This window comes from Zalophus californianus, chromosome 7 (genome assembly GCF_009762305.2).
Source record: "Zalophus californianus isolate mZalCal1 chromosome 7, mZalCal1.pri.v2, whole genome shotgun sequence".
NCBI classification, from domain to species: domain Eukaryota; kingdom Metazoa; phylum Chordata; class Mammalia; order Carnivora; family Otariidae; genus Zalophus; species Zalophus californianus.
Genome location: NC_045601.1, coordinates 129058407 through 129346764, shown reverse-complemented (window position 1 = coordinate 129346764; position 288358 = coordinate 129058407).

Genomic DNA, 288358 nt, shown 5'->3' with positions numbered 1-288358 from the left:
TTGGTTATGCTCTTGCCAGAAGTTAATTAATTTTTTTTCTCTTCTTTTCTGGGGCTGGGGGGCTTGTGATGGGGGGGTTCTGTGTCTCACTAGGTGGCAGTGTATGATTATATCTGGAAAAATCATGGAGTCAAGTCCAGAATCTCCAGCTGTGACCTCCAACAGCAAAATGAAATTTCTGTGCCTGCACTTGGTCCAGGGGATATTACTTCTCATATATCTATATATACCGTTTATCCCAGTGGGTTCCAAGAGCTATACCGCCATTTTCTCCGACTCCCCAATGGCGCCATTGTGGAGGTACGTGCATATGAAAATATTTTAGTGCAAGTGCTGCGTATGTTGTAGTGCATGAATGTATGTTTGTGTGTGTGTTTATACTAGATTTCAAAGGTTTCGAAATTACTTTGCAAGCATATTGTGTAATTAATGTTTTTTAATATCATAATAAACTTGAAGATATATTTTAGTGTTTTCCTAAAGAAATAAAGGTACTGTGGAAGAAATAAATTGTTTCTGCAGATAGCTTTGTGGGAGAGAGACAGGAAAGAAATTGAGTGAAATAATTCAAGATTCAACCTGTGAGAACTTTGACTCAGTTAGTATTTGTAAATATCAGCAGATTGATGAAGAAGGGTTCTCTGAGTCCATGGACACACTTCAATGCCTCAGGGAAGTGTACAGTCCCTTGCTTAAATTATCTCACACAAAACGAGTGAGATGGTGACATTTCATACTTTTTCCATGAGAAAAATCTTAAAAAATAAAGTCCCCATTCCTAAATCTTTAAAAATGTTAAAGGAGCACTTAGTAAAGATCCTGAGGCCACGCTTTCCCTTAAAAAGTCAAGAGTCCTCAGGTGAGTTAAGTTTAGTTTAAAAAAGGAATCTCTCACATTGCACTATATTCTTAAAACCCAAATTTCATGGCATGGTGAAACCTGAGGCTCGGTCCTATTTACACCAGTGTTGTTGAATTCTGAAGTCTGAAAGAATGTTATTTCCCATTAGATGGTGGAAATAAAGTGTAGAGGAGGAGGAAAATTTAGATACATTTCATGTTTGCTTCCCTGGTCATGTTGGCATGAAGTCACTTAACAGTGACACAATATTAATTGGTAAGAATCTGCAGAATACTTCACCCTTTCCCTATGGACTTTTACCATTGTTGTTTTTCTTATAAAGTTGATGAAAGTCTGTCCTCCTAAAATTCTTTTGAATAGAACCTCGAGGAAATTTCAAGTGGCTTAGAGATCAGTTTTGCAGCTAGGGCGCTTCTCCTTTCTACGATCCCAATCCCATGACAGCTTTTGGGTACTTGAGCAACTCACAGAGACACTCTGCTGGGAAAAGCGCAGATGTGTCAGACGGGATTCTCCATCACTTCACCTCCTCGCTCCCTTACTGAGGGGTGAAATGACAGAACTGTGTATACTGCAGCAAAGCAACAGGTGGGGAGATACTGAGTGTATCTGATGAAATTCTTTGAGGGTTTGGGTCAAGGGCTGCTATTGGTACTTGGGCATATGATCCTTTTTAGACTTCCGAAACTTTTGTTTAAGAAATTTCCTTAAGGAGCAAAACTGTCATGGCTTAATTGTTTTTTGATTTTTGTTGTGGTTGGTTTTTGTTTTTGTTTTGAATTTGCACATTCATGTGCTTAAATATGTGTACCCACCGTGCACTGAAAGACCTGAAGAAGCCAGAACACCAGGGATGTCTGTGCTTCTGCTACAAAACATCTTGCGGCCATTTGCTGACCTTGAGACCTGAGCGGGAAGCCCCGGCGTGAGGTGGCCTGTTCCCAGGAGCAGAATGATCCTTAGGGTCCTCTGATTCACTCACTTCTGCATTTGCTCCAGAGCCTTGCCTCACTCACTTCCCATACTCTCTGCCTACGTTCTTATTTGCAAAACTGGGTTATGGAGACTTATACCACCTGCCTCGTAGAGATTTGGGGCAGATTAATGGGATCAAAACTGCAAAGTACTTTTAGCTCTTTTTGTTAAAAAGAAAGGTGCAATAAAGGTGACAAAGCATTATGGATCATGCAACATTAAATTCATTCAACTTGTATACATCTTTTGTCCAAGTACTAATAGTAACATTAGGCTAAAAAATAAAATCACTTCTGGGAGGATTGAATGGTGAGGGAATGACGCTCACGGGCCCCTCTGACTCTCTCTGTGTTTTCACCACCACTGCCTTATGTGATGGTAATGATACAGTGATGGAAGTGTCCCTCAGCTCTTCTGAACCTGTGCCCGATAGAGATTCTAGCAAATTCTAAACCACCTGTCCCCCTTTTGCAGATCCCAACAAATGCTTACACGATGTCTTGCTTACTCGTGAGTCTGCAGTCTAGACTGCACTACTGCAGTAGTGTCTAGACTGCACTACTATGACTGATTTCTTCATGCTTTACGTTACCTGCCTTTTGCTCTGTGAAATCTATTGAAATTGCAAAAAGACCTATCCTCTTGCACCTTCTCTAACACTGATCAAGTGTATGAGATTTTATTTAACCTTTCTAAACATGTCGCCAGTATGAAGTTGTGTCTCCTAGAGGACAGGAACTGTAATCTAGTACAAGTTCTAGAGCAAGTTGAATATTAGACAGATTTTCTTTTAGCCACATGTCTGGCTACTCAACAATCACCCTAGTCTCCTCTCTAGTTCTCTTGACCCTTACCAGGTACTTCCAGGTGTATTATTGGCCTTTTGAGCTCCAAAACCTGAAACTGGAGGGGGTTCGAGACTGATCTTGTCTTTTGTAACCTCAGTGAGAAATGAAATTAGTGTATTTCTTCCTCAAAGATGTATGAATTGAAAAGAAGTTTCAAATATCCACACCTTGGTAGATTATACTTTCTGGATTAAAGAAAAATCTATTTGACTTTTAAAATTATGATTTATAAGTAGTTGCCTCCTTGGGTTAAAGTTAACTTCTACCCTGGAGCTCCCTATCTCTGTACTAAGTGCATTATTGATGCTCTAAGAAATCTGTTAAATTGCATTGACTTTCTGGATGCCAAATTGTTCTACATGGTTGGTAATCTGGCACCATGATATCCTTTCGATTAAGAATGGAGATTTCTCACAATTAATATTGTGCTGCCGTTAAGTGATTTCATGCCACCATGACCAGGGAACCAGACATGAAATGTATAACATTATGTGAATTAAGGGAACTTATACTTAGGAAATCACTTAGACCCACTTAGAGATACCTGTGAGGTTCAAGCCACATTTTGAATGGATATTCTGACATAGGAAGAAACAGGTTGCTGTGTCCAAGTCTAATTTATTCAAAAATTAGATGTGGCAAAAACCACAAAATAAAAATGGATGAAATTTTGCTTCAGCCTTATAGCCTGAACACTATTCTCAAAGGTTTTACGGTAGTTTTTAAATAAGATATCCAGCTATCTAAATTCCTTTTGCATTTAACACAGCTCTAACCTGTGACAAAAGTGATCTTGAAGCCTCTCCTTATCCTGGTATGAAATATAGGTCATATATTAACCTTTTTTTGGTCTCAATAAAACCCTAGCAATTTGGGTTTGAACAAATTATCTTCAAGGTTTAATTTTTATGGAAAGCCATGTTTTGGGAACAGAATGAGTTCTACTCTAAAGAGGTCAGATTTCGTGAGTCTGAAATAGAAGTCTTAGTACAACGATCTTTCCTATGGATTTGTGTTCATTTTTGTTGTCGTTTCATCCAGGCCTGTCACCCTTGATGACATGGCTCTTAACCGTGTTCTGCATATTTTGCTTTAAAAAGATCCCGGGGCACCTGGGTGGCTCAGTCAGTTTAAACTGCCTTCAGCTCGGGTCATGATCTCAGGGTCCTGGGATCCAGCCCTGCGTCGGAACCCCTGCTCAGCGGGGAGCCTGTTCCTCCCTCCTACTTGCGCTCTCTCTCTCTCTCTCTCTCTCTCAAATAAATAAATAAATAAAATCTTTACAAAAATGAAAATAAAAAGTAAAGTCCCCTCCATACTTGTCGAGATCGTCACTGGTCTGTCTGGCTGTGAGCACCTCTCTAGTTCTGTTTTTATCAGCCCCATCTGAGCTCAGTGATCCCATAGACTCTCCGAGAGCAATGCTTCATCTCTGCTCCACAGGAAGGATATCTTGTGTGTGTGTGTGTGTGTGTGTGTGTGTGTTTTCTGAACAAAGTTACTTTTAAGTTTTTAGTGCTACAAAACCTAGAAACCCGGGCAAGACTAGAGCAGATTCATCAAGTTACAAATAAGCTTCCCAATCCCAGGGTATCTATCGCAATTAAGAAAGTCCTTGGAGCATTGGTTGGGGTGGAATGGGAAAAGGGTTTTTTGTCATTAGAGGCAGTGTCGCCCGGTGGTCTGAGCAGAGAAGTGGAAGTCAGGAACTCAGCGATCTCACACAGGCTCTGTGAGACCCAGCCGAGTGGCTCCAGGCAAGTCTCTGGGCCTCAAGAGATCAGGCTCACCTACTTTGAATCTCCCGTCTGAAGAGCTCCTTACCCAGGGCCAGAAGATACACAGCAGGAAGCCTCATTCCTTGTCTGCAAAATGAGAATATTAATACTTGCCTAAATAACACATTAACCAATTAGTGATTGTTAAGTGCTCTGCTGATAGAAAGCAGCAGGAGAAGAAAGGCAAAAAAGAAAAATGGAAACACAATTTTGTTATTAGATGGGTTTTACTCGGCTCTGGGCTTTTCTTCTGCTCACAGAATTGAGTGACCACAGAGTGCAAAGAGGAGGTGTTGAGAGTGCAGACCTCACCTTTTTTGGTCTCAATGAGAAAACAGCAGATGAAGCTGACTCTCCCCCACCCCCGCCCAATCTACACGATGCTTAGAATAAACCGGGTTGGGGGGAAACCACATTTGGTCCATGATTCAGTGAGTTGCAGGGGAACATCATACAAATAACCTAGACTTTTCAGTTATAACTAATATAATACCTTTCAGGAAAGACTCTTCCGTGAATTTCGAAATCCCCCATTCATCTACTACAATGACCAGTTGGCAGTGTGTGGGTGAAAGAGAAATGTATGTACTGGTATGGAAGAGAAGTCAATAGGGAAATAAAGGAAATTGGGGCTTTCTGGAATATATACATTAAATGTATAAATTGTTGATGTTAGCTTTCATTTTCGGGGGGTTTTCTTCCATCAAAGTTTTTCTTTTGTTGAAAAGCATGGCATATGGGAAAAAAAAAAAATTCGTGTGTTTTTTTTTTATTGTGTAGATTTTCCTAAAGATGATACTAAAATTAATTTACTCATGCGAATGGAAGAAAGTCATATTTTCAATCCCTAAATTTGGACCATTTTACACTTCTTGCACACCTGCATAGAAAGGTGCAGTGAGTCCTTTGGACACATTTACTTATGTGACAATATTGAAAATATACATTAAAAAGAAATAGTAATAGCAACAGTTATGGCTTTGCATAAAATAATGTTAAAAAATGTCAAGTATACTGATGTCTTTTATTTCTGGTTTTCAAATTCAAACTTAACAGTTGCCACTTCTTTTAATTTTTTAAAAAATAGGGTCCTGATACTATTTTGCCTTTTTCTTTCACTAAGAATGATTGGCTATTTTAGTACATTATAGAGGGTCATCATTTTGTTTATCTAAAATTTAGAACCTATTATAAGAAACAGATGCTTATATGCTTACGTTGTTATAGCAATGGTAATATACTAAAAGAATCAGAATACAAGAGCAAAGAGGAGTTCAACGATCAGACTAGTGTTGGAATACAATGTCACTTATAAGACATTTTCCTGTCCTACTACCACAAAAGTCTCACATAGGCACATTTACTAATCTTTTAAATATACCTATATGAATTATGTTATTTGAAAAATTATGTGACATAATTATTATTCCCTTATGTATGTGTCAAAATAAGTGATTTTATTTGTCCATAATAATTAGGTCAGTATAACTTGCTAGGATATGTTTTGCTTTTCACAAAACTAAGCTAGACAATTCTTACCTCAAGCTTAATTTATCATATAAAAATATATGTGTATATATGTATGTATATTATATCATATATAATGTGTGTGTGTATATATATCATATATAAATATATGTGTATGTATATATTGGTAACCTGTAAGAGGGAAAATAGCAATTTTTTCATAATTAGCACACCTATAATTTTTAGATAAATACAGCAGATTTCAGACACATTTTCAGGAAATGTAGCTGTTTACTTGTAAGAGCTATTTCAATAATAAGGTCAAAATATTAACTTTTAGTGACTAAATTAATGTTAGTGTAACTATGGTTTCTGTAGAAAATCATGAAGAACTGTTTTGATTCTATTTATTGTATATTGAGATATGACATTTAGAAACATTTTAGAGATTCTACAGGTCTTTTCTGAAGCCACCACACTTGCCCTATCTTATAAAATATTAAATTTCTCCGTACTTCATTTATACTGATAATTTGAGATAATCATGCATTAATAATCTCTGATTTTTATAGACCTCATATTTTTTATTTGTGTATATAAGAAAAAGAGTGATCAGATGCATATTTTTGAAAATACTTACCTGTAAAATTATTTTCAGCATCTTAGATGTTCTTTGAATTTTCAAACAATTAGAACTTACGAAAGCTGTAGAAAAGATTTATTATATTATTATATTCATCCATGTATCAGAAATAATACATACACACCTGACATGTCGGAGAAAACTATTTCCCAGGATTTTAAGTCATAGGAAATGTTTTAAAACATATATTAAGTATAAAGGAGAGTTAAAAATAGGCCTTGACATATTAACTAAACATATTGCTTAAATGTCTAACATAAACATTATAGAGGGGAAGAATTAAATCTTTATTGCACAGTTGATAAAGATTGAATATTTTACCTTTAATAAAAATATATTTGCTTTTACTTCTCAATATTTTTCTCCTCTATTCAATTGGATTTTAGAAAACATATCTTGAAGGGTGAAATGTGAAATGTGAAAAATGTGAAAAAAACATATGCTTCTCTGTATTTGTTAATCTTAAATTACTATAAACTTGGAAAAATTTTGAATTTTTACATTAAAAGTATTTTAAATCCATGCAAACACAAGTCAGTGCTTGAGAGAAGCATTTTCAGAATATGCCATGATACTACTAATCAGTGATTTTTATCTTGACTCCATTTGATAAGGCTAATAGTCATTTCCTAAAAAGTCCAAGATAATTCACTCATAAAAAAAAGTCAACATAATTATTTTTCCTTATATCTATATATAGAAATATCACGAAAATATTTTGGTGCGTTTTGTAATTGTATCCTTTTAGCCTAAGAACTATCTGCAAATGTACTGATTCTTCATCTCTAAGAAGGCATGGATATAGAAGTATTATGTTTTCTCCTATATAGCTCATGCAACAAATTCTTCTGTAATTCCCTGAAGCAATTATTTAATGGTAATATGCTATAACAATGTAAAGAAACAGTTCATAGTGTCTGTTATTTTTCCATATTTGTACCCAATAAATTCTTTTTAATCCCACATTTTCCAAACACTGATATAAAATCATATAAGCTTATTTTATGTGCAAAATCACATATAGTATGCTGAATGACACTTAAAAGAAATGAAACAGTAACAGTAGCTTATTTTCTGAAGCAATTTTGACACTAATTTTAAATTACAACTTGGAAACATCTAGCATTTTTACCTTTATGAGAAAAACCTTTTTACATATTTAACATAATTCCAGGGAAAATAAACTAGAATTATGTATAAAGGTATGTATACTGTAACCAAAGGGCATTTATATTCCCCTGTAGAATACTTACAATGATTTTATTGCCATTTTGTGTCATTTTCTAAAGGATATAAAATACAGCCAGTAAACAAACTAGACTTTAGATTTAAGGTGACACCTGCTCTTTCAGAAGCAATATTCAGATATTTAATCCTAAGAACATTGAATATTTTACAACCAAGTAAAGTATACTTTTGCAAAAATGAAAGGACTGTGTGGTTTGGCTTGTCATTTTCCCAGCTGTGATGATCCACAGGGTCACCACAACCAGTGCCTCATTGTCACTAAATCCCAGAGAATAAATCCCACCGCCAGCCCTTATTTAACTGCTTGAGGAAATTCACATCAACGCTCTACTTGTTCAAAATGCAAAACACCCTTTCTCTAAAACAATGTTGATTCAATCTATTACTTACATAGAGTGTCGTATTATTTCTGGTCCTATCTTTGAAGTCTACAGTTGTAATAGAATTTTAATAGACTCTTTACCCCTAGTTTAGATTGCTGTACTTCAGGTGTAGCAATCTGAATTCCGTTGAGAAAAAAAATTCTATTTCATTACAGAACCATAATGGGTTTAACTAAGCCTCCCAATATTGCTGTGTTGCTGTGGTCAGTGATTTAGTGCTATGCATACCTAAGTCCTGTGGTAAAGGGGCAAATTAAATCAAAATCTATCTGGAATGCCATTATCTAATTTATTATTCTTCATCTTCCTTACCATATTTAAGATGGGCTCTCACTGAAGCTTTATCAGTGTGTTTTTTGGAAGCTGGGTATGACCCATTGCACCAGCTAAATTGTCAATAAACTTGACTTAGTTTTTCCAGTTAGACTCTTGAAGAGCTATCTGCCTTTATTAGCAGAAAATTCACTAGCTCTTTCTTAAGGCCGTTATACCAAAGAGCGCCAACCATGTTTCAAACCCAAGACAAGAGGAAGTCACATGTGCTCTTGTCTGCCCAGCTGCAGGCATCACTGTGGAGCACTAACTCCAGGGGACCTGGGAGATCCTTGTCGGCCTTTGCGGAGATGGCACCGAGCTGTCCCATGCTTGAAGTCTACTTGTTCACATCATACACTTGTAGCACCAGGGGGTGGGGTTCTGAGGGGCTAGTCAGGTCCCTAATGGCTTCAAACTCAGCCATATCGTTTGCAGGAACTCGTTTTCACCCAAAAAGGTTGACTGTCATTTGTTGTTGTTGCATTTTTTAAAAATTTTTTATTTTATTTTATTATATTGCTTTTTATGAAGGGGTTGAATTTGGAGTTCCTTACTTGGCCATTTTCATTGATGTCCTGTATTATCTCTTAAAGCTTGATGCTGACAGTGGAATTACTAGGTCAAAGAATATGACAATTAAAGGAGAGACATTTATGTGTATATTTGCTATACATTTATGCATATATTACACGTATATGTGGACATATGGGTACATATGGATATATGTATCCCAATTGTCCTCCAGAAAAGATGAACAAATGCATAGCCCCAACTGCAATGAATGAAAAGTTTGCCCAACAAGACCAGGTGGATGTCACAGCTCAGGGCCACTTCCTGTCTTTGAAAAATACTACATGACTAAGTAGTTTTTCGTTTATTTTCAAAGTGTGGTCCATTTCCATACAAGTGGTCATGACATTGTACTTGTTTGTAATACCTATTTTCTAGCACGGGTTCTTCCCAATATTCAGTGAAACTCAAAATAAAATGTGTGATTATATTATCAGCTTATTTTTCTAGCACAAATACTTGAGATAAATGACTCTACACAGATTGATAAAAATTAAAAATATTCTAAGATTATTTTCTTTTTTTAAAAGATTTTATCTAGTTGAGAGAGAGAGAGAGCACGAGTGGGGGGAGGGGTAGAGGGACAAGCAGGCTCTCTGCTCAGCTCAATCCCAGGACCCCAGAATTATGACCTGAGCTGAAGGCAGATGCTTAACCGACTGAGCCACCCAGGTGCCCATAAGAGTATTTTTTATAATCACATTACAGTAGTTGGAAATAGACCTGTCCTGCACAACAGTTAACTCAGAAGTGACAACAAACACATTTCTGTAGCAGTAGATTTAAGACTGGTTATCTTCTTATTCCCTTTTCCCCAAACCTCTCAGGCCAAAGCATATTTATTAATTTGATGTATATTCACATATATATACAAATCGTTTTAAAGAAGTTAAATTTGGATATTTTATGGTGGCAGCCCTGATGAGTACAAGAGGATTATTAAAGTTGGTAGGAGCACATGAGAAGGACCAGTGTGAGCCAGAAGGCTGCCTGCTTCTGATCAATGACCCTGCCATTGTGCAGCGGGAGAGATTCTTCCAGGTAATTGGTCCAGATGATAACTGGAGGAGTTCCTCAAATCTCCAGCCAATAAAACCACTCCCACACACATGTCCCTTCTTACCCACACACTCTGGACTCTTTGTGGAATTCTTATGAATGGAGACATACTATTGAATAAGGAGAAGTCCCAATAATTCATTTCTTAGAAGACGAAGCGATGACTGAGGTTGTTTCTCTGAATCTAATTCTCAAACACAAAGAAAAGATTGTAAGTGACAGGAAACTTAGGGGAAAGTGAACTTGTTGTTCTGTTATTCCTGATTCTGGTAGAGGCTGAGTACCACCCAACTGGATATTAGGAATATACATTTCAGAAGTTCTGAGAAAAACTGGCATGATCCACCATTTGTAGATCTATAAGGGAAGATATCTCAAGAAACATGGACAAAGCTCTCAAATGGTGATTCTGACTTGCATTTTTAGATATTCTTGAAAAGAAAGAAAATATGCATCTAAATAGGTGCTGTTATGCTACAAATTATTTCCCAAGAAATTCAGGTTTCTAAAGATCATATACAAAAAAGTAGAAAGAAGGATGTATAATAAAGAATAAATATAAGAGATGAGAGTGACAAAGCAGAAAATAATGGAAAAGGACCACAAAATTTTAGGTACGAGTGGGGGAAGTGTACTCTCAGAAGGTCTGCAAGAGAGATTCAGTAAGACAGGAAAAATCATGGTGTCCAGAGATATTTATTTTTCTTAACTGAGTAGTTGTATATGTCAAACATCTAACTATTTTTGCTTAATCACAAAAGATATTTATTAAGTTATGAAAGCAGAAGTTACAGTAGATATTCTTTTTTTTTAAAAATTTCTTTAAAAAGATTTTATTTATTTGACAGAGAGAGACATAGTGAGAGAGGGAACACAAGCAGGGGGAGTGGGAGAGGGAGAAGCAGGCTTCCCGCGGAGCAGGGAGCCCGATGTGGGACTCAATCCCAGGACTCTGGGATCATGACCTGAGCTGAAGGCCATCGCTTAACCGACTGAGCCACCCAGGTGCCCCTACAGTAGATATTCTGGTGGGATGGCTGAATTCAGGAGTTGAAAGGATGTTATCAAATGTCTCTCTCTCCCTTATTTTCATCTATGTTGGCTTCATTCTTGATACTGTATTTTTCATATCACAGCATAGTTCAAGGCTTTTATCATTCCAAGTACTTGTTATTTTGGAAGGAAATTTTATTTCCCTGGTATCCCATTTGTACCCATTTATTTGTCCATTTCTGGAAAAAGGCTTTCTGATTAGCTTGCCATATGATTTATAGCCCCATTAGGAGATGGAAGAGTAGTTCCAGAAAGAAAAAAAAAAAAATTGCTTCTGTAACCAGAAGAGGAACTTGTCGAATAAGCAGATGTCCTCTTTGCTGTCCAGAGAAATGCATTCATTCAGCCAATGTAGATGTAGATGTGGCTCCCTGCTTTTCTAACCATGATAGTCTTCAGTTCACAAGGCCATAAGTTTTCGGGGAAACAGTCATTCAGCAGAATGCTTAGAAAAGCTAGATACCTTCAAGATGTAGGGGAGACATATGAAGTCAGTGAAATTGATCATTATTATAAACAACCCGGGAATAAACCCAAACTGTGTGTGACAAGTGAAACAGGATGTTGGCATGCTTGTTAGTTGTGCTCAAAGATAATTAGTCTTGTATATACAGAAAGTTTCTCTAGGGACAATGAGTTCCTACTAAAAGGAATGCTATTCTGTGTCTTCCCCCATACGAAAATGGTTTTGTTTTTGATCCACTTCATCACACAAAAGTTATGAAAGGCAAAAAAATAAAAAGAAAATCCCAGTCTTGTATTTGATTTTGACATTTTTGGTTTCCATGGAATTAGAATAATTCACTTTCCAAATGTGTTTTAATTGCTGACTATGACCCCATGTTCTGTATTAGTAAATGTTATGCAGATTTTAATATATATTTTTGGTGTGTTATACAATGCCTCCTAGAGTCAGAAGTGAAACTGAATCATAAAACCTAAATTGTAAGCTTCTGTTAAACTGTGGAGTTAGGTTAACAATACAGCATTTCAGGGGATTTCCAAGGTGTAATCTTGGGGAGGCGGGGGTGGGGGGGTGGTAAGAAAAAAGTCACAGCATTTGTTCATTCCACCTGAATATTTCTTTGAAACATGGTAGGTTAATATGTGCCATTTTATCACCACTTTTCAGGTGTTTGGTGATATCAGTGGCCTAAGGTTTATCCCCACTGAAGTGGTCACAGCGATTCAGGAGCATATAAATAAACTGGACAGTACACTGGAAGACTCCTTTGATATTAAATCAAGAGAAATGAAAAGAAGCCATTAAAATAAAAAGGTATTCTTTTCTACTGATTAAATACTTAACTTGGCTGTATGTGAGTGATTCAACTAAGTAGGAGCCACCAAGTGCTTCTTTGTTCTTTTTTCCTTAAAGCTCCACAGTGGTGCGTAAGTCACGTGAGAATAGTGTAACTTTCTCTTCCACCCACGGCCTTATAATATGTACTTTACCAGAAGTTAATAACCAGTATTGGAAACAACAGTTAGAAGTCATGATCATCCCAATTATGTTTTTCGGAGAGCATGGAATCCTGCCAATCTTTGTTAGTTTAGAACAATACTTGGCTACTATGGAATTTGAAGAACGGTAGGATACCAGTTTTCACTTCCTTTTATAAGTAATATTCTTTCATTTGGAGGGAATAAGAGGAATGGCTAGAGCATGATAGAACCAACTCTAAATAAATCCCTTTTCCTTTTCATTTAGCTGAAAAATTTCACATTTTTTTAAGAAGGAACTTCAAGAAAAAAGAGTGGAAAAATTAAATAATAAAAATTAAAGTCCCTTGAGTAAAGTGGCTTGCAGAACATATATTTTGTGTTCTAAGATAACAACAACCAATCTCAAAATGGCTGGCACAGATATGGGATCTCTGCATATACCTCCACCCCTTCTAAACGGATCAAATAAGCATACTTCCCTTTTCAGTTCTTATATTATCCCTTTTCTTTTTTATCCCTTGCCTTTCTCTCTTTTGTCCGAAGGTTTGGAGTAGGATTTATGATCACAAATGGACAGTGAACCATAAGAAGGTAGATGGGTCAAAAAAAGTCCTGCATCATGAAGAATCCTTTGCCTCACTACCAAGCAATAAATACAGTGGATAACTAGGCCCTCTGATCTTTCTCTGCACCTTTCATGAAGGGTGAGCAGATATTTAAAGGCCACTTCTCTCAAACAGAAAGCAGTGTTCTGGAGGGTCAAAATTGATTCTTCTAATTAGGAAACATGAATACATCTGATCCTGGTGATTTTCCATTCCTGGCTTTAATCATTGTCTGACTATGATGGTATCTTCAGTCTCACATAAGATGATTGCACTGAGAATTACACTAGGTGTTCCCTCTATTGGCCGAAATTAGCATATGCATATACTGTCTCTATTTTTCATCCTCTATGGCTAATATTGAAGGCAGATTAACATACAGTAATAACTCTGTCAACAGATCTCAACCTTACAGAAATGAATAAATACTCCAGACACCTTTAAATAGCTTAAATTAACACACATGCCTACTTCTGGCAGTTCAGTTCTTCTTTCAAGATGAGACTTGTGAGGCACCTGGGTGGCGCAGTCATTAAGTATCTGCTTTTGCCACAGGTCATCATGATCCCAGGGTCCTGGGATCGAGCCCCATCCTGTGGGGCTCCCTGCTCAGTGGGAGAGACTGCTTCTCCCTCTCCTCTCTGTTCAGGCTCTCTCTTGCTATCTCTGTCTCTCTCTCTCTCAAATAAACAAAATCTAGGGAAAAAAAAGATGAGACTTGAATGCACTATCACTGATTTTTTTCCTTCCTCACCTCCATTCTTGCAAGTATAATTAGTTATAGTTTTGATCACCAGGCACTTACTTCCGCTTTCACTTAACAGTTTTGTATTCAAATTACCGACTTCTGCCTTCCCCATTTCAACATGGCATGCCTGTGGATAGAGAACTTCTTGAATGTATCTTCCTATCGGCAGAACTTAGAAGAGTGTTGGGTACCATTCAGGAACTAATTAATATTTCCTGTTGAAAAGATGATGTGAAGGAGAGTGGGGGTGGGGTGGCAATTAAGGCCAGGTCTTCATGGTGTTCTCATTTATAGTACCAAAAAGGCCAGAAAAAAGAAGGGGGCCAATGCAGTAAAACAGATTCTATGAAAGACTTGTATCAGTACAAAATATACTGAGAAGGAATAGATGTATACAAATCAGATTTCTGCATCTTAAGCTGTATTTCATTAGATCCTTAGTTCAAGTTGATAACTCGAGTGTTGTTGAACAAACAATATGGTAATTTTTTTTTACTGAGTTGTCATTCACTTAACTGAATTAATAAAAATGCTGACTGATTTTTTAAATCTGCTACTTTTATTTATACTCCCTTCACTAAAACTTAAGCTTTATGAAGGCAGGAATCAATGTTTCCTTTATTTACTTTTGCTCTCTCCAGTCCTTAACACTGACTTTGAACTACTAAGTACTCGGTCAGTTTTTGTTGCATGAAAGAATAAAGTCATAGGTCAGGTTTCACTTAACTTTATATTTAATGTACTGTGTGACAGTGAACTGAACAAACAATACAGAGGACAGCAACAACAAACACAAAACACTTTTCTTTGTTATGTGTTTCCTTTAGGAATTGGTGGCCCCAATGGAAGGACTAGTATAATTAAGAAAAGCAGTGTTTTCTGGCTCCCGAAGGAAGTCCATGGCCACAGCGTATTTCCTAATCCAAGGAGTCTCTTACTACATTATTTCAACACATGAGTTGTTCAGTATTTTAAAATGGAAGTCTATAGTGCTTTGTTGCTTTTGTTGCTTTATATTTGTTTTCCTTGCTGTTGAACTTATCTTACTGAGCATTAAGCATTAAGTAATAGATTCAATATGTGAGTCATTCTAATACTTTTATAACATAATGTGTGTGTGTGTGTGTGTGTGTGTGTGTGTGTGTGTGTGTTGGGTAGAGATTGACTAACATGTTTTTTCAAGAGTTCTCTCTTCTCCTTGAATATTCATGGGCTCAGTGCTATAATTCAATCCAACACTGAAAGAATTTGGAACTATCTTACCTAAATGTTGCATTTGCATTGGCACTGAGATAACCTATTTAATTTAGATTTGTTTTTGGATGTACATGTATGGTTAGGTTCTTAATAGAAAAAAAAGATCTTCTTATTCTTATAGTCAATTCCTTTCATCCTCTGTGGCACTGCATATAAGAATTCCATGGATAAGGAGAGCTAGAGTGGTCATTGTAAATAGATGGTCTATAAGAACAGAGTTCTAACATGGGGCATCCTGGTATAATATCCACTTAACAGTGTCCACATATTTAGATGCAGTGCAAAATGTTATGTTAAAATTCAAGGTAGATTTCTGGGGGACTATATATCGCAGATACATATATCTACATATATATATATCCGTGAATCTAGTCATCAGTTTTCCTCAGTATATTGAGGATAATTTATAATGCTCATAGTTATTTTTCAAGAATTTGCTAGTAAAACAAGCTTTGTTTTATCTATAAACTCATGCATGTTTGCTTAACAATTTCATTGGTAACTTTATTTTTAGGATTATAGTTACTAATTGATGTGTGTCATTCACATTGATATTTTCTCACACATAGAAATAATACACAATACAACATATGGCTATAATTGAAAATTGTAAGTTAAAAAAATCCTTTTAGTACGTTGTTTTTGCTCTTACCTACTGTGTTCTTATTACCTAAATAGATTTTCCATTTGAAATTAAATTCTTTTAAAGAATAAAAATATAAATAAGAAGGAATTAAAAATTTAAGTGGTTGCTATAAATTTGAAAGTGAGATCTATTAAATGTTCCTTGTATTAAGCTCAGTGACAATAGATATACTAAGTGTCAGTTGAGCAAGTGGATAAAAAATGAGTGATTTTCATCCTTCAGTTAAATATGATGCTAAGTGGTATGTGCTAGCATTAAAAGCAAATTACTTATCACTTCAACAATCACAGCATGAGAGCATTCTATTGGAAGCTGTATTTCCAGTCTTTCTTAGTCTTCAGTTTTATTAAATCAACTGATAATGCTTGGATAAGCAGGGGAAAAAAGTCTTGATGACATTATGGCATTTCCATTTTATAAGTGCTTATTCAAGATGTCTCCAAAATGGTCTTTTCTATGTATTTTAGTCAGTAAGAATTCACACACACACACACACACACACACACACACACACACACAATTTCATCTGGCCCAGCCATCTACGTGAAGCACAAGTCCCTTCTACTGTATCATTTCCAGGACCTCTAGCTTAATCTTAATCACTTCGAGGAATGGGAAAATCACCACTTTAAGTGAAAATGCTTACTACTAAAAATACCTTCCAAGACCTTGAAAAGAGCTCTTATTGGGTCTGAGATCTTGGTGAAAACCTGCTAAATATAGTAGATCAGACCTTGACAAATTGTAAGTCCTAAATAACTAGTTATTGACTGAGATAAACTAAGCTTTGTTGTTTTTTAAAATCCAAAATATTTTCTTTTAAATACAGTGAATTTACATAGATTTTTATTTTTGTGACTGATAAAAAGTTGAGGTGAGAAAGGAACAGATATACTCAAAGGTGAAAGAGATAACTCAGGGTACTCCCTCCAGGGATCCAGGAAAAGTTCAACTCTCCTCCCCCACCCCCACAAATTAACTTCTTACCTATTCCACCAATACCTCCAATGTTTTAAATAGGGTCAAATATTTGTATTATACAGTGAGACATTGGCCTTGTGGCATTGAACAGCTGTTGGCTACAGGTCTGCTTGATCTTGGACAATGAGGACATTTGCAGCCCCAGGATAGATCAGAATTTAGAGGACCTTCGCTTACTGATTTTCTTAATCTGTTGAAACCCCAGAAGGAGCAGAAGTTCATTCCTAAAGTGGTATAAATTCTTTAAGGATAACCTCTCCAATATCTAGGTCATAATAGGAATTCAGTAATTACATAATAAGTGGGTTGATGAATGTTATAGTATATCATAGTGGTTAAGAGCTGGGGCTCTGAGTTAGACCTGGATCGAAATCTTCCTCTATAATGTACTATAACCTCCTCTGTGCAGCACTGAATGAGTGACTCGACCTTCTGAAGCACATCAAAGAATATCTGCTAATCCAGTGACATAATCTTATATATGGTTTTCAGGTTGCATGATTAGAGACAATATCTGAATATCTGATGCAACCTGTCCACTTGAGTCCTGGAGAAAGTCTACTTCACAGTAGGGATCACCAAGTCCTAAATTGACCACATAGGCTGTGAGAACTTGGTCAGGAAGAGAGCTTGAATGGGTATAAACAGGCTCCAAGAGACAGATTGTTAACACTTGCACCAAAGGTCTTTTTCTTCTGAAGCGGACTATATACTTTCAGTTTAGCCTTTCCTTGAATGGCCTTGGTTGTCCTGCTTCAGTTCCTTCTATGTTTAATGTGAGTATGTAGCATGATTTTCTTGTTTTTGTTTGTTTGTTTTTTACATTTAAAGTAATCTTTACACCCAATGTGGGGCTCGAACTCACAACCCCGAGAACAAGAGTTGCATGTTTTTTCAACTGAGCCAGCCAGGCGCCTCAGCGTGATTTTCTTAACAGGCATCAAAGTAGTTCCAACCAACTGCTCATGTGGGGCTTTGTCAGTGTCCACTTATACAGGGCTGTTGTGAAGAATAATAGGATAATGAAGGAAATGTATTAGCTATGATACTGGCTAAGCAAATTAATGAGAGAAAGAAGGGAAGGACAGAAAGAAAGAAGCAAAAAGAAGAAAGGGGTAGGGAAAAAAGAAATACTGGAAGGATTGAAGGAAAGAAAGAAGGATAAAAAAAGAACACAGATTAATTTCTAGAAGTAAGATTGTTAAATCAAGGGTACCACATTTAAAATTTTAATATGTACTAATTTGATTTCAGAAATGTACCAATTTCCATTTCAAACACAAAGCGTAATTGAAATAACCTCTTTCTCCAGACTATTGCTAGTAGTGTACATTAATAGTAAAAAATATTTTCTTACCTGAAAAGGTAAAAAATAGTTCATTAGAAATGCCATTTATTTTACATGATTGGTGAAAATGTATAGTTTTACCACTGGAACTCATTTATTCATATTGATTTATAATAGCTCTTTATATATTAAGTGCAGTAAAACTTTGCATATAGGATATGTCACCAAAGTATACCGAGGTTGTAAGTTGTTTAGTTTCTTTTAATATATATTTTGGCATATAGAAGTTTCTATGTAGTTTAATCTGTAAATTTCTTTCTTTTTTAAAGTGTTATATTAAATAGTTTATCATTTTCCTTATGTTTTGAAATGTCGCTTTTATTCTATAATCACATACAAGTTATATATTTTTTACCTGGAAAGTGTTGTTAGACTGATTTATTGCTTATCTCATGCTAGTATCAGACTCCATTGATTAACGTAGCTCAGATAGCTCAGATATGAATCAGGGGCATCCTGTAACTAATGTAATGCATAATGTAATATGACATATCCATTAAAGTATATTTTCAAATAATAAAATATGAGGAAATGTTCAAAATATAATGGGGAGCATAAACAATATTATGATCCAGTTATAGAAAACACACATTGCATAGGAAGAATCTGAAAGCACACATAAAGATGTGTTGATAATGGCTATCTGTGTGTGATAATAAATTTCATAATTTACTTTTTTCTAATATTACTTTATATTTTCCACATTTTTTCCTATGAGCTCAAGTTGCTCTTACAATCAATGCTAAAACAACGAACATGATTTTAACCGTTAAAATCACTGAAGAAATAATAAAAAAAAAATGTGATATCACCTATAAAACTAAAAGTTATCTATATGAGCATTACCTGCCCAAGAGAGATGCCAAAAGTTGCATTCTGAAAACATTTTAGAAGATAAGGTTCTATGAAATAGGAATAAAACCTGCAACATATTCTTCCTTAGCCTCACTCTCAACTGATAAATTGGTTTACTACTTCGCTAGGAAAATTGAAGCAATCAGAAGAGAACCACCACCACAAATTCTCGCCACTCTATCTACTGACCTACTGGCACCTGCTCCCAGATATGCTTCCTTTCAGCCTTTACCAAAGGTGAAGGAACCCTGCGGGATGCCTGGGTGGCTCAGTCGTTAAGCGTCTGCCTTCGGCTCGGGTCATGGTCCCGGGGTCCTGGGATCGAGCCCCGCATTGGGCTCCCTACTGGGCGGGAAGCCTGCTTCTCCCTCTCTCACTCCCCCTGCTTGTGTTCCCTCTCTCGCTGTGTCTCTCTCTGTCAAATAAATAAAATAAAAATCTTAAAAAAAAAAAAAGATGAAGGAACCCTGCTCTTCTAAAGTTATCTCCCTACTTAAGCACTAGATCACATCCTCTGTTAAGGATACTGCTCCCAACAGCTTTTTCCTCCTTTCTAAATTATCATTTTAATAATACAAATTTGCTATTGTTTCTCCATCTTGGAAAAGAATTACTCCAGACTCCATTCTCCTTATCATCTACAACCTCACATCTTTGCTACCCTTTATTATAAGACCCCTTGGAAGAAATTTCTTTTCTTGCTATCACTAATTCCTCCAATGCTTGCTGACACCTACTCTACTCATGATTTCATACCTGTATTCTATGGAAACTACTCTCACCAAGGCCAACAATAACCCCACCTCCATATTCTTAAAGGCAATAGTCCATTCTCAATCCTTATCTTACCTCATTCAGTAAAAATGTTTTTCATAATTAAGCACTCTCTCATTCTTTGTAAACTTTTTTTACTTGGTTGCCAGGACACTACTAGTTTTCTTTCTATATCTGTGGTGATAGTTTTCAGTTCCCTTTACTGTAGCCTCTTCTTTTCTCTTACTTCTCAATGGTGAAGTGCTCCAGGACTCAGTCCTTGTTTTCTCTTCTCTTTGCTTTCACCTTTCATTATTCATCTCTGTTACTAGAGGAGATAATTCCCAAATTTATAGGTCTAGCCCAAATCTATCCTACAAACATCAGACATACATATCCAAATGCCTACTGTACATCTCCACTTGAGGAAACACCTACCTATGATTTTCCCCTCTAAACCTGATTCTCCACATCTTTATGCATTTCAGTGGATGGCAAGACCAACCTTTGATTTTCTCAAGCCAAATGTTTAAAGTTATCCTCGACTCTTACATTATTCAGGATATTATAATGCAGTAGCAAGCACTACTCAAGTCACAGTGACTTATAACAGCAAAGTTTCCCTGTTATGCTACATTTCCATTTGGGTTGCCGGAGTTGGGACCAGAAGGATTTGTCCGGCATCATTGTCATCCTCCTTTTTGGACCCAGGCTAACGGAGAAGCCATTATGTGGAAAAATTCCCAGTTATTAAGGCACACCAAAAGAGAAAGAAGAATTGTGAACACCTCTAATGACTACAACAGTTGGCCATTTTAGTCAACTAAACTAGTAAACCAAATGTTTGGTTCACTCATCATTCAGTATGTAAAATACACTTAGCCCCCTCTCACAGTCATATCATCTATAGTTCAAGATGTCTGGATAATGTACAGTGGTGTATACAATAGGCGGAGGGGATGCCAGGTAAGCACTCTAATAGGTGTGAATGTAGATCTACTTCTATTAACACAAAAGTAAACTTACTAACTATCCCACATACCCAATATATGATAGAGAAACAGAGATAGAAGCATAGTAGATACTTCCATTCAAAAAGAGAGATGGCAATCATTGGTCTAGAACCATTCTAAAACTCCTCGGGCAGTTGAAAAGGTCTATTCCTTTGGTTGTAGGGAATAATTATCGATTAGACTTTATTTCTGCTTCATGGGAAAAGTTCCCCCTGTTTGTTGTTCTCAATGGCTCTTGGTTCCACTTTCTGGGAGTTCCTTTCTGTGTCATTATCCTGTTTAGTTATATCTGAAGTGAGCTTTAGAGAATATGCCCTCCTTGGAGACTAAGCAGCTTTGTCAAACTGTTTCCTGATCCTTGGGGCCTCAGGGTTATTTTAGGTCTGAAATGATTAGAGTCTTTTTAGTTTAGGTTAGAAGCTCTTTTTGGCAGTACAACTGTCTCAGAAACTTAGGCAGCTTTGTATTTATTTGATTCCAGTCAGTTTCATGTGCCAATAACCATACTTATAGTTCTTTTCGAGACATGACTTAATTGCAGGTGCCTTGAGCTCATTAAGCATTGGTGGGAAAGCGACATCTTTTTCCTAAGCCATTTTCTGCTACATTAACTGAGCATCACCATAATCTACTCAGAGGTAGTAACAATGGGAATGAGGGGCTTCCATTGATTTGATCCTTGCCAAAAGGCTTTCTTTGCTCAAAGACATTCTCAAGTTTACTTTGTCCTGGTAGGTTGTGAAAAACAGTAACCTATTCCAACCTTATAAGTCTCCACATTTTCCTATTCTCTTCGTCCCCTTTTATTTCTGCTTGCTGATTGTTTTTAAGCTCATCTCTTTTTTTCTAGTACATTGTCAAATGCAGAGTTATATCGAACACATGCTACTAACATTCTATTTTTTCTCATCTTTTCATATCCTAGGATACTCATTAGATATGTTATATACTTTCCAAGTGATTGCTGGTTAACAATTGCTAGTTTAAAAAAAAGTGATTTCTTGTGCCAGTTATACATTCATCACAAGTCCCCCGAGGAATCTACACAATATTGTCATCATTCTCACTCTGTGCCCACATTGATCAAGTCCCTGCTCTCCAGAACACTGCTGATTGTCAAAGCAGAGGGGAAAAGGAGTATAAGCAGCATGACAGGTTCTTAAGCTCTCAGGAAGACATGAAATATATCCACTCACAGGATCAAGGCAAGTTATATGGTAACGGAAAGGTGGGAGTGCAGTCATGAAGGGCTGGTTCAGCCGTAAAGATCTGTACTGCCTCTAATAGCTCCTCTTGACTACATATCAACCATTCAGAAACTCTATTGGATATGCTTTGAAAATGAACCCAGAATCTGACTACTTATCCCATAATTCTCTGCCATGGTCCCAACCTGAGCCACTGTTATTGCTCTCCTGGATCTCTCAGTAGTCCCCTTATTGATTTCCCTACCTTTACTCTCACTCCACTTTGATCCATTCCCAACACATTAACTAACATGATCCTTCTTCTTCTTCTTCTTTTTTTTTTTTAAGATTTTATTTATTTATTTGACAGAGAGAGACCCAGCGAGAGAGTGAACACAAGCAGGGGGAGTGGGAGAGGGAGAAACCAGTTTCCCGCAGAGCAGGGAGCCTGATGCGGGGCTTGATCCCAGGACCCTGGGATCATGACCTGAGCCGAAGGCAGACGCTTAACGACTGAGCCACCCAGGCGCCCCACTAACATGATCCTTCTAAAATAAGTGAGATCACATGACTCCTTTGCTCAAACTCTCCATTAGGTTGGCATAAAAAGCAAAGTTCTCATGATAACCTCAAGTCACCTTGGATAAGCTGAGTTATTACCTCTCCTTACCTCACACCTACACTTGCCTTTATTTACTATGTTCTATCATCCTGGCCTTTTCCTAATTCCCAAACATAACTTTTCTTTCAGCCTAGAAGATAATTCTGATTATCTGTTCATCTGATATACACACTGCTCAATTCCCCCAGAGGTCCACATGGCTAACTATTTCACTCCTTTCTTGTCTTTGTTCAAATGGCATTTTCTCACTGGAACCACTGACCCTTCTTTAAAAACTGCATCTCACAACCACCCACTAGAGAGCCCTCTAAATCTGATGAACACTTTTTTCATACTTCCACAGTCTCTAAGTCTTATATAGTTTCTTAGGCAGGTCAGTTGAACTCTTTTCACTTATTACAACTTTAGTCTTTTACACACACACACAGCCATTGGAGGATCAACCACTGGACAGGCTTTTAAAAGCATTTGCTCACCAAAAATCCTGCCTGGAAGAAAATATTACATTAGATGCTGGGAAAAAATATGTCCAAACCAAAACAAAACCAACCAACCAACCAAACAAAAATCTCCAACTTCACTATGAGTCGCGAGGCAAGCTTTTAATAGACAATCCTAGAACCAATTCTTAGATATTTTGAATTAGGAGAGCATGGGTGGTTCCTGGAAATATATATTTAAAAAAAAGCATTGAGTGTAACTACAACACATTTCCAGATATTCACTAATATAGATAGCATAAATAATACAACAAATCAGTATATTTTGCATAGAAGGATGTTAATGTTTTATAATGTCAATATAAAATCACATTTATAAGAATATAACATATATCAGCATTCTCCAACAAAAAAAGAAAAAAAATCATTAAATTACACACAACAGAAGTTGTACAATATATATTCAGGTAAGAGTGTGCAGAAACAATTATAAAATTTTAGACTTGTATATATTAAAAATTATACATGTTTGAGGACATTTTAAAAGTACTTGTGCACCACCCCCCAAAACTCTTGTGGATCAAAAGGAAATAAAATGTGCAATCATAAATTATTTAAAAAACAATATTTTATGAAGCAATTAGAACACTATATATAAAAACTTATGAAATGTGACCAGAGTTGTATCTAGATAGAAATACTTTTACTATTAAAACAATAAAAATAAAGAAGCTAGAAAAAAATATATAAATAAAACTTGCAAAGCTAAGATCATTCAGAAAAGAGGACATAAATTATAATAACTTTTTTGGTGTTAAAGCTCATTATTAATTTTCTCTTCTGTCAAGATTGGGAAAGAAGAGAAAAAAATACAAACATACAACCTTAGGTATCAGAGAAGTGTAATATAACCACAGATAAAGAAGAGGTTAAAAATCAGAGTTTAATATACATATATCTGTGGTGATAAATAAAAATGTTTCACTGGGACAAATAATTTTTTAAGTATCAAGTTTTTTTTAGAAGAATTGAATTCCTAAAGTAATAAACATGGACAGCATTTTTTAAAGTATTTTGGAAAACATCTTTCAGGAAATCATTTAGACTGGATGGATTTCTGGTTGATTTTTTGGGGAGGTGATTTAAATAAAATCATTAAGGAACTGATAAATTCCATGCTATTCAAATTATTCTAAATAATTGAAAAAATATGAGTTTCTAACCATTTTAAGTCTATATTATCTGCATATGTATGTATTAAGATTGACAGATGGTGGCTACCCAACAATGATGATGGGTATATATACCCATCCATACACACGCACAGACAAACATATGCACACAAGAATTACAGACCTGAGGAAAATGTTAGCAAGTTTTTATAGTACTAAATTAAGAAAAACTTCTGTTCCTAAATAAGTTTTACTTAGTCATTGAACAATGATTCACCATTAAAAAGTTTATTAGTACAATGTATAACATTAGTAAGGGAAAGAAAAATAAAAATGATCCTACTGACAGAATTTATTATCCATTCAAATTTTTCAGTAAGGGAAGAATAACCCAGTAAATTGTATTGGGAGGATTTAGAGTAGTGACATCAGCAAAAAGGTGGAATAGAACTTTTTATCATCTTTGCCCTAAAGAACACCAATTTTTATAACCACCCTCAGATGAGAATATTTTTGTGGAAGTCCTAGAGTCCAGTGGAGAAGTTTTAACACACTACTGGATTAAAAAAAAAAATTCCAAGAATGGACCCATTGAAGAGGGTAAGAGGAACAGTTTTATTTTACCTGTACCAACCCTCTTCCAAGGCAGCACAGATCAGTGCTCTTGGCGCATGATTTTGTCCATGGGAAAAGTGAAAGCATGCAAGTGAGCACCCAGCTTCTGCAGCTATGCATGATGCTATCAAAGAGGCCCACTTCCTTCTTGTCCCAGACACAATACTGAGGTATGCTGCAAAACTGAGGGGCAGAGAAGGGTGGGAAGAATAACAGCTACAGCTTAGAGGTAATCAAAGGAACACAAATCCTACTAATTGCTTTGCAGTCTCCATTAGGGATCTTGTCCATGAACCACTCAGGACACCTCACCTGTGGATCTCCTTAACTATCCCATGGGCACCCTTAACACTCCACATGTCTCACCCACACAACCCCCACCTCACGATCAGCTCCCTGTGTGCCTCTCAAGGGAAAAGAGTGCAAACCTTTTCAGACAGCTAGTGAACATATGTGAAAAGCTGAACTAATTTCACAGGATTGCAAAAAAAGTACACAAACTTGAGCATTCAGCAACACCCTAGGGAAAGCAACCCTAAGGGAGGCTGTTAAAACTTAGTTTGATTTTGCAGGATCAAGAGAAACCATATAGTCTTAAGAACTCATCCCACCAAAAAGGAAGAGATGTGAAGGCAGGCATATCCATAAAAAAAAAGTCCAGAAAAGCCTGAGAATGCCTAGCAGGGCAGACAGAAGATATTTCTCTCCTAAAGTCAATGAGTAAAGACTGGAGGAGGTGTCTACTTCTTCAAACCCAAAGATAGCAATGCAAGACTTCAAGAAACATGAAAAATCAAGGAAACATAACACCACAAAGGGAATACAATCATTTCCAGCAAATGGCCCCAAAGAAATAAAGATCTGTGATTTGCTTGATAAAAACTCAAAATAATTGTTCTAAGGAAGCCCACTCACCTACAAGAACACACATTTTAATGAAATCAAGAAAAAAGATATGTGAGCAAAATAAGACTGACAGAGAGATAGAAATCATAAAAAGAACCAAACAGAATATTTGTTGCTGAAGAGTACAATGAATGCAATAGAGAGCATCTGCAGTAGACTTGATCAAACAGAAGAAAGAATCTGTGATGAAGAAGACAGGTCATTTGAAATTATCCAGTCAGGTGAGAATGAAGGAAAAGAAATTTTTAAAGTGTGAAGAAAACCTGTGTAAATTATGAGATACCATCAAGTGAAAATATCTGTGCATATTGTAGTCCCAGAAGGAAAAGAGAGAGAGATAGAGGAAGAGGCAGAAAGCTTATTTAAAGATTAATGACTAAAAATGTTCAAATCTGGAAAATATTCAGATATCCAAGTTCATGAAGCTCATAGTTCTCCCAAAGATTCAACCCAAGGATGTCTTCTTCAAGACACATTATATTAAAACTATCTAAAATAAGAAAGAGAGAGAGAGAGAGAGAGGAAACTTTAAAAGTGGCAAGAGAAAAAAAAATTCTCACATATTAGGGAATCCTTGTAAGGTTATCAGCAGATTTCTCAGCGGAAGAAACCTTTCAGGCCAGAGGACAATGGGATGATATCATCAAAGCATACCACTACAGAAAATCATCAACCCACAAAACAAGACAGTAAAAGAAAAAAGGAACGGGGAACTATAAAACAGCTAAAAAACAATAATAAGGTGGCATTCATAAGTCCTTACCTAACAATAATTAGTTTAATAGTAAATATAATAAATTCTCCAGTCAAAAAGCATAGTGTTGGTGAATGTATTAAGATATAATAACCGGCAAGATACTTCAGCTTTAAGGACATACATAGGCTCAAAGTGAAGGGATGGAAAAAGAGATTCCATCCAAATAAAAACTAAAAGAGAGGAGGGATAGATATACTTACATCAGACAAAATAGATTTTAAGTAAAAATACTGTAATAAGAGACAAAGAAGGTCATTACATAATGATAGAAGAGTCAATTCATCAAGAGGATATAACAATGGTAAATATATATGCACCCCAAATCAGAGCACTTAAAATATATTAAACAACTACTAACAGATCTGAAGGGAGAAAGAGATAACAATACAATAGTAGTAAAGAACTTCAACATCCCACTTTCAACAATGGATAGATTGTCCAGAGAGAGAATCAATACAGAAACATTGAGCTTGAACTATACTTGGGGCCAAATGGATCTAACAAACATGTACAGAATGTTCCATCCAACAGTAGCAAGCAGAACACATATTTTTCTTAAGCACACATGGAACATTTTCCAGAACAGATCACATGTTAGGTCACAAAACAACTTTTAGCAAATTTAAGAAAACTGAAATTATACCTAGGCTCTTTTCCAAACACAACGATATGAAACTAAAAATCAATAGCAGGAGGAAAATTGAAAAATTCACAAATATGTGGAAACCAAACACACTCTTGAAAAACCAATGGGTCAAAGAAGAAATCAAAAGGGAAATAAGAAAAATCTTGAAATAAATGAAAATGAGAATACAACATATTAAAACTTATGGGATGCAGCAAAAGCAGTTCTAAGAGGGAATTTTATAGCAATAACAATTTACACTAAGAAAGAAGAAAGATTACAAATAAAAATCCCAATTTAAAACCTCAAGAAGCTAGAAGTAAAACAACAAGCCAAACCCAAATTTAAAAGGAAGGAAATAACAAAGATCACATAAGAGATTAATGAAATAGAGACCAGGAAAACTATAGAAAGATCAATGAAGCTTAACGCCAGGTTTTGTTTGTTTGTTTTGTTTTGTTTTAAAGATAAAATTCACAAAACTTTAGCTAGACTAAGAAAAAAGAGAAGACAAATACATAAAATCAGACATAAAAGAGGGGGCTCTATAACTGATACCACAGAAATACAAAGAATCATGAGACCACCATGAGTAATTATGCACAAAAATTTGGACAACCTAGGAGAAATGCCTAATTCCTAGAAACATACAACCGACCAAGATTGAATCAAAGAAACAAAATCTGAACAGACTGATAATACATAAGGAGATTAAATCAGCAATCAAAAACCTCCCAAGAAAGAAAATCTCAGGACCTAATGGCTTTACTGGTGAGTTCTACAAAACAGTTTAAAGAAGAATTAATACCAATCTTTCTCAAACTCTTCCAAAAAACTGGAGAGGAGGAAACACTTCCAAAGTCATCTACAAGGCCAGCATTAGACTAAGACAAAACAAGAAAAGAGAATTATAGACCACTATCCCTGATAAACATAGTAGCAAAAATCGCCAATGAAATACTGGCAAGCTGAATTCAACAACACATTAAAAAATCATACACCATGATCAAGTGGGATTTATTCCTGAGATGCAAGATAGTTTAATGCATGCAAAACAATAAATGTGATAAACTATGTTAATAAAAGAATAAAAATGATATGATCATTTCAATAGAAGAATATCAACAAAATTCAACCTCCTTTCCTTGTTAAAATTCTCAAAAAATAAATATAGAAGGAATGTACCTCACAAAATAAAGGTCATATGTGACAAACCCATAGCTGACATACTCAATGGTGAAAAGCCAAATCTTTTCCTTTAAGACCAGAAACAAGACAACGATCCCTTGTCTTAGCTAGATTAGTTAGGCAAGAAAAAGAAATAAAAGTCATCCAAATGAAAAAGGAAGCACTGGGTGTTATATGTAACTAATGAATTATTGAACACTACATCAAAAACTAATGATGTACTATACAGTGGCTAACTGAACATAATAAAAAATTTAAAAAAGTAGGTAAAATAAATTAATTAATTAAAAAAATGTCAGTGAAGGAAAAAAAAGGAAATTTTTCTGTTTGTGAATGACATGGTATATATAGAAAACTCTAAAGATTCCATCAAAAATTACTATAACTAATAAACAAATTCAGTAAAGTTGCAGGATATTAAATAGGGGTCCAATGTACAAACGTAAGTTGTATTTCCATACAGTAACAATGGGCTATGTGAAAGAGAAATTAGAAAAATAATCCTATTTATAATATCATAAAAAAAGTATAGTTAGGAATAAATTTAACCAAGGAGGCGATACACCCATACACTGAATACCATAAGACACTGATAAAAGAAATGGAAGAAGACACAAATAAATAAAGAAATATCTTATGTTCCTGAATTAGAATTAATATTGTTAAAATGTTCATTCTGCCCAAAGGGATCTATAGAATTAATGCAATCCCTATTGAATTTACATTGGTTTTTTTGACAGAAATAGAAAAAGCAGTTCTAAAATTTGTATGGGACTATAAAAAATTCAAATAACCAAAGTGATCTTGAGAAAGAAAAGCAAAGCCTGACGTACCCTACTTTCAAACTATACCACAAAGTATAGAAATTAAGACAGTATGGTAATGGCATAAAATAGACATATAGACTAATGGAACAAAATAGAAAGCCCAGAATCAAATTCCTTTGTATATAGTCAACTAATATTTGGCAAGGGAGCCAGGAATACTTAAAGGGGAAAGGATAGTCTCTCAACAAATGATGTTGGGAAACTGGATAAACACATGAAGGAAATGAAATTGGACCCCTATCTTATGCCACTCACAAAAATTAACTCAAAGTAAATCAGTCATAAACATAAGACCTCTTACCATATAAGTACTGGAATAAAAAACATAAGGAGGAAGTCCTTCAACATTGATCTTTCTTATGATTTTTTGGATATGAAAACCAAAAGCATAAAAAAAACAAACAAAAATAAAAGTCAAAAATCAATTAGTAAGATCACATCAAACTTAAAAGCTCCCATGCAACAAAGCAAACCATCAACAAAAGGAAAAGGAAATCTATACATGCAAGCCATATATCTGAAAAGGGATTAATATCCAACACATATAGGGAACTCATACTACTCAATGGCAAAAAAAACAACTCAATTAAAAAATGGGCAAAGGATCTGAATAGATATTTTTTCAAAGACATACAAATGATTAATGGTGCGCGATATCACTAGTCATCAGAAAAATGCAAATCAAAACCACAATGAGGTATTGTACCTGTTAGGATAAAATGGCTTTAATAAAAAAGACAACAGATAATGTGTTGGCAAGGATGTGGAGAAAGGGAATCCTTGTACACTGTCAGGAAGTAAATCCAAGTGCAAAGTACTATGGAAAAGAGTACTGAGGTCCTTCAAGAAATTAAAAACAGAATTACCATTTGACCCCCAAATCTCCTCTTTTTTGGCATATGTCCAAAGGAAATAAAATTAGTATCTCAAAGAAATATCTGCACTCCCATGTTCATTACAGCATTACTCACAGCAGCCAACATACAGGAACAACCTAAATTTCTGTCAACAGATAAATGGATAAAGAAAATGTGGTACACACACACACTGGAATATTATTTAGTCATAAAAAAGAAGGAAATTTTGATATTGGTGACAATATGAATGAACCTAGAGGATATTATGCTAAGTGAAATTAACCAGACAGAAGACAAATACTGTATGATCTCACTTATATGTGAAATCTAAAATGAATAAACAAAAATTAAAAAGTCAAATCCATAGAAACAGACTATAGAATAGTGGTTACCAGGGGCTAGGGAAGAGGGAAAGATGGGGAGACATTGGTCAAAGCATATTAGGCTTCAGTTATAAGATGATTAAGTTCTGGGCATCTAATACATAACATAATAACTATGGTTAATAATGTGTATTTTATAGTTGAAATTTGCTAAGAGAACAGACCTTAAGTGTTCTCACCACACACACACAGAGGTAACCATATGAAGTGATGGATGTATTATTTAACCTGATTGTGATAATTGTTTCACAAAATATGTCAAATCATCACTTGTATACTTTAAATACACACAATTTTATTTGTCAATTATACCTCAATAAAGCTAAACAAAATACAAATAATAATTCTCAAAACATGGAACAATTTTGGATATTGCATTGGGATAACTGGCTCATCATTTGTTATAGAACACATTAAAAAGCCCAAATAAATTACTACTAAAAAATTGATATTTAAGCCCTTTAACCAAGCACATTCATTATGAGGTAATTATCTTAAGAAATACTTGAGTAAGTACAGAAATAAAATGCATAATATTTTCCATAGTGAATTATTTATTAATAGGACATTAGAAATAATGTAAATATTCAATCTAAGATAAGAGAATGGTGAAATAAATCATTTATATTCTTGTGATGGAATTCTCTACAGTCTTGAAAAATACAGAGGAATATTGAAAGCTCACTAGCATACACACAAGTATATTTCTCACTCATTGAAAGTCCTCTGTCTCATATGTTTTTTTTTTTATCTGATATGACTGACATGGAAGAAAAGATGGAGGTTGCACAGGAATTCTTATGTCAAGACCTAGAAGCGGTTATGTCAATTTCACTCATGTCTCATTGACCAGAATTCAGTCATATGGTCCCAAACATACTGCATAGTAGGAATGTAATTTTCCCAAGAAGATATGGTTTAGTGTAGGGTCTATATTTTTCTAAAGGAGCAGATAAATCTTTTAGGTTTTTTGTCCATTTGGTCTCTGTCTTAGGTTTTTTGTCCATATGGTCCCTGTCACAACTACTCAACTTTCTTGTTATAGAATAAAATAAACCATAAACAATTTATAAAGGAACGGGTGTTATTGTGTTCTGGTAAGACTTTATTTATAAAAGAGGTGGTGAGCTGGTTTTGGACTGTGAGCCATAGTTTGCCAACCACTTGTTCAGCAGGCATAAAGCATGGTTTCTGCTACTGTTTAATAATTGATTTGGCAATGCATCTGTAATACATATACGTATATATATTAAGTAATGTATATATATTAAGATTTTATTTATTTATTTGATAGAGAGAGCTCAAGTGAGAGAGAGAGCATGAACAGGGGGGAGAGGCAGAGGGAGAGGGAGAAGAAGATTTCCTGATGAGCAGGAAGCCTCATAGGGGCCTCGATCCTAGGACCCTGGGATCACGACCTGAGCCAAAGGCAGACACTTAACTGAATAAACCTGTCAGGTGCCCCCTGTAATATATATATGTATTTTTAAAGATTTTATTTTTAAGTAATTTCTACACCCAAAGTGGGGCTCGAACTCACAACCCTGACATCAAGAAGTGCATGCTCTACCTACTGAGCCAGCCAGGCACCCCCGTAATATATTTTAAAGAAAGTGCAAAGATTGTTATTTGTAACCTAAAAATGTTTTTATAAAAATCTTTCTCTCTCTACACAAATACAGATATATGTGTATATTTGTATTAAAATTACAGAAGACTGTTAACACCGGTTGTTGGTGTTTTAGGTGATTTTTCTTTTCTGTGTATCTATATTTTCCAATGTTTTTGCAATAAACATGCAGCATATGTGTAATTAATAGAAAAAATGGTGAAGGAAATCTGGAAAAGCAAAACTTAAAATGTATTTTAAGGAATTCTTAATCTCAGGAAACAAACTGAAGTTTGCTGGATTGGTGGGGGGTGGGAGGGATGGGGTGGCTGGGTGATAGACATTGGGGAGGGTATGTGCTATGGTGAGCGCTGTGAATTGTGCAAGACTGATGAATCACAGACCTGTACCTTTGAAACAAATAATACATTATATGTTAAAAAAAAAAAAAGAAGATAGTAGGAAGGGAAAAATGAAGGGGGCGGAATCGGAGGGAGAACCATGAGAGACTATGGACTCTGAGAAACAAACTGAGGGTTCTAGAGGGGAAGGGGGTGGGGGGATGGGTTAGCCTGGTGATGGGTATTGAGGGCACGTACTGCATGAAGCACTGGGTGTTATATGCAAACAATGAATCATGGAACACTACATCAAAAACTAATGATGTAATGTATGGTGATTAACATAATATAATAAAATAAAATTAAAAAAAACTTCATCAATTATCAAAATAAACTGGCACCAATATAAGCAGACAAATCAGTTGAATAGAAAGCCTAAAATAGGCACAAGCAAAGGATAAGGATTTTATTTTTGATAAAGAGCTTTTGTCTGGGTATATATATGGATGAATATATGTATGCATGTAGACACTCATTGCATGCGAGGCATTTTATCAGATATTTATTTAATACATATAAGATCAGATACATATTTCAGGTATATTTCTGATACAATGCCTGGTACACAATGAGTGTTGAATAAATATTTATTCAATGAGTAAACTGAGTTATTAATTAAATGATCAATTCAATCATTTATACATTAATTCAATTAGACATCATTTTTTAAAGGTGTTGGTGATTATATTTTATGTAAAGAGTTTTTATTGTCTATGCCATCAAATATACCAGTTTTTCCCTTTGTCTGGTCCCCTTCTTTGCATTAAAAATGTCCTCAATCATGAGATCATGTTTTCCCCTCTTTGTTCCATAGTTTTATTTTTTAGAATTAACACTTTAATTTTTGCAGAATTTAGTTTATGGAGGAAAAATTGGGGCTCATTTTCTTTTCACTTAACCAATTCTCCCAGACCATTAATTCCTTAACACTTCCTTTCCCAACCAAACTGAAATGAAGGCAAATTTAATCTTGCTCCCGACTACTCAAACCAACTACCAGGACTGCCCTCTACGGGTTTATGACAATAAAAACTCTAACCCCTCAGGTCAGATAATCAAATGTATGATAATTAACTGTATGAGTAATTATTGTGTTATGCAAATAAACAATGCAGATGAGTCATTTCATTAAACAAGCACCATGGAGTCATTAGGTTTTGATCTCTGTCCTCGTCTTTTGGGGGAAAATACTTTCTATGAACCGCTCTCCTGAACTGGCAATAAAACATCACTGGTCGGCTCACATTAAGCTGGATAATATGCAGACTGCTTGATTTGTATTGAATATGTGTCTGGTGGTTGGGGCCCACTGTAATGAACTAGCCCACAAATCACAGCTTAATGGGAATCTACTTTTACATATTGCTTAATTAAAAGTTGTGAGCTTATTAACATGTGTCTTTGGCACTGAGCTTTGGGGATGTAATCTCTGTGCAAATAAGACTAGGTTGTAAAAGTTTTATAGATTGACGATGATATTATAGTCCATACCTTAATAACCCATCATTTCCCCAAAGAATTTTTCATATCTTACATTCCTCTATCAAGCTATACCAGATTCTTCTGTTTCTGTTTTTCAAAGTGTAGGGCCTACTGCAATATGTACTAGTACCAAAAAAGGGTTATGTCTTAAATATTGTATCTGAACACGCTTTCATCATTTCATCTTATTAGCAAAGTTACCTGGAAGAAGGTCTCAGAGCCCGCCTTTCATAAGAGGGGCTCCAGGTAGTACAGATATATTAGGAATGGGTTTCAAGAATTTCCATTATAAATCTCTATTTTCAGGGATTTATAATTCAGCTATAAAAATTTTGCCCTAGGCTTCAACTTGGAATACAAGGTCTTAGCCTGAGAGAGTACATTGTTAACACATAAAAAAAGAAAAAAAGTCATGTTGTTGTTTTCATCTTACCAAAGTGAAAAAAGTAATGGCATGTAACCATTTTCAAATACTTTCTGATATGCCACTGTAAGATGGTGTTTGGAGCTTTTTATTTTCTTTTGCTTTGACATGACGTTTTACAGTATGTTTGTTTGTAATTTTAACCAAGCCATTTGGTGGCTTTTTCTAAATGTCAAAATGAAAGATGTCTTCCTCATGCTTGGCACTACTGTCCTTAGAGTAGACCCCTCTGATCTTCTTTGGTGGACCCTTTGATGGAGAGCATTTCTGCCCTCTTTGCATTGAATTATCTCAGTTTACTAACTCCTATCAATATTTAGAGAAAAAATTGTTCTAAACAACTGAATCTCATTATTACTGCTTTGGACAATCAGAGGCCTTATTTAATTAAAAATTCAAATTGATGAATCAGGATAAGAAAATATCAGTGACCACGGTATAATGAAAAGAGCTATGGAAGAAGCATCTAGCCCAGAGATGGCTATGTGACCTTGAAAGATTTACTTGAATGCCCTGAACCTGTTTTTACATATGTCAAAAGAATCTGAGGACAAAATGATCTGCAATATTCTTTCAGGATTCAAAATTATCATAGAGCTGCTAATTAATTACACATAACTTGTCCAATTCACCATTGACTTTCATGGCACTGAATGCAATGGACGTTTTTTAGACTTACTTAATCTCTCCATTACATTATAAACAAATGACCACTCACCACTTACTTATGGACATGTTGACTTCTAAATCATCCTAATGTCAGATATAGGTGGTTCTTTTTCTTTGTTCTTAATGTTGCTCCATTATTTCCTTCCCAGGTCAATTCAGTAATTGAACATTGACTTTGTGGACGTGATTTGATGAACTCTTCTTTCCCATCCTATTCTCACACCTTACAGGGCAGGGGGGTGTCCTTTCTAATGGTTTCAAATGCCATCCATGTACTTTCTCACAAATGGTGTTTTGAAGTCCAGATCTCTCTTCTAAACTAAGGGCTCCTGAATCAAAATGTCCACACACTTCTTCTTGAATGAATGCCCATTGTTATTCATAGATTTCCCTACCTCCTGCTTTAAAGCTGCTCCTTCTGTTCCCTGTTAAATGTATGGCTCCACCATTTGCCCAGGATTTAAAATCCAAGGCATCATCTTCAAATTATTTTTCCATCTCCAAATTATTTCCCCCTCTCCACATCATAAGCCATCTATCTTTTCAATTGTTCAAATGTACAAATATTGATTTTATTCCTAATGTTACTTCTTTAGTGTAGGCCCCTAATATTCTCTTTCATGACTAATCCAGCTTCTTCTTTCTTCACCTCCTGTCTTGCTCTATTTAATTCAGTTTGGAACTTGCAGCCAGATTGACACTTAAGAAAAAAAAAAGAGAAAGTAATTCTAATCTTGTCACCAGCTAGTTTAATGTCATTCAAGAGCTATATATTATTATAAGATCTCAAATCCCGGCTACACAAAGGCCTCCATCAATCTGGGTCTCCAGCTTCATCCCTCATGACACTTCCAGCTACTCTCTCTGTTCCAGGCCTCCTGGATTTCTTCTATTTCCTCAAAAGTATCTTTGTCTTTTCTGCTTCAGGCATGGCATGCTGTTCCTTTGGCCTGGAACAGCCCCTCCTGTGCCTTTCCTGTCCTTCTCTAGGTAACTCTCCCTCACATTTGTGTTGGGAGCTGGAAGAGAAAGGGGTGGTCCTTGGGATAGGCTCCCTATGCCTTACTGATTTTCCCTCTTCTTCTCTAGAGTTGAATCACCATGAAGGCAGAGTCCTTTTGCTCTGTTTCTGGAACCTGACCCAAACTTCACCTGGTACCTGGCATATGTCAGATGCTTAATTCACTTGTTTTCTGACAGACTGTTGAGGCCGAAGTCCAGCAAATGACAGAGGCTGGGTCCAGGTCACAGCAATGTCTGAGACTCTGTGATCAGTGGGAATGACACATTCCACTCATCACTGCCTAAAGTTTTGCATTATGTTATGTTGTTCCACAGGATGGTAAGAACAATGAAGCAACAGCTGCTGACATGATCTAGGCCTTTGGTTCGTAGTTACCAAGGTATATGTGGAGGACTTGCTCGAGGCTCTGAGGCAGTTCAGACTGGATGCAGAATAAGCTAGCCCTGAAACGCTGAAGTTTCCATTTCTTATTTACTATGTTTTAGGTAGGCAACTTCTTTCCCTAGGTTTATCCTCTCCCCTTTTCTTATTTATTGAGTTAATAATTGATATACAATCTTATATTAATTTCAGGTATACAACATAGTGATTCAACATTTGTATACATTGCGAAATAATCACCACTAGTACCATTGACTATGTACATATCATATCCCCATGTATATTATAGCCCCATGACTTATTCATTTTATAACTGGAAGTCTGTGTTTCTTAATCCCCTCTTTTACTTTCTTTTGTTGAAATCATTTGCATATTGCTGAGACCAGTTATTTCTGTAAGGGAGAAATTCTTTTAAAAAATCTAAATATTAAATTTTAGCAATTGTATGATTACACATTTCCATAGATATTGCATTTTATAAAGAAAAAGTTAAAGGCTACAGTTGGAAAAAATAAAAGATCCTCTAATGGTGGACTTTTGAGCCTTGCAGTTGGAATGGAATAGAGCTTCTGAGGCCATGGTAGTCTTCTCTGAACTGCTCAATTCACAAGTAGATAAGACAGGAGTTATGCCAATTCCTACTTCCTTTTTTAAAAGTATTTATTTATTTACTTATTTGAGGGGGGAGGGACAGAGAGAAAGGGAGAGAGAATCTTAAGTAGACTCCCTGCTGAGCACAAAGCCCTACATGAGGCTTGATCTCACGACCCTGATCTCATGACCCAAGCCAAAACCAGGTCAGACGCTTAACCAACTGAGCCACCCTCTACTTCCTCATAGAGAAATTCTACACCTCTAGGAAATCAGATGTGCTCAAAGCCTTGTAGGGAGCAAAGTTCTCCAGTTTCTTGGCTCTGTCTAGACTTTCTTCCATGGTTTCAGGGCTGAGTTTAAATCAAGGCAGATTTCATGGACCATGGCATGGAAAATGTCATAGACCATGCGAATGGAAAAATACATTTATTTCCTAATGATGTCATTAAAAGTTTTCCTACCTCACGAGGACTTGGCAAATATTACAGGGGAGACTCCATAGCTAAAATGTGGACTAAAGTAAATGACCCTTGAGTTTCTTTCTAACTTTTGGATTCCGTTACTCTAACATTTTTTTTTCATAGCACATAGATAGCACTTCTCCTTCAAGAGGGGATTCATTTAGCACCTACATCACTGCAAGGAATTAATATGATTCTATTTATCTGAATGAGGAACATCCTGCAGAATAGCCTGGAAGGCCATGACCACTGAAGCATAGTGCCTTAGCAACATTAAAGAGATTAAAGAAATTGTGACTGGGGGGCGCCTGGGTGGCTCAGTTGGTTAAGCGACTGCCTTCGGCTCAGGTCATGATCCTGGAGTCCCGGGATCGGGTCCCACATCGGGCTCCCTGCTCAGCAGGGAGTCTGCTTCTCCCTCTGACCCTCTTCCCTCTCGTGCTCTCTATCTCTCATTCTCTCTCTCTCAAATAAATAAATAAAATCTTAAAAAAAAAAAAAAGAAATTGTGACTGGTTCCTAGACCAGGTAACTACCTGGAAACCCATTCACATCTGAAAATCATTTGAGTCCATTTTCTTGTTCAACAAATTCCCTTTAAATGAGGAAGAAATGCTGGTTTATGGCAAAATGAGCAGAAAAAAGTTTATTGCAACGTCTCAGGCCAGGTTTTGTGTGTGTGTGTGTGTGTGTGTGTGTGTGTGTGTGTGTGTGTGTTTCCAGTTGTATGCATAGAGCTTTAACAGGAAAGCTATAATTTTCATGATGGTAAAAGAAAATGCCTTCTATTTTAGTAAAAAGGCTGGGCAAAATGACAGCCAGTCACTTTGCTGCCATTTTGGCAGTTAGCATGTCACAGTTTCTATTTGTGTTGATCTCAGTTTCTTTGAGGAAAAGTTTTTTAGGATAGAAAAATTGTTTCAAATCTACTAGTAGTGTGGAATAGCTGGAGATATTGAACAGATTTAATCTTCATTGCATTAACTTCATTTAATAATCCTGGCCTAACACTGGTTGGACCTTTCTGTAATTACTCCATAGAGAGGTGTCAATCAATACTATAACTGTGGTTATTTTGAACTATTTAAAGACACAATATTTGTAAACCACATACTACACTCCAAAAACTGTGGTGTGGAATTACAAATATGTGTAAGCCAAGATTTCTATTTTTAAGCACTTATAATCCTTTTGAGGAGTCAAGATACATGAAAAAATACAATATATACCAATATGTATCTGCTGAAAGACATTTGTAAATGAGCAGCTAAAATTTAATGGTTGTCAATTGATCAGTGAAGCATAAATGTTTTCTTTGAGGCTGATCTCATGAATATACATCAAAACAGAAAGCAACCTAGGGCAATTATCTGATAAATTTGGCATTAGATAGGATATCAAGATTAATCAAATAATGGAGCATTTCCTTCCCTTGTCTTTTTGGTCTCTGTCCTTAACTCACAGCATGGTCAAGTTCAGATTGATTTTGAGTAGAATCAAATCTACTGAATAATTGCTATACTGCCGATCAAAGGTTAAGCACAGGTACAAGTACTCAGATTTTGAACTGGAATATGGCTTGATCATAGAGTCAAGCTTGATTTTTAGTTGACCTAGAAGTAGAAGTAGAAGGTAGAAGTAGACAGGAATCAATTCCCCCAGGTAGCAGAGTAGCTGGCATTTTATTAGTGGTGGGGCAAGAGACCACTGAAGAGCCACAGTTACTGTTGCTGGAGCTGTTGGATTTGGGATCTAGGGAGGGAAGATCCATCAGATACTTACATTACAAAATCCTTCTCACTATTTACTTGCTCATTTACTTGTCTCATCTTGTGAATGTGTAATGAAATTCAGGTCTGAAATTTATCTGAAAACTTCCCTGAAGGACCATCCCCAAAAGGATGCTATTGTTGAAATATATATGCCAAGGTGTGTTTAGAATGTTTATTAAGAACATGTCTCTAGCCTATTGACTTGAACACTGAGAAGCATGCATTCCAGTTTCTATCACTTTATACTACATTTCTTTCTCTTTTACCCTCTTTGCTTTCCATTCCATTTTCTTATGCGAGCTCCCTTTAAAAATATTCTGAATCTTAATCATTTCCCCAGTGACCTGGAATATATGTATCTGATTATAATACAAAAAAAAATTTCTAAGGCTGTAACAAGAGAAAATAACTCTCAGAAAGGGTCATATTTTATTTGATGAAACTATTCACTGAGATTTGACAATTGTTGTTTTGATGCATGATATCAATATTAATTCGTCTGACTTTTGAATATGTTTGAGATTGTATATGCTTTTTATTCTAGGCAGGGACATCATAAAAATATATTTTTTGATTAATTGATATTCATATGAAATGTTTCCATTTTAATGGAGTCTGTAGTTGTTCTTCAGGGAGAAATCAGCATTTTTATGTGAAATTCGGTGTATATTGCTTAATCAAGGCTTTTTCAATTTAATTTACTCACAGTAAGTATTCATGAGGGTTCACTTTCCAGAGACCCTTTGTTTCATTATAGCTAATAATTTTTGATGCAGTTATAGCTAATTATCAAAGAAAAACTAATGAGGCTTCTCATGACATAGTAGGATAACTACTTCTATTAAGTAACTTAACTCTTTTTTTTTAAAAATTTATTTATTTATTTGCGAGAGAGAATGAGAGAGAGAGAGAGAGAGCACGCACATGAGGGGGGAGGGGCAGAGGGAGAAGCAGACTCCCTGCTGAGCAGGGAGCCCGATGTGGGGCTCGATCCCGGGACTCCAGAATCATGACCTGAGCCGAAGGCAGTCGCTTAACCAACTGAGCCACCCAGGCGCCCAGATAAGTAACTTAACTCTTATTGGTATAGTATTTTCAGGAAATATTGCTAAATGTTTAACATGTTTAAAATTATCAGAAGCATGTACCTGTTTGACAAGGTAAACTCAAAACTGTATTTGACCTAATTTTCTGAATTTTATTATTTACTACATACATTTCCTCCTATTAAATACGCAATGGGAAAATTATAAATATTAATCTTGTTATTCTGTTACTTTTAAACAATTGTGATCTTTCAATGTATATCAGAGATGAAGTTTTACTAGCGAATCACTAAGATCACTACATAAAGATTTATGAGCATATTCAGAATGCTTTTGAAAAAGGAAACTGGACATTAAGAATTACTTCTTTTTGTTTTAAATATACTTGGATAGTAATATTCTCTTTGTTTTTAAGTTTTTATGTATTTTTCTGTGTAGATAAAAGTTAAGATTAAATCAAACTTGCAACAAGGTGGAAATCAAATTATAAGCAAGATATGCTATTCTACTATTAATAACTGAAATGTGATTAGATGTCTTATGTGTTGTATGACCTAGTTAAATCATTAAATACACCAACGAGATGGGTGCTATTAGTTTTACTATATTTACCAATAAGGAAACTGAGACAAAGAATGAAGTAACCTGCCCAAGTTCACAGGGTTAGAGAGTTGAGGGGGCAGTGTTAGATGTTGAATTGCCTTCCCAAAATTCATATGCTAAAGTACTAACCTCTAGTACTTTAGAATATGACCTTATTTGGAAATACACTCTTTGCAGAAGTAATTAGTTGAGGTGGAGTTATAATCTAGTGAGGTGGACCCCTAATCCAATAGGCAACCTTACAAAAAGGGGAAATTTGGAGATACACTCACATGGAGAATGCCATGTGAAGGTCAACACAGAAGTCGGATGATGCTTTCACAAGCCAGGTATTGTCTACAAACCACCAGAAGGTAGGAGAGAGGGATTGGGCAGATCATCTCTCATGGCCTTTAGATGGAACCAACAATGTCACCACCTTAATCTTAGTTCTGGCCTCCTGGATTGTGGAATAATACAGTTTTGTTGTTTAAGCCACCCAGATTGTGTAGTAAATAGCCATAGTAAGCAGGTAGTCAAGACAACACGAGACATGTGGATGCTAGGACATTTACTGCTTCTTTCATATTCCACCATCTATTGATAGCTGAGCCACTCCCTCTCTTACCAACCCCTGTTCTAAAAGAAGAGAGTTCAGTTCAATATCTAAGTCATTGGGTGAAAAGGCCACTGTTGAACTGAAAATGGGATTCACCCACAGGAAATACATAAATTTTATATATCTGAGGAACGAATGTATAATTTTTAATTTGTTTTTATTTAAAATGTATGTTTTCATTATAAATGTTTGAACCTATAACATCACATTTTTCCTCGATACTTTAAACCTTCTCTGAAACACTAAATAAAATCTGTTGACTAGAAAACAGAATACATATCTTGCCTTAGCAGATATTGATTATTTAGCATAAATACAGGTAGCATTTATGAATGCCTAACTACTGCTAAAATGTGAAACAAAATAAAACTTTCTTAAGTTTGGCATGGCCAAAATGAAAATAAATCATATTATCCTACTGAAATTTAAAACATTTCAAATTTTGAAAGACTCCCGGAGCTTGGTTACTAGAAATGTCAGTAGTGGAGGATTTATTTTGCATGGTATGACTTTGGTAAGGAAGTTGTCAGAAGCAGGTTTCAGGTGATGGTGAAGTCTAATTCTCTCAGATTTATAGCACCACAAGCACCAACTCCACTATAACAGGTCTTGGAACTCTACTAAGAGTCAGGAACTTAATAATTCTTCCTCAAAAAGTCACCTGATTAAACATCTCAACTGTTTTGCTATAAAGACCATTTGGAGCCTGTTATGATTCATGGGCCACATTTCTTGCCAAATGTTGATTTAAACAACTTCTCAATATAGTTCTTCCTCAATTGAAAATGTAATCTACCAATTACAATACTGCCATATTTTATTTCAACATTTTAGAAAATAGTTTCTGGGATAACTACTAAAAGTTTATGTCTGCTAACGGCTTAAATAATTTACACATTTCAGGTCATTTTAATCATTCCATTATTAATCATTAAAACTCCCTCTATCTCCTTATAAAAACTGGTTAAGTCTCTCTTAGATTTTCATTGTCTTTTTACTGATTTTGGTTCTGTGGAATAGAAACCTGCAATGGACCATGCTATTTAGGATCTAGAGAGGTGAATCCCCACAATGAGAATCATGCAAATTTTGCATTTTTAGTCTTCCTTGTTCAGCCAGATGGACAGAATGCTTCCTTAAAAATCAGACAATAATCTCAACCATTTAAAAGTTGTGATATAGGGCGCCTGGGTGGCTCAGTTGTTTAAGCGACTGCCTTCGGCTCAGGTCATGATCCCGGAGTCCCAGGATCGAGTCCCACATCAGGCTCCCTGCTCAGCAAGGAGCCTGCTTCTCCCTCTGACCCAATCCCCTCTCATGTGCTCTCTCAAATAAATAAATAAATCTTTAAAAACAAAAAGTTGTGATATATATATCCCTTTTCCTTTAAACTTATTTGCTAACTACCTGGACCCACTTTAGGTAAACCGAATACTTGCTAGGCAAATAATTTATTTTAGGTTTTCTTTAGAGATGGGTATCAAGATACTTAAGTCCAATTAAGTCCTAAATTGTCCTCCCCCAACTCTCTACAAAAATAAAAACTTAGATTTAAAAGTATAAGACAATGCCTCTGTCAACACTGACACTTGCTAACATAATAGCACATGCTGTCAACTTAGAAGAATTTCTTTACAGTATAATGGGAATAAGGTAGGAAGAACTAAAGGATTTCATACAAAAAAACCCCAAAAAACAAAAAAAAACCCAGTCTCTAGAGAACTTGAGGGGAAAATTGGGTCCAAGGTCATGTTTGATTTCCTTCGCCATTTCATAGAAGTGCCCACGGAAACAATAGCCACACCAAACAGAGATCTCACAATATCACTGTGGAGGGAATGTCATGCTAACAAGAAGTGTAACCATTACATACAGCTATTTCATAAAGGGAACAGTTAAATCAGAGAAAGAACATGGGCCATATCCTGGGTAATTTCTGGCTGTCACAGCATATATGACAAAGAAAGGGATCTTGTAAGTACAATACCCACCCTGGGCTACAGAGGATTATGGCTCCTGCCTAATTCCAGCAGGTTCTTAAATCTGTGATGAGGTCAAGATCAAGTACGGGGAAAACTTAGTTTATATTGTTTAAATTTTCCCTGAAAGATTAAAGACCTACTAACTCTTTGAGATAATCTATTCTGTCTTCCATGAAATATGTAACACAGGTCTTCCTACACAGGAACAGCAATTTGAGACATAATGTTCCAACAACTGGATTATTTTTCAGTCTGGTTCTGTTTGTTACTTTGTCTCTTGACAGTGTATTGTTTTTATTTGCTTTACTGTATGTATTAAAATATTTTACGGCATGCAAGACTTTATTTACAGAACAATATAGCTGAGGTAGGTAGTATTTATACCTGGAAATAGGCACAATATTCTTTTGCTATTGATGTGGGGTGTTGAATCCAAGTGGTGCAATACCTGAGTAATAAAATATTTATAAATAAAACAAAAGAAAAAGAGAGGGTGGGAGGAGAAAATTATCTAAGAAATAATTTAAAGACAATTCCCAAAATTGAAGGATGTGAGTTTCTAAATAGTGAGGACCCATTGAGAGCCTATATCAATAGATAGCAGAGACTTAAACAAGACACAGTTTATGATATGAGACAAAGAAAGAATTCTAAAAATAGTCTAGAAAAAAAATTTAAAAATTGATCATATATGAAAAAGCAGGAGTCAAAATGACATCAGATTTTCAGTAGCCATACTTGTAAAGTTAATAAAGCAAAAAAGAAACGATCCAAAATTCTCAAAAAGAATTTGAGTAATGATTTTTGAAAAATGATGTTCAAATAAAATTCCTTATCCCAACAAACTATGCATCAAATAAAAGGGACTTTTGAAACATGAAAGTTGTAAAAATTATCTCCCATGCATACTTTCTTAGGAACTAAACTGAGAAACAATAAAATATGGTAGAGAGCCAATACTACAGAGAGGTGAAAAGAAAATTATGTCACAGGCTTGGTGAGTAGCCAACCCAGTGATGAACTTCGGAAGCATGGAGATTCTGGAGAGAAGTTTCCAATTAAAAAAAGGAGGGGGGGCGGACACTGGAAGAATTTCCAATCCAATATATATATATATATATTTATGAGCGAGAGAAAGAGAATAAGAGAGAGCAAGAGCTCAGGGAGGGGCAGGGGAAAGGGAGAGAGAGAGAGAATCCCAAGCAGACACCCTGCTGAGCACAGAGCCCCACCTGGTGCTGGATCCCATGACCCTGAAATCATGACCTGAGCCAAAACCAAGAGTTGGAGGCTTAACTGATTGAGCCACTCAGGCACCCCAAGAATTTCTGATCTTCAAGAGTTCCTGAAGGACATTTATTAACTCAGAGAGTTAGGGGCTGAATTGACTCATAGAAAGCTAAATAAATGAAAAAAAAAATGAGATTACTATCTCTCTTAAAATGAAAAGTTTTATACCAAAACAGTAATTACATGGGAGCCTGGGTGGCTAAGCGTCTGCCTTTGGCTCAGGTCCTGATCCCAGGGTCCTGTGATCAAGCCCAGCATCAGGCTCCCCGCTCAGCAGGGAGTCTACTTCTCCCTCTACCACTCCCCCTGCTGTACTCTCTCTCTCAAATAAATAAATAAATAAATAAATCTTTAAAAAACAAAACAGTAATTGCAGTTCATTACCTGGTTCAGCTATCTGTAATATTTGCAAAATCATAATAAAATAAGCAATGGGTATTGATTTATTTATATTTCAACTGCTTTAGGAGGGTCAGAGGGAGAGGGGAAGAATGTATATGTTCATGGGGATGAGGAATGAATGCAAAAAGCCTAATCTTTTCTTCCATGTTAGGAAATAATAGCTAACCTAAGGAATCATGGAGCAGAAGTATAAGAATACTAACTGAAAGATTTGAATAAAAATGATCGTTTCTGGGGAGTTGAAATTAAAGACTGTGACAGAGGTATTCTTTGTATATTTTTTAGTTGATAACTTGAAGATGTATTATATATGTCAAAATAGATATATGTGAGTATATATATGTATATATATGCATATATGCACACACAAATATGTGTGTATATATATTTAAGGAAGATGACCAAATTGTGTTTATTGGTATATCATAAACATATAAACACACTTCATAGATGATAAATATAGTTCATAATTTTAAAAGAAAAAAAGTTGCATGTATCATGGAAGAAAAGAATTAAAAGAGTTATGGATGTCTTGTCCCAACAATAGATATTTATTCTAGTAAAAAAATTAAAATGTGTGTAAACACTTTAATTTACTAAAGAAAATCAAGTGCCACAGAAAATGTAGTTCTCAGAGCAAAATATATATATAAAAGAAAAAGTAGACTAATACCTAAAAAAGGGCAAAATATCAGATATTTGGCACAAGACAAGGAATACTAGTTACTAATGAGACATTAAACTCAACGTCTTAAGTTTTGTTTAAGGAAGTAGGAAATGTTGACATTGTTTAAAAAAGATATTTTTTAGTTAATGTTTTTTTAATTGAGCAAGGAAGAATTCGAATATTATAATTATACAACTGCAGACACTCAAGGACACGTTCTTCAATACTCAGTAAAATACCTGGAAAAGTTATTCTATAACCATAACCAATTGGTAATACAGGTCTAAAATTTTATTGTTAAAAAACTTTATATTTGGTAATATTAGTAAAGCAGTTTAGTTTGATAACCTTAGAGATTATTTCCACTTAAGAAAATGAGTTATTATTTTCGACTTTAACCAACTGAGCCACCCAGGTGCCCCATTATTTTAGACTTTAATAAGCTCAAATAGTTGGAGAGATGAGGCTTGATGTGAATATTTTAAATGACTTTAAGTTTCTGAATTCTCTAGGTCTTAGTTGCAGCTATAATGTTTTGCATTATTTCACATAATTTCACATAATTTTCCTTTCCATCTTGTGACATGTATCCTCAACATGGAAGAATCTATTGTCCCTTGTAAACCATAATGGTCACTCTTCTAATCTCCGTTATTGGTGGAAGATTTACTTGTGTTTGAGTGTCTATATAAAAGACTGAAATAGTTTCTGAAATGGTAACAGTCTTGCCTTTCCTTGATATTTTTACTTGCAGGAAAGAAAATACTTCGGAAAAGTTTGTCTTCATTTAAACTTTCAGAGACTGGAATGGGATTATGATCACGTTCCACATTCTCTCAAATCACAACCTGGACTAGGAGGGCTTGAATTTGGAATTCAGGCCCTACTTGTTACGATCTTAGACATGTTACTTCATTTTTCTGAATTTGAGATTTTTCTTCTATAGAAGGAATACAACACCAATAATAATACCAATCTGAGTTAATGTATGTAAATGTATGTAAAGATTGTAGCATTTCAATATTATCCATATTTCACTTTTTTTATTTCAATATTATCACTTTCGAAGGAAAGCTTAAATTTGGTTGTAATGTGTTAGATACCATTCCAAAGATATCAACAAATCTTGAAGAGTTGGACCAACAAATAGAATTTGGTAGTGAAGAACATATCTATAAAAAATAAGCAAATTTGTTGAAAGAGAGCAATCAGCAACAACGGATTATAAGAGATAGACACTGGTGTGAACGGGGGAGGCATGATGGAAAGTAGCAAGGAATTATATGTCTTTTGTGCACCAATTCAGCCTCCTTTCAACACCACCTCTTACTCTGCCCCTGCTGTGGCACCTGGCTTTGTGCAAGATACAAACAGCTTCATGCAGTACTAGCAAGTGCCTTGTCTCAGGGCCATGATACAGAATTTTGCTTCCTGACCTGAGACATCTCAAATGCCACTGTGGAGGATGCTTACAGGGAACTTTTTACAGTAGCTGATGCTGAACCCAGAGTATGGGGAAATTAATGCTCTTGCAACCACTCTTGACCTAGGAAGGGATGGGAGTCTGTGGTTAAATGAGTGTGTTTGAATCCAAGTGGACAGTTCTGCCACATACTTTGTAAGCCCCTTCAGAAGGTTCTGGTGGGATGAAGCATAATTGCCATGAATGGGGCCAATTTAATCATAATTCCTGTGTTAGTTTTCATTAATTTTCTGTTTTATCCCTCCTGCCCTACATTCCTGTTCCCTGGAATCCCATTATTCTCCAAACTACACGCACCTTTATTTTCAGACTCCTCTTTTGGGGCAACTCAGGATAAAAGAATGGGTGTCTAGAGGATGGGATTGTGGAGCCGAGTGATTCACCAGTCAGATGTGAAAAATAAATTCTTTACTGATGGTAAGCAAATGCTGATAACTCCTGGCATACAAGCCCTTTCAAATACCAAGACTTTAATCTATGTGGATTGGGATGAGGTACAAGTAGAAGGTAAAACACTTGGTTATGAAGTCATTGTGACATTTAAAACATATGAGGGCAATTGTAATTTAAACAATTATAGCACCGGTGAGGGTTTTTTTTTTAATGATTTGGAATCCTTGAAAAAGAAAGGAAGATAAGCTAGTGGGAACCAAGGAGTAGAAGACCCTCTCATTACCACTTCCAGTTGATGCCTTTATGGAATTTGTGCTTTCCCTCTCTACAACCTTAGGCTTGTTATAGGAGAATCTAGTTTTTAGGGATGGAATGAATTTGTCAGGGCATAGACCCTACCTGCTGAATGTCTGGGTCCTCCCAGCAATACAAAATATAGACCAGTTAAGATGCTACCGATGGTGAAAGGTAATTGGAAGAGGGAGATAGTGAATGTTAAGATATCAGAAGAGCTGCTGTGGCTGGGACTAGAGTAATTTCTATTCTCTTTGTATTAAGACTTGCAGAGGTTATAGCAAACCTCTGCTTAAAAGGGGGTCTGTGATTGATTAGACTTCATGGAAGGTTATGATTTGATCTCAGTGAACAAGAGTTGGACTACACCTGATAGCTTTCATGTACCATTTCAATATTTCCTCAGCCTTAGCTCTTCCTTTAGCCACTGACAAGATCCACCTAGGTTTCAACCAGCTTTGTTCAGGGCCAACAAGATAGGCCTTACTATCCACCAGGACCGTGTTATCTCTCATTCCTTTCTTCTGGTCTTCTTTGTGCCATGGTGACGAATCTCCACAAAACACAGCCAGGCACTCATGCAAGTGAGACCTAGGCGTGTAGAGAGTTACTATCTAGGAGCCACCCTTGAACAATAGAAGATGGGACACGCAAAATAAATGCTTCCTTTTTTCATCACTGAGATAGGCAGTTCTGAGACACATTTCAAGTGTCTTCAGTAGGTTCTGACAGTATTAAGCGTCAGTCTCTTACAGCAGTGGTCAACTTTTTGAAGCACCTCTATAGTGGTCTTTCCCTATGTTTCTATTGCATTCCCCTGCTTTGCATGTCTGCTCACTGAGATTACATTATAGACTTGTCAAAAGCTCAGCATTCAGGTGAATGGAGCCTGTGATCCTTAAGATGGCACAAAACGGGAGAAAAGAATAGAACTGATGACACGATTGCTCAGGATTAGTCATGCAAGCAGAAGGAGGATCTGGGATCCACTTTCTAATTACAGAACTAGTCAACCAATGTGCTTACACTTCAGCCCAAATTCAAGATTTCTAAGTCTACTAGTATCTAATAGATTCCTGATTGCCTTCACTCTACTCTGATGTTTCTATTAATTTTAAAAATACAGAAACTGTGACTTAAGTTTCTTTCATGAGGCACAATTGAGAGTGATACAAAGGAATCGGGAATCAAGGAGGGAAGTGATTACTCCTTTCTGGAGGAAAAACTAATAAAGGGATTTGATGGTAGGTGGTATCAAACATGCTCCCAATTATTTTGAAAATAGATTTCAAAATTCTGAGGTTAAGGATAAGTATAATCCTGTTTATAGAAACACTGAAAGGGATGACATTTAAAAAACAATAGTAATCTTACAAGGCATTTGAAAAAGATACAAATAAATGTAAAGGTATTTTGTTCTCATGGATGGGAAGAATTAAAATTGTTAAAATGTCCACACTACTCAAAGCAATCTATAGATTTAATGCAATACCTATCAAAATTCCAGTGGTGGGCACCTGGGTGGCTCAGTTGGTTAAGCGACTGCCTTCGGCTCAGGTCATGATCCTGGAGTCCCGGGATCGAGTCCCACATCGGGCTCCCTGCTCAGCGGGGAGTCTGCTTCTCCCTCTGACCCTCTTCCCTCTCGTGCTCTCTATTTCTCATTCTCTCTCTCTCAAATAAATAAATAAATAATCTCTAAAAACAATTCACAGAAATAGATCAAACAATCCTAAAATTTTGATGGAACCTATAAAAGGCCTCAAATAGCCAAAGCAATCTTGAGAAGGAAGAAGAAAACTAGAGACATTATACTCCTTGAGTCCAAGTTATATTACAAAGCTATGATAATCAAAACAGTATGGCATTGGCATAAACACAGACACATGGATCAATGGAACAAAAGACGTAGCCTAGAAATGAACCCATATGTATATGGCCAATTAATTTACAACAGGGGAGACACACATATACAATGGGGAAAGGACAGTCTCTTCAATTAATGGTGTTGGGAAAACCAGACAGTCACATGCAAAAGAATGAAAATGGACCACTATCTTACACCATACACAAGAATTAACCCAAAATAAATTAAAGACTTGAATACAAGACCTGAAATCATAACTCCTAGAACAAAACATAGGCAATCAGCTCCTTAACATTGGTCTTGGTGATGATTTTCAGATTTGATACCAAAACCAATGGCAGGAGTGCCTGGGTGGCTCAGTTGGTTAAGCGTCTGCCTTTGGCTCAGGTCATGATCCCAGGGTCTTGGGATTGAGCCCCACGTCGGGCTCCCTGCTCAGCGGGGAACCTACTCCTCCCTCTCCCTCTGTCATTCCCCCAGCTTGTGCTCTCTGGTGCTCTCTGGCTCTCTCTATCTCTCTGTCAAATAAATAAATAAAAATCTTAAAAACAAAACAAAACAAAGCCAACAGCAACAAAAGCAAAAATAAACAAGTGGGACTATATTAGATTAAAAAGCTTTTTCACAGCAAAGGAAGTCATCAACAAAATGAAAAGGCAACCTACTGAATGAGAAAAAATTTGCAAATCATATATCTGATAAGGGGTTAATATCCAAAGTATGTAAAGAACTCATACAATTCAATAACGACAACAACAAAAAAGAAAAACCCAAACAAGCTGATTAAAAAATGGGCAGTGGATCTGAATGAACATTTTTTCCAAAGAAGACATATAGATGGCCAACAGGTATATAAAAAGATGCTCAACGTCACTAATCATAGGGAAATGGAAATCAAAGCCACAATGCCGTATCACCTGATACCTGTTAGAATGGTTATTAGAAAAAGGATAAGAAATACATGTTGGTGAGGATGTGGAGCAAAGGGAACTCTTGTACACTATTAGTGGGAGCATAAACTGGTGCAGCCGCTATGGAAACAGTAAGGGGGTTCTTCACAAAGTTAAAAATAGAGCTGTCATATGATCCAACAGTTCTGCTTGTTGGTATTTATCCTAAGAAAACAAAAGCAGTAATTTGAAAAGATATATGCACCTTCATGTTCATTGCAGCAGCATTTATGGAAACAACCTAAGTGTCTATAGATGGATGAATGGATAAAGAAAATGTGGTATATATATCACATATAGATATATACACTATATCACATATATATACATACATACATATACTTACAATGGAATATTCTTCAGCCATAAAATAATAAACATAATATATTTATAAATATATAAATAAATAAAAATAAAAAATAATAAAATTTTGCCATTGGAGGCAACATGAGTGGACCTTGAGGGCATTATGTTAAGTAAGTCAGACAGAGAAAACAATTACTGTATCACGTCACTTACATGTGAAATCTCAAACAAAAGAAAACAAAAACAAATAAAAATAAAAAACAAACTCATAGAAACAAAATTAAGTGGTCGTTGCTAGGAGTGAGACTAATATGGGCCAAATGGGCCAAGGAGTCAAAAAGTACAAACTTCTGGTTCTAAAATAAGTAAGTCATGGAGAGGTAATGTACAACATACTATTGTTAATAGTGTCACATTGCAAATTTAAAAGATGTCGGGCACCTGGGCGGCTCAGTTGGTTAAGCGACTGCCTTCGGCTCAGGTCATGATCCTGGAGTCCCGGGATCGAGTCCCACATCGGGCTCCCTGCTCAGCGGGGAGTCTGCCTCTCCCTCTGACCCTCTTCCCTCTTGTGCTCTCTATCTCTCATTCTTTCTCTCTCAAATAAATAAAATCTTTAAAAAATAAAAAAGATGCCAAGAAAGTAAGTCCCCATCACAAGAAAAGAATTTTTTTTTTAAGTTTTTATGGTAACAGATGGTAACTTGACTTATTGTGCTGATCACTTCCCAATGTATACAAATGTCAAATCATTGTGTTGTACATCTAAGACATAGAATGTCAGTCAATTATACCACGATTAAGAAAAAAGAAAAAAAAAGATAGAAACCTTTAGAGAATACAGTCTTTCCACAATTTGAAGTACGTCTCATGACACAGAATAAGGAAGAGCATTAAAATTAGTCTACACGTAAAAAGAGGTTTTTGATGAGTTTACATGTTGAAGGATATTTATAGAAAATATCAAGGAAGTCACAACATCAAGAGCCATAAACCAAGAGTATGATGCAGGCTTCTAAGAATTATGTCAACATTACTAAAGCCCAGAGTAAGCAAACATGTGTAAACAATGTTAAAAACAGGAAAACAAAATTACTTGTAATCTACAGTTGGAGAAAAAAATGAGGAAGGAAATAGGGTTTCTGTCTGGAAAATATAAGCGAGATAAATAGATGACACCAAGCTAGGAATGAAACAGTAACATGCTCAGAGACTAAAGGCAGCCAAATTTAACCAATATGGCAGGGGGAAAAAAACTTGCAAAATCACTTTTGGATATACTTCATTTCCAAAGATTGATTATGTTATTAGCTTCTTCTGTATGATGAAAACTGTTTCTTTGTAAAAATATTTGATTGTGTGTCTGAAATGCAAGACTTAGGGAATCCAAACACATTTATGAAATAAAATGTCTTTCATTTTCCAAGATTCTGGGATTGAGAAGCAGCATTTTATCTAACTCACAGAGGTAAACAGAGTTCTTAGAACTACCTAACACAGAAATATGGGTGCTATATGTGCTATATGTGCATATAGAAAACACACACACACACATGCATATATTACCACAAGTTAGTATACTTTAGGTCATAAGAAAATATGGTTTATATGTAAGAGAGCAGGAGAGGCGATTTATTGGGGGCAGACAGAAACAGAGCCATGGGATTTCCAACCCCAGACAGAGGGGTGTGGGAAAAGGTGTCAGGCTTCTCTGGACCATCCAGGAAGTCTTTGTGAGGCAGACAACTTAAGGGATGTTAAAATGTCTACAGATGTGTAAACCTAGTCATTTCAAGCATGTATTTATCCCCGAAATTGAACCCATGTGTGTCAAGTCAGTGACTATAGATTTCAAAGGGAAACAGGCCTGAACATTTCTGTTCCAAGCAGGTTTTTTTGTAGTAGCAGCTGCATGGATTTTAAGATAAGGGCTTCTTTATCCAGGCAGATGCAGCAGTCATCAGAAGCTAATTTGCTGGGATATTCACATATGCAAATCATGTCACAATGCTGAAATGCAACCACGTAATGACTGGAAAATGTTATACTCATAAATCATACCACCACGATCATCAAAATTTCCACTCAGCCAGGACAAATTCAACAGCATTTATGTCTTTCCAGCTTTTAGCCCATAAAAACTCTGTGTTTTTGGAGAGTGTGTTACACTAGTGATCTTAAAACTCCCAAGTCTGGTATAATGAGTCCTCAAGTGCGTTATAACTTACCAGTAATTACATTTCAACATATCTGCTTTCAGCAGTTAGTGTTTTATTCATAAACATTTAAACACTGAATTAGGCATAAAATAAGAATGTTGGCAACAACCGGCTTAATTTCATTAACTATTAGGTAAACTTAGTATTTCTTCTTCAAATAATCCTTGATTTTGAATGCTAAAGATGTAATGAACTTCATGGTTCATAGCATCTGACATTGCTTAATTAATGGGTGCATTTATAGTACATAGGCCTTGGTAATTGATTTATATGCATGATTTGCACATACAGCTGTTAGTTCCTGTAGGAAAGTCATAATTCAAATGTGTGCATATTTTGCAGATATGGGAAAAAAGAAAAAAAAATTGAACTTGACAAGTTCCCCCAAAACATGATAGCAAATTAATAGCTCAGAAACAAACCTACAGGATGAAGCATTAAAGTTATAGTCTTGAATTTTAACAACATATGCATTTCAAAAATATTGAGAAAAGGCTTTTGTTTCTTTTAAAATATTTAGTTCAGAAGAAATAGGAATTTGTGTGCCTACCCTTCTGTTCAAATCTACGTGTTGCAAGGAAATGTGATTAGATTATCTATTGACTGAGTCAACTTCATTAAGATGTATCAAAACCTTAACAGATATTCACGGATGTCATAACTGGTCCCTTCACTGGTTTGGTGGTCAAATGGCTATATAAGCATTTAAATGTGTTATTCTCTAGATATGAAAGGTCTACACCACTCATAACATTTGAAGTTCGAGGAACATCCCTCCCAGAAGTAACGATAGATTGTCATTTCCATTCCCTTAGCTAGTTCTCTAAGTTAACAACGATGCTAGTTTCCAAACAAGCTGCCCTTAAGTGAGGGCACAGTTGGAGATGATGAACAGGGGGAAACTAACAGATCTCGTGAGTAGAAGTGGCTGCTCTCTTCTATAAGGAATGATGTGTGAGATACTGTGAGTGCTGTATCTGTATTTTCTCCATGGCACCCAGGGACCTATACAAGCAGGAATAAACGATGATTTCTCTCTGCTCAGGGGCTTGGGTTAAGTCTTCACTAAATGTAAGACAAATATTTTATGGGCAGACCTGGGAATTCCATTTTTCTACGTGGTACAACAGATGACTTGTGAAAGCCAAAGTTGCAAATTGAGGGGTCAGAGCTGAAGACTAACCAAGCTCTGAGGACAAAAGTCTTCTGCGGCATGTAAGAAGGTTAAGGCAGAGAAGCAGTCGCTTCTGGGTTCCTTGTTCTCCCAAGGGAAGGGCGGTGCTCTCCAGCTACGATCGTGTTCTGTGTTCTGGCCCCATGCTGCACCCCATGCCTCTCACTTACCGTGCCATTTGCCAGAGTCATTTAGCACCTTTCCCCACATCACTGATGACGACTAACCCTTTCCTCTTTGTTAGTTGCTGGAGGTATTTCAGTGAGGCTTTCAGGAAACGCTTGCAAACATTACCAGTTGGGTTTTTTTTTTTTTTTTTAAGGCACCTATCAAAGTGCTTTATTATACATTAAAACATTCACAGCCCAGGCAACTTGATGGTTTTCACCATGCTGGCCCCATTTCCTGGCGCTCCAAGGCAATGCCTTAGCTTCTCACTTTCTAGCTTCATGCTCTACATCTGCTATTCTAATGCCTTCATTCATCAGAAGACCGGCAGTTGTAAATTGTTCCAAAGCCCTTCATACACATGTGCATACACCTGCACATGCACACACACACACACACACACACACAAGCATGCATGTGTAAGTAAAGGCTTGCAGTTTTTCTAGTGCCCATCTGCGAACAGCAAATCTATTTGGTTTGCCCATTTGTTGATGCCCTTTTAAATCTTACTTGATGCTTTACTCTTTGAAAATCTGAAAAGTATAATAAATATACAATCTCCTTGGTGGAGAATTAATTGGTTTACTCTAGCAAGGCACTCCATTTGAGAGAACGCATATTCTCATCTGGGGGTTGTAACAATTTATAACCTATGTAAGAATCAACTTCTACCAGCTGATTAGCATGATGAAAGGTAGAAGCTTCACTGAGCTGCTTTGGCTTCTTCTGATAAAGTAGTCTGCAAGATGCTGGCATTTATGGACAATCTCTACCCGCACACCTTGCCCTGTGTGTGCACATATTTGTACATATGTTATATGTGTGTGTGTGTGTGTGTGTGTATATGTGTATATATATATATATATACATATATATATATATATAGCTTATGTTCAAACTCCTGCATTGTCAGGGCTAGAGATGACCAAATAATACATGAAATCCATCCATCCTTTCTTTGAAGGAAGTCCTTGGTTTGCAACTCATTATTCTCACATGTTGAAATTTTGCTTTTTGTCCAAGTTTTTGAATTTCAGAATAACTCCAAGCTCTTTTCTCTTGCCATCATTAATAATTTCCATTTGGTGCTTAATCAAGGGAACAGAAGGGTAATTGGGTGATACGTTAAGTCCCCGTTAGAGAACAATACAAATAATTAATATTAGGTCAGTGTCCTTGCGTCTAGTGAATGACAATTATTTATGTAATTCTGTCATATACAAGGTTAATCCTTATACATAGCCTAGGGTCATTATTTTGTGCCATGGGAAATTATGAATAGCAATAACAACTACTCTTCTTATGTACAGCATGTTGCATTTTAAGAACTCTTTCCCCAAGCATTAGCTCATTTGAGCTTCAAAATAATCCTATGGCACAGGTAGTAATATATTAGCATGATCCCTGCTCTATAAGGACAGAACTTAGGTTGAAAGAGGGAAAATAAATGGAGCTAGTATATACATTTAAGTTATTTAAATTCCAAATTACATGACCTTTCTCTTATAACCAACTGCTATCCATTATCATCCCTGTATCTCACATCTTAATTATAAAAAGTGTTTCATTATAGATATTTATAAATTTGAACCTGTAACCACTTACACCTCAGAAACGAAATATAATGCTCTTCTTTATAAAGTAACATGAGGAGAAAACTTTAGAGCTGTTGCCAGCTCCCATGATCACACCTACAGGAGAGAAGATAAACTCTACGGTGGAGGGGAACTAAGATCTGACACAAAAAATTGGAAAGGATAATCCATTCATTCATTGGTCCTTCCTTCCTTCCTTTCTCCTTTCCTTCCTTCAGCACTTAGATGGGTAGCTAAAATAGTCACCCTTTGAGAAAACACTGGTGAAAACTTAAGATATGAACAGAGAACATGGTAAAAAGAGTACTTGGATGAATTAGTCAGTTATGTTCTAGTTAGACAAGTATCATATCTCTGGGTTTTTCACTTGTTTGTTTTTAAGCTAAGAAACAAAAGGATTAGATTAGCTAATATCCAAGAGTTCTGCACCTCTGACATTTTATTTGATTGAATGTCTCACAACAAGTTTAGCATAAAAAGAGCTAAATATTGTGCCTGGGTCTTAATATCTTACTAAGGATTCAATCAAGTATTGAATGAGCCACTGATAGCAATCTAAGCAACTCTATAAGCCAGGAGCAGCATAAGAGCATAAGCCAATTATGATGATTCTACGTGGTAAAGATTTTCTGCGGAAAATGATTTTTATTCCTATTTTTCTAAAATTTATAAATACCTACAGTGAAACACCCTTTGCAATTAAAATGAGGCCTGACTTATCAAGCTTTAAGACTTAAACATCTCAACAGCAGGAAAGAAGAGTTAACATTTTTTCAACCCCTGCCATGTTCTCAGGCCTAAAATTAGGTACTTTGATGTAAATTAGCTCATTACGTAGAGTGCCTTATAGCCTGCCTACTCAGATTGGCTCCCAGTTACTGGTTGCACAGATTAATTAATTCTCTTATGGGTGTTGTTAGTACCAACCACCTCTATGTATTTTTACTTTTCTCCGGACACACATGCTTTGCTCTAATCAGATTGTTCTCTTCAGTTTTCTCTGTCCACAGGTTTACCTCTCTCCCTCTGTCTCTTCTGCCCTCTGTCTCTGTTTCTCTCCCTGCCTTACTTCCTCCTGCTCTTTCTTCCTTCAATAAATATTAACCAGACATCTACTACATACCCTGCACTATTCATTTCTGCTGTGGATACATCAACAGGTTAAACAAAGTTGCTGGTCTTATGTTTTAATTGGAGGCAATTGATAATTAGGTAAGTACATACATGCCAGGTTGTTGTAAGTGCTGTGATGAAAAATGAAACAGAGCGAAGACACAGAAGGTGACTGTTCCTGTCCAGCTGCCGCTCCTTCTCTTGACCTTCCAGTGAGGCCTGCCTCCTTTGTCTCCTGGAATTTTAACCATACCTCAGTGTCCCCCTCAAGCCTCTCCCCTCCATGCAAGCTTGCCCAGCATTTCAGTTCCATGTGCATGTCTTCTTATTTTTCCGAACTCTGCTTTTGCACTTATTGTTAGCACTAATCGAGTATTTGGATCACGATTATGTTTTAGTCATTCTAAGTCATGGCCAGGCCACTCAGCTTGATTGCAAGGTCTTTCAGAGCAGGAATCACTACTATTGTATTTCTTAGTGCCTTGCTTTGGAGCATGCGCATACCGAGTGCTCAACCAATTCTCATAAAATGATGCATTAATATATTTTATAAAAACATGAAGGTAGATCTTATGGAAAAATATAGGTATAATAATAAACTTTAATTAAGCCCTGATGTGGTAGAAGCTATGCAGAATAGAGAATGAACATGTGTTTTGGGTTTTTTTTTTTGTTTTTTGTTTGTTTGTTTTGTTTGTTTTCCACTTAGAAACTAAAATGTCTCAGTGATATAAATTTTTATATAACCTGAAGCAGGGCTTCTTAACTCTTCTTGAGTCATGGGTTTCTCTGGAATCTGATGCAGCCTGTGAATCCATTCTCAGAATGACATTTTTTTAAATGCACAAAGTAAAATACTTCAGATTACAAGTGAAACTGATTATATGAAAATAAAGTTATCAAAATTTAAAGGATTTTGATAGAGTAATGCATGTGCTTCATCAATTTTTTAAATAGTAAGATCAAGTGGTGGACCCAATAATCACAAGGTCAAAGGGGTGATGAAATACATCCTATTCCATATCATCAATACCCATGTGATAGGAGTAAACCTGTGATTTCTACCGGTGACAAAATCAAAAGTACTGCTAATAATACTACAGTTTTTGACAGTATGAAACAATGAAAGGAAATGCCCCAATTTTTTATCACATATTAGTGAAAATAAAGAAGTCATTTTTCCCATCCAGGTTCACAGACTCCTTGAATTCTCTTGAGGGATTCTGGAGTCATGCATGCATGTGATTCTACATCTCAGGTAATAATCTTCCATGATAGGGTGTCCTTAGAGTTCACATTCAAAAATATCTCAGTTCTTAGGAATCTTTAGTCCACTTTAATCCCTAGCTTAAGATGCATAAACATGAACGACTAGAACATTTTGATGTACTGAAGAAAAACAAAATTAATCATAGAAATGTATACTGAAATTAAGCACAGCAGGTAGACAAAGATCCTGTGTGGATTTCAAATGGTATCACACATCAGTGCACTGGCTCACGTTGTCTTTCTGTTTCTGCTGCAAAGCGGTCTTTTTGGAAACAATTAAATATGCTAATGAGATGAGAAATAGAGCTGAGAATTTAGAGAATATTTGGTCTTTTGCTGTTTTATAATATCTCTCTAAGTTTTGGCTTCTTAACAGCAGGATCTACCCTGGGTTTAGATCCTGGGGTTTTCAGCAGATAAGGGGATTACATTTACTTAGTGTGATCAAGGATCCTATTCTGAATGTGAGAAGTGATCTGTTTTGGAGATTTTTCTAGTTTCACTTCATGGCATTCTGGCTAAATGCATACCTTACTATTTATACATAATGTGAGGATCAGGGCTCAATTTGGAAACGTGGAGGATATAAGGATGAAGGAACCAATAAAGAGATCAAGAGGAACAAATTTGCATTATCCATAGTAGTTGGCCAGACTCCTTACCTCACAGACTCATATACCTCACTGTGTAAATTTAAAGCCTCGAGACATTATTTTCATTCTGTACGTTAAATCAGCTTTCCTAAGGTGATTATATTTAGATTTTTTTTTATGTGTGTGTGAGAAAAACAGCTTCTCCTCATGCATCCTGAATGAGGTTGGTAACTCCACAACAAATCCATCTGTTCCTTCCATATTGCCTAGAAAAGTTAAAGGATAGGTGACAAGTCAGAAAAAGGGATCATTTATGATAGGCCCACTGTAGATTTTTCCTAGAAGTTGTGTAACCCCATATGGGCAGTAGGAGGTGGAGGGCAGCCACGCCTCAGAGGGCATTTGAGAAAACTTACCTACCTATGAACATAGAGACAAGAGTCAAGAAATAGGAATCAGGGGAAAATGTATAAATTTCAAAATAATCAAGGTAAGACATGGTCTTAGAACAAAGATACATTTCTTTCTTGCTCTAGTTTAATGAGTTAAGTGGATCATGCAACCTCGAAGGTGGCACCCTGAATAGTAAGTCAAATTCTGAAAATTCACGGAATTTGTTATCACGTGAAAAAAAGAGACTATAAAGTTGAACCAACATGGTGTAGGTTTCTATATAAGATCTAGAAGAGGTCTAGAAAAAAATCCCAATTAAGTGTTTGAACGATCGTGATGGTAAGACAATGGGAAAATTAATTTTATTGAGTGCACTGTTAATATAAAATTAAGTCAGATGCCTTTTTTCTCTTAAATTATACATCTATGGTGACATTTTACTCCTAGTTTAAAACAAAAAAAGACTATTGTATGAAGCCAAAAGGAATGCTTTCTTAGTACAAATTTGGTCTCTGAAATCAAACTGGTTTCGGAGTTTGGAAACTGGTTTTAGTATGTGTGTTACTTAATATTCGATTTTTTGTCATGATCAACTCAACTTTATCTCTCTGAGCCTTAGTTTTCTTATTTTGAAAACTTTTGTTGTTGTAAAGGTTAAATGTATTTCGTACATGTAAAACTCAGTGCCCTTCACTTAGTAAATCCTCCAAAAGATGTAGTTCTTATTAAATGGTGGTCTAAATTGTGTACTTTAGAAGGCGTGTGGTCTCAGTGACCAAAATTCTAATATAAAAGCCTCTGGCACATGTATTCACAAAGTAATTTCTGCATTCAGTTTATTCCGGGAGACTTATGGGCTTTACTAGAAAAAAAATTGTTACAAGTAATTTCTCAAATTTTCATTTACACAACAGACAAAACAAATATTCTGACTTTGTCAGCCTATGGTTGTGAATAAGATAGTACTAACATTGTTTAGCCAAGTATTGCTAGTGGTATGCATCTATTTCCCGATGGGGACACATAGCATCCTTGTGAAGTCCCAGTGATTATGTCTGGAAGTCCTTGAGAACCGCCTCACCTACAGTCAGAGTCAAGTGCACACCTTACGTATGCTTTCCCTCTTTGTTACTAGGTACTTACTGGGCATGCTGTCTGTTGCTTAAATAGGTTCTGCTTCTCAGTGTCCTCTGACATTTCCCCCAGGACCATGTAACCTATTCAGGAAGATTCTCTAGGCTTTCTCAAAGTGCAAAGCTCAGTGGAAAAGAGAGATTGGCTCCATCTCAATAAAGGTCAGAACTTGTTTCTGGGTCCCAGTGGGTCAACAGATCTCATTGCTCTGACATGCTCAGAACCTTAGCTCTCCCTTGCATTTCTTCTCTCCCCTCCCTGCTAAACAAAGAGAGAAGAAAACAAAAGTAAATCCAAACATCTCTTCACCAGCCCCCTTTACTCAGAGGGTTTCAGGTGATACAACTCATTCCCAGATGAGACCAGGTGGCTCCTTGGCTTTCTTTCTAGAGTGGCCCTATAGAATAATCTAGGTTCTCTTTTTGGAGTTCCCCAGAACTTGCCCCCCACCCACGGCCATGTTCTAAACTGGTGGGCGCAGTCAAGCTGCCAGGGGGCAGGGCATGTTTGTTCAGGATTTTCTCTTCCCTAATCTGGCTGTGCAGTGTGGGTAGTACTTGCTTGTTCGTGGAAACCAAATGTCTCATTTTCTAGTCCTAGAAAATCATTGTCACTTCATTCAGGAGATTGAGTTAATGTTAGGTCTGTGATTAAAAATAAGTTTCAAGTAAACAGGTTTCTGGGGGAAGAATCCCATGGCTATGCAAAGGAATTACAGTTAATTCTAAAGATGACGTACTTTAAAACTATTATGAGACAGTAATTTTAGCAGTTCTACAGATGATTAAAAAGCCATTTTCTAAAATATTCTCACTGGAGTTTTTTTTTTTTTTAAAGAAAACATTTAATTGCTCCAATCAAGCATAACTACTTTCTGCTTATGGTGTAATTTGTATACTCTGATCACACGGTGTGTGGCTATTTGTCATAATTTTATAAGGAGATATTCCCCACCGTAGTGATTGGCTATCATTAATTGTGAATAGTTCCCTGCTCATTAAGGTACCTCAAGAAGATGGGAAAACAAGGCCCAGCAAACAAAAGGAGGATGGAAGCCTAGTTTGAGTCTTCACAAATGTGCATTCATTTTCCCAAGACTTTATAAACTACATCTGTTTGGAAGACATTCAAAAATGATACAAACAAATGATACAAATCCGCTTTTTGAGGCTTCTCAGGGAAAAACTGAGCATCCTGATGCTTTCTCTACTTCAGGTAGCAATTGCTCTATGCAACTCAAACAAACTTTACTTTGAAATATTGAAATCTGCTGCAACCCTTCTCTCTGTGTGCAGGTTAAACCATACTGACAGGAAACAGGAAACGCCTTAAGGATTTTCCCAAAGGGACAATTTTGGAATATAGTAATACCATTACCTATTTAGGGAACATCAAATCCTTGCAATATGCAAACACTTGGAAGATATAATATCTGGAAGTAACATCTATCTAAGTAGCTGAGTATGTGCCTCAATATGAATAAGTTGTGTAATGCTAATAAGGATGAAAACAATCCAGATTTCTTTGGAATAGAGCAGAATTCAGGACAATGAGAGCAGAGAGTACCGTGCTAATGGTAAACATCTGCAGTCAGCTGGCTGGAATACTTTATCTATTGTCTTGGTATTATACAAACATCTTACACATGTAAACTTTACATGGAACCACCTACTCTCCTGCCCATCATCCCTATTCCTTTCAGGTGAGGTCTTTTGTCTGTTCTTCCCACTCCTACCCCTGCTCCGTGTCTCAGGTGTGGAATGCACCCTAGTTCTGCAAATTTTCCCACCTGTTGTTCAAGCAGTTGTGGAATTCCCACCTCTCTCTCCATAAATCGTTAAGCAAATCAATCCAGAAGAGCTCAGACAATGTTCTTTAGACTTCATGATGAAGTGACAGGGGGAAAGGCAGCAGGTCTGTGGCTGGGCACATGCCACTGACATGGCCGCCTCTTCATACCGCAAACCATACATGTTCTACCTCTATACGCACTTTGGAGATATTTTACTCACTCATGGTGTAATTTATGTGTGTGTTGACATTTTCCTTATTTATGTATTTGTTGAAACTTTCTTCTTTTTCTTTTTATTTTCTTTAAAGATTTTATTTATTTATTTGAAAGAGAGAGAGAGCATGAGCAGGGGAGGGGAGGGACGGGGGAGAGGGAGAAGCAGACTCCCTGCTGAGCAGGGAGCACAACATGGGGCTGGATCCCAGGACCCTGGAATCACGACCTGAACTGAAGGCAGACCGCTTAATGACTGAACCACCCAGACGCCCTGAAACTTTCTTGTTTTTCAAATCAAATCAATAACTCTATATTAATCCCTTATTATCTGCAAGGCACATCTATCCAAATCAGTGGTAAATATAACTAGGTGTTATGTATAATTTACCATAGTGTCTCGAGCAAATAGGTTTATATCATAGTTACTGCTATTTTCCCCAACATCATCAAGTCCTGGTGTTCTGGACTTGGATCAGGTGAAGAATGTATCACACATATCTTAACAGAAGTGGGTGATCATAGCTTCTTCCATGTTTACATTTTCCTTTGTATGTTCCTGTACATACATGTGTGAGTCTTCTTTTTCCACACTACATAATGACATGCCCCTCAAATCAATTTCCAAGTGCCCCAGTGGTATGGACATTAAATTTTTTGACTGTCTCCTTTCATCTGTCCTCTGTATCATATCATTGCTTTGTCATTGTATTTACCCAATTTGGACCTCTTGTTTTGGCTTCCGTTATTGGTTCTATACTTATCCTTGGGAATTGACAAATGGGTATGGTTTCTCTCATTTGTTCTTGAACATAGTGGACCCTTGTGATCTGGTTCAATTTCTCTCTGGCTGTTTCTGGTCATTCCATAGCCTCCTTTATTCTCATTGATCAGCGTTCATGCTGGCTCATCCTGAATTGGAATACTAAGAAGTGGAGAGACAGTGGTTATGCATTATCAGTTAGCTACTTGACAAATAGACAATTATGAATAAAACAATCCCTGTTCCTGAAGAGTTCACAGTCCAGTTGAAAGTATAAATTTGTAAACATTATTAAATAACATGGTAGTGCTACAAGAGAAGGATGTTCATATTGCCATGGCTGCTCAGGAAAAGATAACAGTGTCGGGGCGCCTCGGTGGCTCAGATGGTTAAGCAACTGCCTTCGGCTCAGGTCATGATCCAGGAGTGCTGGGATCGAGTCCCACATTGGGCTCCCTGCTCAGCAGGGAGTCTGCTTCTCCCTCTGACCCTCTTCCCTCTCATGCTCTCTATCTCTCATTCTCTCTCTCTCAAATAAAGAAATAAAATCTTAAAAAAAAAAGAAAAGATAACAGTGTCTCAGTAAAGGATATTTTGAAAATATTTAATTAAACAAAAGGGGAGGGGTGCCTGGGTGGCTCAGTTGTTAAGCGTCTGTCTTCGGCTCAGGTCATGATCCCAGGGTCCTGGGATTGAGCCCCACATCGGGCTCCCTGCTCTGCGAGAAGCCTGCTTCTCCCTCTCCCACTCCCCCGGCTTGTGTTCCCTCTCTCGCTGTCTCTCTTTCCGTCAAATAAGTAAATAAATAAAATCTTTTAAAAAAAACACAAAAAGCAAAACGGGAAAGGTTGTCCAAACAGAAAACTTAACTCAGTTACTTGCGTCTTTAAAAGGAAACTAAGAATTTCTATTATAATTATCATATGTTGTGCAGCTTCTTCCTCCTCAATTTATTTACAAAACATATTTATTTAGATGTGACTAGGGAGTGTCTTTGTTTTGATACAAAGGATCAGTATTCTAAAAGTCATTTAAAGTCATTTATGAAAGTTGGATAGAGAGATGAACACGTTACGATGTGAGAATTCATTTGGGTTCTTTTGATCTTATTGGTTGGGGTTTTTCCCTTACAGGCACCCATGTTTTCTTCTGAGATCATCTGGATTTCCTAGATGCATTTGAAATAAGAAAGCATATGCCATCATGTGTAGGTATCTAATTATACAAATGATTTATAATATTTACAACTATTTAAAAAGAAACTCTACCAAACTGCTGGATTCCTCTAGACAAAACCATTTTTATTTATTTGTTTTAAAGGGTTCTATGTAAACATGGAGGTGGGAGATGTTGTACCAGGAAGTCACGGGGCACTGTAGCATTATAGAGAAAAAATTGTTACCTCAGTCTAATTATATCACCCGAAAGGATTTAGTAGAAACCAAAGATGGGGTGAAATTCATTGGTTTGTAATGAATTTGCACATGTGAACTGATGGGGCTGTTTATAAATTGAAAGACATAATGAAAACAAATTTATATACTACTTGCATAATTCAAAATATTATTTAAAAGACATCATAGGATGTGAGGGCGATCTGGCCGCGACATGTCACCCCATTGATCGCCAGGGTTGATTCGGCTGATCTGGCTGGCTAGGCGGGTGTCCCCTTCCTCCCTCACTGCTCCATGTGTGTCCCTTCCGAAGCTGCAAGCTCGGTCGAAGAGGACGACCTTCCCCAATAGAGGAGGCCCGTTCTTCGGTCAAGGGTATACGAGTAGCTGTTCTTCCCTGCTAGAACCTCCAAACAAGCTCTCAAGACATCATAAATGAGTCCTTGTCTGACTGTCCAGTTTGATTGATTAAAGTGTCAATTTTGGAAGACATGAATGTATTCTACTGTGTCCATAAGTCATGAAGACAATGGATTCAATTGGCTCCCCCAAGTTCAGATAATTCTTCTAATTAATACTGGATCAAGTTCTCTATCTCAGGCTATATAAATGCTATCAAAAGTAGGGATGAACCAACGGTTCCTAAATCACGTACAGAATATTACATAATTAAGGCAAGGAGATAATATATTTCAATTTTGATGTACGCATGCTGTGTAGTGAGAACTCCTCCTTAGGTTATTCTAGAGCCCTTCTCTAGAAGCGAGTATCATTGGTTGAGGTTTTGTAGAAGTGCAGGTTCCACTCAATTCATCATACATGTTCTTACCAGAGCCTTCTACTATTTAGTTTCATAAAACTTGTATTTTAGTGCCCATTTTGGAAAATATTCTCAACTTCACAATTATAGGGTCAGCAGTCTGTTTCTACAGTATAGTTTTTTTTTTTTTAAAGATTTTATTTATTTGACAGAGAAAGAGACAGCGAGAGAGGGAATACAAGCAGGGGGAGTGGGAGAGGGGGAAGCAGGCTTCCCGCAGAGCAAGGAGCCCAATGTGGGCTTGATCCCAGGACCCTGGGATCATGACCTGAGCCGAAGGCAGACGCTTAACGACTGAGCCACCCAGGGGCCCCTACAGTATAGATGTTTTTAGGAAACACTAAGTCGGTCAAGTCAAATATATTTTTCTGATTAATTTCTTTTGTGACCATACCTATTTGTTGTTTGTGAGTTGGTCACATTTGTTGTGTAACTAATCTTGGAAGAAATTTGGTTTTGTAGCATCACCTCTCTGGAAGTTAGAAGGAGCAAAGCCCAGGGGTTTGATATGAGAGATGAAAAAAAAATTTAGACTGAAGAAAAGATAGAACTTATCTTCCGGGTATTTTTTTTTAAATGTCTTACTTTAAAGAAAAGAAATAGGATTTTTTTAAAGCTGGATCTGAAGATGATAGCTAAGAATTTAAGGAAGTAATAAAACTAAACTCTATTCAGTTATGTATAATTGCCAGGGGAAGAAGAGGTACTTTATGAATACCCACCATCACACATATACAGATCTACCTGCAATGAGCGCGTGAGCTGAATTAGAGTGCAGAATGCAGGAACTGGGAAAAGTGTGGTCTCCTTCCTCCTATCAAGGCCAATGTCAACTTCTATTTCATATTTTATTACCTTTAACTCTTCCTCTGTGCTAGAGCTTACTGTTTAGAATCTATAGGCAGACTGAACTACTTCCCACCCCAAAACAAAGCCCAAGCAATACAAATACTTCTCTTCCTTTGACCTTGCATTCCTTCCTACTTATGCCATTTCTCTGTTCTTCACCTCACTTAAACCTCTCCAACATGAACAGAGAAGGAGGAGCTCTTCCTAGGAAAACAATATTCTACATATGAGGTCCTTAATTCCTTGCTGATAGTCCACACAGCAATGTGTCTTCTGGCCACCACTCCACGGACACCAATCTCCTTAAGGTGACAACTTAATTCTCAAATTAAATAGGTGCTTTTATCTCTTATCTTGCTAGATTGTGGATTTCATTTACTGCCATTGATTCATTCTCCTTGGAACTGTTCCCATGATTTTATGATATCAATTTTTTTCTTAATCTTCTACTTCTCCTACCACTTCCTCCCTATTTCTTTGTGAGTCTTTTCTTTGCTCACCATTTTAAATATAGCATTTATTTTTTCTTTCTTTTTTTTTCCTGTAAGCCCACTTCTTTTTCCATTTTTTTTTCCTCCTGGGTAAACTTATGGCTTTAGTTATTATTGATATGTAGACAAAACTTGAATTTATACCTTCAAATAAAACCATTCTCCTGAGATATAAACCTTCATATTCAGGTGCCTGGCTCGTGTAACTACTTAAAGGACTCCAAAGCATTTTAAAGTAAGTAAGTCCAAAATGGAATAAATCAACTCCTTTCCTCAAAATATGTTCCTAATCTTGTGCTCCCATGTCAGTTGATGGGTTCTAACAGGGTCACCCAAAGAAGAAGTTTGGAGTCATGACTGACTCTTACATCTTCTAATGCCTAATCTTATCAATCAATATTAGTGATCCATTATTTTACTTAAAAAATTATTTGTAATTCACTTTCTCTCTGTGCCTATTACCACTGTTAGGCTTAGGCTTTTAAGATCTTTCTGAGGGCGATTACAGTAGCCACCTAATTAGTCTCTTTGCCTTTATTCTTTGTCCATTTGAATCTGTATTATACGATCCTTACACAATGACAATGCTTGAGCTAAAGTCAAATCTGTCTAACTCATGTCAGTAGATTCCCAGTGTCTAGGGTATGAAAGTCAAGTGACTTAGAATAGCATAAAAGGCTGTCCTCTGACTATATCTATCACTGGCCCCATCATCCTTCATGCCTCACTTCAAACATAAGGTTTAGCTTTATTAACCTATTTTTAGATATTTACAAATTCTACAGCTTCTCATTTGTATGCTCTTCCTACCAAGAGCATCTTTTTCTACCCCTTCACTTGTTTTCATTCAGCTAGTTCCTTTTTAAATTTTTAAAATTTTTATTTTTGAGAGACAGAGAGAGAGAGTGCACAAGCCAGTGGAGGGGTAGCAGAAGGGGGAGAGAGAATCCCAAGCAGGTTCCATGCTAAGCAAAGAGCCCCATGGGGCACTCGATCTCATGACCCTGAGATCATGACCTGAGCTGATATCAAGAGTCAGACCCTTAACCAACCTCACCTCACCTCATTCAGCTAGTTCTTATTCATGCTCATAAGACCCAACTCTGGAGAGTTCCTTCTGGGCTCTAGCAGGTTTACCTCAATGGGCTTTCAAAGTAGCCCTTGTAGGTTCTTTCTACATTCTAAATGCATAATGTGTTTGAGCAACTGAAGAGTAGGGTCATTTTCAATTACATATATCTTGGCACTTAGAGATTTCTTCAGAAAACCTATGCAATATCTTCAGACTAAAACTATGGTTGACAATTTTTTAATAACAATGTTACAGTTGCTATTAAGTGTTTTCTTATGAAAGGTCAAAGATTTGATTCAAAAGATCAAAATTTTTGATGGTGTAAAAATGAAAATGGTTTAAAAATGCAAACTTTTGTTAGAGCAATTTAGGCCATATAAATGCAAATTGGTATTTGCTTTCTCTGCTTGATCTAGATAAAGTTCTGCATAAAATCATAGTATCCCAAGGGTGGCTAAGATCTTAAAGATTATCTGGCTCCACTGGATAGAAGTGAATCTCCACAACAAATTCCCAGCTAATAATTATCCATATGTACTTCAACAACTCCAATGTTGAAGGACTTACCAATCACAGGTTTGAGCATTTTCACTGTGTGATGGGATTTCCTTGAACAAATCAAAATCTGTATTCTAAAAAAGCCTGTACATTGACCCCATGGTTCTTCTTCTTACAGTCAGAGCCAGTCTGTTCCTTTTCTACTTGACATTCCCTTCTCAAGGAGTCATCTTTTAAATACCATTTGGCCACATCTTCTCCAAGCTTTCTTTTAAGCTTTTTTGGGGTGATTCTATTTTAGGTCCCCTTCACTGAGCTGATCATCCTCCAAGATACCTGGAGTGTCTGTTGCCAAGATTTATGTCTGATTCTGTTCATGAATCAAGTGCTTCAGGATTGCATGTAGAAAAACAGGTCACTGCCTCCCCCATTCTAGATATTTCACTTCTATCAATGTCTCAAAGGTACACATGGTTTATAGGTAGGTATATCATATTATTGATATCCTAAATCAAATAACTATTATGAAAGCAGCCTTTTTTCTCTATGGGTCGTCACATAGGCCAGGGATTATCATTCATGATGCTTTCGCCTTGTTGCCCATGTTGTAGAACAGGTTTGTGTTACAGAGAATCCTAATTAATTCTCACACTGCTTCTTTTCCAACACCTGACTCTTTGACCCCATTCTCGTTGTTCTACCCTATTTCTCCTATGCCTGCCCATTCCTGTGGCATTCTCCTTATTTCTACATCACCCTGTTTTTCTTCCTTCTCCTCCATCTACTAATCAAATTCCCCACTTTCCCTACATGCACTATTTTCTACCTTCTCTGACCTCCCTCCTACCCTTTAGTCATCTATGTTATTAGCAAATATATTTTAAATTCTAACAATGTGCTAGGATACTGCTAGCCCATTCTTGTGATAGATTGAATGGATGCCTTTACTTTGCCAAATTAGATCAAGGTCATTCAACCCACCAAAGACAAATACATTTTTGGGCAAATAGTGAGTCAAGTTGAGGCAAGGATGCCAATGATTAAAGAGAAATATGGAATGCCAAGGGAAGTGAGTGAAGGAGTATGATGTAAGTAACGATACATGATGAGAGTAATGAAGTCTCCTTCATACAAGCCTCTTAACAAGCAAACAAAAGGTCATATGAACAGGATAAATGGGGGAGAGCTTATGAGCACAAACTAATAGGTTAAATATGATACAGGGCATCCATCATTTGGAATATTATGCAATCATTAATTTTCTAATATTATTTAATATTTATAAGAATACTTTCCCCGTGTAATATAAAGGGGAAAAAATCTTTAAAAACTAGCATAAAATAACCCTAATGATATAATTTGTAGTAAATAGAATAAATATAAGATTTTATATTGTTTTTAAAAATAAAAAGAGAAAAGAACAGATATTAACCAGAATATCAGAATTATAGATAATTCTTTCCTCTTTGTATATTTCTACATTTCAAATTTTCTACATTAGAATACAAAATGTCTTACTTTTATCAGAGTAGGAAGTAAATGCTATTAAATATAAGATGGGCCCACTGACAAATTCAATTAAGAGCTAAGAAACAAAGTGAATTATGTGTTTTGTAGGTTAGATACCACATGGATTATAACATATAAAAATTGCATTCATAATTTAATTTCATGGTTTATGTTCTAGTATATAAGATATTATGGACTGTCAGACATAAATAAATATAAGCTGATATGTGAATTTAACATCTATCTTCATGAAAGAAGTACCATTCCCCCCACTTTCTCTCTCTTATAACACAGCCCAATCATTCAAGCATACTTTTAAATAGCATTTCTTGTATTTGAAAAGTTATTGAGTAATCAAACAGTGACCTTTAGTGCTCCACCAAGAAATGCAATTCAGCTTTGTATGGCATCCAAACTAATCAATATCCTATTATGATCACAGACGAGATTTTTTACAACTGAGACACAGCAGCTAGAGTATCAGACGCAGTGTTGTTTTCTCTAATGCCAAAAATTTGGTGGCTTTAAGTAAGAACAACAATTCATTTCTCTTTTTAACAGGACAATGAAGTTTTAGCTTCTAATTTTTATCATGATGTTAGGAGAATAAGGGTGTACTAGGCATCATTACCTCATACAGACTGACTCATTACAAAGAGTAAAAACACGTATATGAGTCTCTTTTTTATCCTGTCTCTACATTCTGAATGGATCTGTAAAAAATAGTGTGTATAATACTGCCCATACATCAGACCACAGAAAGGCCAAGAGATACTAACACATATAGCTGATTTGATTATTAGTCTGCACTAGCTGGTTATCTAACCAGTTATTAAGATGGTTGATTAGTTCATTAGTAATGACCAAACCATTTGTAATGACCAAACCTGTACAAATATATCTGAAATGCTTATAAGGCACTTGAAAATCTGACATACAATCTAGGCAAAGAGTTGTCTGTTGATTTTAGCCTGAATGGGCTTCCAGGATAGAATCGGGTTTGTTTAAGGTTATGGCACAGACTATCGGTAGGCTCACTGATGAATTCCTATCCCTTGAGAATGTCAAGGACAACTGACTTTAAATATGTATTTGAACATTTATATAACCAAACATTTATAGGGTTTCCTACATTGCTAATTGGATAACACATGCTTTCGGGATTCACTATCAGTATATATGTTTCAGAATATTATGTAAGCAGTTCTTTTTGAATAATAGAAATGAATGTTTGATGAATTTCCTCAACAAATAAACACCAGAAAAAGGACGTCGTCCTTTTAATCTACCATCAACAAGATGGATATTTTAGGAAAACTCTCACGCTACTAGCCAAGTTAACCAAGAAAATGAATCCACCAAGTCTTGACCATCATCACTAGAAACAAAGATTGATCTTTACAGAAGCATTATTGGCCCTTCTAGCTACTAAGTTTCTGGGGGGAATCCCTAAAGATTCTTACTATTTATGTCATTTAAAGACACCAGACAAAATAAACAAAAACTTTTCTATATACTGAAGAAGGGCCCTATTTCTATCATGTATATTCATTGTCTTAGTATATGTTTCTATAAACTTTCATTACACTAAGTTCTAGATGTCTTGGTTTGGAGCTTTTTGTCTGTGATCAAAAAAGTAAATGATAACGTTCTCATGTCACTTTAAATTTGAAGAGGTCTACCTTCTGTCCTGATATCTATTACACCAATAGCATAAGCTTCTTGAAAAGTACTTTGAGTCAATACCTATTCTGTGTAAGGGAGTTGTGTATTTCTCTCAGAGAGTCCTAAAAGAGCCTTGCCCATTTGAGTCATTGGTATTAAAAAAGAAATCCTAGGGGCAGGAGTGTAGAATCTTTATTGGGGATTATATTCTGAAAAAGGGATCGAGAATAATAATAATACTGAGTGCTTGCTGTAGACACAACTCTGTTCTAACTTCTTTATACGTATTGTTAATTTCAATACTCACAGTCACACTATGGAGTATTATTATTATTATCCTCATATTACAGATGAAGAAACTGGGAAATAGCAATGTTGAATGATTTGCTCAACATTACAAATCCAGGAAGTGCCTGAGCCATGTTTCAGCTTGGGCAGGTCTGTCTCCAAAGCCCACCTTTAGATCAGCATAGTCCCTTGGACACCCAGAGCACGTTGGTTTCCCTCTGTCTAGGAGCGATGTAGCAAGGAGTAAACCACCTGCTCCTCATAGTCATTGGCTCTTTTAGATAGGAGTAATCTCTAGAGATAATGACTCAAGGGGAAAATTTTAACAGCATCAAGTAGGGCTGATTGAACTTCCTTTATCTTGAGTAGTGAAATCTAGTGCCCTCTAGAGGGCAAAAGAGGAGATTATGGGTTATTTAGTTTTTTATGAATATAAGCAGAAAAAAATTCATTAAGAAAATATGAACATAGGTGTTTGAAAAACCTGCACTCCTGCTATTAAATCTCCTCTCTCCTCTCTCTCTCTCCCTCTATCCCTGCTAAAGTTACTCATCTTCTCGTAATGTGGAAAGGATAATGTGTTCTGGATGTTGTGCAGATGAACTGCAGCCAAGATGATAATATTAAAATAAAGAGCATTAGAAAATACATAGTAAATATTAAAATGTCAAAAATAATCATTTAGGTAGTACAATTTCACAGCTGTATGATTTGAAGACACCCAAAATTACTTCAAGCATGCTCAAATAAAAGAGAAGATAATTAGTGGAAAATCTATTGTTCTTTTGCAGGGAGCCTTGGTATCACTCCAATCAACATGAAATCAGGTCATCTGCACAGTGCATAGAGAAACACACCAAGCACCAAAAACCTGTCCTGGTTTTGAAGAAATCTGATCTCTCTAGATATCAGTGTTTTGTGGATGCTGAAAATAAAGAGAGCTTTTTTTTCTCTAAGGCAGAAAAAATATATATATACATCACTAATATTTTAGATAATTGGTACTCATTAAATACTTGATAAATTAGTGACTGAATTCTGGTTCCAGTTATACTATAAAGGTCAAATACTCTTTGGTTCTTTTTTTTATGTATTGTCTAACTCCTCACCCATCTTTGTTGTACTAATGAAATGAAGATATCCATCATGATGTAACTGTGAGCTGGGGGGATCTAAATTACCTTCATCTGGCACCATTCCAATATACTATAAATGAGGTAATTGTCCTTGACTATAAAATTTGCATTTTCAAGACTTAATTGCTATCATTACATCTTTTTGTAATTCTATTAATTTAACTGAATGGAGCGTTTGGTTTTTATGGTTAAAAATTTGCATTAAAACATTGTACATCTAAATAGAATTTTAATATTTTTATCAAAAGCTCTGTACAGTTATCCCAGAGGAGCAAAATAATTTCTCGAGAAAAAGTGGGAAGCTGTCAACAAGCAGGTTTTACCTTCAGTGATCATTAACAGACCTTCAAGTCACCTGGCAAATGCTTCATTCCGGGATTTGAAAAATCACTGAGGCTGTGCGCTCCATGGAGTCCTCCCAGTTAATCATTAACAGGAAATCTATTAGCCATGGCCAAGGCATGGATGGGTGCCCTTTTCTATGATCGTCCTGGTGTTTGAGGCATTTCCCTCTTATCCTTGGTGAATGGGTCTTTCTATGTCTGCATGTATTTGGGTTCTGCTAGAACATACTGTTCTGACTGCCCTCTCCCTTCCTGAGCAAGCCTTTACATTTACAGGTCTGATCTTCCAGCCATGGTTCATTGAATGGACTAGTTAGGAAAATGTTATAATTCTCACGTCTACTGGAGGGTGCAGTTGAGAAAGCTTTCCACCTTAGCCTTTAGAATCTTCTGGGTCACTTTACAACCATGTAGCAATTTCTCAATAAATTTGAATGTGAATGAATGTGGCACCTTCCTAGCAGATTAACTGAAGTGCTTTCTTAAGTAAAGTTACATGTAATTGCAGTTAGTGAAATTGACTTTCTACTTAATAATTCTCCAACCCTTTGGACCCTTGAACATCGCCAGCATCTTCAGCTGAGGCGGGTTGCAAATCAGAAGAGTATTGGAGTAAAATTTCAAAATAAAGTTTGGAAGAAGGGATATAAACTCAGAAGCAGTCTTTGTTTTAAAATATTTGGGGGCAGACCTCAGTAGTTAAGATGAAAATCCTCGCACATCTTTGTTTACACCTTCGTTTACACCTCAGAAAAAGGGCCAACATTTGCAGAAAATGGATCAGGATATGTCATTAGGGACCCAAAAACCCAAGGCATACTTTACACCAAGCACTCATTTTGAAGGTGAGGAACTAGAGCCTGGAAAACTCTATGACTTGATCTAGGACTTATAGTTGGTCAAGTGACACAGACAGATCCAGAAGGGAGAATTCTTGATTTCAGTGTGTACTTTTTGTCACTGCCTCATACTTCCCCTCTGCCACCCAAAGGCCTTCTGAAGAGCTTCTGGAAAGCATCAAGGAATGCACCTAAAGCAGCGGGGACTGGGGAGGTTTGGTGAGAAGCTGTTGATTCTAGTCCTGGATGCCAGGGTTAATTCCTCATTAACCAATCTTTCTACCTTGTGGATCTTCCTCTAAATAGTCCCAGACCCAATCCCCGAAGCCCAATAAATTGAAGAGTGTGTGTCCAGTCAATGACGAAGCTATCGTGTGTCACTAAGTTCCTTTACCCACCAAACTGACACACCCATCACAGATTCTACACCTGATGTCAGTTATAATTCATTCAGAGGCTCTAAATGTGACAGGTCCCACCTCAAAATAAATTCAAGGTGCACACACCAGAAATGCAAAACCATATTGTATTGAGCACACCGTAATGTATCTACTTAGCAGGGGCAGCAGGTGTGAGTAATATATGAAAAGCGAAACATTACATTAATTAGCACATGCAAAACATATAGGTGTGCCTATCCAGAGATACAGGATGGGCCCTTCTCATTGAATTGAACCCGTCATTTCAATTATATAACCCATTTGACCAATTTAATGAAATCAGCCAGTTATTTATGAGTTAATATTTACAACAAAGATATTATTTCTTGCTCAAACAGGAAATTAATTTCCTTATCTCTGCCTTTTTGCCCCAAATCCTCCCCCGTGGTGTGATTAGTCATAGCTTAGTATACACTGTATATATTTAATGTATGATATTTCCAGTTTGCCCATTTAGAAAAGGGCACCTAATAATCACAAATTTATTACCACCATGGGCAAGTCAAAAGACTGTGTAACTTTGACTAACATCCCACTCCTTTATTTATCAGACACCTCAACTCAAAAAAAATCCAAGTCAATTTAATAAACATTGATTGAGCTTCTACTCTATTCTAGGCACTATACGAAGTTCTGGAATCTTATAAATGAATGAAGTATCTCCCTCTAAGTGAGACAGTATAAGGCAAGCAAGAGGGACTTAACTCCTATAAAGCCACTGGTCGGAGGCAAGGGTTAAAAGATTCCAATAGCTTAGAGACAAATACCTCCTTCTGGAAAAGATGAGAGATAACAGCCATTAAGGAGTCATGGTTGTCTGGGCAAAATTAGAAGTAGCAATCTAAAGCCCGTTTGTGCAAGTAGTTCCATCTTCAGGGAGCCCTAAAGAATGTTGACCAGGAAGAAAGGTCTCCTGTGGTTGTCTTGTGTCCACTAAAAAGTAACCACCACAAGGTAATGACAGTGGGACTGAGGGGCCACTCCCCCATTCCCAGTCCCTCAGCCTTCGGGAAAGTGCCTTTACAAACCTTGGACACTAGCCGTTCGGGAAGGGGCACTCGTCTTTCCGGTCGGCTCCCGTGTATACAAGCTATCTCCAATAAACTCCACCTGTTTGCTTTCTCGCCCAGACATTGTTCCTTTCTATGGCATTGAGACTCCAGCACTTGGTCCTGGGAGTCTGGGAACATAAAGAGTATATCCCTCTTGTCTGAATACCTACAGCTATTACCACCTACCTGTCCCTTCTTTGCTACTTTGAGGGTTTTTTTTTTTTTTTTTAATTATATTTTAAGTCCCAAGCCACTTTCTAAGGAAGCTGGAGCTTGAAAGCACACCTTGCTCTGTATCCTGCTCTGCCCAACTTTCTCCTCTTGTCACAGCATCATGCATAATAGTACCCCCGCTTACCCACCACTATGCTCTGCTTTGGGTGATAAATTCTGTCTGCACAACATGGTGTTTGGCTTGTTGTTGGCTCCTAGACCAAACGAGGAAGGCAGGAAGGGTAGAGCTTCAGAAGCTGAAACCTGTGTTTAATCTCTGCTCTACTACTGGCCAAACGATCCCAGGTTGATCCCTTCAAACCCCACCTTCAGCCTCCTAATCTGCAAATGGACAGGGGACACCAACGCTATAGAGTCGTTCTAAGACCAAAGGGTTTCAAATGCTGGAAAGCAATTGGTAAACGTAGCACACTTGATAACCATTCTAATAAATCACTGTGGTTGGGGACAATGGTATAGGTAGTGTGAAGAGTTCTAGCTCTCAGTAGTAGGAAGAAGGAAGTACACTCAAGCTTCCAGTCTAACCCTAATATTTAGGTTTCCTGTCCCTGAGTCTTACCAAGCAGTTAGCCAAATATAACTGAGTACTAGTGAGAGTGACGATGGAAACAACCTTAGCTCTCACTTATTGGATCTATCAGGATCTATCAGCCATGCATTCTATCAGGTGTTACATATGTGCGATTGCTAATCCTCATTTTTTCCCATTTTACACATAGAGACACCGAGGCTCATGGTTTAATAATTTATAATGGGCGCGAATTAAGGAATGGCTGAGTTAGTTTTCAAATAAACACTTCCCACCATTCCCAGCTGCCTTTTGCTCAGTACCTGCCCTGGTGGGAAATTCCCAGCCCAGATATAGTAATATAAATACACGCTTTCACACACACACACACACACACACACACACACTCCCATGCATACCCCCCTACACACCAAGGAGCTAGATAATATAACACAGAGTGCATGCACATACCGCACAATGCTCTGTTCAAACCAAAACTTAAAGTCTTGATTTCTGTGAAAACATCTTTAAAAACTTTTTTGGGGTGGGTGAGGGATCACATCTGTAAAATACAACAAAATATTTTCTATGACAGTGTTCCTTTTTAATATTTAATTGTCATATATTTTAAATAACTTATTTATTGTTTTAGGTGAACTTTTATTTAAATAACCACCAAATAAATATTATAATTAATTTTCAATTCAGAAATACATGTTAACTTTCCATGAAACCAGAGAATTAACTATTATTTGTGTCTCTCTATTATCGTGTTATTATCCTGGATTAATTCCTCCTTTTTAAAAATAATACTGTTTTTTATTCACAATTATCTTTTATTAAGCAAGAGCAATATGCTTTCTCCACATTTCATTTTATTTATTAGGTACTTTGATTACTTTATTTAAATGTTAAAGCTGTTGGCTTTTTGTAAAAAGAAACATAGAAGCATCATAGTAATAATTTATACTCTTCTCTGCAAGAAATCATTTTTTTCTGAATCTTTAAAAAAATGCAAATTATTAACAATACATCACGCAACATTGCACGTTACACACTATTTGAAGAGGAGTGTTCTAAACTACTTGTATTAAAATCATCTGTTTTACTTCTCCCTCAGTAACCTGGCTGTTACTCAGGTACCAGGACCAATCTGGCCGAAGATACTCGAGCGTGTTTTGCCATGAACCAGCTCCCTTGGCATACCAACCCCAGTAACAGGGTTCAGGAGGGATGATAGCTGTTCATCGTGATACACTGAAGGTCAAATACAGTAATATTGTAAAAGTCATTTTCAAACTTAAAATTATGGATTTTTTCCACAAATATTTAGTGAGCAACTTTTCTCTGCCAGGAACTCTACCACACACCAAGGATAAAAGTAATAATTAAAAAATTAATCACCGTCATCACCATCTGTGCCCTCAAAGAACTTAAGTTCAGGATGAAGATGCTTGAAAAAGAATAATTCAGGAAAACACACTGGGATAAATGCTGTGATCGTGGTGGGCGTGGGGTTCCATGGGACTGTGGGTATAGGAGGTGTCTGCAACCTACACTGCCAGGGGCACTGGGGGGCCATCTTGTGGAGTATGGTGAGTTACGCTCAATCTTTTTTTTTTTTTTAAGATTTTTATTTATTTATTGGACAGAGAGAGACAGCGAGAGCAGGAACACAAGCAGGGGGAGTGGGAGAGGGAGAAAGCAGGCCTCCCGCCGAGCAGGGAGCCTGATGTGGGGCTCGATCCCAGGACCCCGGGACCACGACCCGAGCCGAAGGCAGACGCTTAACGACTGAGCCACCCAGGCGCCCATGCTCAATCTTTTAAAAAAATGGGCAGAAGATAGGGTCTGAGGCAGGAGCACAAAGTCAAGAAGTGAGAGTGGAAGTGATTCTAGTGTAGGTTCTGTGTTGGTTTCTTTTGTTCGTGTGTTTGTTTGTTTTTTAAGGATGAAGTGATCTGAAGCGTTTTCTAGAAATTGTCCACAGATCTGTGTTACAGAGTTATTCTCTTTGTTCTGACTACACTTATTGGTGAAGCTTGATAACACTTTTGAATGCTTTGAAAGAAAGAAAGAAAGAAAGAAAGAAAGAAAGAAAGAAAGAAAGAAAGAAAGAAAGAAAGAAAGAAAGAAAGAAAAAGAAATTGTGCTTCTTGCCGTTCAAAACTGAGGATGAGATGAGGTACTACAGGGACATCTGGGTGGCTCGGTCAGTTAAGCATCTACCTTCAGCTCAGGTCCTCATCCTGGGGTCCTGGGATTGAGTCCTGCAGCAGGCTCCCCGCTCAGCGGGGAGTCTGCTTCTCCCTCTGCTTGCCGCTCCCCCTGCTTGTGCACGCTCTTTCTCTCTCTCTGACAAATAAATAAATAAAATCTTAAAAAAAAGTTGAAGTACTACAAAGGAGGGAATGACCCTTGAAAAATTCTACACCAGTCCCTGCAAGAACTGGGAAGAGACACAAGACCCCAGTCCTGAAGGAACTGGCGGAGCAAGCAAGGGCTAGAAAAGGGAACAGAATTACTGCAACTCAGCATTTTACAATATGCCAGAATCCCACTATTCATACCCTGTGCCAGGCTACCGGCTTGGGTGATTCAAGTAACTGCCCACTGGAGAGTCAGCCAGTTCCCTGCTGGGAAACATCGGGATTCTATCTGCCCACTTTCTGAAACTCTACAGCTATTGTTGCCAAGACCCTCAAGTCTGACCTTGTAGTGTTAATCTCTATCTAATACCATTTTTTTTTCAGATTGACCTCAGTCGAGGTCAAAGGGAAGCAAAAGGCCCAATAATTTTGCTAAACTATGCCATGAAACTATTGTACTTAATTAAAATTATCACATACTGTGGTGCTGGGTTAAAGATCTCCCATGCCAATTTTGATATGAAATATGATTGTTTTTTTACAAAAGGCAGAATCACATAGCTGCTAGAAGTATATTTTCTAAAGCCAAGACTATCTAGGTTTGAATCTTGGGTCCCTTGACTGCAGCTGAGTAATCTGGAACAACTGATTTAACCTCTCTTTGTAACTGTTCCTTCACCTATAGAATGGGATAATAATAGCATCTACCTCATAGAGTTCTTAGGAAGAATAGATGAAGTCGTTCACATAAAGCTGTCAGAACAATGCCTGGCACATAATAAATGCTCAGTAAATGCTCACTAGTATTATATTCGGCACCAGGGTTAAGACAGGTTACCTTATTGACACTCAATAAAATTTGTGATTGAAACAAATGAATGTTGGACTCAAATAATGACATAACACTTCATATAAGTTGATTTTAATAAAATTACGCCCCCCCAAAAGGCATAGCTGAAAGCAAACTCAGACATTAATGTGAGTCAAATGGACACACATGAGAATTGCAATATTCAACAGTGAACAGGTTTTAATGAGGGGAAGTTTCTGTCTGTGGGCTGTTCTAACAAGAGCTCAGTAAATACCTTGCCTGTTACAGAGTGGGAAATTGTCACAAAGGGAAAACTTCAAGGTGTCAGAGAACATTTAAAATATTGAGTCATGAGTGATACTTTCAAAGAAACAATACTCTCTGCTGTTTTCCAGTTGTACTTAAAATATCAAAACCAAATAGCAATGATGAAACTTATTATTTTAATCAAGCCTCCACATTAAAATCCCACCTATCATCACTCTGGCCAAATGTCACAGCAAGAGTGGTTTTGATGTTCTGTCACCAGGTGTGTTGAAAGAGGCTGATGCAACCTCACCCCCACAAACAAAGGTCTGTATATTTGGAAACAGCCAAGTGGCTTGCTGAGTCACTGGCTTGCATCTGCTTATCTGACGTAGATCTATGTGATGTGTAAGATCCAGTGACTGAGCCAGTGGTTCAAAGCATCTTTATAGTTCAGACTGGCTACTACAAAAAGTGTGCGGTCAACAGCCAGCATCCAAAACTTGCTCCAGAGGGTCAACGCAAAGAGTTGGCATTTCATTTTTGAAGAAAAGATTTTCCTGATTTTACAATGTCTGGAACATTGTGCTGTCAATATTGAGTTGCCCCCATCTGCACATGTGTGTTAGAGATTTCTCACAAATGTGGTTGTGCCAATTTATTCTTCCACTAGTAGCAGTCTCGTAGTTGACTCACTTTTTCAACACCCTTGGTGTTCTCTCTCTTTTTCAATTTCAGTGTAGTTAACATACAGTGTTATTAGTTTCAGGTGTACAATAGGGTGATTCAACAACGCTGTACGTTATTCAGGGCTCATCATGGTAAGGGTCCTCCTAATCCCCATCACCTATTTCACACATCCTGCCACCCACCTCCCCTCTGGGAACAATCTGTTTATTCTCTATAGTACCAGTCTGGTTTTTTGGTTTGTCTCCTTTGCTCGTTTGTTTTGTTTCTTAAATTTCATATATGAGTGAAATCATATGGTATTTGTCTTTCTCTGACTGATTCATTTCACTTAGCATTGTACCCTCTAGCTCCATCCATGTTGTTGAAAATGGCAAGATTTCACTCTTTTTTATGGCTGGGTAATATTCCATTGTGTGTGTGTGTGTGTGTGTGTGTGTGTGTGTGTGTGTGTGTGTGTGTGTTCACCACCTCATCTTTCTCCATTCACCTATTGATGAACACATTTGGGCTGCTTCCATAATTTGGCTGTTGGCATTCCCTTTTTAACCACCTGACTTTTAAAAGGCAAAAGATTCGTGTGATCTGAAGAGAAACCAGAGTATCCCACCTGACTTTTAAAATAAAAGGTTTATTCTTTTAATTTACAATTCTTTTTATGATTAGTTAGACTGAGCACCTTTTCATAAGCTTATTGACTATTTTGGTTTCTTAAAAATTGTTTGAGTTGCCTGTTCATATGATTTGTTTTTTTTATTATTATGTTATATTAATCACCATACATTACATCATTAGTTTTTGATGTAGTGTTCCATGATTCATTATTTGCGTATAACACCCAGTGCTCCATGCAGAACGTGCCCTCTTTAATACCCATCACCAGGGTAACACATCCCCCCACCCCCTCCCCTCTAGAACCCTCAGTTTGTTTTTCAGAGTCCATCGTCTCTCATGGTTCGTCTCCCCCTCTGACTTACTCCCCTTCATTCTTCCCTTCCTGCTATCTTCTTCTTTTTTTTTTTAACATATAATGTATTATTTGTTTCAGAGGTACAGATCTGTGATTCAACAGTCTTGCACAATTCACAGAGCTCACCATAGCACATACCCTCCCCAATGTCTATCACCCAGCCACCCCATCCCTCCCTCATTTGTTCATTTTTATATTGGGTGGTTTTTTCCTCTTAGCAATTTACTAGATTTCCTTATATGTAATAATCCTCTCTTGGTTCCCTGTATTGTTTCCCTTTTCCAATCTGTGGCTACTCTTTTATTCCCCTTATATTGTCTTTTAAATACTTTTATTTGGAAATCATCTCAAACATTAGAAACTTGAGAAGAAGTCTTAGGAGTTCTGAGAATAACAGTGTAAAGAATGGTTATGAATATTTTATCCAGCTGTATCTATCATTAATATTCTGCCCTATTTATATGCACTAATGTGTGTGTACAAGAATGACATGTATATGTAATATTTTGTTATAGATATATTCTTTTCAGGTAGTCAAATTTCTCAGCTTTCTTCTTCAGGCTTGTGCCTTTGGAGACTAACTTAAGAAATTGTCCTTACTCCTAATATACTGCTTATTATAATTTATTATAATTAAAAATGTAAATGTAAAGCTTTGCTTTTATATTTAAGTCAAGTGTCCACTTATTTTGTGTCCAGTGTGAGGTCAAATTTTAGTCTTCTCTGTCCCAGAGATAAAAAACATTTGCATCGCCAATAAGTGCATTAGTCATTCTTTCCATATCGATTTCTAATTGTACTTTGATCATATGAGGTATCTATATCTACACCTATATTATAGTTATAAACACATACACACATAAAGAGAACAGAGGAACGCAAGAGAAACTGCAAAAACAGACGCCTCTCCCTTCCTTCCTCCTTCTATCTCTCAGCCTCTCTCTCCATATATTATGGATGTGTGTGTGTATATACTGTGTGTATATATGTATGCATCCGTATAATTACATAGTATACATACATAGGAATAGATACAGTGGGCAGAGAGAGAGATTTATACTATATCCATGTATACAAATACATACCATGTATACTATATGGTAGTATAGACTTCTGTAAACGTTTGCGTATGTAAATACATATACTGGTAACTCTTTCTACAGTTTCTGTTCTGTACTAGTGGGCTGTTTGTTTATAATTGCGATTATAGTTTAGTGTTTTAAATACTATCCCTTCAAAATATGTCTTCATAAATTTCTCCCACCTTGCAATTCTTCTGTGGTGTTTTTACGGCTTTCGGCCATGTTTGTCTCCCTGCCACCATCATATTTTAATAGCACATTGCTAAATTCCATGAAAACTTTGGCATTTTTTTAAAAGATTTTATTTATTCATTTGAGAGAGAGAATGAGAGAGAGAGAGTACATGAGAGGGGGGAAGGTCAGAGGGAGAAGCAGACTCCCTGCTGAGCAGGGAGCCCGATGGGGGACTCCATCCTGGGACTCCAGGATCATGACCTGAGCCGAAGGCAGTTTCTCAACCAACTGAGTCACCCAGGCGCCCCAACTTTTTGGCATTTAATTGGCTTTAGTTTAATTTAGAGATTAATTTGGACATTATATCTTTTCTGATATTGGGTCTTACCATCTATTCACGTAGTATATTTTTCCATTTATAAAAGCAGTTTTTTGTCTCCCAGTCATATTCTATAATTTTCTCCATAGAGATCTTCAGGATTTTGTTAGGCTTATTGCTATGCACTTTATTTTTATTTTGTTTTTGTTTTCCTACTGAGGGTAAGCTATCTTTTTTTCCTAGTATATTTCACAACAATTTATTTGGACACTTAGAAATGCTCTTATTATTACGTTGTTTTAGCCATTTATTTGTCTTAGTTCTAAATGTCTGCAAGTACATTCTCTTGGGTTTGCATAGCAAAATATACTATTCTCGGATAATTTTATTTCCTCTTTTCCAATTATTATTCTCCTTTTTGCCCATATTGTACTGATTAGCACCTCCAATACAAAGTTAAATGGAAGTCTCTTATAATTCCTATCTTTAGCAGGCAGGCTTCCAATATGTCTTCAATGAGCACTTTGTTTGTTGTAGTTTATTTGTAGATGATCTTTTATTACTTAAGAAATGTCCTTTTCTTCATAAATGTAATGCAGTTCTACTATGAATAAATTATATTTCTGTATCTTTGAGGTGACTGTGGTATTTTCTCCTTAATTTTGTTAATAGGTTATATTATTATAATAGATTCTTTGGAGTTGAGTCACTTTTACATATTGTGAATAAACCTTATTTAATTGCAATACTTTATTTTCAAGCACTGCCATCTTTGATTTGCTGGTATTTTATTTAGGATGTCTGCATTAGTCCTTATATAAGAGAGTGGTCTTTATATTTTTCCTTATCCAATATAATATCAAAATTACAGTATTTATTGGCATACTGTTTAAAACTATCTAGTGAATCTATTGTTAACATTTTTTTCTGTTTTGTGGTACCAATATCATATACTTGAGATGGTGGCTTTTTTTCCCGTTTACTAGTATTGCTTGACATTTATCTGTTGTATTACTTTTTGTTTTCTTTTGTTTTTTAAATATTTATGTGGATCCTTTGTGTTAGTTTTTGTTAATTTTAGTGCTTACCTGTTTTTATTTCATTTTTTCTACTTTCTTTAGTTTCATCTTTTTTTCAGAGCTTTTTGAAAACGTCACTTTTTTGATTTCTCATTTTTAAAAATGAAGATGTTCAAGATATAAAATAAACATGAAGTTGCCCTTGCATTCTGCCCCAAGCTCTGCTATATTTCGCTTTCATTGTTGTTCAGCTCAGAATATATCTCTGAGATTTCCACCTTAAATATTTATAACATTGTTCAAATTTCTTGTTTTTCTACCAAGTTTTTAACCTGCTTGAACTATAATTTCTGAGACATGTGCGTTAATGTTTCTCATTCTGATTAGAACTTAGTCATTTTGTCAGTTTTGTTTTATATTTTCAGGTCATGTTCTTATGCACTCACTAGATTGTAACCATTATAATTTCTGGGTAGATTGTTATCTTAATAATTATCTAGTTTTCTATGACTATCAAAGCTTTTTCTTTTTTTTTTTAAAGATTTTATTTATTTATTTGAGAGAGAGAGAGAGAATGAGAGATAGAGAGCATGAGAGCGAAGAGGGTCAGAGGGAGAAGCAAACTCCCTGCTGAGAAGGGAGCCCGATGCGGGACTCGATCCCGGGACTCCAGGATCATGACCTGAGCCGAAGGCAGTCGCTTAACCAACTGAGCCACCCAGGCGCCCTATCAAAGCTTTTTCCTTGAATTCCATTGCTTTGTAACAATTTTGCTATATGATCTATCTTTTGTTTGAAATTTTTCTAGTTTTTCTCTTTCATACCTTTATTTTCAATCTTTATGTGGGTTTATTTTAGGAATCTCTGCAACATGGAGAGCTAGATTATTTTAAATCTGTGGTGAAGTTTTGTATTTAAGCAAATGAGTTTAACTCATTTATGTTTATTTAATGATAAGTAATTTGGGCTTATTCTGTCATTTTTGTATTAGTTTTCTCATCAAAACATTTTTCTCTCTTTCTGCTTTTTTAAAAAAACATTTGTACATTTTAAATACTTTTCTCTATTTGCCATTCCTAAAACTATAGATTGTATTTTCTTTATATGAATGATTCATTTAGATTTTAATATTCTTGCTTAGCCATTAGTTTTTCTTCAAAGCATTTGGGTTTTCATTGCTTTTAGTATCTTCAAATCTCAAACAATCTTGTTATTTAGGATTTTCTTTATTTTTTTCTCACAGTACATAGTTATGTTTACCAATTTATTCTATCTGTTTGTATATTCACTATTGTTTCTTTTATTCCACACTGCGTTTACTTTTTTCCCCAATGAAATGCATTCTTCATTAAGGATATGATTATGGTAATCCCTTTTAGTCATTTTATATGAAAAATATCAGTATTAATGATTGATATGTGATGTATGATAATGATATCATATAAATGATTAAAAGCTTAGGTTCTAATGACAAACTAGGTTCATATTTGTCTCTGTACTCATTAGGTCTATGGCATTGGGAAACTAACATTTATGTATTTAGCATAAAAATGTAATAAAAAATATTTCTAGTTCACAAGGGTTGCGAAAACTAAATAAGATGATATACATAAGGGGCTTAGGACAGCGTTTCATTTTTGGCAAACATGGAATAAATGTTCACTATTTTATTAGCATTTGACTTTTAACCTTGTATTTATTTTACTTGGAAATAACTTCATTAAAAAATGGCAAAAGTAGAATCCCCAAGATTTTTTTCCTGACCCATTTGAGAGCATATGGCCAACCTGATGCCATAACACTTCGGCATATATTTTCATAAACAGATATTTTTTGACATCTGTTTTTTAAAAACAAATTTTTGCAACATGATCAAAATGAAAAAATAATGACATTCATATATTACTACTCTAAACCTCAGACCCCATTCAAGTTTTCCTAATTGTTACAAAATGTCCTTTGTAGCAAAAAGAATGCAATTCAAAATCATGAGTTGTATTTAGTTGTCATTTCTTTTAAGTTTTTTTCAATCTGGAACAGTTCCTGACTCTCCTTGATGTTTACGTCCTTGACATGTCTGAATCTTATAGACCAGTTATTTTGAAGAACATTTCTTTATTTGGGTTTGTCTGTTGTTCCCTCATGAATAGATTCATGTTACAAATACAGGACTATTTTAGGGGAGATACTGCATTTTTCTGCATTTTATCAAGGAGCACAAAATCTCAATTTAATCTGTTAGTGATGATGATCACAATGGTCACTTGATTAAAATGGTATTGATAGCCTTCTCCGTATAAAATGACTCTTTTTCCTTTTGTGATCATGATGGCTTTGCACTGTTTCACCTTAGCTAAGCTTGAATTTGGGTTCCCAGAATTCCTTTCCTTGTATGGTTCTGAGTGAGAACCTCTCACAAGGGAAATCTGATTGAGATCTGAAAGACAGGAAGACAGTAGCAGCCGTGTTTATGATCCGAAGGTTGGTGAAGTGTCAGATGCTATGAACATTCCTGAAAATCTGGCTGACATGAGCCAACATTAGAATCCACAGTTCCACACGCTCCTGCTAGAACTTTGTCACGTGCATGTTTATTTAGCTCTGTGATAAAGGGCATCAGTTTCTCCTGCAGATAAGATCACTTATCATCAACATTGGAGGCAGTGGGAGACTGACATGGTTTCATCCTTGTGGGTTCCAACTTCTCCTTGCCCTCTGCCCTTCACAAACATGTTTCCTTCCTGCCTGCCCACTCTGCTGACTTCTGGCCCGGCATCAGAAGCAATAGCTCTGTGTAAACTGCATAACCAGATCTCTTAATTGCATAGGTTAAACATCTGCCATAAATTCACACAATGTTATATGTCTATTATATCTCAATAAAACTTGAAAAATAAATTATCAATAAAATTTTAAACAAGTGACAGTTGTGCACAGAAAGAAAACTATTTGAGGATGTTTTGATTTGTAAGATTAATATTTGGTTTATTCAAGTTGAATTTAAAAACCAAAAACAGTAGTTACTTTTAAATATATTGCTTTTCCAGCATCTATATACTCTTTTCCTTGCTTTATTATATGACAAATGCTAGAAGGTCCCAAATGATCTCCCATTTTCTCTTCACTGTGCTTTTTTGTTTGTTTGTCTTTAATGTCTCTTTTTATTTGTCTTGAGTTCTTTCTGGAGTCCTAGCACTATCTTGAAATTCAATAATTCTCACATCTGTTGTGTATAGACTAGAGTCTACCCCACCTATTTTATGGAAAGCTTTTTCAAATGTTTTATGAATTCTAGACCAGATTGTTCTGCCAAGTACTAGCTGTGTGACCTTGGGTAAGTTACTTCTTCACTGTACCTCAGTTTTCTCATATTTAAATAAGAATAATGGTAACTACTTTATTGCATTGTTGTGCTGTCATTCTTAGCTGTTATTATTATATCATTATATTAAATTGTTATTTTTTCCTGTATTTCAAATTATATCACCATTATATCCACCTGCTCTTGTTTCACTTATGCCTGTTTTTATTTCATAATTTATTTCATAATTTCATAATTTATTATTAAAAAATAAAAAGAACCCGTGTTTTCTTTTTGAACATCTAGAACATATAAAATGCCTTGTCAAATTCACCTATACAATTATTTTAACCTACAATGCAATTCTTATTCCAACTGATTTTGTTACCTTCTTTCTTCACTTTCTTAGATTCTTCACATGCCTTAGAAATTGGGTTTATATGCATGCTTTGTAGAAGTCTCCCCACAGCCTTTACTCTTTCTGTGCTAACTCCTCCTTGTCCATCAATTTTATATTTGTATTTATGGTCCTCATCCAGAGCCAGATCCTGTCAGAGAACCCATTTCCCGACTCAAAGTGTTGCTGGAGATATCACATATCCAGTTGCGGAACGAAACAGTGGCTCGTGTAGTTCAGGGATGGAACTGGAGGGGATTATGCTAAATGACATAAGTTAAGCAGAGAAAGACAATTATCATATGGTTTCACTTATTTGTGGAACATAAGGAACAGCACGGAGGACATTAGGAGAAGGAAGGGAAACATGAAGGGGGGGAAATCGGAGGGAGAGATGAACCATGAGAGACTCTGAGAAACAAACTGAGGGTTCTAGAGGGGAGGAGGTGGGGGGGTGGGTTAGCCGGGTGATGGGTATTGAGGAGGGCACGTACTGCATGGAGCACTGGGTATGTATAACATAACATAATAAAATAAAAAAAAAAAAAACAGACTTGTGTCCCTGAACTAATAATGCTCTAAAAATCATATCTTCTGACAGAAGTTAGCAATAACTTTTTGTCTAGTTTTTTTTCTAATTATACATGGGAAACGTTTAGTCTCCATTTTCCTTTCAGAAAACAAAGTCTTGGCTGCCACTGCCTGTGTAAGGATTTTTATCTCTCTTATGCTTTCATGTTTCTGTTCTCTTTCTTGCTATGGAGATGTTTATTTTGTTTTATTTTGTTTTTGATCCTCCTGGGTTCTCATAATTTTTCTTGTTTTACTATTATTAATTTTTACTTATTTTTATTATTGTTTATTTTTATCTGCTATTTACATATGTTGGAAACTTGGCTTGCTCTCTTAATTTTTAGATAGTTATGTTTCTACTGTCTCTACTTTGGCTCAATTCTCTATTTTAAAGTTGACATAAATTGTCAGAGTATATGTTGGGTTTTTATATAACAAGGAGACACCCAACACACACACACACACACACACACACACACACACACACACACACGCATACACCCCTAAACATAAATTACTCATTTAGGCTCAGAAAACTGAACATATACAATAAAAATACAAAATTAACAGAGGTACGCCTGTATTTTCCCCAAATTTTAGAAACTAGTTAGTTTTGTCATTTTTTCCCAACTGACTTCTAGGAAATGTGTAACTATATTCCAAGTTTAAAAAAAAATCATATTTGTGATCAGAATTCTCTGAGTAGATGGAGATTCTCACCCTCGAAGAAACAACAGAGGCAAGCAGTACATCTTAACATTTATTAAGATATGTATAGTCTCTTCTTTTTAATGAATGCCAGAACTTACTGCTGTTTGGCCCAGTTTGTTACTAAGAAAAATAGTAAGTTTCAAATACTTTAAAGATGTAGAATGTTGCAATATTTTTTTGAAAGAGGAAAACAATAGTACCAAAACAGTGATAATTTTTAAGGAGCAAATCATATTCCAAAACCACAGTTCTGTTTTGTCAGACAAAAGCTAGAAAATGTATTGTCACTTCTAAAACCACTAAATCTTTATTAATTTTTGCATGATGTTTTAAAATATAATAGAATGCTAAAAGGGAGTGACTTTAATTGTAATTCTGCTTAATAAATGGGATATACCAAAATGGTATGCTAGGCCACAGAAGTGGGATTTGCAAAAAAAGTGGGGAAAACCAATTTTGCAGCACTTTTCTGACCATGTAGTTCTGTCGTAAAAAAAGAGACTGAAAATAATTTTAGATTGCCTCTTGGGTCCTGTGAGTCTTGCCCCTTCTCCCCAGTATGGACTGTTTACATGGGAGAGCTGCCCTAGGATTGTCTTAGATTCTGTTTGAGAGAGCCTTATAAAGGAACAAAAGCCAATTGCAACGCACTGTGATAAATCCTATGATGGCAGTAGGCATGAGATGCGATGGGGCTGTGTACACAGGAAAGGCTCTGATGTAGACTGTTAGGGTCGCCTTATTGAATGCGGTGATTCAAGTTCAGTCTTTTTTGTTTTAAAGATTTTTTTATTTATTTGAGAGAGAGAGAGAGAGAGCAGCAGGCAGAGGGAGAAGCAGGCTCCCCGCTGAGCAAGGAGCCTGATGCGGGACTCAGTCCCAGGATCCTGGGACCATGACCTGAGCCGAAGGCAGACGCCCAACCGACTGAGCCTCCCAGGGGTCCCTCAAGTTCAGTCTTGAAGGTAATGGGTATAGGATAAGGTCTGAGGCAGGGGGACAGCTCAGTGTCTGCTGATAAGACGAGAAGCAATTCCCATATGCTGGGGAAGTGGCCAAGTAAATTGCAGGAAGGGATGCATTTACCTAAAGCGAGGGAACTGCCAAAGAGGGATTCCCAACAGTGTAGCAGAAGGGACTTGAAATGATCCACAAAAGTCCCACAAAGTATTTGCCCCAAGTTCAGTGAGAACCAACAGGATTTCACACAGTATTTATCTAATAACGCCTTTCTGCTTTTCCCCCACTATCCAACGTTCCCCTGTTTATTGCACTAATCGATCCTGGAGAGTCAGACACCATACTCAGTAGGACGGGGAACAGAAGTACAAGTATAAGGCAGGGAGAAGGGAGAGCAAACAGCCCTCTGATCACCACAGCCACAGGAATGCAGGAAGAACAAGCTCCATAGCATACATGTTAAAAGATGTGAAGGACCAAAACAAAATTTCTTTATGCTTATTCCCCATGAGTTTTGTTTCCTTAATGTAACATTTATACCTGTAAAATGGTATTCATAATAATACTTACCTCATATGGTTGTTGTGGCAATGAAGAGATGCAATATGCATTAAAAACATGACACACACCTGGCTTAAAATAAGAGCTTGCTATTAAATTATTTTAATATTCTTCCTGTCTTACATTCATCATGACTGGAATGGAGAGCTGAAAAGATTAGGAAAGGGAGATATAAATTATGAAGATGAGTCAGAGATGAAAAATCCCACTGACCAGCTAATCATGTACATTATATAGGGAAGGCCCACCAGATGGGAGAAGGTCAACAGTGGCAATGGTCTTCCCATCCATCAGACCTTCCAAGACTGACATATCTATCACACAGACCACCATCTTGGGTCTGTGTAGTCAATTCACCTATCCTGTCTTTTGTTTAGTTAGTCAGCTAAAAATCTTTGATAGTTTCCATGTGAGAGTCTGAGAGAGCATCTCAGAAGCCAGAGGAGAAGAGACAATACTCCTGTTAGAAAAATTACACAATGTCAAGCTAAAAATTCCCCCTCAATCATCTGTTAAATGACTCACTCTCTGAAGATTCTTTCATGAATATGTGGTATTGAAGGATATGACTCATAGTCTTGGCATATTTGTGGATTGGTCCCATGAAGATAAAAGGGGTGAAGTGCACGCAGACTAATAAAGGGCTACTACTGCAGAAGGAGGTCTGTGAAATTATGGTGGCACTTCTGTTTCCATGGTAACTCGCCTGTGGTTTTGGTGCAGCTCATGCCTTCTTTTAGAGCCAAGATGTTATACCCAATCATGATAATGTTCTGATATATAGTTTTTGAAAACATCCAATCAATTTACTTCATGTTTTGATTTTTTTCTCACATACATATTTAGCTTAATCAATGACTTGATGTCATTTGGGTAAAATCCAGTGTCTGTTGCATTCATTAGATTTTTAGTTCAATTACTCAAAAGGACATTTTCCTCTTCAGCGTAAACTTGGGAGTATGAGACACTTGGGAAGTAGTTTCATTGTGTTAATTTTAATCTAATAATGTATTTATGCACTCAGTTTACCTTTCCCTCAGGAAAGAATATACTTATTACAAAATAAAGTGGGTTTTTTTTTCAGTATCCCTTTCTATATATGGCAGGTGTTATATTTCTAGCAACTATCTACAAATAAGGTTTTAGTATTTATGTTTGCTGTTCTGCCGTATTGTTATATTGATCTATTTTTAGGGAGACTGATGGTTAGGGATATGGAATATTGAGATTATTTTGAACTTCTGTTTACTTAAAATATATGACTACATTTAGTCATGGTTTGAAATATATGTCTAAGTGGGTTTAGTCAATGTTTAGAGTCTCTTATTCTCACGCAGGAGAAAACAATGGTCTCTATAAGAACTTTTATTGAGCGAAGTCAGCACAATCTGAATATAGTATATTGATGATATTTAAAAGGCAGTGAAGTGGAGCAAAAGTTGACACAGATAGATCAATGAATATTGTCAGAAATTTAGATAATTGGATAATTGTAAAATAAAATTCCTGGGGCACCTGGGTGGCTCACTTGGTTAAGCATCTGACTCTTGATTTCAGCTCAGGTCATGATCTCAGAGTCGTGGGATCAAGCCTCACGTCAGGCTCTGCCCTTAGTGCAAAGCCTGCTTCGGATTCTCTCTCTCCCACTCCCTCTGCTCCTCCCCCACCCCCCGCTCTAGCTCTCTCTCTCTCAAATAAATGAATAAAGTCTTTAAAAAAATTCCTTCTTCCTGTGATTGTGTACATGACCAATCACAGTATTTATAGTTTTTACTATTTGTTTCATCTACTCCCCACAGAAATTGTAGTTCATTTCCCTTGAGACACTAATTTTATTTATGTCCTATGTAAAAACTAACCTCACTAAGAAGTAAATAACAGTTGAGAACCAAATAAATGGTATTACTTATAAATTACGGAGTGATACTTAAATATGATTAACTTTCTTCCATAATTTTTAAATGTTCCAAACAGGAAGTATCTGAGTAGGCTAGTGTACATTGATGCATACATTCTGCTTTATTTTGGATTTCTTATGCCTATATGATGTCAAAGTTATTGCTTTGAAAAATGAACTATTTATTTAGCCACTGAACTAAATGATTTATATGACAATAGTTTGCTTAATGCCAAAAAGCAGAAGCTCTGTGCTTGTCACCTATTTGGGCATTGTTTAAATGGGAATTAAGGAGTGCACTTGCTGTGATTAGCACCGGGTGATATATGAAAGTGTTGAATCACTAGATTGCACACCTGAAACTACTATTACAATGTCCATTAACCAACTGGAATTTAAGTAAAAATTTAGAAAATAAAAATAAACCTGATATATGTAATATATAAAATACTATTACATATATAATCGTCCTATGTGTCCTTCAGAATTAACTTAAAATGGGGTATTCTAGAGAAGATAAATAGGATACCGATTACTCAGTGCTTCATTACCTCAGTCCCTAAATATTTTTTAAACCCATTGATTTTATTTTTTTTTCATTTTTTTCTGGCTTTCGGGTTTTTTTAACTGCTTTGGAACAATGCATATAAATATTAAATATTTAATGTGTAAATATTAAACAACACACTACTGTGTAAGCAATGGGACAAATAAGAAATCAAACAGCAAATCAAAATATGTCTCAAAACAAAAGAGGAAGAAAACACAATATTCCCAAACCTATGGGATGCAGCAGAAACAGATGTTAGAGTGAAATTTCTGCTATAAATATTTGTACTAAGAAAAAAAGTTCAAATAAACAACAACATGACACCACAAGGAACTAGAAAAAGAAGAAACTTGGCTGAGATTTAGCAGAGGAAGGAAATAACATAGAAAAAAATCAGAAATAGATAAAATGGAGACCAGAATAAATAATAACATAACATGAAAGTAATGACGAGTTTTTCCAAAAAAAGAAACAAAACTGGCAGTGCTTTAACTACATTAACTAAGAAAAAGAAAAGAGCGAAGACTCAAAAACCAAAATGAGAAATGGAAAACAGTACAACAGATAACACAGAAATATGTAGTGTGATAACAGATTACTATAAACAATTATATTCTAAGAATTCAGATAACATAGGGAGAAAAAAAAAAAACAAACCCAGGTAATTCCTAAAAATGCACAAGTTACCAAGATCGAATCATGAGTCTTGAATCCAATAAATAGGAAATCTTCTTAGATGAACTATAAGAATGAACATTGAATTAGGGATCAAAAATCTCCCAGCACAAAGAAGCCCAAGACCACAGGTTTCATTGGTGAATTCTACCAAACATTTAAAATAAATAATTAATGACAATCTTTATCAAAATCTTACAGAGGAAACACATTCAAAATCATTCTGTGAGGCCAGTATTACCCTGATACCAAAGCAGGATAAAAACAATACAAGGAAAAAAAGTCTAGTTTGTCTGATAAAAGTATTATTACTTGGGCTTTCTCATTCTCCTTATTCCTCAGCTCTTTCCTGCTGTCTTAAGTCATATTTTCCACAGCAACCACAATCTGCATCGTGCTGACTGATGCCCGGGTGGAACCTCACGATTCCCCTTTGCTGAACTATGCAAAGTAGCTGGCAGGGAAAGCCCACGATCAATGTCAGTTCTAGATGTGACCACATCCTCCACTACTTAAATGTAACCACCCTGACAGGTCTGGCAGTTTTAACTATGGAAATTAGAGTTACTCTGATCAGATAGGATTGTCCATAATGTATTTATAAAATGCGGTTAGAGTTTGATCTTGTATGATTCATCAAATTACTATAGGGCATCTGTTTGGTGACCAGCTCACTCTTCTTTTGGGCAAGTCAAGGCATTGGAGAGCTGTGTGTTAGAACACACCCAAAGTTTACTGTAATGCCCCCTGAGTCATACTCTGGAATATAGAATGTGCTATTCCAACACCCTGTTCAGATTAAATAAAAATTTTAGGTAAGTGTAAGTTACATGGATTGTAAAGCAAAGGGGATAACTCCTACCCTCCACATCTCCAGATACATGTTTTAAAAATAGCATTTTGGAATACCTAGGTACCTACAGGAATTATTGCCCTGGGCAAGTAGCTGCATTACCTCTTCAACGATTTCATCCTTAGGCAACAGGTCTAATTCTTTTTCTGGCACGTAAATAATTTATTCTTAATTCTACTTCATAGTTGATCTAGGCAAACGTATTTTCACTTGACCTCTCCTCTTGAGAACCTGGAAGAAGAGTAAAAGTAGCAAACCTAGAAAACCCTAGTTTCTACAACCTAAGTTTTCTTACATTTTCCCATATATTATGGAAAATATCAAAAGTTAAATTTAAGCCTCAAAAGACATCACCAGAAAGTCTGTCTTCGAGTTGACAGTAATTTATTCACTCATCCACTTGCTCATGCATTGACCGAGCATGAACTCTGTGCCAGGTACTGTGACTATACCCCTGATACAAGGACAATGATAGTTGATAACACGAAGATCCTTACAGAGTGACTGGCATGTGGGGTTGGTGAAGGTGGTGTCATGCAGTTTACTTCCAGGCTTTATCTAGGGCTAACAGTTTATCTGAGCTCTTCTAGTGAGGTCCTGAGAGGAAGTGAAACGTACAAAAGATGTTACCACTCCCTTTCTGTGGATGTAGATGGGCTCACATTTTAAAGTCCATTTCAAGGAATTAAGGTCACTCAAATACGGCTTCCTCTTCAGAACAGTGGAAAGGTTAGTGTAAAAAGTCTGAGAAGTGATTCACTTGGATTGTTAATGGTGGAACAAGGAAGAGAAGAGAGGATAAGAAGCAAAGAATTCAGTTCTGATTCCAGCAGAAGGAGAGAATGAGAAAAAGGGGGTGGGGCGGGAGAGAGAGAGAGAGAGAGAGGGAATGCCGGCAAGTCTTTTTATAGTTCACACACCTAAATCCCTTGGCTCAGGGATGGATCACGACAGATTAGACGTTGCTGGGTGGAGTGGAAGCAGTGTTGCTCCTGTTGGGACAGTTGGTGGTGTTGCCCTGGAATGCTGACTCACATGTGAAAGAACAAGGCAATGACTCCATGCCCAGAGCGCTGCCATCCTGCACCCTCAGCCCCCGTGGTGTGTCTGGCGTGCACGGGCCCACAGTCTGCCATTCAACAGGAGGCCCATTTGTGACCAAAGCTCCATCCTGACAGCAAAACCAGATACCAGTCTCTCAAGTACAACTTTCAATTTGTGCTGCATAGGCCTCTGCTCAAAGCTGCTCAATCCCATAGCGCCCCTGTCACTATAAACTGCACTTCCCAGAGCTGTATTTTTAAATAGGGAACTGCTTACAATAGCCATTTACAACTGTATGCTGTTTAATTAGCCAGCCTGGGCAGTGCTGCAGGCATAGATCACTTTGCTTTAAAGATTTGAGAATGTTAATAGTACAGTATATCATTTTAATTATTACTGGATTAATGTTGTGTCTCAAAGAACACCTAATGCAAATCATGAGAAATGGCGTAAAGTGACCCAAGGGTTGTGCGTTATTAGAAAAGTAATAGTTGCAATGCTTAAATATAAGGACATTTTCTTTGTTCAAATGTCAGTCAGCATTCAGCAGTAGGGCTTTGTGAAAAGAAAGCTTTTGCTTCATTTATTGGTGGCAGCATCCTGCAGTTCAGGCTCGGAAAGGCCAAATAGTTGGGTGAGAAGCTTCCTGTCCAATATGGTAGCCACCAGGCAACCATACACACAGACGAGCACTTGGAAAGTAACTAGTACTTGGAAAGTAATTAATGCTTGGAAGGTGAGATGTGCTGTAAGTGTGAAATACACACAGGATTTCAAAGAGTTAGAATTTTGAAAAAAGAACATAAAATATCTCATTCCTAGTTTTTTTTCATATTGATCACATGTTGCAAGAACATTTTAGGTATATTTGGTTAAATCAAATATATTATTATATATTTTATATATATAAATATATATGTATAATAAATATATAAATATATATATTATATATAATATATATAAATATATAATATATATAAATATATAAATAAATATATATATGATATATATTTATATATTTTTTATATATATATAATTAATATATAATTTCACCTGTTTCTTTTTACCTTTTTTAATGTAGCTGCTAGGAAATTTCAAATTACATTGGTAACTCACATATATGACTAATAGTATATTTCTTATAGAGAGCGCTGGGCTAGATAGACTTCCAGGGAGGAAAGAGAAAATTCTGTCCAACAATAGAAGTGTATTTAAGTTTCTTTTCTATTACCCCTAGCTGACTGTATATAAAAGAGACTATTAGTAAGCAAACTGTAGAAAGGGGAACAGAATACATCATGGCATGGCAAAGAATGATTATTTCACATTGTAAAACCAGGAAATGTAAAAAAAACAAGTTTTTTTCTGAGTATTATAGCACATTAGTCAAAATGTAGCCACATTCTAGACACAGCATTTACAAATATCATTCAACAGATACAAACATATCATTAGCTGCCTCACCTGTCTGATAACCATCTATGCCATGAACCTTGAGGTGTGTCTTCTCTCTGAACATCTGAATGTCTGGAGCTAATAAGAAGCCTTGGGTTATTCAAGGCTAACTTGAAATGAACTTGCTCACAAAATAAAAGGAGTTAGAAAGAGACTGCAGAGCGTGTGCACATGAGATACATTGAGTGGGGAGCTATGGAAGATTCTAAATTTCATTAATATAGAGAACCAAAGGTAAAAGAAAACCGAAAAAATTAATTTGCAGGGTCATTTCATACATTTGAAGTTCGCATAAAGTTAGAGACGCGGCGAATGAGCTTGTCAGAAAGTTATGGAGCAAATAAATTCCAGGGACGATCTCCTAAGTCCTCCTCCCTGAGCCTCACCTTGGCCATGATTATGTTGCTACTTGTTGAGAAAAGCTTCATTATATCAGCAGTGCTTTAGAGCATGTGGTTATAAATGTTTTACAGCAAACCATGATTAAGCCCATTGAAGCATATGCTTATAAGAAACAGGACCAAGTAGCTTTGACTTTATAACACTTGAATCTATGATTTTAAACAGATTTTAACATTGGACACTATGCCCCTTCCCTAGCCCCTGCCCCAGCACGATTTTTTTTTTTCAAATGCACATTGTTAGGTACATAAGAGCGCCAAAAGTTTAAGGAGGGAGGTGGTGACAGGTTCACACTCTAAAGGAGATGAAAAAAAAATAACGAAGGGTCTAATTGGAACAAACATTATTTAAAGACTTTTTTTGTAACTTCTTGGCATTTCAAATTGTCTATTAAAATTTCCAAGAAATCCTCACACAGTCATTTGCTTGTTGAAAGCTCAATTTCTTCATTCAGTCAATACTTGTCTGTTCTCCATGTGTGATCCTAGGCAAAAAGGCAGAAAACAGAATCATTGTTGCATTAGGAATGTGCAGGGTGTTCATCTTCTCTTTATTTTTTTTAAAGATATTATTTATTTATTTGAGAGAGAGAGAGAGAGAGCGCGTGAATGGGGGGAGGGGCAGAGGAAGAGGAAAGAATCTCAGGCAGACTCCATGCTGAGTGAAGAGACGCACAGAGCTCCATCTCAAAACCTTGAGATCACGGCCTGAGCCGAAACCAAGTCGCTGCTTAATGGATTGAGGCACCTAGGAGCCCTACACAGTGTTCATCCTACATATACCTTAACTGTGCTTCCTTACAAAAAAAAGAAAAAAGAAAAGGTATGCTCAAATGTATCCCATAACTTAGAAACAAGAAATTCAGGCATATACATTTTAAATGGAATGCTCATTACCTTTTGTACAAATCTCTGAGTTACTGGAACATCAGCCATGAAACGGAGGACTTTTTCTTTATTAGCCTCAAACAGATCTTTCTTTATGATGGTCCTAATCAATGAAGATCTGAAAAAACACTCTTCAAAAAATTGAATTTCTCATCTATTTTCAGAGAGGGGGCATGTGGTGCTCTGTGGCTCTTCCACACACATTTACCAAAGTTGCAATGGCTCATCTCCAGCTGGGATCCAGAAGCACCAGTTTTTACCATTCTCATTACTTATTTGTAAGTAAGACTTACATTGAAAGAGGCGGGTGACATGTTAGGAGTCTTTAAGATTTTATTTATTTATTTGAGAAAGAGAATGAGAATGAGAGAAAGAGAGAGCGTGAGAGGGGGGAGGGTCAGAGGGAGAAGCAGACTCCCTGCCGAGTAGGGGGCCCGATGCAGAACTCGATCCTGGGACTCCAGGATCATGACCTGAGCCAAAGGCAGTCGCTCAACCAACTGAGCCACCCAGGTGCCCATGTTAGGAGTCTTTAAATAATCATTAAAATAATGACAAAAATAACAATAGTGAACATTTATTGAGTGCCTACTGTTTGCTAGCCACTGTCCTAAGCACTTTTTATCTCATTTATTTCTCACAACATGCCCAAAAGCTAGATACTGTTACCTCACCTTATAGTTTAGGAACCAAGGTTCAGAGATATGGCCCAAAGACAGAGTTGTGATTTCGCTCAGATTTGTCTGATTTTGCTCAGATTTGTCACTTTCTCTGACATCACACTTCCTTCTATACACCCATTTTACTCAAATAATAGAAATGGTATACAACTGACATCATATTATTATAATAATATAAATTGTGGGGGCGCCTGGCTGGCTCAGTCTGTTAAATGTCTGCCTTTGGCTCAGGTCGTGATCCCGGAGTCCTGGGATCGAGTCCCCCATCTGGCTCCCTGCTCAGCGGGGAGTCTGCTTCTCCCTCTCCCTCTACTCCTCCCCTCTCATGCTCACTCTCTCTTGATCACTCTCTCTCTCAAACAAATATAAACAAACAAAACAAACAAAATAAAATCTTAAAAAATAATATAAATTGTGTGTAAGACTGACTCCTCATTTGCCACTTCTAGAAGAGTTGTCTATAACAAAAACAACGGAAATTATTCTACTATGTGTTAGTTATTTTTACTTGCTCTAATATCTAGTTATTCTTCTAGAATAAAGTTTTGTGTACCTGAAGCTGTATCACACGGCATCGAAAATCAATTGAAGGGACACCTGGGTGGCTTGGTCGGTTAAGCGTCTGCCTTAGGCTCAGGTCATGATTCCAGGGTCCTGGGATCGAGTCCCACATTGGGCTCCCCGCTCAGCTTCTCTGACTCCCTCTGCCCCTTCCCTTGCTTGTGTTCTCTTTCTGTGTGTCAAATAAATAAGCAAATAAGCAAAATCTTAAAAAAAAAAAAAAGAAAGTCAATTGAAAAGGGAAAGCAGTTGACAATCAGCACATATGGGATACACACACTTCAACTAGCTTAACTGTTCAGTGTCAGTGAATTTACCAGCATATGGATTTACACAGTCTAATATGGTAGCCCCTAGCCACACATGGACCTGAACTATTAAATGTGGCCAGTCCTAAGAGAGACATACTGGTAATTAATAAAATACACACCAAGTTTTGAAGACTCTATACAAAACAATAAATTGTCTCATTTATAACTTTTCATATTGAGTGTATATTGAAAGTACTAGATTTGGACTAAATAAATATTGCACTAAATAAAATATTATTAAAATTAATTTCACCTGTTTCTTTTGACATTTTTAAAAATACAGCCACCAGAAAATTTAAAATTGCATTTGGCTTGTATTGTATTTTTATTGGATGGTAGCAGTATGGAACAATCCAGAAAATAAGATTGTGATGGACCACCACTGGAATAATCTCTTAAACTTATGAAAAAGTATTTATTTTTTCCTATGTCCCTAATAATCTTCCAGGCACGGAGGACAGAAGGGTGAAAAAAAAATCAAAATAAACAAGGCCTTCAAGGAATTTACAGTTGAGGCAAGGAAACAGGACCTTTTATAATGAGCGCTAGCACAGGAAAAGGTACCTGCTGAGGAAGAAGTAGCCAGTCTTAAAGTTGCAAATTGATGTTACCTTTAAACCTGCTTTAAACCTCCTTAGTGTCAGAAACTCACCTGGTTGTCCTGCAGAGGGAAACTGGGCGGATATAGGCTACCCACACTGAGCAATTCCCAAGCAGTCCTAATTATGTTGCTTGACTGAAGTTTTTAGGGTATCAACAAAAGGAAATTTTTCTTTGGCAGCGAGGAGTATATGGACTATTCTTCACAGTTTGGGGCTCATTAGTACCCAGGAACTTTCTACTCTAAATGAGAGTCTCATGGTCCCAAAGAGAAATTAGACCCCCTTTTTTTTTGGAAAGTGGAATCATGGGCCACAGGAGGAGAGTTCGGTATTTGACCAAATCCTTCACAATTATCATGCATGTGTATATAATAAAATTAATTCTGTGTCTCTGCATCGTAGCCTGAGGCAAGAAGCGTACAATCAGTTTTGTATGTATAATAGATCACAGAGTTGTTCATGAATAATACAAATGCATTGAGCAGATACTAGTGAGAGGGGATGTTTGTCTTTGCATGGAATCGAAGTGAACATGTAATATTGTGATAATATATATTTGATGAATTCAGGTCTGACTTGCCTTTGCCATACTCTGCTAATTCCCCGACAAGGGTTGCCACAATAATTGAGTTTCCAATAACATTATGATTATTTCCACATGATAATTTAATTGTGGGTATTTTTTAATATTGTAATATTGTAGATTTGTGATTATTATGCATTTACATGCAGATTTTCATGGTGACTTGGAGCACATCCCCACATTTATAACTTAATTTTATGTATTATTGCATATATATTTGAGGATGAGCTCATTAATGCAAATAAAAAAATGTAGGTCTGTTTAGTCATTCAGCTTTTATTATAAATGGTTGAAAGCTTTGCTCATTTTTTATAACAGTTCTTAACAATACTGTGAATAAATGAAAGAGAACCTTAATTCAAGAACGGATTCATTAAAAATAATGGTAATGGTTATAATAATTACAAATTGTACCATATTTGTTCCACCTAATTGGGATGCAAGATACAATATATTATTCTTCTCAGGATGTAAAAGTTCTATGTAGGTTATTCATTGACCTTATCACATGAGCCTTGCTATTAATGATGTAGAAAATACTAACTCAGAACTCAGTGGAAAGTAAAACTTAAAAAAAAAAGTAAAATTCTAAATAATGTTTACATTATGCATCTTAAAAACCAGTAATAAATCCCATGGTAAAAACATCCGAGTTTCCTCAAAACCTCAAATTGGAGTTTTAGGGTAGAAATCAGAGGTAGATTTAGAACAAGCAAAATATTATGACAGAAGTGAACTCTGCAGTAGTTCTTTAGCTAAAATAACTTGAAAATAAAAGCCACCAAAAATTTGGTTTTAAAGACATGTATCCTAAAACAGCAAACAGGAAGAAATTACATATCTCTTGCCATTTAAAAGCAATGGAAATGCTCACCAATTTAGGAAAACAAAATTTAAGTAAGATAGAGAGCTGAGGCAATCAGTATAGTAAGTAGGCCAAGAACCACTTGCAATAAATACATCCAAAAAATTATGGGCAATGAGTTTCACTTACACTTAAGTGTTACTCTTGGATGCCATGCAAAGCTTAATTTTAATTTAGATTTTTGTTAGAGTTTGGTTTTCAGATTCATCAAACATTCACGAATCGATGTGAAGTAGAGCCCTGATTTAGTTCCTGTGGGAGGTCAGCAGGTTTCCAACAGCAGCAGCTGTTGGAAAGTTTCTTATGCTGTTCTAGACTAGAAAGACACCAAGGCAGAATGAAAACAGTACTACAGTAGAAATGCAGCCAAGGACAACTCAGGGGATGACCAAACTGAGGACATCTTCTTGATTGGCCTCACAGAGAGATGAACAGAATTCTGAGAAAAAGAAGTAGGGGGGGGGATGGCATGATTGAAGATGATAGAAAGGAGTCAGTGTGATTGAGGAAGAAGATACCTCTTCGAAGTAGATAAATTAGATAAAAATTTAACTTCTATGAGCTTCAGCTTCTTCATCTATTAACAGGGGATAAAAATAGCCATGTGCCAGAATTATGGTAAGAATTGGAAATAACTACTAGAAATAAACAAAAGAAGAAGGACCCAAAGCTTGGCACATAAAAGGCAACTCAGTAAATAATAGCAATAATGAGCATTAGCGAATGCTTACAAGAACCCAAGAACATTCATATCCATTCTCATTATTAGTGTTTGCCCCCTTGTATGGACTTGGACTTGTGTGTGGATACTTTAGTCCAAAAAAGGAAAAGTACTTAGAAAGTCAGGTGGAGTTTGGGGAGGGGAAATCACAGATTCTAAAGTGAGCTATGTATTTGTGTGAAGAACCCTTTACATAACCTCTTCATTTTGCAGTGAGATACTCCCAACAATCAAATTAGTCCCTCAGTGTAGCAGAAAAATAACACAAATGCTAATTCCTTAATCCTTAATAAATGTGGCTGAAGAATTATCGAAGGTGTCTAAGTAATTTTACAAGTATGGATATATGTAATTATAAATAACTAATGCAATTGTCATATGGAAACATTAACCTTTAAACGGCATGCCTGATGTCATATTCAATGACTGCTGAACATTCTCATTGAGCTTCATATAGAGTTGAAATTACCCGAAATTATCAGTTCTTCCACTACACCCGTATTCGGGTGAGGAAGTACACGCATGTATGTTCACCCCTGTGGGAATAATTGCTCCTGTTAATAAGCTCCTCCCTAACAGAATTTTTTCTTCCCCCATAGGTGAACGTCGATGCCTAGCAGTGGCTAACCATCTGGCAAGGAGCCACGTGATGCTATTTGCTTTTGATCTTCTTGGAATTATTCGACCCACTACTGAAACAAAAGATGCCTGGGCAGGCTGGCAGCTGTAAATCTACTCTTCACAACATGTTGGACTTGTAGCTACCCAGAAGCACTGTAAGATTCTTAAAATATTTACCTGGTATATTGTATTAAATTCTGACTCCCATAACCCAGAAGAGGCTAGGAATTCTTTCTCCATTTTCCTTTTCTTCCTTTTTTTTGTTGTTATTGTAGTTGTTTGAAATTCAGTGCCCTAGTTGGCATCTTTGTGGCATTATCCTTGAGTCTGAGATAGAACAATGATCCACATATTTGTCCCTATCAGTGACTGAAAGGCAGAGAATTGCTTCAGGAATAATGACTGGACTTTGTTCCATATCAAAGTAACAAAATTCCAGCTAGTGATTAATCCTGAGAAAATGCCCTGATACTTATTATTGATTTTAAAAGCTGAGAAAAAATGTATATACCTCCCAGGACTTCCTTATAGATGCCAAGGTTCCATTTATTCTTATTGGTAGTAGTAATGATATTCTCCCGTGGTGTTTTGTGACACATGGTCCTTGCCCTTCAGGTCCTTTATGCAGAGCAAGAACAAGAGGAAGTACACTGATTTGCATTGACTTCCCATGGGGGTTCTACAGGCAAGGAGATTTTTTTTTTCACATCTCCGAGGGTAGTACAAGATCTCACTGAGAATGGAATGTCTAATGGCCCTGTACATTGGCCAATCAGATTTCCTGAATAATTGCTCAACATTCCATTTGCCTTATTACATTGTGTATCATTTTAATTTCCTCCAGGTAATCATATGACAGATCTCTCATGCACATAAGGCGCTTGTTTTCTCCCGTGCAACAGCTATAAACAAAGGGCCACATGTTCAAGAGAAGGAAACAAAAATGGAAGAGTCAAAACATATTAAACAAAATTAATTTGTTTGAACATATTTTAATGCCCCTTATCATCCCCAGTGGTTTTCTGTTGTGAAATGATGCATTTTGTTTTCAAAATTGCAAACTTGAGATAAAAAGAAGGCATTCTTACTATGAGGTCACATTCCAAGAATATTATCATATGCCTATTTCTTATGTGTGGCTTTTACCAGAAGAAAGACCCACTTTGTGTGCTTTTATATTTTAGGACCATGTGATGGCAGAGCCATCTTGAAATTCCTTTTAAAGAATTTGCTACTTACTCAAATTCTGGGAACTACCCTACTGATCAGCCAGTCATTTTGTCAATAGAATACAAATTAAACTTTCTGACTTATAATTTTCCCATGAGTTTGGCTTTTGAGCTTAAAAGTGTATGGCTATTTAGGATTCGTTAAAGGATCATTGTTTGATTCAGGATTTAGGGCACAGAGGGTTTCTTCAAATTGGAAGAAATAGGGAACAACTGTTGAACTCAGGAAAGTCATCCTCTGAAATGAGAAGAACCACAGCTTGAGCTCCCATTATATAATTATAATAGCAGTCATAGCTAACAGCTGTATTTATGAAGTGCCAGGCACTATTCTAAGTACTTTGCATTTATTAGTTAGCACTTGGAAAACAAATTTGGGGACTTTTTTTATTAGCCAACCTAAAAACTTGGATTTTAATTCCACTTTTATCAAAAATTAATGAGACTAAACTTTCTCTATGAAACAAATTCAATGGATAAGTATATACTCTTCTATTTTACCTTTCATGTTGAACCCAAGTAATTGACTGTCATCAGTTATGAGAGGTAGCGGTTTTGTTTAGTTTACATAAATGGTTAACGAACACTTTTCAATTAGAAATGTCATGTAACTCCTTTTAGAACTAAGACAATAGTGCAGAGAAAGACAATTGCCATAATTCACTGGTTTTAAAGCATCAGCTTTGGGGTAACAGAGTTGGATTCAGGCCACAGTTCTGTTACATTCTGCAGACGTCAGCAAATAATTAGCCATGTTAGGCTTCAATTCTGGATCTGCAAAATGAATAAAATAGCACTAAGTTATGAGTATTCCTCTGAGAGATAAGTCCATTTTAAAGTACGAATGGAGGCTGGAACATAGTAGATGCTCAATAAAGCCACTTTCCCTATTGTTATTGAAATATAAATATTGTGGCATTTTGGAGTTTACATATATATCTCTCTATATTTACACACACATATATATTAGTAGTAATAATGAATATGCCTATATATGTATTAGTAGTAATAATGATATGCTGCTGTGGTTCTTTTGTGACACACATATGTATATATATGAAACCAAAAGTGCCATTGTGTGTGTGTGTGTGTGTGTGTGTGTGTATGTAATGATAATGATTGGATATGTATAACTTAGAATCCTAATGCTTTCTTCACTTTCTATATTCCTAAAGTTATTATAACCAGTTTTGAAAGTTTTAAAAAGTGAAGATCTTATATTTTTGAGCTCCAAAAAGACCATTCATCTTAGATTTTCTCTTGAATTCTAAAATACTAGTTTGAAAAATGTCCACCTTGGAGCATCCTGGTTCTTAGGAGGGGCTTTATAGTCAGTTGGGGAGAGATGGTTGGACATCATTCAAGCAGGTTTGCTTTTATGGGTTTTGAAGTTCACTGGAAGGGTCCTATTTCTTTTCATTTTACCTTTGGTGCAAGGATTCAGTATCCCAAGTCCAAGTAAGCATTACTGGATTCATATGCACCAGCATGGTCTAATAGAAAAGACACAGGCTCTAAAGTCAATCCTACCTGGCTTGGGACTGTGGTTTGCTTGCTTTCTGACTGAACTTGGTAGAACCACCTACTTTCTCTGAGTATCACCTTCTTCATCTGCCTAATGAAGTTATTAACACATTTTAGGGCTGTTGTAAGGATTGAAGGAAGCCATTACATAAAGTGTTGGCATCTAACAGTTCCTGACATTTCTTGCCTATACACTAAAATCACAATTATTTACAAAGGCTTTTTGTTATACATACATGTAAGTGTACACATACATACATAAACACACGTGTGTTTATAAATATGAAACAGAAACAGTAAGACGACATTCATTTTCAAAGCAATGGCTACACAGTTTTTCAGGCTAGAAAATACAAAGAAGTGCCTATGAAAGAAAGATTTGCTAAATGAAATTTTCTGTGGATTAAACCCAACGATGTTGCTTCAGTCAAGCATGGCCAAACACCCCAAATAATCAACTTTTCAAAGTAACACGTTTGTTCAAAACTTATATTTAATTAGACACACAAAATATCCCAAAGTTCCAAGGAATATGTTCATCTTTATTAGCTGTGTGTATCTGTTGATTAGTAGATTTATCAATTCCATTCCAAAGAAGCATCTTGGATTCTAATTGTAATTGTGGTCTCTGAATAAGAGGTACATTTTCTCTGTGGTATCAATTTCTGGTTAAAGTTGAATTCCTTGTTGGCTTCATTTATTACAGTAGATGTTCATTATTTTAGATAATACAATGCTGTGTTTGTATGATTAATGAGCTTGAGATGCCAAGTCGAAAGTAAGAAATTTGGTTCTTGTTTATCAAGAGAGGCATTATACCCCATTTGTTTACATGAGAGTGATATGAAATATGGTAGTTCTCAGTGGAGCAGTACCATCCCTGGGGACATTTAAGATATTTGGGGGGGCATTTCTAGTTGTCACAATGTTTAAAGAGGTGCTGGTAGAAGCCAGAAGACTTAGTTATCATTGCATTGTGTGGTTCAGTTCTGCCCTGCAAGGAACTGCCTGCATCACATGACTTCTGTTAGTCTTGCTGGAAATTCATGTACACGAGAATCTTCATCTGAACCTAGAGCCTAACTCAGGTAACATCTGAACAAAAAGTTGTTGCTATTGCTGTTGCTTTTTGTTTTATGGGTTTTTTTTTTTTTTGCTTTTGTTTTTCACTCAATTTTAATCTACATTGGGTATTCTAGGAATACAACTGCCACATAAACTGAGATAAGAGGTCACTTTACCTGGAAATTACAGTGGCTTGTTCATCATTTTAGAAAATCACGTCACTTGACTGTGATGCCACTTTTCACCCTTCAGTCCCCCAGACTGCCCCATCTGTATCATTCTCCATTGAAATCTGCTGCATTCATGGTATTTCAGCTGTAAACATCTGACCTCTTTGTTACGTCTTCTACTATTATTGTGCCTGATATTTACACAAAAAAGTGCACCTTATTTTATTGTATAATACTTTCTTTTTATTACTCCTTTATACTACACTTAGAGTTTTGTACTAATATTTTTCCTTTTTTAAATTTTTAAAAAATTTTTCATTTATTTATTTGAGAGAGAGAGAGCGAATGAGTGAGAGAGAGCATGAGCAGGGGAAAAGCAGAGGAAGAGGGAGAAGCAGGCTCCCCTGAACAGTGGAGCAGTACCATCCCCTCGATACCAGGATGCCGGGATCATGTGGGACTTGATACCAGGCCTCCAGGAACATGACCTGAGCCGAAAGCACATGCTTAACTGACTGAGCCACCCAGGCGCCCTGTACTAATATTTTTCATGACATTTTTAGGCACCTTATGTTATCTAAGAATTTCATTTCAAAATGGCAAAAGAAGAATTACAAAATATTTACTATTAAATAGAGTACTTGGGGGTGGCTGAGAACCACTCATATAGTGGTCTTCATGCGGGCTTTGTCATGAGTAGTATTTCTGGTTTCAAATTCAGTTCTGTTGCTTAGCTGCTATGTGATCTTAGATGGTCCCTTGATGAGTCAGAGCTATAATAACCTCACATGTAAAATGAAAGATTAATAAGAGAAACTGCCTCATACGTATGTTGAGATTACATCAGTTAATTCAAGCAAAGCTTGATGCACTGTAAGTGTTCAATACATATTACCTCTGATCGCATTCATCATGGGGAATGTGCAGTCATTATACGCTGAGATGAATAGCACTGTTCACTTTTTCCTTATCATTTTGTTTCTGTGTTGGTTTTTGGCTTCAAAATAATCTTGGTGGGCTCTTGTGTGGCTCAGTTAGTTGTCTGCCTTTGGCTCAGGTCATGATCCCAGGGTCTTGGGATCAAGTGCCACATTGGGCTCCCTGCTCAGCAGGGAGTCTGCTTCTCCCTCTACCCCTCCCCTTTGCTCATGCATTTTCTCTCTCTTTCTTTCAAAAAATAAATAAATAAAATCTTTAAAAAATAATATTGATAATATAACCTTCTTGAGGCTGTGGGCAAGAGCATAATGAAGATAATGACCTTCATGTAAGCTCCTGTATATTTTCCCAATTCCAATCTTTCATTACCCTTTTAGGGGTTGTGTGGCTATATTTGTGATTGGAGGAAAAATGACGGCTTGGGATGCTGTTTTGAGGCCTGACTGGACATTGGTGAAGAGTGCACGTGAAAAGGACACTTAAGTGGGGTTGGCCAATGAGAACCAGTAGCAGCCTGGATGAGGCTGATGGTCCTGGCCATGGGGAGGAATGGAAAAAGCAAGTGCAAGTGACAAGACTTTGCAATGAGCTAACTTGGGGTGGGATATAAGATGGAGGGGAATGCCACATTTGGCCTCAAATTTCTCTCTTGGAAACCTGGCTGGATAGGGAATATGCATGAAAAGATAAAGTATGGATGAACTGATTCAAATTAATATACTGGCAAATATAAATATGTTTCCTGAGAAGTTGGAGTAGTAGCAGAATCCTCCTCACAGGACTGTGTGAGGAATAAATAAGCTTAAAAATGTGGTTATTACAGTTTTTGGCAGCAATAAGCATTCAAATAATGATAGCTATTATTATAAAATAATAACAGTAATAGATAATAGGTAATAATTCACAAATAATTCAAAATAATCTCAAGAGCTGAGAATGTATCCAGTTCATTAACTTCCTATGAATGTTTCTCTTCCCTACCAGAAAGGACATGATGGATACTTGTCTATTTTCTTGAACTCAGACTAATAGAAGGGTAGTTTTACCTTACAACTGATGCATTTATGAAATGGTTTATATATCTATCTGCCATCCTTACTGTTAACTCTAAGAAAATAATTTTTTTATAATCCAGATTTTACAAAAGCCCTTGTCTTTTTTGAACAATTTTCAGCATTATATTTATTTGAATAAGACACTAAAAAAAGAACACATTTTCAAAGAATGATTGTTTTTATATTTCCTCAAAGATGCTATGTGCAGGGTATTGCACTTGGTGCTGCTCTCATGGTTTAGTAGAAGACTGCCCTGATCTTGACTGCTTACAGTCTTCTTGCTAAAGGAATCATTTACTCTCTTGTATTACTCTTTATCTTTTCTTCCCTAATTTGCACGTAAGTATCAAGTTATACAGTAATTACTCTAAAGAATCAAGGAAAGGAAAAACTCATTACCAACAGCAGTAGAGAAGAAGGCTTTATGAAGTAGATAGACTTTGGTTTTTGCCCAAATGATATCTAAGACTTAAATATGTGGAGAAAACCAAGAGATCATTCTGTTTAGAGAACAGGAGAAATAGACATCATGTTATAGAAGGCATTCTTTTTGCTCTAAAGTTTGCCTATACCAGTGATTATGTGTGAGAACAGTGGCTAGTGAAGGGAACTGGAGATAAAAGTGCTTATTATTTAGATTCTGGGGTGATTTGAGGCAAGCAACTTTCTTGAGAACAATTTTTTTTCTTAATATCTGCCAATACTTAAAGAGAACCTATGTTATCCTGAAAACTACCTGTTAACCCTATGTCTGTTGTGGGTACCCAAGTTTACTTTTTCACACATGCTGTGGCTCAGGCTGATGTCATCCACTTTTCTCTCTACACTGACATTTTTTAGCACCAGCCAAATATTAAACCCTACATGGATCATCCTAAGTCCCTTCCCCCAAGAATCTCACCATCTAATGTATGAGGCAGTTGTAGAAAAGTTTGAATGATGTGGCATAACCATTATAAATATAGGAAGATATAAAGAACAGAGCCCTCCAAGTCACTCAAGGAAAATCTAGGAAGAGTTCACATAGAAAGTGATTTAAATCTTTATGTGTATGGTTTTCTAGACAGAATTCACATGGAGAGGGTGTGTGGGAATTCAAGGAGACATAATACAGTGGGAAAGTATATAAAGTATACTTAAAGCAAAAGCAAAGGATGAAGCTGATGTAATTGGTCTAGCAAGCACATTGATATTTCTTTTCAACAGCTTTATTGAAGTATAATTGACATACGGTATTTAGAGTGTACAACTTTTTCAGTTTTGGCCCATGTGTATGGTGGTAAAACCATCCTCACATTCAAACTACTGAATATGTCCATCACCCCAAAATCTTGGATTTGGGGATGATTGGATCCTACTGTAAGCCCTTCCTTCTAGCCCTCCTTATCTCCCCTTACCAAGCAACCACTAATCTGCTTTATATCACTCTAAATGTGTTTCCATTTTTTTAGAGTTTTATGTAAATAATGTCATACAGCAGATTCTTTTTGGATTCACCTTTTTTATTCACCATAATTATATGAAATCTTCCATGTTATTGTGTGTAACAGTTGTCCACTCCTTTTTAGAGCTGAATAGTGTTCTTTATATAACATAATTTGTTTACTCATTAACTGATGGACATTTCATTTTTTTCCCACTTTGGGCTAGTGCAAAAAAGCTACTATGACCCCTATGTACAAGTCTTTGTATTCATATATATATATATATTTTTTTTTCTCTCTTGAGTAAATATCCAAAAGTAGAATGGCTAAGTCATGGGGCAACTGGACACTTCCTATGTTAAGAAACTGACAAACTGCCACAGTGGTTGAAATGTTTTACATTCTCACTAGCAGTGGGTGAGACTTCTAGTTCTTTCATATCCTTACCAACAGTTAGGAAGTCCATCTTTTTTTAATTTCTAACCATTCTAATAGGAGTGCAGTGGTATCTTAATACAGTTTTAACTTACATTTCTCTAATGATTCATGATGATGATCACCTTTTAATGTGCATATTGGCCATTCATATAGCATCTTTGGTGAAGTTTCTGTTTAGATCCTTGTCCCTGTTGTAAAACTAGGTTGCCTTCTTACTTTTGAATTTTGAATTATCTTTATATACTCTGGATATAGGTTCTATATCAGATAGATGATCTACAAATATTTTCTCCCAGTCTATGGCTTGTCTCCATTCTCTTAATAGTGTCTTTCAAAGAGCAAAATTTTCAGTCATCGAAGATGTCTAATTTTGTCAATTTCTTTCTTTTCCTTTGTAATCATGATTTTGATGTCATATTGACAAAATCATAAATTAGGATCTCTGGTAATAGGACTCACACATCATCACTTTCAAAAACTCCCCAAGTAATTCCAATGCACAGCCAAGTTTCAGAACCAGTGTGCTATGACTAGTGCTTCTCAGAATTTAAATATGCATTCAAATCATCTCAAGATCTTCTTAAATGGAAGTTTCTGATGCAGTGGAACTGAAGTAGGACCTGAGATCCCACACTTCTAACAACAAAAGCAACAGAAAAGATAAAGCTGACAAAGCAGGCAGTCAGTAGCCAGACAAAGGAGAATTGTGCATGCCATTTTAAGGAATTAGGAATTTTAGTTTGATTATTTGGGTGATGGGGAACCATTGAAAGGTGTTTAGTGAAAAAATAACATGGTTGTTTTTGTGTTTTTGAAAGATCATTCTGGTAGCAAGTGGGGAAAGATGGGTAAATGATAAGAGGAATCAGGGACCCATTTGGAATATGTTCTGTAATCCGGGAGAGAAATGAAAGGTAATGAATCTGAAGAAAAGGGGATGGATGTGAAAAGCATTCAGGAAAATTGTGTCACTGACTGAATATGGTGGTGAGGGAGAGGATGACACCCCAGAATGGCTTTGGACACTGGGTCCTTTGAGGTATTATCACATTTTTCAATACAAGAGGACAAGTTTGGGGTAGGGGCTGCTCTGACTAGCAGGGACATTTAATATAGACATGTTCAGCTTGAGAAGACTTTGCGCCATTCTGGAGTAGATGTTCAGTAGACCATTGGTAAATGGAGCTTGAGTTCAAGAGAGAGAGATGAATTAGAAGCATGCATGTGGGAATTTGCAGGATAAGATGGTTGAAACCATGGATGCAACTGGAATTAACCACTCAAGATATAGAGCAGGAAAAGTAAAAAAAAAAAACAAAAAAAAAAACCTAAAAGTGACCGCTTTGGAAGTCATCGATGTCACGTTTCAGTAGGGTGAGGGGCAGAAACCTGAGTACAGGGATGAGGGCTGAAGAAGAGCCTGTGCCTTCAGGGTCCTCATTGATCACCTTGCAGGGTAATTATCAGGTTACAGGGGGTGATTGCATACTATATTGTCCTGAGCATCTGGGACTGTCTTTCTAGAATGCCAGTTTGAAGAATGATTCCCTTCCCCCATCCCTATGAATGTTGGCAGCATTGTGAGGTATAAGATACAAGAGTTGTCACCGCCGCACCTCCCAAACCAAAGATGAAAGAGAGGGAAAGAGCCCCCATGAGCACTTTTCTCTGAGGCAAAGTGCAGAAGTGCTCTCTCTGTGCCTGTTTTTCAAAAACTTTGTACTCCTACCTCGGCCTTTTGGCTCAGTGTCATAACAATCTTCTTATAGTAAGAGAATTGACCCAAATTTCAGAAGTGTCTTCCTCAACAGGCTTATTTCCCTAGCTGTATTTTTGTCTTGCAGGTAGCATGCCTTCCTCTAGCACAGACTCGTGTACTAGGTTTGAAGGATCAATGGCAAAGCCCTCAAGCCATACCAAGCATAATCAGAAACATTCCCATTTTTGTTCTGATCGTATAAGACAAATCCTAAAATTGCCATGTGGATTTAAATGCTCAGTATCATGTGAGAAATACATATCCAAGTTGATAATTATACCAGCACACTGTGGGTTTCTGGATTCCTTCTCTGTCTTTATTTTGCCCTCCTAAACATATGTCACATTTGTAGCTTTTCAGGCAATGACTATATTACATTTGTAGCTTTTAGGGCAAGGACTGTGAGTATATCCATCACTTCATTTAGTCTGGGTAAGGTAAGGGCAAAGTTCCTGCGTGTTTCATCACTAAATTCCAGCCTGTCACAGAGTGTGTAAGGGAGCACCAAAGCCACAATGAAAAGGGGACCGTGAATCTTTAAAGAAAACTGCAAGGGAAACCCTAACCTCTCCTCATTTACATACGGTGACATTTTGCAGAAATATTGAAACATTAGCAGTGACATAATGAAATTCTGCCTATCAGCCATGGAAGGAATAATGTTACTGTAAAGGTAACCTGTCCACAGTTTGTTATCAAGAAAATATTCTTGCCAAGAAACATATATTTAGTAAGGCATGATAAGGAGGGATTTTTTTTTCCCCTTTTATATTTTCTCTCCTGGGCTATCCATCTTCCCCTACAGATTTACTGTGCGATCACTCCCTTTACATGCTAATTATGCGCAGGTCTGGTGAATTTGTTAGTGGTGACACTTCTGGGACCCAGTGGGACTACAACTCATTATGTGGCAATGTCCAGATATATCAGATATTATTAGCTGTCATTAATCTGCTGTGGAAACACTGAGTGCTAAGCCAGGGAGCAAGAAAAAAAGGGTGTGCAAATGAAGTCTGGGAACCGCCTGAACCCTAAAAGGTCAAAAGGGAAATCAGCCAGAAGGGGACAATGACTAGCGATGGACAACACCTTGCCCTAGATTTTTTTACCCCAATAGCTAACTAGGTGTATCGGACAGAAGGAGGAAGGAAGCATCATAGCCATTTGTTATTTTAATACCCCTTGTGGCCATTCACTAGCACTAACATTTTACTGTAATTATGTACGATTAGACAGTTTTCTCTTCTGAGCCTCAAAAAAAAAAAAAAAAAAAGAAAGAAAAGAAATGAAAAACAAAAACAAAAACAAAACCCAAACCCACCAGCAGTAAGCATTTGACCATGGGACATAAGTTCAACTCCAATTTTCTACTATATTTCATGGGACAATAAATCTTGAAATACATACCTTCTTGTGTGTTATTATTTTTTTTTCTGTTGGTATATTCTCTGAATTTATTGCTTAAAGTGTTTCCTCCACATTGAGTGTCTGGTCTGTATCTACTCCCCACTCCCTCTCATCTCAGTATGCCCAAATTGTTTTTTCAAAGCTCAGCTAAAATGTATGGAATCTCACTATCTTCTGGACTGCCATAAGAGTTTCTTTTTGTACTTTAATGATATGTAATTACATTACATATTTTCTGTATCTTTTTGTCTATCATCTATCTATCTATCTTTCTATCTATCTCTCCACTGATCCACCCAATTTCCCTTAGTAGATCATAAGTCTTCACAAAGAGGGTAAGTTGATATCACATTTGGGCTTTAAACAAGATGCTCTGGATCTAATAAGAAGCACACAAATTTAATTTTTATAAAAAGTACAGAAATAAACATATATAAATGATTTTATAATGGAGATACACATAATAAATGTATTTATATGTTCTATATGTCTGACACACACAAAAACACACATGCTTACACTAGAGACATGTATACTAGACAGAGAGAGAGAGAGTAGGAGTTTAAATCATGTATTAACATGCTTCATTTTCTCTACTTTCACCCATTCTTTGTTGCTGTAGGAACTTACCTTGTCCTGCTCTCTTTCAGCTTATCCCTTCTTCAGTGATTCTATGGTCTTTAAGCAAGAACCCATCCTCACACCCTGAGGGATTCAGGGCTTCAATTCAGATGCCTTCCTGCTATTTATTTTCCCTCTACTTTAGGTTGTTCATACTCTAAAAGAAGACCTTGCAGGGATTCCTAGAATTATGCCAAACATCTTTAGTTTCTCAGTTAAGCAACTTTTATATTGTCAAATATTGTGAGGCACCCCAGAATGCTCAGAAATGAGTTGACTTAGGTGTCATGGATGATTAGTTTCCTAGCTATAGTAGACATTGGTAGTACTCTACCCATACCCCTTTAGTTTACCCATAATACAGTCCTATTCAAAGCCAATGACTTTCTGCATTCTTCCCCAGAGCATTCTGTCTATGGAAGCAGCCAGGAGTTTCAGGGAGTTAATGTCCCAAGAATGGCTCTCAACAAATGAGAGATGGAAGTTGGTGGATAGATATGCCAGCTTTCTTGTGCTTCATTGGGAATCTGATATATAATCCACTCAGCCTCTAAAGGAGTGGCACTAAGCTTAGTTCTCCATAGTGATAACTTCTTTCTACTCACGTTATTTCTTTCCTCACTTCTTCACTACATCACCATGCGTCCTATGACACCTCCCAAATAAACTGCATGGACCCAAATCCTGTATTAACAGCAGCTATTGAGGGAACACAAACAAAATAGTATTGTAGAATCACAGTGGAAATTCTGGAGTTGGATCACCCAGTGATAGGATGGCAGCAAGTGACTTATCTTGGTGATAAGTAGAGTGGTGATAACTTTTGTGTCACCATTGCTAACTCTTATCTGTGCTGGAATATGATGGGGTACAAGGTATGGGGATATATCAGTATGTGGACAATATGGTGACAAATACCATTACAAGGATCACAGGGTAGGTTGTGTTTTATTAATTGCTGTAAAAATCTTAATATAATAGGCTCATCTAACTCTCACCTTAGAGTTCACACTGAAATTCAGAAGTCCTCAAAGAAGGGTTTAAAGAGACCTTCTTCCTGCACCTAGAAAACAAATTATAATGAAATTGGGCCCAAGATTTGAACATTATGGAGTGGAATCAACAAGGATATTCAATTTACAGACCCAACAAGTTTTCCATATTAAAGTTGTGTCTAATAGGAAAGGAGAGAAGCCTTGAGACCTAAGATAAAGATATTTGAGTGATGCACTTGAGAGTCTTGTAGCCCCAGAATCACCTGAATACTAGAAATGGTACTCTCTGGATGGCATTCAGAAAGCTTGCATAAAGCACATGCCTCACAAAATACTGCTCCTTTTCTTCAAAACCTGCCCCCATCTTCCCTTACTATTTCTAAACCAATAAACAGAACCAGTTTTTAGCACTGTTTTTAGTACTGTTCTTATAGGGGTAAAAGTACCAGTTTTTAGTACTCTTCCTACATGGGTAAAAACAGGGTATTCCTCAAATTCTTCACAAGGCCTGGGTAATATGTACCAGCAGGAACAGGAAGAATATAAAGAAATTGAAGGGAAGTATTGATACGGGAGGCCCGGGATATAAGGCTGGATGGAGGAGGGCTGACCATCAGTGGTCACCTGTTTGTGATGTAGGATTTAACATGCTGACCAGCTCATCTGAGCCTGTCTTAATTCATTGATGGGATGGCTGCTTGGAGGCTTGGACGTGACATTGGCCTCTAGAAATGAGGTGGAGAAGCTGAAAGTACCCGGTAGTTGTAGGAAGGGAATAGAAGGCTCAGAAAGGTGAGCATGGACCCACTACAGAAAGTCAGCAAACCCACCAGCCAGCTGTGTTCACAGAGAAGGCTCTGGGAGGACTTCCTTTGTTAAATGATAAGGGATGCACCAGTGTGGAGGGCAATCCTATACATTTATTCTATTAACCTAAGAATTCTATTTTTAATATTTAGGTTGCCTGATTTCCCAATACTAAAAATGATGCGATAGATACTTTTGTCATATGGTGTTCTTTGAGTAAATTCCAAAATACAGCATTGCTTGGTCAAATTGCACATTTTTGGCTTTCTGGGATATATTGTAAATTGTTTCCAGAAAGTTTGAACAGACTTATATTACCAACCACAACATATGATTAAGTTTCTCAGCATCATTGTGAGAAATGAGTATCATTTAATATTTTTCTTTTGCCCATTTGAAAAGAAGTCTGAAGTATATAATTTAAAATCTAACTTTATTTGATCTTAAAGATGATATCACCCAATTCTCTTTTTTATCCATCAGGAATTTTGGAAGCCAGAAAGATTTCATTGATTATCCAAACACACACAGTTAGTCATGTCAATGTCTAGAGGTTCACTTTCCTATCCAGATCTTTCCTTTGCATTATGTTACATGATTTTGAATTTTTATTTGCCCGTGCCCATTGCTTGAGCAGTTTTTTGGCATATCTTCCAAAATAATGAATTATTAAAGTTGAAAGAAACAAGCACTGTATTTGAATAAAGACTTGAGGCAAAAGTGTTCCGCTGATGCTTATAATCTGACACTTGTCTTTTGAAAATGTTTACCATGGTGCTTGTTGGGAGGATATTCTCTCCTGTTGTAGGGAGTAAGATCACTCAATTTTGTAATCTTTTAGTTGGCTATGAATTCAAATGGTTCTCTTGAAATAAAAATTATGGTCTTCTTCCCCACACTTCCTTCCCCTCTTCCCACTGCCCATGGTCTCTCCTGGTGCCACTCTTCTCTCACTAGCCCTTTACTTCTTGTTTTGCCTGTTTTGCTGTAACACCTCCTCCTCCTCCTCTTCTTCTTCTTCTTAAGATTTTTATTTATTTATTTGAGAGAGAGGGAGAGAGTGAGAGAAAGCACAAGTTGGGAGGAGAGGAGAAGCAGACTCCTCGCTGAGCAGGGAGCCCAATGCAGGGCTCGATCCTAGGACCCTGGGATCATGACCTGAGCTGAAGGCAGATGCTTAACCTACTGAGCCACCCAGGAGCCCCTGTAACTCTTCTTCTAATATCACATATGCATCACATGCATGCAATCTCTGCACACTTACATTGTAGTAGACCTGGCTGGGCTGGTCATGGCTAGGAATTAGCCCCCTGCATTGCTTTTCCTATCTCTAATCTCACTACCATTCTAATTCTTGAGCCAGTCCTATCATTGTCAGGTCATATATCACTCACTTATCTGGAGTTAAGACATGCCCCTAGATCTGGAATCTAGAGTCTTGCCACTACAGATTGGCTCTATTTATTTCCCTAATCTTTTCTGCCAGCTACAAACTAGGGCCTGGACTTTTTCTTTCTTTCTTTCTTTTTTTTTTTTTTCCAGCTTCTAAATTATAGATTTCCCTTTACCATACTTCCAACCCAATATTTAAGCTAAGGGAATAATACTTTAGTCTAATTTTTCTTTATTATTATTTTCCTTTGCTACCTATGTGTACAGTGGTGACACAGCTTCTAACATTTGACTGTTCTTTGGGGGGCAGCTCCCAACTTCCAGCAAACTTCTCCTTTGAAGGCTTCTCTAAACTAAAGACCTAGATTGTGCTCTTTATAGAGAGATCTTCCCCAATGATGACCAAAGCCATCCTAACTCTTCTGTAGGCAGCTATCCAACTGGATTGTTTCCATCTGTTATCTGCAAACTCTAGAAATAGAACTGTATTAGTCTAAATATGGTGCAGGAAATAGAGATCACTCTAGGTATTATAAACAAAAAGGGACTTACAGAGATAGAATGGAAAAGCACGAAACGAGAAGGAAGCTCCAGAACTACTCAAGTTTAAGATCAAACAGATGCACTGCAGGGATCAGGAATCCGTGGCAATGCTGAGGCTGGCCATTGAAAATGGGCCCCAACATTCATGTTCCATGGTCTTTCTTGGTTTCAGAATCAACATCAAGAAGATGGCCTCTGTCTCACCTTTACCTTTCAGATCTTCTGAAGGTATATCTAAATAGAGAGACCTTGGGGCACCTGGGTGGCTCAGTCGTTAAGCGTCTGCCTTCGGCTCAGGTCATGATCTCAGGGTCCTGGGATCGAGCCCTGCATCGGGCTCCCTGCTCCGTGGGAAGCCTGCTTCTCCCCCTCCCACTCCCCCTGCCTGGGTTCTCTCTCTCGCTGTGTCTCACTCTGTCAAATAAATAAATAAAATCTTTAAAAATAAATAAATAAATAAATAGAGAGACCTGATTCCTACCCAGAACCCTAGTTGTAATAGAGCCTAGGAACTGCAAATTTTAACTTTCTAGCTCTGTGGTAACATAGAAAAGAGTGAGGAAGAGATGTCGAGGGCCCATCATCTTAGCCTCACTTCTCTCCCCTCCCCTACCTGAGTGTTCTGTGGATAAGACTTCCCTCTTCCGAACCAAACTCTGTGGTAAGGACAATCGTCCTTACTCCCTCCCATCCCCTTCCCCCTCAATCCCAATTCACTCTTCTTGGCTGCTCATTCAGCTTCCTGATGGCTTATAATGCTCCACGCTCAAATCGAGTCAAATGTCTTCTGTGATATTTAAGAGGGACCCATTTTGTATGAGAAATTCCCCGATCTTAGCCAGGAAGAAAGGGTTTTTCTCCCTCAGATAGCACTTGCTTATTCCTTTTTTTTTTTATTAAAAAAATCAAGAAAAAGTGCAAACTTGAAATATCCCTCTTCTCTCACACCATGATTCTCATTTAATTCCAAATGTCTAATATACAGTTTAAGGGCTCACAAAAAGACACTAAAGAGTATAGTGCATGGTGTATGAGTTCATTAAGGCTGCCATATTACCGTTTTCTCTGTTGTATATGCACGTACCCCTAGGTGTTGTCCAGATGCCTTCACAAAATTGTTCTTTCCGTGTTGTCCTTTATAGTGTTTGTTTGAATATCCACGGACGACAGTTTCTAATTTTCTGCCTCAAAAAAATCCCTCAATGAATTTGGCTTGCGCAGGCAGGTTTGACAGGATCATTCACTAAGTACAAATATGTGAAGCTTGAGTATATTTTAAATTCTTTTAAAAATTGTATTTTCTTTATAGCTCATGCATATCCCTTTACTTAAAAGTGACACTTTGTATATTTGAGCATGTGTCTTGTAGAAGCAAATTATGTGCAGTTCAATTGAGAACAATAACAAAATTGCATGTAAATATGTAGCTAAGGTATGGACAAGAGAAATAGAATTGTTGAGCAAATACCCAGGGTGAGGTTTCCTATATATTAGCAATGTGAATTAAATGTTAAATATTATGGACTATATCCACACACCTATAACCTGTAGTAAAGAAGCACCAGCTTAACCAAACACCCAAAAGGCTATGAGATACTAGACATTTCCTTGACTCAAAAACAGGAGTAGCTTTAAGCCCCAGGCACAAGCTGAAATGCCTAGCGCGGCCAGAAAAGGGATCCAAGTGAGTAAAGTTGGTGCATGAATAATGAAGTATTAGTTGACACTCAGTCTCCATACTGCGGATTGGTAAAAGATGACTGTTCTCCCAGAGAGCTCACGTTTGGTCGCAAAGGATTTACTGTCGCTCAGGAAGGTAAGCCCACTGTTTTGACTGCTTCCAATTTTCCAAGAGAAACCAAAATTGTGGATTTTTATGTGAAATGTATGAACTTTTAAGTGTTGTGATTAATGCAGTTATAAACAACAGCAACAATGTAGGCTAGCGCACTTAATACAAAGCTGGATCTGACTTAAGGGAACCAGGTTTACTTTCTCAAATTGCCCCTGCAATGTAAGAAACTCTGGGATGAGGGAACATCCTATCTAGGAAGAACAGATAATTGAGGAGCTGAGTCTAGGTACTGCTCTACTCCACTTGCACACCCTGGTACCTTCCTTCGAGTCTCTCTTTAATATCATTCCCGTTTCCTTACCAGCTCCCCTACCTCAGACAACGTGAGATGATTCTTTGTGGTCTAGTGCAACCTTGACATTCATGATCAAAATCCTTATTAAAGTTATTGCCATTATTTGCTTCACTGCCCACTTTTCTAGCCCAACTGAAAGCTCAGTGTGCAGGGTCTTTGTTTGTCCTGCTCATCACTATATCCTCAGTCTCTAGAATGAGGATAGCATATATTAGATGCTTAATAAACATTTGATGAATAAATAAATAATACACAAATTATGAAATATGGGTATTAATGGCTATCTTGTTCAACTGATAAGGGTATGCTGGGCTTATGTAGCAAAAAAACAAAATAAGAGAGAGAGAAAGAGAGAATTAGGATGATTATGTGCACAAGGAAAAGAAACTTTGCATTTAAAAGCCTAAGTCTCAGGCCTGAATGATCAAAACTGATGTCTGTATTTGGATATACAATCAAGTTACAGAGTTATTTGATGAATACTACTTGCATTGAATCGAATGTCTGGGGGATCACGAGGCCAATCAGTTTACTTGGCCTCATCAGGTAAATCAGCTTCTTTCTAAATTTCAGTAATTCTTTTCCTGCTGAATTCAGTGCCCAGTTGACTTCATTGGCCAAATTGGTATCAACAGTGTTTTGGAGAAAAGTCTGGATCTTTCCTCTTCCTTGAATGTGTAAAGCGTAGCTAAGCTACCTTAGTCCATACCCATGTGGAGCAAGTGAAATGAATTTGTGTTCAGGCAACTCTAGGTTGAGTTCACAAGACTCATTTATGCAGCAAATTATCCCAGGAAGTATTTGAAAATATCCATGCACAAGGTTTTATTTTCATGGCTGGACCCTTCAGCTGACCTAATTTTCCAGTCCTGTACTTATTTTATAATGCTTCTAGCTGGCCCAGTTGTATCAAAGATTACACTTGCTGTTTTGGAGAAAACACTCCTGAAATCATTGTGACTATTTCTTGTAAGTTTCAAAATCAGAATAATTGAAAAAAAATTTGAGTCTCAGTCCCTTCTCTTATGGGCTCGAATCTAAAGCACTACATTGGTTCTCTCTCTCTCTCTCAAATAAGTAAACAAATCTTTAAAGCACTACATTGGATCAACATGAGGTATTTTAGTTCTCTGGTGATTTGATCCCTTAAGTGAAAAAAAAGTGGTAAACAGGTTACTTTTGCAAATTACAAAAAAAAAAATAGGCATCTAAGTGGCTTATGGCCCTAGATCGTCCTAACATCACTTAGTAATAAATAACCTTAATAGAGAGAGGTCAAAGCACAGAAGCGTTTAGTTGTTTAGGCTAAAGCAAGAAAGCTGGTTTCAAGATAGTTGTTGCAGTAATTTAGACAAGTGAGCCCCAATCTGAATTGTTAGAAAGCAGAGGAAAAACTTCTCTCCTGGTGTTGTTTCAAATGGTTTATTAGCTGCCCTAATGGGCAGCAGTGTTGATTATCATAATTACTTGGAGCTTCAGCTTCTGTCCTTTGAAAGTTTCCCCCAAATTTGTCCCTAACTTCACTTATGATGAATATTTTATCTAGTTAAACAATCAGTTCAGTGCAATAAATGAGAAGAGGGCATATTATGGTCACATTTGGCAACCATGAATAGCCTGGCTTTACATTTCTTATTTAAGGAAACCATCTCAAACAAAAGGCATGCATATGTCTGGCATGAAAAAATATTATTGAAAAGAAAGCCAGAAACAATTGTCTTTTAACTTATAACATTAGCTAATACTACAACTTTGTTCCTGAGTTGAAGTTGCCAGTATTCAGAACAATTATAACAGGCCATGAATGTCCTAAATTAAATAGATAATTGATGTATTTAGCACTCAATGGATTCCATTATTCAGTGCCTTAAGCTGCCAACTGGGACATGGGACAGTTCATCTGATAATTTTGGTTATATCCATTCAGCTGTGTGACTGTTAGGGGCTGGAGCAAGTGGAACAGTTTGGCCCATTTATCATTTAGGATTTTTTTTTTAATTCTATAAGTTTCACTTCTAAGCCTCCTTTCCCAGGAACTTTGTATAGCCTATAAAAAATTGCCAGAAATATACTAAAAATCAGAATTAAAATCGTACATGATTTTTCTTATTAATGAGCCTTTATGCAATTACCCACACTCATTGCTATGTATTGACATCATCCAATAGAACATGTTGCATTCCTTTGTTTAAATAATGTAATAACACAGAGTCTTTAAGTAGCACAAGTTGTACCTCCAGAGAAATCAAGGAGGCTCAAAATAAATCTGCTTACTGATACTTTTGAGTCATGTCAGATGGACTAAAACAAGGTTGACTATATAATTCATTGTCTAAGCTCGTTTGGCTTTAGGGTGAAATTAATGATTACCCCAGAAAAAAATGCACAAGCTAAGGCTGTCTCAGGTAGAAGGGGACAGGCCTGGAAAACTGGAACTTTCTTCCAAAGAATTCACAATCTCTGTCTTTTCTCCCTTGTCATATCTTATCCATGATGCATGCTACTTTTCTGATGTGATAGCTTTCCTCTTGTTACAGCTCTCAGAATCATTGCTCAAGTTATATGGATGATTCTGTGCTATTTCATTTGGCCCCTGTGATAAAAAGCAAACATTAATAGGTGGCTAGTGGGGATTTGGGTTATAGACTGTGACAGCATGACACTGGCATCCCATCCAACGATCACACTCAACCTCATTCTCGGCTGCGTCAGACTCTAATCAACTGAGCTAATGTTATTCTAACAGCACTCCATGACTTTACATGGTATTTTATGATTCAGCTTCTCTACACAGAGCTTCTTCTAGGAACCTTAAACTTTAAAGAGAGACACAGAATGAAGTTTATCATGTACTGAATAAGAGCCAAAGTCTATAAGATTTGTTTTGCTTTTCTGGAAGCTTTGTTACCACAGCACACATCTTTGTGCAAAGGCTTCCACTGGGTCCCAAACAGCAAACGTCAATGAGTCATTATGAGTAATACTAGGTGGTGTTTATGCTTCGGCCTCTTTGCTGTATCCTGTAGGCTGGCAGAAATCAGGCCCACTCAGTAATTGTTATAATACACTCCCTTTTCATAATATCTGCACTGAATCTCTGTTGCTTGGCACTACAGTTTGCATTCCAGCATCTTTTCATGCCAAGCCTGGTGATTACTTTAGGTCCCTGAGCTACAGGAATAATTATCTCCCAAGAAGTCACTGGGGATTCCAGAGAGGGAGGAGGAAGGTGGAGGGAAGAATATGACTTGAAGGACTTAGGAATTTCGTGGGTGATGTAAGCAGGGGTGGGGAGGCATGACAGAGAATGCTCATTTTCCAAGTGTTTAAAGGGGGTCGGGGGCTTAAAATTTAAGCCCTAATGTTGAGACCAAAGTTAAGGTCAAACATTAAAAAAGTGGCGGTCTATACCTCTAGTCATAGCATCAAGAAGCTTTGTCACGTACACAGAGATAATCACATCATTTAAATTTAGCTATTACTTTGTTTTACTTCCATCCAAATCAGATTCATCAATCAGTTAATTCATGATACCTCGTGGTTTTGAAGGAAGATTTGATTTCCAGAGATCTTCAGAGGTCATGCTCCCTACAAACAATGATCAACAATACTCATCTTACTACATCCTGGGATGTGCTGTGTGGCTTATGAAACTACGTCATTAACTAAATAAAAAAGATATGGAACCTTTGGCTGGGAAGAACAAAGTGGAGCTCATTTAGTAACAAACGAACATCAAAATTCACGAGAGATAAAGGAAAAAAATACATCCGATGAAAAATAAATAAATAAATGACGAAATGTTAGGTCAGTATGATTTCATGATCACTGCAGAAAAGTAAATAAAAATCCTTTGATTATTTACATTTCTGGCTTGTTTTGGTGGTGTGTCATCTATTACCAGTTCTGTTTATAGAAAACATTGCTTTTGCAAAAACATGTTTGTAATGAAAAATAAAATCCATGAAAAAGGATTTCATTGCAAAATAAACTTGTAGATTCATTACCCTTGGCGGTATTCTCTATTATAGCTTCATGTTTCTCAGAGACAAAAATATGGTGGGCCTTTTAAAAAAAATGTTTATTTTTCTTTTAACAAGCCACCTAATGTATTTGTCTTCATAGGCATCAGGGGAAAAAATCTGGGACCAATCAGTTTCTATTTTATTACAAGATAATTTATTACTATGCTAAGTGTTACCTATTTTTTCCCCCAGTAAAATGACTAAAAATAGGATTGTGTCTCAAACACTGACATATGCGATCAGGCTAATACCATAATGTGCACACTCCTCATTCTAAAATAAGTTACTGCAATCCAAAATGCAGTGTGCGTACAGCAAGCAAAAAGGGCCATGTGACTGTGGGGTGCCAGGGTAGGATTTTTGCATTAGAATATACATTGCAGCCATAAAGCCTTCTTTTCAGAAATGTAATTAGCTTTTTTATGAACTGGTAAATATAGTATATAGAACACCCAGGGGATTTCCCTATAGCCACATTTATTCCCACATGTCTCTGGGAATCATAAATGGTTGTCTCCCTCTGAAATGCATTAGGACAAATTACATTAGGACATGATTGTGAATCTGATTAAGGTGGAACACAGTTGGGTTGTTTTTTCTTTTTTTTTTTTTTACTCCTTTGGGATGACCATGTTTTCGTCTAACAACCAGAAGATGAAGAAGCCTTTGGCTAGATGTTTCAAAGGCACATTTCATAACACACATAAAAAAAATTTTCATGCTTATTCAAAAATTGGTCCACACCTTTAATTTCTGCATCTAGTCAAGACAAAGCTTGAAGCACAATCTTCTCTAGTATAGAGCAGTTTCAGATATTTGAGGTGTCAATGAAATCTTGTAAAACGGGAATTTTCATGCATAATTTCTTCTAGGAGAGGAGAACTTGGTTGAAAGGATTTTCCCTGACTAAAAATCTTTAAGAAAGCAAAAAAAAAAAAAAAAAAAAAATGACTTCATAGATGGTGGTAATACCTTATGGCAATTAAACCTCTTCACACTCCTTTGTGAGATAAAGTGTCAACCATCAGGCAATGCATTTATCCTCTATGATAAGAGGCAGGTGGCAGAAATTTGACATTGACTAAAACTTGGAAGATGGAGGGTGCTGAGAGGTTTTGAGATGGTGACAAGAGGGTATTAATAATGATAAGGAAGGGACGCCTGGGTGGCTCAGTCGTTAAGCGTCTGCCTTTGGCTCAGGTCATGATCCCAGGGTCCTGGGATTGAGCCCTGCATCCGGCTTTCTGCTCCGCAGGAAGCCTGCTTCTCCCTCTCCCACTCCCCCTGCTTGTGTTGTCTCTCTCTGTCAAATAAATAAAATCTTAAAAAAAAAGAATAAAAGGGATATAAGAGAATATGAATTCATAGCAATGACCCATTTTTCTGGAAATTTAAAAAAAATTATCAAAGCTGAAGCAAGCTATTTTGAAGAGATTTTATTGATAACAAATGTTTCATATGTGTGTGTGCATGTGTGCACAGGTGTGTGTTCTTCCATTTGTGGTCTCATTTTTGGAATGCCAGATCAGTGATTGTCACACTCTGCGGCATACTAGAGTCACCTGGGTAGATTTTAAAACCTCCACGCCTGGACCACTACCAGACTAATAAATTGGAATTTTTTAAAAATATTTTTTTTATTTATTTGACAAAGAGGGAGAGAGAGAGAACACAAGCATGGGGAGGAGCAGAAGGAGAGGGAGAAGCAGGCTCCCTGCTGACCAAAGAGCCCCACTCGGGGGCTCGATCTCAGGATACGGGATCATGACCTGAGTCGAAGGCAGACGCTTAACCGACTGAGCCACCCAGGCACCCCAAGTCAGAATTTCTAAGAATGGAATCCAGTATCTAGCACCATTAAGAAAAAAGGAGTCTATTCCAATATGCAGCCATGTTTGGGAACCAAAGCCTTAAGACTTTGCTAGGATCCAGAAAGTAGGCAGTTAACTCGTGGCATAGCAAGATCCTCCAAGATCTGTTTCCCTAGCTCTGGTAAGTATTTATTCTGATTGGTTGATGAGCATGTCATACTGATTATGAAATATATTTTTAATATCTTCCCTCTTATAATTTCTTTAAACATATGGCATATGTGCAATGATCCCTGGTCCATCTGACCTATAGGTTCTCCCTGTTCTTGCTTACTGTTGGGACACTTCTTTACAGACATGAGTTTTGTCGGGAATCCCAGCCAGTTTGTCTAGAGCCCTAGAACACTCTTTCCTCTTAAATCCCAAAGTTTTCTGAGAGTTGGAGCCTAACTTTCACACTATCATTGCATATAATTAATGCACATTATTTCTTACAGCAGACTAGAACCTCCTTAAGTATAGAATTTATGTTTGATTTATGTTGGTATCCTCCACAGTATGCAGCATGCTGTTTGGGCCATGGTAGATGTTTGATTAATAGATGTTCTGCAACACTACGAGTACTGTTACTACTACTACTAAAAATAATAATGACAAAAATAACAATTTATATTATGGTCACTTACAAAATGTTGGGATTTGTGCCAAGTGATTTGCATAGACTAATTCTTTCAATTATAAAAGAGTCTCTGTTTCTAGGTACCATTAATATCCCCGTTTTTCAAGTGAGGAACTTGACCAAGATTTTCACAGAGTGGTGCTACATGGTAATATTGATTTAGAAGCGATTGCAGAAATACAATTCTCTTTGAAAGGCCACATTACTATCCAACAATCTTCAGTGTGGATATCCCCTCTTAGTTTCTAATTATAGGTAGAAAAACCTGATTGGCCTAGCGTGGCTCTGTTGATTAATCACCCTTCAGACCAATAACTGTCGAGGAAATAAGACTCTACGACTTTCCTCTGCTCAGTAATCCCTTTTGTTTCCTTAGGGTTACCGCATCTCAGTTTTTCAATGTTGAACCAGTCTTTGCCACTTTCATGTGCCTCAAGTCATAGGGTGAACGTTTAGCTCATCAGTATCAATCCCAGGAAATTAGCTCAGTGTTAGCTGAGAGCGGTCATGTTCCTCAGTATCAGGGAAGATCCTATGCAAGAAGGAAAGAAAAGGAAAAACAGATTCTTACTAGTGTTGATTGAGCACTTGCATCTAGCCACACCTGGCCTGATACAATGGAATTTTAGCCAGTATGACTTTGGTTTCTGTCGTTAGCAGTGAAAAGATGACGAGTGTGGTAAACATACGGATGTATTGCCCATTGTTAGGGAGTGGCGTCAGCAGGCAGCCTGCAGTTGACCCCTCCTTCATAGTCGGCCTCAGTTTCAAAGAGCTGCCTTCCCCTAAGGTCATGCTATACCCAAGGCAGCCCAAATCCTATGACTAAGCATGACGGAGTAGAAAGGCTGAGCCATTTTCATCCAATTTCATACTCACTTCAGAGCTTCCTGTCTAGTTAGAAGACATGTCATGGGTCCTTCACTGTTTAGCGTTTGCCATATGAAATGCTGCTTCCTTTGACTCAAATGTGTGGATGTTAACCCCTAATGAATATCTTATGCTTTAAACTCTCAGTGTTTGCTTCCAGAGAACACGCCTTGCAGTAATAAGTAGTCTAGAAGTGTATACAGAAACAGAAAAATAAGGATAAACTTTTAGGTTAAAAATCAGCATGGAGATTTGTGGTTACGAATAAAGTGAATGAGAACAAGAAGGTAATATGGACAAAATAAAATAGCTGTGTCAGGGCAGGGGATGATTTTCTAAAGTTTTATTATTGTGTATGCATTAAATAACACTTTTTTTTTGAATAGCCCCTTAAAGATTTCCATAATAGTCCAAGCAATCAAAAATTTCCAAGGAATGGTTAAGCTTATATTTCCTTTATTTCAAAAATTAATAGAATCTTATCTGAAATTTGGAAATCAGAAATACAATAGAACTGTTTGCTTAATTAATTGATTAATTATTTTCTAATTGTTGGTGTTTGAATGTTCAAATAAGTATAAGATAAGCTTAGTGATTGAGAGGAATGGATAGACTTTAAACGAGGTTGATTAATAATGGGGCTCATGTGATAAGAACTCCAGTTAGTGAACAATGAAACAAAGTGCTAAAGGAAAATTGATAAATGAACAAAATCTTTAAAAGTGGGGGCACATGGGTGGCTCAGTCGGTTAAGCCTCCATCTCTTGATTTCCACTCAAGTCATGATCTCAGGTGTCATGGGATTGAGCCCCGCATCGTGCTCCATGCTCAGCGCAGCCTGTTTGTCCCTCTCCCTTTGTTTTTCCCTGCCACTTGCTCTCTCTCTCTCTAAAATAAATAAAGAAAATCTTTAAAAAAAAAAGAAAAGAAAACTGGGCAAGATGCTGGCTCAAGGAATCCTAGAACATGTTAATGGATTTTATTAAGGTTTTAAAAATAGGATTTATAATAAACTGGGCTAGGTTTTATGGTTACATTCCCTTTAATGCATACAGAAATTCCCAAAGTTTAATCGCACATTTGGGGATCATGATGAAGTAAGATAAAGCAAGAGCAGATATTTCTAAAAGGGTGTTTATAGCTACTTTATTTTTTTATGTGTGCTTCTGATAGTTCTGCCTTCAACTGTGGACCCAGGAGAACATGCAGTAACAGCATTCTCTTGTCAGATACCATAGTGGCTGAGGTTACTTTTCTGTCTAAACACAAGCCAAGAGTTTCCCATCTTATTTCACAGAATATTTTTAGAGGGGAGACATTCCACTTTCTTCCCCTTTCTCTTTGAGTGGTGGCCTGTGTGCAAATGTCTCACAGCTTTCTGAAATACATCCTCGCTGTCAGGGGTTCCTCTGAAATGGTGAGCACAGTAGACATGCACAGTTGCTAAATTTAGTACTTTATGAGGAGGAGATAAACAGAAAACTGAGCAGAAAGTGGATATTATGCAGATCAGAGAAGATATGTGTTAAAATATTGATTTGCTCGTCATTTTATGAGCTCAACCTATCATTATCAATATAGTCATCAGGTCCTACAATATTTAAAGAGGTATTCCACTAATTGCAAGACTGGCTCCACTACTTGCAGGGCTGAATTAAATTATATCTTTAATCATTTAGCCAAATACTCATTTTTGATCGTTGGCAAGATGAAAGTTAATGATCCCAGGACACTTTAAACATGTGAACAAGCCACTTGTTACTTCCCTGGGTCAATAAAATATCCACCCGTGTGCTATGGGAAAACGATTGTTAAAGTGCTAACAGTTATATATTTTTGCTTCATTATTTAAAAAAAAAACAACTTTTAAAAGGAAAGATGTCCATCACATACAAAATTATGTAGCCCCATGGAATTCCTAAGACAAATGACAGTTCCTGTCTCTACAGTATATTTCAGTATGCTATAGCCTCTCATCATTGGTCAGTTTCATTCCACTCTTTATCCTGTTTTAGAAAAATAACCTGATCCTTTTGGGTTTTCTTCGTGTTTCAATTTTATACAAGTTATTAATGGCGGCATTAATTTGTGACCAATGATTTTCATAAGAGGAGGGTTTTATGTAGGCATTGATGTTGATGGATCTCATTGAAGTGGTAATTGTGAATGGCCACTGAGAATGCTAGTCAAGAAGGGCGAAATCCCCACTGAAGTTCTCTGGAGAACAACACTTTAATGGATGGCCCCTCTACTTTTTCTCCTGAATGGTATAATGAAGGCTTCAGGGAAAATACTCATGCCTAGTATTTTTGAATCTCTTTTTTCCTTGGAAAACAATGCCTTTTGAATTAATTAAAAGACAAGGGCAAAGAACAAGGGGAAAAGGGTAACTTGAGATAAGAAGGATGTAAATAGAGAAAAGCTAATGCTCCTTTGGTACTTTCTTTTTCAAAGTTTTAGCAAACACCGATAGATTTTCTTCCAAAGATAGGAGCAAGATTAAATCACTGCATCTCTTGTACTGGGGAGAACTGAAACAGAGGTTTGCATCTGAGAGCTCCCAACAGTGAAATAAAAGCAAAGAGGTCTTACCAGGCCACAGAACTAAAGTTCAGTAGAATGTAGGGTCTGCGTATGATGGGAAATCAATGGTATGGAGGGTACTCTGTTTCTCCTATAATGTAAATTTTGTTTGCCTTCCATGTGATGTATTTATTTATTTAATTAAACTTCTATGTTTAATTGTATATTCTCATGACATATACAACTTAATTTATGTATTTTTAACAGACATAGCTGATTTCTGGGGCTTCCAAGAGATGGAGTATTGGCACATGCTTGTCTCTCCCTCTCTTTTTTCTCCCTCCCTCCCTTTCTTTCTTTCTTTCTTTCTTTCTTTCTTTCTTTCTTTCTTTCTTTCTTTCTTTCTTTCTCTGTCTGACTCAGTTTCTCCTGGTCGCTCTCTTATTTCTAGCCAGTCATATAGCAGCTTTCACCATCATCTTCACAATATATATTCCACGGATATCTGAGATCAGTCTTCTCACCATTTAGCTACACATTATTCCTTGGAAATCTTATCTTTTCTACAGCTTAAAATAGTGCTTCTCATTCATTTTTTTTAAAGATTTATTTATTCCAGAGAGAGAGGGAGGGGGAGGGATGGAGGGAGAGGGAGAGAGAATCCCAAGCAGACTCTCTGTGGAGTCCCATGCGGGGCTCAATCTCACGACCCTGAGATTGTGACCTGAGTGGAAATCAAGAGTCAGATGCTTAACTGACTAAGCCACCCGGGGGCCCCATAGTACTTCTCATTTTAAGCCTCTAAGTCTTTCTTCTGAGCCCAAACCCATAAATTCAATACATTGAATGTCTCCATGTGAAGGTCTTAGCTCAAATTCAACATGGAGCAGTTAAACTGATCACCCCTACTCTATGCTCTGCCATCAAATTCTTTTCACCTATGTTATTCAATGGCATACACATTCATTAAGATGTCCAAGGAAGACTACTGGTAGGCATAAATCTTTATTTATTCTCTGTGAAGGTCCAAATTAAATCTATGATAAATTTATGTGGATTCAATCTTCCTAATATCTCTCAGATCTGTCCTCCTTTACCATCCCTGTGGCCACTGGATTATTCTGTTCTCCTTCACTATGCCCATGTCCACTGGATTGCGCAACCGTCTCCTAATTGTTCTTTCTCAGTTTAGTTCCATTCTGCCTCCAGTTCTTCACACTGACAGGATCTTTGGCCTGAGATGATTTTCATTTTCATTTTGGTACTTAGGACTTTTAAATAACTGCTCTTTTCATGTCTTTCCTCCACATTAAAAAAAAAAAAAGTCTCTAAATCCTTAACTTGGCATGCAAGATCTTTTATTCAGCATCAATTCCTGTCCTTCTCATTCTTGTTCTTCTCACAAGGATACAGGTGCCATCTTAGCTCCCAGGATGTGCTAGATAGTACTGCAGTCCTGATATTTTGTTCTCTCTCTTCCTTTTTTGTGGCATCCCTTCCCTTACCCACCATCCTCAAATACTTCACTTTCTACTTATCCTTTAGAATCAGTTCATATCTGACCTGCTCCAGGGCTCTTGCACTAATCTCTAAGCAGGGTCGTCTGGTCTCACTATGTATAGCTTGAATTTTATATTTAGGGCTATGTTTCATTTTGAGTTAATTTTCATGAAATATATAAGATCTGCATACAATTTCTTTTTGCATATGGATGTCCAATTGTTCCAGCACCATTTGTTGCCCCTGTACATACTCTGCTTGCCTCTCCTTCTCTCTGGTACCTGTGCCTCTTTCCTGGGGTGGTTTAGTTGTGAGCTTCGTGGACAAGGGATTGTGTCATTTGCATCCTCTGAATACTCAGCACTTAACATAATGACTAGGACATACTGACCATGTAATAAATATTCTGGTAAAGGTATGCTCTTTTCTATGGAAGAGAGCTACATATTTAAGGAGGTGACAGAGTGTACAGGTATGAATAACTAAAATGGGATGTGTAGGAAGTACAATCACAGTTTATGTCCAGAGCAGTTACTACCCTAATATAAAAGCACAACGCAATGACATTTATGTAGGAGAAAAAGGAGTTTTATTTCTTAAAAATCAAAAGTGCTTTAGGACAGTAGGTCTCCTTCTTCTTCATGAAATGAAAGAATAAGTTCACTATGACATGAGGACACAGGGAAAATGGTGTGGATAAGGAGCTACTGCCTAGATTCAAGGAGGTGGCAGAGGGTTCAATTCATAAAATACAGGTAAGCCCAAGGGAAAGCCACGAGGTGATTATATTTTTACCCATTTATTTTAATCTAATTGCCTTAAAACCATGTTAAACATGCAATCAACTTTTTCAGGTACAGTTCCAATTTCAAATATGATTTTTAAATAAATATTTGTAGGTTCGAAAGATGTGATGATTTATTTTAGATTCTTTAGGTGATACAAATGCACATGTTCTGTATCATTGTATTTCAGTGGTCTTTGGCAAAGAATATCACAATGACAATTTTACTAATGACTTAATTGTAGCCATGACTTCAGGAAAGAAGAGATATAAATGGAAGCATTTATAAGTACAGCAAGAATCTTCTTGAATAATCTAGACAGAGATAAATGATTGTATTTTAAAGGTGTTCTCTAATCTATTCATCATTATTGAAAACTCAAATCCATGGCATTGAAAAAGTGTATTTTGTCCTTTCAAGAGCCTGTAACTTTTATAGAAAATTATTTCAAAATTTCCCATTCTAAAATGTTGAGAGAGAATCATCTTACTAGATTTAACAAACATGTTGGAGTTAAATATTAATTGATTTTGAACTTGTGGGGATTTATAAATATAACTACCAAGCTGATATATTGCTTCATTTCAGAGTAAAGACTCTAAATGTTTTATTTACATGAGACATTTTATTAGACTCATTGAAATTCTCTTTTTCAACACTCAAATTTTAGCAGTTCACATCAATCTACTTCTTGCCCTATTTCTCAAAATACTTCTCAAAGAAATACACATCTTCAGCAAGAAGGAAGAAAGCCATTTCAATTTCAAATGTTATGCTTTCTTTAAGATCCCAGTGGATGTGGTTGGCAAATCAAATTTTGCTATTCTATCTATAAAAAGGGGAACAATCATTAGTATTCTTGAACTGCTTCACTAGTTTGTATGTTGCTATGATGCCAAGTATGTAATGATTCCCAGTCTCATTTCATTGGCCAGTGTGTGGGAAAATACAGAAACGAATGGAAAATGATATCTCAGACCATTCTGTCATGGCTGTTCCTTTTGGTATGATTTAGGAAACTACAAGCTGTAGAAAAGCCTCCCTTTTAAATGTCAAATACAAGATTCATTTCTGCAAGGCTTTAATCCAAATGTCAGAGTTCTGAGCTGAACCATCAATCTCACCAGAACTTTCTGAGCTTTACGCATCAAAACTACTGTCCTTTAAAAGAGAAATCCTGGTTTCTGGGAATACCCAACATTCAATTTGCATGGTGCTGAGAAATGCATCCATCAGGGAGTAAGATATGTTCAATGTCTTGTGTACGTATGACCACTCAAGAGTAGGGTTAGAGGATACTCTGGTCATACTAGAAGAGGAACTAAAGTAAATGAAGAGTATTTCCTTCTAGAACTGAAAGACATTTTTTTCAGGGACTTTTCTCCTGTCTTTCTTATTTATTTTCCTATCCCCTGTTTTCTCAATATAGAACTATGTCCTTTATTCTTCAACCTAAAACCATTTACAGTTGTCAAGGTAAAGTGACCTGGGTTTGCTTTTCACAATTTAAATGTCCCTGTGGGGTTCATTGAAGACGACAAATGTGTATCAGACTCTAGTCTCTACATGGAGATGCGCAGTGAAACAAAGCTCTCCACTTCTAACCCTCAAGAACCAAAAAATAAACATATAAGAGATTTGACTTAAAGAAACAAAACGGAACAAACAAAAAACAGACAACAAAGTAAACAAAGGAAGATATGAGTCACGTACCCAAATATCCAAATAACTTTTATTTGTTCTATGTTTTCTACTTCAGGTTAACACTGGAAGTATTTTACAGTGTTCTGAAAACAAACTATCCCTCTGGATACATGGAGACCTATGTGGTAATCCTCAGCCTACACACTAAATCATTCAGTCCCGAGTAAAACATGCAGAGCAGGTCTCCCCTGCCCAGCTTAAAAGATGTATTAGGTGGATGCAGAGAAGCAAGGATCATGACTAAAGGTCAGGAACTCAATGGATAAATACCACTGGAACATAGTCCCCTGGGAATAGGGATGCTCTTCCTCTGTGAAGTATTCTTCCAAAGATAATTTCTTTTTATTATCTATCCTAAGAAATGATTCCTTGGCATATATATCTATAGTGGAAAAAAGTTCTGTGATCATGAGTGCCTGGAAAAGCCAATTAAAAAGGAATTCTTAAGTTTGAAAATCATAAGCATTAATCTTCAGTTATACTATATGAAGAAATTACATATAGGATAATGGTCGCATCTTCATTTTCATGAATCTCTGGGAAGACATTAAAGAAACTGTTTCAAAGTATTATAAACAAACAAACAAACAAACAAACAAACAAACAAACAAACTGAAATCTGCTTTCTCTGGATATTTTGTGTATTCATCCAAAGGGCAATTTTGTTTTTAGTGGGTCAGTTGGGTGTATACAATAGACATCTGACATGGAAAGGAGCATCTCCTCTTCAATTCCTTTCTTTATTTCCTTATTGATATACAATGTAGATTCCAGCTCCATGGGTGCCAATGAATTGGTGTATACTACAGGTGGAGAACTGAAAAATATTTTGCAGTGAAGCTGCTAGGAAAATACTTGGCACCAAAGCAGATTTGGGTGGGGTTGGGGCAGGGGAGAAGATGGGCACGCTTTACTAAGGAGAGTGTACTAAGGAGAATTAATGGATTATCCAGAGCCCAATAGGAATTCATGGACATCCAAATCCCAAGACTTTGATAATGGAGATTGTTTGGCACAAGATGGATGGCTCTACTCATTAGATTCTAAGCTTTTGAGACCAAAGGCATTTTTTGTCTTGTCCATCATGGCATCCCAATCATGGGAGATATTGCCTCACATAAATCAGACACTCAACACATATTTCTAAAATTAAGTAATGAAGTCATCAATGGTGACTTCTCCAAGGCTTCCCAAGAGAAAACATTTTGTCTATTTATACAACTTGGAGAAATAAATACATATGGATGGTTTTCTCTTAATTTGTGATACAAGTTATGCTCACCAGGGGAAATAGCTATACAAGTAAGTGGTGCCTGATAAGAATGAAGTGTTCTCAAAGCAATTCTAAAGAGGATGCTACTATTTCTTTCTACTCACAGAATGCTTCTGACACCAAATGTATGAGTTTTTTCTCATGCCAATCAATTCTTCAACTCTCCAGATACCATCTGGGTGTCCCACAATTAAGTTCAATTATGATACAAACTACCCAGAATTAATGCAGACCCCACAGAAGAACTCAGACCACAAGCTTGTCCCCACTTCTAACACCAAAGGCAAGTTCCAGGCCTCTCATACTTCTGACCAACCAGTTATAAATCAGAGGTTCCCATGACCATCTCCTTGGATTTGACAGTTTGCTAGAACGGCTCAGAGGGCTCAGGAAAAGTTTATGTACATTTACCAGTTTGTTATAAGGATACAATTCAGGAAAAGCTAAATGGAAGGGATGCATAAGGCAAGGTGTGGGGGCAGGAATGGGTGCAGGGCCTCTTTGTTCTCTCTGGGTACATACTCTCCAAGCAACTCAGTGTGTTCACTGACCTAGAAGCTACCTGAACCCCATAGTGTGTGTAGGGGTTTTTAAGGAGGTTTCATTATGCAGGCTGGATTCATAAAATAACATTGGCCATTGGTGAATTAATACAGTCTCCAGCCCCTCTCAACTCCCCAGAGGTCAGGCATGAGGCTGAAAGTTTCAGTTTGCAAATCTGATGAGCAGTCCCCAACCTGAAGCTATCTAGGGGGCCTGACCACCAGTCATCTCATCAGCATACAAAAAGACACTGTTGTCACTCCAGAGATTGCAAGGGTCTTGTAAATTCTTGTGTAAGGAACTGGGGACTGTGCTCCTATCACTCAGGAAATTACAGGAGTTTTAGGAGCTCTGCGCCAGGAACCATATCACAATATTACAGATGCAAATTTTGATACATTACTCCTGGTGTGAGAAATAGACACTGGTAAATACCTTTGAATCACAAAAGTAATAAACCCAGTAGAGTTCCCACAATTAAAAGCAAGTAGTATTGAATATTTACAAAAACTTGGTAATGGATGCCACAAGTCTTTCTGAAGCTGTATCAAGACTCCTGGTGTCTGAGTTCTGTCTAAAGTTCCGATTTTTCTAATGCCATGAGTAGCACAAGCACATTATCAGTGGAAAGACACCTTTGTAAATCCAGGGCACCAAGAAAGACACGCATAAATAATTGATGTGGGTTTTGTTTTTGTTTTTTGTTTTTTTTTGAGTTAAGATCTAGCTCAACCAAGCATCCTCATAGGCGATTTTTAGGATGGGAACATTTATTATCATATTTATTTTATCATATTTATTTTATTTTAAAAATTGTTTTAACATAGTTGTTCATGTGTATGTCTTCCATATATGTCCTCTACCAGGAGTTCTCTCTTCTGTGTTGTTTCTTGATGTTGTGGCACACTTTTGAGTATTAGGACTTTTGGTGGTACCTTTGAGAGAATTAATTTAAAACATCGTTATATGAGTTAATAACAAAGTCAATCACTACTGTCCTATAAAAATGTCTTATCGTAGCTTTAAAAGAATCCATGTTTTTTTTTTTTTTTTTTAAAAACCTTATTTGTTTACCGTTTCACTGGAAGCACTGGCTCGACTCTCTTCACTTTTTAATATATTCAAGGGGTAAACTTTCTGCATGAAAACTCATCATCTCTTTTGTTTTTCTATTATTACCTTTGATGTTGAGCTATCACCTTTCCAGTTTGTCTCTGCCGTATCTATCATGTTCACAGTGATAACAGAATGCACATTCATTGCAGTGGAAACACATTTTTTACAACTTTCTTAAAACTTAGAGGCATACACTGGGGTTTGGCAATTCTGGTTCTATAGATGTCGACAAACCCAAAGGAAAACTACTGATCATCACTTTTAGGCACTGAAATCTCTCTGACTTTCTGAATGCATAATTATTATGCCGGGTGTATGACAGAATTTAAGAACTGAAGGAATCTAAGCCATCATCCAGCCCAGGAGTTCTCAGACTTGGTAAAGCATAAAAAGTAACTGGGAAGCTCTTTTAAAATAGCTACCTGTTTTATGTAATGGTAAGAGGTATCTATCTGTCAATGGCCAAATCTCTGTGTCTATATTTATCATCTGCATATAGTGGTGTCTATTATAATTTACCCATCTATCAATCATCTATCTATATGTCTCTATCATCCATCTATCATCTATCATCTACCTATCATCTATCTATCATTTATCTATCTATCTATCTATCTATCTATCTATCTATCTATCTATCATCTATCTATCCATCTATCCATCCATCTATCTATCTATCCATCTATCTATCCATCTATCTATCCATCTATCTATCTATCATCTATCATCTATCTATCTATCCATCTATCTATCCATCTATCTATCCATCCATCTATCATCTATCATCTATCTATCATCTATCATCTATTTATCATCTATCTATCATCTATCTATCTATCTATCTATCTATCCATCTATCCATCTATCTATCATCTATCTATCCATCTATCTATCACCTATCTATCATCTATCTATCTATCTATCTATCTATCTATCTATCTATCTATCATCTATCTACTTATCTATCTATGAATACAGCTGACAAGACTGTACTGTGAACAAAAGTTGCCAATGAAACCATTCTATTTTGGCTATGCCACTGAGAGTGTATTGACACTCTTAGATTTCAAACACTTGTAGGGAGATGTGCTTATATAACATGTTTGTAAAATCCTAGCCACTTCCCTTCCAAAAAAAAAGAGGGAGTGGAACTGAGAAATGTCTGTATTATATCTTAGATTATAATCATTAGTTTATGGGTCTTACTCTCCTTACTGCATTGACTACCCCCTTAGGGTATAGAATGAACAATATATTTTACTTCCCCGTGTAACTGGTCAGCACTGAACACAGTTCTGGCCAACTGTAGGTGTTGAATGAATGTTTGTCAAATGCAACTGAGGATCTTTGCTGTCTTCAATTAGAAGTAAAGCAGGGACAATAAGAAAAGAGTATGGCAATGTAACCCCCTTCCCAATTTCCATTATTTAGGGACCAATTATCATGTTTCTCGATGCCTTGTACTTCCTATGCCCAACTCATTTCACTGCTCATTAGCACCTCCACCACACCAGAGGGTAGACAGGAGTTAATAAAGTGATTATAAGGGATAATATGCAAATTTGCCATGCTGGTTTGGTAGGCAGGAAGTTTGCAATTCTTGATTAACAGGAGGCTTTGGGATTACCTTGGAATTTTCACTGCTATGCATCCCCCTTTGGTGAACATATACAATCACGAGTATAGACTTGGTCTACAAGTCTTTGGCATAAAAATCAGCATCCACTGGCTGTCTGGCCACCTAAGCTGTGATAGGTGCCGACACATCAGAGAAAAGAGATTCAAAAGAGCTTGGCAGACTGAAAGGCCTTGAAGCAAAATTTGTAATCTGATTGGCAAGCAGTTTAATAAAGCAGAAGTGGAGTTATGTCTGTATTTTATATGATACTACAGTAAAATCCCCATGTCAGCATTCTGTACAGCTGCAGTCTGTTAATTGTGCAAGCAGGAGGACATCCTGAAGGGTCATTTTGGTAATTTAAATAGGGAGAAAAGCTTAGGTAAGGACCCCTACATCAGCAAAAGAGGAAGGACTAGATTTTGGAATGCGAGGTTCACCTAGTGATTTGTTTTATATCTCATACTGATGATAGGAATCTGGAGGGAATAGGTTGATAAAAAGAAAAAAAGTCAATGAAGGGGCCGAGTCCTTTACAAGTCCAATCTAAAAACAGTTGTTAGATAAAACCAATAAAGCAAAAAGAAAAAAATGTAAGAACTGAAGGGATCTAAGAAATCACCAAGTCCACCTTCTCTGACATTGCTAAGCATAGGAAGCAACTGGGATGCTCTTTTAAATACAGATCCTTGGACCCAATTGCCAGAGTTTCTATTTAGTGTGCCTGGGTAATGGTAAGAGATATCTAATATGTCTAATGTCTATGTCTGTGTATCTATATTTATCATCTACATATTATCTGTAGATAGAGATAGGGATAGATGGATAGATAAATAAATACAAATAAAGATAAATCATCAATCATCTATTTAGGCCTGTCTATTGATTATCAATCATCATCATGTTTCATCCGTCATCTATCATCTATTTATCATCTATATATCTGTCTTTTTTTAAAAAGATTTTATTTGTTTGTTTGACAGAGAGAGACACAGTGAGAGAGGGAACACAAGCAGGGGGAGTGGGAGAGGGAGAAGCAGGCTTCGGGCCGAGCAGGGAGCCCGATGTGGGTCTCGATCCCAGGACCCCAGGATCATGACCTGAGCCAAAGGCAGACGCTTAATGACTGAGCCACCCAGGCACCCCTATCTATCTATCTATCTATCTATCTATCTATCTATCTATCTATCTATCATCTGTCTATCTACCTCTGTTCTTAAAGCTTTCATGGAAAATCTGATGTACTGCCAATTTTGGGAATCATTAATTGATCTGATTTTTCATTTTAGTGATACAATAATTAAGATCCACAAAGACTGTGTTATAGTCAAGTTATTTTCTAAGCTGTGACAAGGAGACCCAAGTCTCTTGATTCTCAGTTCACCTCCCTCTTCCCATTCCATAAATCACAAAGAGACAAAGGTGCAGAGGAAAAATGAAGACGATACTCAACAAAGTGGAATGAAGTGGAATTTGGATAACAGAAACAATCAAAAAGTCGGTTTTTCTTTTTTTTGGGTAAGAGAATCATCTGAAAATTATATGGAGACAAGCTTTTTAAAAATGTTTTCTCTCCAAAGACATCCAGTACACAGAATGCAGAGGAATAGCATATGAGGAAGGCTGACTTTTCACTCAGATACCACAAAATGGCAAGTACTTTTGTGAATCCATCCCAGTTCAGAAGCTAAATATCAGCTTTAAAAAACCAGAGATAAGATGTTATTTTGTCTCTTTGTTTTGTTTTGTTGTTAAGGTTAATTCAATGCTATAACATGTCTTAGTACTTCTTTCTTTCAAATGGTATTCCGTTGTATAGATACAACCCATTCATTTACTCACTCAGCAGCTGATGGATATTTGAATTGTTTCCACTTTTCAGATTTTATAAATAGCGCTGCCCAAAACATTCATATACAGGTCTTTGCGTGGATATATTTTTAATCCTTCTTAACTAAATAGCTCAGTGTAGAATTGCACTGAGTCGTGTGTTAATGCTAACACATTTCACATTTTGAGAAACTGGAACTGTTTCGTAAAGTGGCTGCACCATCTTACATTCCCACTAGCTACTTGTTACTGTCTTTGTGATCTTGCCCATCCCAGCAAGGGTGAATTGGTATCTCATGGCGGTTTTGATTTGCATTTCCCCAGTAACTAATGATATTTAGCATTTGCACGTGCTTCTTGGCTATTTCCATGTGCATTTTGGTCATTTCTATATCTTCTTTAAATATGTCTATTCAAGTCATTTTTCCATTTTTAAAATTGGATTTTTTGTCTTCTTGTTAGTTGTAGTTCTTTGTATATTCTGGATGCAGGCCCTTTAATATATAAAAGTTTTACAAATATTTTCTCCCGGGGCAGAGCAAGATGGCAGAGGAGTAGGAGAGCTGGATTTCATCTGGTCTCAGGAATTCAGCTGAATAGGGATCAAACCATTCTGAACACCTACGAACTCAACAGGAGATCGAAGAGGAGAGTAGCAACAACTCTCTGAACAGAGAAGCGACCACTTACTAGAAGGTAGGACGAGCGGAGAAGTGAATCTGAGGCGATATTTGGGAGGATAGACGCGGGGGAGGGGGCCTCGGTCGGCGGCTTCTGGCAAGTGCTAGAGCCGCGGAGCACAAAATCGGAACTTTTAGAAGTCGGCTCCGCTGAGGGACGTCACTCCAGTGGCTAAGTGGGAGGTGGAACCCTCGTGGTACAGTGTGGACTCAGGACCCTCGGGGTCACAGAAAGATTGGGGGTGCCTGAGTGCAGCAGAGCTCCCAGGTGTTGGAGCGGGGAAGCCGGCTGCAGAGACGGAGCCGAGGCGCGGGCTCTCAGCTCGGGGTGGCCATAAACTGTGATCCGCGGCCCACTCGGGCCACTGTGCCTCCAGCAGGGACCCAACAGGCAGCAGAGCCGGGGAGACTCCCCTCCCTCCCCCAGGAGGAGAGGCGCGGGAGTGCACCGCAGGGATCTGCTGGGTTTGGAGACTCCACACGGGGTCGGGTGCCAGAGATAGAAACGCTTGGTCACAGGCTGGTGAGCGCAGAGTGCGGCCGGAGACCGGGGAGACGGGAGTGATTGACTGCTTTTCCCTGGGGGCACACTGAGGAGCGGGGCCCTGAGTTCTCAGCTCCTCCGGGCAGAGAGTGGGAGGCCACCGTTTTCACCCTGGTCCTCCAAAGCTGTACCGAGAGCTTGCAGGGAACAAAAGCTCCTGAGAGCAAACCCAAGCAGCTTGCTTAGCCCGGACACACAAGGGCGGGGCAGTTCTGCCTCCCGCAAAGACATTTGGGAACCACGGCAACAGGCCCCTCCCCCAGAAGATCAGCACAAACAGCCAGCAAGCCAAGACCAAGTTTACCGATCAAGGAGAACGGGAGAACTCCAGCGCTAGGGGAATACTGCACAAAGAATTCATGGCTTTTTTACCACGATTCATTAGTTTTTCAAAGTTAATTTTTTTAACTGTTTTTTGTTTTTTTTTTTGAATTTTTCTTTTTCCCTTTTTTCAACCAACATCTTATCAATCCCTTTTTTAAAAAAACATTTTTTATTTTTCATTTTTAGAGTCATATTTTATCCCTTCATAGTAGTTACCCTTATTTTTGGCATATATATATAAGTTCTTCTCTCTTTAAAACTTTGAGATACAGTTTCTTCTAACAGATCAAAATATACCCTAAATCACTAGTGTATGGCTTTGTTCTAGTCTCCTCCCTGATCACAGTCTCTCCCATTTTTTTCTTTTCTTTTTTCTTTTTTTTATATCTTCTTCTTTCTTCTTTCAAACAACTTCTTATCAATTCTGTTTATAAAACCTTTTATAAGTTTCATCTTTACAGTCATCTTCCGTCCCTTCATTGTATCAACCCTTATTTTGTACCTAATAAGTCTTTCTTCCTTTAAAATTTTAGGAGGCACTTTCTTCTAACAGACCAAAATACACCCAAAATCTAGTGTGTGGCACTGATCTATGCACTAGCCTGATCATATTTGATCATATTCTGTTTTTTTTTTTGTTTTGTTCTGTTTTTGTTTGTTTTTATCTTTTTCTTTTCCTTTTTCTTTTTTTTTCTCTTTCTTTTTTCTTTCTTTCCCTTTCTTTCCCCCTGGTTTCAGGTCTTTTCTGATTTCTATAGAGTATATTTGCTGGGGACATTGTAAACCTGTTAGCATTTTGTTCTCTCATTTATCTGTTCTCCTCTGGACAAAATGACAAGATGAAAAAAATCACCAGAGGACAAAAAACAAGAGGTAGTACCGTCTGCCAGGGACCTACTCAATACGGACATTAGTACAATGTCGGATGTCGAGTTCAGAATCATGACTTTAAAGGTACTAGCTGGGCTTGAAAAAAGCGTGGAAGTTATTAGAGAAACCCTTTCTGGAGAAATAAAAGAACTAAAATCTAACCAAGTCGAAATCAAAAAGGCTATTAATGAGGTGAAATCAAAAATGGGAGCACTAACTGCTAGGATAAATGAGGCAGAAGAGAGAATCAGCGATTTAGAAGACAAAATGATGGAAAATAAAGAGGCTGAGAAAAAGAGAGAGAAACAACTACAGGATCACGAGGGCAGAATTCGAGAGATAAGCGATACGATAAGACAAAACAACATTAGAATAATTGGGATCCCAGAAGGAGAAGAAAGAGAGAGAGGGGCAGAAGGAATATTGGAGCAAATTATAGCAGAGAACTTCCCTAATGTGGGGAAGGAAACAGGCATCAAAATCCAGGAGGCACAGAGAACCCCTCTCAAAATCAATAAAAATAGGTCAACACCCCGACATCTAATAGTAAAACTTACGAGTCTCAGAGACAAAGAGAAAATCCTGAAAGCAGCTCGGGAGAAGAGATATGTAACCTACAATGGTAGAAACATTAGATTGGCAACAGACCTATCCACAGAGACCTGGCAGGCCAGAAAGGACTGGCATGATATCTTTAGAGCACTAAACGAGAAAAATATGCAGCCAAGAATACTATATCCAGCTAGGCTGTCATTGAAAATTGAAGGAGAGGTAAAAATCTTCCAGGACAAACAAAAACTAAAGGAATTTGCAAACACAAAACCAGCCCTCCAAGAAATATTGAAAGGGGTCCTCTAAGCAAAGAGAGACCCTAAAAGCAGAATAGATCAGAAAGGAACACAGACAATATACAGTCACAGTCACCTTACAGGCAATACAATGGCACTAAATTCATACCTTTCAATAGTTACCCTGAATGTAAATGGGCTCAATGCCCCAATCAAAAGACACAGGCTATCAGATTGGATAAAAAGACAAGACTCATCAATATGCTGTATGCAAGAGACTCATTTGAGACCCAAAGACACCCCCAGATTGAAAGTGAGGGGGTGGAAAACCATTTACCATGCTAATGGACACCAAAAGAAAGCTGGGGTGGCAATCCTTATATCAGACAAATTAGATTTTAAAACAAAGTCTGTAATAAGAGTTGAAGAAGGACACTATATCTTACTTAAAGGGTCTATCCAACAAGAAGATCTAACAATTGTAAATATCTATGCCCCTAACATGGGAGCAGCCATTTTTATAAGGCAATTAATAACAAAAGCAAAGAAACACATTAACAACAATAAAATAATAGTGGGGGACTTTAACACCTATCTGACTGAAATGGACAGATCATCTAAGCAAAAGATCAACAAGGAAATAAAGACTTTAAATGAAACACTGGACCAAATGGACTTCACAGACATATTCAGAACATTCCATCCCAAAGCAACAGAATACACATTCTTCTCTAATGCCCATGGAACATTCTCCAGAACTGATCACATCCTAGGTCACAAATCAGGTCTCCACCGCTACCCAAAAGATTGAGATTATTCCTTGCATATTTTCAGACCACAGTGCTTTGAAACTAGAACTCAATCACAAGAGGAAAGTCGGAAAGAACTCAAATACATGGAGGCTAAAGAGCATCCTACTCAAGAGTGAATGGGTCAACCAGAAAATTAAAGAAGAATTAAAAAAATTCATGGAAACCAATTAAATGAAAACACAACTGTTCAAAATCGTTGGGATACAGCAAAGGCAATCCTGAGAGGAAAGTATATAGCAATACAAGCCTTTCTCAAGAAACAAGAAAGGTCTCAAATACACAACCTAACCCTACACCTGAAGGAGCTAGAGAAAGAACAGCAAATAAAGCCTAAACCCAGCAAGAGAAGAGAAATAATAAAGATCAGAGCAGAAATCAATGAACTAGAAACCAAAAGAACAGTAGAACAGATCAACGAAACTAGAAGCTGGTTCTTTGAAAGAATTAACAAGATTGATAAACCCCTGGCCAGACTTATCCAAAAGAAAAGAGAAAGGACCCAAATCAACAATATCATGAATGAAAGAGGAGAGATCACAACCAACACCAAAGAAATACAAACAATTATGAGAACATATTATGAGCAACTCTATGCCAGCAAATTAGATAACCTGGAAGAAATGGGTGCATCCCTAGAGATGTATCAACTACCAAAACTGAACCAGGAAGAAATAGAAAACCTGAACAGACCTATAACCCCTAAGGAAATTGAAGCAGTCTCAAAAGTCTCCCAACAAACCAAAGCCCAGGGCCAGATGGCTTCCCAGGGAAATTCTACCAAACATTTAAAGAAGAATTAATACCTATTCTCCTGAAACTGTTCCAAAAAATAGAAATGGAAGGAAAACTTCCAAACTCATTTTATGAGGGCAGCATTACCTTGATCCCAAAACCAGACAAAGACTCCATCAAAAAGGAGAACCACAGACCAATATCCTTGACGAACGTGGATGCAAAAATTCTCACCAAAATACTAGCCAATAGGATCCAACAGTATATTAAAAGGATTCTTCACCATGATCAAGTGGGATTTATCCCTGGGCTGCAAGGCTGCTTCAACATCCACAAATCAATCAACGTGATACAATACATTAACAAGAGAAAGAACAAGAGTCATATGATCCTCTCAATAGATGCAGAAGAAGCATTTGACAAAGTACAGCATCCTTTCTTGATCAAAACTCTTCAGAGTATAGGGACAGAGGGTACATACCTCAATATCATAAAAGCCATCTATGAAGAACCTACAGCGAATATCATTCTCAATGGGGAAAAGCTGAGAGCTTTCCCCTAAGGTCAGGAACGCGGCAGGGATGTCCACTGTCACCACTGCTATTCAACATAGTATTAAAAGTCCTAGCCACAGCAATCAGACAACAAAAAGAAATCAAAGGCATCCAAATCGGCAAAGAAGAAGTCAAACTTTCACTCTTTGCAGATGATATGATATTGTATGTGGAAAACCCAAAAGACTCCACCCCAAAACTGGTAGAACACATACAGGAATTCAGTAAAGTAGCAGGATATAAAATCAATGCACAGAAATCGGTGGCATTCCTATACACCAACAACAAGACAGAAGAGAGACAAATCAAGGAGTCGATCCCATTTACAATTGCACCCATAACCCTAAGATACCTAGGAATAAATTTAACCAAAGAGGCAAAGGATCTGTACTCAGAAAACTATAAAATACTCAGGAAAGAAATTGAAGAAGACACAAAGAAATGGAAAAACATTCCATGCTCATGGATTGGAAGAACCAACATTGTGAAGATGTCAATGCTACCTAGAGCAATCTACACATTCAATGCAATCCCCATCAAAATACCATCCACTTTTTTCAAAGAAATGGAACAAATAATCCTAAAATTTGTATGGAACCAGAAGAGACCCCGAATAGCCAGAGGAATATTGAAAAATAAAAGCAAAGCTGGCAGCATCACAATTCCGGGCTTCCAGCCATATTACAATGCTGCCATCATCAAAACAGTGTGGTACTGGCACAAAACCAGACACATAGATCAATGGAACAGAATCGAGAGCCCAGAAATGGATCCTCAAGTCTATGGTCAACTCATCTTTGACAAAGCAGGAAAGAATGTCCAACGGCATAAAGACAGTCTCTTCAACAAATGGTGTTGGGAAAATTGGACAGCCACATGCAGAAGAATGAAACTGGACCATTTCCTTACACCACACACAAAAATAGACTCCAAATGGTTGAAAGACCTAAACGTGAGACAGGAGTCCATCAAAATCCTAAAGGAGAACACAGGCAGCAACCTCTTCGACTTCAGCCACAGTAACTTCTTCCTAGAAACATCGCCAAAGGCAAGGGAAGCAAGGGCAAAAATGAACTCTTGGGATTTCATCAAGATAAAAAGCTTTTGCATAGCCAAAGAAACAGTCCACAAAACCAAAAGACAACCGACAGAATGGGAGAAAATATTTGCAAATGACATATCAGATAAATGGCTAGTATCCAAAATCTATAAAGAACTTATCCAACTCAACACCCAAAGAACAAATAATCCAATCAAGAAATGGGCAGAAGACATGAACAGACATTTTTCCAAAGAAGACATACAAATGGCCAACAGACACATGAAAAAGTGCTCAACATCGCTCGGCATCAGGGAAATCCAAATCAAAACCTCAATGAGATACCAGCTCACACCAGTCAGAATGGCGAAAATTAACAAGTCAGGAAACAACAGATGTTGGCGGGGATGTGGAGAAAGGGGAACGCTCCTACACTGTTGGTGGGAATGCAAGCTGGTGCAGCCACCCTGGAAAATAGTATGGAGGTTCCTCAAACAGTTGAAAATAGAGCTACCATACGATCCAGCAATTGCACTACTGGGTATTTACCCCAAAGATACAAATTTAGGGATCTGAAAGGGTACGTGCACCCCAATGTTTATAGCAACAATGTCCACAATAGCCAAACTGTGGAAAGAACCAAGATGTCCATCGACAGATGAATGGATAAAGAGGAGGTGGTATTTATACATAATGGAATAATATGCAGCCATCAAAAGGAATGAGATCTTGCCATTTGCAACGACGTGGATGGAACTGGAGGGTGTTATGCTGAGTGAAATAAGTCAATCAGAGAAAGACATGTATCATATGACCTCACTGATATGAGGAATTTTTAACCTCGGAAAACAAACTGAGGGTTGCTGGAGTGGTGGGTGGTGGGAGGGATGAGGTGGCTGGGTGACAGACATTGGGGAGGTTATGTGCTATGGTGAGCACTGTGAATTGTGCAAGACTGTTGAATCACAGATCAGTACTTCTGAAACAAATAATGCAATATATGTTAAGAAAAAAAAAGAAGAAGAAGATAGCAGGAGGGGAAGAATGAAGGGGAGTACGTCATAGGGGGAGACGAACCATGAGAGATGATGGACTCTGAAAAACAAACTGAGGTTTCTAGAGGGGAGGGGGCTGGGGGGATGGGTTAGCCTGGTGATGGGTGTTAAAGAGGGCACGTTCTGCGTGGAGCACTGGGTGTTATGCACAAACAATGAATCATGGTGAACACTACATCAAAAACTAATGATGTATGGTGATTAACATAACAATAAAAATTAAAAAAAAATTTTCTCCCAATCTGTAGTCTGTGTCTTATCTATTTTTAAAATGTTAACCTCTGTTGCACAAATAATTTGAATTTTAATAAAGGTCAATTTATCAATTTTGTATGTGTTTTGGTGTCATAGCTATTAATATTTTGCCTAACACAAGAACATGAAAATTTTGTTTTCTTTTTAGAAGTTTTATTGTTTTAGCTTTGATCTATGATGCATTTTGACTTAACTTTTTATATGGTGTGAGGTAAGGATTACAGTTTATTGCTTTGCAAATAAATATCTAATTGTCCCAGCACTATTTGTTGAAAACACAATCCTCCCATTGAATGGTCTTGGCACCTTGTTGAGATCAATTGATCATAAATATAAGAGTTTATTTCTAGATTCTGAATTCTAGTCTATTGATATAGATTTCTTTCCTTTTACCAATACAACCTATTACTGTAGCATTTAGTGAGTTTTGAAGTTGTAAAGTGTTAAGTTTTCCAACACTGTTATTCTTTTCCAAAATTGTTCTGGCTACTCTGGGTCCTTTGCATTTCTATATGACTTTCAGAATGAACATTACAATTTATGCAAAATAGTCAGCTATTGGGTGACAGGGGTTGCATTGAATCTACAGAGCAATTTTGAGACTATTGCCATTTTAACAATATTATGACTTCCAGTGCATGAAAACAGGATGTCTCTCCATATTTATTTAGGTTTTTCTTTAATTTCTCTCAACAATGTTTTGTGGTTTCTAAGCCTCAAGTCTTGTACTTCTTCTGTTAAGTTGAATTCTGAGGGTTTGGGTTTTGTTTTTGTTTTTGTTTTTTTTGATGTTATTATGAAGGGAATTGTTTTTCAATTTTATTTTTGGATTATCTACTGCTAGTATATAAAAATGAATTTGAAATTTGGAAGTGGAACTTGTTTCCTACAGCCTTGATGTAATCATTTCTTAGTTCTAACATTTTTTAAATAGATTCCTTAGGATTTTTTATATAGGAGGTCATGTGTTGTGTAAATAAACTTTCACATATTCTTTTCCAACATAAATGCCTTTTCTTTCTTTCTTTTCACTAATTTCCCTGATTAAAACTTCCAGTACTGTGTTGAAAAGAAGTGGTGAGAGAGAACATCCCTGTCCTGATCCTAATCTTAGAAGGAAAGTTTTCATTTGTTCATCATCAAATATGATATTAGCTGAAGATTTTTTAGGCACTCATCTAAATGCTTTCCACCTATTATTTCTTTTAACCTTCACACCAGTGATATGAGTAAATTTCCACTAGCATTTCTATTTTACAGGTCAGAAAACTATCACATAAATTAATAAGTGGTTGAGTCAGAATTAAATAAAATAATCTGACACCAGAATCCACTTTAACTGTACTTTTATATTGTCTCAATAATTATTAGCTAAATTACATTCACTGGAACTATAGTTAGGCTATCATTTAAAAATAACTAATTTATAAAGTCTACTGAATTGTGAATGAGTTTTATAATTTAATGATTTATTGATTGTAAACTGTAAGCAGTGGATTTTCCTGCTTCAAAAATTTTTAGGTGTTAAGATAATGAATAAAATAATAATATTGTCCAAAGATCAAAATCAAAATCACTTATATGAGCCTAATACTGGTTCTCTGTAAGACAATATACATATATACACATATAATTAATATTTTAAGGCTTCTGTAGTTCTGAGGGATTGGTTTGATTTCTAATGCATCATCCAGCTTTAATACCTTATGATTTCATACAATTTGTTGTGAAAAATAATTACAGTTAACAAAAAAGTCGTGATTTTGAAAATTTCAGTTCTTGAGATATGTTAGCTCTCACTGCTCATTTTGGTTTGTGCAGAATATTATATAATCAAAAGACAGGTTGCTATTTCAAGGGTCCATTGGGTGTGCTGAGGATAACCAGGCCAATTTTCCCCCTTGAAGCTGGCCATGAGTCCAGCTGTCTCCATTTTCTATTAGGTCATGGTCCTTCTTTTTCATTTCTTTGACTTAAGCTCAAAACAGGTTTAAGTGAATGCAAAGGGAAGGGAAATGTACACATTTCTTACCTGTTGTGGCTAGATTCTAAATAAAAGCAATCATCTACAATATTTGGTTCCTACTGATTTGATTACTGTACTTTAAGTACATATTTAAAATATGTAAATTTTTAAAATTAGAATCTTTAGTAGTCACTGTAAGTGAAAATCAAGACTCTGAGTTATCAGCAAAAAAGCAATTTTCAACTACTAAACCAGGGTTTAGGAATGTTCCACTTAACTATTACAATCAGCCATCATGATATCTTGTTTCACTATGTTGAATGCTCAATGTGTGGGTTCTTTTAGGATCTAATCAATATAAGAATGGACAAAACTATACTTCAAGGGAAACTTTAAAAATCAGATCAGTGAGGAAAAAAAGAGGCAAACAAAAAAGATAAAAATGTTTTGGAAACAAAAACATTCAATATTTTAAAATTCTCATGGTTCCGATTGTAGATTCAGCAGTTACCTTAAGTGACTTGTGTATCCCATGCTAACCTTAGGTATAAGTAAAAGAATAAATTGCAATTATTTCATAATAAGCTATTAGTGCTTAAAATATTTCTAAGCAAATGAAGGAATAAGGAGGCTACAATTTGCTTTCTCCTTTAATGGAAAACAACCAAAGTACAGAAAATATGATTGCTTTTCCCAAAACTTTGTCTCCTTTGAACTAAGATGGAGAAAAATAAATATGCAAGTGAATCCAAATTAATGCCTCGATTGGGGGCACATGTAATAATTTCACAGTTAAGATTAGATTTTCTTGAAATAAGTTTCAATGAAAAATTTCATACTGGAAAATCTAAAAGTAGATTTTCTTGAAATACATTTCAGTAAAGAATTTCAGCTTAGAAAAAAATTAGAAAATATCAGCTTAGAAAATTCTTACTAGGGTCTTTGGGAAATGTCTAGATCTCCTAGTAAAGTAAAAAAAAAAAAGTCACATTGAAAAGGAAATCAAAATAATAAGGTAAATGTAGTAGGTGACAAGAACAAAAGCAGTTAATTCTTCTGTTTTCCACCTCTCACAGGCAGGCTAATCAGTTGTAATTAAGAGGCAAAGTAGCAGTCTAATAAACCACACTTGTCACCAGTTGTCATCTTAGTGATCAATTCACACCTCTATCACAATGACAGCAACCCTTCAAGTACTCTAATAACCCCACTCCTTGGCGCAGTGGAGGATTAGGGAAGAGATAATGGATTGTTAAGGCTCTAATGAAGTGGAGGGTAAGGAGATGAAACCTCTCAGCTGGGGAGGTGGGGGGGTAGGGGGTGGATAGAAGTTTGCAAGAGTAAACTTTAATTAAGGTTTTGGTTCACTTTGGTTTCCTATATTTGAATAAATAAAGTAAACCTAAGGTATTTAAGACTTCTCCTTCAATAATGTTGACTCCCTTTCTCTATTTTTCCTTTTCCTATATTCACAGAAAAATCTTTGGGTTAATCTGTACCTTGAGCTTTTTTTTTTTTCCTTTTTAATCAATTACATTTAGAAGACACTTTCATTTCAACTTCTTTCACTTCCTTTTTAAATATTTGGTTTCTCCAATAAATTGCAAAAAAATCATAGGGAAATATAGGCAATGCTTTCTTTTTCATCACATAGAATAGTTTTGTGTATGAACACTCAACAATAATGAAAACAGTTCTATATTGTACCCAACCTATGTCCATAATTTGCTGACTATAAAAAACAAGAGGGCCTTATATAAATAGAAGCAAATCAAGCAATTTCACATGTGGTTTATAGAATCAGCCAAAGCAACTATTAAATTACTTTTGCAGCCTTGGCTAGTTTATGAGTTTATCCTTTTAATGACCAATAGAAGTGTGCTCTTTAATGTTTTAAGCAATTTGTTTCTCAACCCTGGAGAGTGAAAAATAAAGTTTATAATGGGAACTAAACATCCACTGCCCAGGTCCACATAAAGCTATGTGGATGGCTTCTACCATCTTCCCTTGTGAACATGGCAGGGTGTGAGCTATGAGGCTACCAGGAATGGGATCAATCAGCCAATCTAAACCTTTGCTTTGGGCTGTATCATATCGGTATGATCCTAGACCAGGGAAACTCTATATAGTTTTAAAAATAAATGTCATCATCTCCTTTGGTTATTTAGTCTCCTGGCCAATAATTCTCTATTTTTCATAAATCTGAGAGTGGGGCTCATTTATATGTACATAGTTATCATTATTACTTTATATATGGTCATTTCAGCAGAATATTTTTTCATTGGGTTGAATCAGAACCACCACAGCTTCAAGTGGAGGCTGATCAACTTAGGATTGTTTGTTTGTTGGTTGCTCCAAACAGAAACGCTCTTCCTCGTGACCCTTATAAAAATTCTCTATTCAAGATCTTGTCGCCAGAGGACTTAAGACATATAACAGCTTACGAAAGATTTTAGAATTCTAAGACTTTAGTAATCTCATAACATTTGGGAGTAAAGATGTTAAAATTTATGTTTTTCTTTTGAAAGTCCATTCTTATTATCCAAATAGAGATTAAACTATATCCTACTATGTAAATAGGAGTGACGCCTTATTTATTTGGACTCAGCTTGTCACTAAAGTGGCTGGATGAAAGCTGTCTATTTGAAATAGATTGAAGACAGAGGACAAAAGCTGTAGTAATTCAATTGTTTTATTATTTGAATCAAATTTGAAAAAAATTTAAGAATTAAAAAAATTGAAATCTGTGTTTCAGAGATCAAAAGTCATTAATTTCCATTATTCCCCAAAAATGTCAGTTTCTCCTGTGGGGTGTGACAGAATCTTTGCATCCATTATCTATCCCATTAGGACGGAGATCCCTCATGTTTTTCTTCTCTAAAATCAAATCCACAGGCCAAGTGGTAATGTTTTGATGAGATGTTCGTTTCAGTTTGGTTGTTTTAAAATTCCATGCGGAACAAGAATATTTCCCACTACCCCATTGCCCCTGCCTTTATTCTTTACTCCAGAGCGCTGCTTCAGCAGCGCCATCCATGTGTAGTACTCAATGAACAAGGTCAACATCTCGCCGGCTTTTATTTATTTATTTTTCTTTTGTGCTCAACAGATTGTTGTCTGCACAATGGCAAACTTGAGGAACATGAGCCCTGCTTCCTCTTAAGATGTCTTGCTGTGAACTATTAGAATAGCAAAAGTCTAATATATGCATCCACGGGGCAGAGGGGACCATTTCAGCCCACATTTCACACCGCAGTAATCAATTCATTGGTTTAAAAAAAAAAAAAAGAAAAGAAAAGAAAAAGAAAGAAGCCAGATCTTTCCTTGTCCAGCTGCAGCAAGCAGGAGCTGAAACATATGCCCGTCTGAAAGAGGAGGAGGGGGGACAGGCCTCTCAGGAGCCTCCACACAAAGAAAGCCAATCTTCTCCACAAAGCGTGGAATGACTTAAACACTCTATTGTATTAAATATGAATGAGTCCTCATTGTGGAGCACAGTGTGTGGGGACCCGTGGTGTCCTCCCATTAGCCACATGATTAACCAGATTACACCGGGAAGCCGCTAAGGTAAATAAGGCTAGCCTTCTGTCACTTCCTCCCCCAGGCCTGACCAACAAGGGGCTGAAGAGCTGGACCCTTTGTAGTCAACTGGGTGGAAAGAAGAAATAACCATGAATGTCATGCTTGGTAATTAAAAAAAGAGAGAGAGACAGAGAGAGAGAGAAAGAAAGTTGTCTCCAGGGAACATCTATGAGAAACAGTGTGAAAACATCTTTCTGATCAACTAACATGTCAGTATTGTTCCCTTTGACCACATAGGACTCATCTAGCCCTCTCCTAAACAGGGTCCTCTATTCCCTTTTGTGGTCAGGCAGCCAAAAAAATCCAGAAAACAAAACACACACACACACAGACACACACACACACACACACACACATAAATTAAAGCTGCTTGATTCTGCTCATTAGGGGTGAGACCCGATTATTCTGTTCCTACAAATCTGCTAGCCTGTTACCCCAGACTCCATCTTCCTCCATGTATGGGTCTCTCTTCCCCCCACTTCCGTCTGAACCCCCTGCTCATTCTTGGAACAGATAAACACCCATAGTTAATTGGTTTATGGAAATTGCACCAAAGTTACAATTCTCATAGCAGCTTGAGCTTTGAGAAAATGCAAGGAAATGAATAACGCTGAATGACACCAATGAGAAAAGTATGTATTATTTGAGTTCAGACCTGGAAATTCACAAATCTGTTGTGTAACATGTCCTGTGGAATATTTTTTTAGTTTATTAATATAATAAAAAAGTGAAAGACTTTTGATGAATCATACTTGAACTGAAAAATATTTCTAGGGATTCGTTATTACTTAAAGACAAATAAAAGTCTAGATTTCTGTTAGAAAAAAAAAAGAGTCAATATCTTTAAAAAAGCCCCATAGATAGAAAGCTACAAAATGAAATCCTTTGGTAAATTAAAGTTCAAGTTAATAAAAAATGACAACTAAATTTATTTTGCCAAAACTTACAAATTTTAAATTAAAACACATTTTAAATGGGAGATGAATAGGTATGATACACCCAATATTTTATTGGCCAAGCTGTTTAAACATAGTATTGTGAGGAATAAATGTTAGTTTCATTTTTATATAATTTTTGTTTGCCTCAGAGTTACTTTATCACTGAAGACATGAAAATAATAATTTTTGTCAAATTTGTTTATTGGTGTTTACCTTTCTCTAAAAAGTTTATAACAACTATGCAAGATGTGAATCCCTGTAACATAAGCACCCCCCACCACGTCCTCAAATAGTTTCCAAGCTTGGTTTGCAAGTAATATAAAATACACTAATAATTTGGAGATTTTTTTAATTTTATATATATATATATATATATATATATATATATATACTGAACCTTATCTCTATTGATCTCAGGTGTAAGATATCACTCTTATTTTCTACAATGTCTTTTCCTTAATCATAAAATTATAGGATAAAGAGGAAGTTGTCCCAAATGATGATAGTAAAATTCCACCTTGAGAAATAATTTACACTTTAACAATTCAAGCAAATGTCAAATGAATAAGATATGAAATAAATTTAACAACTAAACAGTAATAGAGCTTCTATTATTAACTGAATAATTCACTGATTAAAGAAATTTATGTTTATTTGTTTGTTCTGTCTCCTCTAGCATCTTTTTTTTTTAGGTTTATTTATTGATTTGAGAGAGAGAGACGGGGGGAGGGGCAGATGGAGAGAATGTTCAAGCAGTATCCCTGCTGAGTGTGGAGACCAACATAGGGCTCGATCTCATGACTCATGAGATCATGACCTGAGTCAAAACCGAGTCAGAGGCATAACCGACTGAGCCACCCAGACACCCTATCCTCCAGCATTTCTTATGTGCCAAGAGCACTATGCTAAGAGAGCAGATCTCAAAAATTCAAAAAGTACACATTCCATTTTGAAGGTCAGAGGGCTCAATAAGGATAGAAACCACTTTAGATAAACATTAGATAAGAGATTTTCCTGGATAATTTAGTATTTAACTTTTTACCATTATTTAACTATTTTTGATAATAAGCACTAGTAAACTATCCAACTATTTGTTTTCTCTTGTTGAAATAAAACAAACCACTTAAATAGGTTTTGGTTCAAGACCATTCTGTCAACCATTATAGTTTTGGAGGTGGTGTGGTCCTAGACCTGATAGATTTTGGTTTCCCTTGCTCCCCACCAACTTACTCAGATTCCCCAGCCATACTGGTGAGCATCCCTTTAATGTAACACAATGGTTTCCTTGGAAGCAGGAGTCTGAGCTGGCAACGGTTGTGGTCATTAGCTCTAAACAGTTATCTCATTCCTTCTGAAATACTCATTGCAGAATTCTGGTTTTGCCGCCATTTTCTCTTACATATTTTTTTCTCTCATCTCTCTTGTCTTCTGTTGCTTCAGTTTAATCTGTAAAAATGTTTTATGTTGAGGATTATTTTATAAATGGTGTCTTAACCTCTTTTTCAGCTAGTTAGTGAACTAATTCCAATTCTGACATTAGTGTTTTTACGATTGTTGCCCATTTTCCCAACATCTGAGGCTATCCAATGGTCTCTGTTTTTTCTGTCAATTCTGGATTGAAGATCACTTGAAATTTGAGGAATTCTGGAGTATAGGTATCCAGAAAAGGAATATTATTTCAGAATAAGAAGGAAAAGTAGAATATCAAACCCTGTTGTCAGGGTGTTTCTTAAAATTGAGATACTTGTTACTTTGGCGCCTGCCTTTGAGGTTCATTGTTCCTGGAAAACAATCTAAATGATATATGGATTCCAGTCATAATTTCTCTATCACTATATGAGAAAGAGGTGAGAATTCTTCTTTCTTGGTGTGTGCAGAGTTGTTTTAAATAAGGTTTGAATAATGAATGAGATGTTTTCAATCTCAAATTTCATATGTTCATTTGGATATGCAGAAATAAAAAAAATTGAAATGATAAACTATGATATTTCTATATGTTGTTCATATTTAATATACTTTTTGATTTCCAGTTATATCACCAATGGCATAAAAATTCATGTGTTATTAAAACATTTGTCAGTCCTTATGGAACCTTTCATTCTCTAAGATTCTGAACGCTTGTTTTATTTATTTATAGCTGGGATTCAAGACATTTGTCAGGTAAGGAATTCTGCATTTAAATTACCTTAATTTCTTCTCAGTAAACAATAGCAAACAAAATTTCATTAGGCAAATTATGTTAAAGACCTGAAGTTAAGCATAATGATTTTAGCTTTTTGGATTATTTTATCTCAATTTTGCAAGGCTATTCTATGCAGATTGAAGAACTGGGTTTTCTCTGGCATGAGAGAGCATGAAGATTTTGTGCTTTGTATGTAAGCCTCTTTTCAAATGGTTAATGCAGAAGAATCCTATTTGAACCTTGGTTTCTGAGGATGAGGATAATGGTATTCCATTAGCCTTCCCCATCATTGTGAAAAATGAACACTATCCTGGGACCTGGTTTGAAATTTATAGCAACAAAGTTCCTAATAAAATAAGATGATAACCTGCTAGTAGTGTTAAAATTCAGGGGATATGTTTCCAATTTTGTGATAGGTAAAATCTTTAGACAGGACAGTAAGGAAATTGAAAAGAAAATTATAAAGATCTGCACCTAGTTCTACTGGCTTAACAGGTGATTATTCATGAATATTTTAAGTTAACTTAAATCTTAGGCTTGATTTCTTGATGATATTTTAATATCAAAATTAAGATAGGAAAACTTTATAAAAATTGAAAGTATTTAATATTTCTTTTCTCTGAATGTCCCTGGTACTGGCTGACTTACTGGTAATAGAATATAATGAGCTATAATGAGAGGATATTTTTACTACAGTTAGCTTTTATTCTATACTCTACTCATTACCGTTATTCATCCCTAAGATTATCATATTTCAAGCTATTAATCCATATGACAGCATAACAATAACAGAAATCAGAAGAAAGTTAAAACTACCTAGATTATGTACTAAAAATTATATTTATGCCTTTATTTTAGGCTTTTGCCGGTCCATGTCAAATTAAATACAAAGTTCTATGTATTTTGATTATGGAATAGATACAATATTGTATTCCTTTTCTGTTCACAAAAGTAAGTATTTTACATTTAGTGACACAGACTTTTAATTAATACTCTAGGTTTTATCTAATATTCTAATACAGATATGTTACTATTTGCCCAGTGTCTGTTCTGTGGTTACAAATTCAGGTTATTTCCAATTTGCTATTTCCAATATCCCAATAATTATCTGGTAAATGTCTTGTAAAAATAACATTTTCTTTCCAAAGACTTATTTCTCTAGAAAATTCTCAGGTAAAAAACTGCAATGTGTTTAGAAGAATCTTCTTCCTTACCTGGGTATAATAAGAAGGCTCAGTGTTTCACATATTAAACATGTTTTCATTAAAGATTAATTTTATGTGCCACATTAGAAAGTTGTGTTCTTTTGCAAACTCTTTGGTCATCTTTTACTCCCTTTTCCAACTTTCTGTAAATTCTATTGCACAAGAAATCTTCTAAGAAAAAATGCTCCATTCCTCTACATCAACTTTACCTCTTCAAGGCCATTTTGAATATATTTTTTTCCACATTTTCTTGTTATCTTAGTCAGATAATATTATGGAATAATACCAAGTTTGGGCCAGAGTCCTCCTGAGCACACTTGTCAATGTTCCCTTTTCCCCAACGTTCTTCCCTAAGTATAGTTTATGAATGACCTTTTAAAAAGCTGATCGTTGATGATAAAATCATAGAAAATATCCACAGTTCTCTAATCCTTGAAGTATGTGTTATGTGAGCCATGATTTTTAAACTTGATTACTCTATGTGTAGTTTCAAAAGTGGAGTAGAAACTTCAGCTCATGCATAACTAGAAAGCACATATTTTTTTCATGAATGGGTACTTAAAAATAAGTATCTTTTCTGTGCACTCTGGATTCCTCTATTTCAAGGTCCTAGAAGCAAAGTTAGCTCTTTTTTTTTGACTATCAATGTGAAGTCAATATATGGCAAACACAGAACAATGACATCTGCATTAATCTCAAGTAAATTTTAGTATTTATGCTGTAAGAGCAACCAAAGTAGTTTTTATTATATTATGAACATTATTACAGTTATGCATCACAATACTCTTATGAGACAGTCACTATTATATCCTCAATTCACAGATAATATAAACAATCTTAGAGGGGTGCCTGGGTGGCTCAGATGGTTTAAGCATCTGCCTTCGGCTCAGGTCATGATCTAGGGGTCGTGGGATTGAGCCCCCCATCGGGCTCCCTGCTCAGTGGGGAGCCTGCTTCTCCCTCTTCCTCTGCCATTCCCTCAACTTGTGCTCTCTGGTTCTCTCTGTCAAATAAATAAATAAAATCTTAAAAAAAAACAATATTAGAAAGATTTAAAACATTTGCCCACATTGCATAGTAAGTGATGGACCTGGGATTTGGATGCAGATATATCTAGCTCAGGGCACGTACTCTTCAACACTATCATATATTGGAAGTGTAATAACAAAATCAAAATCAGTGGTGAAATGTTTTGTCTTCTAGATTCCACTTCAGGACATAGTGGAAAAGTTTTCGTCAGACCAATTTTCTCATCAAGAACAATTCTAGAACCTAGATGCTATAATAAAATCATCTCATTGAAAGCATTGAACAGATGCCCAAGCAGTTAGGGCTTTAGGAAATAAGATCCCAGAGAAAAGGGAAGCTCACTTAGGTAGACCAATATTTTTTCTCTCTCTTTTTAAAGGATTTATTTGAGAGAGAAAGAGAGAGGGGGAGAGAGAGAACACATGTAGGGGAAGGGGCAGAGGGAGAGGGAGAGAGAAATTTTAGCAGACTCGTGCGGAGGGCAGAGCCCCACCCGGGGTTGGATCTCATGATCCTGAGATCACTACCTAAACCCAAACCAAGAGTCGGTGCTGAACTGACTGCACCACCTAGGCGCCCCTAGGTAGACCAATATTCTGCATGACACTTCTCCCTTCAGAATATTTCCCAGTTGTTGATCTGGGGTCTAGAAAGAGGATAGCCTGAGAAGTCCTGTCAGAGTGTGACTGTAAAGCAGAAGACTCTGGGGACTCTCCAGAGCAGTGGTGAGAGGGCAGGGCAACCAATCAATCCAGACATGAAGGGCTATAATTGAGGAAAAGGTGGAGCTAGAACAATTGCATTTCCTAAATTTTTAAGTAGTGCCAAGTAAAAGGTGAAGAAGCTAAGCAGGAAGCAGGTAAAAAAAAAAAAAAAAAAACAATAACCCAAACTGGAGATTTTCTTAGTTCTGTCATTGTCACATTGCTGTCTATTTAGCAATAGAGATCTATCATCTTCCCTCCCTTCCTTCCTTCCTCCCTCCCTCCCTCTCTTCCTCTCTCCTTCCTTCTTTTCTCTTCCTTTTCTTTTCCTTCCTTCCTTCCTTCCATCTTTCTTTCCTTCCTTTCTTCCTTCCTTCGGTCCTTCCATCCTTCCTTCCTTCCATCTTTCCTTCCTTCCTTCCTTCTATCTTTCCTTCCTTCCTCCTTCCTTCCTTCCATCTTTCCTTCCTCCTTCCTTCCTTCCATCTTTCCTTCCATCTTTCCTTCCTTCCTTCCTTCCTTCCATCTTTCCTTCCTTCCTTCTATCTTCCTTCCTTCCTTCCATCCTTCCTTCCTTCCATCTTTCCTTCCTTCCTTCCTTCCATCTTTCCTTCCTTCCTTCCTTCTATCTTTCCTTCCTTCCTTCCTTCCTTCCATCTTTCCTTCCTCCTTCCTTCCTTCCATCTTTCCTTCCATCTTTCCTTCCTTCCTTCCTTCCTTCCATCTTTCCTTCCTTCCTTCTATCTTCCTTCCTTCCTTCCATCCTTCCTTCCTTCCTTCCTTCCTTCCTTCCTTCCTTTCTTCCTTCCTTCCTTCCTTCCTTCCTTCCTTCCTTCCTTCCATCTTTCCTTCCTTCCTTCTATCTTCCTTCCTTCCTTCCATCCTTCCTTCCTTCCTTCCTTCCTTCCTTCCTTCCTTCCTTCCTTCCTTCCTCTTCTTCCTATCACATCTATCTATCATCCATCTATCTATCATCTATTTATCTATCATCTATTATCTATCAATCATCTATCTTTCTATCATCTATCTATTATCTATATCTATCTATCATTTATCTATCTATCTATCTATCATCTATCATCATCTATCCATCTATCTACCTATCTATCATCTATCTGTCATTTCTCTATCTATCATCTATCTCTTGTCTATATTCATCTACTAGTTAGAGATGAAACTCACAAGTTCTTGTTTATAGCTCTACATCCAATCCATCACCATAGAATCCAATCTGGTCTTCTACATTTCCACTATATAACTCCTGTATCCTCAATATGTTTACTTACTTGCTTAATCCCAGAATACATTGAAAGTGGTTTTATAATCGTTCATCTATACTAGCACAAAAACCAATCTATGAATTAGAGGTCAAAACGTATTTACCGTTCTTTCATTCTAGACTATAAAATCAACATACTGTGTTCAAAAGCTAATTAGATCAGTTGCACTCCTCCCCTTCAGTGTGATTATGCTATTCATTTAAAATGTGTTCACTTGCTTATGTTTATATTCCACACTAGGGTTTTCCTGCATTCATGCTGATTTGATTTGATTTTTTAAAAATTTAAAATATAAAAATATAAAAAAGTCAAAACTACAGAAAAAGTGTACTCTTGGGTATTGATTCCCAATTTCCAGTGCTTTGATCTGATTCCCACTCACTTCTTGAGATAACAAATTTGATTAGTTTATTTTTCCTGCTTTCTTACACAAAAGGTAAACCATATAAACTCATTTGCACTTTGATTTTTGCTTCATAGTAAATTCCAGAAATGATTTCTTATTTGTTCCTATAGATCAAATTCTCTTTCTCCCCTTCCACCTTTCGTTCTTTCATGATGGCGTAGCAATTTGTTTTGTGTGTTACCAAGTTTACTGAACCAAAATTCAACTTATGAAAATTTACATCGTCACCAGTGTGTTACAGTTATTAGCAATACTGCAATGAATAACTTTGTTCATACGTATTTTTTCAGCTTTATAACTGAACCTTTAGGTAAACTCCTAGAAGTAGGTTTACCAAAATTTTCCTAGTCATCTCTTGGTGGGCTGAAGCTTGGAGTACAGAAGGATTTTGGAGTAGAGTGTTCCATGAGTTATTGTATGTTTAAACTGGTTTCTTTAGATTGCTTGTTTGTTTATTTGTTTTTGGTATTCTTTATATGTGCCTGCATGTAAAATCTTTAAAGTTTTTACTTTGAGTTATTTGAAAATGCTTCTCCACTGTTACCTAGCTTTGTATGTCACTTTTTTTCACTATGGTAAAATACGTATAAAATTTACCATCTTAATAATTTTTGAATGTACAGTTCAGTGGTATTAAATACATTCATATTATTGCGCTATCACCACCATCCATCTCTACGGTTATTTTTATATTGTAAAACTGAAATTTTATACCTATTAAACTATAACTCCTCATTTCCCCCTTGTCTCCAGCGCCTGGAAGCCACTCTTCTGCTCACTGCCTCTATGATTTTGACCCCTGTAAGTACTCATGTAAGTGGAATCATACAGTATTTATCTTTCTATGACTGGATTATTTTACTTAGCATGATATCTTCAAAATTTATTCATATTGTAGCATGTGTCAGAATTTCCTTCCTTTGTATGGCTGACTGATATCCCTTTGTATGTATTCATCAATTGATGAACTGATCACAAGCATCTCTTAAAGACTTTGTTTTCAGTTCTTTTGGGTATATACTCAGAAGTGGAATTGCTCAATCATAGGGTAATATCTGAGGAAGCTCCATACTATTTTGCACAGTGGAGGCACCATTTTATATTTCCACCTACAGTGACAAGGGTTCCAATTGCTCACGTCCTCACCAACACTTGTTATTTTCTGGTCTTTTGGAGATTTTGTTGTTGTTGTTTGTTTGTTTGGTTTTTGCTAGCAGCCATCCTCATGGGTATGAGGTGGCAATCTCATTGTAGTTTTCTTTTGCATTTCTTAATCCTTAGGAGTGTTGAGCACCTTTTCATGTGCTTATTGGCCATTTGTATGCCTTTGGAGAGATGTCTGTTCAAGTCCTTCACCCATTTTTGAATCATGTTGTTTGTTTTCTTTTGGTGTCAAGTTTTAAGAGTTGTGTAGGTATTCTGGATACTAATCCCTTACGAGATACATGGTTTGCAAATATTTTCTCCCATTCTGTGAGTTGTCTTTTTACTCTGGTGATAGTGTCTTTTGGGGTGAGTTTAATTTTTTTTTATGAAGTTTATTTTCTCTGTTTTCTTTTTCTTTTGTTCCCTTTACCTTTGGTGCTGAATCCAAGAAATTGTTGCCAAATCCAATGTTGTGAAGTCTGCCTTTTGTTTTCTACTAAGAGTTTTATAGTTTTAGCTGTTATATTTAGGTCTTTAATCTATTTTAAGTTAATTTTTGTATATGGTATTAGGTAAGGGTACAACTTCATTTGAATGTGGATGTGTAGTTTTCCCAGCACCATTTGGTGGAAGGACTGTCCTTTCCCTACTGGTCTTAGCACACTTGTCAAATATTATGTGACCATATGTGTAAGGGTTTATTTCTGCACAGTCTATTCTATTCCACTGGTCTATATGTTTGTCTTTATGCCAATACCACATTGATTGCTGTAGCTTTGTAAGAAGGTTTTAAATTAGGAAGTGTGAGTCCTCCACATTGTTTCAAGATTGTTTTGACTATTTGGAATTCCTTAAGATGCCATATGAAGTTTGAGATGGATTTTTCTATTTCTGCAAAAAATATCATTGGGATTTTGATGAGGATTGTACTGAATCTATAGACTGCTTTGAGTACTATTTGTATCTTAGCAATATGAAGTCTTCTATTCCATGAACATGGGATATAGTTCCATTTATTTATGTCTTCTTTAATTTTTTGAGCTATGTTTTGCAATTTTAATTGTGCAAGTCTTGCACCTCCTTCATCAAATTAATTTCTAAATATTTTATTATATTTGATGTTATTATAAATGGAATTGTCTTTTTAATTTCCTTTTCAGATTGTTCACTGTTAGTGGATAGAAATACAGTTGATTTTTGTGTGTTGACTTTATATTTTGCTACTTTATTAAATTCATTTTTTAGTTTGAACATTTTTTTGTGGAATATTTAGGGTTTTCTACATATGAGATCATATCACCTGCAAACAGAGATAACTATCTCTTTCTTTCCATTTTGCATGAATTTAACTTCTTTTCTTGGGGCACCTGGGTGGTTCAGTCAGTTAAGTGTCTGTCTTCAGCTCAGGTAATGATCTCAGGTCCTGGGATCGAGTCCCACATTGGGCTCCCTGCTCAGCTGGGAGCCTGCTTCTCCCTCTCCCTCTGCTCCTCCTCCCCTGTTTGTGCTCTCTCAAAATAAATAAATAAAGTCTTTAAAAAATAATTTCTTTTTCTTGCCTAATTTCTCCATCTAGAATTTCTAGGACTATATTGAAGTGGCAAAAATGAACATTCTTGCCTTACTCCTTATCCTAGAAGAAAAGCTTTCAATATTTTACCACTGAGTATGATGTTTACTGTGGATTTTACATACATGGCCTCTATTATTGAGATAGTTCCCTCTATTCCTACTTTACTGAGTTGTTGTTTATTTTAATCATGAAAGGCTGTTGAATTCTGTTGAATGCTTTTTCTGCAGCAATTGAGATCAACTTGTGGATTTTTTCTTTCATTCTTTTTTTTAAGATTTTATTTATTTATTTATTTTAGAGGGGGGGGGCAAGAATAAGGGGAAGAGCAGAGGGAGAGGGACAAGCAGACTCTGTGCTGAGCACAGAGCTCAACATGGGACTTAATCCCATGGCTTTGAGATCACAACCTGAGTCCAAATCAAGAGTTGGACGTTTAACCGACTGAGATACCCAGGTACCTGATTTCCTTCAATGTGTTCATATGATGTAGTACATTGATCAATTTTCATGTATTAAGCCATTCTTGTATTCCAGGAATAAACCCCATTTGGTCATGGTGTGTAATCCTCTTAATATGCTGCTGAATTCAGTTAATTAATATCTTGTTAAGGATTTTTGTGTCAATGTTCATAAGGGATACTGGTGTGCAGTTTTTCTTTTCTTTTTTTTTTTTTTTTTTGCAGTCTCTTCATCTTTCTTTGGTATCAGAATCAAGCTGGCCTCTAAAATGAGTTAGAAAGTATTTCCTTCTCATTTATTTTTTGGGGAAGTTTGAGAAAGATTGGTGTTAATTCTTCTTTAAATGTTTGGTACAATTTGCCAGTGAAGACACCATGTTTGGGACTTTACTTTGCCATAGAGTTTTTTTTTTTTTACTGATTTCACCTCCTTACTGGCTATAGGTCTATTCAGATTTTATATTTCTTCATAATTTAGTCTTGGTATATTTTACCTTTCTATTAATTTATCTCTCTTATCTAGGTTATCCAATTTTTTCGTGTACAGTTAGTTCATAATATTTTCTTATTATTCTTCTTTATTTCTGTAAAATCAGTAGAAATAATCCCACTTTCAGTTCTGATTTTAATGATTTTCATCTTCTCTTTTTTTCTTAGTCGATCTAGTTAAAGGTGTGTCTGTTTTGTTGATCTTTTCAAAGAGCAGACTTTTGGTTTTATTGATTTTTCTCTATTGTTTTTCTATTCTCTATTATATTTATCTTTGCCCTCATCTTTATTATTTCCTTCTTTCTGCTAGTTTTGAGTTTCATTCACTCTTCTTTTTCTAGTTCCTTAAGTTCTAAGGTTAGGTTGTTGGTTTGACACATTTCTGTTTTTTTTTTTTTTTAAACAAGAATGAGCATTTATGGCTATGACTCCCCCCATTCCCATTAGAAGTTCTTGTTCTGCATCACACAAATGCATGGGCAATAAAGGAGTACCACAAGTTTAAATCTCCTGGAAATCACTTCAACCAGAGAAGGTGGGACTTGGAAAAATGGGGCAGGTGGGATTTGACAATAATGGCCATGTTCCTCTTTGTCTACATCTTTGAGATTAAAAGGAGTGATCAGTGATTTGAGAACAGATTCCTGCTATATGAAGAATGGGATTCTATTTGCCTACCCTGACTCCCACAAGCTGTGTGCAAGTTGCCTCAGTAACACATGCACAACTGTCTGCCACAGGGCTAGAGAGTAGGAGATGAGTAACCACTGCCTAGCTGAGTTGAAATTGACCAAAATGAACCAGGGCTTACTGTCCAAGTCTTTTACCTGGAAATTGTAAACCTTTAGTAGTCTCCAGAGTTCCAAAACAGTTACATTAGATAAATTCTGCCTGTTCAATTTCAGTCCAGATGAGGAGACAGATTCCTGGTGCTTCCTGATCCACTGTCCTCCTGGAACCTCCTGTGTGTTGTTTTTTACAAAGTCTCATGCCAGTACAAATCTCTTGTACTTATAAATTATTTGATTATTTTGCCTTGAATTCCTGATTATTAATTAATTATTTAACTAATATTATTTTTTCCCTGATTTTTTTTTAATCTTTAAAGTTAAATACGTCAATTTTATGAATGGTAAAATCTTAGAGGATGTTTTCAATCAACAGATTCAGATATTTCATTTTCAGAATTTTTCTTACATTATAATTTTAAATATTAGTTTTTGGTCCCTTTGCTTTTCTGCTCTTCTTTAGGGACTTCAATTATACATTCATTAGATCTTCTTTGCCTGGCTTCTATTTCAGCTAATTTTTTTTTTGAGATCCATTTTATTTCTTTTTATCATCTCATTTGCATTCACCTAGTTGTTTTTCTTCTTTCTGTAGTGCTTCTCATTAAAATTTATTTCAATTTATTCTTCCTTGAAACTGTGAATTTTGACACGGTTTGATCCTTTTGTTTCATTTCTTGACTAAGTTCTGTTTCATTTATTCCTCTTTCTTTTATATATTGCATTAAACATTTAAATTTTAGTTATTTTTTCCAGCTGGGAAAATATCCCCATATATATATATATACACATTTTTCTCATACCCCTAAGTACTTGTTTGAGGATATTTAATGTATTTTGGAATGTTGTGATATAGTTTCCTCTGTTACGTGATTGTGTCTTTTTGGTGTTTGTTTTTTAAATATTTTGATACTGGTTTTCTGCTCTCTTCTTATAATCTTATAATAGCTTTGAGTCTATGCATTTAGTACAGAATTTGGCACTGTATACAATTTTATTTCTAAAGCATCCTCATCTATCAGTGATAAAATGAAATTTTGTTAATAGTTTTCTTTTGAGATGATGTTATGGAGAGAAGAGCATATGTCATCTGATACTTACTGGTTCTCTTATGACTTATAAATTTCTAAATTTCTTCTTCTTTTTCTCCCTTCACTCCTCACTCTGCACTTGTTCTTTTCAGCCTTCTTTCTCCAGAAACAATTCCTGTTGGCACTATCACCTCAAACTCTGCACTTTTAAGTACAATTTCTATAATCAGTGCCTTGAATTACCAAGATACTCACAGTATTTTTACACTTAGGGTGGACTTTCTTTCATTGTTTCTTTCTTCTTTTTTTGAGAATAGGATATTAGGTCAATCCTCAAGGCCCCTTTCTCCAACAATATGTTTAATGTCAGTAAAATGTTATCCTAGAAAAGATCATCCTATTCACCTTTACCCCCAAATAAAAAAAAAAAAGTCTCATGTTCAAGAGTTGTGCCTATTGTGGTCATAAGGTGTGATGCCACCTATAATTGTGCGTCAATAAATTCTTTTTTGAGCTATCCTTTAATGGTAGTGATGCTATATTTATTTAATGAGACATAATAAATTAAAATTTCCGCATATATGATCATCAGGGATTATCTCCCTTAAGCAGATGTATTCTAATTTGAAAATAACCAGAAAATATAGGGAAGACTACCAGGTATATTTTTCTTACCTTCTCAAATAAAGGTTTGCCCAAAATGATCTTTTTAAGTTTAATACATCACTTTGTTATTGGTGGATTATCAGTCAAAATTAATTTTTTCTGAATTCTCATGAATTTGTTATCTACAAACAACTCTTTTTAAATAAAACATTGTCTTATCTTATGTTCAAGAAGCCTAACCCTGATAGAAAATAGGAATTTTTAAAAGTGTATGAAGAAAAATAAATAAATAAAAGTGTATTGGAAAATATTAAAATTCTTCTTTTTCAGTACTAAGAAACATTTCTTGCCATAAACCATATCTTTTAAAAAAATTTAACTTAGAAGCTAAACTTGTAAAAAGTTTTTCAGAAGTTTGGCATTTTACTTTAAAGACATAAAAGCATGGAAATGCTAATGGACATGTTCTTTCTTAAAAATAAGAAACAAAGAAACAAAAGCTTATTTTTCTTGCAGTCTTAGTGTTTAAATGGCACAAATGGAGAAAATATTATGTTGGGGATATTTTCCCAGCTGGAAAAAATAACTAAAATTTAAATGTTTAATGCAATCATTATTAAAAAAAAGAAAAGCCCTAAACATTTCATTACTGCCAAAAAATAAAGGATTTTTTTTTTAAATTATATTATACTGTGGGCTAACAAATATTGTGAGTTTACAAGATTGAGTCTCTTCTCTGCCATTCCTATTTCTATGATTTCGGTGAATTTTGAAGCACTTCTAGCCTTCAGTTTCCCAGGCATAAAACAAGAATCCTCACTCTCCTGTCTCTCTCTGCAATTATCTCAAAAGGAACTACCGTTTCAATGAAAAGCAGAAAAGTGGCCTCTCTCACTAAAGCGCTAGCTTTTATTCAGTGACACAGATGACTAACATGTAACCCCTAGATTCTAAATGGACCTTAAAAGTCCCAAAATTGCTATTTCAGAAACTGTTCTCAACCAAAGCAGCATTTACAGGTAGAAACATATACACCAACACTCCCCTTTCTGAATTAACTGCAGACATGACTAAATGATAACAAATGTTTTTTGTTGTTGTTGTTTTTTTGTTTTTTGTTTTTTCCCTAAGCTCAGAAACAGGTCCTTGTCTCAATTCCCAGCTCTGATTCCTGGCAACACAAATGGGTGTCACCATTTTCCAGCCCTACCCAAACGATAGTGCTAGAGCTTCCTCTCTCATTCTACATCTAACTCTCCGAAAGATGTGCCTTCTTTATTTTTTTGTTCAGAGGTGGCATGGTGGAAGTGAGTAGGAAAGCTTAGATGTGTCCTAGATCATTAAGAAGAGTATCTGAACAAGGCAGTTCTAAAGGACTGCAAGAAAGTGTTGGAGCATGAGGAAATATGCAACACCAATAACAGGTAAGCAAATGGTTATAGATGCTGATATGGCTTCCTCATATAGCCAACATCATTGTACTCAAATGGTGAAGGGTGACCTTCAAGGTTCCTTAACTGCCAACCACAGACTCAGTGGTTTGTTATCTCTATATTCTGGAATCCCCAACATCCCACATCCTCTCCCAAGCTCAAGAACCCTTTTCTCTAGGATCCCAACCTTACGAATTGACTTTTATGTACTTTTCTCTATTACTGGTGGGAGGAATAATAGGCAGCATTTTTCTTAATTCTTCTTCTAATTCTTATAACAACAACAACAACAACAATTCTTTTTAAATTCTCAAGTCTTAGAAGTAAAAGAAAAGCTGAATATTGACTTTTTTTTTATCTGTACTATAAAAATGTTAATTTCTATTCAAATCTTCTAAAAAAGTAAAGATTGACCTCAAGGAGTATGGAACAAAAACATATATATTTGTGTGTGTGTGTGTATCTATTTATGTATGTATGTATGTATGTATGTATGTATCTCAATCTCTATATAGAGAGAGAGAATGAGAGAAGGAAGGGGAGGGAAAAAGAGATTGCTCTTATAATCAATAGAAATTAACTGCCAAATGAAACATGTTTGTTATTCCTGGTCTGTAGAATTAATACTCTATTTTTATAGTAGTGTGCCTTATTTGACTTCAGTATCTTTTCCTGCAATTTCTCAGAACTTGCCTGTTTTGAAATACTCTTCTCACAGTCTTATATGTCTGGTGAATTCATGTTCACCTTCAAATCCTGAAGTTAAATGATACCATGTCTGTGAAATCTTCCTCAATTCTGCCATAAGATTTTATCTCCTCTTTAGTATCTCTCTCTAACTTGTGTCCACATCTATGCATTATATGTGCTAATATAATTAAATGCCAATTACTTGTTTGCTTGTTTATCTCCTCTACTTGTCTGTGAGGTCTTCAACAGTGGGCATTTGTTTTATTCATCAGTGCTTTGCAGGGTGCCTGACACACTGGAAATATTTGATGTTTGTTTAACATTCAAGGTCTATTAAATGTTAAATGAATCTTTTGAACTTTTTTTAGTTATATACCTTTTTTTTAAAATAAACTTTTTGATTTATTGTATTAACTTCACTTTTTTAGAGTAGTTTTAGATTTACAGCAAAACCGAGGGGAAGTTCTAGAGATTTCCCATATAGCCTCATCACACATGCACCACCTCCCCATTTGTCAATATTCTCCACCTAAATGGTCCATTTATCACAACTGATGAACCTACATTGATATGTCATAATCACCCAAGTTTCACAGTATACACTAGGAATCACTCTTGGTATTGTATATTTCTGTGGGTTTGGACAAATATATAATGGCATGTATCCATCACTGGAGTATCATACAGAGTATTTTCAGTGCCCTAAAAATCCTCTGTGCTCCACCTATTCATCCCTCCTCCCTCCCAACCCCAACAACTACTGATCTTTTTATTGTCTTCATAGTTTGACCTCTCCAGAATGTCAACTACATAGACAATCATAGCCTTTTTAGATTGACTTCTTTCTCGTAGTAATATGCATTTAAGTTTCTTCCAGGCCTTTTTGATCACTTCATTTTCATACAATTGCATTCAAAGAAATAGATTCTTCAATGATTTAAATCTATTGTTTGAATCATGGAGCTAAAAAGTAGTTAAACTAGGATTCTTGCCTAGATTATCTCCAATCCATGCCAGGTTTGTCATCTTCCTGTTATATCTTGTTTCTTCCCTATGTTGTTTCTATTTATTTCCAGTATCTTCTTTATATTTAATATTTAGGTGTCAAATTTTCAAGTGGTCTTATATAGATATGGGGAATTCTAAGAAGGACCATATTTGTATTTCATAGACTATTCAATAAACTATTAGACATATGACGGTAGGTAGTATTTGTCCTTTTCCCTCCTCTTTTAGAAAGAATTTGCTGTCTAGCATGAAATATGGCAGATAATTAAGTCTTTAATAATTTTTTAAAATAAATGAATAATCAAATGAACGGATGGATGGACATCATTTGTAAGGAGCATGAATGTCACTTCCATGTATAGCTGATGTCTATTAGTAGGGAAGGTTAAAGCTAAACATTTGTAATGCTACTTTCATTCCCGTCTTCTAAGTATTATCATCAGACATATGATCATGGACACAGATTTTCATTTTTTTAATACATAAAGTAAGGAAAAGTGTGTATCACACCGCTCCTAAAAGAAGTATGCCATCCTTCAAAAATAAAAACAAAACATTTGAAGAGTCATCTAGTCCAAACTTCGGTGAACAAAAAGTAGGATTTAGCAACAATATATTAAACACTTGGGCTGATGAAAAGATGGCCTTTGAAATAGCTTTTGTTATTCATATTTAGATAAGAGAAACAGAGCAATTTAACAACTTGCTCATGTCACAGAGTGAATAAGGGAACGAAGCAGGATTGGAATGGAAATCTATTTGACTATTTCCTTATGGAGTGCAAATTAGCAGGAATTTTAAAGTACACAGTGCAAACTGGTGAATAACTCTAAAATGTTAAGCAGGTTTCTTTACTGCTAGACTTCTTGGCAACTTTGACAAGCTAAAATGTGTTGTACATTTCCATTAGGAAGATAATGCATTATATTTATAAAAACACATTTTTTTGACCATGGTTATGAGGAACAGAAGCAGAAAAACGTTCACTTTTAGCCCAGAAGGCTGACCTAAAACCTGCAGAGTTCCGATAAGAATCAAATATGTGCTGGTTGTTACATTCTTTTTTTTTTTTAAAGATTTTATTTATTTATTTGAGAGAGAGAGAATGAGAGATAGAGAGCACGAGAGGGAAGAGGGTCAGAGGGAGAAGCAGACTCCCTGCTGAGCAGGAAGCCCGATATGGGACTCGATCCCGGGGCTCCAGGATCATGACCTGAGCTGAAGGCAGTCGTTTAACCAACTGAGCCACCCAGGTGCCCCTGGTTGTTACATTCTTAAAGGGTCTCATGACTGCCTCTATATCTCACCAATAGTTATATTGAACTGAATGATAAACACCAGAGAAATCTTGCAAAAGTAGTTTTATGAGTGGAAATTCGAAGAAGTCATTTATGATCTAATACTCCCTGCATGTCCCCTCCCCCTTGGGCACTAAACGTAGAACTATTAGCTGCATACAGCTAAAGTGCAGCTCTTTGTGCCCACGGATCCTGTCCCCATGCTACTTAAATAAACTTACTAAGTTTCACCATACAACCTCTCCAGAATTCTTTCTTGCCCCTTGCACTCAACGACCCCGCAGCCATGGAAACTTTCATTTCATGTGACTAGCATTTTCTAGCACACACTTCGGGAGCAGCTGCTTTAAAATTTTGAAAATGTTTACTCCTTTCATTCCAGGAAGCAAACAACTGCCTTTAGACCCAAGCCTGACCATGATACCAGAGTATAGGCCCAATTGAACTTGATTCTGCTGTGAAGTGTGAATGGAATATTCTATTTAAGCAACTCAAATTAAGCCTGTGTTTAATATCAGAGTTCTTAGAAGAATGAATTATTTCTGTTTAGTAGACTTACCGTTAGCCTCTTAGGACTCTAGCAAATTACATCAACTTAGCCAAATATTGTAGAATGCTCTAGAGTTTATGAAGCTCAGTATTATTTCATTTTGTCTTCACCAAGACTCTGTGAGGTCAGAACTATTTTATCCTCATTTTATAGATGAGAAAACTGAGTCCTAAAAATCACCTTTGAAACTTCTGGGTTTCTCCTGGTTTCACATAGGCAGTGAATAATGAAGTGTTAACTCAAGGGCAATTGTTCAAATTGTAGTACTTCCAAATTATCATATCAGTTCTCTTCTCTCAAACCATGTACTTTCTACCTTCTGGAGTGGCTGGAGAACATGCCCCAAGTTTTTCTTCCAGTTCAAGGAGAAAACCAGAGCAACTTTCTCCTGGCATTTTATCTTTTCTCTTCAAACTCTGCCCATCTTAATCTTTCTTTTTTCATTTCTTCTCTTTCCTTTTTCTTTTAGTTTTGCATAGTTTCCAAAACCCGTAGATATGCCCAAATTGCTGTATTATCTTTTCACCTGTCACTGACTTCCCTTTTGTCAACACTGGAGTTACTGACCCATGGATTTTTCATGACATGGCCAAAGAAAGTTTCTTTCAGTGTTTGAGAGATGTTTGGTTTTTCTTTCTCACAGGTTGACTGTTAAATTTGTACCACAGATTTATCAGGGATGCTCTAAATGGTACTAAAGCTGACAGGGAACAAGCAGGGGCTGACAGCTTCACTGTAACTAGCTTCACTCCAGTTACAGCTGATTAAAGGCTGCAGAGGCCTGAGGGCCCAGTTTCTAAAAAAGGACCACTAAAACTCGGCCGAACAATTCCAGTCTGTGCATTTTACTCTGGCTACAGTGGAAATGTCAAGATCTTGCACTGGTATAAAGGGCTGTGCAGAATGAAAGCCAGTACTTTAATAGCGTTTACTACAAGAGAAATGCACAGTTTGATTGGAAAATAAAATAAATGCACATCCCAATGTGCCCAAATGCAGGTGTGCTGTGTTCACAAACACAAAGATTGCCTAAAAACGTGCAGACATGCCGACATTTCTAATGATGCCCCTTAATGATTATTACCAACTATTATGATGCTAAGTAATTGGTGCACATGTATACATAATAATGTTAGACCTTACATTTGCATAGCACCTTTAAATCCCCAAAATGTTTTCACATCTGTTATCTCACATGATCTTGCATAATATTGCTCAAGCTAAGGAGAGGAATCAGTACCCCAATTTTACAGATGAGGAAATTAGAATACCTCAAGTTTAGGTAGTGACTGTAGAGCCATTGCATGGCAGAACTGGCCTTTAATTATTTGAACTTCCTTCTCTTGATCCTTCTGTAAATCTAGTGCCTCCATATTTAATAATTGTGGATTTAGGTCATTTTCTGAAAACATTTGCCGTATTACAGAAGCTACTTTCTTTATTACCGTGTATGTCAAACAAATTCTCTATGTGCAGATGACATTATAAGATTCCAAGTTCTTTGAGAGCAGGGACTATGTTCCTATTTACATTCTCACTTCTTGGTACAAACACATTTAGTAACTACTTGTTGAATTGAACTAAATGAAGGATTTCTTAAAAAGAAGGTAATAATATCAAACACTACTTTGCAAAATGAGATTAAATAACCTAATGAATTGACAAGTTAAAACCAGAGGACATTATTAAGAAAATTGTAAGACAACCTATAGAATGGTAAAAAATATTTGCAAATCTATATTTGACAATATTTTAATATCCAGAATCTATAAAGGATTCCTAAAACTCATCCACAAAAAGCCAAAAAAATTAAATGGGCAAAAGACTTGACTCGACATTGCTCCAAAGACATATAAATGGCCGTAAGCTTATGAAAAGATGTTTGATATCATTAATCAATAAGGAAATGCAAATCAGAATTATAGTAAGATATCACTTCACACATACTAGGATGGTTATAGTAAGAAAGAGAGAGAGAGAGAGAAGGCAAAGGAAAAAGGAAAGAAAAAAATATTTGTGAAGATGTAGACAAATTAGAACACTCTTATATTGCTGGTTGGAATATATTTTCCCCACAATAAAAAAAATCTGAGTGAAATATTATCATACCTGTGATCTCACAATTAATCTGAAAGCGTTTGTTAAAACAAGTAAGTGATAAAAAATATATTTCAATTTAATTGTCCTGATAGGTTCATCATATTTAGCACCCCAGCCTATTTATTGATTTCCCCAAAAAGAGAATAAAGAGGTATGTTTGGATGACAAAGGATTTAGAGGGAAAAAATGAAAGATAACTTTTATAGGAGTTTTTATTGCTGAAAATATGTTTCAAATACAATTATTCATGCTCATGGAGTAAGCATCCATAGTTTTTTTTAATAAAAATAATGCAAAATAATAATTAGAATTTGCAGTGAAACACATTATGGAAACAAAGCAGTTTTTTAATTTTCTTAAGTAAGGTTAAAACTCACAAAATCAAATTTATACAATAAGAAAGCTAAACAAAACAAATCACTTAATTATTTTTGGCATTTATTTACTAAAATTCTTTATGTACCTCATTTTTATCTTTATAGTGAATTTCCCACTTTTCTACAACAGAACATTCTCGGGTAAAACACATTATGTCTGTGTAGTTAAACAATGGGCCTATTTATGATAGGCATTTAAATGTTACTCTCTTTATCAGTTCCCTTATTTGATACATTTATCTTATTAAATCTATAACTTATTTTTTAAAATTCTCAATTTAGTTAATCCAATGGGAGTAATCAAGCAAATATAATTTCATGACACCAGACTGGTTAATTTATTTCTAAATTTTAAATCAGTTACTTTATGCAGTTTAGGAAACCATTTTAATAAAAAAAACCTTTAATTTTAGATACATATTTCATCCAACATTTGTATTATTCTGGTAATCAATTGTGTTTCTGGTTCCCTGTGTAATGTTGCCGTTACGTAAATTCCTCCATATAAAGGGATTTCTAGCAAATACGGGATATTTTGTCACTCTTATTTTTTTTTTTTCTTTTCAGGGATTCTGGCAGATTTTTCTGTACCAATTCATGTGAGCCAAGATTTTAAATTTTGGAATACATTGCTTCTTCAATTGGTGGTTATTTTGCAATACTCAGGTACCTTGTGATTGCATTTATGCATTAATAGTGGAAATGTAGTTTGTGTAGTTTATCTCAGGTTGATTTTATTTGGGATGTGCCATTTGACCATGTTCTTCTGAGATGTTCATAATTTCTAAATGTTCATGCAAGGTGTGGATTTTTAGATGTTTTTGCTAAAATCATTAGAGTTTTTCTCTTCTTTTTCTTTTCCTTTTTTTTCTTTCTTTTTTTCCTTTTTATTATTTTAACCAGGAGATTTTCATTAAACTATCTCACCACATTTTCCCCTTTAAATCTCAGCCTCCATTTATTAGCACCTAAGGCGTGATTCTCAAAAATGCTGATAAAAACTCCACACATAATCCTTAGAAGAGCTTAGTTTAATACAGTACTTATAAAACACGTTTGAAAAAATAAATTATTGCTTGTGGTTTGAGAATAATGTCAACTGTACCTATAATATGTCAAAGAAAAATAAGTTGCAATTTTCCTTTATATTTAATTTTGAGCTTATTACAAAATTTATTTAAACTGTTTCATTATTTGAGTTTTAATAATAAATCTGAAGAAAGTATAACCAGGGCATTTTAATGTACATACTAAGGAATTATATTTCAAAATGCAATTTATTAAAGAAAAAAACGCAATTTACTAAAGAAATTCACTAAGATTTTAAAAAACATTTTGAGGCATTTCTGTCTAAGCTTTTTTCTTAGAATATAAACATTGATGCTTACATATTATAGGTATTTTTACAAAACGGGGATTGCATGGTACTGCATAAATTGCTTTGAGATAATGCTTTTCTCACCTTATAATTTATTATTTATGTATTTACTGTTGATAAATGGTTTTGGGAAACATGGCTCTCTGGATTTTTTTAATTACCCGAAGTCTACGAGACTCCGTTTTCACCACTAAAAAGTAGATCTCACAATCCCTTCTTTAGAGGCAGATATGTGTTGGAGAAGACATTCCAGCAGCCACAGGACTCATCTGGAGAACACAACCCCATGTCTCTTCCTTTATGCAGCTGTTACAGGCCATCACATGGATGGGAACCAACCCTGAAGGAATTGGTGAGGGACTGCATCTGCAAAATCAAGTTCCATGTCCAATGTCCACACGGATGTAATCTTGAAAACAATTTCTGACATATGACAAAACCCATGGCTACCTTACTCCAGACTATTATTATTGCAGTTAAAAAGAAAATCAGTTTCCTGGGGCACCTGGGTGGCTCAGTTGGTGAAGGGTCTGACTCTTGATTTGGGCTCAAGTCATGATCTCAGGGTTGTGAGACTGAGCCCCCTGTTGTGCTCTGTTCTGGGCATGGAACCTGCTTAAGATTCTCTCTGCTCCTCCACACCTCGCATGAGCACTCTCTCTCTCTCTCACTCTCAAAAAAAAAAAAAAAAAAAAATTACAGTTTCCTTAAAAAGCAAAAAGTTTCAAAGTACTTGTTCAATTATTCCACTTCACTTATTTTAATTCATTTATTCATTCACTTGTTTAATTAATATTTGTCAAGTGCAAATTTTGTACCAGATTCTCTTTTAGGTATTTGTGTAAACAAACAGAAAGAGAATGCTTACCATGATTTCACGATCTAGTGGGGAGTAGGCTAGGAAATACTAGGATGTTTACAAATTGCTTTATGAAGTCAAAGGATTGACTCCCCTAAAAAGTCATGGAGAGTTTCTTCACAGAAGTGATATTTAAGGTGTGCCTCATCAAGCTCAATAGGGTTTTGACCAGTAGAGATGGAAGAGAAGAGCATTCTGGGTAGAGGGCCTGGAATGCACAAAGGCCTTGAGAAGTGAAAGCACATAGGGCATTTTGTGAACATAAAAAAAAAAAAATGATATGGTAAGAGCACAGGCAGCTATAAAGGTGAGGGTGGGATATCAGGCTGGAAATCTAGTTCAGGTACAGTTCAAAAAGAGAATGTGTAGTTTTACAAATATAGTTAACGCTTGAGCGTTTTCCCTTAAGTTCGTTTCACTCATTATATATTCTTGCACAAACTAGAAAGCCTAATGAACACTCATACTCACCCAAAGTAAGCTGTTACATATCCACAGAAGCAAGTTCTAGGAGCCTGAACCTTTTTACTTAAGAGACAAAATGTTTTCTCATTCCTCCTCTTAGATCCTGCCCTACTCTGCCGAAACTGAGTCCCAGCCCTTCTATAGAGCTACAGAAGGGCATGAAGCAGAGGATAGTGAACAAAAAAGAATAGATGAGATTAAAGCAAATCCCTAGGAGAGGAGGATGGGGACTAGGAAAGGGACATTTGAACATGAGATGAAGAGATCCAGGATCTAGACCAAACTATACAAGCATCTAGTCACAAGGTTTGCGAAATTTGCGTCACTTCTCAGAGATTGCGTTTCCTTTTCTGAACGAAAGAGTTGTTGACTTGTTAATCTTAGCTGTTCTTCTAGATACAACATTCTAGGATACAAGATTTGTGATTATGAAAAGAACATTGGAAATCAGGAAAGGTAAATTTCAATCATTGCCTTGCCTTTAGTTAACTGTGTCTCTTTGAATATCTTCACCAAATTTTATTATTTATAATATAGGTTAACAAGAGCTATACCTACTCTGAGCCCATATATGTGAGCAGAATTTGGGGAGAATTTCACAGGCTGGGCAAATGCCAACGTTTCTTCCTTTATAGCTTAATTCAATTAAATATAAAATCAGTGTGAAAGTGTGCACCCTATTAGGTCTGGTTCCACCACAGCATGAACAAAATAAGCAGGCTATGAGAGGCTGAAGTCAAAAGTGATCAAGGTTAATGCAAGTTTAATTGGCCATCTCTTCCTAGAAACACTCTACCAAAGATGAACTGCACAACAGCCAGGTGGAAGATAGCATTGCCTCACTAACAGAGTGCCCCTCATGTGCATTCATAACACATCATCAGCACACTTCACAAGTTGATCATAAGCAGACCCGTAAGTTCCAACCATTTAGAAAAATATTTCCATGGCCAGAATCCCTTGCTACTGGGACTAGGTCAACCATTGTTCTAAGTCATCTGATAGTTGCATATAGTCTGTCTAGGAGTTTTCTCAAGGACAGAGTAAGAAGGCCCCTGCAAGGAGCTGTGGCAGAACAAATCAGTTACTATTTCTTTTGAGCTTCTCAACAACTCTGAAATGTAGGTCTTACTGTCCCCACTGTATACATGAGAAAATATTGGGTCCCAATAGATAGAAGATTTTTCCAAATGCATATAACTAACTAACATTGACAAAATCCAGTTCTGTGTAAAGAGAAAGATAAAATATAAGTGGGTGCATGGTTGTGTGTGTGCATGTATGCATGTGTGTATGTGTGTGCGTGCATTTAACTTCGTGAATGATGGCTGCGTAGTAACATCTGTTGGTTGCATGAGGTTTAAATGGATTGAATAAGCATAAATGACCACATTTTTCTCATAAGTCAAAAAGAATGATTTGTTAGCTCTGAAAAGCACTTTTCCCTCTAACAGAATTAATTATATTGAAGATGGAATCTATTTATAAGAAATCTACACATAAATGGCATTTGCCTTGATAATGCCCATACACTGATATGCAAACCAAAGTGGAAAATGTTAGTCTAAAAGAAAAAGTGATACAAGTTGTTTTGCAAATTGTTTTCAAAGTACACTCAATGCAGTATCTTCCTTCTCTTAATAACGATTTCCTACCCAATTACATGTTTCAATATTGCCATTCAAATAGTGGAGTCAGCAGTAGCTAAGTACAGGTCTACATGTCTACTTACTGTCTACTTGTCTTCCTCTCTAGTAATCTAGATTTATGGTACATCTACCCTTCTCCTTCATCTGCAAGGTCCTAGGACATTCAGGTAGCCAATCTGCCCTTAAATATGTCTCTAAGGAAATGGTGCTAATTAGTATTGGAATTTACAGCCTTCCATTTTATTGACTTGTCCTACTTTCTTCGATAATTAACTAATGAGTAAAGTAATGAGCTATGTTAGTCAGTCATGCTGTTCAATTAAACGGCAAATCAATTATTGAAAATAGTTTCGGACAGCTCTAACGTTGGCATGATGTGTGCGTGGATGTGTGCGTGCATATTGAATGCAAGTGTAATTATGTCCTAGATATTGCAAAGTCAGTCTGTGTGAGGATGTTATGACTGAAAATGTCCTTTCTGACTGCAGTGCAAATACGATCTGATATCAAAATCCCAATAAGTCATTATTTGTCTATGTCCATTCTACATTTTGTAATTTTTACTCAGGTGAGACGTTGCTGCTTTCTTTGGTTTGTGTGAGATATGTTACAAAGCAATGTCTAGTGGATGAGTGTTAAGAAAGATGGCAAAGAATCAACTTTTTCACTTTAAAAAAGTACTGAGGGTAGCGTGGTCGAAGTGGAGATGGGTTTAGCTGAGATTTGCCTTTTTCCTTTCAATCTCAGGTCATCTGAAAAATTTTCCATTTGTCTTTAATTATAATGAGCTTGAAAATTTTCTCTAAAATACAATATGTAAATATTTATTGGGCATGAGAGCAGAATTCAGTCTCACAACAGAGTGAGCAGAGAGCACATGCCTGTGCACACAATATGCACATACATTATACACTCACAGCACACACACACACACACACACACACACACACACACACACACACACACACACACACACCCCTAGGAGATTAAAGCCAGTTGGCAGAGTACAGAGAGTCCTTGTAGGCCTCTGTCCTCGAGTGTCCCTTGAGGACAGGTAAAGTGACCATGGGCTACTTACCAGCCATGCTCTCAACCTTTCTGCATTTCTAATCCTTTCTGCTTTCTGTTTCTCACTTGGTTCTTTAAGAAGCGCCTGTCACTTGTACGTCTTCTCTGTGCATGACCTTATACTGGTAGTTTGCTTTGGATTTTAGATACAACACCCTATAGTTTTTCCACCTTGACCTTGTGGCAATCCATAACTTAGTATACATAACTGGCTCAGTCTGGTGCATTTTTTAAATCATGGAATGTCTCAGTTAACAATTCCTCAAAAATGTCAGTTACAATACTGTGGACAATTCAGACTCATAATAACCCATCACTGTTTTTAAAAAAAGAATCTTTAATCTGAGATCCGTTCCATTCTTATTTCTTCTTCATGACAACCTGTGGTCAGCAATATCGTAGAATAATTATTATGTTTTCCTTTAATATCACTTATACAGGCTGTGATTTTAGAGCTCACAGATTCTTAAGAATATCTTCTTTCAGAGAAAAATTGAGTAAAGCTTTAAATGGTAAGGTTTTTTTTTTTTTTTAGCATGAGAGTATGCAGTTTGCACCTTCAATTGCACCCAAATTCTTTAAAGGTGTAAAGATAGTTTTTAATCCCCTAAATTACAGTTTAAAATCTTAGCCTTCAAAAGTGATTAAGGTCTGTTACACAAACAACAAAGCAAAGCAAATCAAAGCCAGGGTCAAAAAAGGCAACATCAAGTTTTCATTTCCAAACAGTTTTAATTCTGTGTTTGTGTTCTTGCCTGAGAGGAGGCAAGGAACACAAACATTCCCATATGAACCAAATTAGAATTTACATATGAATTACATTAGAAATATGAGCTCCATCAAGGAATAATTAGCACTGTCCTGGGTTATGTGAAGGCGAACAAAATTAAATAAGAACAATTTCAAAGCAAGTTTTGTTTTGCCTCTTCGACTAAGCTGGTTTAATCAGTGATAATGACTGAAATAAATCCACTCCATCCATTGTAATGTACAGCCTACCATATTGTGTGAAATGCCATTACCGACTTGGTAAATCATAAAGTCAATGAGAGGACATCACTCAGGGGTCTTTGACATGGTTACTTTGTGCTTCATGCCAAGTGTAGTGGTGGGAGCACTTGACCTAATCAGAGCACAGTGAGGGAGAATTTACAAAAATATTCCAGAGAGACATCCTAAAAGTCAAGGAGACTCTTAGAACACATCATATGTGTTTTGCATTGCATTTGTTGATGTGATTATTGTGATTGTTATCTTATGCTCACAGAGGACAAAGGCTGAAATTTCTCTCTGCAAAAATGACAGTGGTGCCAAAGGAACAGAGGCATTAAAACACCCAACTGGAATCAGCCTGGTGACATCGAAGTGCTTTAGTCACTAAACAGGGCTATGGTTTATGAGTGCCTCCCCTAATGAGCTAAACTCCAGTGACCATAAAACTGAAATATAATTATGACATTAAAGATTCCTATATTTGAACTTAATTATTAATTAATTTAATGAGAGGAGAGAGGTTGTAAAATTGCTAATTAAATGGCTCTGTAAAACTGCAGACGGTGGAGGATTTACCAAATGATGAATCCCACAACAGTATTTTTACTATATCAATATTCTATTAATATACAGTATGCCAGGGGTCCTGGCTAGAAGGTGGTTTTTAAGTTGATGTGCAAGGGTGCAGTGTGGAATGACCTAAAATTCCCAATGACAGCAACCTTGAAGATATTTCAGCCCCTCCGTTGAGAGGAGATACAGAGTCTGTTAAATGAACTGAGGAGATCAAGGCACTACTCCTCTGACAGCGGTAATGGGGAAGTGAAGGGTTTTTGTTGCTGTCCTTGAGCCAATCTCTTAGATCTTGTGGTTGTTAAGAGTGTCAAGGTCAACTTGCTTTGCCCCATATCAGTTAGGTAACCTTGGGGAAGCAGATACACTTCTCTGGGCTTCAGTTTCTTCATCAGTAAAATGGGGTAAAAATTCCTAAAGTCATATGGTTGTTGAGAGGATTGTAATAATAAAATAATTAATGCACCTAGCACAGTTCTTACTCAGAGGGTGCATAAAACTCTCCGTGTTGAATTAGTACTTGAGAAGAGCACTTTGTGAGATTTCCACACCACATTGTGGTAGGAAATGGCCCTTTAACCCTAGCATGTAGGAAGCAGTATTCAACTGATGGCCAGCTTTAAAAAGAATGAGTCACCATGAGAAAAATGTTCCTATTCATTGTTCAATCTAATGCAGAAGACTTTTTGCTGAAGCATTTTTAACCCTACTGGGGTCAAATATGAATAGGAAAAAATAATATTTGAGGACACATTTCAAAGAATAACTAAATGAAATTCAAGGTAATTAAAAACACAGTATGCTAACTGTTCACACAAGCTGAAGATTGGCCTTGTCAATATGCACAGTATAGTAAACAGATTTTCTTATCATGAAAATATGATTAAAAATGGATTCAAATTAAGTGCATGATGATGTTTGAATTACTTGAGTAAATCCAAAGCCCTTGCTCTTTCTTTTTCATCCTGTCTTGTACAGCTTTTCCTAGTAAACATGAACTATAATACTTTTAAAAGCCAGTGATAATTATAAAAATAAGAATAATCAATGAGTTAAGAAAAATCTACCTAGGAGCACAGGCAAATCTTTTTATTTAATTACAAAATGAATTTAGTAATTGAAAATACTATTGATTATATTTAGAGTAGAAAAATTCAAAAACAACCTTGAAGAACTTGGGCTTACTAAAAATCCATTTATGGATGAGGATCTAAATGTGTATATTTCCTATTGAGCATGACTTCGTTTTGTTTGTTGCTTAAACAACAGAAATTTATTTTCTCATAATATCAGAGTCTAGAAGTCTGCGATTGAGGTGCTGGCAAGAATCGTTTCTCCTGAGGCCTCCGTCTTTGGCTTGTAGGTGGCAGCGTCCTCACTATGTCACGTGGTCTTCCCTCCGTGTGTGTCTGACTCCTCCTTCCCTCTTCTAAGAACACCAGTCATATTGAATCAGGGCCTTCCATATAACCTCATTTGTACGTTTTTACCACTTAAAAAGGCTGTATCTCCAAATACAGTCACATTCTGAGGTGCTGGGGGTTAGGGCTTCCATCCATGAACTTAGAGAAACATAATTCATTCCATCACAATGTATAATACCAAATTTATGATCTTCTCTTAAATATTTGTTATCTCAATTAATAGCACCACCATCCACCTAGTTCCAAAAACCAGAAAGCCAAGAGCCATTTTTATACTTTCATTCCTTCCCGCATTCATCTATCATCACCAACTACTGTTAAATAACCTCTGCGGTCATCCCTGTTTTCCACATTTAGCCCTTAGTCTATCCGGTTAAAATGACCACCCATGGAATAGTCTCCTAATTAATTGTTTTTCCTGCTTCTGTTCTTGGCCCTCCTCCCATGATTTAGCACATGGCAGTCACTGTCCGTCTCTTCTGAAGGAAGATAGGGGCCTCTTACTCTCCCAGATGAAAGCATTTGATGGTTTCCCATTGCTCTTAAGGCAAAGACCCAGCTCCTTAAAGTAGGCCACAAAGCCTTCATTGGTCCCTGAAGCCCCTGTCTGCTTCTCAACATATTTTAATATTTTAATCATATTTTCTCAACCCCAACTCCCCACACTTTAGAGTCCAGCCTTAATGGTTTCTTTCAACTCCTCCCGAGCCCCTGTATCTTCCTGCCGTGGCACACACCTCCCACCTACGCCAAGCATTCTCCTCTTGCCTTCCCCACTGCTCTTCCCATTATCTCTGAGCTCTCAGCTCTAATGACATTTCCTCCCCATCCCTTCCTCCCCCACCTGTTTGGGTAGGGTCTTTCCATTATCCCGGTGAAAAGGTAAGTTTTCCTTTCTACCTGTCACAATTCTGGAGCCTGGCACCTTGCTGGTTTAAAATAATAGAAGGGGGTTTTTATAACTCCAATCATAAAGGAGATTGGCATTATTTTCACCCAGGGAGGACCGGAGATATGCCAGTGGCAGGCTGACCTCTGCCGTGTTGAAAATCTGATTTTTTAGTTAATTAATATTCTTAGTTGAAGTATAATTGGACATATAACTTCATATTAGTTTCAGGTATATAACATAATGATTTGGCATATGAATACACTGTGAAATGATCACCACAATAAGTCTAGTTACCATCTGTCACCGTAAAAATTTAAGAGAATTTATTTTTCTTGCATTGTGAAATTTTAAAATTGACTTTCTTGGCATCTTTCAAATTTGCAGTATAATATTATTGACTATAGTCACTATGGTGTTCATTGCCTCCCCATGATTTATGTGTTTTATGACTCGAAGTTTGCTCGTCTTGATCCCCTTCATCCATTTTGACCCCCCCCAGTACCCTGCCCCTCTGGCAACCACCTATCTATTCTCTGTATCAATGAATTTTGTTTTGTTTATTTGTTTTTGTTTTGTGTTTTAGATTCCACATATAAATGAAATCATACAGTATTTGTTTTTCTCTATCTGACTTATTTCAATTAGCGTAGGTCCATATATGTTGTTGCAAATGTCAGGATTGCATTCTTTTTTTATGGCTTTATCCATTGATGGCATTTATCCATTCTTTATCCATTCCATTGGATGGATGGATGGATGGATGGGTGGGTGGGTAGATAGATAGATAGATAAATAGATAGATAGATATAGATAGATAGATAATAGAGGATAGATGGATAGATGATAGATGGATAGATAGATAGATGATAGATAGATGGATAGATGGATAGATGGATAGATAGATGGATAGATAGATGATAGATTGATAGATGATAGGTAGATAGATGATAGATAGATAGATAATAGATAGATGATAGATGGAGAGATAGATGATAGATGGATAGATAGATAGATGATAGATAGACAGATAGATAGATAGATAGATAGATAGATAGATAGATAGATAGATAGATAGATGATAGTCCAACCACATCTTCTTTACTCATTCATTCACTGATGGACACTTAGGTTGTTTCCATATCTTTGCTATTGTAAATAATACTGCAATGAACACAGGGGTGCATATATCCTTTCAAATTAGTGTTTTGGTTTTTTTGGATACATAGCCCAGAGTGGAATTGCTGGATCATATGGTAGTTGTACTTTAATTTTTTGAAGAACCTCCATACTGTTTTCCACAGTGGCTGCACCAATTTACATTTCCACCAAAGTACATGAGGTTCCCTTTTCTCCACATCCTTGCCAACACTTATTATTTTTGATCTTTTGGATACTAGCTTTTCTGAATGGTGTGAGGTGATACCTCACTGTGGTTTTGATTTGCATTTCCCTGATGATGAGTGATGCCAACATGTTTTCATGTGTCTGTTGGCCATCCGTATGTCTTCTTGGAAAGTGTCTATTCAGAGCCTCTGTCCATCTTTTAATTGGATTTTTTATTGTTATATGAGTTTTAAAATATATTTTGGATATGCACCCTTTATCAGATATATGATTTGCAAATATCTTTTCTCATTCAGTAGATTGTCTGTTTTTTTTTGATGATTTCCTTCACTGTGCAGAAGCTTTTTAGTTTGATGTAGTCCCATTTGTTTATTTTTTGCTTTTGTTGCTGTTGCCTTTGGAGTCAGAGCCAAAATATATTGCCAAAACCAATGTCAAGGAACTTACTACCTATATTTTCTTCTAAGGGTTTTATGGTTACCGGTCTCACATTCAAGACATTAATTCATTATGAGTCAATTTTGTATATGGTGTAAATAGTGGTCCATTTTCATTCTTTTGCAGGTGGCTGTGCAGTTTTCCCAATACCACTTATTGAAGAGACTGTCCTTTCTCCCTCGTATATCCTTGCCTTCTTTGTCGTAAATTTGGGTTTGTTTCTGGGCACTCTATTCTGTTCCATTGATCTATGTGTCTGATTTTATGCCAATACTATACTGTCTTGATTCCTAAGATTTGTAATATAGTTTGAAGTCAGAAAGCATGATACTACTAGCATTGTTCTTCTTTCTCAAGATTGTTTTGGACGTTTGGGATCTTTTGTGTTTCTATACACGTTTTAGGATTGTTTGTTCTAATCCTATAAAGAATGCCATTGGAATTTTGATAGGAATTGCACTGAATCTATAGATTTCTTTGGGTAATATGAACATTTTAACAATATCCATTCTTTTAATTCATAAGCACGAGATACATTTCCATTTATTTGTGTCATTTTCAATTTCTTTTGTCAATGTCTTATAGTTTTCTTTGTATAGGTCTTGCGTCTTCTTGGTTAAATTTATTCCTAGGTATGTTATTGTCTTTGGTGCAGTTGTAAATGGGATTGTTTACTGAATTTCTCTTTTTGATAGTTTGTTGTTAGTGTATCAAAATACAGCACATTTTTGTATATTGATTTTGAACCCTTCAACTTTACTGAACACTTTTTTTTTAGTTCTAGCAGGTTTTGATGGCATCTTTAGGATTTTCTACATATAAAATCATGTGAATTGCAAATAACAACAGTTTTACTTATCTGGATCCCTTTTATTTATTTATTTTTTCTGCCTAATTGCTCTGGCTAGGACTTCCAATACTATGTTGAATAAAAATGGTGAGTGGGCACTCTTGTTTTGTTCTGGAACTTAAATGAAAAGCTTTCAGCTTTTTGCAGTCCAGTACTATCATAGTTGTAGGCTTGTTATTCATGAGCTATATTTTGTCTACACCAATTTTGTGAAGAGTTTTTGTCATAAATGAGTGTTGAATTTTGTCAAATGCTTTTTTGCATCTGTTGGAATGACTATATTATTTTTATCTTTCATTTTGTTATTGTGGTGTATCATGTTGATTAATTTGTAGTTGTTGAACTATCCTTGCATCCCTGGAATAAATTTCACTTGATTGTAGTGTGTAATTTTTAAAATGTATTGTTGAATTCAGTTTGCTATTATTTTGTTATGGACTTTTGCATCTGTGTTCGTCTGGGACTTGGGCTGGAATTTTCTTTTTTGTGTGGTGTCCTTGTTTGGTTATCAGAGTAGTTAGTGACTGTGTAAAATGACTTTAGAGCGTTCTTTCCTCTTCAGTTTTTTCAATGAATTTGAAAAAGATTGTATTAAATCTTCTTTGAATATTTATTAGAATTCACCAGTGAAGCCATCTGGCCCTGGACTTTTGTTTCTTGAGGGTTTTTTGATTACTAATTCATTCTTCTTACTAGTAATCATTTTGTTTAGATTTTCTATTTCTTCATGATTCAGTTTTAGAAGATCACATGTTTCTAAGAATTTATTTCTTCTAGGTTGTCCAATTTGATGACATGCAATTATTCAGAGCAGTGTCTATAATCCTTTGTATTTCTTTTGTATCAATTATAACTTCCTCTCTTCAATTTCTGATCTTATTTGAACCCTCTCTTATTTTTCTTAGTGAGTCTAGCTGAAGGTTTGTCAAATTTGTTGATCTTTTCAAAGAACCACACTTATTTTCATTCATCTTTTCATTGTCTTTTTGTCTCTATTTCATTTATTTCCATCTGATCTATATTGTTTCTTTCTTTCTACTAATATTGGGATTCATTTGTATCTCTTTTTATAGTTTCTTTAGGTGCAAAGTGAGATTGTTTACTAAAGATTTTTCTTGTGTTTTTTTTTTTTTTTTTGGTAGGCCTGTATTGCTATAAACTTCCCTCTTAGAACAGCTTTTGCTGCCTAAGATTTTGGTAGAGTGTATTCCCATTTTTATTTATCTTAAAGTATTTTTTAATTTCTCCTTTTATTTCTTTGTTGACCCATTGGTTGCACACTGTTTAGTCTCTACATGTTTGTGTTTTTTCCATTTATGTTCTTATAATTGATTACTAATTCCATACCACTGTGGTCAGAAAAGATGCTTAATATGATTTCAATCTTCTTAAATTTATTGAAACTTGTTTTGCGGTTGAGCATATAATCTTGCTACAGAATGTTCCATGTGTACCCTGCGGTTTTCAGATGGAATATTCTATATAAATCTGTTAAGTTTATCTAGGCTAATATCTCATTTAAGGCTGGTGTTTCCTTATTGATTTTCTGTGTTGATGATCTATCCATTGATGTAAGTAGGGTGCTAAAGATCTTTACTATTTTTGTATTATTGTCATTTTCTCTCCTTAGATCTGGTAATATTTCTTTTATATATTTACATGCTCTGATGGTGAGTGCATAAATATTTACAAACGTTATATATTCTTGCTGGATTGACCCCTTTATCATTTTGTAATGCCCATCTTTATCTTTTATTGCATTTTTGTTTTAAAGTTGATTTTAAGGATAGCTACCCTAGTTTTCTTTTGGGCTCCATTTGCATAAAACATCTCTTCCATCTCTTTACTTTTAGTTTCTGTGTGTTGTGACATCTGAAGTAAGTCTCTTGTAGGCAGATATAGATGCATCTTGGTTTTTGTTTGTTTTTGTTTTGTTTTGATTTAAGTCCATTTACTAACTCTGATTTTTGATTGGATAATTTAGTCCAGTTACATTCAAAGTAATTATTGATAGGTATGTACCTATTGCCCTTTTGTTAATTGTTTTCTTTTTTCTTTTTTTTTTTTTGTCCCTCTGTTTCTTTCTTCTTCTCTTCTTCTCTTTCCTTGTGGTTTAATGACTTTCTTTAATGTTCTGTTTAGATTCCTTTCTCATTATTTTTTGTGTATCTACTAGGGTTTTGCTTTGTGGTTACCACCAGGCTCATGTATAACAGCTTCTCTTTCTTTCTCTCTCAAGTTGTTATTTACTTAAGTATGAATGTATTTAAAACTCTGTATTTTTATTTTCTCCTCTCAGTTTTATGCTGTTGATGTAATATTTTACAACTTTTATTTTGTGTATCCTGTAACTGATTATTGTAGTTAGTTATTTTTACTGCTTTCCCCTTTTAACCTTCATACTAGCTGTATAATTGATTAATCCACTACCCTTGCTATATATTGACCTTTACTAGTGAGAATTTTACTCTCACATATTTCCTTCTTACTAATCAGGGTCCTTTCCTTTTTGGCTTTAAGTAGTCCCTTTAGTATTTCTTATAGGATCAGTTTAGTTTTTGTTTGTCTAGAAAGCTCTTTATGTCTTTTTCAATTCTGAATGATAATCTTGCTGGGTAGAGTTTTCTTGGTTGCAAGGTTTTTCCTTTCAGTACTTTGAATATGTCTTGCCACTGTCTTCTAAGCTTCAAAGTTTCTCCTGAGAAATCAGTGCTATGAGGGTCCCCTTGCACATAATAATTTGTTTTTTTCTTGCTGCTTTTAAGAGTCTCTCTTTATCTTTAACTTTTGATATTTTTAATTATAATGTGTCTTGGTGTTCATCTTATTTTGAACTTCCTGGACTTTCCTGGCTCTTGGTGTCTATTTTCTTCTCCAAATGGAAGTCTGTAGAAATAATTTCTTTAAATTAATGTGAATGCTGTTCTGCTTGATGTTGTCCTATAGGTCTCTTAAGCTACCTTCATTTTTTAAAATTCTTTTTTCCTTTTTTGCTGCTCTGTTTGGGTAACTTTCACTTTCTTATCTTCCAAATCACTGATTCTTCCTCCTGATTAATCTAGTCTGTGGTTGAACCTCTATAGTGTATTTTTCAGTTTAGTTTTATATTCTTTAGCTCATGACTTCTGTTTGGTACTCTCTCATTTTTTCTATCTCTTTGTTGAAGTTTTTGTTATGTTTATTTATTCTTCTGAGTTTGGTGAGCATCTTAACTACCATTACTTTGAACTCTTTATCAGGTAACTTACTTGTCTCCAGTTTATTAAGTTCCCCCACCCCAATACCTTTGTGTTTTATATCTTGTTCTTTTGTTTGGAACATAGTTCTCAGTCTTCTCATTTTGCCTGACTTTCTGTTTGTTTCTATATGTTAGACAGCATAGCTATCTTTTTCAGTTTTGAAGGTGTGTCACTGTGAGGAGATGAAACTTACTATTTAACCTTTATTTATCTCTTGGTTGTCTCTTGAACTTTTGTGATTGTCTAGGCAGCCTGGTTTGTTCAATTGTTCTTGGTAGGTCCTGCTTGTCAAGGGAATGCCACATCCTCTGCATGTTCCAAAGGGAGGGATCTTAGCTCTTAGTTTCAGGCTGGGTGGAAGCTAAACCCTCAGGTTGTAGCTTTTAAGGTATACAAATATATAGTCCTGTGGGACTGCAATCTTAAACCATGCTTGTCTCCAGGCCAGGCCATCTGAAGGTGTCCTTTTGGTGACAACTGCAAAAATTAAGGCTCCAGATGAGTATATGAGCCCCTTTCTGAGAGATATTGGAAAGCTGTAGCAAGGTCAAGGGAGAGTGCAAAGATTGCATTCCCCAGCCTACATTCCCTTAGAGCACCTCCAGAGGCTCTAGATGTGTGGTTATCCTGAAGCATGCCCCTCAGACAGAAGCTGGAATACAAATAATTTAACAGGCTTTTTTCACAGGAAGACTGTAGTATATTTTGTTCTGTCTGTTCAGTGCCTTGGTGGTAGTAGCCTACCAAGAACTATTTCTCCAATTGTTTCAGACTTTGGGGTCCATAAATGCAATCATCTCTGGCCTCCAGAGCCAGGCATCCAAGGGGCATCCTCTGTATGGGCTGCACATGCCTGCCACCTTTGGTGGGGCCACGGGAGGTGGGATGGGGGCAAGACTGTGGGCATCATGCAGGGATGGTATGCACCCACAAGCACTGGCAGGTGAGAGAAAGGGTGTGCAAAAATGGTGCTCACTTGCTTTGGTCCTTAGATAGAGGGAGAAGGTAAAAATGACATCCACTAGAGTCTCCATCCTCAGAGAGAGCCCTTAACAGGCACCTGTCTCTCTGGCAGATGCTAAGATTAGCAATTTAGCAATTAGATTCACATATGATCTATGTGCTTTTCAAACCACTGCTTTTGTACTGAGTCAAAGGGTAAGTGAGTCTGTGTACAAGCCATTTAAAAGTGGAACCCTGCTCCCTACAGCTCCATGGTTCTCCTGGATGTAAGCCCCATTGGTTTTCAAAGACATGTTGGGGGCTCATCTCTCTGGTATAGGTTTCAATGGTGGAGGTGCCTGATGTGGTGAATAAAATGCTCCTCAGGCTCCTACTCTGTGAGATCCCTCCTGTTTGTGGGTCATCATGCCAGGGGTGGTGTTTTTGGTAAGACTGACTCTTTGCCTCTCTTATCCATCTTGAGGTAGCCCTTTTATCCTTTGTTGTGGAGTAGCAGTTCAGCTAGTTTTTAGGTCTTTTTCAGAGGGAGTTATTTCATCTGTAGTTATAGATTTGTTGTGTCCCTGGGAGGATATGACTTTAGGATCTTCCTATGCTGCCATATTGAATTGCTTTACATCAAGTATGTTTTAGAGGTCTGCTTATGATTGTGTGATATCCCAGTTCTCAGAGCAGATTATGATTAGAATGAAAGTCTGAAAAGATTAATTAGCTAATCTTGGATTAGAAAATTTCAAACTAATTGCACAAAGGAAATAATTCAACTCATCAGTCAAATCCCAGACTGTTATCATATAATACAAGATGATATAGCAAACCATAATATGGCATAATTATAGTTGGATATTGTCACAGTAAAAACTTCCAAGGCAGGGGAGAGCCATTTTTTTTTTTTAAAGTTTGGAATAAGTGGAGAGATTTACGATGACAAAAATCAGTGAAGTAGTATCAAGATTGTGATTAGAGAAAATAGTATAAATAACTAGGGTTACACATAGTGTTTTAGTCTTTCAACTTCCCACACACATGTGCACATACGTGCGCATACATGTATACACACACAGGGATATAGAAATAATGGGTAGTGGAGGAATGTGAATGTCAGAAGCGAACATTTATTCTAAGTACAAAAGTATAAGAAGGGACAACCATTTCCCTTATTAATAAAAATGTTTTTTTAATGAAAGTTCTTGATGAATTATAAAGGCTAGGTGAGTATAAACTATCGTTATCACCACTAGCTCAGTTAACCCTAATGTTATATCCTTTTGTGTCACCAAGTGAGCCTGTGTATCCTCAAAAGTAGATGAATAAGCTCTCTCCATTATATGACAAATACTGGTAAGTATAATGAATATGCTTTTGAAGACAATTTGTTATATTCATAATAAAGAGGAATAGGAAAAAGGAAATTCCCTAAATGGCTAAAAGTCCTTTCCCATTCCTTGGAGTTATATACCTAAGGCATAGTTTCCTTTTGGGTTTCCGTTGGAGGGACCCCAGAAGGTCCTCACCCAACCATCTCAAGACGATGGAAAGCATGGACCCACAGTGCGCTGAGAATCACTAGTAATATCCCACTCTCTTACCCTTAACAATGTCCCTATGGCTCCTGCTCTTCTGCTCACTGCTTCACTCCTTCCACCTGCCATCACCAGGGTGCCACAAGGAAAATGAATCCTGCTGTGCACAAAAGCCCACAAGCCTCCAAAAGATGTCAGTGCTGAATTCATTGTACACCATACACCCATTTTACTTAATCAACAAGCTTAAGTCTGTCCAACCTATCAATGTTGTCAAAAACTATCATCAATTCTTCTTCACTTCTTCACAAAGAGAATTTATTCTCTTTACAGAAGCCAAAGGAGTCTTTATCTGACAGATCAGTGTAACTCTCATCTGGCCAGTTTCTTTGAGTGGCTTACCACTGCTTTTAAGATACAATTCTGGGTTACATTGACTACCATCCCAAGGCTCAGGAAGAGAGTCACTCAGCCCAAACTGTGGTCACGATCTCTCTGCAAGGATCTGCCTGCCTCAGGCTTTTACAAATGTTTTGCTTCTACCAGGAATTGCTTTTTCTTCCTCTTTACCAGTCTAACTCATACTCAACCTTAACAGTGTCTTTTCCTTTTCCCTTATGAAAGCACACACTGTTGGGAATTATGTAGCTCACTGGCCGGAAATAACTCATCATTTGACTGGTGATGTATATAATTACATGTTAGACCCAGTTCTTCCAATAGCCATTTGGGAGAACTTAACCAATAGCTTTAACTCTGTGTCCCAAATTTCTCTTTGGTAAAATGAAAGGCCTAAATGTTTGTCCTTTTAGACCTCAAGGGCCTCTTCAGTTTTAGTGATTCCACTAAATTCCATTTTTTAGTATTTTACTTATTTGAGAGAGAGAGAGAGAGAATGAGCAGGTGGGGAGCAGAGGGGCAGAAGGAGAAGGAGAAGCAGATTCCCTGCTGAGCAGGGAGCCAGTTGAGGGGCTCAATCCCAGGACCTTGAGATCATGACCTGAGCAAAAGGCAGACGCTTAACTGGCTGAGCCACCAGGCACCCCTCACTAAATTCTATTTTTAATTATGGATTGTAAAGGTCATATGAAGGCTGGCATAATGAGTAAAACGGGCATGTGTTCTCATAAATCACATAATCCTCAATTAGCTCTCAGGTATAGGACCCTTGGGTCTATGGATAAATATCTTTTATTTAAGAGTCAGAAAATGTTGGGATATATTTTCTTCCAGCTCCATTCACAGTAATTATAAAATAGTTCATTTGCATGGCAACAGGAAAAAAACATTTCAGCAGCAGACTAGATTCCATTGGGCCACAAAAGAAAAAAATATATTGTGAATTATTATATAAGTACATATATAGGGATCAAAAGAAAAGTTCAGCTTTCAATAGAGCACAAGTTAATTTCAGCTTATTTAGAATTTTGTTCCTCCCATGTTCATAAACTTTCTAGATTTCAAGTGTAAGATTTTATTTAGTTATTTTAAATCAGAATCATGATAAACTTTTGTCTATTTTGTTTGCAACCTATCCTTTAAATAAAAGAACCATAACTACTAGATTTACAGAGCATGTTTTCATCTTTCTGTCTAAAGACAGAACAGAAAGAACACTGTGGTCTAAGCCTACAAAATCTACTCACAATATTATAAGAACTTTTTCTAAATATCTGTTTTTGTTTTGTTCTGTTTTGTTTTTAAGTACAAAGACAGTATGTGCTGACTTTCAGATGTACTTAGCTTTCCTGAATCCATCAACTCCAATTTAAGATTCAAGAAAATGAGAATAGATTTACGAGGTTCTGGATATTTCATTACCATGTTTGTATCTTGAACTCTTCTTAGTCTTGATGGTAAGGTAGTTAGGCACCCTGGTCAAATCTTTCTTTCTCAAAATATTCTTTATTTGAACCTCAACATATATTTAAAATTTTAATTTGAGGTAAAAAATTTAACACAACTAAGGGTTAAATATGGTGAAAGGAAAGTCTTGATCCTATTCATATGCCACAAATACTCACTTTTCCTTACTCAAAACAACCCCGGTTGCCTGTTTCTTGTGTGTTTCTTAAAGATATTTTATGTATGCAATCACATATGTCATGTAAGTAGCTTTTCCTCCTGCAAATTATTCACAGTGCTGTGCACCTAGTTTTCCTGCTAGAAATGGTACCAATTAAGAGTTTCACTGGGAATGCTCACCGATGCTTGTTCCCACATGTTTCTGACAACACAGTGTGGTCAGACTTGTAGATCATTGTTGATCTGATGGAAGAAAATTTACATCTCTTCATGATTTAACATTTTAATATACTTTCTTTTTTTGTGCATGAAATTGAACATTGTTTCAAACTATTCTTACTCTCATTCCTCTCAACCACCCATTCATGGCTTTTGCCAATTTTTTCCCTTTTTTAATTGATTTTTTATTGATATGAAGGAGTGTTTCGTGTATTCAAGTAACTAAACCTCTTCATTGTTTTACAAGTATTGTGCCCAGGACACTTTGGTTTTGACCTTGTGTGCTTTTTCTACTACAGCTTTTTAATACATGTTTATGTATTCAAAATTTACAACATTAAAAAATAGTTTCAAGATCTTGTATCATTCATACAAAGGATTCCACCTTTTGAAATTATAAAAAATTTCCATGTTTTATTCCACGGTTTTTATTTGTGGTTTTATTGTTATGTTTAAATCATTAATCTACTTTGAGTAAGTAATGAGAAAGTGATCTGTATTTTTTTTAATGGCAGACATCAGTACATGTAATATTATACATCTTTCCCCCAATAATGTGAATATCACTTTTATCATAAATTGTTATATTTATTGGGGTCTATTATTAGAGTTCATTATATTCTGTTGATCTATTCCTTACTAAACATTTGTAATCACTTGTTATGCCTTTTTTCTCCAGAACTTCCCTGGAAATTATATATGTTCAATTTTTAATATTATTCTAGAATAGCTGAAGTAGTGACAAAATAATTATTTTGTAATTTTTTTTGACTTTTGTTACCTGTGTAGATTATTTTAGGGAAAACCATTTGTATTATAATCATGTCTTAATTCATAAGATGAAATTGATGTTTTATTCATTCAAAATTTTTAAGTGTTTTCAGAAAAATTATAAAGTTTCTTCATATAGATTTTTTTTACATTTTTGTAGAATTTGCATCCAGGCACTTTATTTTTGCTATTATTATAAATTGGATATTTTCTTCCATTATAGTTTTTTTTTTTGCAGCTTTATTGAGGTATACCTGACAAATAAAATTGTATATATTTAAGGTGTACAACTTGGTGAATTTATATATGTATACATTGTGAGATGATTACCGCAATCAAGTTAACATATTCATCACCTCACAAAGTTACCTTTTTTTCTTTTTCTGGTAAGACCACATATCTACTCTGTTAACAGATTTCAAGTACACAATACACTATTATTAATTATAGTCACCATGCTGTACATTAGATACCCAAAACTTATGTATCTTGTACTTGAAAGCTTTTTACCCTCTAACCAACTACTTCCCATCTCCTTTACCCTCCAGCTCTCGGCAACCACCATTCTACTCTTTGTTTCTGTAAGTTCACTTTTTTTAGATTCCACATATAAATGAGATCACACAATATTTTTCTTTTTCTTCCTGGTGTATTTCACTTAGCATCATGCTTTCCAGGTTCATCTATGTTCTCACAATATTTTATAATGTGATTATTAATACTGTTTTAATATTACAGTATTTGCTCATATTTTGTAATTATATTTTTTATCCATTAAAATTTTAACTGTTGGATTTATTATAAGAAGGCTATGATTTTTCTTTTTTTTGCCTTTTTTAAAAATTAATTAATTAATTAATTTATTTATTTATTTTTATGTAGTGTTCCATGATTCATTGTTTGCATATAACACCCAGTGCTCCATGCAGTACATGCCCTCCTTAATATCCATCACTGGGCTAACCCATCCCCCAACCCCCTCCCCTCTAAAACCCTCAGTTTGTTTCTCAGAGTCTCTCATGGTTCGTCTCCCCCTCCTCCTTCCCCCCCTTCATTAGCGCTCACCAAAACACATACTCTCCCCAGGGTTTATCGCCTAGCCACCCCATCCCTCCCACCCTGACCACTCCAGCAACCCTCAGTTTGTTTCCTGAGATTAAGAAGTTCTCATCTCAGTGAGATCATATGATACTTGTCTCTCTGATTGACTTATTTCTCTATATATACAATGGAATATTATGCAGCCATCAAAAAAACCCCAAATCTTGCCCTTTGCAGTGACGTGGATGGAACTAGAGGGTATTATGCTAAGGCTATTGATTTTTCAAATTAACTTTTTATTAACCTTATTAGATTCTTTTTTTCTTTTAATTTCTCAGTTATTCCTATTCTGGTGGCTTTTTCCAGTTCATAATTTAATCTGAATAATAATAATAGTTATTGCCTCTGCCTTTACATTTATACATGTCACTTCTTTTCCTTATCTAATTACATTAGCTAGTATCTTCAAATATTATTTTTTTTTAATGGTAACATGGTAATAGTGGACATCTTTGCTTTGTAACAGTTAAATATTAAATTGTAACTACATGCAAAGTACAATATTAACTTTGAGAAGAATCAAAGGATGCTTGATGATATTTGAATTGTGTTCTTAGGAAATGTATTATGTAAGGGGAGAGTTACATAGTTATTAGCTCTAATCTGTGATTAAAGCTCTAGGTAAGATAATGATGAAATATAGTCAAAATTTAGGTGAAATAAAGATATGTGTTTCTGGGTAGCTTTGCTAAGCTTATATGATGAGGACCTGTTGAAACAAGAACAGAATCTTCTCATACAAGAGATTCTTCAGTTTAAAAAAAAAGAGACTAGTTCACTGAGTGAAGCATGCTTAAAGTAATTGTACATTCAGACATATCAGACTGGTGAGGATAAGGAATAAGTAGAGTGAGTCAGGACCTATATGGATTAAAGTGGAGTAAAATGGATGTAGTTAGAACACTACAGAGTTTGGAGTTCTAATTTCAGCTTTGTCATTGACCAGTTGATGGACCAAAGTCAAGTTATTTCACTTCTTTTGCTTGTTATTCCCCATTTCTTACAAAATTAAAAGAACAGCACTAACCCACCTTCCCTTTAAAGTCAAAGAGAAAATCAAGAATGTATCTATTAAGCACTTTACAAATAAATCATAAAAAAGTGCAACCACAGCAACAGACATTCTGAGTTACAACACATGTTGGTCTTTATCTATGGCCCACTGCTATTTAGGAAGAGAGCTTTATTTTTAAAAGCTATGATTTTTTTAAAAGGACATATGGGAACTCAATGCATTCTTCCACAAATAAAAAGCCAAAACATCTGGTGTTCCAAATGGAGAGGGAGAAGAAAATGGGCTATTTAGGGATGCCATCTTTTAACAGTGCAGGTGTATATTGATAATCATTTGGCTAGAAAAATGCTCTGCCAAGCCTGGCTCCAGATTTCTGTTTTGAAGGAATTGTAGATAATTGAGAATAGGTTTATAAAGGCTTTGCTCTCCATTCCTAATTATGACATAAACTTTCTACATACTGGGCTGTTTTACATTTATAGTCCTGCATTTGTAATCTGAGAAGTGTTAAATCTGCTTTGCTTTATAAGCACTTGATCCATTATAAGTTAAAGTTTGCATTGGGGAGGTGATGAAATGCCACATAACACGGGTCCATAAAAAGAAGAGTGAGTTCTTCCTAATATAAAAGGGAATAGTCAAGAGGGAGCTAATCAAACTGTTGAGCCAAGGAACAAATGAAAAGAAGTTGGAGCTGTGAGATTACCCCCTGACTACTTCCTTGCATGGGTTCAAGTCAAGTAAAATATTAATTAGAATATGAGCAACAAAGGGATGATGTTCCATCAGTCCCTCATCTATAAAGTCATCAAATAATATATTACTGTTCTTATACAGATTTCAAGTGTACCAAGGAATCTGACCAGGTGCTACTTTTAAAAATTTATTAGCTGTTTAACAGGAAGAAATTTGTCTTAGAATTAAATGTAAGAACATATTTTATATCAATATTCATTAAAATATGTACCAAGGAATTAATGGATATTAATAAGTGTTACCCGGAAAAGTAAAGTTATGTGATGAAAATTGTTTAGGAAATGCTAGGAAGTTCTTGAGGGTAGGAATTCTAAGGATCTTGAATATATTAATGTGCATTATGTGTCTCCAAGAGAAAAGAAATATTTTGCTGTATTTCCCACAAGTATTTTACAATGGAACCCTTGCAAAATGACATAGTAGAACAAAGGCTCTGAGGCTCTGTCTAGCCCCAAGAATTAACCTTTCTATGGAATCTATTTATTCAAAAAAATTGAGGGTACTCTGGAGCACCACATTAGAAGGTGTAGATGGATACGCAGAAGCTTCAGCATAGGGGTGACTGGGTGGCTCAGTTGATTAAGCATCTAGCTCTTGATTTCAGCTAAGGTTTTTATCTCAGATCATGAGTTCAAGCCCCACACTGGGCTCCACACTGAGTATGGAGCCTACTTTTAAAAAAAAAGAAGAAGAAGAAGTAGAAGTAGAAGAAGCATTTGAATACCTTACGGTCCTCAAGGAACTGGCACTCTTTGGAGAAAGGAAGGTGATGAGAATATAATATCCTGAAAGGAACTGGTGTGTGTGTGTGTGTGTGTGTGTGTGCGCATGCTAATTGCTGCTGTACTCCCAATAGTTAGATTACTGCCTGCTACGTAGTAGGCACTTAGTAAATATTTAGTGAGTGAATGGATGATGGCAAGATTGAGAAGGGCCGGAATGGTAAATAAATGGACTTAGATTCCATTTTTCATTCTGTAGTAAATAGGAGCAATTTAAGCTACTTGAGCAGAAAATGTTGACTAATCTTCCTTTTCCAGAAAGGATTGCTATCAGCTGCCTTGGAACCTTGGCAATGAAGTATTTGAACTAGATTAACATGGGGCTAATGAAGTGGTTTAAGTAAAATTTGTGTATTTTATATCCCCACTCTGCAATTATAATTAACCTAACCAAAATTCTCTACACAATGCTCATTCATTTTTCACACATAGGTAGGGCCTCAGGAGGATGGGTTTACTGTATTTTTCAAAGATCTCCAAGTGACCGAGATATCTCATCTCATCTGTGATATTTTGTGACATGGATATATTCAAGGACTTTTCAGTGAAGACAACTGGACTCAAATTTAACTATTATTTCTGTGTAATTTTACTCCATTCATTTGTCTTTTCTTACCGTATTTCTAGTCTAACTTTGGTCCCCTCTGTGAACTCTTAGGCTTAGCATACGTGGTTGCCTGGATCCAAGGTTCATAAACGGACCCAAAAGTATATGTGTATGCATAGCCAAAAAAATTATAACAATCACAACCACACCAACAATGATGAACGAATGTAAAAACATGAATGAGATCCAAAGCAAGGGTAAACGAAGTAAATCATCCCCAATACTCCCAGCTTTATAGAAACACCTTCAGCTGGCCCGATCCACTGGCACAGACTCACTCAGATAACAAATCATATTCTTAGTGAGATAACCACAAATTGGATTTGCATCTAACACACCAAGTAAATATGAAAAGACTGCCAAGTCTCCCCAGCCATCTCATATATTTATATTCTCCATATTTGACAATAATAAAAGAGAAAATGGGAGAGATTTCAATTGTTAGGAAATATAAACCATGCAGAGAAGGGGCCATTTTGATGTTCAAAATAAATAATTCCTGTTATTTACTGAGTGCCTATTATATGCCACATATTCTGTCTTATTCTCTGCATTCATGATTTTATTTCAGAATCAGCAACCCGTAAAGTAGATATCATTAATGCAATTTAATATTTCCAAGGACTGGGACTTAATAAGAACCTTGCCTGAGATTATTAGACCAGTGAGTGGTTGAATTGAGATCTAAAACAAGACTGCCTAAGTCCTAGTGACTGCAATGATACATAATGTTTTTTGCCCATTCTAAAAGCAATTATTTTTCTTGGCTTTTGAATAAGAAAGGTTAAGAACAATGTGTTAAAAAAGAGGGTTATAGGAACAGATACCCGATGAGGCTTTTCTCAATATCTACTTAAAATATAAAAATTAATTCTGGCCAAATCTGTAAAGTAGGTAATGAATCATCCATGGTCTTAATCACTGTGATTTCCTTTCTTTACCTTTTTTCTCTGATACTTCTTGCTTCTTGTTTCTGCTTGCAATTATGCTTGCCCAAGAAGAAATGTTTTCAGTTGTTATTGTTGACTTAATAAAAAGCCATAGAAGTTGTCATCCAAAGGTAAATTTGTTATGAATATGTTATTCAATAGCCAGCTGAGCCAGAATACCATCAGATGATCATTGGAGGGCTTGTTGAAATGCAGCTCGCTAGGCCAGAGTTTCTGACTTACTAGCTGTGGGGAGGGACCCAACCATTTGCATTTCTAACAAGTTGCCGAGATGTTGTAAGAACAGCTATAAGGTAAGTATAAAGTTGTTTCAGCTGGTCAGGTTCTAGGCAGGATAGCTCCAACACATATCAAGCCAATGTGCTGGAGAAAGAACGAGATCTTTTCCATCACTATGTCCATTTAGAGACAAAAGCGTTTGGGATGCATGTAAGTGGTCCAGAAAGATGTCCACTTTCGAGGAGGGACAGTGGGGAGCCCTGAAAGAGAAACTCAAAGTGTCATTGTAGTGGAGTAACAAGTCTAGGAAAATGAGCCTGAATGTCATAGTGGTGCAGTGGCTTCAGGAGCAGAATGACTACTGTTAAGAGAATTTATCCTAAAACAGCGTATGTGGTCTTTGGAGGAGAGATACTGTGTTTGATCATTAAAGAAACCTGAGAGTCAATACTACCACATTTTGAGGTTTAAGCCAACATTTCTAAGGGTCCTTAGCTTAGAGTGGTTTAAAGCAACAGAAATGTATTTGCTCACAGTTCTGTTGCTGCTTCCAGGGTCTGGTGGCTGTCAACATTTCTTGACTTGTGGCTATATTGCTCCAATCTCTGCTTCTGCAGGCACATTGCCTCCTCCTCTTCTTTGTGTTCAATCTCCCTCTGTCTTACTCTTACGAGGACATTTATCATTGGATTTAGAGCCCATGCAGATAATCCAGGATAAATCCTCCACTCAAAATCCTTGACTTAATCACATCCTTTGCTATATAGAGTGATATTTATTCTTTTACTAATATAAGGTAATTGCATTAGTCAGGATTCCCTAGGGAAATGGAACATAGAGGAGATTATATATATATATATAATATATATGATTTATATATATGATTTATAAATGATATATATGATTTATTATAAGAAATTTACTCTTATGATTATGTGTGGTGGCAATTCCAGAATCTGCAGGGTGAGCCCGCTGGCTGGAGACTCAGGAAAGCTGATGATGTTCAATTTGAGTCCAAAGGTGGCCTGCTGTAGACCTGGGAAGAGTTGATGTTGCAGAAGAAGTGCAAAAGCAGTCTGCTGGAGAATTCTTTCTTGCTCAGGAGAGGTCAGGCATTTTAGCTACAAAGGCCTTCAACTGATCAGACAAGGCCCACCCACCTTAAAGGGGGGCAATCTGCTTTACTTAAAGTCCAAATTTAAATGTAAATCTCATCCAAAAATACCCTCTACAATGACACATAAAATTAATCATCATGACAGTATTAGTAGGTTGTAGGGATTAGGACATAGGCATATCTTTGGGAAGGGGCATCATTTAGCTTATTATATGCATGTTCATAATACAAAATGGCAGAGAAAAAGGCCTTCTTGTTAAGTAAGCTGCATGTGCACAATATCTGCTTGCCGTGCAAGAGTTAAGATCACCCCATGGGGCAACAGTTCTTTCGGGATCTGGTGGGTCCTTTTCCTGGGGAAACTAAGAGGGGTAAGGTTATTGGGAGAAATTATAGCTTTGATGCTGCAGCTGGTTCATATTGCATTATGTTCCCCTCACCATTACATAGCACCTCTGCTGATATAGCTGACTTACATACACGATCCTCATCCATGAGGAGTCTGAGCCACTGATCACCATGCTTTTAGCCTGAGGCAGCTGTACATTTCCATTTTATGTTAAAATGGAACACAGGAGTATCAGGAGTCAAAGCAGTGTATTACTTGGGGGCCAACATGTTCTTTTTTGCCACCATTGTGAAACAGCAGATATACTTCTTCCCAATGAGTAAATCACCTCTGCTGGGATGGAGGCTCCTTTCTTTGACAGCTAATCTCTTGACATGGAGGTTCTGAAGTGAATGGGTTAGAGCCATAGTTTAAAGTTTATGAGACTTTTGCTGTTTCCCCTAATGAGAGAGCATTTTCTCTCTGGGAAACAGGAACTCTAACCTCACAGAGCCAAAATTTTCAGGGAAAAGACATACAAATTGCCTAACAGCATCTTTGAAAGTGAATGTAGGTAAAACCCCTGCTACCCCATTTGGTTTCCAGACTTTTGTATTCTACCAAATTTGGGACACAATATTTTATATTGGTTATCAATTTAGCATGCATTATGCATCTGGAGGATAGTATCTTATCCTTTCTCAGTCTCATTTCAAAGCTGAATCCCAAGAGTACCTCTAAAAGTCATTCTATTACTTCTATCAGTCTGGCAGCTTCTGTGTGGGGTGGCATATGATAGAAAACTATATTCCATGATTATGGGATTATGGGATTATGCTCGCTGCTGCACCTCCTTTGCCAGAAAGTGGGTTTTTTGGTGTGATGCTGTATATATTATACCTTGTAAACACTGACATAGCGGGGCAGGCTGAATCCCTGCAGGCAGGAAAGGCAAACTCATATCCAGAATATGTGTCAATTCCAGTCAAGATAAGTTGCTGTTCCTTTGAGAGTGGAAAGGGTCAAATTAATCAACTTACAACTAACTGACTAATTAGTCTCCTAGAAGTGTGATACTATATGGAGGCATATAGAGGTTCAGAAAGAAGGTTGGAGACTTGGAAGCAACAATAACAAGATAAGCTTTGATCAACAGGACCCCATTCTCCTGGATTTATGCATAGCTTCCATTTCTGCCGTCATGGCTATTGTATTGACTGACCCACATGATCAGCACTGGCGTAGCCAGTAACAGAGGATGACTGATGTCAGCTGGCTGAGCCATACTGTCTACTGGTTGTTAGTACTTATTTCACAGTGACTGCCCACTGGTGAAAGTTAATATGTGATACAAAGGTCTTCACACTTTAGCCTATGTGTCAAAGATTTATCCACATGTCATTGACCCAGATATCTTTGTCTCAAATCTTCCAATATTAATCCTTCCAAGCCTCTGGTGAATCAGTCAAATCACTTGCAATGTCTCATGAGTCCATGTATATATCTGTTCCCCACACAGCAGAGATGCCTCGGTGCACTGTGAGAAGCTTTCCTTCCTGGGGGCATTTACCTCAACTCTATCCTTCATGGCCACCATTGACTGGAACAAGAGTGCTGCAGCAGTCTGTTGTTTGGCCTGCCCTCACATACCAACTCGACCGATCCTTGTACCAAGGTTAGACTTTTACCTCCTGTGTTAGGGGACACTCCTACTACCACCACCACTGTAGCCACGGATGTAAGTTAAGGAAAAAAAAAAAAAACAGTTGACCAATGATATAGGGGGCAGATATAGGGGACAGTCTTCACCTATCACTCATAACAATCTTTATGTATAAATACAAATAAATCTATATATTTAAGTATTATGGATGTGTATGAAAACACACAAATAGAATGGAACTGGAGGGTGTTATGCTGAGCGAAATAAGTCAATCAGAGAAAGATATGTATCATATGAGCTCACTGATATGAGGAATTCTTAATCTCAGGAAACAAACTGAGGGTTGCTGGAGTGGTGGGGGGTGGGAGGGATGGGGTGGCTGGGTGATAGACATTGGGGAGGGTATGTGCTATGGTGAGCGCTGTGAATTGTGCAAGACTGTTGAATCACAGATCTGTACCTCTGAAACAAATAATACAATATATGATTTAAAAAAAAGACGATAGCAGGAGGGAAAGAATGAAGGGGGGGAAATCGGAGGGGGAGACGAACCATGAGAGACGATGGACTCTGAGAAACAAACTGAGGGTTCTAGAGGTGAGCGGGGTGGGAGGATGGGTTAGCCTGGTGATGAGTATTAAAGAGGGCACACACTGCGTGGAGCACTGGGTGTCATATGCAAACAATGAATCATGGAACACTACATCAAGAACTAATGATGTAATGTATGGTGATTAACATAACATAAAACATAACATATAACATAACATAATAATAATAATAATAAAGAAAACACACAAATATAAACACAAATATAGCATATTCCAGAAGGTTGAAATCAAAGATCTTCCATTAGACATGAAAAATACTAATAGGTAGCTATATATAAAATATTTTTATATTAATAGGTAGCTATTAATTTATATATATGTTATATACATTTATTAATTTATATATATAAAACCATTCCTATTTTATTCTCTACTCTTCTGAGTTTCTTGCTTCTTTAAACAATGAGTATAGGGCGCCTGGGTGGCTCAGTTGGTTAAGCGACTGCCTTCGGCTCAGGTCAGGATCCTGGAGTTCCGGGATCGAGTCCCACATCGGGCTCCCTGCTCAGCGGGGAGTCTGCTTCTCCCTCTGACCCTCTTCCCTCTCGTGCTCTCTATCTTTCATTCTCTCTCTCTCAAATAAATAAATAAAATCTTTAAACAATGAGCGTATACTATTGTAGCATGAATATGCTTTTAAAAAAAGTTTAAAACATTTGAGAAATATAAAAAATTTATATATATAAAAACATTCCTATTTTATTCTCTACTCTTCTGAATTTCTTGCTTCTTTAAACAATGAGTGTATACTATTGTAGCATGAATATGCTTTTAAAAAAAAGTTTAAAACATTTGAGAAATCACACAGGGCTCAAAACAAAAGAATCAAGTTCATTCTAGATGCCTTCTGACTGTACTCAAGAAGTAGTCTTCCTTTCCTACCCCGTCCCTGAAGCATTGGTAATATGCCTCCCACTTCACCTCCTCCTTTGCACAAGCAATTTGGGTGTGGAGCTGTGTCTCTCTATCAGACAGGCAATCCACAATCCAGAGTCACTGAGCACATGCATATTCTTGGCACAAGGCCAGGAAGTGGCATTATTTCTTTTTAAATATTGAGATAGTCAAAATCTACTATACATAAGTGTGCATTCTTTAAACATCCCTTAGTGAAATTCTGGAGGTAGATTAGAATGTGATTTGGTGTAGAATGTTAGGTTATTAATGTAAAAGGAGAATCATTGATGGTATCACTATTGCTTTTATATTGAGAAATCCGAGTTTCACAGAGTTTAATGATTTGCCTCAAATCATACAATTTGTGGCAAAGCTGAGAGTTTTGATTTTTAACACAATTCTCTCCATGTAGAAGTCTTGCAATACTTCTTTTTTCCCTCATCAGTTACTTTCCCTTTAACAATCCCTGAATTGATGGCTGAATTTGAAAATGCATTTTGGCATATGAAATGTGACTCTCTCTATTTGGAAGGAGTTACTAATACTGTTCTCCCACCAACTGAAATCCGAGATGCAATTTTGTATTATTTCTACTTGAGAAATGGTGAGGAAATTGGTGGGTACTCATTAAACTCCTTCTGGTATTTTGTGGGAAGGAAAATATCTTCAAAATTATATTTTATAACTTGCTACATGCTAGAGGGGAGAACATGATTCAGATAATTTAGCTATTAGCTATATTTTTGGAACAACCTCAATACAGAGTCAGTGATCTTAAAACATGAAAAACAGGTAAAGGAGGAAAGGATCTGTTGGCTGAGTTCTTAACCCATTCAAGTTGTGACCAGGAAACACCAGCGGCAGGTGCATGGGGGTATTGGGGAACCAGCACTAAGTCCTCAAGGGGGTCTCAGGACACTGGATAACTAGGATTGAGGAAGTGCAGAAGGAAGAAAGAATCGATCATTCCAGAAAGAATAAGGAATTATGTTCGATTTCACTGCTTAACATTTATAAGATTCACCTATATTTGTTTCCTTTTTTAAACCTCCCTAAGCATCATCCCTCCCCCTCCATAAATTCCAAGGGCCTCCATCTACCATGGATTCTTCTACCAGAGAAGGAACGCAAGCTGAGGGAAGTCCAATGTCAGGGAGGGGAATGGTGTACACTGAGCTAGCATCCAGGGAGAAAACACAGTTTAAAGATAGTAAACTTATCTATAATATTTCACACTTCAAATTATTCTTACAAGTTTTTAAATCAAAGACTGAGGGGAAACCATATACAATTAGAAACTACTGAGCACATAACATCCATGCACTCCTATTACTTTCCTGGTGTCTCTTTTTAATTTTATTTTAAAATGAAATTCTGATAGATATTTTATCTTTCCTTGCCTCAATTTACTTATTCAATATAATTTATTCAATTAACAAATAGATTTTGAATAATTTGCAATCTGCGTGACGTATGGTTGGTGGCAGAATATAAAACAGGTAAGCTAGCCTTGGAATCATAAGCTTAAAATAAAATTAGGTTATTTATCGGGGACAGTTCAATGACCTTCTAAAATAAATATTTTTTAGATGTGCTATACTTTGTAAAATGCAGACAAATACAAATTCAATTGAATCTATGCACTGTGTTAATACAAACTTAAATAATAAACCATGTTATTCAAATACGTTAAGTAGACTACAATGGTGTCTGTGTATATGTGTGGTTCTTCTTGACATAAAGATGCCACTCTAGCAGATCTTGTGATCTTATTATATCTGACATATTCATTTTAGTTATTTGAAAAAATTCCCAAACTCATTCTTCTCAGCAATAAAACATAAAAGGAATAATGATTGAATTCTTAAGAGGCCAATGTGGGGTTGATGGTGACTAAGAAAGGAATTTGACAGATAATTTACAAATTCGATCAAATTCCTGTCCCAGTGACAGATTCTGATACCTGAACAAATGTATAAATATTTCATGCATTGGATTAAACTCAAAAAACATATTTAATAACACACACTCTAGAACTTCAAATGCAACTTTAAAAATTCAAGTAAGCTCTGCTCAAAATTGCCCAAAATGACTCCCTGCCTATCTATTACCTCTTTGTGGGAGGATTTATAAAATAATTGGCAAGATTTAAAACGAGCATTGATTACTTGGCACTCATTTCCTAGAGTTATCAATGAAAAAACAGAAACAAAAAACAATTCCCTGACCATAGGCATATATTGAAAATCACGGCAAGGCAAATTTTGGAAAATATACTTAACACACCCAGATAAACTTTGAAGAAATCTAAACCTTATGAGTGTGTGTGTGTGTTCAGTTGTGTGCTAGGTACACAATTAACCTTAGTAGATTAAACCCCATAAAGGGTTTATATACTTAATCTTATTTAATCTTCACATTGACTTACAAATTCAGTATTATTACTATATCACACAGAGAAGTAATCTGAAGCAACAAAAGATTGTCCAAGAAAGAAGACTTTGGGAAAAGCCTTTTTATAAAGTGTCTCTGGTACCAACAATGATACTCTGGCTTCATCATGGGAAGCCGATGGAATCACTGTACTGTTATCATCTATTCTTTTTAAGTGAGATATACAGGCTTTTTAAATCTCTCTTAAAATATAAGTTTCTAAGGAATTAAGTAGTATATCTTCAAATTCTCCCCACAAGTCTTTTTTTGGAACTCTTTGTTTAGAAATGTTATTTTTTAATTGCATATATTTCTATAAATAGGAGAAATTTGCCTCTTTGTCTTCTGAATAACTGTCCTAAAATTGGGAGGCTTTAATTTTAATCTGAAAAAGATATTTTAGTCCTTTCGGGCTGTTATAACAAAATACCACAGACTGGGTAGCTTATACACAACAGAAAATTTATTTCTCACAGTTTTGGATGCTGAAAATTCAAGTTCAGGGAACTAGCATGGTCAGGTGAGTGGCCTCCTCTGGGTCACAGATTTCTCACTGTTTCCTCATTTGGCTGAAGGGATCAGGGATTATTCTGGAGTCTTTTTTTATAAGGGTAATCCTATTCATGAGGGCTCCACCTTCTAATACCATCACATTGGGCATTAAGATTTCAATATAAGAATTTTGAAAGGACACACACATTCAGACCATAGCAGGAATGCCTACCAGGTGATGCTGGTGGAGGTTCAGATGCTAGGAGTCTGGCTTATTCCACAGTCCTAGAGCATTCATACACTGGAGTATTTCTGCATTCAAAGAAGGGAGATCTCTACAAGTCATCCTTTGACATTACTGGATACTGAATTGGGTAGCGACAGCCATAATCTCATGGTTGATTTCCATCTCCCCTAGGCCAGTAATTTTCATCTTCTGTTACAAAATGCCATATCTGATGAGAAAGGTGAGACATCCTTAAAAAAAGGCAAACTGAAATAGTCAAATCCCAGGGAAGTACAAACCTTCAGTAAATCTGCTTTTCATGCAATGAATTTTTGTCTTATGTGTTTTGAGGCAGTGGCTTGAGGAAGGCAATGTGCAATTGTTTTTTCTTTTAACTTTCTGTCCAAATGAATACAATTCTTTAATATTTCAGATAAGACTCAATTCTTTATCTTGCATGGTACCAAATTCTATTACTGATAATTTAACTCTACTATCAACACACAGATAATTTGGAGTGTGACTTCCAGGAAACACTTGTGCCCTGTCTTTAGATATTCACTCCATATCTGAAACTTGACTTGGCAGGATGCTGAGATTCAGTATGAAAAGGTGGCAATATGAGGTGACAATGACATTAGAATGGTCAGTTAGTTGAGAATCCATTAGTAGCAAGAGCCTTGTGATAGCCGGGCAAACTTTTTTCCAAATTTTTATTTAAATTCTAGTTAGTTAACATTCATTGTAATATTGATTTCAGGAGTAGAATTTAGTGATTCATCACTTACATATAACATGCAGTGCTCATCACAACAAGCGCCCTCCTTAACACCCATCACTCATTATGCTGGGCAAACTTCTTAAGATCACTGAACAAAGCCATTATCTTATTACACAGACCTTTCAAAACATGAGATTGAAGAGAGAAAATGTATTAATAGTAGGATCACTGAAACAAATGAATAAAGTTTTAACAATGAGATGTAAGTCTTTATTAATCCATAGTAGAGGAAAAATTAAGGACAATACTAAAGTTGGCTGTTTTTTTGATCTTTTTTTGTTTTTCAATTTTTCTTCTTCTGTGGCTCCCATTCATTCATTCTTTCATGCACTTATTCCCATAAACTTTCCTTTGTTGTGATAGATGGAGATATATATTGGTAAACAGAACAGACACAGTTCCTGTGTTTTTGGATATTATGGTCATTTAGGGGTTACAGTTACTGAGGATGAATTTCTGAGGAAGAAACTTCAGGCCACTGAGAGAGAAGGAATTCAAAGATAAACGTCTTTCCTATTGTTCTAAAAATCACAACATGGAACCATTCCTCTTCTCACTGGTAAGGGCAACTCTACATGAATGCCTCAAATGTTTCAGAATTCTTTAAAAGAATGTCTTAGGAGTGAAAAATATGAGGAGGCTAAAATGTATTGCTTCCCCCAAAAGTAAGTGCTCAAAGAACCATGCTAAAGTGCATGTTAAAAGGACAAAAAAAAGCCAAATTGGAAGAGCCCCCAAACAGTAAAATCTATATAAACCTCAAAATAAATTATGATAAATAACTCATTATTAACTATTATGATAGATAACTATTAACATTATTAACTATTATGATAGATAACTCATTAAATAAAATAACCCCATTAGCCCATGTGAATAAAATTAAATAAATGAATAAATAAATAAATAGAGAGATGAAAAATCTCTTCCCACAGAAAAAGGCTGACAAATATATAACAATATGTGGTTAGAAAATCATCAATAAATAATAAAACTAGAGGTGAAAATTTGATAAGGAACAAGATGTTCACATAGACTCAGCATGTTCTGAAGCTTTCTTATTAATCATGGAGAGAATATTAATTTATTAATATAGAAACCTGGTTGGACACTACATTAGTTCTGACTTTAAACATTACATCACTAATATTTGGACAAACTGACAACATGCATTAAATAACTGAGAAGGAAACAGAAGGAAACAGCATCACTTTTGCAATACCCAAAATGAATACTCTGAGTTGAACTATAAGGAAAGATCAGGCAAGCCCAAAGTGAGGGACATTCTACAAAATGAATAAGAAACACAAAGGCAGAAACAACACTCCAGATTAAAGGTGATTAAGAAGACATTTCTAAACTAAATGCAATGCATAATCAGGCTTTGATCCTGAAAGGGGAAAATAAAGTATCTATAAAGAACATTATTGGAATGACTGACAAAATTTAAATGCTGACTGTAAGTTAGGAAAAAGTAATTTATCATTGTGAAAATTCCTGTTACTGACCGCTGCACTATGGTTATGTCAGAGAATATCTTTTTTTCTCCCGAAATGCACACTGAAGTATTTCCAGGTAATGGGACCAACTGTTTTCAACTTCCTTTCAATTGCTAAAGAAAAATATCTATTGATCTGCCTATCTATCATCTATCTATCATCTTTTTATCCAGAGATATTACAGGAGTGGGAGAGAAGGTTAAGGAAACAGGGCCAAATGTAAACAAACAGTGAATAATAATTGTGAATGACAGACGGTATCTGGGAGTTCCTACTGATTCTTGAAGGTTTTCTGTAAATTTAAAATTATATCAAAACAGAAAGCCATGAGAACAATATAGTTACTTGAACTGTCTGAAAAATGTAGGTCAAAGGCTTTCCAATGAGTAACAAAGTTGTTTGCTTTTTGTTGTTTCTTAAGCCACTGTTATTTGCTCCTGAGTTTGAGCTGAGAGCTTTTCATTTTTCTTCAACTCTAACATCAAATATATTTCTTACTTTTATCCATAGGCAAACATACCATTTTTTAAAAGATTTTATTTATTTATTTGACAGAGAGAGACACAGCGAGAGCAGGAACACAAGCAGCGGGAGTGGGAGAGGGAGAAGCAGGCTTCCCGCGGAGCAGGGAGCCCGATGCGGGGCTCGATCCCAGGACCCTGGGATCCTGACCTGAGCCGAAGGCAGATGTTTAATGATTGAGCCACCCAGGTGCCCCCAAACAGACCATTTGATCAAAGGTTTATTTTCCATATACGTATCCCATTATACGTGCGAACAGAATCCCACCACATTTACTAACAGCAAACATGCAGACTCTAAAATATTTTAGACACATACTCAACTGGATTTTTCAAAAACAAATGAAAAACCCGAAGAGCATGATAAAAGTAGGTAAATATGAGAATTCTTTGAATAATAAATACAGACCACTAAACTTGAAAATTAGATGAAATTAACATTTTCTAGTAAAAGATAAATAATTAAAAATAATCACAGAAATACAGAACAACAGAAGAGATGGGCAGATAGGTTTTCCTGGAGAGTCTTACCAAAATTTCAAGAAAGAGATCATCTGTAACTTATGCACACAGTTCCAGAGAGCAGGAAAAGAAATACTTGGAAAGCTCTAATGTATGAGCCAATATAACCTCCATATCAAACCTAGCTAAGGATGGCACAAGGAATGAAATCACGTTAATTTATTTTGTAAACATAGATACATAGTTAAAATTAAACACCAATATAGATAAAATAATGATAAAGTGAATCTGGGGTGTTAGATATGTTCTAGCTCTTGATCTCTTAATTTGGGTGGTAATTACATGGATATATAACATATCTAAAAAAAATATCCAGCTATATAATTAAGATTTGTGCAATTTATGTATCTACTTGCATACAACATTGTAAATCAATGAAAAAGTTTTTGGGTTTTTTAAAAATTATTTTAAAGAGTTTATTTATTTATTTGAGAGAGAGAGAGAGAGCGCGCGCACGAGTAGGGGAAAGGGCAAAGGGAAAGGGAGAAGCAGACTCCCCACTGAGCAGGGAGCCCAACGTGTGCCTCAATCCCAGGACTCCAAGATCATGACCTAAGTTTTATAAATGTTAGTGTGGATGGGGGGAGCGACACAACATCTTTGCTCGTATAACCTGTTAATTAATTTTTTTTCCTGTGACATTTTAATAAACTTTATCTCATTTTAGGTGTTTCCTGGGGTTCCAAAAGGATTTATCCCATCCCCTCCCTCACTTGGTCTCTAAAAACCCATTTGACCTTTGCTCACAGGTATTGCATAATCTAAATATACATCCCTAATTGCACATTGAAAGACTGTAAATTTTTAAAAAATCAAAATGAAAGATGTTTCTTTAGCTCACATAAATGGCGTTTTTGGTTTCCCCAAACTTTATTTCCCTTCCCATTTCTAATCTTTGATAATTGGCTCTATGGCATGGCTGTCTTCCAAGTCTTCCAAAAACCCTTAAAAAGCTCAGAGGATCCATGCAGTGTATATTAATCCACTGTGAAAACAAATAACTTGACTGCTCCCTCTGCTGCAGTCTAGCCATTAATGGCAGTCGTTGGAATTTATGGTTGTGATCTGTGTGCTGCCAAGGCAAAGGCCTGGAGATGGAAACTTCCCTGAAACTTTTCAACAACTTTTTTTTTTCCCCTCCTTGTCTTGTGCAAAGGATACATTTGATACCAGTGACTTTCTCCTCATTGTGAATCTTATCTTCATTCTGCAACTGATGGAGAAGAATTACAAAGCCACAAATAGTAGCTTTTCCTGATTTGTGCAGTATGACTCTGGGAAGGATCTGGAAACACCAAAGAGAATCTTCATGGTTGGAATGCATCAAATAAAATGTAGCCAAACAAACAAAGAAGAAACTGATAGAGCTCTTTGCTTTCCAGCATTACATCTACTATGATGTATTTTCTGAAAGCCACCCAAGTATAACTATTTATTTTAACTAAAGTAATCGAGATTAATGTCAGCGGTTATGACACACACTGTTTGCTAAAGAACACATAGAAGAATTGCTCAGGGCAAGCTTCATTAAGAAATCAGATAAAATTAGTAAAACTGATTATATTTCAAAACTCAGCAGCAGCTAAAATTGCCATTCAGGAGCTTCCAATTAACACAATTGGTCTTGTTCACAATCAGCTATTGTAATCTCATTAGCTTATTATATTTTAATCACTGCGATAACAGCACAGCAAAATTTATTTTATTTTGCATGGGTGGAGACTGGCCAAATTGGGTGTGTAGCCTACCTAGTATTAGACCTGCATAGGCTTTTAGAACTTGGCATCTATCCCACCCTTTTGGGGAATCATCCTGATCAAGTGTCAAATGCACATAGATCCCCCTACCCTAACAGTGAGAAAGCATCCTGGAAATAGACATCTAATTTGGCATCCACTGATGGGAGGATTAATTATATAGCTGACTCCGTGACTCAAGTCATTTTGTAATGGCATTTAGAGATTTGACAGTTTATGCAAGAGAGGGAGAAAGAAAGATTGAACAGAGAAGATTAAAAAAAAAGGGGGGGGAGATAGAATTCTCTGAGTACCTGCATTTAACTACTGTACTTCTTTGTTTTACAACCATGTTTTGTAAATATGTTCTGAAGATACCAGTCATTGCAAAAACACATCTTTTTGTCCTTTAGGTAGGAACAGCCTGCACATATCTAAAAATACTTATGTTTCATTGATACCAAGTATTGCCTGCTGCAATGAGATTATGTTCTATTGATGGGAACTGGGGTGTAACAGCCATCTACAGAAAGCAATAGGTTGCCCTATTTTCTAGCTGAAAATGCTGCGTGTTTTATGAACTGCCTCTATCTTGCACACCAGGGATGTGTCTGTGGCTAAGGCCATAATAGGATTTTCCTAAATGATACAAAAATACCAATATTCTGACCAACGAGCTTGCAGAGGTTGCTTATTTTCCAGCAAGTTTTAAGACTGCATTTTGCCCCCGTCTTTTAAGAGTATTTTTTATTTCACTTTTCCATTTTGACTGTTTTCTCTAAAGACGTCGATGTTCACTAATTGTGTTCTGCAAAAGGAAAACAACAGAGGCAGTGTGCCAACATATGTGCAAATCCTTGTTCTTGGCAGGACCCTGCAGAACTGCAAAGACAGAAAGAGGGAAACAGGCATAGATGTGCACACGGGGAAATTCGGAAATCCTTTGATGGCTTCAAAACTCCACTATGTCTTTTTTTTTTTTTTTTGGTTTTGTTCTATTTTGTTTTCCTTTTTTTTAGTATTTGGTACTAACTCTAGTTAAAAAAAAAAAAAAACAGCCACTGAGATCCTGCTATTTTAATGTCCATAAATAAATACATGAGAGAAAGTGCCCTCATAAATCCCGGGAGAGAAAGCTAAATGAAAATGGAAGATGGAGTGCTTCTGTGACTATCATATTACCATACCTAAGCACTCAAAAGGTGAACGTTCATCATTATTAAAATCATTCAATTTGTGTCTTTAATTATAACTTTTGGGGGCATGAATGGCTCCAGAGAAATTAGTCTTCTATTTGCTCTATGAAAGAATTTAATAAGTAATACATTATGTTAACTGATTTTTAAAAATCCATTTAATTTTTCCCTGAATTCTATTTTAGGATGATGAGTTTTGATATCATAGAAATTCTTATCTAGCATCTCCTGCTTAGACAGTGACAAAAATCTGTTTCTTAAACCGTAAGTTCCTGGGCATTGTATATTTATGATTTATAAGTTACGTGTCAATCGTTCATAATTTGAGCCATGGCCTATGTAGCCATGTATTAATCAGCTGCAGTTTCAGACTCCCTTTAGAAAAATCCTCACAAGTTGTTTGAGTGATGGTCTCAGGTTGCTTCTGAGTCATGGTCTTCATTTCTAATGGTGACACTTGCATATTTAGAGCAGCTCAGATTGTACAATCAATAAATCTCCTCTTTCCATGTCTATAACTGATTTGAAGATTGATATCCTTGTGGTATGGGATCTGCATGGGCTTCACGACAGAAGGAACTTCTTATAATCCTTCACATCTATTCTGATGGCAACTGATAATTATGTTGAATTCTCATGTGCTACCCCACTTATAAATCACTCTTAAGAATGTGGCTTTGTAAATACAGATGAAATTCCTATACCAGATGCAAACGGGGAAGGCAGGATTTTGAGATTCAGCATCTTTTTTGTGCAACTTCAGAGAAAGATGCTTTTCTGTAGGCACATTGTAAGTGCATGTGTCAGTATACATATGTATGTACATGTTAAAGAAAAACTATTGTTCTAACTATTAAAGGAAAAAAAAATTCCATGATACTCGTTAGAGAATGGTAAAACAGATAGTATCCAATGGCAGGGAGGGGGGTATGGCATCATGTTGAATGAATCGCTGCAGTGGGGTCGTGCATGGGGACAGAGAGATTGGACTCAACTGCAACTCCAAGACAGGTGGGGGTATATAATGAAGAAGCAGGGTGGGGGGGGGGCTGACGGACGACCAATTACCAAGAGGAAGTATCAGGGCTGGGGAAGATTCTTCTTAGATTTACTCAACAGCATTCTTGCAGAAGGTAGGCAGGGTGGTAAAATATTAAGGGTGGTCTGATACCAAGAGTGCAGGATTGTCCCTAAACTGACTTAGCAAGATTGTTACCCAGCTGGATTTTACAAGGACAGAGAGGGAAACCAAGGACAGTTTCTATCTCTATCTCTAAAGTTTGTTATCTATAACCCTCAATACTCTATTGCATAGTCAAGATTATACAGATGAGCCGGCTCCTTCTGTTTCTATCAGAAGTTCCGAGGTCTGCACTACCACTTCAACTCCCTAAGGTATCTGTCATTAAACCTCTCCTGCTGCGCTTAGTGACTGAGAAGAGTCAGCAAACCCCTCCAAGTGTGGACATCCAGAAATAGCTCGTTTGTTCATTCACTCAATTAAAAAGCAATTATTCTTTTGTTCATTAAATGGACATTCATCTAGTAGCCACCATGTGCCATGGAGTAGTATCTGATTCACAGGCGATTGCAGGGTTTAATTTGAGCAGCTGGGTGCCTTTTTATCAAACAGCTTATTATTACCAGAGAATTTTTAGTAATTTCCAGTCACTGGTTACAGAAGTATTACAAGCTGGGTGGACAAGCCCTGGAAATTCCTTGAGGTTCGATCCTATTGCACACAGGAGCCTTTACTGGATTCCCAGTTTTTACAGGACTGACAGCTCTGGCCAAGTCTGGCACCATCTCCGTACCCCTATTTTATCAGCATTTGATGTCAGTGCTCCTTTTACCATTTTCACTTTCCATCCTTGACGCTCTTGACAATGGGGGCTGGATAATGGTTATGGGAGCTGCCCTTGCTTTGTAGGATGTTTAACAGCATCCCTGGCCTCCACCAGCCAGATACCAGGAAACCCCCTCCCCAAGTCATGACAATCAGCAATGTCTCCAGACATCGCCAGATGTCCCCTGGGGGTAAGGAGGGAATCACCTCTAGTTATGGACACTGCTATGGACTTAACAGCTGTATTTTCTTATAAAACACGATTGAAGGGTTTTTCTCCACCTGCATCACCTAAGGCTACTGTAGGTAAACACCTTTTCTCATTCCATTTAACTTTGATCTGTTTACCTCTCAGGCAGAGCGTATACCCTAGCCACATCCCTTTACGACACATATGCTGCAATGGTTATGAACGTCTTTTTTTTTTTTTTTTTTGAAATATAGTTTTATTGGAAGCCAGGGGAGAGTGATCTTGTCTCCTGAATCAAATCGCATAATGTGGCTATATTATTATAGCTGGTATAGGCTGACCTTGAAGCCCCTGAGCGAATCAAGATGCTCCAGTTGGTCATGTTGTCATCATCAAACATCAAGCATGATAAGATTTTCTCTGGGACCATAGATTATGGAAGATCCTTTTGTTTTCACCCTTCTTCGCTAATAAAACCAAAGTTTTACAAATGCTAAGCTCTCCAAGTACAAAGCAGTTCTATAATTTGCATTGACAGGCTGGGGTCATAGTTCCATTTCAAAAATTCACTTGTGCACAGCTTCCCAGGGGTTGGAGACCCCTGGAGGTGAACCAAAATCTGTAGGAGGAGGTAAAGATACAGCGAAGGACAAGCTTTGGGTCCCCTCCTTTCATCTTTCACAACTAAAACTCTACGACTTTTTTTTTTCCTAAGGAAAACAAAATTAATTTGGAGTCTTTCAAAAATCTTGGCATGTAAAATAATGCAGCAGAACCCCAATTTTGGGACTGCTGTGATTGCATTCCCTAGTTAAGCACCCTAGATATCAATACTTAATGGTATTCTCTAAGCTCAGCCAGTGAAGAAAATAGGGTTGTTATCTATCAAAGCACATTTTCGTTTCTGACAAGTAAAAAGCAGCATGGGGAATGCAGGAAGGCTGAAATGAAAGCCTAAAAGAAAACTCATATAACATCTGGTGTCCTTTATCCCCTGTTGGCCTTTCATAGTATGATATGATGAGCTTGTTCTGATTTAAGACCTGATGATTTGGTTTGAAAAAACAGGAGGAGGGGAGAGATGCAGCCAGGCTGGCAGCAAATTGGGATACAAAAATCTGCTCAAATAATTGGAAACACGACAGATTTTTTTTTTTTTGTAACTGACGCCAGTGGCATCTTAGTTTATCCATCTCTCTCAGTTGAATTTGTAAAGTGCATTATCTTATTGGTTTTAAAGTTTTCATCTCACTTATTTGCAGGGGGAAATGTGGGCAAATCAGTCATGATGGATTGCCTAATTTTCTGGGCTGAATAAACCAGTTTTATGAGATTGTAGATTCCTAGGTTATTAGTTAACAGAAACATTGATAAATTTTAACTTAAAAAAGAGGCTTCTCAAATTATTGCATTTAAAATGTTTCATTATCGCTACCATAGTATTGGTAATGAATATGCTAATTAAGGAATTGAGAAAGGTTCTTATAAAGGAGTTTTTCTTAGCTTTTTCTATTTTCAATCCAAACGCTAAAATTGGCCCGAGTCACAGATGTCAGAAGATTAGTAATTACTCTACAAGAAATCATCTTTGATCAAAAAAAACAGAGGAAGGGGCAGAGAAAGATCATTTCCTACCTAGAAAATATAGGTCCAATTTAATATCATCGCAAATTTCTTAGTGCTTCATTTACAAGATCTGGAAAATAAGGAGAACCAAATACTATAGAGCCATATTTTTTAAATTTAATGAATCTTTTAAGGTTCATTGGCTGTGGAAATACACATGATAATTAACAAGGAGAAGAGTTTTTTATTCGTTGATCTGAACCCTTGACAAGGAGTTGGTTTCATGGAAGCTCCAAATGTTAATACTCCAATAAAAAGCATTTTTCCTAATTAAAAAAATATAAAAAATACTTGATATACTTATTCATCAAAAAGCCATGTACCCAGGTGTGAACTCCAAATAGAAAAAAAAAAAAGCTTTATCATTTTTTTCTCAAATTTGAAGGATAATCAGGAGACTAAAACTTCCTTTTTGTTGTGTTATCTTAAAACAGATTCATAGTAACTATGCCACGGTGGCTCAGGAATAATTAACAGAAATCCAGACATCATTTTTTGGCAGAAAAAAAAAGTCCTTGATTTTTCTTTTTTTCTTTCTTTTTCTTTCTTTCCCTTTTTTTTTTTTCTGTCCAGCCTTTTTAATGGGCTGCATCTCAGTGAATACACACTTTTTCCCAGTGTGAATCACAAGTGAAGATGCAGTTCCTTCACAAAGGGAAAGAAGAGAGTTAAAAACTTTTATGCAAGTAGACTTTACTGTGAAATGTTATCTTTTGTTAGTTCAAAGGTTCCCAAAGATATAAATTCTTCAGAACTGCCCTGAGGTGCTGGGGATGTAAATTGAATACTTTACAATTTGTAGACTGTTCCTGCAGTAATGTGTATCTCCTCTGTGAGTGAGTGTTTGGGGATTTTTCAATTACTGGAGTCTGAAAACTCAGAGATTCTTTAGGGCAGAAAAGAAGATTCTTCTCAAAGTTGAGTCACTGATGTTCAAATTAGCTGCCAAAAGCACTATAATGATCTGTGTTCCAGATTTTGCTAAACAGGGAAAAATGGCCCATTTTTGTCAGTGGGAAAATAGCCTCTTCTAACTGCATCCATGAATAACTGCAGGATGGGTTATGTGATAGGTTAAAAGTGAAATAAATTGTTGATATGTGCCATATACAAGAGACCTATGTTATTTCTAAAAGACTCAAATGAGCTTCTTTATGTTTTTCTAGAGTGATAGCTTAAGTATGGCCTTTAGGCTCACTGTTAACAGCTTTTTACAAAACAATGAATGAAAAAAATGATAAAACAGTATATGTGCATTGAAAATTAGGAATACTTCAAGATTTTATGTCGTACAACCAACTCAAAATAATGGGGTGTCTGAAAATTACAGTTTCCCAAACTTCCATCTAATTTGACCAACCTCTTCTTATTCTGTGTCTCTTCCAGCCACCCTCAAATTAACAAAACTGACTGGTTTAAGTTGTAATTCTTTTCCTGTAGTAAGCATGCTGAGCATTAGTGAAACACAATACTAAACAGTCGACATGAAGGAAAAGTCATGAAAAATGAACAAAGAGATAGCTTACTGCTGGTACCTTCCAGCCCTCTCGATAGGAATGAATTGTGGACAAAGGCAATCCAAATTAGAGCAACATATGTTATGGAATTTTTAACCAGGCTAAAAAGTGTTATCAGGTAGTCATTTTTTTTTTTCCTAAATGGAGGATCTATTTCAACTAATATATCTAAAAGGATTTATCATCGTGCAATTTTCAATCCAAATATGTGGTTCTATATTGTTTAAAACAGCCTGTTCATCTAAGTAGGTCAGTTTTTCTCCTTGTGTTGTCATTTCATGCGTGTTTTACATCCTTTATAAATGCAAACTGATTTTGAAAGAAAAAAAAAAGGCCACACATAAAGCATTCTTTAACTGTCAGAGTTGGACCTACACTCATGTCAGATGATCAGGAAAACAGTCATACTGGGCAGATTAGATTTTATTGTACCAGGGAGGAAGAGATAACCTTTTTAGGGCTTTACCTCATTGGACCTACAAACCTTTACCACATATTTTCTGACTTTGCTTTTTCGGGAGAAAGAGGTAGAAGATTAACAATTAAAGGATACAATTAAACAATTAAAAGGATAAGACTAAGATACAATTAGGCCTAGAATACTTGCTAAGTCAAAAAAGTGGGTTAAAACCTTTCTGTTTTAGTTAATAAACATTTATTGAGAAACTATTATGCTCCGGGCAACAGAATTCATGCAATAGATAGAAACCTACAAATGCATCTTTGAACTTTTTAACTCCAAAGACTTTCCTCTGAGTAAAATATGCAAAACAAAGCTAAGAAACAGACACAGCAACGGATGGTGGGATGGTGGGGAAATGAACAAAATATTCAGTCTTGGGAACTTGGGAAAGTTTTCCAAGGAGGAAGGGATATGTAAGTTGAAGGATGATGAAAAGAACATAAAGAAGGATACAGGCTGAGGTCCTTTGGACCATAAGGTCTACATAAATGAAGGCAGAAAGGGGTGATATTACATGGTGTCTGAAGGGAACTACTCCATTCAGTTACTTAGGACAGATGAGTTGTGAAGGTGAAAGAACTAAGGTTGTTGGACTAGGCAAGGCCAGTCATGTGGACTAAATGTTTTCTTCAAATGTTTATTCCTGACATAGGACTGCCTCTGTAGATTTCAGTTATACATCTTCGTCCTAAGATTGGGGTTCTTGAGTGACCAGGGTCATGATTTGAGGCATCACCTTCCTATACTAATTAGTAGTATGTTAGTAAGTGGCATTGATTTATTTTCAATTCGGGCAGATTGGCATTTCTCCACAGTCGCTTTGGCTTTCTAAGTACATTCACATTTTTAAAAGCCAGTATGGCAGAAGTCTGGTTGCCAGAAGGCTAAATGAAATGACCGTCAATTTCTCTGAGCAAATCATTTTTCGCCAAACCTTCCAAATACATTTTTGAACATGAAGATGAAACCACCCATGAACCTTAGGTTCCCGCAAATTGAATGCTGTTTAAAATGAATATTCTAAGAAAAATTGTCCTTAAAATAGGTATTTGGAAAATGGGGGCAAAAAGTGGCTAAACTTGTCAAATTGTCTGCGGGCAAACAATACTATTAAGCCATAGACACATTTCTCATATTGATCCGTAGTTATGTGCATTGAACACCTTGGCCTGCTGACAGAATTTGGCCTAATATTTTATTGTAATTTACCAACTCTGGGGAAGCAGATATTTAATGATACAGAGTTCAAAGAACGAAACAGAAGAGAAATGGCAATTGTTCTACCCCCAAAATGGCAATATAATCTTAAAAAATATTAATATTTGGGGGAATTGAAAACTTCTTATTAAAAAAAAGTCAGCAGGCTTTTAATTGATGAAAATTCATTAAAATCAGTTTTCCTATTCTAACTCTGATCCTTTACATCTGCACTTCTACAATTAACTCATTTACTTAGTAAAGTTATTTTTATGAAAATATATGCATATCCATAATATTATTCTATGTGCACATTACGTAGCCACAATTAATGAACCAGCAGTTCATTTAATATCTGTTCTTAAAACATCTTACCACCGCATTTTCTGTGTCAAGGGCAGACTTTTTTTTCCCTCCAACTAATTTTATTTTTTTAATAGGTTGAGAATCCAACCACTTCTCTTTTTTTTTTTCAGATTTTTATTTATTTATTTGACAGAAAGAGAGACAGCGAGAGAGGGAACACAAGCAGGGGGAGTGGGAGAGGGAGAAGCAGGCTTCCCGCGGAGCAGGGAGCCCGATGCGGGGCTCCATCCCGGGACCCTGGGATCATGACCTGACAGAAGGCAGATGCTTAACGACTGAGCCACCCAGGCTCCCCTCCTCCAACTAATTTTAAAGTTCAAAATCTCAAAACATTTTCCATCCTGAGACCACTGAGATTTGGTCTGCAACTGGTAGACCATCCTGGTTTTGCTGTAAAAACATCCCGCCATGCCGTGCCAGATTGTGTTAACTCTGGGTAGAGCGGTAACAGATGTGCTGAGCCGTCGTGCTTGCTGGAAATGGCAGCATCTTTCTCTGCTAGTTTCCTGACTGCAGAGATGACACAAGCAGCCGCGCGCTGGTGTGCCCTGGCAAGTGTCCCATTCCTTGGCTTCGGTCTCCGCTCACCCCCAGTGGGCCCTAGTCCCACCGCACTGTTTTCCAGTGGAACAAACAGGCCGAGGTTCTGCACGCTCCTTAGCAAGACTGGGCGGCTTTCCAGTGTGGCAGCCAGAGGAGCCCGGTGTCCTCCAGGGACTGCGGCCGGGGAGGGGGTGTGGAGCCAGCTAGGAGGGCCGGGGTGGGGGGATGGGACTCCGCGGATGGTGGTCACCGCCAGGTGTGAAAGGTCCACGTGGCTCGAGCCTGCCGCGTGAGATCTGCTCTTTCTCAGCTCCCACCCTCACCCCGGATCTCCTCCGCCCTGCGCCAAGCAGCCCCCTCCCAGTGAAGTCAGCAATGGGCAATGACAGAGAAAGAGCTCATCTATCTGTGAGGAAAGAAACCACGTTGATGGTTCCCCAGTGGACGTAATTGTGCTCATTACTGCCCATTTACATTTCATCACTCGATTATCACAAATGCCTCATTACTGTTGAAAAGGGTTTTCTGCTGGTGAACTCCTTGCTAACTATTCATTGCTCGGCTCCGATGTCACCAGACAGGCTGGTTGGAAAAGGAGGGGAGAGGAGGAGCCAAAGAGGGGCGAAGGTGAAAAAGGTCTTCTATCAGATTTGATTAAAGGCCGTGATTTAAATCGATATTTAATAAAGTGGCTGCTACCACATCACACGGGCAATTCCCCATGCAGTCAGAATCGTGATTAGGAGCCCCTCACTGCCTGCTACATAACTCAATTGGGTTTTGTGCACTGGTCTGGCACCTGTGTCCCTTAGCACTGCGCCTCCAAGGTAATAGGTTTATGAGCCGATGAACAGAGCTGATAGGTTCTAAATGGATTAACTAGGTGTCTGCAGTCTGGTGGTGAATACATCAGGCAAAAAAAAAAAAAAAAAAAGTGTGCATAAGAAGGCAAGTGATAGGGAGTGTTGACAGATTTTGTGTGTGTCATGAGCCCCACAGGGTAAACACTGGCTCGGTGCCTGTCATTCAAGTGCTCTCTCAGAGTAATGGGTGAAGATACCAGGCTGGGCTGCTTAACAAGTCTGCAGGTGCCAGGGAACAGAAGCCTGCCACTGAAAAAGGCTTCCACGGGGCTCTGCTCACCCATCAGCTACAGCCAGCGTAAGAATAAGCTTCCAAATGGATGCTTTTTTCTATCCCAGGAATGACAGATTGGAATTCCTGGGCTCACTCTAATTCATGGTGGCTGCCTAGCGTGTGGGGTTAAGAAAGATTCTGAGGTTATATCTAGACTTGAAGGCGAGGATTGAACAGTACTATCAGCACTATAGGGAGGAGTGAGGGATGATGATCACAGAGTTGTCACTTCTTTACTTTGTTCTCCACCCTCCCAAGATGCCTGCAATAGGTCTGTTTATCTTATGGTTTCAACATCACAATGCAAAGACTTGTACACATATATAGTTGAAAGAGATCACAATTAAAATCCAATTTAATAAGCCTTTCCAGGTGCTCATAAACAAGAGTACTGTAGATGGGTGTTATCATGGATTTCCAATATTCCTAAACTCTTTTAACTAAGACTAAAAATACGCATTTTTTAGTGGGATAAATCTGGTATAAATGTAGAAACCAATTACATGGCAACGTCCTCCCCCTCCCACAATATTACCAAGCTATTAAGTTAAGAAACAGTGCCATTTGTGCACAAAAAAGGAAAAAAAACTGACTTAAAGATATGTTCCTAAGACAAAAAGCAATTATTGGCATTGAGAATGTAATCATGAATGATTCAGTAGATTTAGTCAGAATGCATATTGACATAAAGAGCAATGAATGTCATGACCTTTGAGAATTATTATGGAAACAACCCTGAAAAAGTAAGCATGAAAAAGAGATAAAGTGTCATTTGATGGAACTGCTAACTATACAAAGTGTAATAATCTTTGCTGAAGAATTGCTGAGGAATCCATTCTAAATTTGGCTCCAATGTCACCTGAAAGTAAGAGTTTGATTGTAAAATAGAATCACCATGTATAATTAAGAAATGGCTTTATGGATTAGGGGGAGTATCCGGTCCATTGTGTTCTTAGAGTGAGACACGGTTAATGTTGTCCTGACGTTTCTGAGGTCCATTAATTGCAATCTCAGTCACTTTTTCTTTTGTGGTTTCTGTTTCCCATAAACACCAAAATACTACTGGGCACTGATGAAATGGCAGACAGCTATAAAATCCATGAGCTTTCAGTGTCCATGTGAGAGAAGCTGAAGAAAACACGGGTGTCTTTAGTACCTAAGAATTCAGAAGTAACCAAAGATAAAAAAAAAAAAAAAAAAAACTTTCAGTGACTCCATCTGAGGATAATGCTGATATAATGAGGGGTACACACTCTAAAGGGGGTGAACATAGTTGATCTGAAATGGTCTGAGCACATAGGGCTGACTGGATTCTGGGAACCCTCACAGCTGATGAGCCAAAATCCCCTTCCAGGAAACATAGCTTGCACTGAGGAGAAATTGCCAAAAATAACATAGAAATATGGACAGGTCAAGAATAGTAGGAATAAAGGAACAAGGAGAGTCAAATACAAGTGTACAGGTGTTAGTGGGTGGGGAGGCAGAGCAGACTAAGGAGATCTCAGAGAGTAAGGTGTCATATTTTTTAAACTTTTCACAAAACAACAGAAGGGAATATTTGAGCTATTTTAAAAGATTCCTGGAAGTTAGGAAGGCTATCTTAATTTTTCTCCCTCAAAGTTAGGCAAAAGTTAATTTCATGTAAAAATGAGTCACATAAAAGAATTAGCATCAATTTATACAATGTTATCTTGGAAAAAAATTAAATAGAGAATGATAGTTCTATAGAAAATGAACATCTTCCAGAAAGGTATGAGCATAAAACAAAATAAAAATAATACCACATATTTCCAAATAACGAAAAAAAAGTACAACCTAGAAATTGAAGGTGATACAAGATATGAAATAATAGCACAAATAAGAATTAGAAAAAAAGCTCAAGATTGAGGTACTAGAACTCCAGAAAAAAATTAGATATAAAAGAAATGTCATTTCAGAAAGGAACATTAACCGAGAAAGCACACAGAGTAAACCAACTCAATAGATAGTTCCTTAAAAGTCATAGAACGTAAAAGAAGAAAACTATTTAAAATAAAAAAGAGAGAGGGATTTAAAAGACTGGAGAGAAAGTGACACACATAGAAACTAGGCAGTCATGATCCCAGCACACATATGATGGCAGTCCCTTAAAGAAGACAATTAAAACCAAGAAATATATAAAATAATAAATAAAATTGCAGTGCTAGAATTTTTTTTTGAAAAGGAAAGGACTCAAAACTATACATTGCAAAGGCATAACGCTCATCTGGGAAGATAAATTCAGAATTATCAAAATCAACATGTATGCTAGGTTACTATTGGATTTGTAAAACTACTGGACGTTTGAGAAAAAGATAAGCCTTTAGGTGAACCAGTTACCTATAAGAAAAAGAAAATCATATTGTTGTTAGATTTTCTTATGGTACCAGTTTATGCCAGAAGACAAAATAATATTAAGATAGCTAATATAGCTAAGCAAAGAAAAAGTGAGTGAAAGATTTCACATCCAGGCAAATCGACTTACATGGAAAAACCACAGATACACTGACATTGCATGAAACTCAAACAATATTTCTCACATGAGCTGTCCTTGGGAATCAATTAGAAAATAAGCTACAGACAACCACAATCAATGCAAACCCATCAATGTAAAAACTAACTGTAAACATTTGAGAATTGAAACTCTAGAACGGAGGTTTGTAAGATAGAGACTGTAGTAACCGAGAACTGTGTAAGCATACAGAACAACTGTAAGAGATATGGAAAGAATGAATTCATTGTATAAAAAAAACACATTTTTCAACCATTTTAGTGATCTTATCATAGGAAGTGGTACTGGCACCTTATTTTGAGCACAGTTTGTGCATTAATATAATTCTATCATGTCTGGCATATTAAGAATCACCATGATGGAGCACCTGGGTGGCTCAGTTGGTTAAGTGTCTGCCTTCAGCTCAGGTCATGATCTTGGGGTCCTGCGATCGAGTCCCGAGTCGGGCTCCCTGCCCAGTGGGGAGCCTGCTTCTCCCTCTGCCTGCTGCTCCCCCCTGTTGTGCTCTCTCTCTTTCTCTGACACATAAATAAATAAAATCTTAAAAAAAAAGAATCACCATGATGAGGGAACGAGTAGCTACAATTGTGGGATAGAAGAGGTTAGAGAAACATGCTCTCGTCCTGAATTCTAAGTGGAAATATCAATATGAAAAAAATAATGCGTTTTGTCTTAAAAATTAGGGAGATATTTATAATTCAGCATATTCAGTGGATGGATATGGGTATATTTGCACATGTTTTCAAATTCAACTTTGAATTAGGAATTTTCAGGTGTTTCCTTCATTGGAAAGGCTTAGAAACAATGACCGGCCAACCCAGTAGCAATGAGCATTGAATGCCCAGTGCCCATTTCCCATGGGCTTCAATGACCTTCTGCAAGTCTGGGGCGGGACATGTTCAAGTCGAGGAGCCTGTGACATGTTAGTATTCCAGATAACAAGAAAGTCCTAAGAGATTATGAAAAGGATGCGAAAGCCTACTGGAGAAGTATCTTACTGGCCAAATATCAGACAAACTAGGCACTAAGAAGGATAATAACAGAAGTAGGCAGAAACACATCATATATGCTAAATACAAGAGATCATACCCACACACACACGCAGGATACACAAGCACACACACACACACAACAAACAGACAAAAAAGGAGTAATAAGTCATTTTGGATGATACTAGGAAACCAATCATTTGGAAAAAGCGTAAATAAAGAGATAAAATCAAGAATTTATCCTGCATTTCCTTTACAAAATATAGCCATTAGGAAATCAAATAGAAGAAGGAGTAAATTTTCTCTTTGCAAAAGTCCTCCAGCAAAGAAAATATTCTCGGTTAGCTATTACCATAAGAGTGAAGCATAATAAAACACCTCTCAAATCTTGAAGCCTTAAAATATCAATTATTTATTTTCTTGGATCTGTGGGTCTGCTAAGTGTTGGCCGATGTAGGTTGGGCTCAGCTGAGTGAGTGTTCAACCTCAAGCTGCAGGTCCAGTTGGCCATGGCTACCACCTGCATCCATTCTGGGGCCCAGGATGAAGGTGTCATTGACCCTGAGACTGGCGGGGGAAGCTCTTTTTGTGGCAATGGCTAAACCACAAGACAGAAAATGAAAACACAGGAAGCTCTTAAAACCTAGGCTTGGAACAGTCACACGGTCAATTCCACCCCCATACCATTGGCCAAACCAAGTCAGATGTCTAAGGGCAAGGTCAAGAGGCAGGAAATGTGCTCTGGCTTTGAGACGTCAAGGCAAAGGTGCGATGATGTGGATGCAGGGAAGGGTGAAGAATTGGAACAGTACTTTCATCTTCCCCAGATATAATTGGAATATGACTATTTTTTCAACCATGAATGAATTAAAGGATCTAGGTATTGATGTCAATACTGGTGACATCATGAAAAAAAACAGTCAGGCATTACATGCCTCTTGTTGAGGAATACAACACCACCTATGAAGTAATCTCACCTCCTCTCTCCAAATAAACCAAATTGTATACGATGGATTCTCTAGATGTAATAACTAATTTACAGGAAATGTAAAATGAAGTAGAACCTGTTAATATATACCATGAGAAGGCAACCAGCAAAATCCAGACTAAAAAATTCTATACAAAAAATGATCAATCTTCTTCAATAACTAGAGTGAAAAAATAAAAAGGTAGAGAATAAGATTTAAGATCTCTCTCTATATATAGTATGTATAATGCATGTATATAATATTGTTATACTATATATAAAAATGTAAAATTATAATATTACCCTTCATTTATAATGTTGACATTTATCCCAAAGAACTGAAGATGTATTATGTTTACACAGAACCCTGTATGCAAAGGTAGCAACTCTATTCAAAATATCTACAAACTAGGGGAGCTAGGGTGACTCAGTTAAGCATCAGTCTCTTGATTTTGCATCAGGTCATGGTCTCAGGGTCCTGAGATCTGAGACTCGCTCAGGCTTAGAGCTGGCCATGAAGCTCAGCTGAGGGAGTGGGGCAGAGGGGAAGGGAGAGAGAGAAAATCATAGGCAGACTCCATGTGCACGCTCTCTCAAACAAATAAATAAATAATCCACAAACTCACAGCACCCAAAATGTTTTACAGTGGAACTGCATTAAGAAAGCCAATCTCAGAAGATTATACACTAGGTGATTCTCTTTATACAACATTCTTAAAATTACAGATTAGGGAGAATAGATGAATGATTGCTTGGGTTTAATGACAGGCAGTAGAAGGAGTCTGTGTGCGTGTAATAGGGTAATTTGTGGGATATTTGAAAGGTTGGAACAGTTCTATATCTTGATAATGGTAATGGCCACAAAAATCTACTCATGTGATAAATTTGTATACAACTATATAAACATGTGCATATGCACACAAAAAAGGGTGCCTGTTAAGATTGGTAAAATTCTGATAACTTTTGTAGATTGAGCCAACATTAAATTCCTAGTTTGTTATTGTACTTCACTCACATAAGATGTTATCGTTGAGGGAAATTGGGCGAAGGCTACATCTGTACTATTTTTTGCAACATGCTATTGATCTATAATTATTTCAAAATAAAGAGTTAAGAGAAAAAAAGAATAATACCTAGAGATATGCACTAGGTGATAAAATTATAAATCACAGAAAGAAATTGAATAACAAAAGTCAGGAAATTTCCTTTTGTGGGAGAGAGAGGATTGTGATTAAATGCTGATACCTGAAAATTTCAGGGGTAACAGGCAATGTCAATTTCTTAAGACTTTGGTGATTATTACAAAGCTATTTATTTTATAATAATTTGTAAGCTGTGCATTTGTTTTATGCAGTTTTCTGCACTTGAGTTATATTTACCAACAAAATATTTTAAATGAAAAATAATTAGAGTGAAACCCCCTAGATTATTTGAATATAGAGAAGTAACCACAATATAGTAAATGTGTAGGTTGAGAACTTCTTGAACACAAAGACTATATCTTATTATCAATAACCCACACAATTGGCATATCAAGATTCAATAAATATTTGTTGAATAAATGAACAAATGAACAGAACAGCAAATACCCACCTCTAGATATGACTCAGTTACATCTTATCATAACAGTCTTATAAATAAAATTCAACAAGATGATATTTTTGAGCAATTTACTCTGTTATTCCATAAAATCAGGTAAGTAGACCTTACATAAAATATTCTAGCCAACCAATATACTTGTAAGACTGAAACAAAGAGAAGATTTATAAGCAATAACAGCCATGCGATCTTGCTCCTGTAGAGGCTAAATCAAAGTCAGAAGATTTCTTGGGTGGATTTAGAGAAAAACCTCCCAGCTAAAATATGTTAAATAATTGTCTATTCCCAGGGCCTAAAATACACAACAATGGGACCAGAATGCTCGAAGCCAGTTAGCACTGTAACGGATGCCCACTACTGTGGATTTTCATGTATTTTTCTTCTCTTTAAATACACTTTTTTCTGCCTTTAGATATGTTAGTATCAATCTTGGTCCACAGTTTTAATACATGAATAGAGCTAATATCAAAGGTAGACATTTCAAAGGAAACGTCATCAGTTATTCCTTTACCAGGAGTTGGTTAGGCTGATGATTTGGCATTACCAATTTCCCTGAAATGGATTTTAGGATTCTTGTTCCTTCTTGGGCTATTCCTCTAGATGGAGCTTAAGTGGCTCCACTTTACTTACTCACTCCTTGGACTTCTGAGTAATTTCTCTGAAGGAAGAGTTCCACTGGGGCAAAAATTAAATATAAAAAAAAAGATTTTTGAAAAGCTGTTCTTGCAATGGCCTGGCAAGTGCTCATGGGAGGGCTGGAAGGATGATGGGGAGAGAAGATCAGAATAGGGCTTTAAGTGGGAAGCAGACACACTTAAAGAAGCAGTTCATCTGCTTCATCTGGATACTCCAGAAAGCCTTCTGATCCACTTTGCTCTCCAAGTACTTGTCATGGAATTTCAAGCATGACCTGTGCCTTCTGGAAATCTCCACTTTGGTGACCCTTGAAGGCACTGCATCCACAGCTAGACTCATCAACTTCCACCCTCAAATCATACTCATCTGGATGATTTCTATCTCTGTGAATGTCACCTCTCTGCAGCTTTTCGCCCAAACCAGCATCAGGTGGGGGTACATTTACCTCCCTTCTTTCTCTCCTTCACAAGGATAATGAAGTCCTTAGGCATGCTCTCTTCTGACTCATGTCTTCCTTCATACGCTTTCCTGTCCTTGGAATATTCTCCTTGCCCCCTCTTTACCTCCCAGCAGCATTAGGTGGCCTGGCTCACATTTCTCACAATCTATTTCATGTACTTGTGTGATCACAGTTAATCCATTGCATTGTAATTATTTGCTAATGACTTCTGACCTCTCCTATTAAGCCCATTTCTTTTATGCAATGAAGGTCTTTAGATCAAGAACCAGATATATTCACCTCTGTATGCCAGCCACCCAATACAACATCACGCACATGATGACCACTCAGTAAATGTGTGTGATTGAGAGTCAATAAATGATTTTAGGCTCTTATTTTTAGTTCTCTGCTTGATTTCCAAGTACGGTTGATGTTGGAACAACATGGGTTTAAACTGCACAAATCTACTGATATGCAAATTTTTTTATAAATACAGTGTAGTCCTGCAAATGTATTTTCTCTTCCTTATGGTTTTCTGAACATTTTCTTTTCTCTAGCTTACCTTATTATGAGAGTACAGTGAATACATATAACATACAAAATATGTGCCAATCAGTTGCTTTTGTTATTGGTAAGACTTCCAGCCAACAGCAGGCTTTTAGCGGTTGAGATTTTGGGCAGTCACAAGTCATACGTGGATTTTTGAATATTGGGAGGAGGGTATCAGTGCTCCTAACCCCCATGTTTTCAAGGGTCAACTGTATTGGCACTTTTTCCCCTGAAAGAATTTCTTCTAAATTCCTGTACCATTCTTGTCATTTTCAATTCCAGAGAGATATTACTGCAGAGCTGCCAAGAAGATGTGCATCTAACTGCCCAATCTATGCATGTTTCTATAAAAATTGAATGTATATATTATTTTTTTGTTTTTCACGGTCCAAGCTTTTCCTCAGTCTAGACATTCTCAACGATTGCATATGATTTAAATATATATTGAAAGTATCGGTATTTGTTACCACTTCTGTTGCATACTGGCGCTCCTCAATTTTTCAAGCTGTAGGACTTTTAGGAACACCTCTTTGAATACACGAGAACTGTTAATACAGAAAAAGAGCGCTGCATTGAAAACCGCTCAACCATGCCACAACTCGAATGGGAAATGGCCTCAGAAACAGTTGCCCCTTTCTGGCGCTGTGTGAATGTTCTCATGTATGATGCACCTGTAGATTCTTGGCAATAGGCTTTTTGGGAAGACACCCAAATCCAGAGTCAGCATTTTGTCTCAGTTTCCTTTGGTGAGCTTTGCCATATTTGTAGCCAACGTGTGTGAGCTGCTGTGCCGTAAATGTACAGAAAAGGCAAAAGTGTGAATTCTTGCCAGCACTGTGCAACTGCTCTCCTGTGAGCAGAGTTGAAAGCAGTAGTCAAGATGTATAGGGAAATTACTCTAGATTCATTTACAGAAAGCATTTATGTTGAACTAGCAGGTTCCTATGGAGTCAGCAATTTTCTATTGCACTTATTTGTTACTACAATACTTGGCAAGAGCGCAATCCTATTAAACCTGTACAATACCTTACACAAAATTGTAATCATTTTCTATTTTATAAAATAAAAATAACTGTGAAATGTATACAATTGTGGAGTCCTAATAGATTTTCAAGATCCCCCCAAAATGCATAGTCTTGGGCAAGCTAGCTCCAAATGCACTCTTCAGTTCTTTTCTTATCTCACTTCCATTGTTTTCTCTTTAGTGGATATGAACAATGACCTACCTATGAGACTTGACTTCATAAATCAAAATGAAAAGAAAGAAAGTCCTGAAATCAAGCATTTTTTCCCCTTCAGAATATTGCCTCAGCTTGTATTTTTCCATAAACCAACAACCTGAAAACTTATTATTTTAAAATAATAAGCTATTGGTATTACTCATTGTTACATTTAACATAATGATATTATCTTTAAACATGAGATTAAAGTGTAAACTAAATCATTTTTGATGCTAATTTTTATTAGTCCCAAAGCCAATGGCTGCCTGCCCTTGACATGTTCTGGAGCAGGTCCTGATCATTCTGGCTCTGACCCACTGAAGGAGGTCCATACCTGCCAGTGAGTGGGGGTATCTCACTAGTGTTGGCGCCTCAGAATATATCAGGTATGCCTGTTGCAGCTTAGGCTCCTACATATCAACAAAACTACAACATCCACCCCCATGTCCCAGTAATTTGACACAACCTATGCAGGACAGGACTTCTAACTGATTTCCTGCTTGGTGCTCCATCTTCACCTCTGAGGCTAGAGTCCTTCCCTGCCACTGACTCACTTCCTGACTAAGGGTTCAGGGTTCAATCCTTGCGTGAAGACTTCATCACTAAGAGATTTGGGGCAAATTAACTAAGTTCTCTGAGACTTAATATCCTGACCATTAAAATGGAATAATAATACCACCTTTGTTAGGAGGATTTCATTTTGTATAGATGAGATATGTTTATTATACACAGTGTGTGTGCTGACAACTAAATGAGATGTAGACAGTAATCAGTCGTTTCTAGTATGCGATGTGCGCTGAGTTCCTCGTTGTTACCCACATGGAGATGGTTGATATTGCTGATGAAGTGTGGTAAGACATGCCACCCCAAAATATGCTATGTCAGCATATTGATTATTTTGAGCTGAAACCATTTGAAAAACAGTAAATTCAGGGAGCGGCTCTTTTGAACTTCTTTTACCCACATATATAGGAGGTATCCATGTTAATAAACTTCCGTTGGTTTTTCTCATATTAATCTGTCCTTTATTATAGGGGTCTCAGCTAAGGACTCAGAAGGGCATAGGGAAAATTATTTTTCTTCCCTTCTACTAATAACAATACCATCCTTACCAGTCTCCTCCTCTATTCTTCCATGTTCTCTTATTTTCCTACTCATTGGCAGAGGTCTCGTTCTAAACACTGCCAGTTCAGAAAAATTGTATTTCTACTTTAAGAATCACCATTTCCTAGAAATTTTTGTCATTTTTTTCTGGATCATCTCTTATATATAAGCCAGTCAGAGGGAATGCAAAATGAAACAGCCACTTGAGAATACAGTTAGACAGTTTCTTATGAAATTAAATATACCCTTATCATACAATCCAGCAATCGTGCTCCTTAGTATTTACCCAAATGAGTTAAAACTCATGTCCCCTCAAAAACCTGCACACAAATGTTTATAGCAGCTTTATTAAAAATTGCAAAACCTACAAGCAATCAAGATGCCCTAATAAGTGAGTAGATAAACAGACTGTGGTATATCCTTATAATGGAGTATTATTCAGTGTTAAAAAGAAATGAGCCATGGAGCTATAAAAAAACTTGGAGGAAATTTAAGTGCATTTCACTAAAAGAAAAAGGCCAATATGAAAATATTACATACTATATGATTCCAAATATACGACTATAGAAAAGGCAAAAATATGGAGGCAGTAAAATAGTAGTGGTTACCAAGGGTTAAGGATGAGGGAGATTGTTGAATAGGTAGATTTTTTTTTAATTTATTTGAGAGAGAGAGAGAGCAGGAATGGGAGGAAGGAAGAGGGGCAAAGGGAGAGGTAGAAGCAGACTCCACATTGTGCATGGCCCAGACAAAGGGCTGGGCATGGGGCTTGACCTGGGGCTCTATCTCAGGACCCTGAGATCATGACTTGAGCCAAAGTCAGACACTCAACCAAGAGAGCCACCCAGGTGCCCCAAGCATAGGGGGTTGTTAAGGCACTGACACTGTTATTCTGTTATTCACTGAAAAGTGAATACTTGTCATTATGTATTTGTCAGAAATCTATAAAATGTACAAAACAAAGTGTGGATCCTCTGTGAACATGGAATTTAGTTAATAACAATGTATCAACGTTGGCTCCTTAATTGTACAAATGCTCATACCAATGTATGATGTTACTGATAGGAGAACCTGGAGGGAAGGGTAAAGGGGTAAATGAGGACTCTGTATTTTCAGCTCAATTTTTCTGTAAACCTCAAATGGTTTAAAAATAGTCTATGTTTTAAACATGCAAAAATGGGGCACCTGAGTGGCTCAGTTGGTTAAGCATCTGACTCTTGTGTTCAGCTCAGGTCATGATCTTGTGGTCGTGGGACTGAGCCCCGCCCTGTGTTGGGCTCCATGCTCAGTGCAGAGTCTGCTTCAGATTATTTCTCCCTCTCCCTCTGCTTCTCCCCCCATTCCTATTTGTGCGCTCTCTCTCTTAAATAAATAAATAAATAAATAAATAAATAAATAAATAAATAAAATCTTTAAAAAATGCAAAAATAATTTCAGGGACAAGATGGCAAACTATAAACCCTGGAAATGGCACAAATAACAACCAAAGGCGAATTCTGAAAGAACAACACCACACTAGGGTGCCTTTGTCCCCTCACCCACCAGAGAAAGACCACCCAGATATGTCATTTCCCTTCTTCAAACCTAGCCACAGAGGGTGTTCCAACTAGACTCATTCCTCCTGTAGATAAAATGGGAGTCCTGTGATGCTGTCAGATGAGCCCTACTTCACCGCCAGCAGGGAGAAATGATTGGTAGCCATGCCAGAAGTCAGTGACCAGGAGAGGCACACCCTTGCCTGTCAAGCTTGAGTCTCTTTTTTCAACTAAGAGATACCATACTAAGTTGGGTGGGCAAAGACAACAGAAAATACCCAGTTACAGCAGGCAACCTCCTTCAGGAAGCCCCCTTGTCCCTGGGACCCCAGGTTTTTCTCCTCTGCCCACACTCCACGGCAACTGGGAGGCACTTGTAGGAATATCCTAAATACACCTTCCTTAAGACAAATACCCACCTGCCTGGCTGGGAAAAATCTTCTTCAAACAATTTTAGCAGAGACTAGGAAGAGCTTCGATAGCACCAGATAAACCAAACAGGCCAAAATAATACCACAGAAACTCAGAAACAGAAACTGCCATTGGAACAACAGCCTGCACATGTAGGGCAAGATCCACGTGATAAACCTAACGGGGTAACTTTCTGCTAAAATAAAATATTTAAGTAGGACCCAAGGTCCTACTCACAATAGATAAAATGTCAGGATATAATAAAAATCAGCTGTCATACAAAAAAATCAAGAAAATTCCAATTTGAATAAGACAAGACAATCAACTGATGCCAGTACCACTTATCAGTCAGAGGTTGTAATGACCTGACAGATTAAACCCAAAGAAATCTACACAAAGACACATTGTAATTAAAATTTTGAAGCCACAGATAAAGACAGAATATCCTGAAAGCAGCCAGGAAATGGTTCCTTACCTTTAGGAAATCTATCAGGTTTCGTGTGTCCAGCCACAGAGGCCAGAAGGAAGGAGCATAATGTTTTGCCAAATGTTGAAAGAAAATAACTATCAAGTGTGAATTTTATATCTGGAAACACTATCATTCAAGAGTAAAGAGAAAATGAAGACAAAAACAAAAAGGATTTGTCTCTAACAGATTACCCATAAAGATCGGCTAATGTAAATTCTTCAAACAGAAAAGAAATGATAAAAGCAGGTGTCTTGGGAAGGGAGAAACTGATAACTGAGACAAAAATTTTAACATTAGCTGATTTCTAAAACAATGATACTTGGAAGAGAAAAGGAAAAGGGACCTCGATGAAAGTGAGTTTCACACACTTCCCTTGGAGGTAATAAAATGTTGATTCCAATTGACTTTTATAAGTTATGTGTTTACATTCTAGTACCCAGTCAACCACTATGAAAACCGTGCAGAGATTCACTCACAAGCACTGTACAAGCTTCCCTTGTTTTGCTGTGTTTTGTTTTATTACACTTTGCAGACACTGTGTTTTTTACAAATCAGAGGTGTGCGGCAACCCTGCACTGAGCAAGTCTTTTGGGGCCATCCCTCCAATAGCATTTGCTCATTTCATGGCTCTGTGTCACATTTTGGCGATTCTCACACTATTTCAAACCTTTCATTATTATTATATTTGTTATAGGATCTATGATCAGTGATGATGATTTGCTGAAAGCTTAGATGACAGCACATTTTTTAACAAGAAAGTATTTTTTAATCAAGGTATGTATATTGTTTTTCTATTTATTTTATTTTATTTTTTGCATTTCTTTACTTTTTATTGGTCTTAATTAAAAAGAAATCGAAGTATGAACATGCATTTCTTATAGATTTTTCAAAGCTTTTTATGTTTCATATGAAAGTAAAATAGAGTATTTCATAAAATACTTTTTAAATGTCTAAAATATAATTATTTTCTCAGTAAATTCACTTGTAGCTCTTATGATAAATGATCTGGCTTGGAGTCATTTTAGGGAAATAAATATGCAAGAAGAGAAATTTTAATTTTATAAGTTTATCTCACTTTTTTATTAAATTGAAGTCTAGTCGACACACAATGTTACATTAGTTTTAGGTGTACAATATAGTGATTGGACAACTACATGTCATGCTATGCACACCACAAGTGTAGCTACCATCTGTCCCCATGCAACACTATTACAATACCATGCAATAAAGTATCTATTTCTATAGTCCTAATATTATACCTTTCATCCCCATGACTTACTCATTCCATAACTTGAAGCCTGTACTCCCACTCCCCTGTATATCATTTTTTTTAGATATTTCACACCTAATAGACTGCAGTATATTGTAAACATACTTTCTATACACACTGGAAAACAAGAATTTTTTTTTAATCTATTGTGAAATTCACTTTATTGCAGTGGTCTGGAACTGGATCTGCAATATCTCTGAGGTAGGTCTATGAATAAATCAAGGTGGAATCCTAAAAAAATCTGTTTAAATAATTCACAGGTGTACAAGAAAAACAGATGAATGCAAAACAGAGGAAACTAAAGAGAAAACAAATAATAAAATGGCAGATGTAAACACAAACATATCAGTAATCACCTGAAATGCAAATGGTCTAAACACCAATCAAAAGACAAATTGGAAGAGTGGATTAAACAAATGATCCAACTGTACGCTGCTTACAAAAAAATCATCTCAAATTCAACGACGTATGTAGGTTGGAAGTGAATTCAATAACTTAGAAGAAATGGACCAATTCCTCAAAAACCACAAACTACCAAAACTTAGCCAAAATGAGGTAGGCAATCTGAATAGTCTTATAACCATCAAGTAAATAGAATTTGTACTTTAAAAACTCCTGCAAATCTCCAGGCCCAGATGGTTTTCAGTAACAAAGTATTAGCAAACTGAATCCAACAATGTATAAAAAGAATTATATGCCATGACCAAGTGGAATTTATTTCAAGTATGCAAAGCTAACTTAATATCTGAAAATCAACTTATAAAATCCATTATCTCCACAAGCTAAGGAAGAAAAATCATATTATCATAACAATTGATACAGAGGAAGCATTTGACAAAATCCAATATCAAGTCGCATAAAAACTCTCAGGTTAGGAATAGAGAATTATCTCAACTTGATAAAACATGTTTACGAAAACACGCTACATAGTTAACATTATATTTAATCACACTTAGTGGCAAAAAGTTGAATTTTTTTTTTCCCTAAGATCAGGAGTTAAGTCAAGGATGCCCACTCTAACTCATTTTATTCAACATAGCAGTAGAAGTTCTGGTCAATACAATAAGGCAAGAAAAAGAAATAAAAGGCATGCACATTGGCAAGGAAGATATAAAATTAACTCTATTTGTAGCTGACATGATAGTTACATAAAAAATCTAGAGGATCACACACATACACACAACTCTAAGAAATAAGAAGTGAGTCAGGAAGGTTGTAAGATACAAGAGACCTGCACACAGCTCAGTTGCATTTCTATATACTAACAATGAACATATACAAGCAAAACCTTAACAATGCACTACCATTTGAAATCACCTCCCCCCAAAAAGAAAGCATGTACATATAAATCTAATGAAACATGTTAGGATGAAGATGATTTAAATTACAAAATGCTGATAAAACTAATCAAAGAACATCCAAATAGAGAGGTCTGCTGTGTTCATGGATTGGAAAACTTAAATAATAAAGATGCCAGTTCTCCCCGGATTTATCTACAGGTTTGATGCCATTCCAATCTAAATCCCAGAAGGCTTTTGATGGAATAGGTAAGCCTATTCCAGAATTTATCTGGAAAACCACAGAATGAAGGTGGGGAAATCGGAAAGGGAGACAAACCATGAGAGACGATGGACTCTGAAAAACACACTGAGGATTCTAGAGGGGAGGGGGGTGGGGGATGGGTTAGCCTGGTGATGGGTATTAAGGAGGGCACGCTCTGCGTGGAGCACTGGGTGTTATGCACAAACAATGAATCATGGAACACTACATCAAGAACTAATGATGTAATGTATGGTGATTAACATAACATAATAACATAATAATAAAAATAAATAAACATAACATAATAATAAAAATAAATAAATAAATATCTGGAAAACCACAGGTCCTAAGAATGACTAAAGCAATCTTGACAAATATGAATAGAATGGGACAGATTATGAATATTAAAGTTTACTAAGTAGCAGCAGTAACCAAAACAGTGTAATCTTGGAGAAAAGACATATTGATAATGGAACAGAATCGAGTAACCAGAAATTAAGCTATGTAAATGTGCTCAGCTGATTCTGACAAAGGTTCGGAGACAGATAGCCCTGAAAATGTTGTTGAAGCAAATGGATAATCAGATAAATAATAATAATTTATCTGATAAATAATCAGATAAATAATCTAAATCCAAAATAAACAAAAGACCCTCTATCTAAACTTCCCCTCTTACACAAAAATCATCTCAGAATGGACCATAGAAATTAATGTAAGATGTAAAACTCTAATAAAACTTTTGGGAAAAAAAATAAGAGAAAATATTAGGGAGCTAAGTCTAGGCGAAGAGTTCTTAAACTTGATCATAAGAGGAAAACTGATAAATGAGACCTCATCAAAATTATTATTATTATTATTTATTATTATTTTGGCTTTGTGAAAGCCCAGGTGAAAAGGATGAAAAAGCGAGTTTCCAACTGGAAAAAATGTATTTGCAAACCACACATCCAATTGCAAGATGACAGAATATGTCACCGTAATATATGCTATTTTTGGCATAAAGATTACTTTGAGCTAAAGGCACATAAAAAAACAGCAGGTGTAGGAAGGGCATTCTAATCTCTTCCTGGAAACAGGAGATAAAAGCTTCCATGTAGAATTGCCCTTCCTGTACTAGAAAAAAAGTAACATTCTTATCAACAAGGAGAAGTGGAGACAGAGAATTCTATGGACAGAGACCTTGTTAACATAATTCTCGTTTTCTGTTAACTTTCTCAGGTAGGTGTTACTTTTTCACGGTCACCTTCCTTCATTCAACCTAAAAAGCCTGTAGGTTCCACCATTTCTCTGGGGCTTTGTTTCCTTATGTGAGCTTCTGTGTCACGTACGACTTACATAAATCTGTATGCCTTTTTCCTGTTAATCCGTTTTATATCAGTTTTAATACCCAGGCCTGACCAAAAACAAAACAAAACAAAACAAAAAAACCCTAAGAGGGTAAAGGTAAAATTTTGCTTCCCTACAAAACAAAGAACTAGTATCTAGAATATGTAAAGAACTACCAAAATCTACAGCTTAACATAAAAATCTGACTAGAAATATATGAAAGACATCAAGAGCCATTTATTTCACTGAGGAGGATATGCAGGTAGCAAATAATTGCTTGAGATGTTCTACATTATTAGCTGTTCAGGAAATGCAAATCGATCCCACAATAATATACAACTACATACTTATGAGAACGGCTAAAATAAAAAAAATATTGAAAATACCAAATGTTGGGGCTCCTGGGAGGCTCAGTCAGTTAAGCATCTGACTCTTGGTTTCCACTCAGGTCATGATCTCAGGGTCCTGAGATCGAGCCCTGCATAGAGCTCCATGATTAGTGCAGAGCGTGCTTGATTGAGATTCTCTCTCCCACTCTCTCTGCCTGCCCCCTCTTTCTCTATCTCTCTCAAATAAATAAATAAATAAATCTTTAAAAAAAAAAAGTTGGTGAAGATGTAGAGAAACTGGCTCACCTATACATTGTTGGTGGGGAATGTAAAAAGCAACAGCTACTCTTGAAAAGTTTGACGTTTTCTTAAAAACTAACCATGCAATTACCATACGACTTAGCAATTGCACTCCTGAGCATGTATCCCGGAGAAATGAAAATGTATGTTCACACAAAAACCTGTGCACAAATGTCCAGAGCAGCTTTATTTGTGAGAGCTGAAAACTGGAAGCTGCCCAAATGTCTTTCAAGAGATGGATGGTTCAGCAAACTATAATACATACCTTCCATGAGTTGTTACCAGGAGCTATTGATAGATGCAAAGATTTGGATGAATCTCCAGATAGTCATGAGAAGAGAAAAAGCCAGTCTTATCTTGACCCTGGTGTTAAATATATGAACCTACTGAACAACTCAGCCGCCCAGTAAGTGTACCCATTGTACCCATTGTGCTCTGTGTATATGATGGAATACTCCATGACTCTTTGAATTGGATGGACAAAGCAAAAGCATGAATGAATCTCATTTAAAAAGTACTCAGCATGTTACGGAAGGAACCTGGACTGGATCGCCCCACAGAAGAACCAAGCGGCACTCAGAGATCTTGGAGGATAGGAGGTTTATTTAACGCTGGCAGGCTCAGAGAACAGTGATCTCCAAAGGTCTGAGCCCCGGGCACAAACAAAGGGGGTAATTTATACACTTCTACTTCCACACACTTGGCACTTTTGGCATGTGCACGAGGCAGGGCAGGGAGAAGAACCCGGATTGGTGTGCGCGGGAAGTAGAGCAGAGAGAAGAACCAAGAAGAGCCCCGGGGCAAGGACTGGGACTCTCTCGTTGGCTCGGTCGGCCATCTGAGGACACAGATTTTTCCTTATCAAGCAAAAAAGTCAATCAGATATATTAACTGATTCCATTTACACAAAGTTCAATATAGGCAAAAGTACTCCATGGTGTTAGAAGCCAGGATAGTGATTACTTTTGGGAAGGTGGGGCTAGCACTGACTAAGATGGGTAGACAAAGGTCACCTATGGGCTGGTGATGTTCTATTTCTTCACCTAGGTGGTGGATTAAATGGGTATGGCCCCACTTATTGAGTGGCATTATAATGTACACTCTTATCTTACACCCCCTTCCTCAAAAACTTTCCATTATTCCCCATTAACTGAAGAATTACATTTAAGCTCAATAAAGTGGCATACAAGTCTTTTTGTTTTCAGATCCCACTGTCTTTTAACTCATCACTCCCCCTTGCCCCGAACTCGATTTTCTCATTTTCACGAGTATTTGTTGAGTGCTTAGTTGGTACAGGGCACTGTGCTAGGTGACAGGAATGCATTTTGGAGGAATATAAACATCTTTTCCTCTCTTGCAGTGTTTATTGCCCAGTAAAGAAGACATAACATTAAATAGTTACAATTTAATATGGCTGACTGTTATGACAGAAGAAAAATAGGATATAATGGGAACATATAGAAGAAACATCTATCTAAAGGCAACCAGAAAAGAATTCTTATAGGAAATAAGGTTGATCCTGATAAAAGGACCAATAGATGCTCACCAGGCATGATGCTATGTGTGTCCATGTGCCTGTGTATGTGTGTGTGTGTGTGTGTGTGTGTGTGTGTGTGAGAGAGAGAGAGAGAGAGAGAGAGAGAGGAAACGGAGACGGAAGGACCGAGTCCAACTAGTCACTGATTTATTTGTCTTAGATGGTCTCATTGGGCAGAATTAAAATAAGTAGATGAAAGTCATAGAGACAAAGATTTAATATTTTTAAATAAACTATTTCTAAAGAATTCTATCTTTCTGAAATTAGAGGAGACTATTGTGCTGAATTTTTAATTACAGTAGCTTTTCAAGCCAGATGACATAAGATATTATTACTCTTCTATGAGGCATCTAAAATCATCAAAGGTATAGAAGTAGATAATAGAATGGTAGTTAGCAGGGGATGGAGAGAGGAGAGTTTTCAATGGGTATAAAATAGCAGTTATACAAGATAAGTAAGTTCTAGAAATCCACTGTCCACCATCGTACCTATAGTTAATAATGCGGTGCTGTGTACTTAAAAGTTTGTGGAGGATAGATCTTATGTTAAGTGTTCTTTTTTTTAAAAAAAATTTATTTATTTATTTATTTGAGAGAGAGAATGAGAGAGAGAGAGAGAGCATGAGACGGGGGAGGGTCAGAGGGAGAAGCAGACTCCCCGCTGAGCAGGGAGTACGATGTGGGACTCGATCCCGCGACTCCAGGATCATGACCTGAGCCGAAGGCAGTCACTTAACCAACTGAGCCACACAGGCGCCCATGTTAAGTGTTATTTACATACACACACACACCCCCAAAAAACAAAAACAAAAACAAAGAGACACAAGGAAACTTGGAGGTAATGGGTATGTTTATTATCTGGATTGTGGCAATGGTAATATGAGTATATGCTTATGTCCAAACTTACACAATTGTCTGTGCGAATTATATGCAGTTTTCTGTATACCAGTTATACCTCAATAAAGCTGGAAAAAATAATTGGATTTCTTTTATTTCCAAACAAAAGAACATTTAAGTTGAAGAAGGAGGAATTGAACTAGATCCCTTCTGACAACATGATCGCATGATAATCAGAGACTGTACTGTCTATTGGTCCTCAGTGACTCATTGAGGTGGTACCATTTGTAAGGGCCACATTGGGTTATGCTTTCTCAATGGATAGCATATGAACACACACACACACAGAGACTAAAGCACTGCTTCTGTTTCCTATGAAAATTACATAACAAGAGCTTATTTTTCATGAAACCCCAGACCACATACTAAATCATAATTAAAACAGTTCATCGACATTTATTTTCTGTAAATATCTACTTTTTCCTCCTTCAGTTTAGAACTGGCAGCATATACTGTTAGACAAACTATGATACCATGGTTTCTTAAGGTGCTCTGAGTGGTTCCTGCTAGGAAATAGAGAACAGCATGAAGCCATGCTTTTCTGTTGTCATGGATAGTCCAGCCAAGTTTCTAAACCAAAGTATTTACGTTTTGCTTGTGCCTATAAATTGCTTTATAAATAAGTGAACCTTCTATTAATTACAGCAGATAATTTATTTGTACATAAGTATTTAACTACTTGGATCCATACCAGTGCATGAGCAACTATGCACTGGATGTGCAAAGTTAAAGTGGAGCCTTGGATTTTGAGCAATCATGAGACCCTTTAGATTTTTTACCTTTTACTGTAGATCTCATCCAAATCTGTTCATTTTTTTCCTTTTGCTTTGAACATTTTATTCAACACCCTCCTCCTACAGCATTCTTCCTGAGCAGGAAACTCCGGCCTTTTGCTGTGTAGTGCCATTCTGCCGTCATGGTTTGCTCTTCAGATCTGACTGGGACATAGCATGCGTGGTTATGGGACTGGACTTTCCTCCCCGCAGAAGATCCCAAGGAACCTTATCCCACAGCACTAGCAGAGTTTTTTTTTCCTCCTAAGATTCTAAGTACAAAAAAATAAGAGAAACAAGTAAAGAAATCAATATGCAATTTAAATTGTAAACTTCCATTTTCATTAAATGGACTATCTGTGTGGCCAGTTTAATATTATTGTTAAATAAGAAACATATACATCTCAAAGCAAAATGCTACCTCCTTTTGATATAGAAGATGAAACAGTTTACTTTTTAGTGGTGGTGACACAAAGCATTATTTTATCTTCAAGATCTGTATCTAAAAGGTATAACTTGGCTCGGCTGATACATTTAAAGGAAAAAAAAGGGAAGGAAGGAAAGGAGGGAAGGAGGGAGGGAAGGAGGAAGTGGGGAGGGAGGAAGAAAGAGAGGCAGAGAAGGAGAGGGAAGGAGAGGGAAGGCTGGGGATAGGAGACAATAGGAGAGAAAAGTCGAAAAACGCTTATTCTTACTCGAAGCATTATAGAAGAACTTGTAAATCAGTGTTAATGTTGACTGTCTTTGGTGTTGTGGTATTAATGACACATAAGGCAATATAAAGGTGTTACATGTGGACTCATAAAGATCTACCATAAAGTTACATTAATTGGCAACATTAGCAACAGGTGTTTTTCCCACTAAATATCTATCTTGCAGCATTAAAACTGCCAGTCTACACATTCAAATATTTTTCTCCTGTGGTTGACTGTTATACACCAGACAATAACTAGCACTATCCAGGATTGACCTTATTTGGTTATATTTCTTATTCTTTAATTAATTGTTATGCAAAGCAAGGTCCTTGAACATCTGTTTTCCCTATTACTTCTTTTATGTATTTTTAAACACTTAGTCTGGAATGTTAAACCTCATACGGAAGAAATAACATATTAGTATTGAAGGTATTTGCAAACATACATGCAATGAATCATGTGTTAACATGATAATTGTTTCCACACACACATACCCACAACTTGCAACAAGAATTATTAAAATAATTTAAGGGAAACTTACTGCAAAACTTTAGACTCATTTTTTTAAAGCAAAGTTTTTTGGGGATTAATTGATAAATATATCATAAAAAAAGAATTAAATTTGTAAATTTCTTTGAGTGTTTATTGCTGCTAATAGCTTCTTTCTATTTTTTTTTTTTAAGATTTTATTTTTAAGTAATCTCTACACCCAATAGGGGGCTTGAACTTACAACTCCAAGATCAAGAGTCTCATGCTCTACTGACTGAGCCAGCCAGGCACCACTCTCTCTTTTTTCAAGAATCTCCCGCTAAACTCTTCATACACAATTATGATTTTAGAATGTTTATAATCATGGCAAAAAAAAGAATATAAAAAGCCACTGCACCAGTAACTAACCAAAATTAAAAATATTTGTCTCAGACCCTGAAAGTTAAAAATTTCAGGTTATGAAAGACTATAGGAGAAAAAAGAAATCCCAGAGAGGGATGTATTGTACTGAAGTGCAGAAGGCCTACAACTTCCCCTTTCCCACATACCTTTTCCCCTCACCTTCCCCTTATGTTACTAGAAAAACAGTAAAAAGTCTTTGAGCCACCAATAAGACCAGTTTTAAAAAAAAAGAAAATTAGAGCATGTTCACCAATGACATAGGAACATGTATCGAACAAGCACTCTCTGATGGAATTTGAGCCAAGAACCCTCTGGGTCCAAAATATCAGTTTTACCAAAATACATATTGGCTTTCTAAAGATATAGGCGATAGGACTCCATTAAGATTTGTAATATTCCATAAACAAATTAGGACCAGCTTTTTAGGTCTGAAATTATTTAATTACCCCAGGGAAACTTGACAGAGTCATTTTAAAGGTATAATAAATACCATGTTTGAATTTCTCATTTAGTTGCTAAGAGTTTTGCATGAGGATGTATTTTTGCTTTGCATTTCTGCCCCTCCTTTTCACTGTGACCAGGACAGGATGATGAAAAAAGAAAGGCCAAGAGAAAACTCATTCTTTCCTTTTGATAATAATGACCATAAAGCTTACATCTTAACATGAAGGAAAATATACATTTGAACTCATTTGGGTGATGAAGTTCATCTGTCTTTTCTGCAATATATACGTGTGTATCATTTTTAAAGTGAATGGTGTGGTCAAGTAGCTAACAGAACTTTTATTTTTTGTAACATTTATTGATTTATTTTATTTTATTTATTTTAATTTTTATTACATTTATTTTTATTTTATTATGTTATGTTAATCACCACACATTACATCATTAGTTTTTGATGTAGTGTTCCATGATTCATTGTTTGCGTATACCACCCAGTGCTCCGTTCAGTATGTGCCCTCTTTAATACCCATCACCAGGCTAACCCATCCCCCCACCCCCCTCCCCTCCAGAACCCTCAGTTTGTTTCTCAGAGTCCATAGTCTTTCATAGTTCGTCTCCCCTTCTGATTTCCCCCTCTTCATTTTTCCCTTCCTGCTATCTTCTTCTTCTTTTTTTTTTTTTTTTTATTTTAGAGAGAGAAAGAAGGTGAGCATGAGCAGGAGGAGGGGCAGAGGGAGAGAATCTTCAAGCAGACTCTCCACTGAACATAGAGCCTGTTGGGGGGGCTTTGATCCCACCACCCTGAGATCATGACCTGAGCCAAAACAAAGAGTGGAATGCTTAACTGACAGAGCCACGCAAGCGCCCCCATAACTTTTAGAACTTTAATTTTCCTCCCAGGCCTACTACTTGTCTTAGGCAAGTCTCTATATTAAAGTTTCCTCACATCAGTTCTTTTTTTCCATCTTTTGTATTCATCAGAAAATGACCACTTATTTTCCTTAATCCTTTGGGACAAAGAAAATCACATAAACCCAAAGAAAGGAATAGATATGGTTAAGAAATCTAAAGTGTCCTGAGAAAAGTAGTGTACATGAAGAATGCAATACTATGTATTTTTGACATCAGAAGAAGTCTAGATGTGGTTCAGCCAATTGCTCAGAGCTGCTAGGGAGCTTTTCAAAGTTCCAGGTCATTTTTAGCTTCTTCATCCACCATCTTCAGCTTGTGGCCTTAGTCCTCATGTTCACAATATAGCTGTTTCACCCCCACACATATAGCTGCATTCTGGGCAGGAATAAGGAGAGACGGGCATGATAAAAAGGTGTGTGTGTGTCTGCTGATTCTGTCTTTTTTGCAGGAAAACATTACTTTTCTAGAAGCTCTATCCAGTTGAGCTCTACCTAATCCATTGACATCTCATTGGCTAGAACTGAGTCACATGATCACCATAAGCTGCAGGGGGAAAGTATTTGTAACAGAATAAGGTCAAGGTCCTGTAAATAATGGAGGAAGAAGGAGTGAATAGCAAGAGGTAAATATCAGTGTCCACCCCCAGGGATGAGACTCCATGCTATTGAGTTTTGCATCCCCACCTACCAGCACTGTAAGTCTTTGGGAAAGTCAAGTTAGAAGAAGGAAATATGGTTGAATGAGAGAATGAATGAATGGAAGGATGGATGGATGGATGAATTGGAAGCTTTTGAGGACAAGAGATATTATCACCGTTTATAACTCTCCCATTACCTAGCAAAGTTCCTGGATCAAAATAAGCTCTGGATACGTGTTTTAAATTTTGAACTTTAGAAAAGTGGGTGCTCTTCTAAACCCAGCACACATCAGTCCAGTCTTGTAGCCATCTAAATATAAATGTCAAGGACAAGGCGGATGTTCGAAGAGAATTAAAGAGACTATAAAGGGAAAGAGTCTGAGTTCCTAACAAAATGTTCATGTCATGAAAATACATATGCACATGATAAATGTAGGCAAACCTTACATAAGTACTCTGGGCATGACTTCAGGGGAATAGATATACGAAATTTTAAATCTCTACCTTTTTAAGGTAACTCTAGTAATAATATTAAAGGTGACATTAATTTTATTTTGTTAGTTGTTTTTAAACCTAATTTCTAAGTCACATGTGTTTTCAGTAATAATTTTTTGCTAATTTCCTGCCCATTCTTTTTTTTTATATCATATACTGGATTAAAAAAAAAAATCTGAAATCTCAGAGAGCAAACTGTTGGTTACCAGAGTGGAAGTGAGTGGGGGACGGGTGAAATAGGTGACGGGGATTAAGGACTGTACTTCTGATGAGCACCAGGTGTTATATGGAACTGTGGAATCACTAAATTGTACACCTGAAACTAATATTAGACTGTATGTTAACTAATTGGAATGTAAATAAAACAAAAAAATCTGAAATCTTTGTTTTTTTATATTTCAACAATTATTTCTGTAATTATCTTAGACCAGCATAAGGAATCTTAGTGTTATTTATTAAAGCATAGAGTAAAAATCACAGCATATTAATCAATATTGATTCCTAATATTTTAAAATTTAAAATCCTTTTGCCTTCTGAAAATTTACTGTGATTGTAGGAATTATGTTTTAATAAAATTAGCACCTTATATTTTCCCTAACTTCTTCAGTGACTGCTTTCAAAAGCCATCACATTACTTAATATATACTTACAAATATGAAGGCTGTAGAGATGCAGCATATTTATATTTTTGCATCTTTTAACCCTAATACAATCTGACAGAGGGAATTTAATTATTTTGAATAAATATTTCAATTTAATCACCTACATTTCTGAATTCAAGTGGTGATGACGTAAGTGCATTTTGGTCTTAGAAAAGTTACATGTAGCAGATGATGATTTGTTTTGTTCCTCAAAATTTAGCTTATTTTGACTTTTAGCAAGCTTCAGAAACTGAGCATCTAATCAAAGGCTCATCATCAATGACCTAGAAGGACTATGTCTAGTAAGTTATGATGCTTATGATAAAGTCATTTGTTAGATCAGTACAGTGTTTGACCTTCTTCCTTTTCCAACCCAAAACGTATAAACCTTGTTAGCAATATTCAGGCATTAATATGCACACTGATAGCATAACATTTAACATAAGGAAGACATTTAAAGGCCTTTTTTTTTTTTCTGTAGCTCTCCCATTCTTCAGATGAAAAGCTGAAATTCAAAAGGTTAAACAATTTGTCAAAGAATCTTTTGGTCATTTTGGGAAGTCCCAAATCTTCCAATATCATGAGCTGTTCTCTCCATTCTATCTTCCCATTTAACACAAGAGTGTCTCATGTTACAGAACACAAAGACTGACACTGGAGTCATCTACTTTGGACATTCTCAACTAAAATTAGGTAAACAGCTAAGATTGGAACCAATGTATGAATCTCTTATTCCCCAAAGACCATAAGGTGGGGCTTTGTTGGTTTCCAGATCCTGTGGGCACATGGCTTCTACATGTCAACAGGTTCTTCTGTTAACTGTATACACTGAGCAAATATTATACTATTCCATGTACACCATTGCAGGGAAGCATTAATTTATGTCAACATACCTCTCAAGACAGAACACTCTTTATCTTATCTCCAAATGGTGACCATTCATTCTGCTTCACCATATCTATTAAACTGAAGAGTGGCCTGAATGATTCAGGTTTAAAGGCAGACACATTATCGAGGTCTCTGACTTGGGCCAAGATCCCTCCATATCTCCATGTGGAAAAGAACATGGCATATGAGTGTGCAGATGATTACCAGCTTCCTCTATGAATTTAACTTACCTTAGAGACAACCCTAACCCCATCTCCAGGAAACCTCAGCCTGGAATGAAAAAGCACTATCAATCAGCACACTGGAATGTAGTACTTTGAGTAGAGAAATCAAATCGTTGCCCATTGTGGTCAGTGTCTCCTAAGTTATTGTTCAGTGATCTCTGGCTGACCTGGTCTGGATTAAAAAAACAAACAAACAAACAAACAAACAAAAAAAAACACACAAACATCATCATAAACTAGAAAAGTAAGTCAGAGGGCATGATCTCCTGATGGTGGCTCATTTTGATAAAAGACAGTATTAGAATTAAAGTACAAATGTGTTCAAGCTGCTTTTTGTAAATTTTAAAATGAAACCCTATGCTCATGATTATGAGAAGTGAGTACCTCAGATATGTATATACACACATCAGTTAACTCTTGCTGCAAAACTATTTACCACAAAATCCCCAATGGTGGGGCGCCTGGGTGGCTCAGTCAGTTCTGTGACACTCTTGATCTCAGCTCAGATCATGATTTCAGGATCCCAAGATTGAGCACCGGTTTGGACTCCATGCTGTATGGGGAGCCTGCTTGATTCTCTCTCTCCCTCCCTCTCCCTCTGCCCCTCCCCACCCTCTCTAAAACAAAACAAAACAAAATAAAGCAAAGCAAAACAAACAAACAAACAAACAAAACCCAGTGGCATACAGGAGTAAGCTTAAACAGCCCGGGTAGTTGTCTAGACAGCTCTACCCACCTGGGGTGTGCCCTTATTCAGATTTGGATCACTGGTGGCTCATCTCAGAGATCCTGGCTGGAGAGCTGGGGCAACTTGGCTTCCTCTTTGTGCCTCTTCTAGCCAGGGCATGTTTGCAGGGCAATGGCAGAAGTTCAAGAGAGACCACGCCCAATCGTATAAACACTTTTCAATCCCCGGTGTTTATTGTGTTTGCCGAGTCTTCTGGCTGAAGCAATCCCATGGCTGAGGCCAGAGTTAGAAGAGATGAGCCCTTCAAACTGACATGGCAAAAGGCAGGGGTTGAAGGAAGGATGGGAAATTGGAGCCAGTTTTTCAATTTACCACACAATATGGATTTAAATTACATTCTAAATCAAGGAAATTTCACAGAGAAAACTATTTTTAATGTTCCTTGTGTAGGAACGCAGTGAAATGACAAACCTCAAACACCATGATCATGCAGTTGCTTAACTTGTAAAAACACCATTTTTCCCTTTATCTGAAAGTGAGAGTCATATAACTATTTTTAGTATACTCTTGCCTTAGTTGCCAAGAGATGCAAAGTTAAATACGATGTTTGGTTTTTTTTTTTTTTTTACAAAAGTATACTTCTTTTCTTACGTGCGTGTGATTTTGACCTTGTATTTTTAATCATATGATCTTATCTCTTTTATTTTACATAAGTTGATTTTACATCATTTAACAAAGCAGGCAGATTATATTTTATAAGGAGGTGATACACTGTATTATGACACTGTGACCTTTAAGACCATGTCCTGAGTTTCTCATTGGCATTGGATTTCTAGTCTAATTAACTCAGGTCGACGGTTTCTACAGGAATTCAACTGATAGAAGAGCACCATAGTCAAAATCCTTTGTACTTTTATAATTCACTTCACTTGTGAAACTATTGATTCAAATGTCAGCCACCCAGACACATTTTTCTGGATTCAAGAATTTCCATTTCCATTTTTGTTTTCATTTGGTTGAGGGAGAACCAAAGTTATACTTCTCATAAAGGGTCTGTGAAACCCTTCTGTAATATTGAGCTATTTTACATGAGGAAATGTAGACACGCTAAGGCCAAGTGATTTACTCCATCATACAACTAATCAATAGCAGAATACGGAGGAGACCAGAGTTACAGCACTTGGTGAGCGGGCTGAGCCTTATTAAACAACGTGGACTTGTGTATATCTGATACTCAGCCTGAAGTATCGAAATTAGACCACCACATCGCACAGGTGGAAATATATGTACAAGGTCTGTTAAACATGATATATTCCTAATGTACTGCAATCACGGAAACACCTGTGGCATAGAACACACTCTGTTCTTGAGGGAAAATGTGTAGCTCATTCAAATAGTCTGTCTCACATTTCATTGCCTTTACCTGCAGTTATATGATCTAGTGATTCCAGGTTAGTGTAAGTCACGAGAAATGTTTCTTAATTAGAGTGACTCTGGGGTGTGACTGTGTTGATTTGTGGGGTTTATTTTTCTTTCTTAGAATTTTTGCTAGTTTCAGTAGCCTGTTAGGAAAAAAAAAAGTATTTAAACTGAGTGCTCGACTGCTCTGGGAAAGCAGTTATCAACGGGTGGAAAATACTCCCACACTGAAATAGTATTCAACATCCACTTAGAATCTGGAAATATCCCACCTAAGTCCTTTGGTTCAATAACACACCACAGGCAGGCACATGCTACCCAACAGGTGGAAATGGGTTTGCTGTCGAGAGGGCAATTCTGTCTATAGGACACTCAGCCTTAGGGATGCTGGTGCACGTGTTTATACAGTTCGATAAATTCAATCCCTGATTGTTTCTGAGGGATAAAAGAGTAAGTGGAAAAAATATAGAGTATAATGAAATTACAAAAGTGAGAAGAAATACTTTTTAAAAGTGTATCTTCTGGTCAAAGAAAAAAACCATTGCAACTGTAGTTTTTCATAAGCTTCAGGGCAGTTTTAAGATTTTTGGGATGCTGTTGTCTCGCTTCAATTTCCTATATAAATGGTATATTTAGAATTGTCTACCTGTAATAATGAGATGAGAGTACATGGCTTGTGAACAAAGTTGGAAGTTTTTCTTTAGAAGGTGATAGAATCCCACTGATGGGCTTTTACTCTATCCGTTATAGTACCTGGCGAAGACTTAGAAACATAGTTAGTGAAAAGAAAATACTAAGAAAAGTAATTTATTAGGCTGGAAGAATACTTAAGGATAACAAAGAATAGACAATGCCCACCCCTGGTTCCCAACTCCCACAACACATAATAAACTTTTGAAAAATTAGTAAACTTACCAGAGAAGGAAGGATTTGTACTAATCACAAAACTACTTAGAAGAACTAAATTTGGAACCTAGGTTTCCTGATTTCAGAGTTCACTTCTCTTTTGCGATTTCCTCATTACACTGATTTTTTAAAAAATTCATGGGTTAGACAAATGCGTTTTTTCTATACTTGTGTATTATGGGTGCTTGTTCCTTCTCTTCTTTCTCTTTTAAAAACTACTCTGAAGATCTTAAAATATTTCAGAGTCACAATTATAATTAAAGAATAACATAAGATGTGTGTTCCTAACACCCCATGTGTGGAAGTTAATATTAAATATACAATGGGATGAAATTTCCTTTGCCGTCCCTCCCATTTGATCCCCAGAGAATATCGTTTTCTTTTTTTGTGAATGCCAATCATTCCCATACTTTATATTTTTAACGCATACATAAGCCTCTATAAATTTTCTAATACAGAGTTGTTTTACAAATTGAACTTCTTACAGTTATATCATGCCACACATGACCTACCATCATGTGTTTGTTTGCTTCGAGATTTGACCATGTTCATATATTTAGTACTAGTGCATTATTTTTATCACTATATATTATTCTATCATATAACCACAGTCCACTGATGTATCCACTCCCCAACAGGTGGATAGTTGTGTTGTATATGTAATGACTTAGTACTTCCTCAAGAATGTACAGCTAAGCAATAGTTGCTGAATAGTCCATCCATTCTATACAAAGACTTGCTCCACCATCTTAATCATTATGCAGTTATAGTAAGTCCTGGTATCTAGAAGGAATGGTCTTTTACCTTCTTATTCTGGACAGTTGTGGCTTTAATCCTCTTCTATAGGAAGAACTTGAAATTTTGACCCCTTCCCCCCAAAAAAACAGCTTGAGTTTTGATTGAAATTAAATTGGTTCTGGGGCACCTGGGTGGCTCAGTCGTTAAGCGTCTGCCTTCGGCTCAGGTCATGATCCCAGGGTCCTGGGATCGAGCCCTGCATCGGGCTCCCTGCTCTGCGGGAAGCCTGCTTCTCCCTCTCCCACTCCCCCTGCTTGTGTTCCCTCTCTCGCTGTGTCTCTCTCTATCAAATAAATAAAATCTTTAAAAAAGAAAAGAACTTAAATTGGTTCTAACATAAATTTAGGTAAAACTGGCATACTTACATGAGTGTTTTTATATGTGACAGGTTATATTTGTTTCATTTATTTAGGTCCTCTTTAATATCTCTCAGTAAAGTTTTAAATTTTTAGCACAAAGTTCTTTCACATATTTTGTTGGATACATTCCTTTATTGTGGCTATTTTTAAATTGGATCATTTGAAACATTTCACTTTACCTGTTATTGGACTATTTCTTTTATTCGTAAACCTTGCTAAAGACGTAAGACCTAAATTTGGGAGTTATATAGGTACAATATTTAAATCTCTGGGCTCGGTATGTCTTAGTGTGAGAGCACAGAAAGGAGAGGAGTAGCTTCCACATTTAGAAGTCAGGTAGAGAAGAAGTGTGGCTGGTCATTTAGGAGGAAAAGCATAGGAGAGTGGCATCACTTGGCAAAAACAGGAAAGTGTTTCAAAGAAGAAATAGTCACGAATGTCAACTGTTACCAAGAATCAGGTAAAATCAATATCAATAATGCGGAGAACAAACTGATGGTTGCCAGAGTGAAGAAGGATGAGGGGATGGGAAAAAATTTGGCGAGGGGTAGTGGAAGGTACAGGTTTCCAGTTGTGGAATGAATAAATCATGGGAATAAAAGGTACAGCATTGTATTAGCATTGGATGGTGACAGATGGTAGCTACACTTGCGGGGAGCTTAGCATAATGCATAGACTTGTTGAATCACTATGTTGTTCACCTGAAACTAATGTAACGTGGAGTGTCAATTGTACTTTCATAAAAATAATGATAATAAATAATTTGACAGAAAGAAATGGAATAGAAGTGATACTAAAATACAGTAGTGAATAAATAGGACATAGGAAATAGAGGTATTGTGTGTAAATAGTTCTTTTGAGACGTTTCACAGTGAATGACAATAGAAAATATGTTTAAAAATTTGCTATACTATTATAATTTATCTGAAGATTCTTTTGTTTTCTGTGTAGACAATTGTATTATCTTCAAATAATTGTAATACTTCCTTCCAATCATATTACTTACCACTGATACTAAATAATTGTCTTACAGTGCAGGTAAAGCCATCAATACTATGTTGAATAGCTGTGATGATCATGAACATCTTGTCTTGCTCCTGCTTTAAAGAGTAACCTTGTTGCCTGTCAGCATCAAAAATGAGGTTTGATAGATACATTTATCAAGTTAGGGATATTCCCTTTTATCCTATTCCTAATTCATGAAGTGTTTTATTCCACCAATGGGATTTGAATTTTATTGAGAGATTATTTTGCATCTTTGAGAAGACCAATGGTTTTTCCTCCTTTTATCTGTTAATGTAGTAAATTACAGTAATGTATTGTCTAATGTAAATATGTCATTGAATTCCTGTGCTAAAGACAAAATATTCTACATAAATTTATATATTTAAATATTAGTTGATGAATTCAGATTGCTAATATTTTAAAATATTTGAACTTATTTTCATTAATAAAGACATTGACCACTAGTGATTCTTATGCTAGTTTTATGTAGTTTTGATATTACAGTTATTAATCTTTATAAAATAAGTTATTCAATGTTAATTCTTTATTTTCTAAGACAGTTTGAATTAGTAGTTCACTTTGCCTTGAAAGTGTGGTAGAACCTAACACTAAAACCATCTGGTCTATGAGGTTGTATCGATATGTGTGTGTGTGCGTATATTTTACAACTAATTTAATATCTTTCAGGTGTTCATTTCTTCTTGATACATTTTTAGTAAGTTTTGTTTTTAGATCTGTTATTTGAAGTAAAGTTTCAAATTATCCTTATAATTTCATCCTTCTATTATCTTTGTATTTTTTTTAAGATTTATTTATTTTACTTGAAAGCGAAAACATGAGTGGGAGGGGCAGAGAGAGTCTTAAGCAGACTCCATGCTGAGCATGGAGCTCAACACGGGGCTCAATCTCAGTACCCTGAGATCACAACCTGAGCTGAAAACAAGATTCAGAAGCTTGACCAACTAGGCCACCCAGGTGCCCTTGTATTTTTATAATGTCTACGTTCTCTGTAGTTTCACCTTTTTTAAAAAAATATATTTTTAAAGGTTTTATTTATTTATTTGTCAGAGACAGAGAGAGAGAAAGAGAGAGCTCAAGCAGGGGGAGGGGCAGAGGGAGAAGCAGACTTCCCGCCAAGGAGGGAGCCGGATGCGGGACTCCATCCCAGGACTCCAGGATCATGACCTGAGCTGAAGGCAGTCGCTTAACCAACTGAGCCACCCAGGCACCCTGCCTTTTTGGTTCTTAATACTAGATGCTTGTGCCATCTCTCTCTCTTTTTTTTTTTTTTTTTTTTTGTGAGTTCGTTCATTTCCTTAATCTTTAAAAGAACTAACTTTTGGCTTTGATGATTCTTTCCAATTTACCTCTGCTCTAATCTTCATGCTTGTTTTTCTTCTGCTTTCTTTGGATTGGTATTTTTTGTTTTGTTTGATCTTATTTGCAAGCTCACTACTTTGGAGAATTTGCTAATTAGTTTTTAGCCCTTCTTTTCTAAAATAATAGGTAATGTAAGAATTTTATATATAATATATAATTTCAGATAACATTTCCATTGTATGACTAATAATAACCCTCATATTTTCAGAGATAATACTTTGGTATTATTCAGTTCTAGGTGTTTTCATGTTTCCATTTTGATTTTTTCTTTTGCTCTTGAGTAATGCAGAAATGTGTTGATAAATTTCAAAACTTTCTTTCTTCCTCTTTCTTCTTTCCTTTCTTTCTTTCTTTCTTTCTTTCTTTCTTTCTTTCTTTCTTTCTTTCTTTCTTTCTTTCTTTCTTTCTTTCTTTTTCTTTCTTTCTTTCTTTCTTTCTTTCTTTCTTTCTTTCTTTCTTTCTTTCTTTCTTTCTTTCTTTCTTTCTTTCTTTCTTTCTTCCTTCCTTCCTTCCTTCCTTCCTTCCTTCCTTCCTTCCTTCCTTCCTTCTTCTTTCCTTCCTTCCCTCCTTTCTTTTTCATCACTATTTTTGTTGAGGTTCTTAAGATTAATATGTATTTTCTGGACCTGGAACTTAATTGTGTCATCATAAATTCTTTGGTGTCCAGTGCTACTGACTTTTGCTCATGGTGATTCCTTTCCCTTTGTGTTTTATAATTTTGGATCATGAGCTCATTCTTGACAGAGCTTCATCTGTGAGAATCCATAAACATGTATCACTACATTTATTCTGAAAGAATTGGCATTTGCTGTTGTCAGCTACCCCACAATTCCTGTAATGTGCTTAAAGTAGACCCCAAAATAAGTACCACTTTAAGTTGAGTTACTTTTTGTTTAGGGTTTCTTTAGCCATTAAGGTAGTATATGTTTGAAATTCAGATGCATCTGAAGGTATGCCCATTGATCAAAATTCTTAGGAGACTCTTCTCTTACCCAGAGCCCAGGCTGAGATTTTACTTTGTAATATCTGTTTTTTAAATTTTTTCAGGAAAAATAGTATTTAGAGAATGTTAGGATTATGTGTCTTGGGTGTGTCTCCATTCTAGCTTTCCATTTTAGCAGTCTCAAGGTTGTTCTTCCTATCCTTATGTAACTACTAAAATTCAAGCATTTCCATTACTTCTACTGGCAAATTTCCTCAATAGAGCAATATAATTAGCATAAACTCTCCATTGTGGTTTTTAGTTCCTTTATGATCCCCTAGGATTTCCTTTGTATCTTTTTAAATAGACTTTATTTTTTGGAGCAGTTTTAGGTATACAGCAAAACTGAACAGGAGGTCCAGCTATTTTCCATATGCCCCCTGTCCCCCCACATGCACACCCTCCCCCATTATCAATATGTTCCACCAGAGTGTTACATTTATTACAATTGATGAACTAACATTAACACATCATTATCACCCAGAGTCCATAGTTTATATCAGTTCAATCTTATTGTTGCACTCATTTCCATCTTAAAAGCTCAGATATGCATTGAAAGATGAGCACATTGTATAATATCCCATATTTGTACATATTTTATAGTTGGAACTGTCAGACTCTAATCCACCATTTTATTTTTATTATTTTTATTTTTTTTAAAGATTATTTATTTGATAGAGCGAGAATGAGAGAGAGAGTACATGAGAGGGGGGAGGGTTAGAGGGAGAAGCAGGCTCCTCGCTGAGCAGGGAGCCCGATGCAGGACTCGATCCCGGGACTCCAGGATCATGACCTGAGCCGAAGGCAGTCGCTTAACCAACTGAGCCACCCAGGCGCCCTCCACCATTTTAAAAAGAATGGAAATGAAGCTGCAACATCATTACATGTACCTTCAAAGATTCCATTGATCAAGTTCTCATTTACCAGAAGCTCATTAGCAATTAGAGGAGATAATAAGCAAGGAAGGAGGAAAGAACTGAGAATAGTGAAATGAATCAATGGCTATGAATCTAGTGACGAAGTCAGATCCCAGGCAGCCAGCAGGCCAAGGTTGTGAAGCATGTATACAAAACACATCCCTCAGTGAGAGAAAAACAGGTCTCTACAAGTGGAAGTTGGGAATGAATCTCACAGGTTCCACGTTCTTTTCTTGGCTTAATGTGCTCTTGCTGAGCTGGAAGCATACTAGTTGTCATCAGTGATAAATAAGGAAGAGGAAAATTCTCAAATTACATCGTGTAAGATTGTGACAATGTACGTGTCAAATTTTTGATGAGCTAGTTAGGGTCTTTAGGCTTTGCTCCTCATTTGTAGCAAAAAAATAATATCTAGGAAAACATGCAAATACTGGTTAGCTACTTTGCCAACATCCAGAGATTTGATTTTTGCCATTACATTTGATTTAGAGCTGTGTATATCAGCACTCAGGGTCGACATCATAAGAAAATAATAAGCAGTAGTTCTGTTCATGGTCTAAGTGAAAGGTCATGGTAGGGGAGGGGAGGATAATAATTAGTGGAAGAAGTTCTGGACCAACCTGTCTGAATTCAAATCCTGACTCCTCCATTCATTACCCACTTGAAACTGGACAACTTACCTCACCTCTGTGTGCCTCGATTACCACATCTGGACAATGGAGAGGAATAATCGTGCTGTGGTAATGATTTAATGAATTAGTGCCTGTCAAGAGCCTAGAACAGCGCCTGTCTTATACTAAGCAATCAGTTAATATGTATATAATTATTAGCCATCCTGGAGAATGACTTCAGAGCCAAATATGGCTACAAGAGTTTTCTAGTGATGCAGGTGTCCTAGTAGACAAGAAAGTGGGATGAAAGAGTAAGGAAATGGAACATACATTTTTTTTATAACATATTGTAATCTATCAACCTCCTCCCACCCTTAAAATTTAAATCTTTAAAAGTAGGCCTCCTTAATTACTTTATATCCCTAGTTCTCATCATAGAGACTGGCATACAGGTAGAACTCATTAAATAATGTGTGTGTGTGTGTGTGTGTGTGTGAGAGAGAGAGAGAGAGAGAGAGAGAGAGAGGAAGAGAAATTCAGACAGGAATATAATGGCAGGTGAGGAAAAATCACTCCTGAACCTTGTGGATTACAGTGAGAATGCATTCAACTATCTATACCAGCAGACTTATTGGCTAGAATCCGTTCTTCATGGCCTCATTCTGCTTGGTAGCCTGCTTACTATTTGTTTGACCCCAAAATGGCCTCTATTAATGCCTATGTGCTGTTGATTGTCTTTTGGCATAAAAACTATTGAAAAAAAATTAGCTCCTACTCCATATTAATTAACAGAGGATGCCTTAAAGTATATTTGATGCAGGGAATTAAAAGAATTCAAAAATATTATTAGATTAATTCTTCATATATATATACATTATTATTTTAATGAACACTCAAACTTTAAAAAATTTTGTAATGCTTTCTAAGTCTAGGAAATGAAAATCTGAATATTCTAACTAACCACATTTCGATGTAAATTATGTGTATTAGATTCAGAACTAACAATATACTACAAAAAATAAGTCAGTAACACTACATAATTATTTCATACAATGTAATAGTATTAGCCATAAAAAAAATAACCAAATTGCTTTAGGAGTGAGATTTGGATATTTTCCAGGAAGTCCATGAGGTTTTTTTTTTCTTTTTTAAAATTAATTAATTAATTAATTAATCTGAGATGGGGGCGAGGGGCAGAGGGAAAGAGAAACACAAGCAGACTCCTTGCTGAGCACGGAGCCCAACACGAGGCTTGATTTCATGACTGAGATCAGGGCCTAAGATCAAGACCTGAGCTGAAACCAAGAGTCTGAGGCCTGACTGTGCCCTCCCAGTGTCCCAGGACAGTGCATGAGTTTGAAAGTTTTTTCCTACATCTAGTGCTGCTCTCCAAGGCATAAAAATTAATAAAATTAATGACTAGGGAAACTTGAAATAATGAGGAAATCATATCTATGCACTTCATTGTGATATATTTTAAAGAATTTTTTTAAGTAAAATTTTTCTAGTTTTAATGAAATCTTCAACCAATAAGCTTAAAGAAGCACTGTGTGTGATTAGTGGCTACTTCTAACCTTCTGCCCCAAGAAGAATGGTACATTCTTCAGCCGAAGTTAACATGCAGGAGAACTCCATTACTAAAATTTAATAAATAATTTTTCATATATCTAAAGAAAAATTGCAATAAAACAAACAACTATAATCATAGGTGTTTTCAGAACCTTCAATTTTCTTGGAATAAATAATATTTACTAGTTTTTAGTTTTTATGAGGGAACAATAGAATTTAGCACATTTATTATTATAAAGTCAATAAAATATACATTTGAATAGCAAATTTAATACACTCCTTTCCCTCTGCAGAAAAGCAGTTATGACTGTTTATTCCTTATTCACAAAAAGGCTGCTTCCACACTTCAAATTGTCATTTTTTAAGCTGTTGGAAATTGTTTTCCATTTTCACCTGTATTATGAGAGTTTTAAGTAATCTGTTAACATAGTGTGTTTCATCTTGAACATTATCTACCAAATTCACATGGAAACGCTGGAGTACAAAATAAACCTAGTTATCCTGCAGGCGTTTGTTCAAATTGTTCTAGATTTAAAGTGAAGTATAAAACCTTTAACAGTGTATTACAAAATTCCAAAAAGCAATAAATAAATATTAATGCTCCCTTGACCAATTCTAGTTCTGTTCTAAAGCCTTTTCAAAGCAAAAATAACATGAAACAATAAAAGTTTTAAAATGTGAAGATAAAGACAATTTTTTTACATAGTGTATTAGTTAAGAGTGATATTCGGCTGCTCTAATAAATATTCCACAGTGGTGGAATAAAAACTTACCCTTTTTCATCTAATAGTCTAAAAGTAAGTAATGTAAGACTGGCATTGTCTCATGGTATTGTGGACCCAGGCTCTTTTCTATTTTTCACTCTGTTATCCTCAATGCGTGGCTTCATCTCCTTGTCAAAGATGGCTGCCCCATTCTCCATCACTGCATTATGTCATCTAGGGGCGAGATAAGGAGAATATGTATATGGTAATCGCATTCCATAGACTAGAATGTGGTCATATGACAATTTCTTGTTGCCGTTGCTGTTCCCCCAAAAATGTAGTCTTTACTTTGAATGTCCAAGTACTCAACAAAATACATTGGCTTTATTGCCAATGGAAGAATGTAAAACTGGATATTTGGGGACAAGTAGCTATCTCTGCTACAACACAGCCCAAAATAATAAATCCAATATATGTGTTTTACCTAGCCCATGAAGAAAGAAATAAATTGGTAGTATTTTTATAGAACCAGTTTCTACTGAACTTGAATGACAAATTTCAACTTATTGTCCATATACTAAGCATTAGGCATTTGATCCCTTCACATATATTGCCCATTCTTTAGGAATATTTTCACAGATTAACCTTGTTTTTAGTTTTGAATAGACTGGTGTTTTTCTATTTTTATTATCTTTCTCTGTCAGTGGAATATTAACTACACAATAGTATAACAGCATAGATGATAAAACTAGATTTTAATAACATCATGCTAGTCTGGTTACACCCTACAATGCAATCTTATTAAAACACCACACTTGGTACATTACACAAGACTAGACCCATACATTAAGCAATGTACACAACATTTTACTTCAGTGGGATATAAAAAACTTGGAGAAAATCCAAAAGAGTGTAAGAATGAGGAAAGAACTAGGAAATAACTCCTTTGATAAAGGGTACAAAGAATTAGAAACTTTTAGCAGTAAAGAAAGAAGTGAATGGATGGGTTAATAACAGTATTTACATCTATGACATGTTTGTTTGTTTGTTTTAGTTGAAAACTAGGTGCCTTTGGCTCTTGGTCTCAAATAAGGACAGAATAAAAGGGAGTTAGATAGTTGAACATCCAAGATCCGGACTCTGTGGACCAACAAATACCAAATTTATCTTAAAGGTCACATAATCAGTTAGGAGAACATGGCTTTAAACACCAGAGAAACTTGTAATGGAATATACAAAACCAAAGACTTCAAAACCCTGTGGGTTGGATAAAGTGGATATGTAGAAGAACGGTTCATAGGAGATATATTGATGCTTCCTTATAGTTCCATGTTTGAAACCATTGCTGGGAAATCCTAAAGATGCTTTTGAACTGGAAACACACTTCAAAGTCTAGAACTATTTAGATTCTGTCTTATTAAAGAAGGAGAAAGAGACTGAGAAAGGAAACCCTTTTTTGATGAAAACTCTGAAAGGGAACCCTTTTTTTGATAACGAGATGTCTTTATAACATGGTTATAAATCCAAATGAATATAGTCTCTGGGCTGGGGCTTTGAACATTTCTCTCGCACTTGGATAGGACTAGAATAAAGCAGATTACACATTGCGAAAGATTTACTGCATTCATCCTTTGTCCTTATTAACTCATTTGTTGTTCATTTCTCAGTTTGTGTGTCTTAAAATATTTCTGGCCTAGATTATTAAGCAGAAATTACAAAGGCTACAATGTTGCATTCAGCCTTTGTTGGCTCCACTAACTTCCCTTAATACCTTGAGTTCCCTTAACCTTTCCATGCCTTACTTTCCTCAGCTGTAAGTGGAGGTAATAAAGCCAACCTATACAGACAGGTTCAGTTTCAGTCAAGTGTGTCATAATAAGATCATAAAAGTAGAATTCAAGAGAAGCTAATTAGTTCCTAATGATATACTTAAAAAAAATTCTTGAACTTTCAACTTACAGCACATCCAATATAAATCAACATGCATTCACACACTCTCAGACCAATGGATGCCCCAGCAGGGGAAAGGATATTAAGGGCTCATGTGTGGTGCGTAAGTGCAAAACTGCAGTGAATATTTGGAAAATCAAACTCCAACAGAAGACGCTTAGTTTAAGACTTTTAATGTGGTAAATTTCTAAAATAAGTAAGTTTCTAACTTCATCCACCCAAACACATCCTTTACCCCAGCTCCTGCATTGGTCCTCCACCCCATCACAAGAAATACAGTTTTCAGTAAGAAATAAGATGGTTCATCGTATTATGTAAAATGCCTACTTACATTATTGTGTCCATTCAAATAAACACAAGCATGCTTAGCACTTAATACTTTTTGAAAATATTTTCAAAGTGTTTTCAAAAGTTGCTAATCTCACAAAATTAAAGAATTCTGTGAGAGAGTAATGTTTTAAATGTTTTGTTTGTTTGATATTGGTAACAAAGTTGTTAAAAGCAGTTGTATTGCCAATTTTGGTCATGTTCAGCCATTATTATTTCCTTTTTTAAAAATCTTTCCAGTTCTATTTGATAGATAATTCAAATAAATGTTAGGTTAAAACTTTACTCAAGAAATCAATATCAAAATGTAAGCAAGTACAACCTTATTTTAAATACGTAGAATTATCACGTCAACTTTAAGGTTGAAAGCTTTAAATACAATCTTCAACTAAACTTCATTTCTCTGGGTTCACTAGAATATGACGTATAACAAAATCTGGGTTGTGTTTGTTTGTTTGTTTAGAGAGAGGGCACACATGAGTGGGGTGGGAGGTTGGAAGGGAGGGGTGCAGAGAGACTCTCAAGCAGGCTCCGTGCCCAGCACAGAGCCCCACATGGGACTTGCTCTCACGACCCTGAGGTCATGACCTGCGCTGAAATCAAGAGTCGGTCACTAAACCGACTGAGTCACCCAGGTGCCCCATCAAAATCTTTTATATCAACAAACCTAGAATATAAATCTTGGAACTGGAGCATCATGTAAAACTTTAAGTGATTGCATCAAACCTGAAAGAGCTATTTTGACAAAAAAAAAAAAAAAGAGAGAGACATAAGTGTAAGTACTCATTTATAAATTTCTTTGAATATATTAAAATAATAATTTATATTATTAAATACTAACTACTAGAGAAATTTTCTTTTTAGTAGTAACGTGTGAAGTAGTCCCAAATGTACTCACATCACATTTATATTAACCCAAGTGTTTGTTAAAGCAGGAATTGTTGAAACTGAATATATATTCAAAACATGTTTTGACAAAAATGCTCTCAACCAAAAATGAACATATTTAAATACCATTCATATTTATAGGAAAACAAGATTATTATTAGAAGATTCTTGTCAATGTAGAGACAAGTCTAGAACTCATTTTCCAACATGTGCCTTCCATAAAACACTATAAGGATATGTCATCATCTATTAAAAAAAGAAAGAAAAAGTAAGGGACATTGAAAGGTCAGAGCCCTGAATGCAGAAATCTCTTTTCACCATCTTCATTCTTCCATGGCCTCCTGATGGCAGGGCTTACAGTTTGGCAAACAGCCACTGCCATCATGCTTAGGATCACAGTCTTACACCTCGAACATACCACATTGGGTGCGAGCTTACCATTTTATTTTATTTTTTCAGTTTTATTGAGATATCGTTGACATATAGCTTGTACACATCTAAGTTGTACCACATAACAAATTAGCATACATATATTGTGAAATGATTACCACGATAAATTCAGTTAATGTCCATCTCCTGATGTGGTTACAGAAAGGTTTTTTTTTTCCTAGGGATGAGAACTTTTAGGATTCACTCTCTTAGCAACTTTTAATGGTGCCCTGCAGCCGTGTTATCTAAATTTACCCTTTTAGATATAAGGAAAGTAGCTCTCAGAATAGTCCAGAAGTAGATAATGTTGCTACCCACTTTGCTCATTCCAGTTTATTCTATTTTGTTATGCCCTATATTGTTTGGTTATGCCTTCTTCATATCCAAGGCCAATTCTTTGTTTTCTTCGTCTAGCTTTAAAGTTTGTTCTCCCTGTTCAGAGGTAGTGGAAGGATTTGTTTTTTCATTAACTATTCCCACAACTGGTATATTTTCATGGCCATGACATCATGTATACACATAACATGCAGTACAAACCCAAAATTGCCTGAACAATGAAAATTCATATAAAAACAGAGAATTCCAATAAAACATCTCTCTTACTATACTTGTCATTATAACACAATAAAAATTATAGAATGACATCAGGAAAGTTACAGGTACTTTTTTACTTATAATTAGTGAGCAATTTTATTCTAACATATAACTTTGCTTTTAACATGAAAAATATGTCTCAAACTGTACTATCTCATTTTTCATAAATGTGTTGTAATTCAATGTGCTACTGATGTGAGAGTTCCCATAAATTAGATTATTCATCCAGAAATATATATGATCTGTTCACATTAAAAAATAAAACTCTATTAATCTTTACTTTAGAAATGTTCCTCTGCATATTAAAATGCAAAATTAATTTTAGTTATTTTTATGTTCATTGTTAGCATCTACATTAGTACATAGATCTCTGCTGACTGGTGTGTGGGAATAGAAAGCATGATATAATGTCGGCATCCAAGCTCTGTCATCTCCGAGTGGTATGTCATTTGACAAGTTCTCAACCTCTCTAAACCTGGATTTTAATAGTTGGGTTTTAGAGGTATCATAGGTAATGCATGTAAAATATATGTTATATATGTAATTAATAAGCTTGCACCTGATGTTTCATAATGTTCAGTGAATAGGCATTTAAAAATATCAACATCATTATTTTTAGCAATAACATAACCATATGAATGATACCCATTACGATATAGGATTATTAAGAATCAGAAATACATAGGTAAAATGTGGCAACATGTAAAACATAAAATTGTGTACTCTGTACTCATGAACTTACATAATTAAAAGATTATTCAGACAAAAGGCTGAACTATTTCACAATTCTCTACAAGCAAATTAATTATTTGTTTAGTTGAGACATCTGTTTCCTGTTGTATGAACCATTAAACAAAGAACCAAAATGAAAAACTAAGGAAACTGATTTGTCCTCCAAGATGATCTGGTTTTATTATATATTAACCCTTTAAAACAACCAGAGCATAGTCTTATTAACATAGAGTCCACTTAGTTTTTCTAAATTACCATTACTTATATATATATATATATATTTATTTTAGATCACAGTGGCATTTATAATTTGCCATATATAAAATTTGTAATTTTTTTTCCTTTATAAACTTTCAGGGCCCTCAATTACTTTCCAGCATCAGTGTTCTCTTGCTCAAATATTCTAAAAGGATATAGGGCCATTGTCTATATATGTTAGACTACTATAGATATGTTAGCAAGTTCTGATGCCTCTTTTCTGAAAACCGAATAAAGACAAGAAGTTGAACTGCTTTCAAACTTAGTTCAAGAGGCGAATCACAGATTTAATCATTTACCCATTCATCCATCCGTGTTTTGATGCATTCAATGAAGATCAATAATTCACCTACCATATCAACCCTGAAAGCACTCTTCTCCTGTCTTTTATGAAACCACTGGGCTATGCCTCTTGCTACCTTTCAATTTGAGTAAAAGAGATTGTAAGAAAGCAGGGTTTTAAAAACGATAATTAAAATAACAGTTTTTATATAGAATACCATCAAGTTTCATTTTAATAAGCATTATTAAGCAAAAAAATTACATGAATAACATTCTAAAAGTGTTAAATTTAGCATGATTTCAATGAAAATTTCTAGACTTAAAGTCCGATTTTTAAAAGGAGCCAACAATCTGAAGCTCGGGTTTGAATTTGCGAAGGTCGGTGACCCTGACAGACCAATAGAACCTGACAACCTATAAAAGTTAGCCATAGAATCTTCTTTTGTACTTAGATGTTTAGCCTGAGGTAAGAATTGGGAGCTGAAGTTACTACCTAAAGCTAAAGGAGGAAACGGGGCCTGAAAGTCTCAAGGATTCCCTGTCCAGCTTCACCACTTGCTTTAATGTCTCAGGCCAGTGATTAACCTTCTCAGAACTTCTACTCTCTCTTTTAAAAATGGAGGTAATAATTATATCATTGGTTATTGGGGTAATTCATTGAGATAATGTATGGGTTTAGTCAAAGATTAACTGTCAGTGATTATCCCATAGGTCACCACTGAAAACTTCCCAGAAGAATATGTTGCATCTTCTTCCTATCTTTCATGCTGTGTTCCCTTCCTTATTAGAAAAACAAAATTACTGAACATTATTGTCAAAAAAATGAAAAAAACAACCTACTGAATGGAAGAAGATATTTGTAAACCATACATCCAATAAAGGGTTAATATCCAAAATACATAAAGAATTTTTACAACCTAATATCAAAAACCGAACAACCCAATTTAAAAGTGGGAAAAGAACTTGAGTAGATATTTTTCCAAAGGAGATATACAGATGACCAACAGGCACATGAAAAAATGTTCAACATCACTCATCATCAGGGAAATGCAAATCAAAACCACAGTGAGAGATCACTTCACACTGGTCATACTGACTTTTATCAAAAAGACAAAAAATAACAAAAGTTGATGAGGATATGGAGAGAAGGGAGCCCTCATACAGTGTTAGTGAGAATGTAAATTGGTGCAGCTATTGTGGAAAATAGTAGAGGCTCCTCAAAAAATTTAAAATAGAAATACCATATGATCCAGTAGTTCTACTTCTGAGTATTTATCCAAAGAAAGCAAAAACACCAATTCATATAAATATATATATCCCTATGTTTTATTGCTGCATTATTTACAATAGCCAAGATACAGAAACAACCTAAGTGTCCATGAATAGACGAATGGATAAAGAAAATATGGTATGTATATACAAGAGAATACTACTTAGTCATAAAAATAGAGTGAAATCTGGCCATTTGCAACATGGATGAACCTAGAGGGTATTATGCTAAGTGAAATAAGTCAGAGAAAGGCAAAAACTGTATGATTTCATTTATATGTAGAATCCAAAAAACAAACAAGAACAAGATGAATAAACAGAACAAAACAGAAGCAGACTCATAGATACAGGAAACAAATTGTTGGTCACCGGGGGGGGGGGGGGGGAGGGGTTGGGAAGCAGGTGAAATACGTGAAGGAATTTAAGAGGTACAAACTTCCACCTATCAAATAAATAAGTCATGGGGATATAATGTATGGCATAGGGAGTATAGTCAATAATATTATAATAACCGTGCATGGTGACAGACAGTAACTGGACTTATCATGGGGATCATTTCATAGTGTATAAAAGTATCAAATCAGGGCGCCTGGGTGGCTCAGTCAGTTAAGCAGCTGCCTTCGGCTCAGGTCATGATCCTCGGGTCCTGGGATCGAGCCCCGCGTCCGGCTCCTTGCTCAGCGGAGAGCCTGCTTCTCCCTCTCCCTCTGCCTGCCACTCTGCCTACTTATGCTCTCTCTCTATCTCTCTGTCAAATAAATAAATAAAATCTTTAAAAAAAAGTATCAAATCACTATGATATACACCTGAAACTAATGGGATATTGTATGTCAATTATACTTCAGTAAAAAAATACTGAACATTTTATTACTTAAGATTTCCAGCAACTTAGCTGTCACCAAAATAATGTAAACAAGATATCATTTTAACAATTGCTTCTTCATCTTTAAAAATATGTGGTTGATCTTTCTGGACATAAATGGCCATGGTGAGAGCAGGACCCATCTTTCTGAAGTCCATCAGGAGAAGATGGAGTGATTCAGCTAGCTGCCTGGGAGTAGTTGTCATTCTTAGATCCATGTCGCAACTGAGATGGCATTAGGTGATCTCTAGAGGCTGACAGGTCATGAAGGCAAATTAACTCCATAGTATGAGTGAGTGGAAACCTCTATACTCTTTGACAATAGCTGTAGGAACATCTCCAGATTGTTAGCTCCTAAGGCTAGGGAGAGTTCATCATACCAGAACCCAGTTGGATGGGGCCTGTCAGGCAGCACAGGACAAGTGAGAAGAACAGTAATCTAATATGAACTTTCCACAGTTTGACCCATATCAGATGTCCTGGGAGCACTGAGTGACAGGGAAGAAAATAGGACATCATGCCAAATATTAAGACATAAAGTCAGAATGATATATCCTTAGGACTTGAATCAAAGTAATGGTCTGCTCCTCTCCAGGGTTTACTAGAGAATGTATTTTAATGATTGGCATACATGATTAGGCGTGACATATGCAAGAGAAATGATGATGGTCTAATGCACCATTCATGTGCCAAAATTCGCTATTTTGTTGTTTTTAATAGAAAGACTGTTGTGAAGGGGTCAGTCAAGAGGGGTGATAGAGACGTTCAGGAGTATAGAGAAGCGAGCCATCATTCCTCCCTGGGTGCTGCTCCAGGGCAGAGCTCTTGAGGTTCTATTTGTCACACATATGATCCTGAATTATTACAGTCAGCTGTCAACTCTTGCAAAGGCAGGAATTTTGTATCATTCATCTTGAACTTCAGCCTACCTTCCTGACAGTCAGCTCTTCACCCAGGATCTAGCACATTAAGTGGGAGCTCAAAATATGTAGTGATTTAAATCAATTTCAAATTAAGCCACAATAGTTCTTGTTTTGAGGGGTTATATGAGGGCATACCACAACTACTGCTACTAGGCCACCAAGTGATCTGTTGCTCTTGTCAGAACCAGGAAGCTGCCAGCTACCTGATAAATAAAGAATATGTATGAAAGCTTCCAGCTCAAGGACCGTGCAGCTGTGCTGTGATTTGCAACAGTGAGATGGATGTCCCATGCTCTTTGTCTCACTTGCTGTCTTCTGATCTCACTTCTTATTTAAAATCTGAAGTCACATTAGCAGCATTACTTCAAGTGAATCTACAATATGACTTTTGGCTTTTCCATTAGGAAAATGCATTAGAAATGATTGGCATAGATGTTAAGCAAACCAGCCCACAGTATCTGACACTGCCCTTATCGTTACCTGGCTTTATTTTAGTTTTTTAAAATTGTTTGTCTCCCATTGATAGAATATAAGCTCCAAAGAAGAAGAGATTGCTTTACCTTTTTTTTTTTTTCACTTTTATATCTCTAATCCCAGAATAGCATCTGGCACTTATTGGCCACTTATTAAATATCTCTGGATATATAATGAATGGATCATTGAATTAATGAATATGCGACCATACCCAAGAAGGATGAAGTATAAGTTGTATTTTTAGAACATAGTTCTGCTTCGGTTGAGGCAAGAAAGTTGGGGAACATTGTAAACTTCAGTTCCTCTTTTATAAAAATCATACTATTATCCAACTCATACATTTATCATTGTGGGAAAAAAAACCCAACAACAACAATGTATATGAACCACTGATAAAACCTATATTCATCCTCAACTACCCACCCCCCACCCCCACACACACGCGCACACACAAAGAGAGCCTGAGATCAAGACTTGTGTGCAGGATCTTTACTGAGAAGTGTTCCTAAAAGTAGGCCATTCAGGTAGGCCTGCCTTCTATTAAGTCTAATCCACTGCAAAATGAAATCACATTCAAAGGGGTGGATATCCGTAATCCCTACAAGGGTATTTTTATTTTTGTTTTTTCCTCTAGTTTTGTTGTGATATAATTGACATATAACATTGTGTAAGTTTAAGGTATATGACATGCTGATTTACTACACTTATATATTGCAAAATGATTACCACCAGAGCAGTTAGCTAACACCTAAATCTTGTCCTACAGTTATCATTGTATGTGTGTGTGTGTGTGTGTGTGTGTGTGTGTGTGTGGTGAGAACATTTAAGACTACTTTTCAGCAACTTTCATGTATATAATACAATATTATTAATTATAATTGTAATGCTGTACATCAGATCCTCAGAACTTATTTATTCTATAACTGGAAATTTGTACTCTTTGACCAATATCTCCCCATTTCCCTGCACCTTTTATCCCTTAGTAACTCTCATTCTAGTCTGTATTTCTTTGAGTTCATCATTTTTAATTCCATATATAAATGATATCATACAGTTTTTGTTCTTCTTTGTCTGATTTATTTCACTTAGCCTAATGCTCTCAAGGTTCACACATGTTGTGTCAAATGGCAGTTATCCTTTTTCTCATGGCTGAATAATCTCTAGATAGATAGATAGATAGATAGAGATAAAGATATATAATGTATAGATATTATATAATATATTATATATAATCTCACATCTTCTTTATTCATTCATCTGTCTATGGACCCTTACCTTGTTTCCATATCTTGGCTATTATGAATGATGCTGCAATTAACATGGTAGTACAGATTTCTCTTTCTGTTTCTGTTTTTAGTTCCTTTTAGAAAAAGAAGAACAAACAAGAACAAGAACAAACAAATAAAAATCAGAATGGAAGTAAATGAAAGGAAAACTAAAAGACAATAGAAAAGATAAATGAAACTAAGATAATATTTTTGAAAAGTTGAATGAAATAGACAAATGTTTAGCTAGACTCACCAAGAAAAAAGGAGAAAGGGCTCAAATAAATAAAATTATAAATAAAAAAGGAGACATTGCAACTGATACCATACACATACAAAGGATTATAGATCATAATGAACAACTATATACCAACAAATTGGACAACCTAGGAGAAATGGATAAATTCCTAGCAACATACAGCCTACCAAGATTGAATCATGAAGCAATAGAAAATCTGAACAGACCAATAATGAATAAGAAAATTGAATCAGTAATCAAAAGCCCCCTATAAACCAATGTCCAGAACCAGATGGCTTTACCGGTAAATACTACTAAACATGTAAAGAAAAATTAATACCAATCCTTCCCAAACTCTTTCCAAAATATAAAAGAGAATATTTCTAAACTCATTTTATAAAGTCAGCATTACCCTGATACAAAAACCAGACAGACACTACATGAAAAGAAACTTACACTCTAACATCCCAGATGAATATAGATGCAAAAATCTCAACAAAATATTAGAGGACCAAATTCAAAAATATATGAAAAGGATCATACACAACAATCAAGTGGGATTTATCCTGATGATGCAACAATGGTACAACATCCTCAAATAAATCAATGTGATATACTCCATTAAAAAATAAAGGATAAAAATAATACAAGCATGTCAGCCCATGTGTAGAAAACATTTTACAGAAGTCTACATTCTTTTTGATAAAAACTCTATAAGCTGAGTATAGAGAGAACATACATCAATGTAATGAAGGTCATATATGATCACACAGCTAACATCATACTCAAGAGTGAAAATATTAAAGATTTCTTTCTAAGATCAGAAACAACACAAGGATGTCAACTCTCACCACTTTTATTCCACATAGTACTGGATGTTCTAACCAAGGCAATTAGGCAAGAAAAAGAAATAAAAGAACATCAAAATCAGAAAGGAAGAAGTAAAATTGTCTATTTGTACAAGATATGTTATTATATATTGAAAACCCTAAATACTCTACAAAAAACTGCCAGAACTAATAAACAAATTTAGTAAACTTTCAGGATATAAAATCAATATGCAAAAGTCTGTTAGTGGGAATGTCAATGGTTACAACAACTGTGGAAAATAGTATGACGTTTCTTCAAAAAATTAAAAATATAAATATCTTTATATTTATATAAATTATATATATAAAATATATTTATATAAATATAAATATAAAAATCATAAATATCATATGATCCAGTAATTCCACTACTGGGTATCTACTCAAAGAAAATGAAAATACTAATTAAAAAAGATATATGCATCCCTATGTTTACTGCAGCATTATTTATAATAACTAAGATGTGGAAGCAATCCAAGTGTCCATCCACAGATAAATGGATAAAGAAGATGTGGTATATATATATATATATATATATATATATATATATATATATACACAATGGAATATCACACAACCACAAAAAATAATGAAATCTTACCATTTGTGATAACATGGATGAACCTAGAAGGTATATGCTATGTGAAATAAGTGAGACAAAGACAGATACCATGTGATTTCACATATATGTGGAATCTAAAAAAATGAAACAAATGAACAAACACATAAACAAGCCAAAAAAACAGATTCATAAATACAGACAACAAATGGGTGGTTGAAAGAGGGGAGGTTGGTAAGTGGATGGACAAATGGATGAAGGGAATTAAGAGGTACAAACTTCTGGTTATAAAATAAATAAGTCATAGAGATATAATATATAGCATAGGGAATATAATAAATAATATTGTAATAATATTGTATGATGACAGATGGTGACTATATTTATCATGGTGAGCATCAAGTATCAAGTATAGAATTGTCAAATCACTATATTGTACACCTAAAACTAAGATAAAATTGCATGTCAGCTATACATCAATACTAACTTTAAAAATCTGTTGCCTTTCCATACAATAACAAATAACTATCAGAGAAATTAAGGGAAAAAATATACTCTTTACAATAGCATCAAAAAGAGTAAAACAGCTACAAATAAATTTGACCAAGGAGGGGAAAGACCTTAATACTGAAAACTATAAGACACTAATGAAAGAAATTAAGGAAGACACCAATAAATGGAAAGGTATCCCATGTTCATGGATTAGAAGAATTTATATTATTAAAAACGATTTCTACAGATTTATTGCAATCCATGTCAAAACTCTAATGGCACTTCTCACAGAAATAGAAAAAAAATTCTAAAATTTGTATGGAACCACAAAAGATCCCCAGTTTGAGAAAGAACAAAACTAAAAGCATCACACTTCCTGATTTCAAACTATATTACAAAGATATAGTAATTAAAACAGTATCATAAAAGTATCATAAACAGTACCATTTATATTTAGCATAAAAACAGACAGATAGATCAATGAAACAGAATAGAAACCTCAGAAATAAACCCATACATATATGTTCAATTAATTTACAACAAAGGAGCCGAGAATATACATTGGGAAAAGTATAGTCTGTTCAGTAAATGCAAGGGTATCTTAAGAGGCTTAATGGAAAAGATTTCAGTCCTTATTGTTTCCACTTGTCTTGAAGCCATAAATGATGTTTATCATCTCCTTCTCCTACCACCTATTCTAGAATTTCTACACTTTTCACCAGTGTTTAGACTTCATTGGGTAGCTTGATAAATATGGAAAGCCAAACCTTCATTCCTGAATAGTTTAAGATCATTGCACCTTGCTCTTTTTGGATGGTAGTTGCTGCAAATGTCATTTACTATTAACACCAGGAACAGAAACACTGAGACACTCTGGTAAATCCTGCAGGTTACAATTATATCCCTCCCTGTCCTCAGGGTGTAGTAGCAATATAAGCTTGTTATGGTTATTAGAATGAATTATCCCAGCACCAGAGCAATTATTTTCCTTGACTAAAGTGACGAGGTGGTAAACATAGTTACTAGTTCAGTGGAAAACTAATGTGTCACCTTGGGGAAGCATATCTCCTTTTGGAACCAGGATTTCTATTCTTGTGGAGGTCAAGAATGTGAAGACAGGATGTACATATTCCATAAATAGTTCACTGGAAGTAATACTGGGAGATTGAAAGGCAATGGGTGGAAAAATATGTAGTAGGTAAATACTAAGCATAATAAGGTTAGAATGACTATATTACTACAAGATAAAATAGACTTCAAGGTAAAGTGTACTACAAGAGAAAAGGAGAATCATTTCAAAATTGTTAAAGTGTCTATTCATCAAGAAAAATAACAATTGGGGGCACAGGGGTGGCTCAGTTCATTAAGCATCCAACTGTTGATTTCGGTTCAGATCATGATCTCAGGGTTGTAGGATGGAGACATGCATCAGGCTCCCCATGTGGAGGCTGTTTAAGATTCTCTCCCTGCCCGTCCCCCTGAACCCCTCTCTCTCAAAAGAAAGAAAGAAAGAAAAAAAGAAAGAAAGAAAGAAAGAAAAAAAGAAAGAAAGAAAGAAGAAAAGAAAAGAAAAGAAAAGAAAAGAGAAAAGAAAAGAAAAAATAAAATAAAATAAAATAAAATATAACAATCATAAATAAGCCTGGGCAAAACTTGACAGAATCAAAGGAATAAATATATAATTCTGCAATTACAGCTACAAATTTTAATATTCTCTTAATTGGTAGGACAAAGAGACAAAATATTAAATATCAGAGAAGACATAGAAGATATGAACACTATTAATCACCTTTATTCAAGATGTTCACAGAACATCACAGACTACAACTGTAGAACACATTATTTTCAGATGCACTCAGTGTATTCACCAAGGTTTATGATGGGCCATAAAAAAAGTCTCAATACACTTAACATGACTGGGCTCTTACAGCGAGTGTCCTCTGACCCCAATAGAACTGAATTAAAAATGTATAACAGTAAGATATTTAGAAAGGCCTCTACTCTTTGGACATTAAATAAATAATATATATCTGCATAATCCATGAGACAAAGAACTCATAGAGGAAAATGAGAAAACACCTCAACCTGAATGAAAATGTACATGCAGCCTGATGAAATTGGGAATGTGGTTAAAATAGTGCCTCAAAGAAAATTTCTAGTTTTAAAATTTTACTAGGAAGGAAGAAAAATCTCAGATCCCTTTGAAAAGCTAAAGAACCCAAATCAGATAGAAGTATAAACACAATAAAGAACAAAAATCAATAAAACAGGAAGCAAGTGAATCATAGAAGAAAATAACAAAGGCAAATGTTCCTATTAGGATGTCACAGCAATTACACAACCTAGCATGTCACCTTGTCCTTGCACCTCACCCCAATCTACCTCAGGTATGACCTTAGTAATTTTGCTGTTAGTGCCTGCCAGAGGTGATCACTACCCACTATCCACCTGCGATCGGATTCCTATTGTCTGACTGGCACAGAAATCCAGCACCAATATTTCATTAGGGGGGGGTCTGTATTCTGAGGACACGTACAGTGCCAATTGTCTCAGCCTTGTTTCTCCTGAATGCAGAGCTGAAGAAAAAGGCTTGGGTGCAGATACTTCATGTGTAAAGAAATGTTAGGAATTAGGAATGCGAACCAGGGTTGTGAAACAGGGAAGAAGGGCAGATGATAAAAGGATGTGTCCCTGATTTTACCACCATTTAGGAAGATGAGCTCTCCTTCCTGTGGGCTCCTCTAAGGAACTTTGTGAAATAAGTCTCAAAACTGTTCACTCTGAGGACAAAATGGAGAAGTATCTACGCATCAGCTCCTAAGCTCTCTTGGTCAATTTGGTGGTACAGGCATTGACTCCCCTACTTGTTGATGTTGTGCACTTTTGAATGCAGAATGAGTTCACAGTGCTGTTTCAGGGTGCCAGATTAGAGAAGTCCCTGAGCAGGAAACAAGAGGTACTTGGCCACCTGTCTGAAGTGAGGTACTCTTGGGTGCCACCTGGGAAAACCTGGACAAAACTCGTTTCGGTCTTATCACCGCATTGGTGGTTGAAGTAAGAGATGGCTGAGGGGATTTGAAGGGATGCATCATGTGTCCTAAACACAGTTATCACTCTGACCAGGAAGATTAATATTTATTAGGAATTTGCATTGAAATTTAGGCAAGGCTGTTAAAGTGTGGCCTGTACATACATATTCTTGGGTATAGATTGATGAAGATAGATGAGAAGGTTTGCAGTTAGTTTTATTTGTGGTAGCGAGAGTTCATATACTTTTCCTTTTTAAAATTTCCTACCCTGATGGAAATTCTATGAACTTCAAATTCTCATGGAACAAATGGAGTTGCAACTTATCTTTTCAAATTAAAGTAGCTGATTACGCAAACATTTGAAGACTCCATAATACTTCCAAGGGGTAAAATATTGTTCTCATTCTCCACCCCACTCCCACCCATGATGAAGTGTTAATGACTGTAGGTTAACCTCTTCCTTGTTTGTGGTCACTAGCGGTCACACGTCACTATATTTAGCTCTCCATTATGTTGACTCTCTCTGGATTCCTAGGGCTTCAAGAAAGAAAGAACACGGAAGGGCGGAGCAAGATGGCGGAGGAGTGGGAGACCTGGATTTCGTCTGGTCTCAGGAATTCAGCTGAATAGGGATCAAACCATTTTGAACACCTACGAACTCAACAGGAGATCGAAGAGAAGAATAGCAACAACTCTCTGAACAGAGAAGCGACCACTTACTGGAAGGTAGGACGTGCAGAGAAGTGAATCCGAGGCGATATTCGGGAGGATAGACGGCGGGGGAGGGGGCCTCCGTCGGCCACTTCTGGCAAGTGATAGAGCCTCGGAGCACAAAATCGGAACGTTTAGAAGTCGGGTCCGCAGAGGGACGTCGCTCCAGTGGCTAAGCTGAGGGTGGAAACCTCACGGGACAGTGTGGTCTCAGGACCCTCAGGGTCACAGAAAGACCAGGGGTGCCTGAGTGTGGCAGAGCTCCCAGGTATCAGAGCAAGGAAGCCGGCTGCAGTGATGGAGCTGAGGCACAGGCTCTCAGCTCGGGGTGGCCATAAATTGTGATCCATGGCCCAGTCAGGCCACTGCTCCTCCAGCAGGGACCCAACAAGTGGCAGATCCGGGGAGACTCCCCTTCCTCTCCCGGGAGGAGCGGCGTGGGAGCGCACCGCAGGGATCTGCTGGGTTTGGAGACTCCACACGGGGTCGGGTGCCAGAGATAGAAATGCTCGGTCACAGGCCGGGTGAGCACGGAGTGTGGCCGGAGACCGGGGAGATGGGAGTGACTGACTGCTTTTCTCTGGGGGTGCACTGAGGAGCGGGCCCCCAAGTTCTCAGCGCCTCTGAGTAGAGAATGGGAGGCCACCATTTTCACTCTAGTCCTCCAAAGCAGTACGGAGAGCTTGCAGGGAACAAAAGCTCCTGAGAGCAAACCCAACCAGCTTGCTTAGCCTGGACCGACAAGGGCAGGGCAATTCCCCCTCCCGCAAAGACATTTGGGAACCACGGCAACAGGCCCCTCCCCCAGAAGATCAGCATGAATAGCCAGCAAGCCAAGACCAAGTTTACCGATCAAGGAGAACGGGAGAACTCCAGTGCTAGGGGAATACTGCACATAGAATTCATGGCTTTTTTTACCATGATTCATTAGTTTTTCAAAGTTAATATTTTTTAGCTGTTTTTTTTTTGAATTTTTCTTTTTCCCTTTTTAAACCAACATCTTATCAATCCCTTTTTTAAAACAAATATTTTTTATTTTTCATTTTTAGAGTCATACTTTATCCCTTCATAGTAGTTACCCTTATTTTTGGCATATATATATAAGTTGTTCTCTCTGTAAAATTTTGAGATACAGTTTCTTCTAATGGATCAAAATATACCCTAAATCCCTAGTGTATGGCTTTTTTCTAGTCTCCTGCCTGATCACGTTCTCGCCCTTTTTTTTTTCTTTTTTTTTTAAATCTTCTTCTTTCTTTGTTCAAACAACTTCTTATCTTATCAATTCCTTTTATAAAATCTTTTATAATTTTCATTTTTGCAGTCATCTTCCATCCCTTCATGGTATCAACCCTTATTTTGTACATATATAAGTCTTTCTTCCTTTAAAATTTTAGGAGGCACTTTCTTCTAACAGACCAAAATACACCCAAAATCTAGTGTGTGGCACTGAACTATGCACTAGCCTGATCACATTTGATCATATTCTGTTTTTTTGTTTTGTTCTGTTTGTGTTTGTTTTTATCTTTTTCTTTTTCTTTTTTCTCTTTCTTTTTTCATTCTTTCCCTTTCTTTTCCCCTGGATTCGGGTCTTTTCTGATTTGTATAGAGTATATTTGCTGGGGACGTTGTTAACCTGTTAGTATTTTGTTCTCTCATCCATCTATTCTCCTCTGGACAAAATGACAAGTTAAAAAAAATCACCTCAGCAAAAAGAACAAGAAGTAGTACCCTCTGCCAGGGACCGACTCAATAAGAACATTAGTACAATGTCGGACCTAGACTTCAGAATCATGAATTTAAAGATACTAGCTGGGCTTGAAAAAAGCGTGGAAGTTATTAGAGAAACCCTTTCTGGAGAAATAAAAGAACTAAAATCTAACCAAGTCGAAATCAAAAAGGCTATTAATGAGGTGCAATCAAAAATCGGGGCACTAACTGCTAGGATAAATGAGGCAGAAGAGAGAATCAGCAATATAGAACACCATATGATGGAAAATAAAGAGGCTGAGAAAAAGAGACATAAACAACTACAGGATCACGAGGGCAGAATTCGAGAGATAAGCGATACAATAAGACGAAACAACATTAGAATAATTGGGATCCCAGAAGAAGAAGAAAGAGAGAGAGGGGCAGAAGGTATATTGGAGCAAATTATAGCAGAGAACTTCCCTAATGTGAGGAAGGAAACAGGCATCAAAATCCAGGAGGCACAGAGAACCCCTCTCAAAATCAATAAAATAGGTCAACACCCTGACATCTAATAGTAAAATTTACGAGTCTCAGAGACAAAGAGAAAATCCTGAAAGCAGCTCGTGACAAGAGATCTGTAACCTACAATGGTAGAAACATTAGATTGGCAACAGACCTATCCACAGAGACCTGGCAGGCCAGAAAGGACTGGCATGATATCTTCAGAGCACTACACGAGAAAAATATGCAGCCAAGAATACTATATCCAGCTAGGCACTCATGGAAAATTGAAGGAGAGATAAAAAGCTTCCAGGACAAACAAAAACTAAAGGAATTTGCAAACACAAAACCAGCCCTCCAAGAAATATTGAAAGGGGTCCTCTAAGCAAAGAGAGACCCTAAAAGCAACATAGATCAGAAAGGAACACAGACAATATAAAGTAACAGTCACCTTACAGGCAATACAATGGCACTAAATTCATACCTTTCAATAGTTATCCTGAATGTAAATGGGCTCGATGCCCCAATCAAAAGACACAGGCTATCAGATTGGATTAAAAAACAAGACCCATCGATATGCTGTCTGCAAGAGACTCATTTTAGACCCAAAGACACCCCCAGATTGAAAGTGAGGGGGTGGAAAACCATTTACCATGCTAATGGACACCAAAAGAAAGCTGGGGTGGCAATCCTTATATCAGACAAATTAGATTTTAAACAACGACTGTAATAAGAGATGAGGAAGGACACTATATCCTACTTAAAGAGTCTATCCAACAAGAAGATCTAACAATTGTAAATATCTATGCCCCTAACATGGGAGCAGCCAATTATATAAAGCAATTAATAACAAAAGCGAAGAAACACATTGACAGCAATACAATAATAGTGGGGGACTTTAACACCCCCCTGACTGAAATGGACAGATCATCTAAGCAAAAGATCAACAAGGAAATAAAGACTTTAAATGAAACACTGGACCAAATGGACTTCACAGACATATTCAGAACATTCCATCCCAAAGCAACGGAACACACATTCTTCTCTAGTGCCCATGGAACATTCTCCAAAATAGATCACATCCTAGGTCACAAATCAGGTCTCAACCGGTAGCAAAAGACTGGGATTATTCCCTGCGTATTTTCAGACCACAATGCTTTGAAACTAGAACTCAATCACAAGAGGAAAGTCGGAAAGAACTCAAATACATGGAGGCTAAAGAGCATCCTACTAAAGAATGAATGGGTCAACCAGGAAATTAAAGAAGAATTAAAAAAATTCATGGAAACCAATGAAAATGAAAACACAACTGTTCAAAATCATTGGGATACAGCAAAGGCAGTCCTGAGAGGAGAGTATATAGCAATACAAGCCTTTCTCAAGAAGCAAGAAAGGTCTCAAATACACAACCTAACCCTACACCTAAAGGAGCTGAAAAAAGAACAGCAAATAAAGCCTAAACCCAGCAGAAGAAGAGAAATAATAAAGATCGGAGCAGAAATCATTGAAATAGAAACCAAAAGAACAGTAGAACAGATCAATGAAACTAGGAGCTGGTTCTTTGAAAGAATTAACAAGATTGATAAACCCCTGGCCAGACTTATCCAAAAGAAAAGAGAAAGGACCCAAATCAACAAAATCATGAATGAAAGAGGAGAGATCACAACCAACACCAAAGAAATACAATTATGAGAACATATTATGAGCAACTCTATGCCAGCAAATTAGATAACCTGGAAGAAATGGATGCATTCCTAGAGATGTATCTACTACCAAAATTGAACCAGGAAGAAATAGACAACCTGAACAGACCTATAACCCCTAAGGAAATTGAAGCAGTCATCAAAAATCTCCGAACAAACAAAAGCCCAGGGCCAGATGCCTTCCCAGGGGAATTCTATCAGACATTTAAAGAAGAATTAATACCTATTCTCCTGAAACTGTTCCAAAAAAATAGAAACGGAAGGAAAACTTCCAAACTCATTTTATGAGGCCAGCATTACCTTGAACCCAAAACCAGACAAAGACCCCATCAAAAAGGAGAAGTACAGACCGATATCCTTGATGAACATGGATGCAAAAATTCTCACCAAAATACTAGGCAATAGGATCCAACAGTACATTAAAAGGATTATTCACCACGACCAAGTGGGATTTATTCCTGGGCTGCAAGGCTGGTTCAACATCCGAAAATCAATCAACGTGATACAATACATTAACAAGAGAAAGAAAAAGAATCATATGATCCTCTCATTAGATGCAGAAAAAGCATTTGACAAAGCACAGCATCCTTTTTTGATCAAAACTCTTCAGAGTATAGGGATAGAGGGTACATACCTCAATATCATAAAAGCCATCTATGAAAAAACTACAGCGAATATCGTTCTCAATGAGGAAAAGCTGAGAGCTTTCCCCCTAAGGTCAGGAACGTGGCAGGGATGTCCACTCTCACCACTGCTATTCAACATAGTATTAGAAGTCCTAGCCACAGCAATCAGACAACAAAAAGAATCAAAGGCATCCAATTCGGCAAAGAGGAAGTCAAAACTCTCACTCTTTGCAGATGATATGATACTGTATGTGGAAAATCCAAAAGACTCCACCCCAAAATTGCTAGAACTCATACAGGAATTCAGTCAAGTAGCAGGATATAAAATCAATGCACAGAAATCAGTGACATTCCTATACACCAACAACAAGACACAAGAGAGACAAATCAAGGAGTCGATCCCATTTACAATTGCACCCAAAACCATAAGATACCTAGGAATAAATTTAACCAAAGAGGCAAAGGATCTGTACTCGGAAAACTATAAAATACTCATGAAAGAACTTGAGGAGGACACAAAGAAATGGAAAAACTTTCCATGCTCATGGATTGGAAGAACAAACATTGTGAAGATGTCAATGCTATCTAGAGCAATCTACACATTCAATGCAATCCCCATCAAAATACCATCCACTTTTTTCAAAGAAATGGAACAAATAAGCCTAAAATTTGTTTGGAACCAGAAGAGACCCCGAATAGCCAGAGGAATGTTGAAAAAGAAAAGCAAAGCTGGCGGCATCACAATTCCGGACTTCCAGCTCTATTACAAAGATGTCATCATCAAGACAGTATAGTACTGGCACAAAACCAGACACATAGATCAATGGAACAGAATAGAGAGCCCAGAATGGACCCTCAACTCTATGGTCAACTAATCTTTGACAAAGCAGGGAAGAATGTCCAATGGAAAAAAGACAGTCTCTTCAACAAATGATGTTGGGAAAATTGGACAGCCACATGCAGAAGAATGAAACTGGACCATGTCCTTAAACCACACACAAAAATAGACTCCAAATGGTTGAAAGACCTAAATGTGAGGCAGGAGTCCATCAAAATCCTAAAGGAGAACACAGGCAGCAACCTCTTCGACCTCAGCCGCAGCAACTTCTTCCTAGAAACATCGCCAAAAGCAAGGGAAGCAAGGGCAAAAATGAACTCTTGGGATTTCATCAAGATAAAAAGCTTTTGCACAGCAAAAGAAACAGTCCACAAAACCAAAAGGCAACCGACAGAGTGGGGGAAAATATTTGCAAATGACATATCAGATAAAGGGGTAGTATCCAAAATCTATAAAGAACTTATCCAACTCAACACCCAAAGAAGAAATAATCCAATCAAGAAATGGGCAGAAGACATGAACAGACATTTTTCCAAAGAAGACATCCAAATGGCCAATAGACAAATGAAAAAGTGCTCAACATCACTCGGCATCAGGGAAATCCAAATCAAAACCTCAATGAGATACCAGCTCACACCAGTCAGAATGGCGAAAATTAACAATTCAGGAAACGACAGATGTTGGCGGGGATGTGGAGAAAGGGGAACCCTCCTACACTGTTGGTGGGAATGCAATCTGGTGCAGCCACTCTGGAAAACAGTATTGAGGTGCCTGAAACAGTTGAAAATAGAGCTTCCATATGATCCAGCAATTGCACTCCTGGGTATTTACCCCAAAGATACAAAGGTAGGGATCCGAAGGGGTACGTGCACCCCAAGCTTTATATGAGCAATGTCCACAATAGCCAAACTGTGGAAAGAGTCAAATGTGCATCGACAGATGAATGGATAAAGAAGATGTGGTATAGATACACAATGGAATATTATGCAGCCATCAAAAGGAATGAGATCTTGCCATTTGCAAAGACGTGGATGGAACTGAAGGGTGTTATGCTGAGTGAAATAAGTCAAACAGTGAAAGGCATGGATCATATGACCTCACTGATATGAGGAATTCTTAATCTCATGAAACAAACTGAGGGTTGCTGGAGTGGTGGGGTGTGGGAGGGATGGGGTGGCTGGGTGATGTTAGACACTGGGGAGGGTATGTGCTATGGTGAGCGCTGTGAATTGTGCAAGACTGTTGAATCACAGATCTGTACTTCTGAAACAAATAATGCAAGAGATGTTAAAAAAAAAAAGAAGAAGATAGCAGGAGGGGAAGAATGAAGAGGAGTAAGTCGGAGGGGGAGACGAACCATGAGAGACGATGGACTCTGAAAAACAAACTGAGGGTTCTAGAGGGGAGGGGGTGGGGTGATGGGTTAGCCTGGTGTTGGATATTAAAGAGGGCACATTCTGCGTAGAGCACTGGGTGTTATGCACAAACAATGAATCATGGAACACTACATCAAAAACTAATGATGTAATGTATGGTGATTAACATAACAATAAAAAAATTAAAAAAAAAAGAAAGAAACAATAAAACCTACATTTAGGGATTGCAAAAAGGTTGTTTGAGAGCATGCTCTTCATATGCAAATCACCAACCCAGAACCCATACCCCAACTACTTCTGTTCTTGAGCTCTTACACTCCTAGACACTAGCCCTCTGCTCTAATCGTGCCACGGCCAGGTCCCAGACAAGTAGGGACAGCCTCTATGCCCCAGGGCCAACTAAAATTATTCAAACTAGCCAATCCTCAATCTGCTTCTTCTATGTCACCTATCCTTTCTCACAGAAATCACAACAAAGTTTTTTGCCAGGGTATCCTGTACCCTCTGCCTCCTGACTGGCTCTGGTGCTTCCCCCGACCAGGCGTGTCCCTCTTTCTCTTGGGATCTAGGAATAATAAACTTTTTTTTTTTTTTTTTTTTTTTTAACGACAGCTCTCTCCTGGTCTGTTGGCCTCATACCTGAATAATATAATACGACCTATATGTTAAAAGAGGTGGTCAGCCTGTAGCCGACTTGCAATACTTGTTGAAATAAAAGGAATAGAAATAATAAGGAAGGACAAAACAGTATCTACTATCCATCCATTGTGTATGTAGAGCTATTTAACCATGTGTGGTAGAATAAACCACAATAAGAAAATTAATCAGGGATGCCTGGGTGGCTCAGTCAGTTAAGCGTCTGCCTTCGGCTCAGGTCATGATCTCAGGGTCCTGGGACTGAGCCCCACGTTGGGCTCCTTGCTCAGCAGGGAGCCTGCTTCTCCCTCTGCCTGCCATTCCCCCTGCTTGTGCACGTTCTCTCCCTGATAAATAAGTAAAATCTTAAAAAAAAGAAAATCAATTTAATAGTTTTGTAAATCCATATTTGCTTTTGTGGAAACTTCACATTCCAGAGTACAACTGCTTACTTTTTCTCCCATTTACAGTGTGACATAAGGTAGAGGATCATCCATATTCTCTCCATCTGTACTTATGGATTTATTTCAGGACAGGCCATGTTAGGGCTTTGTGTATACCCACCCTCCTCTAGCAACCCTCTGTTATGCTGCTTGACAGTTGCCAAGTTATTGATGGATAGGACACTCATTCTAGCCTGTCTTGGGGGAAAAGTAGCAATTGTATGCAGCGCTAAAAATACTGTTTTCAATTTCTTATTTCTCTCCTAAGAATCATTGGCAACTTGAACACATAAGGAGTTCAGGATATTATTTCTATGTAATTTGAAGTTGTTTAGACGCAGTTTCTATGATCTGTTATCACTTCCAACACTTCTGACACCGCATGTGTTGATTTTTCCACACAAACAACCAGTTCTCTAACTCTCTGGTCATCAGTTAGGTGTCCAGTGATTCGATTTAATTCTTACACTTATTGTGTAAGAGTCAGAAGAGACCCCACAGGTTAAGAGCTCAGTCCCGCAAGACCACCCTCACCCCCACTTCAGACATCCTTAGTAAGTCCCCAGGCCTCTTGTACTTCTGACCAACCAGCTGTAAATGGAGGATTCCCAGGATCCCCTCTTCACGTTCAGTATTTTGCTGAAATGGTTCACAGAACTCAGGAAAACCCTTTACTTGCTATCAGTGGATTATTATAAAGGATATATCTCAAGAAGAGCCAAATGGAAGAAATGTGTGGGGCAGGATTTTTTGGTGGGGGGCGGGCAGACACATGGAGCTTCCATGCCCTATCTGGGTACACAACCTTGCTCACATCTCTATGTGTTCACTAATCTGGAAACCCTCTGAACCTCATCTTTTAGGCTTTTTAATGAAAGTTCTATTACTTGATAGGATTGATTACATCACTGGCCATTGATGGTTAACTCTGTTCCTAGCCCCTCAGCCCCTAGAGTTCTGAGATCGGGCTACAAGTCCTAAACCTCTAATCACAGGGTTGGTTCCTCTGGCAATCAGCCTTCATCCTGAAGCTCTCTAGAGCCCACCAAGGTCATCTCATTAGCATATACTCAAGTATGGTTGACAGGAACTTATTTTGAATAACACAAGATGGTCTTCTCAACTATCAAGAAATTGCTAGGGCTGTAGAGGCTCTTATGCCAGAAGCCATGAAGGAAGATCAAAACCATATTTCCTATGATATCACAGTATTGCAACTACCAGTTAGAAAGCCAATCAATCCACATTCAAGCGTGGGGCCTTTTTTATTTAAAATAAGAGGCTATTTTGTAAATTATGTCTTATTGATTGGTTTGAGCCACTTAGAATGACAATGTATTAAATTGACTAGAAAAATAAATGTTACTACAGTTCGAAAGGCGATCATTTCCTATTTCAATAAGGTATTTATGAAACTTCTACGATGTATACAGAATTGCTATGTGCTCTACACAGTTTTATGAAGCTCAACCAAGTTTTTTCCAAGGAAAAAGTTTCACTTGAACATTTATCTATCTCATTTAGAATATAGTTGACAAGGACTGCAGATAGAATTTCTCACTAGGGGTCTTTCAACATAGCATAACTTAGTGGTTTCTTATTTCTTATTCTTTGTATGGCTTATTTGGCTTGTACTAAAAGATTAAACTATAGCCCACATTTAGCAATTTTCTTAGATAAGAAAAGTTTCAAATATGGCAACTAATGAAATGTTCAATGGGATAAGGGCTACATTAGGACTCCATAACTGTGGGAAGATAATGTGTGCCGCTAGCAAAAGTACTGTATTAGTAAAATGCCTAGAAACCTGCTCACCTCCGTTCCTGACTTGAAAATTACAGAATTATGCTCCCTCTAGGTTCATTTATACACAATTAAACAAAATGTGCATAATTTTCCAAGTGCCGTAATTTGTGATTCACTAATTT